The sequence below is a fragment of the Vipera berus genome, assembly GCF_964194415.1.
Source record: "Vipera berus genome assembly, chromosome: Z".
NCBI classification, from domain to species: Eukaryota; Metazoa; Chordata; class Lepidosauria; order Squamata; family Viperidae; genus Vipera; species Vipera berus.
In genome coordinates this window covers 121,748,209-121,995,573 of record NC_138205.1, presented here as the reverse complement: position 1 = coordinate 121,995,573, position 247,365 = coordinate 121,748,209, and the positions used below count along the sequence as shown (strand labels likewise).

The 247,365-nt window shown below is 40.0% G+C and overlaps 2 protein-coding genes across 8 annotated transcripts; both read left to right on the top strand.

Moving 5' to 3' along the window:
* The first annotated feature begins 42,649 nt into the window (after positions 1 to 42,649).
* Positions 42,650 to 116,262, top strand: UBE3C (ubiquitin protein ligase E3C). 2 transcript variants are annotated; one of them, XM_081344075.1, is made up of 23 exons: positions 42,650 to 42,973; positions 49,856 to 49,909; positions 51,216 to 51,290; positions 53,094 to 53,237; positions 55,182 to 55,297; positions 55,644 to 55,801; positions 56,326 to 56,479; positions 58,121 to 58,341; positions 58,746 to 58,894; positions 60,924 to 61,111; positions 65,805 to 65,891; positions 67,172 to 67,329; positions 68,698 to 68,885; positions 73,710 to 73,814; positions 73,999 to 74,086; positions 80,295 to 80,392; positions 81,991 to 82,123; positions 87,336 to 87,583; positions 101,706 to 101,918; positions 104,787 to 104,975; positions 105,097 to 105,163; positions 105,652 to 105,782; positions 114,689 to 116,262. In XM_081344075.1, the coding sequence occupies exons 1-23, from the start codon at positions 42,908 to 42,910 to the stop codon at positions 114,857 to 114,859; spliced, it is 3,201 nt and encodes a 1,066-aa protein (XP_081200201.1). In that variant the 5' UTR covers positions 42,650 to 42,907; the 3' UTR covers positions 114,860 to 116,262. The 2 variants fall into 2 exon arrangements, with proteins under 2 accessions (XP_081200201.1, XP_081200200.1); XM_081344074.1 differs by having other exon boundaries at positions 68,653 to 68,885.
* Positions 116,263 to 117,636: 1,374 nt separating this feature from the next.
* DNAJB6 (DnaJ heat shock protein family (Hsp40) member B6) lies at positions 117,637 to 177,817 on the top strand. 6 transcript variants are annotated; one of them, XM_081344069.1, is made up of 10 exons: positions 117,637 to 117,796; positions 124,701 to 124,790; positions 125,686 to 125,795; positions 128,505 to 128,561; positions 129,119 to 129,229; positions 136,844 to 136,975; positions 137,450 to 137,594; positions 138,066 to 138,136; positions 172,306 to 172,500; positions 176,128 to 177,817. In XM_081344069.1, exons 2-10 carry the CDS (start codon positions 124,726 to 124,728, stop codon positions 176,208 to 176,210), a joined length of 969 nt encoding a protein of 322 aa, XP_081200195.1. In that variant the 5' UTR covers positions 117,637 to 117,796; positions 124,701 to 124,725; the 3' UTR covers positions 176,211 to 177,817. The 6 variants fall into 6 exon arrangements, with proteins under 6 accessions (XP_081200195.1, XP_081200198.1, XP_081200199.1 ...); XM_081344070.1 differs by lacking the exon at positions 117,637 to 117,796 and adding an exon at positions 118,132 to 118,351 and having other exon boundaries at positions 137,453 to 137,594; XM_081344068.1 differs by lacking the exon at positions 117,637 to 117,796 and adding an exon at positions 118,132 to 118,351.
* Positions 177,818 to 247,365: the final 69,548 nt, after the last annotated feature.

The following is a 247,365-nucleotide window of genomic DNA, read 5'->3' as shown; positions in this document are numbered from 1 at the left end:
CGTTGTTGATGGTGCTATCTGGAAACAATTCTTTTCCAGTGATTGACATTTGAGGTTCCAAGCAAGGAAGTTCTCTCTGCAATGTCCATACATGGCAGATAGTTGAAAATAATTTGGATTCTTGGGGTTGTATCTTACAGACTGGTCCTTTCATGGGAGAGAAAGTCTTGGTGGCCCTGACAGTTCCTCTTCTGAAGAGGGTCCAGGGCTATCCCAGCATGCTCAAGTGCTTCAATGGCTGGAACATGCCACTGGAGAATTCTGGGAGTTGAAGTCCACACATCTCCAACTGGACAAGGTTGAGGAAAACTGGTCCAGCAAATAGGCCTGGATCATATTTGAATGGGAGACCCCCAGCAAGCTAGGTGATCCCAAAATGTTGGGAAGCTGAGAAAGCTACATGTGGATGTATTCATAAAGTCAACACAGGTCAAGCCTGATTTTATCCTATATTTTAATGCCACATGGAGGAACAGCAATTCCTTTCTGAGTCTCATTGTATTCATCTTTAAACCTCCAGATGGATGGATTGCCAATTGACTGATTCCCAGGAATCCAGTAATTAATTATTACTGTTAGCACAACAGAGTACTGCTTAGGAAAAAAAATGAAATTACTAAGAACCATAGAAAATAGTGGCATGATACATATATATCCTCTTTTTATTGGCTGGAATCATATAATGAGCATGAACAATACTGTAAATGCTTCAATTCACATTGATTCATATTTCAGATCTGAAAACATATATCATAACATTGCCATTAAAATAAACGTAGTATAAATTTAATAAATAACTCAAAATCCAAGGAACCATGTGGGACTGGCCCACTTTGTGACCCAGGGTTAAGAATAACCACCTCAGGGGGTTCGTATGAGCATTCAGTGGAGTCCAGCTCCATCCTATCGAGCCACCAGATGTGAGGAGCAGAGATCAGCTGGGGCACAAGGAGGCAGCAAAGAGCTAAAGCGTCCTCTAGCTTTGCTGCCCTCTAGCTGTCATCTGAGGTTTTGCAGCACAGATATAAGAACCCTAGTGTAAGGAGGGTGAGCAAGAATGTCCTCAGTGGCCCATCGAAGTGGCCAATAGACTAAGAACAGGCAGGGGTGCAAATTTGAGTAGCTGCCCCTGGATGGGAAGCGCGCATTTTCAAATGCAAATCTGCGCCTCTTTCCGCATCAGCCGGTCTTCTTTCAACGGGCGCGGGGAGGGGAGGGCCCTCCAGTGCTCCAGATGTGGTCGATCAACAACTCCCAGAGCTCGGCACGGTCCCTCCGAGGGATGCTGGGAGTCGTAGTACGGCAATCCGCGGAAGGCCTCCCGCTTCGCTTCCCCATTTTTCTGGCAGAGGCGCAGCCATTTTACCCCGGGGCGCCAGGCAAGGGAGCCGCCGGGAGGGTGGCTGAATCGTCGTCGGCAGAGCCGTTTCCGGGGCCGGGATGACAACGGAGGCGTGTGGATCGTTCCAGGCAGGCGAAACAAGGAGGGAGGGCAGTGGGACAGGCAGGCCGGTGGGCAGCTTTACAGAACTGGGTGCTTCGCTTGTTTCTGGAGAAAATAAGTCAGGCGCTGACAGAGCTTGCCCGCTTTTGCGTCTTTCGCCGTTCCCACCACCCGCTAAAGCGGAGTCTTGGCTCCGGTGTTTAGCCGAGAGAGGCCACGCAGTGGGTTGCCTTTACTCGCTGGACTCTCTTGCTCGGTCTCCTCAAAGCTCACTTAGTCCTGTTGCCAACTCCGCGGGGGGTCTTTTCCGCAGCCGGCCCGCTGGGCACCACGGGGCAACTGTCTTCCGCTCGCCTCTCCCGCCTGGAGTTTCTCTTATCCCAACGGCCGGGATCTGCCCAGCGCGTAGTCCGCTGTATGGGTGGGGGCCGTGGGAAGCGGCTTGTTACAACCCCTTTTCCTCCCCGGCTCCGAAGGTTGGAGACGCGGCCGATCGGGAGGTGGGGAGGGGGGGAAAATGTGTTAAATCGAAAACCACAAAACGCGTTGCAGCAGCTCTAATTTTGCTGGCATCGAAAGTTGAAAAGAAAAGAAAAAAGTTCCGTAGAATTTGAGGCTCCTAAACCTTATCGATATTTTAGTTGTCCTTTTTAACAGCACCTTATTTACTCTCTTCGGCCGCTTTTACTAGCGGAATCTCTCCGTGAACGTACTGAGGAAAATCCCTGGGTCCGTTCGGCAGCGTTGCTATTGAAGTCTGGAGCTGTCATCTGTAACCCCTGAATTTTGGATTAAACTATTCCTTCTTGTCCTGGCAACATTTAGTTCTTAATGTTTCGCGAAGTGTTCTTAATCCGTGCCTTCCCTCCACCCAGGAAGGGATGTTAATCCGCATGTTAGATGGGGTGAGTTTTGCTGCTGTTGTTGTTTACCCATAGATACAAATAATACAAATGGAGAAGCGGGGATTCAGCAGGTACCTTATTTTAAACTTTTCGTTGATTCCTCAGGAGACTGAGAGGCGTTCGTTGTTCAGCCTTCCTGCAGCAGCTAAAGAACTTCAGGTAACAAAGTTTATCCTGGAAAAGGCGGAACTGTTGACACTTCTCTTCTCGGGAGACAAATTCTTCTGATTGAGGTTGAACTTCGGGGTGCTTCGCATAGGATAGTTATACAGGAGGATCAGAAATGTGCTTGCTGGTTCAGATGATACCTACATGCATTCCAGGCCAACAAGGTTGATTTTACAGAATTATCTACGAGTTAAGAACCGGGAGTTCAAGTCCCACCTTCGCCATGAAAGCCTGCTAGGTGACTCGGAGCCAGCCATTCTCTCTCAGCCCAACTCACCACCCAGGATTCTTACTGTGGGGAAAATAGGAGGAAGAAGATGTGTTACATTTGTACACAGGATATGTTCGATGCCTTGAATTATTTGTAAAAGCAATAAAGGTGGGATACAAAATAAATAAAACAAAATACCAAACGTGTTATCACATTATGCCTACCTCTGCAAAACGCCCCCCCCCCCCGCGCACAGCAAAACATGCAAATGAATAAGCATGAGATAGTGGAAAACAGGTAATAATTGCAGTTAAAACAGGAGGTCTCCTATGATTCCTTCCTCCATGGTCCTCCCCAATATATTGTGCCGGACTTGCAGTACAATTTCTGGAGGGTGCCAGATCCAGAAAGGTTATTTAAGAGCTTTATTGTTTTAACCTCAGTTGTCAGACTCTAGCCACATACATTCACCATGGCGTATATTCTGAATATCATACATTTATGATTGTCAATATTTGTACGCGTGTCTATGTTGCACTGAAGTCTTGATAGCTGTGGAAATAAGATGCGCTCTATAACAGGGGCATGACAAGTACGAATATAGATAGATAGATAGATAGATAGATAGATAGATAGATAGATGAACTTTATTGTCATTTTTTACTCTGGACACATGGCACACATTAAAAAGGAAATTTAGTTGCTTGCTCTCAAAGTGTACACATACATAACACACATTTAAACATACTATATGCAACATATGTATAGGCCTACACCCTTACATATAAGTAACAAATAAATATTAATGGGCTTTCTAGTATTGGACCATTTAATACCATAGAAAAGTACATAGAAAAGATGAGCAATTCACTTTCTCTCTCTTCGTGCTCTCTGTCCATGAGTCACTGTGCGACCGAGCTCCACAGATGGAAGTTACCGTCAGGGTCTTTAGAATCGAGCTGCAAACTTTAAAGACTTCCTGTAGTTTAATTGGGCCGTGGATCGCGTAATGAAGGTTCAATTGCCACCCTCTGCTTGTTATTCCTCACCTTAGCAATAGTCTCCAGTCTCCTTGTAAATTTATCTGCCACTTTAGCTAGCTGAGCAGAGAGATGCCCGTTTTAAACCTCGCGAGCCTTTCGGGAGAGAAAGAGACGAGGCGATTTCTTTAACAAGCTCTCCGTCTGCAACGGGGCGCTCTCAGCCTCCAGACCTCCTCGCGAGGAAACCTACCTAGAGCTACACCGCGCAAAAAGTGGAGGACATTAAACATCAACCGTCTTGCTTTCCAGAGGGAAAATCTCTTTGGCGGCGTTAAATGGAGCCAGTTAACCGCCTCCAATCCCTTCTGGGTCTTTTTCCTTCTCTTATTCTAAAAAAAAATATTCTCCTGGTGACGAGATGGAAGAGAAGAAGACAGGGATTAATTGGTGTCCCTTAGCTAATTCCCAAGAGCGCCGGAAATTAAACGGCCAGATGCCAAGACCGATGGGGGAAGACCGTAGGAGGCCCAGCCCAGAATACAGCGGAGCCCCGGATCGCCTGGAGCGATGCCTGCAACAAGCAGATTCCCCTCTTACAGCGCCCATTATATTTCAGTGTGTGAACTAGATCCCTTCCCCCCCCCCGCTCATCTGGCCGCACTGTGCTCTTTCCTACAACGCCTCCCCACCCAGAGGTTTCTTTGGCGCCCTGGATTCCCTCACGAGCGCTTCAGCAACCGATCCGTCTGGCTTGCTTCAGGATTCTGCAGCTGTGCTTTGTAGTTATGGCAACCACCAGTTGGCGTTCAGGAATATTGCAGGCCCTCAATAAAACATTGTAGATCTTGTGAAGAAAACTAACCACGAAGCAAACGTGGCTTATTCGTGTTGTTTGTTTGCCTGTTATTTAAACACAGTCTCTATAGCTGTTCTCATTTTCTGACCTCCCCCCCACCTTTAATTTCATTAAAACGGGGCATGGATATTTCTATTAAACCTAAAATGAAATATGAAGCCATTTAGACTTCTCCTGCACGAATCATCCAGATTTATGACTTTTATTCATCACATCAAGAGCTGCAGGGGGAAAAAAACTCAGAGTTTTCTTAGCTCAGGAAGGAAATAAAAAAAACCCAGCCCTGGTCATTTCCAGAAAGCTGTTAATTTTTCCGGGGTGGTAATTAGTTTCACAATTAAGTAAAATACAAATCAATTTGACAAATTGGGTTACTTTGGATATTAATTAGCCGGCTTAAATTTATTCATTATGAAAAGGCAATTTAAGAGGACGTTGGTGTTTTCTTTGTTGCAATAAATTAGGCGTAGGACATGGGGCGCTAAATGTAATCATGCAGCCCGAAAGAAAAGTAGGCAGGGGTGGATCTGCGGCTGTCTGTCAACTTCACTTTGCAATTGACAAATAAGGGCGCATCTCTCAGGAGTTCGGGGCGCAGCCGGGGAGAAGTTCCGGGTTTCGTAGTCGGGGAGTGGAGCTTGGGAAAAAGTCCTGAACGCGGGCCTAGAAAGAGATTCCTCTTCTCTGCAGAACAGTGATTGCTGGCTTCAAAAATAAATTCAAGATATAAGCGTGATGACAAAATAGAGGATCTTAAATGACCTCTCCCTGATTTAATACGTACATTAAACTTATCCTCTGCCTGTTAGTTTGTGATCTTTATAAACGTCCCTCTATTACATTTTTAAAAAATGATTCTCTGCTCGTTTGATTGTATTCTTTGGGTTTCTTATTTCCAATTAATTAGTCCTATCTGCGCTGCCATATTTTAAGCATTTACAGGCTTAAAATATATGTGTCAGCACGTGATTTGATTTTCGACACAGCTACCTAAATCGCATCTGAAGAAGTTTTAGAGGCTCGGTTGGAGACATCGAAATATTGGGAAGAGGACACCTCTGTCGCGCAATCGCTTTTTAGCAGAAGAAATGCCAAATAACGAAACGTTTTCAGTGCACCAATTCGCATAAGGAATAAACTGTTCTTCATTCGCTGCCCATCATGTAGAGGAAAGCCAGTATTTGAGTACAGGAGAATTTCTGCTTCACGAACAATGGTTTAAACACAGAATGAAATCTGGACATGCCATTTTAAACACTGACTATCACTGAAAAAGACTCCAAAGGCAAATTTATGGAGGATTTTTATTGGGTTAGCATACACTATAGAACAAACACCTGCTTCTTAGATGTTCAGCAGCATTTCTTTCTCATGTATCAATGAGAAAAAATAAAACTTGTGAAGGCAACTCTTGAAGAATTCCTCCTCTACTCTAAGAGTTGGGTGGTTGCAGGACTCACCGTCAAACTGGCAATAGTGTGTAAGCCATTTGATGTTCACCACATATACGAGTATTGGCTGCAAACCTTTGTGTTTCTGTAAAAGTATTTCAATATCTTTTTTAATATCTACCTATGTGACGTCCTGGTTAAGACTGGAGACCGTCAGGTGAATAATTTATATGCTGCCTGACTGCATCAGCTGTACAAGTGCAGTGAGTGATTTTGGGCCAATTTCTCTAGGGAAAGAGTTGCCTAGCCCTGTCCCTCCCTCCCTCTGATCTCCTCGAGGTAGGGTGTCCTGGAGATATGGTAAAAAATAAATAAGATGTTGATTGTTGATCAACGCTTAATCTGTTATTGTTGCTTTTTAAAGTACATTGTGACACTTCATTGCACCACCATCTTGGCTTTTCGGATATTCCTGCCTAGAGAAAAGGTAAAAATCTAAATCTAAGGAAGAAATATTTATTATTAAAGTAGCAATATTTCCCTTTAAAAAAAAGTGGCTGACAATCGTTATCTTGAAAAGCTGAACCCAGAAGCCAAGAAAATTAGAAATTAGAAAAAAAATAATAGAAAAACTGTTCTTGTCCCTGATTAGAGCATCATGAAATTGAAAGCAGAATTATCTGAAGCTGCTAAAGGATGTGAAGCGTATTTTGACTCTGACCTTGAAGAAAATACTCTCCTGAAAGTGTTCAAGAATGCTTACCTTGCTTGAGTAAAGCCAGCTAGCAGTGAAATTGCTTGCATTACACACACACACACACACACACACACAAACACACACACACACACACACACACACACACACACACACACACACACGATGGCAGTGTGAGTGAAAGAATGAACCCATCAACCTGCCAGTTTTGGGTCAGCCTTTGTTGTGTCATTTTAGTAAAAAAAAGTCATTCCTGATACAAGGAAAAGGGTTAATATTTTTTAAGTCAACATTCTTTGTGTTGTCATTTCCTTTTTTCTCTATTTTGGTGTTTTTCTATTTTTTCCTGTGTGTTTTAAGATCTACCCTTGTTGGTCATCCCTTGGAACAGAAAGAACATCAGAATATTGCAATTGCTCTGTTGGATGAGGCCAAAGGCCCACATAATTTAGTCAGCCATTCAGAGGGATAGAAAATCTGGAAAAGGACGGTATTTAAATGTTGCTGCCTCTGATCAAGAATGAGATAAACAGTGATTCAGACTAATTGCTCTTGGCCACCTGCCATATATTTGTCTTTAAAAAACAATGTAAAAATCCACCACTGAATAAATATTCCACAACTGATAAAGTGCCTTTTTGAACACAGCAAAATCCAGTAAAATTGGAAGACTAGCAAGATAAAAGCAGATTTAAAAGGCACTAACTGTCAAGATAATTTTGTGATTTGGAAATTTGAGACTGGATAAGTATGCCTTTCCAAGACAGTCAGTCATACATGTATTCTAATCTTTAAGATTAGAAAAGTTAGTAAACCATCATTTATCTTATTAAAAGTGGCTGGGAAGGGGATTACAGTTCTCAGTACATTCATGATTTTATAGGTTGCCATGATTTGAGAAGATTTCGAACATTACAGAATCTGATACAACTACACACAGGATTTAATTCACACATAATTTCAATTTGAATAAAATATATTATTATTATTAAATAAATTGTATTATAAATTATAATACAAGTATGAGCCTTGGTAGAGCAGTGGGCTAATGCCTCCTTAAGTAACACCAGCTGCCTGCAATTAGTGCAGGTTCGAGTCCCACCAGGCTCAAGGTTGACTCAGCCTTCCATCCTTCCGAGGTAGGTAAAATGAGGACCCAGATTGTTGGAGGCAATTAAGCTGACTTTGTAATAATGCCGCTTGGGGTGTGTGTGAAAGCCCTAATAAAGCAGGCATATACATAGAATGAAGGCTACTGCTAAGCACATTGGTTTGTGCTTAGATTGTAAGCCGCCCTGAGTCTTCGGAGAAGGGTGGGACATAAATGGGATTAAAATAAAAAAATAAAATAAATAAAAATAAATAAAAAGTATTACATGTATAATTGGAGCTAGTTTAGTTTAGTGGTTAAGGCACCAGGTTAGAAACCAGGAGTCTGTAAGTTTTAGTACTGCCTGAGGCATGGATGAATGAACCTTTATTATCAAAGTGCAACATGTGTACCGTGAGATTGGCTGAGCCTCCCTTCTTGCCCAACTGGGTGACTTTGGGCCAATCACCAGGAGACAGTGACTTCTAGTCCCACCTGAGGCAGATAGTTGACTTTGTTCCAGTCCCTTTCTCAGCCCAACCCATTTCATAGGATGGCGGTTGGGACATAGGAAGAAGAAAGAATATTAGATATGTTCAGTACCTTGAGTTATTTATAAAATAATAAAAGTGGTAAATTAACCAACCAACCAATAACACTAGTAAATGGAACAATTAATTGCTCCTTTACAACCATAATACGAGTTTGGAGTATCTCCAATCTAACATAAGCTTTATTGGATAAGAAATCGGACATATAGGACTGAAGCAGGCTATCTGTATGGTGGCTGATGGAGAGGGGGAAAAATAGACCCAATGGCAGAAGAATCAGGGTAACACTCACATCTGTAATATTATATATATATTTATAGATGGCTGTGTGTGTTTGCTTGTGTGTGTGTGTGTGTGTTGTGTCCATTCATATCCATAATTGTGTATGATACTTAACTATGATGCAATCATATAAAACCTTTATTGGGAAAGATATCTATTGTTCTGTTAAAGGTAGAAGAAATAAAATCAAATTTGACTGGAAATTAAATTTCCACCCATATTTATAGTGTATCTTGACAGCGTTGCCTATATCTCCTGTCAATCCCCAACATGTCTTGCTTGATTTAAAAAGCACTCAGGGTTCCCTGTAGCTTAGATATACATTTTTACAGAGAGGAATGGGCCATGCCATAGCAATTGGTGCTGATCTAGAAACCAGGAGACTGTGAGTTCTAGTCCCAAATTAGGAATGAAAACTGGCTGAGTGACATTCATTACTCAGTCATCATCAGCCAGTCATCAAGAAAATGTGACTTATACTCTCACCTTAGACATGAAACCCGGCTGGGTGATTTTGAATAGATTACCAGGAGATTTTATGTTTTATCCCCACCTTAGGCATGAAAGCCAGCTGGGTGACTTTGGACCAGTAACTCTCAGCCCAAACCACCCACCTCACAAGGTGGTTATTGTAAGGAAAATAGGAGAAGTAAGTAGTATGAGGGATGGTCATTGCCTTGACTTACTCATAAAGTAATAAAGGCAGGATAAAAATTGATTGAATGAATGAATGAATGAATGAATGAATGAATGAATGAATGAATGAATGAATGAATGAGCAAGGCTATGGTTTGAGCAATGACATGATCTTTTCTTGCTTCAGAGGTGACCAAGAACCAAAGAAGAAAAAAATTATTTTTTTAGTTTTGCAGCTTAGATATTAGACTTCTATTGAAGGTTGACACCAAGTAGGTAGAAAACATTTAATAGCTGTAGCATCAGATGACCAGTTAATACCATTACAGCTACCACACAATAAGTCTCAAGATCATAGGATGGGAAGTACATCAATAAACTTTTGAAAATATATGCAGTGAATGTATTACATTATCTTGGTAGTCTTTGGGAAAGATGAAGAATCAACCTTGAGAAGAATCAGTGAGGGTAAGTAAACTTGTCTATAAATCTCCAGTAGTTTAAATATGGAGCTGTTTTCTTGATTAATGTATTTAGCATCAGCTTTTGCATAGATCTTTCCCAAAGGTATCAGGATAATATAACTATGATAAAACAATGAGTTTTATAAGAATAAATCCAGATATGTTTATATAATATCTGAACAAGTATAATAAATCCAGATGTTTATCAAATGGCGTGCCTACAAACACATTATTCAGATGGCATTTTATTAATGGAATGAGAATTACAGCTGCCCTGGTTTGTTTTGTTCATGTGATGAATCCCAAAGAAATGTGGAATATCTGGTTAGGGTTAGTTCTTGATTCCAGTTCTAAATTCTAAGCAGAGATGCTGTTCTGACAATATAGATGGCTGGGATTTCACATTGGTGAAAGGCAATTTTAGAAGGTGCCCACTGCAGAATGAAGTAAAGTTTGTCTGACAAGACAGGTTCTTGACAAATCCACAGTGCTGCTGACTTTTGTTGTGTTGAGTGATGATCAACTTCTTTGTGATTTGCTCTAGAACTTTCCCTAGTAGCGACATTCTCCAGATCCTCTCTTTCTGAATACAGGATAAAATTTGACTTCTTCCAATCATCATGCACATCTCCATTTATATGAATTTTGAAAGATAACAATTAAAGTTGGAACCAGAATATCAGCAAGTTCTCCTAGTACCCAAGATGCAATTCACCTGGATATTTTAGTTAATTCAGAGTAAATGGGACTTCCCTTACCCAGTATGAGAGCTTCTTTTGAGTCTATAGAGAAAGAGGAAAATACATATTTTTCAGAACTTTAAAATTAATAGCAGGTTGCTTGGCCATGCAGGGCAACATTTAGATATACAACAGAATGGCATCCTTGGTAGTCTCCGAGCTTGATTGTTTCTTGAAAATGTTTCCAGGTAACATCATTTGTGCTAGTTGGGTAATGAAATATCTGCAAGAAAACACAACCAAGAGAGCAAGAAAGACTCCCCAGTTCAGCCCTGAGCTACAAATATTGCCTTCTATTGGCACAACAGAGTGGCAGAAGTCACAATCGGGTCTTGGTTCTCCTTGCATATTTGCACAGTTTGCCATGGTGTTCATTCAGAGAAAGCTTCCTGGAAGTGTTATCTCAGCACAAATATCTCGGTCTCCTTTTAAAGAGCCATAACCTGCTAAATTACATCATGTGATTAGCAAAATGAAAGAAAAGGCAATATTGACATTTCTTACATCTGCACTGAGACAATACTAAATATCAAAAGAGATATCAGAAATGCTAATGGAAAAGTAATTGATGTAGCCAGAGCACTTATGGTACAGTCCAGCAGAGGTTGGGAGAAAACTTGTAAGGTAGATAAGATTAAAAGACATTACTACTTCATTAACTCTAACTGTATTTACCCTGCGAAACTAATTCTCCAGAATTCATTTTACATTTCTTCTAGGCAAGTTCCTTCCGTCATTTCTTGTTCTTCAACAGGTAGAAGGTGATTCATGCGTGGGTTAAAACCACAACTTTCAAAGAATGACACTAATTTTTCTTAAGCTGTACAGTATCCTATATTTATTACAAATAAATATAACATTGAAACATGGATTTACAAAGCAGGATGGACAAAAAAGCCACCTTAAGGCATCAGCATTTAAAATTATGGAAAGTTCCTTGAATGTGAATGCATATGGTATTCCACAGCCAGGCTGCAGAGAGGCAGAAGAGGAAAGAAGAAAAAGAAGTGATTATAGCAAAATGCTATTTGCTTTCTGAGAAATCCTTCTTAGTTAATTCATTTAGTATGTATGTATGTATGTATGTATGTATGTATGTATGTATGTATGTATGTATGGGGATGCAGTGGCTCAGTGGGTTAGGATGCTGAGCTTGTCGATCAGAAGGTCGGCAGTTTGGCGGGTCGAATCCCGAATGCCACGTAGCAGAGTGAGCGCCTGTTACTCGTCCCAGCTTCTGCCAACCTAGCAGTTCGAAACCACATAAAAATGCAAGTAGAAAAATAGGGACCACTACGGTGGGAAGGTAACAGCGTTCCGTGCGCCTTTGGCATCTAGTCATGCCGGCCACATGACCACGGAGACATCCTCGGACAAGCGCTGGCTCTTCGGCTTTGAAACGGAGATGAGCACCGGCCCCGAGAGTTGGAAACGACTAGCACGCATGTGCAGGGGAACCTTTACCTTTACCTGTATGTATGTATGTATGTATTTATCTCCTGGCTTTATTAATTTTATAAACAGCTCAAGGGGGTGAGTTGGAATATACCTAATATTCCTTTCTTCTCCTTTTTTCCCCATGCGATGGGTTGGGTTGAGGAAGAATGACTCCCCCCCCCAAAGTCAGACTGCTGCTGCTGGCTACCTTTTAAAATAGTTAATATGAGTTTTCTGCTAAGCGAAAACCAAATAAACTATCTTATGCCTAAGCACAATCAGTTGAGGGAACTTATATCTAAGTAGGCATATATAGGATTACGTCACATAACTGAAACTGGAAATAAATGAGTAATCCTCCTAAAACTGAAGGAGACTTATATTTGAATGTAAAGCCTCTTCTATTCATTTCAATAGTTTTAATCTGGATTTTTGACTGATCCCTGCTTGAAAGATTTTCAGGAAAAAAATTGATCTTTGTACAAATATTAATTTTTAAACCTGGGACCAGGGAAAAATATTTTGTACACACCTTCTTTGATGTCCTTGAATTATTCATCTATTTTGGCCTTATCCAAAAATGCTATTTATTTGTTTTTGTCCTGTCTTTATTATTTAAATTACTTGTGTAACTCAAGGCAGCAAGCACACCTAATACTCCTTCCTTCTCCCATTTTCCCAACAACAACAACAACAACAATGCTGCGAGGTGGGTTGGGCTGACAGTGAGTGACTGGTGCACAGTCACTCAGCTGGCTTTCACACCTAAGGTAGGACTAGAATTCACAGTCTCCTGGTGCTTGACCCAAAGTCACCCAGCCAGCTTTCATGCCTAAGGTAAGAAAATACTTCAAGTTCTAATTATCGTTAAATGATCTGGTGATTTCTAAGAAGTAGCACTGGTGCAAGGATTAACCAACGTTCCCTCCACATTATCTGATTAGCACGTAGGCATCTTTTCTGAACCCTATTCCAGTGGCTGCCATCACACTTTTAAGAAACTAATTGGGAATAGAATGGATCTTAAAGCCATTTGTTTAGCTGAGAGTAGAGAAGGTAATTAATTGGCTGTTCACATCCAATTTTATTGCCTAGTTCAGAGAACTGGTATTCTCAATTAAAAAAAAACCCTGGACTGCCCTCCTTTTTTTGAATTACCTAAACCTTTTAAACCAAATTTGTTTATTCCCAGATGTATCCAAACAATTGTCCTAAATGATGTTAGTCTCAATCCCAGTGCAGCTCCAGACCAATCAGCCTTAAATTGTTGAAGGCAGTCATAGACTTCAAGGGTTCATAAATCAGCCTAATGAATAAAACAGCACATGCAGAAATTCATTACATATCCAATACCCTGGGGTGTGATTTTATTATTTGATGCATGCTTGTTCTGCAAGCAACATATGGAGATGAAATTACAAAAGAGCGACAATTGTCTTCCTGTAAGGAAAAAAAAAGCATTTCCAAAATTAATGAAAGGAGAAAACTCACCTAAATGTTTCATTATGATAAAGTTACCTTAGGCCAGAAGTTCAGTTTGGAGAATTTATAAACGTATCATTGATTCTTGGAAGGATTTCAACATAATTCGCTTGCAGTATAGTAAAGTGAGGTGATATCCATCTTTGGTCCCTGTGGAGCAATAAATATACCAAAAGGCCTATTTAGAATTGCTATTTTGTTTATTGTGCCATTGAAAAAAAACTCTACATAATTTGTACCCAATTTGTATAACTTTTAAACCATAAAGATTATATTACACAGTACATCTTTTAAAGTACTAATAGTAGGGTATGCCTATATAACAAACCCCAGGTGCAGTTCAGTCTTTAAACTCCAATGGAGATACAAGATTAGTAAAATCTACTGATTAATGGTTTGTAGAGGTGGGCAGAAAGGTTCAAGCTCTCTCAATAATTTTGAATACCCTTTTAGGCTAAGTTGACAGTGTAAATATATTACAATAATGGAATCTTCATTTCATGCCCATTTGTAAATGAACAAAGATTTTTCAGTTTATCTAGGTAATTAGCCTTCCCTATTAAACTGCTGTGAAGCCATAATCCTTTTGCACACAAAACTGTGGCAAAGACAACTTTAAAGGCATTTGATTAATACTCCATGTACCCAGCTTTGCAAAGGTAAATGGAGGGAGATCAGGTTGAAAAATAAATATGTAAGATCCAAGCAATTATCACAGTGTTTCTAATCTGGTGTCCTTCTGAAAGGCTGAATTGGAAGCCACCTCATTCCTTCCTCAGATTGGGGATCATAGTATATCTGGGGTGTAGTGGATGACAGTTATGGAAACTGAATTAAATCAACGTATTTTTTTCATTTTTACTAGATTTTTTAACCTGCCTCTGTTACTTTATAAGTAATTCAAGGGGAGAACACACTTTTCCTTCCTTACTTCCCCACAACAACCCTGTGAGGTAGGTGGGCTCATAGAAAAACTAGTCACCCAGATGGCTTCCATGCCTAAGGTAGGACTAGAACTCATTGTCTTCTGGTTTTTAGGCCAACACCTTAAGGCGTGTCAAACTCGCAATGTCACGTGATGTCGCATGACGTATCATGGCTTTTCCGCCATTGCCGGCAATGGGGTGGGCGCGGTTTCCTTGTGAGACGTCCGGCCCACAGGCCGGCACTTTGACACCCCTGCACTAGACCAATCTGGGTCTCTCAAGGTTATATTTTCTGCATAGTAGTACATTCTAAAGCCTTTATTATCATTGCTATTATTTCCTTTTTCATTCTTTCTTCCATCACAAAGTTCAAGACATTGTTGATAGCATTTCAGAACAAAGTCTCATGAGAACTTTGAATGACATACTCAAAGCCTTTCTTTAGCATGGCAGATGTATCATGCCTAGAAACCTCTACTATGGGAAGCACAGCGGTGGACTTTGGATGATTGAACCCGATTGGTCACGTCTCAAGATTTTGCAGACAGAAGTATATCACTTAGGAACCTGGTTTTGAATGATGGGGATTGTTAACACAAGAAATTGGATGGTGGATTCAAAACACTGGAAACCTTTGAATCTATAACTTTGAATTAAGGTCACTGCATTCAGACAATCAGTGAAGATTTTACCCTACACCAGTGTTCCTCAAGCTTGAGAAACTCAGTTCTTCCAGAATTGGAGTTGACTGGCTGGAGATGGCCAGGAAATTCTGGGAATTGAAATCCACACCTTGGATAGCCAACTTTGAGAAACGCTGCTGTACACTGTACAGGTTAGACCATACATGTAATATTGGGTTTTGGTTGGCACAAGGCAATTCTATGAAAAATGATGAAAACATGTTAAGTTTAGTCCAAAAAGAGAAGGTTAACAGGAGAAATAATAGCATTCTTCTACTACTTGAGTGGCTGTCATGGAGACTAAATCCATACTTTCTTCCCTATGATGCCTGAAGGCAAAATGCAGATGCTTTACAAAGATCCAAATTTGAAAAAAGGAGGAATTTCCTGTGCGAACTATTAAGCAGTAGATGAACCTGGATCATGGAACTTCCATCACTGGAGACTTTCAAACAAGATTGGACAGTCCCTTGTCTGGGATTCCTGCCCTAGGTAGAGGGTTGGAATAGAAGACCAGTTAGATCTCTTCCTAATCATCATTCTAAGTTTAATTGAACTATTTTGGTGAGGGTAAAATAATGCAGGGGCAGTAGATGTAAGCAGAAGATGCATTGATGTAATACATTGGCTCCAGAGGCCTTGCATTCCAAAACATCTTTTGATTTAGTTGCATCTAATGTTTTGAGAGACATTCCTTGAGAAACTGGATACGAATATAGATAAGTATGTAGGAAGGACCTTTTCTGACCAATAACTAAGAACGAGAGTGCAGTACCAGGCAAGCACTAATTTCTGTTCTCTCTTCTGTCAAATTGTCAGATTTATAGCAACTATAATTTCAGAAAGCTTTAGGGGAAAAGAGGAAATAAAATGATAAGCTTTTGAAAATATGGTTAATACCATTTCCAGCTGGTACTGGCGTGGAATTTAGAATCACAAAATGGCAGATATTTCCCTCCTTCATTTCAGATAGATGCAGAGGCAGATCCAAGTATTAAATAACTCAAAGACCAGACACTAATTTCTACCTGGTTCTTTCTATAATTTTCCTAGTTCCAACTTCTATTGATTAAAACCAAAACTTCCAGGAAAGCTGATTTCTTTTGTGTTAGGACAGGGCTCTTCAAACTTGGCCCTTTTATGACTTGTGGACTTCAACTCCCAGAATTCCTCAGCCCTGGGAGTTGAAGTCCACAAGTCATAAAAGGGCCAAGTTTGAAGAGCCCTGTGTTAGGATATGGAAACAGCACTATGGACAGCTCCTTCTGGCATTTTTATGCTCAGTATTAAGTTGACCGAGAAGATTACAGCATGAAAAATTTTATTGCCAAAATGACTTGCACCACATAAAATATTTGGGTTCTCAGCCACAGCACAGCATTGTCTGCATATGAAGGTACATGCATGTTCACATGCCCAACCAACATATATACATTAAAACATGCAATATGGCTCCACACTTCATTATATTGAATTTATATCTGTTTCCTTTGGATAGCTAGCTAGACATTTATCCTTACTAGAGCAGGTTTTATAGACTGACTTTATTATGATTAAATACATAACTAAATAGTTGTCTTACTCCTTTCTCAATGCTGAACCAATCACTGGGGATTCCACTTATACTAATGCATGCCTTTTTCCGTCACATACCAGTGCTAATGCATTTAGCAACCAAAATTTTACTCCATATTTACACAAAATATCCAATAATTCATGCCAATTATCTTTAGCATAAATTTTCTCTAAAATCAATAAATGCAGAATCAAGTTTATTTCTGACACTCATATGTTTATCAATGGTTTATTAAAGTGCAAAAATCTGGATTGCTCTACCCTGGCTCAACATATCACACTGCATCTTGGAAATTGTATTGACTGTCACCCTCTTATCCCTTTTCAATCAGAGTTATATCAAATACTCTCCCTGTTGACTTGTACATTCATTCTAACTATCTTTCCCTTTGTATAGGGCAAACTTTATTTTGAGAAACTCCCTTTCATATACCAATCTTATTGGAAGAGCACCAGAATATGCTCAAATTTTCCCAACTGACCCAAAGGAGTTGCTCCTGTATGGAATTTGGGATATCTACAAAGGAGGGATCGAGATGAAGGCTGTAAACACTCAGCTGAAGTGCGAACCTTTTTATATCTGTGTGAACTGTGGGATGCATGATAAGTTTCAAATGCAGGCTTGTGTCCACATTTTTTTACCCCCACGTGGATGCTTTTGTTTAGAAACAAAGAAAGGAAAACAAAAGGGAAGAATTTAAAGGTAGTGGACATGGCTGTGCCAGGTTAGAGTCTTAGATGGAGGACGACATGGTTTGAAAAACATAACTTTGCCAAATGGTATTGCAAAAGTTAAGTGATACTTGATGTTCCAGCAGTAGAATAATGAAGGCAAATCAAATCAGATCATTCTTATATGAAATTTGAAGGTGATAAGCCATTCTTGGTACAAAGTGGTCAGATCATTGAAGGCATTTGACCATAAGCATTTTTTGTGATGAAAGAATTATGAGAACAAAGCAAGCAAGTAAATGAAAAGTAAAAAAATAACCAAAATAATATCATGTTAACCACAAGATGTTATTAATGTAACATTACAATAAAGAAAAGGCTAATATTCATCTTGGTTTTTCTTGTGTGGACTGCCACAAAGGATTGACAACTATCTTGTAAATCTGAAGACATTTCTCCCTTCCTCTTTTTATTCTCTGTAAAATTAAGGGGTCCCTTCTGAAATGCTTCCCACACCCCCACTGCATCTATGGGCTGAGATTCTTTTTACATGAAAGGACAGTTGTCTATGCTCTTCCACCTGTCTCCCAAGGTCATTCCAAAATACCATTACTAAGTAACTGTTCCAAAGAGGAAGATTTGTATTCAACCTATGGAGTTGGTTTCCTCATCTGGTCTACACAATAGGGCTGACAACTCCTTTGACGCTTCTATGTTTAACCAACATGAACTGTTTCTTATGGATCATCTTCCCTAGACAGTAATGCACAAGAATTTGGAATGCTGGAGAAGATTTCTTCTCTGGTACCATCAACAGAGCTTGATACATGGTGTCTCACTGGACATAAAATGTTGAAAATGGAGATAAGAACTGATTTCATACATTGCACTGCATCATGTTTTTAAAACCATAGAATAAACCATAATTGGCAAGCTTCAAACAAAGCTAAACCAAATAATCTCAACAAGCCACATGCCACACAAGCTACAAGTATAAGCATGATGTGTGAATCAGCCTAGTGTCAGTTTAAGCTCACTGTGCTGCCACCAGGTGGCTGTTTTGGAGAAATTACAATGTGGGCAGTCAGACCCTCCTACCCTATGATGCATTTCCTCTTCCCTCCCCTTTTTGGGATGGACTTCCTTCTCCTTTGTCTCTGGAGAGAATCCCATCCTCCATTGTCCAGCTAACATGTGACAACAGCAGATGTGCAGACGCTGGGAATATTACCATTTTCTGACCTTGGGGATACCTTGGAAATATCTTGGAAATGCTGTACAATCGTCATCTTAATGCACCCCACCTGTTGTATTCAACTCTACATGCAATAAAGCTATTTCTATATGATAAAGGGTGTTTCCACGAGTTCAAACTATCTGAAGAGAGCTGTTAATGTTAAGGAAATCTGCTTATCTAGACCACAGAGGTCTTATCAAGAGATTAATTAATGCACAATGGCTTGGATTCAGAATAGTCAGAAAATGAGTTTTAATTCCTTTCTGTCTGCAATTCATATAAGTGTATGCTTTCTACAATCAAGTTTAAAACAGTTAGAAAATGTAATTTGAATTCCTTCTGTCTGCTTCTAAAGTGTGCATGATTCTCTGCGACTAAAGCTCAGTCAAAAAGTGCTTCTATAAACTGCATGCCTTACAGTAAAAAAAGGGAAAATGAGTAATTTGTTGTTCTCCAGCTGATTCTGTAAGAGGCAGAACCGTGTTTCAGGATTAAGCTTCTATGAATCGATGTTTCTTCCTGTTTTCCTGAGGAGACCACCGAAAAGGCTTGTTAAAATCTTACAGCCTACTTTGTCATTGAGTCTCTGGTCAGTGTCTTAAGCAATTTGGATAGACTTTAAAATGCAATGAATCTCTCCTAAGATGTGCCTTGAATGTTTCTAATTGCAAAGGACTGTGTTTGTAAGCTTGAGTTTTGTGAAATCAAATGCAAGATTAGAATTTTCCTGTCTTCTCCAAAAAAATTGCCTCTCACCTAAATTGTCTGAGAAGACCAGAGGTTTACTGTTGAAAAAACAATTTGTTTCAGAGCTGAATCTTTACTCAAAGAGGAGAAAAGTTTTTTAGTTTGCTAACTCTTTGTTCTAAAGGCTGCTGAGAGGTCATAAAAAGGGGCTATTAAACAATTAATTGCCTTGGTAAACAGCTCTTGGTTGCTGCTCAGTCAAAGAGACCCCCACCCTTGGAATCCGGGAGACAAAAGGCCAGCTTGGATTTATGCTAAGGCAGGCAGTGACCCCTAGTGGCCAAACTGAAACACTTAAACTGTCTGCAAATTTGAAACGCATGTGAAAGCTTGTATAGAGAGAAAAACTTTGATTCACACTTATGGCAAGCTATGCAAGCATTTTATATGAATAAGCAAGTGATTTATTGTACTCTAGCTATAAACTAGGAACAAAGAGCAAATTAACCTTCATCAGTGACAGTTTACAGCCTGCGGTTGGTACTCTTAATATGGACAGGAAGTCCCTCGAGAGTTCCAGACCAGCTCACAACTAGTAGTCATAAGAAGGAACAATTTGGCTCACTTTGCGTCCAAATTCAAGCTAAGGACAATAACAGGCTTGCATCCAAACAGCAACCTCTAGTGATCAAAGGGTGAACTTCGTTGAAGTACTCACCTACACAAGCAGCACCCCAGTGGCTGCTCATCAAGTAAAAGGCTTGTCCTCAGGCACATGTAGAATGCCCCCAGTGGTCAAAGGGTGAACTTTCCTGAAGTCCCTAACCATGCAGAAGGTGCCTCTAGTGGCCAACAGGCGAACTTCCCCGAAGTTTCTGACCACACAGAAGGTGCCCCCTGGTGGTCAAAGAGTGAAGTTCACCGAATTTAGTCAAAAATATCTAGGAAGATTTCTGTATCTGTCCTAGCCATGGCAGAGTGTCCCATTGATTCAGAAGAGCTGGTTCAACCAGACTATCCTGATTCAGAAGAGCTGGTTCAAGCAGACAATCCTGATTTGCACCAAGAAGTCGTAAGACCCAAGCATACAATAAAACCAACCCTGAAACTCAGAGAAAATTATGAGGCAACTAAGAATGAACTTCCAATGAATTGTCACAGCTCTGGGACAGGACTGCATACTGCATCTCAGTTCTGTTGTATGACTCTAACGTAGATGATTCCTCAGCAGAACTAACCAAAATTGAGGATCTGAACCAGCAAAGAGATCTCCTAGTGCAAGATGCAAAGAATAAGGCAAAAGTCCGTATTGCAGACCTGCAAGAGACCAGATCTCATAGGTCTACATCAAGTAGACACACAGTACGCTCTGCTAGATCCTCTCGCTCCAGGGCTTCAACGATACATGACAAGCTACTAGAGGCCGGTGCGCTTGCAGAAGAAAAGGACGTGATTGCTTCCTTTGCCAGGAAGGAAGCTGAAATAGAAGCCCAGAGAAAAGTCCGTCAAGTAAAGGAGGAAGCCCGTCAAGCAGAGGAGAAAGCCCGTCAAGCAAAGGAGGAGGCCCAAATGAAAATTCTACAAACAGAAAAAGAGCGAGCAGCTGCCCGGGCAAAGCTGAAGGTCTTTGAACAGGCAGCGAAAGAAAGCACCGATGTAGATTGTTCCATCCCAATAGACATGGAAGATCTGATGGAACGCATCAGTCAATATGTGTTACAGCATAATGTTTGCAACGATGCAGAGCCATCTTCTATACTACCTGCAAACATCACAGAGACCCCAGAACTGCAAAAGCCTGTACTCCTTCAGCACCATACCACAAGTGCATCCTCTGCACTTCCCATTCACCACCCAGAGACCATAGAACTGCAAGGGCCTACACCTTCTCCACGCCTGCCAAGGCCTACACCTCCTCCACGCCTGCCAAGGCCTACACTTTCTCCATGCCTGCCAAGGCCTATACCTTTTCAATGCCCAGAAGCAGGTGCGTCAACACTTCAAACTGCACCACCTCTTGCCAACGACGATGTAACTTACAGCAATGATCAACGATTGAATTGACAACCAGCACAAATTTTAGAGACTACACCACAGCTGAATGCTCGTGCAACATCATTTCATCCTGGTATGCCTCACCCTTATTCACCAGAGAATTTTCCCACCCAAGGGGTCCCACAAGTTCCTTTGGCATCAGGGAGAGAGAGATCAAACCATTCTGACTACTCCAGACATATGACTCGTCGAGAGCTCCTTACCAATAGCCTCTCAAGATTTGACGACACTCCTGAAAACTACAGATCCTGGAAAGCAACCTTCAAAGCTGTTGTTGATGATCTCAACCTTACCGCCAGAGAGGAACTTGATTTACTCGTAAAGTGGCTGGGCCCAGGATCTGTAGATCGTGTTAAAAGACTGAGATCAGTGCATGCTGACTCACCAGACACAGGTCTTGCTGAAGCATGGGCACGGCTTGAACAAGCCTTCGGAAGCCCAGAAACATTAGTGAAAGCTCTATTCAAAAAACTACAAAACTTTCTGAAGTTAGGCGACAACGGCAATCACAAGGTCCAAGAACTAAGTGATCTCCTTAGGGAGATAGAATTGGCAAAAGCAGACCCGCACCTATCTGGTCTAAACTACTTCGACACCGCCCATGGTGTCAATCCAGTGGTGGCAAAACTGCCATACGACTTGCAACAGGAATGGAAACAGCAAGGTGCAGACTACAAAGAATACTACGGTGTTTCTTTCCCTCCATTTTCATATTTCTGCAGGTTCATCAGCCACCAAACCTGGAGAAGAAATGATCCCAGCTTTGACATTGATGAATCCAGTGTGCCTGCTCCATCATCATCATCAAGGTATATTAACACAGCAGCTCAACACAGAGACTCACATGGAGCTGTGTCCACAAGAAAGACGGACATTTCACCTCCTGTACCATCTCCTCCTAAATGGAGTGATTCAGGTGGTGGCATCTCACGTTCTGCACCATTTCCTCCTCAATGGAGTGATTCAGGTGGTGGGAATGATGATCCTAATCGTCAGTGTCCTATTCACAAAAAACCTCACCCTCTCAGGAAATGTCGTCAGCTTAGAGCAATGACTGTAAAAGAGCGGAAAGAGGTCCTCCAAAAACTTGGAATATGCTACAGGTGCTGTGCTTCATATGACCATTGTAAAGCCTTCATCAAGTGCACAGAATGTGGTAGCGACAAACATGATACAGCTATGCATCCTGCTCCACTTCTAGGCAATCCACACCAACCACCTGTATCCAACCCTGCTTCAAATTATGGTGGGGAGCAACACGGCGGGGGGCATCAGAGTCACGCTCCAGTCACAAAGGTCTCATCTTAACTCCTATCTTCAAGTTAGAGACCTTGTTCTATTTAAGGACCAACGACCTCAAGAATCGAAGGGCACCAAAATCTTTCATCAGACCATCGCAGAACTTGTCCTGCTTTTGCCCTTGAAGACTGAACTCGTTGTTCTCCTTGTTGAATCCTGACTTCAAGAAGAAAAGTGCCTTCAACTTGATCCAGACTATTGAGGCCTGAAAAGGCAATTGTTATTATTGCAATATATATGCATGTTCTTTTATATCTTTCAGGTCTTGAACACAACAAGCAAAACCTCAGCCTGAAACGGCAGTTTTTATTATTGCACTATGTATGCATGTTTATTTTAATATCTCAAGTTTTATGTCCTATATGTATGCATGTTATTTCTTATATCTCTCAGGGTCCATGTCTTATATATCTCATGTTGATTTTTATATCTTTCAGGTTTTATGCCTCATATGTATGCATGCTTATTTTATATTTCTCAGGTTTTTATGTTTATCTCAGGTTTATTACTTATATCTCTCAGGTGTTTATGACAACTAGCAAACTACAAATGTGTATTTGCATTTGTATAACTACCGTTATATCATTTTATATGGTGGTATTATGTAATACCAGACGGGGAGTGTGCTGCCACCATGTGGCTGTTTTGAAGAAATTACAATGTGGGCAGTCAGACCCTTCTACCCTATGATGTATTTCCTCTTCCCTCCCCTTTCTGGGATGGACTTCCTTCTCCTTTGTCTCTGGAGAGAATCCCATCCTCCATTGTCCAGCCAACATGTGACAACAGCAGATGTGCAGACGCTGGGAATATTACCATTTTCTGACCTTGGGGACACCTTGGAAATATCTTGGAAATGCTGTACAATCGTCATCTTAATGCACCCCACCTGTTGTATTCGACTCTACATGCAATAAAGGTATTTCTATATGATAAAGGGTGTTTCCACGAGTTCAAACTATCTGAAGAGAGCTGTTAATGTTAAGGAAATCTGCTTATCTAGACCATAGAGGTCTTATCAAGAGATTAATTAATGCACTATGGCTTGGATTCAGAATACTCACAAAGCTTCTTGTGCTTAAATTTGGATTGATGGTCCAACTTCTCCCATGTTTTCTATCTACAAGATTTCAGTGATGGAAAACATTCAACTATGTTGGATCCCTTTTAGATATTCAATGGCTAGGAACAGAGTTGGAAAGTTATATTAAGTCATTATACAGTTTGGCTCAAAAAGCAAGGGTTTTTACACCATGCAATGTATTTCTGCTTCCAAATTTAGCATGGCATCTGAGAAATGATCCCTGGTTATTAATTCTAGGCTGAGTAAACAATTATTCACATCTGTGTCATTCTGAAGACTGGCATCTAAGTATGCAAGTTTGTCAAGGTGACACAAAGAATTTAATTTCTCAGGTTTTTAATAGTGCCAGGACTCAGAACATCTTTTGATCCAAGAAAGCCAATGTTTAAAATTCTTCAGATGAATAGCTTCATTATTTAACTGACAAAGCAGGGACCATTAAGACAGTCATTCTAACAAACAATAAAAAAGGCACTGTCTTTTGGCTCCTCTTCTACATCTCCCAAATTGCACAAATACAATCCACTCTCTGTCAAAAATTATTGCTATCAATCAATTATGGGCCGCAGTAAAAGAGAAAAAAACATTTTGTAATAATGTTAAAGTGTTTTTCAAATGGGACCTACAGCAATCATTTCAATTGTATGCCAATGCTTCCTAAGATAGGAAGATCCACACTGAAAATTTGTTCTGGATTTTCAACACCATAAGTCAACATTGGCATAGTTCCTGTTAAGATTTCCCCAATCTTAGCAGGATTGGTACTATTTATTAGTGGATAAGAGACCATTAGGAGATCCCAAGGCAGTTGTCTCATCTGGAAAACATCCAAAAGTAAAGGAAAACTGCTTCCATTATAACTGTCAAGAAAAGTACACAGATGTGTTGATGTAATCTCCTGGCATTGAGTTGGAATCATAGGATCATTATCAAGTAGTTGAAGGGCATCAGATTTGTGTTTCTGTTCCATCTGAAAGTTCCACATAACTATAATCCCTTGGATTCTCCAAGAAACTTGATTTCTTACATGCATAGCCTCATCTTTCATGCAGAAATTTCATGCAAGGAAATATACATGATCTCCCCTCATAACAACCACACAAGGAAGATTATTCTAAGGAAGAATACTTGCTTAAAGTCACTGACAATATTCACATGTGACAAATCCTTTAAACAGTGGTTTAGTAGTCAGAAGACCTTGTTCACATGCAACAACTAAAATGTGCTTTATGCATTACACTAACATGTGAATTGCTTACTTACCATTTTTGAATAAACTGTAACTGGCTAGGCTCATAAACCACACTGAAACAGAGATTATGACTTACAAACAGTGGCTAAATGTATACAAGATGTTGAACCACAAATTAGCAAGCCACACTGTGGTTTAATATATTGTGCGAACCCACAATAAAAAAATGCAAGAGGGCCTGGGAGTCACACCTAATACTAATCCATAGTATACAGTAGTTCATTTGGGTGTGGCTATTCTGGGTACACACAACACAAAATGAAATGATTCTTATTGGCTTAATGCCAGGGACGTCTCTTTATTGTGGTTTGTGAGCCATGGCTGATGGCTTACAGCAGAGGCCCCCAACCCCCAGGCTGCAGCCCACTATTAGGCTCTGGCCTGTTGGCAACCAGGCCATAAAAGCGATGGGCCAGTCTATGCACATAGCTCAACTCACGAGAAAGGCAGGCCAGCACGCACATGCATGAATGTGAAGCTCAAGTTGAGGTGCATGCGCCTCTGTGCTGGCCCAGTTCCCTTATTCCCTCTGCAGCCGGGCTGCCAAGCTGCAAAGGTTGAGAATCTCTGGCTTAGAGTCCATGCAAACCCAGCCAATAAATTGAGAAAAACATGAACCCGATAATCTCTCCCAATTATATTTTAAATAGGTGTGAAAATATGGCCTTCTGTGTTATTTGAAGATGTGATTTGAAGATCCTGTTACTCAGGGGCATCACAGGGATGTACAAAAAATATCAAGATGATACCCTGTCCCATTTTTATCGGCACAGGGCTGGATTTTGATCATGCAGTCACGGCTACCATGTTGATTATGTTGATCTCTCCTCTCTGACTGTCCTTGATACTAATCTTCAGCAGGGACACGCTTAAAATTAATGATTGTTAAAATGTGAACTGTATTGTTACTTGTATAACTACATTTGGAATTCTGGCCAACATACATGCCCAGGGAGTAAACAAATCATACTTAACAGGGCATATGAAGCATTCAGATACCAACATGAACCCAACCTATGTATGAAACTGTTATGCATGAAGGATCAGAGTCACACGTAAGTTCCTCTTCAGAAGATTTAATAATAATAATAATAATAATAATAATAATAATAATAATAATAATAATAATAATAATAATAATAATAATAATAATAATAAAGTTGGAAGGGACCTTGGAGGTCATCTAGTCCAACCCCCTGCTCAGGCAGGAAACCTTATACCATTTCAGGCAAATGGCTGTCCAGTCTCTTCTTAAAAACCTCCAGTGTTGGAGCATTCACCACCTCTGGAGGCAGGTTGTTCCACTGGTTAATTGTTCTAACTGTCAGGAAGTTTCTCCTTAGTTCTAGGTTGCTTCTCTCCTTGACTAGTTTCCATCCGTTGCTTCTTGTCCTGCCTTCGGGCGCTTTGGAGAATAGCTTGACTCCCTCTTCTTTGTGGTAGCCCCTGAGATATTGGAACCCTGCTATCATGTCACCCCTCACCCTTCTCTTCATTAAACTACACATACCCAATTCCAGCAACCGTTCCTTATATGTTTTAGCCTCCAGACCTCTAATCATCTTTGTTGCTCTTCTCTGTACCCTTTCTAGAGTCTCAACATCTTTTTTACATCTATTGCTATTTACATCTATTTACATTTATTGCTCAAGCCTATATACAATAAACTGGTCAATTACCGTACAACAGTGAATTGGCACCAGATAAAGGCCAATGGAATTCTAGAAGAGTTGGACTTAGATCATTAGTGGGAATGTAAGTATTCTAGGCTGATGACTTCTTTAACCTCCATCCCCAAACTCTGCCTGCTCTTCTACAGAAACATATAAATGTATTTAGTCACAGCACCGTGCCTGTTTCAAGTTCAGTTCTAAAATCATCCCGTTGTTTCCGTGGATTTCTCAAATGATCTCTGCTGCTGTGTGGCTCTACACCATGGTGGGGAGAAGTAGCTTAAAAACCTTAACATTAAATTATTGCTTCCTGACACTTAGAACAAATAATCAGAGGAGCGACTAGCCTCCAGAAGTTGTGGGTGCTGCAACACTAGAGGTTTTTAAGAAAAGATCGGACAGTCATTGTTCTGAAATGGTATAGGGTTAGGGTTCTCCAAGGTCCCTTCCAACTCTGTTATTCTGTTAAATTATATTCTAAGACAAAGCAGTTGTGGATCATTGTAATTTCTCAAACCTTTGGGATGTCTTCATTATATTCATGATCAAATGCAAGGTTACATTAATTATAGAGAAATTTGAGGCACACCATTTTCAGGGTTAATGTCATATAGTCGTAATTACCCTCTGAATATAGTTATATCTTCTCTACTATTAAGATATTTTTCCCCCTCTGCTGACCTAGAGAATATAGGAAACTGTGTAACTTTTTAGCCAGCCATGTTATTAGTATTTGGCATGGAAATCCATTATATAAATTTATTGATGTGAAAGTGGAATCCACCATATAAATGTGTAAAGGGCACTTGTTACCCAGGATATGTTTTGTACATTAAGCTTGTAGTTAATGAGTTTCAACAATCCTATATATTATCTTTTGGGAGGATGCCCAAAAGCTATTTCCTCTCAGAACAGTTTAAAATTAAGAAGCAATTCTCACTTTAAAAAATTATGTTTAAAATTAATGAGCCATTCCTCCAACCTTCCTATGCCTGATTTCTTTGGAATCCTTTTGTGATTTCTAGGGATGGGCAGATCAATGGAATCTTTCCTGGCTCAAGAAACTTAAGAATGAGAATGACATTGTTAGAGTTGTACCCACAAAACACACTAACCCAGTTTTTCTCAACACTGTCAGTTTGCGTGGACTTCAATTCCCAGAATTCCTCAGTCAATCTTGCAGGGTGGGGAATTCTGGGAGATGAAGTCCACACATCTTCAAGTTGCCAAGGTTGAGAAATACTGCCCTAATCTGTGCTTGGCTTTCTTTGTACAGTATACTGAAATCATTAGCTAGCTATGCTGATGACATTCACATAATATAACAAAACATATATATTGGCCAATTACATTTTGACCCAACATATGGTAAGATTCACAGACCAGAATTCCTGGAAGTTGGAGTCATAAAACATCTGGAAGACACAAGGCCAAGAAAGGCTCCACAGATGTTCTTCAGTGCCAGGAATTAGAAGAACTGCAGTAGAAGAAAGTAGAATTGGCCTCACAAAATGGGAATGCAATAATGCATGTGTTATGGAGAACAAGAAGTTACACAGCTAGTCCACTCATTTAGTGACCATTCAAAGTTACAATGGCAATGAACAAAGTGACATATGACTGTTTTTCACATTTATGACGGTTGTAGTATTCCCATATCATGTGATCAACAAGCATGTACTGTCCCAGGGTCATGTGATCACCATTTGTAACCTTCCCAACCAGCTTCAGACAAGCAAGTTAATGGGAGAAGGCAGATTTGCTTAACAACTACATGATTTATTTAACAACTGCAGTGATTCACTTAATAACTGTGGCAAAAAGGCAAAATGGGGCAAAACTCACTTAACAACTGCCTTACTTAGGAACCGAAATTTTGGGCTCAGTTGTGGTCATAAGTCGAGGACTACCTGTATACATTTAGGTGTTTTATTTAAGACACTAGTTCAGAATTCTGCCTTCCTCGGCATGTAATTTTGAGTAGCTGGGCATGCAAATTTGAGAATGCGCTTTCCCAGCTTAATAACACATTGGCTGCATTTGCATTCATCCTAATATGCTCAGAGGCACTGAGTTCTAAGAAAGAAGTAGCGTTTGCTGAGATTTGGGAACTGCAGGGCCATCTATCTGGACTGCAGCAGGTTGGAGAAGGTTGTTCTATACCAGGGGTCGGCAACCTAAAAAAGGAAAAGAGCCACTGGGAACCGGTTCCATCACAAATTAAAAAAAGTGGGAGCCGCGTGCGTGTGTCCATGCATGCGCATGCGCAAAAAGGTTTTTTGCGCATGCGCGGACGCACGCGGCTGCCATTTTTAAAAAAATGAGATGGAACCGGTTCCCGGTTGCCCGACGGCGACGGCCCGTCTGCAAAGCTGCCGCTTTCGGCAGCTTTGCAGACGGGCCGCGGCAGCCTCCTCAAAGAGCGGCGCCCCTGCCCATTCCGGGAGGTGCGTGCGTACCTCCGCGCGAACGGGCAGCGGTGCCGCTCTTTGAGGAAGCTGCCACGGCCCGTCTGCGAAGCTGCCGCTTTCGGCAGCTTGGCAGACGGGCCGTGGCAGCTTCCTCAAAGAGCGGTGCCCCTGCCCATTCCGAGAGGTGCGCGCGCACCTCTCCGAACGACCGGAGTTGCGCGCGCACCTCCCCAAACCTTTGGGGAGGTGCGCGCGTACCTCCGTGCGAAGGGGCAGCGGCGCCGCTCTTTGAGGAAGCTGCCACGGCCCGTCTGCGAAGCTGCCGCTTTCGGCAGCTTGGCAGACGGGCCGTGGCAGCTTCCTCAAAGGTTTGGGGAGGTGCGCGCGCACCTCTCCAAAGGTTTGGGGAGGTGCGCGCGCACCTCCGCCCATTCGGGGAGGTGCGCGCGCACCTCTCCAAACGGGCGGTGCCACTCTCCATTTGGAGAGGTGCGCGCGCACCACTGCCCGTTGGAAGAGGTGCGCGCGCACCGGGCGGCTGGGAGCCGCAAGAGACGGCTCAAAGAGCCGCATGCGGCTCCGGAGCCGCAGGTTGCCGACCTGTGTTCTATACCAATGAAAGTGGCAAGGGCAGATTAAGCAATGAGCTACACAGCTGTGACAGTTGTCAGCTGTAGAATGGAGAAGGTCCCTGAGCAATTAAAGGAAAGCAAGGCCATTTGGGTTCCTGAGAAGCCTTCAAAGGAAACAGGACTTTTGCCATTTGATTTCCCCTGAAGCAGTACTAGCTTAATAAAGTGGGAAAGCAGACATCGTGGCATTAGGCACATGATTAATCTGGAGCATTATTCTAATTACCTTAATTAATATATTTACAGCAGGTCTTTAAGATTACAACTTTACAGAGCTTTGGGGGCCTTTAAACTGTTGAGCAATTTCCTATAAAGCTAAGGCAGGTTTTCAGCATCTCTTTTATAGGACAAAATCACCAGGTCAGTTTGTCCACTCATCTCTAGAGAATTTCATTTAAAATTAAGCTTAGATGTCTTCAGTGCTTAGGCTCATAAGTAAATAAGCATTACATTTCTGAATTCACTTTATAAATTGGTATGGTGATCTTATACAGAGGTAAAGGAGCCTTGGTGGAGCAGTGGGCTAATGCCTCCTTAAGTAACACCAGCTGCCTGCAATTAGTGCAGGTTCGCATCCCACCAGGCTCAAGGTTGACTCAGCCTTCCATCCTTCCGAGGTAGGTAAAATGAGGACCCAGATTGTTGGGGGCAATAAGCTGACTTTGTAATAATGCCGCTTGGGGGGGGGGCAAAAGCCCTAATAAGCAGGCATATACATAGAATGAAGGCTATTGCTAAGCACATTGCTTTGTGCTTAATTGGAAGCCGCCCTGAGTCTTCGGAGAAGGGCGGGATATAAATGGGATTAAAATAAAATAAATAAAATAAAATAAAGATATCTCCTTGTAAATTAATGCAACCTTTAAAAGGAAACATCAATACAGCACAAATGACATTTGTATGTGTGTGTGTGTGTGTGTGTGTATGTACACAAACATACACATACTGCATTCTGGAGCATGCAGTAGACTTACTCTTATTTCTTACAGTAAAGCTACTCTGCTGATTGCTGCTTTTTTAAAAAATGCACTAAGCTAGAAAGATGAGTTTAAAATACAGGCTGTCCTTAACTTACAACCATTCATTTAACGGCCACATGAATATACAACAGCACTGAAAACCAATCCTCACATGTACAGTCATTGCAGCATCCTCATGATCATGTGATCAAAACTGAGATGGTTGGCAACTGCCAAAAACTGTATTTACAATGCTTGCACCCTCCCGGGGTCATGTGATCACCATTTGCAACCTTCCCAGCTAGTATATGAAAGGCAAAATCAGTGGGGAAGCTGGATTCATTTATCAACCACTTGGTTCACTTAACAACTGCAGAGATTCACTTAACAACCATGGCAAAAAAATTGCCTGGGATGTATTTAAAAATTTCCTTGCTTAGCAGCAGAAATTCTGGCTCCTGCTAGCTTCATCGAGACACAAAAGGTAAAAAGTTACATAGTCTAGCTTAATATTATTATTTCTATTACATTTTAGGAGCATGTACTCTGGGCACTCCAATTAATGCTCTTTTAGAATTGTCAAAACTTAAGTGGGTATTGAGGTCACCATTTCAGTTGTGATTTCTTAAACAACCAAACTGGAAATTGCTGTGTTGAAACAGACAAAATGCCACTAAATGCTAAAGCCTGGTGCTAATAATACTCATTATTTTTTAATCCGCTAGGCACGGAGGTAAGGTTGACCAATGTTGTTGTTGTGTTAGCTGCGAAGTTGTGTCCGACCCATCGCAACCCCATGGACAACGTTCCTCCAGGCCTTCCTGTCCTCTACCATCTTCTGGAGTCCATCTAAGCTCACGTCTACTGCTTCAGTGACTCCATCCAGCCACCTCATTCTCTCGTCCCCTTCTTCTCTTGCCCTCAATCTTTCCCAGCATTAGGCTCTTCTCCAGTGAGTCCTTCCTTCTCATTAGGTGGCCAAAGTATTTGAGTTTCAACTTCAGGATCTGGCCTTCTAAAAAGCAGTCAGGGTTGATCATTAATTTGTTTAATAAAACAACTTCAGCACCTGTTGTTGGGGCATAGCCTTTGACTACTGTGATATTGAATGGTTTGCCTTGGATTTGAACTGAGATCATTCTGTCATTTTGAGGATTGTATCCCAGTATTGCTTTTCCTACTCTTTTATTGACTATGAAGGCTACTCCATTTGTTCTGAGGGATTCTTGCCCGCAGTAGTATACCGATGGTCATCTGAATTAAATTCATCCATTTTAGTTCGTTGATTCCTAAGATGTCGATGTTCAGTCTTGTCATCTCGTTTGACCACGTCTAGCATGCCTTGATTCATTCATTCATTTTTTCTTGCCACAGTTGCTAAGTGAAATCACGGCAGTTGTTAAATTGGTAACATGATTGTTAAGCAAATCTGGTTTCCCCATTAACTTTGCTTCTCAGAAGGCCGCAAAAGGTGATCACATGACCCCAGGACACTGCAACCATCATAAATATGAGCCAGTTGCCAAGTGTCCAGATTTTGATCATGTGACCAGGGGATGCTGCAAGGGTCATAAGTGTGAAAAATGGTCACACTTTTTTCATTGCTGTTGTAACTTTGAATGGCTACTAAATGAACTGTAGTAAGTCGAGGACTACCTGTAAACTCATGTGGCTGGTTTTTAATACAGCATTCAAGTATAAACATTGCCTAATCAAACACATTAGCTAGAATACTTGGCTACAATAAAGGATAAACATCTTTGATTGAGAACACTGTCCAAATTAATGGTCACTGACTTCAAAAGGCAGGTGTAACGAGCCTTCCCCCATTTAGATGTGTGTCATTCACAGTGTGCACATTTAAAAATGGGTAGAGCTTCAATGCTCAGTCATACCCACCATTTTTAAATTAATCATTGCTTCTGTTCAGGTACTAAATATTATTTATTTTTATTTATTTTTTTTATTATATTTATATACCGCCCTTTCCCAAAGGACTCAGGGCGGTTTACAGGGTGATTAAAACAAAAAATACAAAAGTTAAAAACAATTTAAAAAATTATATCCATCCCTGAGCAAATAAAACCCCAGTTAAAATTAAAATTAAAATTCTCAGCCTGGGCCAGAGAGCTCGAAGAGCCAGGTCTTCAGGTCCCGGTGGAATGAACGGAGGTCGGGGGCAGTCCTGAGCTCCATGGGTAGCTGGTTCCAGAGGGCAGGCGCACCCACTGAGAAGGCCCTATCCCTGGGTGTTGTCCGCCGGCAATCTCTTACCGGTGGTACCCTGAGAAGACCCTCCCTGTGGGAGCGCACTGGACGAAGGGAGCTTGATGCCGGCAGCAGGTGTTCCCTCAGATATCCCGGACCCAATCCATTTAGGGCTTTATAGGTCATCACCAGCACCTTGAATCTCACCCGGAGGGCAACCAGGAGCCAATGCAGCTTGCGGAGCAGAGGTGTTACATGGGAGTATTGGGAAACCCCCATCACAACTCGCGCGGCCGCATTCTGCACCAGCTGAAGCCTCCGAGTGGTCCTGAAGGGCAGCCTCATGTAGACAGCGTTGCAGTAGTCTAAACGGGAGGTCACGAGCGCGTGAGTGACTGTGCGTAGGGCATCTCGGTCCAGATAGGGTCGCAACTGGCGCACCAGGTGAACCTGGGCAAAAGCCCCCCTGGTCACGGCTCCTATATGGTCTTCAAAATTGAGTCGTGAATCCAGGAGGACACCCAAGTTGCGAGCCCTATCAATGGGGGGTAACACCTCACCCCCCATTGTTAGAGGTGGAATAGTCTGGTTAGCCCGATATGCCGATATGCACAGCCACTCAGTCTTGGCGGGATTGAGACGAAGCCTGTTTCTCCTCATCCAGGCAATGGGACATCACGGCGAGGGCATCGCTGGGTTGGTTCGGGGTGGAAAGAAAAAGTTGGGTATCATCAGCGTACTGATGATATCCCACCCTGAAACCACGAATGATCTCACCCAGCGGCTTCATATAGATGTTGAACAGGAGGGGCGAGAGAACCGACCCCTGAGGAACTACACAAACGAGAGGCCTCGGGGCGGACCTCTGCCCTCCCGTCAACACCGACTGCGAACGGCCCAGGAGATAGGAGAACCACTGTAAAACGGTGCCTCCCACTCCCAACCCCCTGAGACGCCGCAGTAGGATACCATGGTCGATGGTATCAAAAGCCCCTGAGAGATCTAATAGGACCAGGACAGAGGAACAACCCCTGTCCCAAGCCCGCCAGAGATCATTCACCAGCGCAACCAATGCCGTCTCCGTGCTGTATCCGGGCCTGAAACCCGATTGGTATGGGTCCAGATAATCAGTTTCCTCCAGGAACAGAGGAAGCTGATGCGCCACCACACTCTCAACAACCTTCGCCAAAAATGAAGGTTGGAGACTGGACGATAGTTATTTAAAACAGCTGGGTCCAGGACAGGCTTTTTGAGGAGGGGTCTCACCACCGCCTCCTTCAAGGCGGCAGGAAAGACACCCTCCTTCAAAGAAGCAGTTATTACTGCCTGGAACCAGCCTCGTGTCTCCTCCTGGGCCGTATAAACCAGCCAGGAGGGGCACGGATCCAACAAACAGGTGGTGGTGCTCAGCCTCCCCATGATCCTGTCCACATCATCAGGGGAAACAGGATCGAACTCAGTCCAGATAACATGCTCAAGACCGTCCGATTCCTCCATGTCAGACTCTGCCCAGTCAGAGTCCAGACCGGCCCGGATCTGAGCGATTTTGTCCGCCAGATGATGACTAAACTCCTCGGCTCGTCCCTGTAAGGGATCCTCCCTCACCTCCTGGTTAAGGAGGGAGCGAGTTACCCTAAACAGGGCGGCCGGGCGATTATCTGCGGACGCGATGAGGGCAGCGAAGTAATTAGACTTCGCCGTCCTCATCGCCGCAAGATAAGACCTTATAAAGGTTCTTAACTGCAATTGGTCAGATTCGGATCGGCTGGACCTCCAACCGCTCTGTAGACCCCGTCTCCAACGCTTCATCTCCTGGAGTTCCACAGAGAACCATGGAGCCCAACGGGATCTGTGCCGGGTCAGAGGTCACAAGGGTACAACACAGTCAAGTGCCCCGGCGGCCGCCCTTTCCCAGGCATCCACCAAGGCATTGACTGGGCTGTGGGTGAGGGCGATGGGTATAGACCCAAGCGCCATCTGGAACCGTTCAGGGTCCATTAGGCGCCTGGGGCGGAACCACCTGGTCGGTTCCGCAGCCCAGCGGTGGGGGGTGGCATAACGGAAGACCAGCCGCAGGAGATAGTGATCTGACCATGACAGGGGAACAATGGTTGGTGAACCCCCTCCCAGATCATCCAACCACTGTCCAGACAGGAACACCAGGTCGAGAGTGTGACCCCCCACATGAGTCGGGCCCTGAATCACTTGGATCAGGCCCATGGCCGTCATGGAAGCCATGAACTCCCGAGCTATATCAACATCCTTTTCAAATATCCATGCAAGATCACGTGAAGTGTTAGTACTACTTTACAATGCCTTGATAAGGCCACACTTGGAATACTGCATTCAGTTTTGGTCACCACGATGTAAAAAAGATGTTGAGACTCTAGAAACACTACAGAGAAGAGCAACAAAGATGATTAGGGGACTGGAGGCTAAAATATATAAGGATTGGTTGCTGGAATTGGGTATGTCTAGTTTAATGAAGAGAAGGACTAGGGGTGACATGATAGCAGTGTTCCAATATCTCAGGGGCTGCCACAAAGAAGAGGGAGTCAAGCTATTCTCCAAAGAGCCCGAAGGCAGGACAAGAAGCAACAGATGGAAACTAATCAAGGAGAAAAGCAACCTAGAACTTATGAGAAACTTCCTGAGTTAGAACAATTAACCAGTGGAACAACCTGCCTCCAGAAGCGGTGAATGTTCCAACACTGGAAGTTTTTAAGAAGAGACTGGACAGCCATTTGTCTGAAATGGTATAGGGTTTCCTGCCTGAGCAGGGGGTTGGACTAGATGACCTCCAAGGTCCCTTCCAACTATTGTTGTTGTTGTTGTTTTTATTATTATTATACAAAATGAGCTATACAATGGTTGCAGTAGTGACAAACTTGTTTTATTCAGAAATGCCTCATTCTATTGTTGGATGGATACATTTTGGTGTGATAGCTACCTTCATCTCCACTGGAAGCTGGTGTATAGATTGAAGATTTTTTAAATTTGGAGCTTCCATCCTGCACTTCATTTTTTCAAGTTTTGCAACCTGATGTAGTCTGTGATAAATTCTTTGTGACAGATTTGGCTTAGGGAGTCCTTTTAAATGGATAACAATGTCAAAGAAGGATTTAATACTATTAGTGATATGGATGTATTTGATATTCAGCAAAAATAAAGATTAACATCCAAAGTTCTTGGATAAACATATTTTCTCACCATACGTGTGGTATATGTCTCTCTGTGTATTCACTTACAACAACTCTTATTTTTTCATACTTAAAAGAAAAAAAGGTAGATTATTAAATGAAATGATAAAAATATTTATCCTGGTGAAAATTTATTAAATAATTTAAATATAAGGCTAGGATTAGAAGAGGAAGAACATTTAAAGTTGCTTTTACATATATCTTTCATTTAATTTATTTAAAATATTTGCATGGTCTTCTATCTTAAAACCAAATCTGGGTGGTTCACAAAATTACTAATGATTCCATGCATAATTTTTTTTAAAAAGAGAACTAGATAAACTAGATAAACTAGAGAACTAGATAAATAGATAAACATTGTACAAATGAAATAATGATAGTTTTAACTATCACAATAAATTATCAGACAAAGGTTATGACTTTAATAATAAGATCTACTCATTCTAAGTATTCTACTTTTAATTTAAGTGGGCTTTTAGGTGCAGATGTTTTCGTAGGAAGTATTTTTTTGTGGGAAATTAATTCATGATTCTTTATTTCTGCTGCCTCTGTTAATTAAAGTTCGTGATGGCTGGGGAATTCTGGGAGTTGAAATCTCTTAATGTTGCCAAAGTTGAGAAATACAACCTTAACCTATGAGGCCTTGCAGATGCCCTAATATGGCAAGTTCTAACAGAGAATAAAGGTATGTAATAACTGAATGGAACACACCTGCAAACGGATATAGATGGAACTCCTTTGAGCAGGAACTGTTTATGCCTGTAGAAACATGCATATCTCAGTTAATGAATGATGGTCATCCCAAACTATTGAAGAAGGCTTAGTTTGTGGAGACCTTCATATATGAAACATTCCAAATTTCAAGACCCCCCCCCGCCTTTAGACTGTGAGGCCCTAAACTATAGATTGCTTTGGTTATGATTAAATATGGCTCCAGGGCGTCTGCATAAAAATGGTTAGGCTTTGATTGTATGGTTGTGACTTCGGTCTTTTTTGCTTCTCTCTTCTTGAAGACACACACCTGTTTGGCTTTACCCCCAACCCTGCTACAAAGTTTGAAAATAAATCAACAAGGAAGAATTCATGAACATAGCTATAATAAAACAAGTTATAGTTAGCACTAAAGGAATAAGTAGCTCATAAAATCTGTTTATCTAAATGGGTCAATTCACATACATTTCAGTTTTATCTAAAAGTCCAAGCTAAGATGTAAAGGTTAAATGAAACAAAGGAGAAACGATACAAAATGCCAGTTTTTGCTGATTTGTAAACATTTCGGGTTTTTTGAGTGAGCATGGTAAATGAGCCTAAAGAACCCATTAATTAAATTCAATTAATTACCATTAATGGCAATCAATCATCTAAACCCCATTTGTGGAAACCACAGCATTGCATTCCTGTTTGACCCAATTATCGGTATTAATTTATCTGATGAACCAATACTGCCCCAAATAACTACAACTTTGGAGATCGCTGTTCTGAATGCACTTAATCATGTCCATGACATTCAGCTAAAAGGCTGATGGGAATTATTAATGAAAGGACAGAATTAAGTTTGCAACCTTCAAAGCACAAAACTACAGATCTCCCCAAATTTTAACTTCCAAGATATAGGCTGAATTTGCTTCACATGCTCCTATTCTCACTTCGGTTTTAAAAATACCACACAGAATAGGAAAACAGATGATCAGGACAATATGTTAATAGAGTCCACTAATGTTGTCATTTGAACGAGATACAGATAGTCTTTAACTCATGACTGTACAGGTAGCTCCTCAACCACAATGGATCTTGACCATTATGGTTAGAAGTGGTAGCAACTAATGAGACTTGCTTAACAACCCCCACCCCCTGCTCTCTGATTGCCACTATAGGTAATCGTCAACTTACAACAATTCATTTATTGACTGTTCAAAGTTACAAGGGTATAGAAAAAAATGACTTATGATCATTATGACCTAATCCTACCTGTATTAAGTTGATAAACAAGCATGGGATAACCGATGCATGGGGGAGGCCCACCACCCAGCTGGATCAATAAAGAAAGCAGACAGGTAGCAAAATGTTTGCAAAGCCAGAATCAGCCCACAGGGAGTGAGCGCCTAGTTACAGTAGTGGCCAAAATTATGGAAACCTTTTGGGAAAAGTGTATTTTTAAGGTTTGGTGGCTAATAACACCACTTTCTTTTTGGAGTAGTACCATAAAATTATGTATCAGTGGAAAGATAATTTAATCAAGAATGTAATGCAACAAAGTATGTTCGATTGTCTGTATTGTATTCTATGAACAAGGTATAGCCAAATAACCAGAAAAAGGAAGCACAACTTGCTTAGGTTGATATCAGGTAGCTTTCCTTCATCTGATTGTAGCCAATAAGCATGAGTGTTTAGAGAGCCAATCAGGGGTCATCTTGTTTTGGCAATGAGCCAATCAGATCACAGTAGGATTCAGTCATTGATGTCATGTATTGAAGCTGAGAGGAGGACATTTGTCAGTGTGTTTGTTATGTGATCGCTATCAAGTTGGTTGGGTTTTTCCCCCCTTTCATTTAGTGAGCTTGCAAAATGTAATAAAATTAAAGTAATGGTGCGAAGAGTTGACTGGTTGCCCAGAAAGCGATGTAAAGTAATATTATTAAGTAAACAAGGCTACAGTTATAAAGAAATTAGAAGAAAAACTGGTGGAAACTTAACCAAAGGTGGCATTTCTATTGTACACTTTTCCCAAAAGGTTTCCACAATTTTGGCCACTACTGTAGATTGGGGCCTACTGTAGTGCTGGATTCCAATGCCAGAGAGACTTGCAAACAAATCTCTGGGCTTGGCCAATAAGGCCCCATCTGTGGGCCGGGCCTTTGATCAAGCTGGCCTTCGGGAGACTGCAAACCTTTCCTGAATCTTGCTATGCTTTAGGGAAGCCACCTGCCTGCCTGCAAAGAAAGGCAGTAGCTTCATCACAAGCTCCCCTTAACCTTTCTTTGCTTAATCCACCTCACTCCCTGAGAAAGCCACATTTCTTCAATAAAGAAAACAAGTGGTGGTGGTGTGTGTGTGTGTGTGTGTGTGTGTGTGGAACAGACCTATTAATTTCTCTCTCACCCCCTCCCCCCATTAGGTGCTGAAATTCTCTGCCTCTGCCTTCCACTCTGTATCCCTTTTACCCACCTCACTTGCTAAATTTACTGCAATTCAACAGAAGTTGAATTTCTGCTGCTTGTCTGCCTTTAGAGGAGTCCCAGTTGGGTTCAAAAGGGAGTCATACAAGCAGCAAAGAAACTTCCAAAATCTTCTGCAGTGGCTATTTGCTCCCTGTGTTGTGATCTAGCTGATTTTTCTTTTAAGCTGAACTTTTTCTTCAGCTCCTTAATGCAAACAAGCTGCAGAAAGCTTTCCTCCCCTCCTTTCCTCTTGGCAGTCACTCATCAGGGTAAATAACTTCAGATTTTGTCACCTTCTTTCGAGGCATCCAGTAAATTGAGCAAATTGGATGGTTAAAAGAGGTTGAGGCTGAAGGACAGCGAGTTCAGTTGTGTCTTGAAGACTGCCTATAACTAACCTGGAATTATGGTTGTAAGAGGCAAGTCCGAGCCTGATTTTGCAAGTTTTGCAATGGTTGTTAAGCAAATGCTGCAGTCATTAAACAAACTCTGTAGTCAGTAAGCAAATATACCATTTGTCAGATGAATCCATTATACTCAATAGATATTTTTTTCTGGAAACCAAAAGTAAACAAAGAACACAAAAAATGGAGACCACACGACTATAAAAAAAGGTAAAGGTAAAGGTTCCCCCGCACATGCGTGCTAGTCGTTTCCGACTCTAGGGGCAGGTGCTCATCTCCGTTTCAAAGCCGAAGAGCCAGCGCTTGTCCGAGGACGTCTCCGTGGTCATGTGGCCGGCATGACTAGACGCCAAAGGCGCACGGAACGCTGTTACCTTCCCACCGTAGTGGTCCCTATTTTTCTACTTGCATTTTTATGTGCTTTCGAACTGCTAGGTTGGCAGAAGCTGGGACGAGTAACAGGCGATCACTCTGTTACGCAGCACTCGGGATTCGACCTGCCAAACTGCCGACCTTCTGATCGACAAGCTCAGCGTCCTAACCCACTGAGCCACCGCGTCCCTTCCACACGACTATAAGATGCTGCAAATAGCTGTAAATACAAGCTGGTTGCCATGTTCCCAAAATGTGATCATGTGACTGAAGGAGGGGTGTGGCTGTCAGAACTCTGAACTACCTGGGATGGTCCATTCTAAGTTTGATTGGCTGCTAAGCAACCAATTGTTAGATTACCTCTTATCTTTTCCAAAAATCATTGATCCAAACTTAGAGGTGTTCTTATTCTATATTTGGCTTCTTTATCATTTAATCCTGCCCACACCATTAAATTTTGGTTTAGTGTTAATGAAGTATTATGCTAAGCTCAGAGCCTCATTCATCACTTGATCTCATAAAAATTTGTCAGATGAATTGATAGGGTTATAAAAGGATCTGCTCAGGCTATATTTTTTGCAATCTTCCTTTAAAAACATATATGATAACAATGGAAAAAATGATTAAACCTATAGCTAACAGAATCCAATTCTCTTTGCAGTTTAAATTATGACTGACCTGATATATATACAACTTAGTACTGTGTTTTACTTGATTTCAATTCTGCATGCTTTGGCAACATGGACATGTTTACTGTTATCAGTCCAGGTCAGTTCACTGCAGGATGAAGAGCTCTTTATTACAAACTGACATACAACCATTTGTTTAGCAACCACTCAGTTACAATGACACTGAAAAAAGTGACTTATTATGGGGGTCCTTGCACTAATGATCATCAGAGAATTCTCATGATCATATGATCAAAATTTGGTCCTTGGCAAATTTTATTTATGTATTTTTGCTAGCTGTGGTGTCCCCAGTCATGTGATCATGACTGGGGAACTTCCCAGATGGCTTCTGGGAAAGTAAATGGGTACAGCTGGATTCACTTAACTATGGCAAAAAAGTCATAAAATTGTATGCAGTTCATTATGATGAATAATTAAATGCACAGTGCTTCGTCTGTAGAAGAGAAGATGGAAGACAGAGCTGAGAGCAGGTATCTCAAATAGAAGATGGAGGGAAATTCTCAGTCATCTGGGGGTGGGATTAGGGCAGGACCAAAAATAATAGTTTAAAACTAGAGAAGGAAATTCAGGTTAGATATTGGGAAGAATTTCCTGGCTTAAGAGCTGTCAGCCAATGGAGCTTTTCCCCTTCTTTGGAGGCCTCCAGACAAGAGCAATAATCTGTCTGAAAATCTTACCATATCTTGCACTCAAAGGGAAATTGGGCCACCTGGAGATCTCGCCTCACTGTTTTTTATGAAGTTGCTTAGCTATTGGAGACTGACCAAGTCAGCTGCTAGATGCTGATATTTGCAGAGATGCTAAAGAATAATCCACATTTTATAGATGGAATACAGTAGATAAATTTAATTATGCTGTTTCTTCTAAATTTAAAGCATCAAATGTGATCAAAGTATATTTTCAGTTTAACCCCCTCCCCTCCAAAACTTTGCAACTTCATGCTTTGTCCTCCAGATGTACAGTTTCAACCCAATTCTACCACATTATAGTAACCTGAAGAGACCTATGTTGAATTAAACTTAGAGGCAGAACAGACTCACCTAGATTAAACTACACCTAGAATACTGGAACCAATTCTGGTCTCCACACTATAAAAAGATTTGAGACTCTAGAAAAAGTGCAGAGAAGAGCAATAAGGATGACTAGGGACTGTATGCTAAAACATGAAGAACGGTTACAGGAACTGGGCATGGCTAGTCTAGTGAAGAGAAGGACCAGGGGAGACATGACAGCAGTCTTCCAATATTTGAGGAGGGGGTCAACCTATTTTCCAAAGCACCTGAAGGCCAGACAAGGAATAACAGATGGAAACTGATCAAGGAGAGATTCAATCTGGAAATAAGGAGAAATTTCCAGACAGTGAGAACAATCAACCAGTGGAACAGCTTGCCTTCAGAGGTTGTTGGTGCTTCATCACTGGAGGCTTTCAAGAAGAGAATGGACTTATATCTGTCGGAAATGGTATAGGGACTACTGCTTGGGCAGGGGTTGGGCTAGATGACCTACAAGGTCCCTTCCAACTATTCTATTCTATTCTATTCTATTCTATTCTATTCTATTCTATTCTATTCTATTCTATTCATATAAGGCACATTATGTACAACGCGCGCGCGCACACAACTCCAACCCGTGATGCTTTTAATCAAAGCCGAAGGCGAGCAAATTTAAGAACTGCTTTTGTTTAGAAAGCCCCGATCTCACCACAATTTCGGAGCAGGTGGCTTTGTGGGAGGAGGATGCGTGATTGTTGCCAGAAAGCAGCGAAACAAAATCAAATTCCCCTTTAAGATGCCCCTCTAGTTTTTTTTCTTTTAAGCCGCGCCATGAGGTCTAGAGCCTTGAGCGGCCCGTTCGCATTTGCCAAACATCCCAGCTCGCGAAAGGGCGGGGCCCACGAGAAGATTCTGTCTCAGGCCCGCCTTCCAAGCCCGCCTCCCCGTCGCTCTTCCTCCGGTCCGACAGGCGGAGCGAGCGGCGGCCCTTCCTTAAATTGGGGGGTGAGGGGGGGGGACACAAAAACACAATCACACACACACACACACACACAAAAACCCACACGCGCGCGCGCAGATCAGGTGGGCGCGCGCCCTGGTAACTGCAGTCGGCGGCCATCTTCTTTGGAGAGCCGGTGCTTTGCTCCCGCGGCGATCGCCCTGCCAGCCTTCCCGTGCCGGACCGCTGCGGCCGGAAGGGAGCCGGAAGGGGCGCGAAGGGGAGGGCGCTTCGGGCTTGAGAGGGCGGGGTGGTGGACCGGGCGAGGCTGGGTGACGGTGGGATTTCCCGCGAGGTCAGGTCCTCTCCTCGGCTATTCTTCGCCCCGCCGGCTGAGGAGGCCGGGCCGAGCTCCGGATGGGCGGCTAAGCGGCCGAGGGCACCATGTTCAGCTTCGAAGGGGATTTCAAGACCAGGCCCAAGGTCTCTCTCGGCGGAGCCAGCAAGAAGGTAGGCCTCGCAAGGCCGGCGTGACTCAGCCTTCTCGGCAGGGGAGGCTTCGCGGAGCCCCAGCGCTGCGCTTCGCCTCTCTCCGGAGCTGATTTCCTCCTGGCGGAGAGGCCCCCCGAGCAGCCTCTGGCTTGGGGAAGGAAGCGCCCAGCTGAACCGGGACAGGCTTGGCGGTGGGGGTCGTCTCTCCAAGCTGCCGGGCCCGGTGCTGCCATCTCCCCTTCCTGAGTGGCTGCACCGGTGGGAAACGGGCCCCGTGATATTTGCAGTTAGAAAAGGGCCCTTAAACTGGATGGGCTTAAAACTTGAGATGGCCTGGCCACGATTCCAGGAGATGGGAGTATTGGAGATGTTTTGGATTTGGGGAGATGGAGACAAGACAGCGGGATCCCGGTTTAGCCAAACCTGCTGATGGGAAAGCGGTGGGGAAGAGTCTTTAGTTCGTTTCCCACCTTGGTGACTTTTTAAGATGCCTGGACTTCAACTCCCCAAATTCCCCAGTCATAAGTATGCTGGCTGGGGAATTCTGGGAGTTGAAGTGTAGACATCTCTAAGTTGCTGAAGTTGAAAAGCACTGCTTGTTGGGCAAGAGGAGGATGTTGAAATTCTGAATGCTAAATATGTTTCAGAAAAAGTCTGACAAAGGCAGATGAGGGAGATATTTATTCCTCAGTTTTGGTAAGCTTTCTCTGTCTTTTCTGGTCATTCTTATTACTACAGAGGAGGCCTATTAAGAGTACCAAGATTGCCTGTTATCTGCATTAGATGTGTGTGTCTTTAAATACTGTGGATCAGCTTTGACACAGTTTCAAATCTAGCTAATATTTTGAAGTTACCTAGGCCTCATGATACAAACATTTCTCAGTTTTCCAGTCCATGTGGAGAATATTACTGACCTCGTATGATCGTTATCTATAGGAAAGAACATAGCTTCTCTAAACAATACAAATTCAATGGTTCTATATTGGTTTATGTAAACTGTCACATATGCCATATGTCCCCATCATCACCTAAAACTGACACTGAATAGTCTGCTTTAATGTGTTATGTACAATATGTATACAAATTAAATATATAATGAAACGGGTAAATATTACCTTCTGTGTAGCTTTGTGTAATCACACTTTCATGAACCAAATGCCCATTAGAAATACATTATGTGGTAATTCCTCTAAATTATGGATCATCATTTACTACTGACCTCCAATACTGAAAAACCTTTTATCCTCATCAAATTGGACACACTATACTACATTGTTCTGTGGAATGAAAAATAAATATGTAAAAAAATGACATCTGCTTTTATTCATATTTGATGGCTTTATGTGTTTGGCATCAAATTCTAAAAGATAATGCTGGTTTTTCAAAAAAAACGTGCTCAGGCATAATTAGCATACAAAAATGTATACATGAGTCAGTCCAAATAGAAATTGCTGAAACTTTGGTTCTAGTCAGCAAAGGAGTAAGATAGTATTGTATTTTATTCTCTTGTTTATTTACCCAAAATACTGAATATCTATTGAGGAATGTTGCATTAGAAGAAGATGAGGGTGGTTTTAAAAATTGAAGGAAGAAAATCAGTAACTTGCACTATACCAACAACTTTTCTGAAAGCTGAAAATGCAAATGATTTGCAGGTTCTAATAATTAAAGAGCACAGTGAAAAAATGTAACTAACGTTAAACATAAAGAAGCCCAAACCCAAACAAACTGAAGTATTTATGTAAATAAACCAGAAAGGATTTTTAAAAATGTTCCTTTTGGATTCTCACAGTAACACTCTGGATTAATGCTTCTGTGACAAAAAGAGAATTGAATCTAGTTTTTCCTGATTTTGGTTGGCAGTTGAATGTACAGTTGCTTTTGCCATTGATATGTACAGGTAGTCCTGGACTTATGACCACAATTGAGCCAAAATTTTCTGTTGCTAAGCAAGACATTTGTCAAATGAATTTCGCCCCATTTTACGACCTTTCTTGCCACAGATGTTAAGTCAGGGGTGTCAAACTCAACTTCATTGAGGGGCGCATCAGCATTGTGGTTGCCCTTGGGGCGGGGGGTGGTGCGGCTAGCTAGGGGGTGTGCGACCTACTGGGTGGGTGTGGCTGGAGTGGGTGTGACGAGTGGGTGTGACCTACTCGGTGGGCGTGGCCAGCTCTACATCATTCTTGTCAAGGGTGCCTATGGGGGCTTGGGCAGGAGTGGGGCAGATCTGAGGGTCTCTGGCAGAAAGGGGTGGGACTGGGGCAAGTGCCAAGGCATGGTCCACTGGAGGAGCCTCACTGTTCCTCTCAGGCCATGCGTGTGTGTGTAGGGTGCTGGATGGTGCCACAGGCTGCCCGGAGGCCTGGGCAGCAGAGGTCAAACACCCAGCCTGGCCCTCAAGCACCCGCAGCACTAAGCCCAGCCCCACTTCCCCAAGGGGGCACCCAGCTGCCCTTACCTCCTCCTCAAGACTGTTGCTGCTGTGCTTGCTCTCCTTAGCCAGGTTGCTCATCATAGGTGTGAGGGCAAAGTCAGAGGAAGGCCCACTCCCTCTCCATGGGAGGAGACCCGGCTTTGTATCCAAAGCTTCCTTAGCAATAGGATAGGAAATCCCCAGGATAGGCCAGGAGGAGGGGGCAAGGGGATGGTGAAAGGGCAGCAGGGCAGGACTAAGGCAGGACTTCATTCAGATCCTTCCTTCCTTCCTTCCTTCCTTCCTTCCTTCCTTCCTTCCTTCCTTCCTTCCTTCCTTCCTTCCTTCCTTCCTTCCTTCCTTCCTTCCTTCCTTCCTCAGAGTGGTGGGAAAATATTTGAGATGAGGGAGGGAGAAAAACAGGCAAGAAACACAGCTGGGGAGTGTCACCCTTTGTGAGGAATGAAGAAATTGCCGGGAAGTGGCCAACACATGGCCCACGTCTTCACATATCTGGCTTGGTGGGCTTTGGGGGAAGGGACGCCATGAGCAGTGTGAGAGTCGAAGTTACCTGCGCAATGCCGCCCAGCCCCCAGCCTGCCCAGTTTCAGCAGGTAGTGAGGTGCTTTCCTCCCAGAGCCAAGAGGCTGAGCCAGGCAATGCAAACCCGAAAAAGCATGCCGCCACCCAACCCCCAGCCTATCCAGTTTCTGCAGGCAGTGGGGCGCTCTCCTCACAGCACCGAGAGGCTGAGCTGGGTGGTGTGAATCCGAAGAGAAGTGTGACGGTACACAGCCCCCAGCCTATCCGGTTTCGGCAGGCAGTGGTGTGCTCTCCTCACAGCACCGAGAGGCTGAGCCGGGCAGTGTGAATCTGAAAAGAAGCGCACTGCTGCCCAGCCCCTAGCCTGCCCGGTTTCGGCAAGCAGCGGGGCGCTCTCCTCACAGTGCCGAGAGGCTGAGCTGGGCAGTGCTAAGCTTGCCAGCTTTGCACCTTGTTGTCTGCTGAAACTGGGAAGACTGAGGGCTAGGCAGCATTGCACTTCTCATCAGATTCGTGCTACCCGGCTCAGCTCTTGGTGCTGTGAGGAGAGTGCCCCACCAGGCAGTCTGGGGGTTGGGTGGCATCGCACTTCTTTTTAGATTCACGCCGCCTGGCTCAGCCTCGGCGCTGTGAGGTGAGCGCCTCACTGCCTGCCGAAACCTTTCCCCTGGAGCCCATCAAGCTGGATATATGAAATAGGCAAGGGCCATGTGCTGGGCACTTCCAGGCAACGGTGCATTTCTTCATTCCTCACAAAGGGTGACACCTCCCCAGTGCGCGCCCAGGGGGTGGGCCCAACGCAGCAGGGGCTGGTCCCTTGCTGTTTCCAGACGGCCTTGCGGAGCTAAGACTGAATGCATTTCATCATATGGCCACCAAAATATTGTACATTGGCTCTCGGCTGGCCTGGGCTGGGGCCAAGGCAGCGCGGGCTGTTCCCTCACTGTTTCCAGGGTGGCTTCGTGGGCCACATGAAACCCACTTTGCATCCGGGCCTTGTGTTTGACATGTCTGTGTTAAGTGAATCATTGAGGTTAAGTTAGTCCTATCAAAATTTTATTTATCAGAATATAAATTACGAAGGAAAATAAAAAAACTAATGGGAACTAGGGGAAAAAGAGAAAAAAAAGGCAGAAGAGAGACTCAGACGTTGATGCCTGAAGTTGTTGAGTTAGTAACCAGGTTGTGAAGTGAATCTGGCTTCCCCCACTGACTTTGCTTGTCAGAAAGTTGCAAAAGGTGAGCACATGACCCTGAGATACTGCAACTGTCATAAATAGGCCAAACGTTTGAATTTTGATCACCTGACCATGGGAATGCCACAATAGTAGTGTGAAAAAATGGTCATGAGTCACTTTTTTCAATACTTGCAACATTCACTAAATGAACTGTTGTAAATTAAGGACTACCTGTATTTCAGTTTGCTTGAAAATAATGAAATGACCATAACCATTGAAGGACAGGAAACAAGCTAACATTGATACTGCTCTTGCTAAAACATGTCATCATAATGATGTTTTGGTGTGACTGAGATCAATATCAAGATGTGTGGAGTGATGATAATGTAATATAATGTGACACAGAAGGTCCTTTTTAAGAGAAAACTATTTCAGTTATTCAGTTGGTCGTGGCTATATTCCCGTGCTATATTAAGAGTATAGATGTGCCATTCTTCCTAGAACTTAATACTTGCTGTTAGTGGCTGTTATGGCTTCCTGAAGTATCCAAATGTAAAACAGCTTCCATAAAAATTTCAGTTTCACCACATTCTCAGGGGTTTATCAGTTTGTGGTTAATATCAAAAGTGCATAGGCATGGTTACTTGGAAGACGTCTAAACAAATTCTACTGAGCAACTATCCCTTGTAGATAAAGTACTGCTTCTACTGAGTGTTATCGGTAGTGATGTGATTATGTTATCAAATACTAAAACACAATAGAATAGAGCTGGAAGGGACCTTGGAGGTCTTCTAGTCCAGCCCCCTGCTCAAGCAGGAGAACCTATACCATTTCAGACAAGTGGCTGTTTAGCCTCTTTAAAAATCTCCATGATTTCTGAAGGCAAGCTTTTTCACTGCTTAATTGTCCTCACTGTTAGGAAGTTTCTCCTTAATTTCAGATTGCTTCTCTCTTTGGTCAGTTTCCAACCCTTGTTTCTTGTCTTGCCCTCTGATGCTTTGGAGAATAGTGTAACACCCTCCTGTTAGTGGCAGCCCCTCAAATAACTGGAATACTGCTATCATGTCTTCCCTGTTTCTTCTTTTCTTTAGACTAGTCAAACCCAAGTCCTGCAGCTGTTCTTCATATGTTTTAGTCTCCAGGCCTTTGATCATCTTAGTTGTGCTTCTATGAAAGTTTTCCAACATCTTTTTTTGTAGTAGGGTGACCAAAATTGGTTGCAGTATTCCAGGTGTGGTTTTATTAAGGTTTTATAAAGTGGTAGTAATCCTTCACGTGATCTTGATTCTATGCCTCTGTTTATACAACCCAGGATTGAATTAGCTTTTTTGGCTGCTGCTGCACTGCTGGCACATGGTTAAGTGATTGTCCACTAAGTCTAGGACTCCAAGATCCCTGTTGCTGCTTTTGAGCTTGGTCTCGCTTAATCTGTATTTAAACCTTTGATTTTTTCCTGCCTAAATGTAAAACTTTGCTTGTCTCTACATTAAAACTCATTTTGTTGGATAGGGCCCATTGTTCAAGTTTGTCAAGATCTTTTTGGATCCTGAGCTTGTCTTCTGGGGTGTTGGCTATTCCTGCCAGTTTGGTGTCATCTGCAAATTTGATGAGTTCCCCTTCTATTCCCTCATCTAAGTCATTGATGAAGATATTGAAGAGTACTGGGCCTAAGACGGAGCCTTGTGGTACCCCAGTGCTTACTTTTCTCCATGTGGATGTAGTGCCATTGAGGACTACTTGCTATGTATGGCTTGTCAACCAGCTACAGATCCATCTGATGGTGTTGTCTGTCCCATCTTTTTCTAGCTTACTAAGCAGCAGGTTGTTGTCAAATGCCTTACTGAAGTCTAAGTATACCATGTCCACCTTTACTAATTTAGTTACTTTATTGAAGAATGAAATAAGATTGGTTTGGCATGATCTGCTGTTGACAAACCCATACTGGTTATAACTTTGTTTGCTTCTAGTTGTTCGGAGATCTTTTTTTGATGATCTTTTCCAAGATCTTCCTAGGTATTGATGTTAGACTGATTGGTCTGTAATTTCCTGGGTCTGTTTTTTTCCCTTTCTTGAAGATGGGAACCACATCAGCCCTTTTCCAATCCTCAGGTACTTTCCTGGTGCTCCAGGATTTTTGAAAGATAATGGTGCAATGATTCTGAGATAATATCTGTCAGCTCCTTCAGAACTTTATTGAAGAGGACTTGGGGAAGCTAGTTCTCTCTACCAGGAGAGCAAGCATTTCTATTTTCAGAAGATGCATTCTAAAATTAATGAAGTAGATTGTGGTCCCCAAATTATCGGGCGACAGCCTGTTTGAAACTGGGCAGTGGGCAACGAGAAGGGCAAGCACGTGCGAAGCTCCACTCATGCGAGCAGAGGGCACTTGCATTCACGTGTGAAACTCCACTTGGGCGAGTTGAGGGTGTGCGTGCCCACCGCTCACACAAATGGACCTATGCGTGTCTGGGTGCCACTTGCACACCTCCACCAGGCTGAATCGCCAAACTGGAAAGGTTGTGAACCACTGCAATAGATGGTTAATATAGTTGCAAAAGATGTGATGTAAACTGCAGTATAGTCTCACTCAGCTGAAATTATTGGTATAATTTCTTCAGCAAAGACTAATGATTGTAATCCTTTCTGTGGGTTGGGAAAAGATACATATACATAATCGGATGTATAACTAGTATAAAGATGTTTATATAAAAATTCAGTATATTTCTTCAGATAAAATTTTTACATCATGTCTGTTCTTTTCAGGAAGAAAAGGCATCTCTTTTGCATCGTACACAGGAGGAGAGACGAAAACGAGAGGTATGATGTAAATAAAGCATATAAAAAGGAGCTGGTAGATGAAAATGCATGTTGCTAGATAAAAATTAAAGAGATATACCTTGTTAAAATTATGCTAACATTAGAAAGTCATTTTAATTGTTTTATAGGTTTAGGAGTGTAAACCGCCCAGACTCACTTCGTTGAATTGGGCAGCAGTAGAAATAGTATGAATGAATAAATGGTGCAAAGTTTATAAAGTAGAAAGAAATGTCAGTCTATTGAGAACAGATATGAACACAAATGGAACATAGTAATATTGCAGTATTGACCACAAACATGAAATATTGTGTACAGCTAGTCCTCGACTTACAACCATTCATTTAGTGACTGTTTGAAGTTACAACAGCACTGAAAAAAAGTGACTTATGACCATTTTTCACACTTATGACGATTGCAGGATCCCCATAGGGAAATTGGCAACTGGCATGTATTTATGACAATTGCACTGTCCTGAATCATGTGATCACCATTTGTAAACTTCCTTACAACAAGCATTTTATTATGAAAACAAGATTCGCTTAATGATCACATGATTTATTTAACAACTGCAGTGATTCGCTTAACAATTGGGACAAGGAAGGTCGTAAAATTGGGCAAAATTAACTGCTTTGCTTAGCAACAGAAATTTTGGGGGTCAATTTTGGTCATAAGTTGAGGACTACTTGTATTAGGGTCCTATAATTTCTAGTTTCTTGAATTAATAAACCTATGTATACACAGCACAACATTAAAAATAGTGTGGTTGACTATGCAACATTCAACTCATTTATTTAATATTCTGCCTTAACTAGTTTTATGAAAACTCAAGTTGGTGAACATAACTAATACTTCTTCCTCCTAATTTCCTCACAACCGCAACCCTATGAGGTGGGTTCACTCTGAGAGAGAAGGACTGGCCCAAAGTCACCCAGCCAGCTTTCTTGGCTAAGGTGGAAGTATAAGGTATAAGTATAAGTCTCCCAGTTTCTAGCCTGGTTGATTAGTTAAGAACTGTCAGTCTCAGAGGCAGGTGATATCAGAGTAAACATCTGAAAATGTATCTTGCTCTTTTATTGGAAGAGGGTAATTTCTTTGTGAACCAATTTGACAAGCAGTATAAAAAAACATTGTGAATCAATGTTTCTAGGTATCTGGTATCTAAAAGTGAGAGACTCCTCTTTATACTCAGAAAATTAACTAGAGACGTTGGGAGTGTGCGTTCATATAGTGAGCACTCAGTTGTTGCCATTTTGAATTTTGAATTACAATGCATCATATTTTATTGACTTTTGACTTATCCCCTTAGGAAGAAAGGAGAAGACTGAAAAATGCAATAATTATCCAGTCCTTTGTTCGGGGATACAGGGACAGAAAACACCAAGTAGGCTTTTTTTCATGATTAATTTTTTGAGTATTTTTGATATTGTACAGCAGATTATATTATAATAAATTATATTAAAATGAAATTAATAGTTTTCACACTCGTTATTCTATCATTCTACCTGTTAATACTGATCTTTTGTCCAGATCATGAAGTCAGTCTTTATGCAGTTCAGAATTAAATTACACTCAATTTATATTTATATTTATATTACTCTTTGGTGTTTTTCAGCCATGAGGGTTCTATATAGGATATAAAATCTAGACTTATGCATTATATATATTGCAGTTAAGTTTTAGAAACACTTGTAGATGATTTATTGGTGTACAAAAACATTTCTGTTGTGAATGAAGGCAAATATGCGTGTCTCAGAATAATGTTGCAATCTGGGTCGGTCAATGGGACCAGAGGTTTAGTCTTCCGAGCTTTTGGACTCATGTTGGGGCATGTCAGACTCATGCTCTACCCAAATGGGTACCAAGTTCTTTGTAGAGCATGAATCTGACATGCTCCAACAAGATGTTTTACCAGAACCTCTCTCTACCACGTTCTGGAATCAGAATGTATCTACTCGAATGGTAGACAGTCTGGTAGAGGGAAGTTCCCTAAGGATAGTTCCAGTACAGGTCCAAAAGCTCAGAAGACTAAACCTCTGGTCCTAGGGACCAATGCAGATTGGATCCTGCAACATTTCTGTTGTGTTTTGGTTTGCAGTGATGGTCATATACAAATATTGTCTAGAAGTAAAACAGAGTTGGAAGGGACCTTGGAGGTCTTCTAATCCAAGCCCCGATCAAGCAGGAGGCCCTACCTAATTTCAGACAAATGGTTGTCTTTTTAAAAGCCTCCAGTGATAGAGCACCCACAACCTCTGAAGGCAAGCCATTCCACTGTTACGAAATTTCTCCTTGCTTCTCTTCTTGGTTAGTTTCCAACCATTGCTTCTTGTCTTGCCTTCTGGTGCTTTGGAAAATAAGTTGACCCTCCTCTTCGTTGTGGAAGCCCACAAATTTTGGAACACTGCTATCGTGTCACCTCTAGTCCTTTTCTCTAGACTAGACATACCCAATTCCTGCAACCATTCTTCATGGTTTAGTCTCTAGCCCCCTAATCATCTTTGTTACTGTTCTCTGCACTCTTTCTGGAGTCTCGACATCTTTTTTATATTGTAGTGACCAAAGCTGTATGCAGTATTCCAAGTATGGCTTTACCCAGGCGTTATAAAGTGGTCTTGATTCAGCCTAGGATTGCATTGGCTTTTTTGGCAGCTGCAGCACACTGCTGGCTCATATTTAAGTCTACTAGGACTCCGAGATCCCTATAATTCTTTACTGTATTGATTTAAGTTATGTAGGAAGAACGTTTTGTTGTTAATCTCAGTAAAATAAAGCAAGTACCTGTCTCAATAGTTTTCCACACATTGATTTTATTATTAGTTCTTTTTGACATAAAATGAGCTCTAATTGTCTTCTTTAATCCATAGGCAGCTTTTATGCTTGCGTGTGGGATTTGGATGAATTGTGTCCATTCTAGAATTGATTAAATGACAGTAGTACTATGCAGTTATTGTAGATTATTTATGTCTGATGCTGTTATCCAAATATTCCCAAAAAATTTTTATGCATAGCATTGTAGCCAAAGGTATGAAAAATAAATAATATGAACGATGACATTCTTATATTCATAAGAATTTTAATAATTTGTAAATGAAGTTTGCAGATACAAATTACATGTTGAAATTGCATGTTAATTAATGCCTGGCACTAGATTTCATTAGTTTTACTTTTATTTTTCAATTTTAAGTATGCTACTCAGAGGAGTGAATTTGATCGCTGTGCTAATTTAGCACAATCTGGAGGAAGTTGCTCTGCCACTGGAGTAAACCTGACTCTCTTAGTTCGCCAGCTTCTGTTTTTCTATAGATATAATGAAGATTCCAAACGTTTGGTAAGTATTGATATTTCATTTTGTTTTCAGCTTTTGGGTAGTAATTTTATTTGTAATTATTTTAGGTGTCAATAATACATAAATAATTTCTTGTCTGTTTGACCCAGAAAGGAGCTAGACTTTGGGAGGGCAATTTTTCTGTTGCTAAGATCCTGGCATAATGATTGGAGAAATGGGAAGGGGCTGCAGAGCGTGGACAGTGAGAGCGTGGCAGGCTACGCCTCACTATTGGCAGAGCTGGTATTTTTTTTAAAATTCTATTTTTTTTAATCTTGGCTTAGGGACATAATCCTGTTTTGGAGCTTATTTTGTGTGCTCTTGATTTTGTGCAATTAAAGTCAGAAAACTCTGGAGCTCAAATCTAGACTTGCACAAGTTCTTTTCATTTTTGTGCAAGGAAGCTTTTCCTCATCCCCACAACTGTTCTTTCGTATCATGATACTCTTAAAATACTGACGATGACTGATTCCTAAATGAAATGGATTTTCTATCCAATTATTTAGACATAGGTTTGGTTTTGGCCTGTTAGATATTCCTTGATAGGAGAAAGACAGGGGGCACAACCTTTTCGTTTTCCTGGATTTCTCAGTAACCTGAGGTACCGTTGGCTTTGATATTCTTCTGGAGTGATTGCCCCAGATATCTATGGATTTTTTTAAAAAAAAATCGTTCTGGATGGCTATCTCCAGAAGGTGGTACTTGAAGGTTTATGCTGACCGATGATGTTTACGCTGTTGAGTTTCCCAAGATTCCTTTGTACTTCCTGTGTCAGTGATGGTGAACATTTTGGGCCTGATTTCTCAAAAAATTCAAAAAATGCCTAACTTGACTCGGTTGGCATGACACACGCTGCCCCCTCCCTCCCATGACAAAAGAGGACTCTCTGGACCTCCTCCCTGGAAATCACACAAAAAGGGCCTGCTCTCGTGGGGTCTCTGGAGCCTCAGAAAATAGCATGAGAATGCTCACACCATTTTCAGATGCCTCTGAAGCTGCGCAAAACCTCCATACAAGCACGCTCAGAGAGCACAAAGGACCCCTCATTTCAACCCTGAGCTACAAATATTCTCTTTTCTTTGGAACCTCCACACAGTTAGTCCTTGACTAACAACCATTCATTTAGTGACAATTTGAAATTACAGTGCGCTTAAAAAGTGATTTGTAACTGTTTTTCACACTTAATGACCATTGTTGCATTCCTGTGGTTGTGTGATCATATGTAGACTTTTGCAACTGGCATGTATTTACGACTTGGGCAGTACCGGGGTCATGCAACCTTCTGATGAGCAAAGTGAATTGGGAAACAAGATTTATTTAACAACTATGTAACTGACTTAACTGCAGTGATTCACTTAAAAAACATGGAAAGAAAGGTCGTAAAATGGGGCATAACTCACTTAACAATTATCTTGCTTAGCAACAGAAATTTTGGATTCAATTGTGTTCATAAATTGAGGATAACTTGTGCAATAGCAAAGGATTTTGGAATTTCAGAATTGCCTAAAGTTCCCCCTACTGCTAATAAAGCCTCTGTCATTATACAGTTTTTCATTATTATTTCTATTACATACAAAAAAAACCCTTGTTTTACTACCTTTGTTATGACTGAGTTGAAGTAGCTTAGAACTTAAGTCAATCAGGAAGCACTCCCTTTTTTCCCTATACTGTCCATGTTTTTTATATATAATTTTGTTAATTGCAATTCTAATTTTATGATTCTGTTAAAGTGCATGTTGGGTAATTTTACATCTTTCTTTGTATTTCTAACATACTGAAATTTAGAGTAAGAATAAAAGATTTCAAGCATATTGTGATAAAATTTGGTCCTTGTTAGTTTGCTTTTCTTTTGCATGATGCAAAAATAGCATTATTGTAAGGTATTAAAAAAGCAGTGTTTTGTATTTTAGATCATTTTCCTACTTTGTGGATTTTTTTTCTTTTCAGATATGGATATGCCAAAATTTGATTAAACAAAATTCTCAATTTGTAAAGCAGCTTGATGGTCCTGACAGACTTACATGCTTATACCAGATAAAAAGGTTGTTGGGCCTCTGTTGCAGGTAAATGGATATACAAACTAATGAAAATAGCTTGCTATAAATCAATATATGTTCTATAAATTTGGTTTTTAATATTATACATGTGGCTAATTTGAAATATCATAGGTATATTGTGGGGTTGTGTTTTGGGATTCCCTATTTTTCAGATCATTTATAGTACTAATTCATTATTAGCATGAATGAAATTCTTAAAATTCATTGCTGTCCAGCTGTGCTCTAGTAATTAGTTTTCATTGATTTCAAGTTGACTTCAGAAATGAGGTATGAAAAAGCATTTTACCAGTGTATTAAGAATTACTACAAGGGAAACAGTGTTACAATTTGTAAAATAGCTTTTCTGTTACAGATTGCTACAAAACTGCAATGATGACAGTCTGAATGTTGCACTTCCTATGAGGATGCTTGAAGTATTTTCATCCAAGAATACCTATTTGCCTGTTTTACAAGATGCTAACAATGTTGCATCAATAATGGAACAAATCTTGCACTACCTGATTCAAAATGGTAAGTATGATAATTAGCTTTTAGATCTATATTGAATGTTGAACTACGTATGCACTGGAGGTACCTTTGTAACAATTGCGATTAGTATATAATGAATCCCATTCTGCTGCATTTTCATGCACCATTTTTAAATTAAATACTGCATGTTTTAGTAATCATCGTATAATGAAATCTGAACTTTCTGGTGTTTTATAACTAGTTTTCATTTTTTAAAATTCTTAGATTTAAAAAATAATTAAATTTAAATTTTCACTATGACTAGTGCTACATTCTTAATCATACTCTATGTTTAATGAGTATGGCTTGTCGAATAAACAGGCTTTTAACTGGGCTATTATTATTTTGCTCTGATCTTGAACCATGAGGCCTACCATATTACTTGCTTTACTGTGCTTACTGCAATAGTAATGCTGCAAATATCGCAGTTATCCCATTGAAATGTATTGAATAGCTTGTCATTACTTTACAATAAATCGGCAGAAATGTTTTGATACTGCCTTTATTAAGTTGTCCTTTTCTTTTAGGATACTACAGATCTCTTTATCTCCTAATAAATAACAAGCTTCCATCAAGTATTGAGTATTCTGATGTCTCTCGGGTTCCTATTGCAAAAATATTTTTAGAGAATGTTCTGAAGCCATTGCACTTTAATTATAGTTCCTGTCCTGAAGTTGCTAGGTGAGGATTTTATGTTATGGGAGCAAATGGTTAACTCAAAAATATTAAACTAGTTTAATATTTCTGCATATTGTCATAATACAAAGAAAAGCAATGATACTTCAATGGAGCAAATATAGGAAGCCTTGTGGAATAACTAGTTCAGAATTTTTGAATAATATTTTGATTTTATTGCTTGTGTGTGCGCTCATAAAAGCAGATGCTCAGAATAGTTTTGAGGCATAACATAGCATGTAGGATGAATTAAAAAAAATGTCCAATGTTAATGGTAAAATACAAATTGAGAACTGTAACTTGATTATATTGCAAATAACCAGAAATGTTGCTAAATTTTCTTTAGTAGCAATTGTTGTAAAGAGGATATGTATCTAGTGCTGGAATGAATAACTTGGGACTTATGTTGTACTTTATTAAGTATTCTTAAATCTTCTATTGATTTTATCTTGCATTTGTTAATATTCCTTTATCTTATTTTTGTTTTCTAATGGTTGTGGCCCATAGATAGACTTAAAGCTGCCAGAGTAGTTGAGAGCCAGGCAGAATGCAAGTTTAATTAAATTATTTTTAGTAGTATTCCTTTGTTCTTGTTTTTATTTTGTACTAATTATGGTCTTTTGACCATTAATATAGTTAGTCCTCAGTTTACAACCACAATTGAGCACAAAAGTTCTGTTGCTAAGTGAGACGTTTAAGTAAGTTTTGTCTCATTTTACAACCTTGCCACATTTGTTAAGTGAATCACTGCAGTTGTTAAGTTAATAACATGGGTGTTAAGTGAATCGGGCTTCCCCATTAATTTTGCTTGTCACAGAAGGTTGCAAAAGGGGATCACATGACCCCAGGACACTGCAATTATCATGAATAGGAGTCAGTCTCCAAGCATCTGAACTTTGATCCCATGAACATGGGAATGCTGTAATGGTTGTAAGTGTAAAAAACGGGCATGTCACTTTTTTCAGTGCCATTGTAACTTTGAATGGGCAGTAAGTGAACGGTTGTAAGTCAAGGATTAATTGAATAAAATTGATCATAAAGCCTGTTGACTTTTCATAAATTATTAGAGAACGGGCCTTGTGACTAGGACTGGGGCTCTGTTTGTGTTCAGGGCCCTGTTTCTTGGTTATATTTGTGATTATGGTCTATGATTTAATCTCATCTGCTATGGTATTTTCATTTTTCTTGTTTTTATTTAGAAAGTAGTTTTAAAATACTTTAGAAAATATTACTTCACAGAAATAGTAGTGAAGCTGGAAACCAACTTCCAATAGAGGTGGTAGTCGGTCATCAGTAACTGAATTTAAACATGTTTGGAATAAACATGTTCAGCATCTAACAAAAATTAAAAAAATAAAATAAAAATAAATTCAAAATAATAAATAAATTAAAAAGACAACAAAACAGGCTCAAAGGGTAGACTCTCAGGGCCACCAAGTCTTTTTCTGCCATTAGTTTACTATGTTTCTAACTTATTTTTAATTTTGTTTGCCACCAAGAGTCACTTGTTGAGATGGGTTGGCCACACAAATTGATTGATTGAATGAATAGTTTAAAGCTGCCGAGAGGTATTGAGTTCTGGGCAGCTTTGCAAGCTTAATTAATTAATATTATTGCTACATGCATTATTTTCTTTCTCTATTGCAGGCAACAGGTATTTGCTGCTTTTACAGAAGAATTCCTGGCAGCGCCTTTTACAGACCAGATATTCCACTTCATCATTCCAGCACTTGTGGATGGAGAAACCTGTTTTCCCTACGAACTCTTTCTGAATGCACTATTATTCACAGAAAGTGGTCATTTGAGGGAAAGCGAGAGAGCTCCTTGGCTTTTCTACTTTGTTCTAATAGCTGGTGAAACTTACTTAGGTATGCGAAACAGTCTTAACTAAGTGTAATTGGTGATATACACTATAACAGGGCTTCCCAATTTTTGGCCACTTTAAGACATCTAGACTTCAACTCCCAAACTTCCCCGTTCATCCATGAGTTCTGAGAGTTGAAATCCACACATCTTAAAAGTTGCCAAGGTTGGCAAACCTGCTCTATAACGTGTAGTCATTCAAAATGGCACTTTGCTTACCACCCTGCGGTTCTTTTCTTACAAGCCACAAAGCCACTGCAGCTGCTAGAAGACATGAGTTCCCTGGGTTTATCTTGCAGTGCTCTGACCACGTATATGCTGAGATGACTGGAATATGCTTATTTTTAAGTGATTTTTGTTCAGTATTTGTGTATTCTACATAACGGGCTTAATTTGTTTTCCTTCACAGGTTCTCTTTCAGAAGAAGGGTTGCTTGTATATTTGCGGGTGCTCCAGTCGTTTCTTTCTCAGTTACCTGTCTCAATGTCAGGTACAGATTGTCAGGACTCAGCAAGTGATTCTGAAGATGAAGAAATTAGTAAAATGTCATCCATGCCTGTAAGCTTCTTATTTCCTGTTTTAGATAATATAAAAATCTGTGTGGGCCTGCTTCTTCCTAAAGCAATGCACAGAAGAGGTTAGAAATAAAAGAATGATAAAAGATGATTGTGTCAGGATAGGTTCCCCAGAAATACTTTGTTAAATCATTCTGTCGGTGTAAAAATTCATGATATCAATCAGAGGCATTCTTTAGAAGAATATTGCCCAATATTTGCTTAAATGCTAAAATAGTAACTACAAGTGTAGACATAGGTGCACGCTGGTTTCATGCTCGAGAGAGATTCCCACAGCAAATCTTAGTATAAAGACAGGAATGTTCTGTATGAATTAAGGAGGTTTAGGGCCTTAACTTTAAAGGCCCTTTAAAGTTACTGGTCTTTACTTTCAATTAGTCCCAGGTGCAGTCTCTGCACTACCTTCAGAAGTATCCCTTCATGTGATACTGTGCAGTGGCCTGGGAAGTAAATAGGACATAAATAAAATTGGTTACATAAAATTGCTTCAGCAGCTGCCTCTGGTGGGAAAAAATGGTAATGGCAGTCACAGTTATTCAGGCATATTTGCAGATGAGTAAAGTGCACATACTTCTTGTTAATTCTTAAAACAATGCCTAATGCACATAGCAGTTCTCATGGATTTCTTGGAAAAGATGGCTGCATCATGTGCATGTAATTAAATATGTAAGGATCTTTTGGTCAGTTTTTCAGAAAGGAGATTTAGAGGCGGAACAGTAAAAATAACAAGTTAATATAAATATGAAAAAGGAAGCTAAAATAATCACTTTTCAGTACACAATCACTTCTGATAGATGTCCTTGAAAGTTGCATCTTAAATATTTTTGTAGAGCCAGTCTAAAAATTATCTGCGGGGAGCACATCCAAACAAGTTTAAAGTCTATGAAGGTTTTAGAAAGGATTCGGTGTGGGGGAGAAAAGTCTTGAAAGGATTTGACTGTACTTTTTTTTTAAGTTTGGAGTTGAAGTGAGCATGCTGTTCTCTCAACATCCTACCAAAACAGTGGAACATGATAGCTAAGAAATATTTGTCAGTGGAAGGATGGCTTCTTTAATAATAGTCACACACCTGCTATTTTAGGTCAAAAGAGACCATATTCTTTCTCGCAGAGGAACTTAGTACTTCAGTTTCAATTCTTCAAGCATTTCCTGGATACTTTTATTAAAGTGATTGTGGAATAATCCATAAGGGCACTACTTAAGCTTGATCAAACATCCTTGTTATAAACTTGAGGGGTTTCTTTTCTTCCTTTCTTTCAAAATATATCAATTATAGTACCTTATTTTATATATACTTTGGTTCTGCTGGCAATTGGGACAGTTTATAAGTTTCCCTATATTCACTGGGGGGAAAAAAAGAAAAAGTGTAACTGTATATTTGTGTTGGTACACATTATTCATTTCCAGATATTGCAAAATGCTGACAATAGGTTATACATAACTGGACATGTTGGTTCCATTCAACATTGCAGAAGTGACATAATATTTTCTGGCTTATTGTGAAAAAGAATGGTATTTTAATAGGAGCACTGAATTTAGCAGTTGTTTAATAAAGTCCGCCTGTAGGTTGGGAATAAAATTGTCACTTTTACTTTGTATGGATTTAGAAATTCCATTCTTACTTGCTGATTTCAAATAGTGAAGAAACATTAATGTTAACATTTTCTTTAACATATTGTTCAAATCTGAGAACTACTAACTGATGTGCTTTTCCATATATTATTTACTGGAAGTAATATATAATGAGCTGTAGTGGCGTTATGCTTCGAATGCAGTCCTGCATGCTTTCTCATTGCCAAATGTTTGATTCTGACTGGCTCAAGTTTGACTCAGCCTTCCATCCTTCTGAGGTCGATAAAATGAGGACCCAAATTTTTGGGGCAATATGCTAACATTTGAAAACTGCTCAGAGAGTGCGGTAAAGTACTATGGAGCAGTATATAAGCAGTATATAAGTGCTACTGCTAGTTAGACCAATTAAAATATAATCATCCCCTTTTTTAATTTTACAGGGTGATGGAAGAATATCAGTCCAATATATAACTGAAGAGTGTCTTTCAAAGCTGGACACAAAGCAGCAGACAAATACCTTACTAAATATGGTTTGGAGAGATTCGGCTAGTGAAGAAGTCTTCACTCTGATGGCTTCTATTTGCCATACGTTGATGGTGCAGCATCGAATGATGGTGCCAAAAGTCAGGCAAGTGTAAAAAAATACGTGAGTTCACGTACCTAATTAGACTCAGGATGATTTTGATACATTCCTATGTGTGTCTGTAATAATAGTTCTTAATTAATCTGTTTTATGATAAGTTGTTAATCAGGTGCATTGATTCACAATGTAGAAAGTATAGACCTCTGAAATACTGTAGATGACAAAAATGCCACTAGTTTATCTTCAGTAATAGTTATATTTTAAACCTCTTTATGGTTCCAAAACATGAACGGTGGTGAATGTAAAATTAATTCATTCAATAATACAGCATTATTATTTATTTCTTTATCAAATGTATACAGTTGCCCTTCTCTCCAAAGGCAGTTCTGGGAGAGAAGTAAATAAAAGTCAATATAACAGATAAAAATCTAAAAAAAGACAAATAAATAACACTCCTATCCCTTTCCTTACCATCACCTTTTTGGGTTGTGGTCATAATAAAGTTGCTTGATTATATGCATGATATAAATAATGCCTTGTAGTTTTGGAATTCAGTGAAGCACAGTGAATTCAAATTGCTTTGTAAACAGTAGTGTGGAAAACAAATTGATACTCTCTGTTTAACTCACTTCTGTTTATAGCTCTTGAAGGAAGTAAGATGTCATTGAACCTGTGGTAATCTGTTTAGGGTAATTAGGTCTTTGTCAACTAATTGCAATAAAGCAGGATGTGAGATCCGGAGTTCATAGCAGAAGCTGAATGAGTATCCCGGCCTTTATTGCAGTTAGTCTATTGCTTCAAGTAGTAATTATGGAATTTAAATGCATCATTGCATTGACCTGAAGTTTATTGATGAATTGTGTAAGAAAGTTGATGAGATGTCTATGGCCTTAATTGCACAACCGCAACCTGTCTTTCAAGGAGCTTTGTTTAAAATCCTGCTGCTCTTTGCATAAATATCTTTGGTTGATGTTGCCATGTTTTAAAATGGTTAATTTGAATGTGTAGCTATATCTAAGTTGCCTGTAATACAGGCCTTGTAAACTGATAATGGCAAGAATTCTGGCAGTTGCAAGTTTGCATGTGGTCCTGGATATGTGCTGACATGGTTTTCTATTGAATAAATAAAAATATCTCATCCACAGTTGTTTTACTCCCCACTGCCTTTCATCTTTTGGTAAACCTAAAATAAGATGTTGTTGCATCAGTCTATCTGCTTGTTGCTGTTAAGCCAGAATTTCAGGAATGCACGTGTATAGTCTTGTGCAAAGCAAAGTAGTGGCTTTGTTACACCTTGGTCTCTCAGTCTTTTCATGAGTAGATAGATAATGTATTGATTGATTAGTTTCAAAAATACATTAAAAATGCAGGATATAAGTTCGGCATAAAATAAATAAAAGGAAAATACAGTAATATAATACATATGTGGTAAATACAAACAATCATTCAGGAAAATACATTGCCTTTACAAGATACCCCTATACATTCAGTATAACAGATTCTTATATCAACTGCCTTAACTTGGCAATTCTGCTCACAGTTTGTAGATTAGAACCCAGGAGGAAATAGGACAAACTGCGATTCAGATCACAGTGGGTTGTTCTTTCAGGTAGTAATGTTAACTATCTAAGCCTAAGAAGGGCTTAACCCTAACAAGAGAGTTTGTGTGATGCTGCTTTTCAAGTATCCCCTTGCAACACCTCCTTGAAGCTCTTGATTTGATTACTACTTGGCACTTTAGCCTCCTGCAGTGAGTGGCAATCCATTTCAAGTTTACATTCAAGACTGCCCTGTGGCTAACTGCAACTTCTCATTCATTGAAAGTGTGCGTTAACTGTGGGTTAATGTTGAGATTTACACCTTGATTATTGTGCAACTTCTGAATAATTTCATTTTATTTACTGATTCAGTGGCAATACCTTGCTATTCTTCAATTCTTATTGAATGGTAGATAATTTTGGCATTGTAGGTGCAGTATAAAGAAACACAATCTATTTCCATGTGTTTGGTGACTTTTAAGGTATTTCTGGGTAGCAGTTGTATTTCACGTAAAACTTTTCACCTCGACAATCACATTTAAAAATGTATCATGAAGTAACTCTTGACATTTAAAAAAATAATAAGAGAAATATTAAAAATAATTAGAGTGCAAGCAAACAAGCAATGTTCATTTAAAATTATATACTGAAGGGTTTCACTAGCTTATTTAATCTTATGTAATTACAGTCACATCTGTTCCCTTCTACCTGTGACTTTTTGTAGTTTAAAGGAAGTGTCAAAATATTCTGTCCTCTTGTAGTGACCTCTGTCCAGCTCTACGAACTGTCTTTGTATTGTATTCTCTTCATTAACTTAAATGGTCTCAGTGGGAAACCAGACCCAATTTATAGCCTAAATTGAAAATCTTGCCTTTAAGTAATTAACTTACAGCAATTCCTTGACTAAATAAAGCTTAATGGGTCATTTAATCTCTCCCATTCTACCAGCAAGAATTTGACACTTTAAAAAAAGAAAGAAAACCTATAGCAATTTGGCAAAACATACATAAATCATTTATCTATCTATCTATCTATCTATCTATCTATCTATCTATCTATCTATCTATCTATCTATCTATCTATCTATCTATCTATCGTGCCTAATTAGCCAATCTGTAGGATTTTCATAAAATGCTTACTTCATATAAAGAAGCAGTGTTATTCGATTTTTAAAATGAAAATATATATAATAAACCCATGAAATGTCCTTTGGTTGCCAGAGTAAATCAACCTGTTGTGTATGTATTTTCTCTCCACTTAATCCATGTAAGATATTTGTGATTGTGAATAGTATTTATATTAGATTATTGAAGTTACAAAATATTTGATTAATTGTCAATAATGAAAAATTATAAAATATAGATAATACTAAATACATTTTAGTATTATACCCTTTTGTAAGTTTAATTACAAAAATGAAATTATGCTGTGTGTTTTATCAATAATTGGAAATTCCAAAAGAAAAGTATTGGAACCAAAAGTACCAAGCAAGTATATAAATAGAAAATTCTTAATTATAAATACATAGTCATGGAAAAATTGAATCTTAAACATTGTAAAAATGTTCTCAGAGGATCAGGGTAATATGTGTTCAACTAGAAAGAGGTTTACATAAGCAATGAATGCTAAGAATTTTGGAAGGAAAATTGGGCATATACAGTTTTAGAAGTAGATAATTAGAAAATTCAGTATCATCTGGCTATGCTTCATAACTTTTCAAGGTGAAAAGCAAGAATTATTATTTTGAAAGCAGTAAATTTTTAAAATTTCTTTTACTGTCAATGGATGTAATATTTATTGCACCTAGACCACACACTGACTATCAATTAGCTGCCTGGTGCAATTTACGCTGGATTTGACCTATAAAGCTCTTTATGGCTTAGCATCTGGCTGTATTCAGGTCTGCTTGCTCCAAATAGAATTGGCCTGACCCTTTAGTAGGAACTAGGGAGAATGAGGGACACGGTGGCTCAGTGGGTTAGGACACTGAGCTTGTTGATCAGAGGGTCGGCAGTTTGGCAGGTCGAATCCCGAGTGCCGCGTAACAGAGTGAGCGCCTGATACTCGTCCCAGCTTCTGCCAACCTAGCAGTTCGAAAGCACGTAAAAATGCAAGTAGAAAAATAGGGACCACTACGGTGGGAAGGTAACAGCGTTCCGTGCGCCTTTGGCGTCTAGTCATGCCGGCCACATGACCACGGAGACGTCCTCGGACAAGCGCTGGCTCTTCGGCTTTGAAACAGAGATGAGCACCGGCCCCTAGAGTCGGAAACGACTAGCACGCATGTGCGGGGGAACCTTTACCTTACCTTAGGGAGAATCTGCTCCTCTTTGGGGAAGTAAATTGCTGAGGCCAGGAGACATTGCTTCTCAATGCAAGTGCTGTTCTCTTCCAGTAGTCTTCATGTGGAGATCAGGCTGCCCACCTCCCAGATTGTGACCAGGTTGGGCTACCTCTGCTTTTATTCTTGAGGTTTTTTTTAATCTTTATTTTATTAATATTTGTTTTCATGCCTGTCGTGAATATTTTAAATTGCATTTCTTTATATCATATTAACTACCAAGAGCCTTTTTAATTGAGGGAAAGTACAAAAATGGATGGAGATAAGGGTATAAAGGTAATTTTACAGCAAGGAAATTCAAAATAATAATAAATGTAATGTTAAATACACATTCATATACTTCAGAAAAAGTTTGTGACTTTTCTGACATTTATGGTCTCAGTTAATTTCTTCCATAAGGATATTTTGAAATTTCAAATAACTGTAATAGGACTAAATGTATGATACTTATAGTGACATGCCATTATAAGCCTGATTATAAACAGAAGATACATTTACAATTAAACATAAAAATATTTTTTTCTATATTAATTTGGTCCAACTTTTGGCTTTATTATTTTATACCATCTTAAAATAACTTTACAGTTAATATACCTATATAAAATTGAATTGATTCTGATGATTTGTGAAATATGAAAGGGCACAGTTTATTGTAGTTATCTCTGTTTTTATTATGATGAATGTACACTGCTTTTCCTTTAGTAGAAAAGACTTTCTGTATTGATATGAGAAACTAGTGGGAGAACCCTGGAATATGAATTAATATTAATGTCTAAGAGTGGTAACTTTGGGTAAATTTTGAAAGAAAAGTTTAACAAAGATATTTGGTAAAATTTATACTTTCTCTCTTTCCTTCTAGACTTTTGTACAGTTTAGCTTTTAATGCCAGGTTTTTGAGGCATCTTTGGTGTTTAATCTCAGAAATGAAAACACGAATGATTACTGGGTATGTAGTTACTTTATAAATATAAAAAATATTCAAATAGAGTAGCATGTATTGTATTGACCAAACAGTTCCAAAATTACTTCACACTGAAAGGCTAAATTACTGATAATGTTTTTATTAAAATTGAATATTTCAAATAAAAAAAAACATTAGAAAAGTGCAAGAGATTTGAACTTTCAGGATTACTTACACAAACTTAAGATACGTTCCTTTTTGTTATTCCCTTTCACCTTTCCCCTTTTATTTTAGTTTGTATTTTAATGTTCAACTTTATCTTATTAAAAAAGATAAGAACATTTCCTTCTATGCATGTGAAAAAAAAGAGAAAATGGCTCTTCTATTTTATATATACCATTTGAATATGGTGTCAGTTTTTGGGGGGCAGGAGCTCTTTTATTTTATCCTTATTGTTGAGATGTTGAGAGCCTTGGTGGAGCAGTGGGCTAATGCCTCCTTAAGTAACACCAGCTGCCTGCAATTAGTGCAGGTTCGCGTCCCACCAGGCTCAAGGTTGACTCAGCCTTCCATCCTTCCACGGTAGGTAAAATGAGGACCCAGATTGTTGGGGTCAATAAGCTGACTTTGTAATAATGCCGCTGGGGGGGGGGCAAAAACCCTAATAAGCAGGCATATACATAGAATGAAGGCTACTGCTAAGCTTGTAAGCCGCCCTGAGTCTTCGGAGAAGGGCGGGATATAAATGGAATTAAAATAAATAAAATAAAATATTATTGGCCTGCATTTCAAAATCTTCTTCAGCAGTGTCACCGACTTTCCACAGAGGGTTGTGAAAGCTCACCTATAGTGGCTTCTTGTGAGCACTCAGTTTTCCTTGAAGATGAAACGAGTGCGCATGCTGGATTCATAGTTTGATTTTGTGTGGTGTTGTATCCTCTAAATAACATTTTTGTGTTCATCTGGTAACTGAGGGCAGGGGTTAAATAATAAACTCTTAGATTTCCTCTTGTTTTCCCAGTTATGCTTCCAGGTAGTAACTGTCTAAAGAAAATACTATATTAATAGGTTTGTACAATGTTAATAGTTATTTCTTAAGAATTTATTTTCAGTATTTCATTAGGTGTAAATGTTACATATTTTCGTACAGCCTTGAAACAGACGGCCTTGAAACACTCTGAAAATATCATGTGGCTTCTAAAAGAGGATATTTCAGGAAAAAATCAAAAATGGGATGTTAGAAATAATTTCTAATTTTTTCTTTTCCCACCCAAGCCATAGGTTTAAGTGGATAATAGGGTTATAATTTTTGTTTTTTTGTTAAGGTCTATGGTGCCGCTCCTTCAAGTAATTTCACGTGGTTCCCCAATGTCGTTAGAAGATTCTAGTCGGATCATTCCTCTCTTCTACCTTTTTAGCTCCTTATTTAGTCACTCACTTATTTCTATCCATGATAATGAATTCTTTGGTGACCCTATAGAAGGTAAGGGCATCGTCTTCTGTAGATTTTCTCTTGGAACTCATAATTATATCATTATAAACATATTCATATTAGATGTGCTTCCTCTGAAAACATAAAAATGTTTTAAAAGAAATTTTTGAATATACACTTTTAGTTAATATTTTATTGTTTCCTTATAAGCATTGCTTTGTTCTCTTTGTATTTTAATTTTGTAATCTGAAAATGGACACAGATTATAATGTAAACTACAAGATTTGAAAAGATCCTCAAAACAGATGAGCCATTAAAGATAGTCCTCAGGTTACAATGGCAATTGGAACTGGAATGTCTTTGGTTAAGTTCAAGTCACAACATCACCACATTGCTTATGCTGGCAATTCCCAAAGCTTTGGTTGCCGTCATTAAGAGAGGACCATGCAAGTTTTTAAGTGAGGATTTCACATGATCGCAATGTTTGGCTATTGCTGGCTTCCCCGTTGAATCTGGGGAACATTGCAAATTGCACTCAGTGTGAACACAGCTCACTGCAACATCATAATTGTGAGCTGGGCACTGAGCACCTGAATTGTGATCATGTGACCATGGGGACAGTGCAACTGCTGGAACTCTTAAGCAATGGTTATAACCTGAAGAGTACCTCGGATTAAGCAAATTAGAAAATTCTGCTGCTGTCTTTCTTTTGGTGTCTCCAGGCAGGCAGAAAATAAAGGAAGAGTTATGAATCTTCCATATTTTGCAAATAGGCTTGTTATATAGATCTGGTTTAACTATATTATGAGATGCAGTTAAGTTGCTGCTGAAATATCTCTGTTAATAAGACAATGTTTATTACATTACACTGGAGTGAAGAATAGACATAGATTTCATTATTTCTACAGTATAGGGGCAAGCAAATATCTTCTAGATATTTGGACTCCAACTTTAATCCAACCCAAGTAGGATGGTTGATAGCAAGGCATCATGAGAATTCAAAACATCGTGCAATTCAAAACTTGAGAAAGAATCTTTGCCTATAGATACCTATGTATTTGATTTATGGGAACGTAGTTAATTCTTCACTGTAATGTATAGATCCCATGTCTGAACAAACACATTATTGTAAATTCAAATTATTTTCTCTTTTATTTAGAACATTAGCTTGGTCACAGTGCTAAACCATAAAATGGTTGGCTTGTTTTTCGATGATTGTGATGAATAAATTCACACAATGCAAACCAGACCACCGTGGATTGATCAGCAAGCTATACTTCTAAAAAATCCTGTTAAAGTATTATCTTGAGAATCCAAAGAGAACAAGACTAAATTCTTCAGTATGTCCTTAAGCATGTTTTCTCTTTTCTTTAGTTGTAGGTCAAAGACAATCATCAATGATGCCTTTTACGTTAGAAGAACTGGTCACATTATCACGCTGTCTTCGCGATGCTTGTTTAGGAATTATTAAATTGGCATATCCAGAAACTAAGCCAGAGGTTCGTGAAGAATATATTGCAGCGTTTAGAAGTATTGGAGTCACTACAAATACAGAAATGCAACAATGCATCCAAACAGAACAGAAGCGATGGATTCAGCTCTTTAAGGTATACAAATGGTGATTCATAGAGAAAGAATCAGAATAACTTCCTTTTTTTATTCATATGGAGATACGGGTGATAGCAAATCTAGAGTGGGGAAACATTTAAAGTTTTATACAATGTCTTCAACTCTGATTCTGTCATAATTTTCTTCAACTTAATGCTTCCTGCTGTGTTTTCCTGAAAATCAGACCAAGTCTTATATTTTTTTGGCCTCCAAAAGAGGCATTAGTGCTTATTTTCGGGGAAACATGTGCAAGCTGAGATGTTTGGGTGAAGTGGGCAGGCGGAGGCAGAAGCACGAGGGGAGGCAGACGATCCCATTTGTCTCTCAGCTTGCTCCCAGCTGCACAGTGTGTTGGGACTGTCGGCCGCCCCCCTCTGCCTGCCCCTTCAGTGGCTGTGTGGGCAGAGCCGTGAAGGAGGCCAGGAGGCCAAAACCGCCAGCTCAGGGATGCAGAGCTGCTGGCCTCTAGAGCTGCTGCCATTGAAACGGCAAACGGGGGCAGGAAGCGCAAGGCAGTGCCGGACTGAAGCGGCAGATGGAGGAGGAGGTGGCTGCCAGTGGGCAGGTGATCTGTGGGTGGGGCAAGGGCAGCAGAGACCGAAGAAATGACACAGATGATGCAGCAGTTTTCCACCTCTGCCTTTCCTCAGGCGGCCTATTCCACCACCACCACCCCTTTAATTTTAGCATTCAGGGGAGCACATGCCTTTATGTGTCCTTAAGTTGCTCTTCAGGCTCTATCCTAACCCCCCAGAGACCTGCGTTTGTCTGATGTAAAAAATTTGGTCAGGCCTCCCAGCAAAAACTGCCCTCCCTCTCCCCGTTCTCTATTCTCTCCCGTGGGAGCAACGGCGGCGGCTGGAGCAGTTAAACCAGGACTGGTGGAGGGAGGCAGCAGGGAAGGCTTGCACTGCCCCATCACGGCACAAGCCATGGGAGAGTTGGTGGTGGAGGAGGAGGCGGCAGCGGCTGCTGCTGGGCAGGTGATCTGTGGGGTGAAGCAGGGGCGGCCAAAACCGAAGAAAGCCCCTCCAGCAGCATACGTGGCTATTGTGCAGCAGTGGCACAGCTTTTTGCTGTCACTCTTCCCTGGCTCCAAAATGGAAGTGGACTGGGCAAGATGACTGAGTGTGTCCCGCCCATCCTCCGTAGTATGGGAATCTGGCTCGGGAGGGGAGTGAAAGGGAAGAGGTGGGTGGGTGGGCATCCGGGTCATTGAATAAGCGGGGTGAGATCATGGAGCGGGAAGTAGCCAGGTTGCGGGGCCCTGAGATAAGTAGGTACCAGGCAGTGGGGCAGCTTCACCCAACCCCCCACCTGCCTTGCCTCAACTCGGTGCCACTACCACGTGGCCCCCTGCAGCAAGCAACCAGATAATGGGATGGAGTGGGTGGGGTCTTAACTAGGGTGGAGTGGGTGGGGTCTTAACTTATTTTTGGGATAGGGCTTATTTTTGGGGAAACACGGTACGTGCCTTCAGCTCTCAAAATTCTCAGCAGGCTTGCTGGCTGGGAAATTGGGTATTGAAAGAGATTATGGTAAAAATACATCTATTTTTTTTCCAAGAGTAGATTTCTTAAGGTTTCATGTCAAAAGAGAATTAATATAAAAATAAATATTACTTTAAGCTCTGATTTAGCAGCTGATATTTGATATGTATTCAATATGTTCTTGCAGATTTTGGTCTTTCCAGAATATATTTCAATGCATTTATTATCACATGTTTATACATAAGGAATATTTAGATCTGAATATACTTTTCTCAAGATAAAACCTCAGAGATGGATAGCTTACCAAAATAAATTACCACAGACCCTTTATTTAAGGGGAAATGTACATGTGCTCAGGATGGCTTCAGGTGAGGTTACACTAGTGATCCTTCATCCAAGCTGGCTAATACTTAATGAGCATTTTCTCACAGCATATTTCAGATCTTTGGATAATTCATTGAGATCCTTTGGGAGCTCTTACATACCCTATTTAATGTACTAGTCATTTGATCTGGAATGTCAAGTAAGCCGTTTGAGCGTTTTTGAACTTCTAAAATTGAGGAAGCCAATAGGCAGAATTAACAAGCTAAGCTGCATATTAGAAGATTACTTGTATTTTTCCCATATGGAGAAGACCATGGGGAAGGAATGGATAAACCAGTAAGGGAGGAGGAATGGCAATTCAATCCTGAGAACGCGTGAGAAAGAACCTGAAAATTACCCCAGCTTGATTCTATTTGGTATAAATTGGGGAAGAGAGAAATTCTGATAGGCTTTTGGTTCTGTAATCATCGCCTATAGTAATAAAGTAGGATTCCTGGAATCTCTATGGCAGACATGTCAAACGTGCGACGTCACGTGACATCGCGCAACGTATCGGAGCTGCTTCTCCGTTGCCAGCAATGGGGTGGGCACGGTTTTGGGATGACATGTCCAGCCCGCGGGCTGGCAGTTTGACACCCTTGCTCTATGGTGTCTGTTTCCTGACTGCTAGTTTGAACAGCTGGTATGACCATTTTCTTGGAATAGCTGGTATTACCATTATTCATGGCAGCTAAGATAGTTCAAGAGTATTTTTGAATTAAACTTTTCTGTAATAATCATCAGATGTTTATGTAGTTTAATTTTTTCCAACCTCCCAATGGTATACATGAAAGGCAATAGGGCAGGAATTCAGGATATAAACTGTTTCATAAAAAAGTGCTTGACTTGCCATGAAATGTCTGCAGCAAACACTCACAGTCAGCTAAAATTACTCATTAAAGGAGTGGAAGCAGAAGAAATGCATTTTCCAAATTAAATGCTAGATTTACAGTCCGTTTAATACCAGCGACCTCTTGCACACTAATGTTCAGTTCGAGTCATCAGCTGTCCCTTTAGGTCTTTTATCACTGTTTTTGTCAAGCTATCTATTTAATTGAAAGAAGTTAATTGAATGAAAATGATCAACTAAGCTTGTATTAATATTGCTAATGGAACTTTCTTCTTGGCTATGTTTGGAGAAAAATGTCAAGCTAGACTTTAGGAAAGACCCATTAATGCTTGCACTTAACCTGATGGGCTAATTAAGGAATGCTTATTCATTCTACAAGTCTACAATAGCCTCTATCCCACCCATTTTGTCCGATTTTTACAAGACATTTCACTTATCAGCAATGAACATTATGGACATTAGTAGCAATGAGAGTAGCTGATAATGTTTTGATTGTGTTGAATATTGTACAAAAGCAGGGCAAGATACTATGGAGAAGTAATAAAAGATTGCAATTTTAATTACGTATCCATTTGTTATTTAGTAAAGTTTACAATCTGTGAATATGGACCCAGTATGCTTACATATTACAGAAATGTGAAGTGCTCTGGTGTTATGCCAATTTTTCCCAAGCTGATGTCCTCCAAAGATACTGGCCCATGATGGCTTGGAATTTTGGGAACTTAAATCCCAAATTCCTGCTCTAAACACAGTGCTGTGTGGTTGCATCCAGCAAGCTTACAATGTTGAAATCTGCAAGATGAGCTATATTTTACTTAGAATATTACCAGTAAGTATAATTGGTCAAATCTGGAAAAAAAATCCATGTGTGGAATGATGAAGGGTACACAGGAAAAAAGCAAGTTGTAGAGTTAGCAAATATAAAACAAAAATTGACAAGTGTGTCTGTGTGTAGTTCTTTGTATGCATTTTTATAAAAAAAATGAACTCTGCAAGGTTTGTCCCAAAAGACATTCTTTAATAGCATGAATAATTTCTGTAGTATCTGTATATAGAAGAATAGATACAAATGAAACATATAAACTTTAATGCTTGTATTGTGACAAAACAAATGTTCATCTTTCAATAATATTCATGTGACTCTCAACAAAAACAAGCATCTTTGAGAAGGTCAGAGATATCCTGTCTGGGTAAGTAGACAAAAAAGGAATGTATATTGGTTATATAACGGCCAGGGAGTCCTTTCACAATGATCTATTTTTTCCTGTTCAAAATGTGTGTAGAAACTTAGTTATCACAAAAAAAGTGAAAGACACTCTCAATCTTAAACTACTTTTCAGTTCTTCTTAAAATTAATTATCTTCAAATGCTTAAAGCTTCATACCGATATAATTATTTTATGGGATTAGTGCAGTCAAAATGTTAATTAATGTTTATTGAAGTTTATGAAAGGTTAGATATTTATGGATTTTTTTTTACTTACTGAGGTGCAGAGGAAGCCACGTTAAAGCTTGTGGAAAGGAAGCATATAAAATTACCAATTTTTAACAATATTTGCAGTTAAAAGCCATCACCAAAATCAATTATTCTTAAATCCATTCATCTTAATAGATAATCTTAATACAGTGTTATATTTTAATAATGGATTGATTATTTTAAGTTTCTATTTAATTTTTGTTCAGTTATTTTTAAAAACATAATATTGAAAACGTGAGGAAGAGGCCTTCATCCTGAAGTGGATAGACTGGCTAAAATGAGGGTGATGAATTATTAACTCTGCCAATACTTACTTTAATTATTTAAAACAGTTGATATTTTTTTCCACAAAATTTGTCCAGTGTCTGGGCTAGTTAAGGGAGATATTTGATTTTGACCTAAAGGCTACGAAAATGCAGAGGAGGATTTATTGTCTGTGTTCTAGAATCAGCCACGATGGCTAGGGATCTGGGTGTTGAAATCCAAGAGATTCGATTGTTAAGTCTCTCTCACATACACATAACCTAATATGTATGTACTAGATATAAACATACTGATACGAATACTAATTCTGTTTATAATTGATTCTTGTTTTCTGTCTTGCTACATAAAAATACTTCATAATGGCTGTTTTAATCATCTAGGTAATCACTAATTTGGTGAAAATGCTGAAATCTAGAGATACAAGAAGGAATTTTTGCCCACCAGATCACTGGCTGTCATTACAAGAAAACATTAGAGCAGATAAGGTAATATAGAGGTTACTTTTCATTTAAAAAAACTGAGTAGAGCTTTTTTCATATTAAATTTATATATTTAAGCTGTTTTTACATCTAAATCTAGGAACTTCTTAAAAATCAATGTGCATACTAATAATTTACTTTTAAGGTTTCAGCCCAAGACATTTAATCATGATATTTAATGTACTGCTAGGTTACACAACTTTATGTGCCATCAGCCAGACATGTATGGAGAGTGAGGAGAATGGGAAGGATAGGACCCTTGCAGTCAACTTTGGATGGTAAGAAATGATTTGTTGTTAAAACTAACCTGTCCGGGAGACAGCTGTTCTCAATATCAGATTTGATTGCACATTGCCTACATTTCTATTTTTTATTTAAATAATGGTATCTCTCTGCAAAAGAGACCAACCTTTCTCTAAAAATGACCCATGAAGGAACTTAGAATGAAAAAGGATGCAGTTACAATGATTATGTTAAAACAGGTGTGAAACTGCTTTTGATTTGTTTTAATTCCACAACTCCTCATGAGTTAAACACAATTAGTGTGAAAGAGTCACTGACTTGCACATGACCATGTTACTTATGTATTCTCATTTACTTAAATGGCAAGCTCTTTTGTTCTAAATGCCTTATGTATTGATGACTCAATCCCATATTTCTCTTCAAATAAATAACTGTTGATGGGGCAGTCTGGATAAAATTGACTAATTGGCTAGAATAATTGAACTGCTGAAGTTAGATAGTGGCTTACCTTTGCTGTACATGCAGTTTCTCTTTTCAAAATGCTTTTAACCCTTAGCATAATCAATTACCTATCTTGACTAATTGAAAATGTTTGCTGAAAATTTATAAAATGCTTGGAAAGTTGAAGTACCAAAAATTGCTATTTACTGAAGTTATCACTCTTGTAAGGTTAATTTTACAGTGAAGATGTTCTTCTACATTGATCTAATTAAATTAACTTGAAGGTTAGAAGTAGCATTTCTTATGTCAGATTGTTTCTGGAAAAAACCCCCCCGGCTATTTGGCAATGTTCTCCTGAAATTTGATTCGAAGAACTTGATAGGTTAAAAATTGTATCTTATTGTAGTATCAAATAATACACAGCTCTTTCAAGAGTATTTATAATTCTCCCACGTAGTCCTTGAAAGTCTTTTTTGAGAGGTAACATAGTATTTCAAAATCATTCTTCTTGGCAATAGAATACAGCCAAACTAGTGTCTTGGACTTTAAAAGAGCTAATTTCAATGAACTTAGAGAGACCATGGGAAGAATTCCATGGATGAGAATCCTAAAGGGGAAAACAACTCAAGAAGCTTGGGAAATTTTGAAAAGTGAGATAATAAAGGCCCAGTCTAGCACAATACCAACAAAGAAGAAAAATAACAGCTTTCAAAGGAAACCAGCATGGCTGCATAAAGAACTCTGATAAACTGAAAGACAACTTTCTCTCCCAAAAAGTAAAGAAGAGAACTAGGGGATTAGCCATATTGGATTTAATTCTCACTAACAGAGATGAAATGATAGAAGGTGTCGAAGCCACAGGAACCTTGGGGGGAAGTGATCATGCAATATTGGAATTCAACATTCTGGAGGCACAAGCAATAGAACACAGCCAAACTAGTGTCTTGGACTTTAAAAGAGCTAATTTCAATGAACTTAGAGAGACCATGGGAAGAATTCCATGGATGAGAATCCTAAAGGGGAAAACAACTCAAGAAGCTTGGGAAATTTTGAAAAGTGAGATAATAAAGGCCCAGTCTAGCACAATACCAACAAAGAAGAAAAATAACAGCTTTCAAAGGAAACCAGCATGGCTGCATAAAGAACTCTGATAAACTGAAAGACAACTTTCTCTCCCAAAAAGTAAAGAAGAGAACTAGGGGATTAGCCATATTGGATTTAATTCTCACTAACAGAGATGAAATGATAGAAGGTGTCGAAGCCACAGGAACCTTGGGGGGAAGTGATCATGCAATATTGGAATTCAACATTCTGGAGGCACAAGCAATAGAACATAGCCAAACTAGAGTCTTGGACTTTAAAAGAGCTAATTTCAATACACTTAGAGAGGGCTTGGGAAAGATTCCATGAATGAGAATCCTCAAGGGAAAAACAACTCAAGAAGCTTGGGAAATTTTGAAAAGTGAGATAATAAAAGCCCAGTCTAGCACAATACCAACAGAGGGAAAATAACAGCTCTCAAAAGAAACCAGCGTGACTGCATAAAGAACTCTCTGACAAATTGAAAGATAAAAAGGACAAGTACAGAAAGTGGAAAGAGGGGCACAAAACTAAGTCAGAATATCAGCAAATAGGCCGAGCCTGCAAAGATGAAGCGAGGAAAGCTAAGGCACAAAATAAACTAAGGCTTGTGACCAAAATCAACAATAACAAAAAAAGCTTCTTTCAACATGTAAAAAAACAAGAAAACAATTAAGGAAATGATTGGTCCATTAGTGGGGGAAAGTGGCAAGAAGGTGACAAGCAACAGGGAGAAAGCAGAACTATTTAACTCGTTTTTTGCATCTGTCTTTACACAAAGGGAAAAAACAGTCCAACCTACCAAAACCAGTGCCATAAAAAACAGAATAGAAACGCAAGTTGATAGGCAAAAAAATGGTAAGTGAGCACCTGTCCAGCCTAGACGAGTTCAAATCACCAGGCCCAGATGGATTACACCCCAAGGTTCTCAAGGAACTGGCAGACGTGATCTCAGAACCACTGAACTATATTTTTCAAAGATTCCGGAGCACTGGGGAACTACCAGAGGACTGGAAGAGAGCTGATGTAGTTCCCATCTTCAAAAAAGGCAAACTACAGACCTATCAGCCTGACCTCAATACCTGGGAAGATTCTGGAAAAGATAATCAAACAACAAATCAGCGAACACCTTTTTGCGAACAAAGTTATCACTAAAAGCCAATATGGGTTTGTCAAAAACAGATCGTGCCAGACAAACCTTATTGCATTCTTTGACCAAGTGACAATACTAGTGGACCAGAGGAATGGTGTAGATTTAATTTACTTGGATTTCAGTAAGGCATTTGATAAAGTAGATCACAACCTACTACTTGATAAGATAGAAAAATGTGGGTTAGATAGCATCACCACCAGATGGATTCGTAGCTGGCTGACAGGCCGTACTCAACGTGTGGTCCTCAATGGAACTGCATCTACATGGAAGGAAGTGTGTAGTGGGGTGCCCCAGGGCTCTGTTCTGGGCCGAGTGCTCTTCAACATCTTCATCAATGATTTGGATGAGGGGATAGATGGGGAACTCATCAAATTTGCAGACGACACCAAGCTGGCAGGAATAGCCAATACTCCAGAAGATAGGCTTAAGATACAGGAGGATCTGGACAGATTCGAACACTGGGCACTATCTAACAAAATGAAATTCAATTGTGAAAAAAGTAAGGTTCTGCATTTAGGCAGGAAAAATCAAATGCACAGGTATAGTATAGGTGGTACCTTGCTCGATAGTAGTAACTGAGAGGGATCTCGGAGTCCTAGTGGACAATCACTTAAATATGAGCCAGCAGTGTGCTGCAGCTGCCAAAAAAGCCAACACAGTGCTAGGCTGCATTAACAGAGGAATAGAATCAAGATCACGTGAAGTACTAATACCACTTTACAATGCCTTGGTAAGGCCACACCTGGAATATTGCATCCAGTTTTGGTCACCACGAGGTAAAAAAGATGTCGAGACTCTAGAAAGAGTACAGAGAAGAGCAACAAAGATGATTGGGGGACTGGAGGCTAAAACATATAGGGAACGGTTGCTGGAATTGTGTATATGCAGTTTAATGAAGAGAAGGGTGAGGGGTGACATGATAGCAGTGTTCCAATATCTCAGGGGCTGCCACAAAGAAGAGGGAGTCAAGCTATTCTCCAAAGCACCTGAAAGCAGGACAAGAAGCAATGGATGGAAACTAGTCGAGGAGAGAAGCAACCTAGAACTAAGGAGAAACTTCCTGACACTTAGAACAACTAACCAGTGGAACAACCTGCCTCCAGAAGTGGTGAATGCTCCAACACTGGAGGTTTTTAAGAAGAGACTGGACAGCCATTTGTCTGAAATGGTATAGGGTTTCCTGCCTTAGCAGGGGGTTGGACTAGATGACCTCCAAGTTCCCTTCCAACTTCTTTTTCTTCTTCTTCTTCTTCTTCTTCTTCTTCTTCTTCTTCTTCTTCTTCTTCTTCTTCTTCTTCTTCTTCTTCTTCTTCTTCTTCTTCTTCTTCTTCTTCTTCTTCTTCTTCTTCTTCTTCTTCTGCTTCTGCTTCTTCTTCTTCTGCTTCTGCTTCTTCTGCTTCTTCTGCTTCTTCTGCTTCTTCTTCTTCTTTATTATTATTGTCTTGAGAAATTTCATTTCAGCTATACTCACATATGCTTTTGTTGCTAAGTTTTCCTTCACTTTCCTTCCGCAGTTTCCTTTATTTTATATCACCCCCACTGTCTCCAAACTTTGGGAGCAACGTACTGGATATATAAGTATTCCTTGACTTACAACCATTTGTTTAGTGACTGTTCGAAGTTACAATGATGCTGAAAAAAGTGACGTATGACTAGTCGTTGCAGCATCCCCACCGTCACATGATCAAAATGCAGGCTTTTTGGTAACCAGCACATATTCACAACAATCCTGGCATCCCATGGTCATGTGATCTCCTTTTCCAACCTTCCCAGCCAGCTTCTGACAAGCAAAGTCAATAGAGAAAGCTGGATTCACTTTATTACTACATGATTCCTTTAACAACTGCAGTGATTTGCTTAACTATGGCAAAGGAGGTTGTAAAATTGGGTGTCACTCACTGAACAACTACCTACCTTGCTTAGCAGTGAAAATTCTGGTTCTACTTGTGGTTGTAAAATGACCTGTAATAGGAAAGATACAACAGGAAGAGAAGGTTACCTTCCTTGTTGCAGCAATTGCTCTTTGGAAGAGTATCCTCAGAGACACTAATGGCTTCTCCTCAGAATGCTCTGAGAACGGCTGTTGGCCCTTTGGGGTAACCTAGATCAGGAAACAAATACACAAGAAATATCAGAATACTACTTTATTTATAAAGACTATGCTAATAGAATCTTGGAAGCTCAATCAAATTCCCCCATTCCTCTCTTAAACCAAAGAGAGTCAAAGTGAGGCAGTTTATAGCCTCTTCCTCATGCTTTCTTGCTTTCCAAAGTTGAGCTCCTATTTACTAGTGGTCATTGCATATTTTACCCAAGGTCATGTTTCTGTTCAACATTTTCTATTGTGTGGTTTCCTTCTGAACACATATGATCTCTGATTCTATTTTATACTTTTCTGTTTTAAATTGCTAAGCACATTGATTTGTGCTTTAGATTGTAAGCCGCCCTGAGTCTTCGGAGAAGGGCGGGATATAAATGGGATTTTTTTAAAAAAATGCTCTCAGCTGCCCAGAACTGTATGACTTTGGGCAGCCTCTAAATTGTATAAATCCATAAATAACAGTAAAATAAATTAGAAAAGCTAGATTTATCTGTATAAGCTAAAACTCTCCAAATAGACTTCTGAAACCTGGTTGGCATATATATTTAGTTAATAAATAAAAAGTGATACTTGGTTCTCTTGTTGAACAAAGCAGCTTTCAAGTTTTTCTCCAATTTTATTTAAACTGTGTAAAGAATTCTAATATTTAGGCTACACTAGTGCCGCGTAACAGAGTGAGCGCCTGTTACTCGTCCCAGCTTCTGCCAACCTAGCAGTTCGAAAGCACATAAAAATGCAAGTAGAAAAATAGGGACCACTACGGTGGGAAGGTAACAGCGTTCCGTGCGCCTTTGGTGTCTAATCATGCCAGCCACATGACCACGGAGACGTCCTCGGACAAGTGCTGGCTCCTCGGCTTTGAAACGGAGATGAGCACCGGCCCCTAGAGTTGGAAACGCCTAGCATGCATGTGCAGGGGAACCGTTACCTTTGTATGGCTTTAATGGGATCTGTACAGGTAATCCTAGACTTATGACCACAATTAATTCTAAAATTTCTCTTGCTGTTGCTAAGCAAGACAGTTAAGTCCATTTTAGGACTTTTCTTTCATAATTGTTAAGTGAATCACTCAATTGTTAAGTTAGGAACATGGTTGTTAAGTGGATCTGGCTTTCCCATTGACTTTGCTTGTCAGAAAGTGTTCACATGACCCTAGGATACTGCAATTGTCATAAATATGAACCAGTTGCCAAGTATTCAAATTTGGATCATGTGACATCATGGGAGTGCTGCAATATTTGCAAAAATGGTCATAAATCACTTTTTTCAGTGCTGTTGTAACTTTGACCAATCACTAAACAAATGGTTGTAAGTTGAGGACTAACCTGTAATTCAGACTATATGGAGAACTCCAGGTTGCCCATTCCTGCTGTACGTAATAGGGTCCTCACCAGTTGAGGAAGAACGAAAAAAAGCATATTGTACTACACAATAAAGCTAAATTCTGATCTCTTTGTTTATTTAAAAGTGGGATTGGATCCAGCACCTCTTTCTGTGTCGGAGGAGCGACAGCTTGCAATATTGACAGAGCTGCCTTTTGTGGTTCCTTTTGAAGAAAGAGTAAAGGTACTTTATTTTTTTAAATCTTGTAATTTTTAACAAAGTTTTAAACATTGTTGAAAGTATATTCTTGACAAAGGAGTACATAACATTTTGGAATGGAAATGTTTCTTGCTAGTTTGAATTTGAAATGGTCTTATTTCTGTTCTGGTGCTGCCATTCTGAAATTACTGGCTGAACTTTAAGTTATTTGTATGTAGTCAGGTCAGTCCATTTCAAATTCAGAGCAATTGTTTCAAATTTTAAATATTTCAAATTTTTGCTCACCTCTTAAGTCCTGAGCTATGTGCGCCGTGAAAGAATGAATACATATGTCTCTTGCCCATAAGAGATCAATTGCAGAACTTTTAGTGAGGTCTGAATTTTGCAAGTTCGGCATCTCAGTTCCATGGTTGGAGGAGATTAGAATGTTTTTGTATCTATTGAAACCAGCATAAATTGGTTTAATATAATTTTTGTACTTAAAGTGACTGTGATATTGAAAAGTACAAAAATTACATTTGTGTTAGAAGCTTAGTTTTCTATTCAGTTACGAAGGTAGCCTTTAGATCAAGAAAGATTGCACATCACGACAGAAACTTGGTTGTATTGTCAGTTCTTGGTCAGATTTAAAAAACACATGTTTTGAGCTACAGTTCTTGCATCGAATTGCAGGTGGAATTGTTTTTTTTTTCATTTCTCTGTTGTGATGTGTAATCTATCTTGATATAAAAGCTACCTTTGTGACTGGATAGAGAATTAAGGTTCTAACATAAATATACATTGCACCCATTCATATGTTGTCTTGCATGTAATTGAGCTGAAACCATAAAAGCCATTTGCCATTCATTAGCATGGCAGGAACTGTTTGTAGAAAGTGGTGGCTGCAATATTTTCAGTGGTGGCAGATAAAAATAGTCTTAGCAAATGGGAAAGTGATAAAAACCAGCCAGTAGAAGAAAGTAGGGAATCTTGGCCAACCACAGCCATGAAATGGATTTGTTGAGTTTCATCTACAAATCTTCTGAATTAGTTACCTTTTGTTGGGCTTCTAAAATAGTTTGTATTGATATTTTTTTATCCATGCTATACCGATAAATTGTTTAAAATTTTGTAGTTTAGATTTTTGAAGACATAAGTGATTATCACACAAACCAGGTCTTCCTCATCATTTTCATTTAAGAATTAACAGCATAAACAACTTGTGTTAATTAGCTTTCAGCTAATTAGCAAACTGAATTCCAAGAATTGTGCTGCTGTCAACATGTATTTATACTATAAGGGAAATGGAAAATAGTTTCATGAGAGATATAAATCACTGTTACTGAAAAGGACATTGATAAATGTAAGGAAAATCTGTTGCTTAGTTCATGTGGAAGTATTATTAGTGGCAAGAGTCTTGTAACTTTAAGCTTCTGTTCATGTGCTAGGTAAGCTTCTTAGTGCAAGTTGTTCTATATGAAGGCATGTAAAATACTAGTGGTAGTTTTTTTTTAAAAAATCTTACCATCACAAATTTCCAAAATCTTACCACTATATAATGAAATTGAAATGCTACTGAATTATTTTGTACTGAAAATCCATACTTAAGTGTAATTACTTTCCCTTTCATGACTCCATACAAGATCTTTCAAAGACTGATCTATGCAGACAAGCAGGAAGTACAAGGAGAAGGTCCATTTCTGGATGGAATTAATGTTACCATCAGAAGAAATTATATTTATGAAGATGCATACGACAAACTTTCTCCTGAAAATGGTACAGTATTTATAAATTGATCAAATGATTTATCTTGGGAACTATAAAAAATTAATTGGGCATAGAAATCTTACACTTAGATCATGGGATATTAGACAGAAGATTAATTCATTTATTGTAAAATGCTGTACAATTTTAAATATGCCGTGCGTTTGAGATTTTTTTTTAAAAAATCATAGTTTACAATGATGGAACTATTTTGTAGCAGCATTTTAACATTTTTCTTTTAGATTTATTTATTTATTTATTTTTGGGACTTATATGCCGCCCTATCTCCCGAAGGACTCAGGGCGGCTAACAACAATAAAATACAATAATACAAAAGTTAAAAAGAAATTAAATTAATAGCCCCAGTAGAATAAATTAAAATTAAAATTAAGTTAAAAATTAAAAACATAATTAAAATCCCTGTCAGTCCAGGTCAGCCTGATGGAAAAGGAGTATTTTGAGGCCGCGGCGAAAGGACTGGAGATCCAGGGCCATCCGAAGCTCAAGGGGGAGTTGGTTCCTTAGGGCTGGCGCTCCCACAGAGAAGGCCCTCCCCCTGGGGGTCGCCAGCCGACATTGTCTAGCCGACGGCACCCTGAGGAGGCCCTCTCTGTGTGAGCGCACTGGGCGATGGGAAGTCGTTCCCGGCAGCAGATGGTCCTGCAAGTATCCCGGGCCTAAGCCATGTAGGGCTTTAAAGGTAAGTACCAGCACCTTAAATCTCACCCGGAGGACAACCGGTAACCAATGCAGCTCACGCAGGAGGGGTGTAATATGGGAGTATCGGGATGCTCCCATCACTACCCGCGCGGCCGCATTCTGCACCAGTTGAAGCCTCCGGGTGGTCTCCAAGGGCAGCCCCATGTAGAGAGCATTGCAGTAATCTATACGGGAGGTAACGAGTGCGTGAGTGACTGTGCGTAGGGCATCTCGGTCCAGATAGGTGCGGAACTGGCGCACCAGGCGAACCTGGGCAAATGCCCCCCTAGCCACGACTCCAATATGATCTTCAAAACTGAGTCGTGAATCCAGGAGGACACCTAAATTGCGTGCCCTATCAACGGGAGGTAACATCTCTCCTCCCATAACCAAAGATGGAACCTCTTGGACTAAACGAGATGCTGGTACGTAAAGCCACTCAGTCTTGGCCGGGTTGAGCCAGAGCCTGTTCTTCCCCATCCAAATCTGTGCTGCTTCCAGGCAACGGGACATCACATCGAGGGCATCACTGGGTTGGTTCAGGGTGGAGATGAAAAGCTGGGTATCATCAGCGTATTGATGATACCTCACCCCGAAACCACGGATGATCTCACCCAGCGGCTTCATATAGATGTTGAACAGGAGGGGCGAGAGTACCGACCCCTGAGGCACCCCAAAACTAAGGGGCCTAGGGGCTGACCTCTGCCCCCCTGCCAACACCATCTGCGAATGGCCCGAGAGGTAGGAGGAGAACCACCGTAAAACAGTGCCTCCCACTCCCAACCCCTCAAGACGTCGCAGCAAGATACCATGGTCGATGCTATCAAAAGCCGCTGAGAGATCTAATAGGACCAGGACAGAGGAATAACCCCTATCTCGGGCCCGCCAGAGATCATCCACCAGCGCGACCAATGCTGTCTCCGTGCTGTACCCGGGCCTGAAACCCGATTGGTACGGATCCAGATACTCAGTTTCATCCAGGACCAAAGGGAGCTGCCGTGCCACCATGCTCTCAACAACCTTCGCAAGAAAGCGAAGGTTGGAGACAGGACTAATGTTATTTAAAATAGCTGGATCCAAGGCAGGTTTCTTGAGGAGGGGCCTTACCACCGCCTCTTTCAAGGCGGCAGGGAAGCACCCCTCACTCAAGGAATCATTAATAACTGCATTATTAGATTATTAAAAAGCATGTTGTGTATTAATCTTTTTGGAGTTTATTATATATGAACGGACAGAATATTTATTTATTAGAATTATTACATCCCACCTTTTCAAAGAGGAGAGCAAGGTGAAATGCATAATGTTCCAGCCTCATATTTTCCATGCAGCAACAGCCCTGTCACATGGGTTGGTCAAAGTAAGCATGATGATGAACCTGAAATAATCTAGGTGTTTCCACAGGGTTGGACTAGAATTTCCCACAGTTAGGAATTTCCTGAGTCCCAGAGCTTTACTGCTATACCTCACTGGCTTTTTACTTTTCATTAATCAGATAGATTCCACTGTCTGCCTTATATGATGCCATTTATCATTTTTTCCAAATAAAGTAATTAGAAAATTTGTGAAAACTGTAGAAGTCAGTTATGAAATTAAAAGCGTGTTTGAAACTGGGATGCATTAAAATACAGACTGATTTATATCTGTGTAAGAAAAAAATGACATGATTTATCTGTTCCTATGAGTAAAAGAGCAAATTTATACTAAACATTTTGGGCTACTCTTAAGATACAATTAGAAATTATTTCTTGCCAAGGTCAGAGCTTATATTTTTGGTAGCCAACTTTTAAAGAAGATAGCATTTATTAAGAGGAAATTGTTGCATGAATGTTACAATAATTTCAACAGTTGAACTGTTTTCTTTAGAACTTTAGAATACATTATTTGTAATGGAATGTGAAAATGGCCTTGGAAGATTTGGTGGGGGTAAGGAAGAAATGCTCACGATTTGTGAGAAACAGCAGAAAAAAGGAAGTTAGAAATTATCTGCTGTAATTTATCAGGCAATATAAAGAAAGGACCGGAAATTTGTACTTTAAAACTTTCAAGATTGATGTAATTTCTTCTTCCTCCAGCTTCTAAGGTCATTCTCTTATTCCGTTACAATATTGCATATACTGTGGGTGTAAATTCTCAACTAATGTGAATAGGGGACCAGAATCTCCTGGAAGTATTTCTGATATTTAACAGATTAGATTTTGGAACAACTTACTAATGAACAAATGAATTATTCTGATATATTGGGGGGGGGGAATCGAGATTAGAATATTGGCTTATTTTTCAAGGGGAACCGGAAATAACTCTGTAGCAAAATGTGTGTTATTTTTCTTTATCAAGACATTTGAATAGATAAAAGCTTGCACACATGTTTTGAAAGATCACAGGGCAGTTATCTTACAAAAATATGCGAATGCTCGAACAGAAATGGCTGAAATTGTTGGCACCCCAGAAATTTTTCCAGAAAATCAAGTATTTCTCACAGAAAAGTATTGCAGGAACACATGTTTTGCTATACACAGGTTTATTCCCTTTGTGTGTATTGGAACACAACAAAAAAGGGAGGAAAAAAGCAAATTGGACATAATGTCAAACAAAACTCCAAAAATGGGCTGGACAAAATTATTGGCACCCTTAACTTAATATTTGGTTGCACACCCTTTGGAAAAAATAACTGAAATCAGTCGCTTCCTATAACCATCAATAAGCTTCTTACACCTCTCACCCGGAATTTTGGACCACTCTTCCTTTGCAAACTGCTCCAGGTCTCTCTTATTGGAAGGGCGCCTTTTCCCAACAGCAATTTTAAGATCTCTCCACAGGTGTTCAATGGGATTCAGATCTGGACTCATTGCTGGCCACTTCAGAACTCTCCAGCGCTTTCTTGCCATCCATTTCTGGGTGCTTTTTGACGTATGTTTGGGGTCATTATCCTGCTGGAAGACCCAAGATCTCGGACGCAAACCCAGCTTTCTGACACTGGGCTCTACAGTGTGACCCAAAATCCTTTGGTAATCCTCAGATTTCATGATGCCTTGCACACATTCAAGGCACCCAGTGCCAGAGGCAGCAAAACAACCCCAAAACATCATTGAACCTCCACCATATTTCACTGTAGGTACTGTGTTCTTTTCTTTGTAGGCCTCATTTCGTTTTCGGTAAACAGTAGAATGATGTGCTTTACCAAAAAGCTCTATCTTGGTCTCATCTGTCCACAAGACGTTTTCCCAGAAGGATTTTGGCTTACTCAAGTACATTTTGGCAAACTCTAATCTTGCTTTTTTATGTCTCTGTGTCAGCAGTGGGGTCCTCCTGGGTCTCTTGCCATAGCGTTTCATTTCATTTAAATGTCGACGGATAGTTTGTGCTGACACTGATGCTCCCTGAGCCTGCAGTACAGCTTGCATTCCTTTAGAACTTGTTTGGGGCTGCTTATCCACCATCCGGACTATCCTGCATTGCAACTTTTCATCAATTTTTCTCTTCTGTCCACGACCAGGGAGATTCACTATAGTGCCATGGGTTGCAAACTTCTTGACAATGTTGTGCACTGTGGACAAAGGCAAATCTAGATCTCTGGAGATGGACTTGTAACCTTGAGATTGTTGTCCACAATTTTCGTTCTCAAAATCCTCAGACAGTTCTCTTCTCTTTCTGTTGTCCATGCTTCGTGTGGCACACACAGACACACAATGCAAAGACTAAGTGAACTTCTCTCCTTTTTATCTGCTTTCAGGTGTGATTTTTATATTGCCCACACCTTTTACTTGCCCCAGGTGGGTTTCAAGGAGCATCACATGCTTGAAACAATCTTATTTATCTACAATTTTGAAAGGGTGCCAATAATTTTGTCCAGCCCATTTTTGGAGTTTTGTTTGACATTATGTCCAATTTGCTTTTTTTCCTCCCTTTTTTTGTTGTGTTCCAATACACACAAGGGGAATAAACCTGTGTATAGCAAAACGTGTTCCTGCAATACTTTTCTGTGAGAAATACTTGATTTTCTGGAAAAATTTCTGGGGTGCCAACAATTTCGGCCATGACTATCAGCATAGAAGGAGGATACATTTAAGTCAAGACCTCTTTGAATAGCCCTTGAATAATAGCTGCTTTGTCAATCTTCTTTGATGTAGCCTCTGCACGTAAATTCTTAGTGTAAAGCATAGACAGAAACCAGATATTTAGGCTAAAGCTTTCATTAGTCCCAGTGAACTGAGGAATGGTTAGGATTCTTGAAACGTTAACCAATAGATTTGGAGGGCCACTGTGAGCTCCAGAAAAATCTACACTATATGGTTTCAAATACATATTTCAGGAATGAATTTAATTTTTCTAGGTTGTATATTTTGATTTCAGCTAGGAACGAGTGGGATGGAATGGTAGCAATATGCAGTTTTCTGCATTGCTGAGACCAAATGGTGTTGGTAGGATTAGATAAATTTAAATACTATTTAATGCTGTTTCCACAATCAGCTTTTTGTGGATTTGGATGTGTTTAGTATATTCTATAGTCTTTGTTTTATTTCTCCAGAACCTGATTTGAAAAAGCGGATTCGTGTTCATTTACTCAATGCCCATGGTCTAGATGAAGCTGGTATCGATGGGGGTGGAATATTCCGAGAATTTTTGAACGAACTACTTAAATCAGGATTTAACCCTAACCAGGGTTTTTTTAAGACCACTAATGAAGGACTGCTTTATCCAAATCCTGCTGCACAAATGCTGGTTGGAGGTTCTTATGCACGGCACTATTACTTTCTTGGGCGGATGCTTGGAAAGGTAAATAAATGCATGAATATATAAATTACTTGAATTCCCCAAAACACACACAGGGGTTAGGTCAAGATTTAGTAGAATAATCTGAGTGACACAAGAAGGTTTGTATATATTTCTACTTTTGTTTCAAAATATATACATAGATTTTTATATTTATCTGCTGTGCTTTACCTCTCTGACAGTTATTACCTCTGAAATGGATTCATAATATTTTGCAGCAAGCAGAAGGGAAATGCAAAAGAAACAGGAATCAGTTTTTAAAGGACTGAGTTACATGCTAGCATTTATATCCGTTGGCCTGACTTTTCTCGGGTAATTATAATAGCACTTGGAATGCTGTGTTACTATCCAAGAAACAAATAGATAAAAAAGTCATAGACTCTGTGAAAAGTGTTAAAATGGGAAAGGTACAGGTACAGGCATAACTGGAGAAATATTAAAATATGGGTATAGTTTGTAGATGGAGTAACTGTACAACTTGTTTAGCATGTTCAGAGTCTGTATCTGTGTCTAATAATTTTGTTAGTAGTTAAAGCATCAGAGTAGAAACCAAGAGACCTTGAGAAATCCTCCCTCCTTAGCCACAAAGCCCAGCTGGGAGGCCTTGGGACGGTCTTACTCTCATTATCTCAAGATTCTATTTATTTTTATATTTCTATTCCTGTTGTATTTACAGCAAAATGGTGCATATCATACATCCACACAAGAATATGAAAGATGACAATAAGCAATACAGGAAACACCACCTGTGAATCAGAAAAAGAAATAACCGCAATACAGATTAGCAATAAAGTGTATTTTTTTTTACCCTTTTTAATGATAAGCAAGACAAAAATATACAGTTACAAAAATCTATACCTTTATCAGTAAAATTTTGATTTGAAAGTACCTGTTTTACAGTTGTGGTTACTCTATTCATCTATTAAATTTGTTAACCTCCAAATGAGCAGTGTACACTTTAAGATACTGTAGACCTTGCAGGAGAGAAGCCATATTGGTCGGTGGTGGCAAAATATCAGAAGGTATTTTGTAGCATGCTTATTCCAATTAATGTGTTCTAGTTGTTTTTATCTTGTCTATTTTGGGCTTACATTTGTTTGAATCATGTAAGTGTGCGATGGGCCTCTATATAAATCAAACAAAAATAACCCATCATGTTTGTTACATTGGTGTCACTTACGCACCATTCAGGTGCACATTCGCACATTTCTATAAGTGATCGGGAAAGGTGAAAAATAGGGGGGGGCATACTTCCATACTCTGTAAATACATTTATGCAGAATCAAGGACATTTGCCTAGATGTTATCTTTTTAAACAGAAAACTTTTGTCTGATTGAGATAAACTGAATCACACACTAAACCTTGACATGAAAAGAACTTCTGGTCGCTCAGAAGGTAGAAAAGTTTTGCAGTGTGTACTCTGTGCTTATGAGGGGATAGAATGATGGTGTTATCTAATAATTAGCTATATCCAAGTGCAGAAACATCTATTAAGTGGCATTCAGCAAGAAGATAAGGCACGTTCTTATTGTTCAATCCACACCTTATTTTTCAGTCCCTGTCCAAATTGTGACTTTAGTTGAATAATTATTCATCCATTTATGAAAATGCTTCCATTGCATCCATTTGCAAACTATTTCTAAGGTGATCCAGTATGTTATTAAAAGTCCTTGTGTGAATGTGGCCCATGTTATAAAAGAAGTGTTAGATTCAAGCAGTTTCTCACTCATAAGCCAAAAGAACTGTGTTTATGTTACAGCACTATGAAAGTGGAATATATTAAAATTGAATAATTTACGTATATTTTATGTTTAGATAATCTAAGGGCAATTATCAAGTATGTTTTAAGCAATCGTGTTATGTTAATAAAATTAGGTTCCCATTTTAATCCAGGGTCAAGTTTGGCATGCTATTCTTATATTTTGATCTCGTTTAGTCTTGACTTTGCATACAGGTCGTCCCCGACTGAAAACAGTTCATTAATAACCTTCAAAGGTACAACAGTACTGAAAAAAAGTGACTTATGACCGTTTTTCACATTTATGACTGTTGCAGCATGTCCATGGTCATGTGATCAAAATTTAGATGGTTGGAACTGGCATGTACTAATGACGGTTGCAGTGTCCTGAGGTCATGTGATCACTTTTTGTGACCTCACAAGCAAAGTCAGTGGGAAGCCAGATTCAATTAACAACTGTGTTGCTAACTTAATAGCTGCAGTGATTCACTTCACAACAGTAGCAAAAAGTGTTGTAAAATGGAGGAAAACGTACTTAACAACTGTTTTGCTTAGCAACAGTAATTTTGGGTTCAGTTGTGGTCATAAGTTGAGGACTACTTCTACTATGTATATCTTTTATTTTGCCATTTTTTTTGTAAAACCATTAGAACTCCTACAGCTTTTAAGAACTTCCTAATAGGCAAAAACAGACTTCTTACTCTAATACTAATATTTCATAATGGAAATAAAACATGATGATTTTTTAATATAACTCAAATAAGAGGCGTCATTTAGATAAACCCAATGGGCAATAGAAATGTTAATATATTTTCAGCAAGTAAACCTTCTGAGCTTGGTCTTTCAGTTGTAAAAGCTGTGCTAACTTTTTCTCATCTAAATTACCTATCAAAGACACCTTTTTAAAGTTCAAAACTCCTCATGTTAAAAATCTAAAAAATGTAACTATCTTGTTTCACTTATTTACTAGAAATGCCTGTTTTAATTACACAAAGCACTCTTTGTGTAATACTCATAAATCACTCCTGATTTACAAAACTGGCTAATATTCAGAAAGGTGAAAACTCAGTAATATGCAACACATTTTAATTAACTCTAATAGAAATTTATTTATTTTTAAATTCAACTAATACTTTCCTTGATGGTAGATTCTTTCATATAACCAATTATCTTTTCATTACAAATGACTAAACTTACTATCAGCATTTGTAAGTATGTGTCCAGCATTAAAACACTGCTAAAAGTGTGGTATTTTAACACTAAATCTTTGAGAGTGAAAAGATTCTATTGATTGATTGTGATATTTATTGGGTCATAATGTATTTAAATTTTCTTTAATGCATATGTTAGCGATTGTTTACTGTGATAAAGTGCAGAAAGGTCTCTGTGAGCAATTCTGCATGGAAAGAATTACCTCATGTCAATGGTCACTTCTCAATTAAAAGTTCCATTAGCAGATGATTCCAGCTTCTGGTTTGTGTACTGATTGCATTTTATAGCTCCTAAATCAGGCTGCCTAGACAGGGAATAAATAAACAGTTAAAGTATGTGGTAATGGCATCCTGATCTTTTTTCTTTTTTTCTTTTTTCTTTGGAAACACCTAGGTCCATTTAAGCCAATTAAGTTCAGAATATTTACTGAAATAAAAAATTGTAGCATTTGAACTCTTACTGAAAATGAGTACTTTGCTAATTTGAGGATATTGATCCAGCTTGATACCTGTCTTCCCTGTTTAGATTAATGGTACTAACCTTCGCACAGCTTTAAAAAATATTTGTTTCACAGAGGTATATATTTATTCTGGTAATTTCCTTTCAAGAACTTCTCTAATTCTGCATGAGTAAGAATTCTTCTGCAGAGATTAATTCTAGAATTCTACTGCTGTATCACTATATAGTTATGGTCAATACAACTGACAGTACTGTTCTCAGCTACTATAACACAGGTGTCCCAAGTTCTAAAATAACATCTGTGGGTATTTGCACCTTCTAGATGTACATCTGAGAGGAAGATGAATTGCGGGGTTTGATGTTAGTCTTCTCCAACCTGGTCCCTTCCAGATTAATAAATAATAATAATAATAATAATAATAATAATAATAATAATAATAATAATAATAATAATAATAATAATAATAATAATAATAATAATAATAATAATTAGAAGAAGAAGTAGTAGTAGTTGGAAGGGACCTTAGAGGTCATTTAGTCCAACCCCCTGCTCAGGCAGGAAACCTTATACCATTTCAGGCAAATGGCTGTCCAGTCTCTTCTTAAAAACCTCCAGTGTTGGAGCATTCACCACCTCTGGAGGCAGGTTGTTCCACGGGTTAATTGTTCTAAATGTCAGGAAGTTTCTCCTTAGTGCTAGGTTGCTTCTCTCCTTGACTAGTTTCCATCCGTTGCTTCTTGTCCTGCTTTCAGGTGCTTTGGAGAATAGCTTGACTCCCTCTTCTTTGTGGCAGCCCCTTAGATATTGGAACACTGCTATCATGTCACCCCTCATTCTTCTCTTCGTTAAACTACACATACCCAATTCCAGCAACCGTTCCCTATATGTTTTAGCCTCCAGCCCCCTAATCATCTTTGTTGCTCTTCTCTGTACCCTTTCTAGAGTCTCGACATCTTTTTTACATCGTGGTGACCAAAACTGGATGCAGTATTCCAGGTGTGGCCTTACCAAAGCATTGTAAAGTGGTATTAGTACTTCACTTGATCTTGATTCTATCCCTCTGTTAATGCAGCCTAGCACTGTGTTGGCTTTTTTGGCAGCTGCAGCACACTGCTGGCTCATATTGAAGTGATTGTCCACTAGGACTCCGAGGTCCCTCTCACAGTTACTACTATCGAGCAAGGTACCACCTGTACTATATCTGTGCATTTGATTTTTCCTGCCTAAATGCAGAACCTTACTTTTTTCACAATTGAATTTCATTTTGTTAGATAGTGCCCAGTGTTTGAGTCTGTCCAGATCCTCCTGTATCTTAAGCCTATCTTCTGGAGTATTGGCTATTCCTGCCAGCTTGGTGTCGTCTGCAAATTTGATGAGTTCCCCATCTATCCCCTCATCCAAATCGTTGATGAAGATGTTGAAGAGCACTCGGCCCAGAACAGAGCCCTGGGGCACCCCATTACACACTTCCTTCCATGTAGATGCAGTTCCATTGAGGACCACACGCTGAGTACGGCCTGTCAGCCAGCTACGAATCCATCTGGTGGTGATGCTATCTAACCCACATTTTTCTATCTCATCAAGTAGTAGGTTGTCATCTACTTTATCAAATGCCTTATGAAGTCCAAGTAAATTAAATCTACGCCATTCCTCTGGTCCACTAGTATTGTCACTTGGTCAAAGAATGCAATAAGGTTTATCTGGCACGATCTGTTTTTGACAAACCCATGTTGACTTTTAGTGATGACTTTGTTTGCATCAAGGTGTTCGCTGATTTGTTGTTTGATTATCTTTTCCAGAATCTTCCCAGGTATTGAGGTCAGGCTGATAGGTCTGTAGTTTCCAGGATCTATTTTTTTCCCTTTTTTGTAGATGGGAACTACATCAGCTCTCTTCCAGTCCTCTGGTAGTTCCCCAGTGCTCCAGGATCTATGAAAAATATACCTGTAGTTCAGTGGTTCTGAGATCACGTCTGCCAGTTCCTTGAGAACTTTGGGATGTAATCCATCTGGTCCTGGTGATTTGAACTCATCTAGGCTGGACAGGTGTTCACTTACCATTTTTTTGCCTATCTTAACTTGCATTTCTATTCTGTTTTTTATGGCCCTGGTTTTGGTAGGTTGGACTGTTTTTCCCCTTTGTGTAAAGACAGATGCAAAAAACGAGTTAAATAGTTCTGCTTTCTCCCTATTGCTTGTCACCTCCTTGCCACTTTCCGCCACTAATGGACCAATCATTTCCTTAACTTTTTTCTTGTTTTTTATATGTTGAAAGAAGCGTTTTTTGTTATTTTTGACTTTGGTCCCAAGCCTTAGTTCATTTTGAGCCTTAGCTTTCCTCACTTCATCTTTGCAGGCACGGGCTATTTGCTGATATTCTGCCTTAGTTATGTGCCCCTCTTTCCAATTCTTATACTTGTCCTTTTTATCTTTCAATTTATCAGAGAGTTCTTTATGCAGCCACGCTGGTTTCTTTTGAGAGCTATTATTTTTCTTCTTTGTTGGTATTTTACTAGACTGGGCCTTTATTATCTCACGTTTCAAAATTTCCCAAGCTTCTTGAGTTGTTTTCCCCTTTAGGATTCTCATCCATGGAATTCTTCCCAAGGTCTCTCTAAGTTTATTGAAATTAGCTCTTTTAAAGTCCAAGACTCTAGTTTGGCTGTGTTCTATTGCTTGTGCCTCCAGAATGTTGAATTCCAATATTGCATGATCACTTCCCCCCAAGGTTCCTGTGGCTTTGACACCTTCTATCATTTCTTCTCTGTTTGTGAGAATTAAATCCAATATGGCTAATCCCCTAGTTCCCTTCTCCACTTTTTGGGAGAGAAAGTTGTCTGCTAGGTTTGACAGGAATCTGTTTGATCTTCCACTTGGTGCTGAGTTTGTCTCCCAGTTGATATCAGGGTAATTAAAGTCCCCCATTACTATTGTGATGTGCTTCTTACATACCTTAGTTAGCTGACTAGCAAAATGTTCATCTATTTCCTCTGCTTGGTTGGGCGGCCTATAGTATACACCTATGGCAATGTCATTTCCCCCCCCCCTTTTATATTGACCCAAATGCATTCAGGTTTACAGTTTTCGTCATTGTTGTGCTCTATTTCTGTAGAGATAAAGTTATTTCTTATATATAGAGCAACTCCACCTCCTCTTTTGTTTAGTCTCTTTTAAATAGTTTAAATCCCTCTAGCTGTGTGTTCCATTGGTAGGTTTCGTCCCACCATGTTTCCGTAATGGCAACAATGTATGTATTGGACAAGGACTCTCATTATTCCTTGCTCAGCTGCAGACAACAAATTGAGCAAATAGAGATGGCACAGCAGCTAATATAGATAGTCCTCAATTTAGGACTAGTCAATGACCATTCAGAATGATAACAAACCTCCTTATAACAAACATATGACCTACTTTCGGAGTTGTGATGGACACACACATAGAAGGAAGAATGGATTCAACTAATGATCATGGAGTTGACTTAACAAGCATCATAAAAGTGGTCACAACCTGAATCTAGTCACATGCCTCAACTTGCAGCTGAAATTCCAATCTCAATTCTGGTCATAAATCAAGGATTAACTGTAGTTGAGGTTTGTTTTGATTGTTATGGAACCATTTTACCATTAGTGTTGAATATTTTTCAGTGTAATGGAAGCAAACTTGGTGAAAAGAGAGCAGGGGCTCAAAGCAATCAGTTACAGGTAATCCTTGCCTTACAACAATTTGTAAGTAAAATTGCATTAAAAAATGATGACTTTTTCACACTGATGACCATTGCAGCAACCCCATGGTCATGTGATCAAAATCCAGATGCTTAGCAAATGACTCACATTTATGATGGTTGCAGTGATGCAGGGCCATGTGATCACCTTTTACAACCTTCTGACAAAGTCAGTGGGGAAGCCGGTTTCACTTAACCACCTTGTTGCTAATTTAATAAATACAGTGATTCACTTAACAACTGTGGCAAGAAAGATCATAAACTGGAGCAAAAATCAATTCACTGTCTTGCTTAGTAATAGAAACGTTGGGCTTAATTGTCATAAGTTGAGGACTATCTAATGTTGCTAATAATACAGGTAGCTCTTGATTTATGGCCACAATTGAGCCTAATATTTCCATTATAAGCAAGTTAGTTGTTAAATAAGTTACATTTCATTTTACAATCGTTTTGCCACAGTTGTTAAGTGAATCACGTGATTGTTAAGCAAATCTGGCTTCCCTCATTGACTGCTTATTAAAAGCTGGCTGGTGATCATGTGGCCTCAGGACAGTGAAACCATCATAAACACATGTCAGTTTTCAAGTGTCTGAATCTTGATCACGTCACCGTGGGCCTGCTTGAATGGTCATAAGTGTGAGAACCAACCATAAGTTGCTTTTTCCTATGACATTGTGACTTTGAATGGTCACTAAATGAATGGCTGTAAAACAAGGACTACCATATACAGGTAGTCTTTGACTTACAACCATAATTCAGCCCAAAATTTATGTTGCTAAGTGAAAAATGTGTTTTCCCCATTTTATGACCTTTCTTGCCATAGTTGTTAAGTGAATCCCTGCAGTTAAGTTAGTAACATAGTTGTTAAGTGAATCTGACTTCTCCATTGACTTTGCTTGTCAGAAGGTCGCAAAATCTGATCACATGACCTCAGGACACTGCAAATGTCATAAATATCAACCAGTTAAGCACCCAAATTTAAATCATGTGACCACAGGGATGCTGCAACCATCATAAGTGTGAAAAATGGTCATAATTTACTTTTTTCAGTGCCATTATAATTTCTAATGGTCACTAAACTGTTCTCAGTTGAGGACTACCTGTATTTATCATAATGGAAATATCAGGTTATTCTTATTTTTTGTTTACATGTTGAGTAATTTTTGTTTTACGTAAGGCAACAAATGCATTTTCTCTTTTTGCTAGAGTGTGGTATATCAGAGCAAGTTGGGTTTGGGTGTTGTTATTTCTTAAATAGATGGTTTTGTTATTTTGAAAATGGTAAAGATTAAAGTGAACCTGGTGTGAGCAAAGCTTACATTCTAACTTTTTGTGCCTCGTCTTTTGGGAATATGAGTAGTTTGCTGTGAAATGTGTGTGTACTTTACTATTTGTTATCCAGTAAAAATATTTTTAAAAACAGAATAAGGAAACTCAGTTTTCTTAATCTGAATTTTATGTAGGAGAACTCTACTTTTGCTATAATTAGAAAGCTTTTCTTGGCATATCTGGCACAGCTACACTTTGTTGTCTTGCAGTTGAAGAGATTCTAACTTTGTAGATAATTTTGCTTGCTCTGCTATGACCTTAGTATTCTTTTTATATTCTTTTTTGTTCTGGTTATATCAAAAAGTGTCTTCGGCATTCTCTTACGATAGCATTCATTTTTATACTTTCAGCTTGCCTAGTATGTAGGAATTAGGGAGCTTTGATCTGTTTTATATAAGATTTAGCTTTCAAAATAAAAAAGATTGATTCACAATCAACTCCTTAAGGTTGTAGAATTGGTCTCCCCTCTCCTTCACCTCCTTCCAGCAATGCTCTCTCAGTCACTAAAAATGATGGATCAAGAGGAAGTACAGGTAGTGCTCCACTTACAACATTTCATTTAGTGACCATTGAAAGTTACAATGGCACTGGAAAAAGTGACTTATGAACTTTTTTTTTTGCAATTATGACCTTTGCAGCATCCCTTTGATCATGTGATCAAAATTCAGATGCTTGACCACTGGTTCATATTTACAACTGTTGCAGTATTCTGGGGTCATGTGATCTCCTTTTGTGACATTCTACAAGCAAAATCAATGGGGAAGCCAAATTCACTTTACAACCTGATTGATAACTTATGAACTATAGTTACTCACTTAATAATCAAGGCAAGAAAGGTCATTAAATGAGGCAAAAGTCACTTAATAAAAATTTGGAGCTCAATTGCTGTCATAAGTCGAGGACTCTTCTGTATTTGAAGACTGATTGCAGTGAAAATGGTTGGTAGTTGTCTAGTGCAAAGATAAGTCTTCTTTTCCTTGCAGTGAGCCCTACCCATCCCAAATACCTTGATTGAATTGTGTGGGTGCATTTTAAGCCCTACATGGCTTGGGTCCGGGATATCTGAGGGAACACCTGCTGCCGGCATCAAGCTCCCTTCGTCCGGTGCGCTCCCACAGGGAGGGTCTTCTCAGGGTGCCACCGGTAAGAGATTGCCGGCGGACGACACCCAGGGGTAGGGCCTTCTCAGTGGGTGCGCCTGCCCTTTGGAACCAGCTGCCAGTGGAGCTGAGGACTGCCCCCAACCTCCGTTCATTCCGACGGGACCTGAAGACCTGGCTCTTCGAGCTCTCTGGCCCAGGCTGAGAATTCTAATTTTAGTTATTTTAATTTTAATTTTAACTGGGGTTTTACTTATGCAGGGACGAATATAATTTTTTTAAATTTGTTTTTAACTTTTGTATTTTGTTTTTAATCACCCTTTAAACAGCCCTGAGTCCTTCGGGAAAGGGCGGTATATAAATGTAATAAAATAAATAAATAAATAAAATAAAAATCCCAAATAGAATCTATACAGACTAGTAATGATACCCACCAATTATAGTTTTATCACCGTTATAAGGCAGATGATCACATGACTGAACTTATTTTAAACCTTTTTTTTTCCCCAAAGGTCACTAAGTGACCATTGTCTTTGTTTAAGTAAGTGCCATGGCCACTAAATGAACGCTGTGGTTGTTAAGCAAGCCCATCATTTGCTATGTTCAATTTTTGCTGCAACTGGAAATAAATGTTAGTTTTTTGCAAAAATGTCATAAATTGCTGTCGCACAACTGCTGGATGCTGCAAATGGCCTTAAATGCAAGCTGGTTGCCGAACACTTAAAGTGGGGTCATGTGACCGTGCTGGTAGAGGCAGCCATGGGAACTTCTGAACTGAGTTGGAAGGACCTTTTGGGGGCATTCGTAACTTTAGTAACTCCTCATTCAGCTGCAGATTATATAGATCATTTCTAAATAAAGAAATGGTGACTCATATCTTTAAATTTCCTGTGACTCTCCTGAATTATGCTGTATGGATCCACTATGGATCTATGTGCAAGCAATCCTTGGCTGTTTTAGAAGCACTGAGAGGTGGAATAATTATGTACGTTCCTATCTCTGCATTCTGGAGCTAATGCTGAAAACAAACTCTGCCCCTTGGGCAGGCAGAAGTTCATTTAATGTAAAGTTTCTTTTCAAGTATGTTTTAATTAGAAAAGGGGATGTTTTCAAAGCGTGACTGATTTGGCCAACAAAACTCCAGAAAAGGGGGCATTTGTGCTGTGTGTGCGCAACCCTAACCTCCCCATCAGAAAAGTACAGAGCTCACTTAACAAAGAACGATTGTACATTTGAGAGGTGCATGTTGCAAAACTTAGCTCTTACACTAATTGGAATATTAACTATCCATCTTACGGTGTATTTTTAATGTTCTTGCTTTTTTAAATATACTGGTGGAATCTGGCTATGGAAATCAGTATTTAATTAAATGATAGTCCAGTTTCCACAATCCAGGTGGCCTAAAAATGCTTTATATGGTTTTTAGATTAAGTTATAAATGTTTGCTATGGAGTTACCTGAAGATTGATGGAGATGCATTTGAAAAGCATTATTTTTTTATTGATTCTTAATGTAGTAAATTACTAAAGTTATTTGGCAGCAAACAGAAATGGCCTGTGATGTTGTTCACATTTATTCTCCTGATAGTACCACAATTTGCATTAATTGCATTGCTAGTGCACTCACTTATATTAAAAAGCTTCTAGTATAATTAATCCTTTTTATTTCAAATCATTTTGGCACAATTTCCAGCAATAAACACTCATAAAAGGTAGACACTTGAGAAATAACAAGCAGGTTGCTTCAATATACCTATTGCTATTTTCTCTTGACATGAAGTTATTGATAGGCTTCTAGGAGCCAGTATTGCATATAGGCTAAGAATTAAGACTCATATGAAAAATGGTAAGTGGATTATTTTGCATAAAAAATAGACAGTTCTTGAATCTGTGTAATTAACCTGTGTTTAAAAAATACCTTGATTTATGCCTACATTTGTATTTCAGTTGCATACATTTTGGAAATTTAATTTACAATCCATTTAGCTGATGTGATCATAGTATTTAGAACCATCATTTATTAGGGCTAGTATATTAAATGCTTTAAAGCTACTTTTCCCAACTTGATTCTCTCAAGAGGAATTATAATTGCAACTCCCAGAAATTTTTAGAACACCTGGAGGGCATCCAATTGGGGAATGCTACTTTAAAGACTTCATTTTGAGATATACCCAGGCACAAAAAGGAATTGTACCAAGGTCTCTCTCTCTCTCTCTCTCTCTCTCTCTCTCTCTCTCTCTCTCTCTCTCTCTCTCTGTCTCTGTCTGTCTGTCTCTCTCTCTCTCTCTCTCTCTCTCTGTGTGTGTGTCTCTTTCTCTCTCTCTCTCTCTCTCTCTCTCTCTCTCACTCTCTCTCTCTCTCTCACTCTCTCTCTCTCTCTCTGTGTGTGTGTGTGTATATACGTATACATATACATATACATATACATATACATACACACACACACACACACACACACACACACACACACACATCTTTATTTCCTGCTTCGGCCTAACAAGGCCATCGACAGGCAGTAGTCACAACAGTGACAGCTCATATTTGTAAATTTTAGATTGCTAACAAAGAATTAAAGGGAGACTGATATGCATTTCAAATGAAAATTAAAGGGAGACTGATATGCATTTCAAATGACTGATGAAAACAAATAAGTTTGAAATGCATATCAGTCTCCCTTTAATTCTTTGTTAGCAGTCTAAAATTTACACACACACACACACACACACACACACACACACACACACACACACACACACACACACACATATATATATATATATATATATATATATATATATATATATATATATATATATATATATATATATATATATATATATATATATATATATATATATATATATATATATATATATATATATATATATATATATATATATATATATATATATATATATATATATATATATGTTTTCTGAGGTTTTCGCGGGTGTTTGTATGTGGATCTTTGGTCATTCGGGTTTTTCCCCGCGTAGAGTTGAAGGTGTAGGAGCAACGTTTCGACGGAATCCCATCCGTCATCCTCAGGCTGGTGGCTTCAGCTTCCTTCTTCTGGGCCACTACCACATGCTTCTCCCAGAAGAAGGAAGCTGAAGCCACCAGCCTGAGGATGATGGATGGGATTCCGTCGAAACGTTGCTCCTACACCTTCAACTCTACGCGGGAAAAAACCCGAATGACCAAAGATCCACATATATATATATATATACACACATACACACAGAGAGAGAGAGAGAGAGAGAGAGATTTTTTCTTTTACTGATTTAAAACTCAGAACAATGACTACAAATTTAAATTCAGCTACACAGATGAAGGTTTCATTTGTCATGATTTTATTAAAAATCCTGTAGTTGCATTAGTGGAATATCTCCTTAGTTTTTCTCTTATTGTTTGCACTTTCCAGGTGATGGTAGATCTAAACTTCCTCACTGCAGCTAGGTATCAAAATATATTTGATATGACATCAGTAGATGCTCTTTGCTTTTATTACATGTTTATAATAAAAGTTTAGCTTCTTCTTGACCTTTGTTGCCCAAATTTTGAAGAGTGGGATTGGAAATAATAGGAGATAGCTTTTCAGTTCCAATATATGCCTGTAATACAGAGAATTAAAAGCAAAGCCACAGTGTCATCTTAGAAAATGGCTAAAAGTTTTCCCAAAAAATCTATTTTGAAGCCATAAATAAATAAAATAAAATTTCTTGTGTGAAGTGTGTACTATGTGATATATAAGAAAAAACTGTTTTGAGTTGACTTGAACACACACACACACACACACACACACACACACACACACACACACACACTGATGCCATACTTAAATCAGATTCAATTATTAAGAACATTGTAAATACAATTATAGGAATTATGATACATATTATAGAAATTTTTATAGATGGAGATAGGATTGAATACAGTATCTAAACTGAAAAAATGAAGCCTAAAAGGGAAAAAATGTATGATATAGTTGTAATCAGGTGGATTTTTTCAAGACTAAACTTCTCTTTTGCTTCTTTCTATGAGTCCCCGGAGCTGAATACACTTATGAATAACAAGAATGGATTTGCAGTTTTTCATAATTTACATAATGCAAAATTCAACCCCCTTTCACGTACGATTGCTGCATATAAAATAGGACTAAGTGAATATACATTTTTTTGTAATAGTGGCGAATACCAATAGCTTGTGTGTAGCAGGAGAGTGGAAGTTTGTTCTCCATATGCCCGGAGAACGAACCTCCACCCTCATACACACATTTTTTTACTGTAAATAGTTAAGACTTGAACATAAAAATATAATTTTAGAATTATATTTTTTCTGCTACATGTCCTTAATTTTCTTGCACAACGCTATCGTCGATCATATCGTGTGTATATGCTTCATTGTGATGATCGTTGACTAAGGATTACTGAATATTGTATGTACATTTGGGCCATGAGCTTTTTTTCCAGCAGGCCCAGGAAATGAAATCATGCGTTTCCTTCTTCTGCTGCTGGATGAATGTCAGATGAGTGATTTTCAATCTTCTTTATACTTTTTTAAAAGGCTTTATATGAAAATATGCTGGTTGAGCTTCCTTTTGCCAGTTTTTTCCTCTCCAAGTTGCTGGGGACAAGTGCTGAGGTTGACATTCATCATTTGGCATCTCTGGATCCTGAAATGTACAAAAACCTCCTTTTTCTTAAGAGCTATGAAGGCGATGTGGAAGAACTTGGGCTGAACTTTACCGTGGTAAACAATGATTTGGGAGAGGCACAGGTAAGATATTTTCTCTTGTCTATTACAGCCAGTTAACTATTAATTTCCCAGCACTGTTTGCATTCAGATGCCATGGTGATAAAGCACTGACAGAATAATCGCTGTTTGTGCCATTTGGAATCAAAGCATTCAATGTCTTACTGTTTTGGTACTATTTGATACTTTTTTTTTTTTGCTAAAGTGTCAAAGACAGACAATTTACGTGATTGCGCTTTTATTTCAAATTTGAATGTTCTATTCTATAATGCAGTTAGAGAGAAAGAGAGAGAGAGCTAAGCTAGCTAGCTTGTGGTTAAAAACTTTCAGTTGAAATTTGGACTTGTTCTTCTTTATAGGCGGTCTCTCCATTAATTCATAATGATTTTTCTGTGCTGATACAGAAGGTTGCATTAAATGACTGTTAATTATTCGTTAGCATATTCTTCCAATTGATTAATGTATTCTAACACAGTAGGATGATAATCCCAATAAATACATACTCCTATCAGTGTTGCTGCCATATGCTTCACAGACTTCCACACAATTGTGGGAATCCTGAGGGTGGGTGAGTGGGATATATCACCTCATCTGTCCACGCCATGGTGTGAAGCAGTACGCACTCAACTGTGGCTTTACACCAAGGGAGATATTGAAGTCTACAGCAGCAGATACACCCTCATTTGTACCTTGACTGCTCTTTAGAAGGCCAGATCCTGAAGCTGCCACCTAATGAGAAGGAAGGACTCACTGGAGAAGAGCCTAATGCTGGGAAAGGTTGAGGGCAATAGAAGAAGGGGACGACAGAGAATGAGGTGGCTGGATGGAGTCACTGAAGCAGTAGGCGTGAGCTTAAATGGACTCCAGAAGATGGTAGAGGACAGGAAGGCCTGGAGGAATGTTGTCCATGGGGTTGGACACGACTTCGCAACTAACAACAAAAATCAGTGTGTATGGTGAGGAGAGGTTAGGGATACTCATTCACAATGAGTCTCCAAGGTGAAGTTGCTGCTTGAAGTAGTCTCAACTTTCCTTCTTCCATGGTGGCACAGGAAATATGTCCCTTCTCTAGAACAGCTAGTTCCGGATTGAGTGTCAGATGGAAGAAGTGCCAGAATCCTCCACTGTGCTGAAAGGTTGGCCATCTGGAGCTATTATCAGCTATAGCGTGCATCCTGTGCTTTGAGGGGCACCCCTGTGCAGCCAGCTTCCTTTGCTTAAGAACTTACTGCTACTTGACAATTCACCCAGGACTTCTGGAAGTGGAAGGGCACCTGGATGATAACTAGGTAGCTGCTTAAGGGCCCAGACTGCCTGGATTCCCTTCTCCAATGGCTACAGATGTAAATTTGAAGTGCTCCACGGTTGCAATGTGCCTGTTTTGGGTACTACTACCACCCTGAGTCCTGAACCTTGCAACAGAGGGATTGGCTGTATAAAGCACTGGCACCACTACTGTCTGTACTTCCTCAGCCTTCAGCCCTTCGCGGACCTCACCCCACCTTACCCTCACGACTAAAATCAGCCTCCAGCCCTTCCTTCTTTTGACCAGGAAACCTGGTACCAGTTTGCCTCTGATCAGCCCCTTTCTTTGGTGGTAGCTTGTTCAGCAGGAGGGAGGGAATGGTGGGGGAAGAGAAAAAAAACCTTAAAGACAATGGGGAAAGGCTGCATTTAATGTACCTGTATCTAACAATGCTTTCAGCTAGAGTATGCAGAAGCCAGTGAGAAAAAATTGGTTTCCTGAAATAAGCAGATTGGGGGGAAGGGTTTATTTCTTTGGAGCTGTAGCAAGGGAGGGGGGGACGGAAGGGGCGAAGGAATCCCTGATGCTCTGTTCAACTGTAACGATCACAAACCTTGCTACACTGACTCAAACGTGGTCATTGTGCCAAGCAGAGGAAGGCTGCCAGGCATTTACTACTAGTTACCACTGTTCCAGCGGAAGCACTGCTTTGCCTTGAATCCAGTGGTCTCTTCACTTTGCCCCTTACCCATATCACACTCCCCCCCCCCACGCTATATGGACGATTGAATACTAAAATAATAGCCAGTATTCAATCGTAGCAGCTAATCCTGGACTTTCAAAACATTTCAACTTGAACACTTTTTCAGTCCTGATTTGAACTCTCAAAGCATACACATTTTGGCTTGTTTACAATCCACCCAAAATAACTGTTAAGTGCAAAAAACTATTTTGTACATTCTTAGAGAGTTCCTTTTAAATCAAGGTGCATTCCAATATTTATTTGCTAAACTTCAAAAAATTGCAGGAGTTTCAGTCAAAATCCTGAATTCCATTCCTAGCAAACTTCGGTGTCTCCCCCCCCCCCCCAAATAATATAAAGCTGAAATGAGGGATTGGCTGGGGCATTGAAGTATTTTTTTTTAGGGAATGTGTGTTTTCCATCTTTTATCCAGAGATATTTTCAGAGGTTGACATCAACAAAAGTTTGTTGAATCAAACTTCTTCGGAATCCCTGTTGTTCCATTCTGCCATCTAGTGGCAAATGCCGTGACCAACGGGCCATATTCCTTTCTTCTTAGCCAAAATGTCCCCTTCCAGGCATAGACTCATTGATAGTATTGATAGTGCCATATAAAAATAATGTATTCATAATTATTGAAGATTGGTGTGTGAGTTGCTGCATCAGCACAACGTCATGGAAGGTGATTGGGGCTAGGGCAAGGATAGGCAACCTTGGCTCTTTTATGACTCGTGGACTTCAACTCCCAGAATTCCTGTGCCAGCCATGCTGGCTCAGGGATTCTGGGAGTTGAAGTCCACGAGTCACAAAAGAGCCAAGGTTGCCTACCCCTGGGCTAGGGGAAAAATAATTTGTCTAGAGGGAATGGGGTTGATTTGATACAAGATGTTTGTGTTTTTTATAGGTGGTTGAATTGAAGCTTGGAGGAAAGGATATTCCTGTCACTAGTGCAAACCGAATCGCCTACATCCATCTTGTGGCAGACTACAGGTTAAATAAACAAATCAGACAGCATTGCCTGGCATTCAGACAAGGTCTTGCCAATGTTGTTAATCTTGAGTGGCTCAGAATGTTCGATCAACAAGAAATACAGGTATAATTGCCCAGCCAAATGGAGGAAATGATGCATTCAGCAACTTTAAAGAAAATTAAGGATAATGTTTTGCCTAGATGTATTAACCACATATATGCTGCTTTTTCTCCAACCCTTCCAGGTTTTGATTTCTGGAGCCCAGGTTCCAATTAGTCTAGAGGATCTTAAAACTTTCACAAACTATTCAGGCAAGTACATGGTAAATAAAGGTGGTGTTGAAGGACAAAAATAAAGAATCTAAGCCAGGGAGGTTGAATATGATTAATTCTCTTTGATGTCAAGAGAAGAATAAATTATATGGTTATACTCTTTATGCATGCCCACACATGCACTCGTTTGGTGGATGAATAATCAAAGAGCAGAAGTAGCAAAAATATATTAACATAATGTGCAGTAATACACAAAAAGGAATGAGTAGTTCTACAAATTAGCAACATGTTTCCCTTAGTTTTAAGATATTGTTATCCCTTAATTAGTATGTGAAAGAAATGATTATATGATCTTTTAACTATTTTTATGCCTCCTATTAGTAAAGCTTACAAAATCTTACTGTTTATTAGTCTATCCTTCCATCCATTGTTTTTCAGATCCAGCCATAGCCTCAAAAATAATTGTTTTCTAATCATGTAGATAACTCTGTTTTAATGCAGTTTTATTTTCTTTTTTAAAATGGTAGGAGGTTATTCTGCAGATCATCCAGTAATCAAAATATTTTGGACAGTAGTTGAAAGTTTCACTGATGATGAAAAACGTAAATTACTCAAGTTTGTGACAAGCTGCTCACGACCTCCTCTCTTGGGTTTTAAGGTACCTGCCTTCATAATTTTGTCTTCTAGCTAATTTGTTACAGCCATAATAATTAATAAATTAATTAATTAAACATCTGCTTAGTTAAAAACCAAAGCGACATTAAAGTAATGGAGATGCAGACACGTAAATTATAAAAATTTAGATCATTCCTAAATAAAAATTAAGATTTTTTTGTCTATTCTAGGACAATATTTTCAATATTTTTAAAAGAACCTATTGCAATCAATGTGGTGGTACTGTAGTTCTAAATATTTAGTCTTAGAAGTATATCTCATAGGATTCAGTTTGGCTTTTTCTCAGTTAAAAATGTATAGAATTGCAGCGTGAGTGTTTTTTGGGGAAAAGAAAAATTTGATCAGTATTTGGAGAGATCAAATTAAAAAATTGCACAAGTGAAGTTAAAAAAGTGAAATCAAAGGAAGTGTTAAATAAGTTCCAAGCCTTATTGTTGGATGCTACTTGACCGAATAGTCCATTTCATCTCAATTATTTCACATGATAAATTAGCGCAATCGCTTTCCAAAGAAACAAGTGGGGCTTTCAGCTATTATCATTTGACTAGTTATGCATCCTGATCATGATGTTGGTCCTTTCTTAAAATGAATGTGGATGTTTGGATGAGATTCTATAATGCGGAAAATCATGGAACCGTCCATGCTTCCTTCACTGCATGGACTTAATACAGGTAGCTATTGCTTCACACACAGTATTGCTCACAACACCCCAAAAATGAAGATGTGTTCGCCTTCCATATAGGAGGAATAAGAAATCTGCAACTCAAGTCATCTCTTGAGAATGCAGTTGCCGAAAAATAAAAACTGTGATATGGTGCCATTTTGTTCCTGATTCCTTCCTGCCTTACAAACGTTATATGGAACCTATCTCTAAATTTCTACTTTGAGATCTCCCTATAGAACGTGGTATATAATATACTGGACTTATACATGTTATATATTCGATATTCCCCATTTACAGTTCTAAGCTGATGAAACCCAGAATCCATTATCCAGAGCCGGGTGCAAAAGTATTATTCAAGAGAGGAAGAATATATTATTTTGAATAAGAGTACCTGTGAACAGGGTTGGTTTTGTTATCAGAGTTGAGCTTACAAATAGTAGCATGAAAATCTACAAGCACAATTGAGTCCATAATTTCCATAGCTAAGCAAGGAACTTGTTAAGTGAGTTTTATCCCATTTTACAACCTTGCTGCAATTGTTAAATGAATTACTGCAGTTGTTAGTGACATAGTGAATCTGGCTTCCCCATTGACTTTGCTCATCAGAAAGGTTGTGGAAAGTGATCAGATGGGACACTGCAACCATCATAAATACATGCCAGTTGCCAAGTGCCTGAATTTTGATCACATGACTATGGCATGCCAGTCTTGTAAGTGTGAAAAACTGCCATAGGTCACTTTTTTCAGTGCTATTATAACTGAATGGTTATTAACAAATGGTTGTAAGTCAAGGACTATCTGTAGGCCTCCTTTAATAATGACAATTGTGAATGGGAATTCAATCATTAAACAAAGTAGTTGCTACAGTGAGAGGAAAAATTACTTGATCCCCTGCTGATTTTGTACGTTTGCCCACTGACAAGGAAATGATCAGTCTATGATTTTAATGATAGGTTTATTTTATCAGTGAGAGAATAACAAAAAATTTCAGAAAAATGCATTTCAAAAAAGTTATAAATTGATTTGCATTGTAATAAGTGAAATAAGTATTTGACCCCTTCACAAAACATGCCTTAGTACTTGGTGGCAAAACCCTTATTGGCAATCACAGAGGTCAAACGTTTCTTGTAGTTGGCCACCAGGTTTGCACACATCTCAGGAGGGATTCTGTCCCACTTCTCTTTGCAGATCCTCTCCAAGTCATTAAGGCTTCGAGGCTGACGTTTGGCAGCTTGAACCTTCAGCTCCCTCCACAGATTTTCTATGGGATTAAGGTCGGGAGACTGGCTAGGCCACTCCAGGACCTTAATGTGCTTCCTCTTAAGCAAATCAATTTATAACTTTTTTTGAAATGAGTTTTTCTGGGGTTTTTTGTTGTTACTCTCTCACTGTTAAAATAAAGCTACCATTAAAATTACAGACTGATCATTTCTTTGTCAGTGGGCAAGTGTACAGAATCAGCAGGGGATCAAGTAATTTTCCCCCTCATTGTAAGTGAAACTGTGGTTGCACTTAACAATCTGACTTCAGCTTTCCTTTGCTTTCCAAACCTGCACAAGGTCTACGATTGGTTGTAAAGTTACTTTTCATCAGTATTGTAACTGCAAATTGCTGCTAAATGGGGACTACTGTATGCTTGTTTTCTCTCTAGTCTTTGTCTCATTTAAATGGCTTAAATTTGTTCTCAATGTTAAGTGAGTGTGAACTGGAAAATGCTGATCTCCATTTTCTCTTGGAATTGGAATCTTGATTTACTTTCTGCCCATACCCACTTACTAAAATTGACTATATTTGGGACCAGGCTTTCTGTTGCTAAGCAAGGCAGTTAAGTGAGTTATGCCTATTTTTTTTTTGGCCATAGTTGATAAGCGAATGACTGCAGTTGTTAAGTGAACCAAGGGGTAATTAGGCAAATCTGACTATGCTTGTCAAATTGGCTGGGAAGTTTGTAAGTGGCAGTCACATAACCCCTGGACCCTGTGACCATTGTAAATACATGTCAGTTGCCAAGCACCCAAATTGTGATCGTTGTGATGGTTGCAAGAGTGAGGACTGGTTATAAATCACTTTTTTCAGCACCATTGTAACTTTGTTCCAGAACTTGAAACAGTTGCCACAAAATGGTTGCAAACCACATCCTTTATACTCAAAAGTTTATTGTAAAATACATATGATTTTTGCATTGGAAAACAGTGCAGAAAAAAAAACGTTTATCAAAGAATGGGCGAAGATTCCCAGTCATTCCTTCTGATGCTTGCTCGTCAACCAAAGAGGCTGTTTATCTGCTGTAGAATACCAAAAGCTGCTATTACTTTACCTACCAAAGTGAGGAAGACATATTCTTACCCTGTCGCGCCATTGTGGCCTCGGACCTTTAAAAAGAGTAGCATAATTAGTGTTTATAATAAATGCCCTTGCAGTATTTTGAAGATGAAGAGTACCATGTTCTGTAAGTAGATGTAATTAGTATTTGCCATGAAGTAAATGCATTCGATTAACCAAAAACATACTATTGAGGGCAACATTAGAGCAACATGCCAACAAAATTAATTGTGTATAGCTGTATTAAAATGGAAGCTATTTCAATTTTACTGTTAAGGGTGTAATTTGGAATTGTCTGGACTGAAATCTTACCCAGGCTCTCTATTATGGAACTTTCACCTTTTGCTAAAGTTAGTCCAGACTCATTTAGAAGAAAGTAGTGTGTCTTGCAGTCCTTTATTTATAAATAGCCCAGTCATGACTTTCACTATTAAAAAAACAAAGCCAAGTCTTCACTCTCAACTGCTTGAACTCGCACCAACGTATGCTAAAGCTAATTAAAGTTTAATAAGTTTAACAAATGAAATGGTTACAGACAAAAAGAAATCATTAAAGTGCAGTTGGAAACTGTTAAGTTCCAATCAGGGCACACAATAAATTGGTGCTGCTGCTTCTTCTTCTTCTCTGCTCTTGCAGATTCCCGTTGCAGAGTATTTAATTATATGATAGATGGTGCCCTTGGCTTGGCATTTCAACAGAGAACTTCATTTTAAACATTTTTTTAAAGCTTATAGTAAGAAAATTCAATTAGTGCTCTGAGAGGAACGCTAAAAACACAGCATTTTAGCTATGACATACATTTTAAGGCCTCCATTTAAACAATAACTTAAAATCTCATTATCCTCTTGACTCAGGGTGCTAGGGTGTTTTTTTTTCCAGTTTCTAAAACCAGATTATCTGTTTTAACTGACCAAAGCACATGATGAAATTAATACTCCCTCACTAAGGAAAATGGAACTTTGATCATAACACCTAGGGAAATAATTTTCACAGAATAGGAAACTTTATTTAAACACTTAGAATAAATACAGAGTGAAAGACAGATTCCCTATTTATATGTTGCATGTTTCCTTTTAAAATTATTTTTTTTTCAGAGTTGGAATACAATTTTTTTCATGTTTTAAATCGATTTTTCTCAGGACAAGAATATAATTTTTCCTATTGTAAGTAAAATAAGTATGTATAAGATAAAAGGTAAAGGTTCCCCCGCACATGCGTGCTAGTCGTTTCCGACTCTAGGGGCCAGTGCTCATCTCCGTTTCAAAGCCGAAGAGCCAGCGCTTGTCCAAGGACGTCTCCATGGTCATGTGGCCGGCATGACTAGATGCCAAAGGCAGACGGAACACTGTTACCTTCCCACCGTAGTAGTCCCTATTTTTCTACTTGCATTTTTATGTGCTTTCGAACTGCTAGGTTGGCAGAAGCTGGGACAAGTAACAGGCGCTCACTCTGTCACGCGGCACTCGGGATTCGACCTGCCAAACTGCCGACCCTCTGATCGACAAGCTCAGCGTCCCAACCCACTGAGCCACTGTGTCCCTACAAAGGAATAATTGGAAAAGAAATCTTCGACCAACATAAGTCTCAAAACTAATGACGCATGTGATGTTGTGCAAGGTTCTGGATACTAAATAAAAATGAGGTTTTGTGTAAATTGAAAACCATAAAGATTACTGTTTCCTAAAGCAGAGGTCCCCAGACTTTTGGGCACTAGGGACCGGTTCCGCGGAGAAAGGTTTTTCCACGGACCAGACAGTGTGTGGTTTTGTGTGCATCCCACGGATGGGACTTTGTTTGTGCAGCCCGGTTGTTGGCATGCTGCAGCCCAGTACCAGTCCAGAGACCGGAGGTTGGGGACCCTGTCCTAAAGGATGAGCTTGAATTTAAAATGCTTTCTTCTTGAGAACAACAGAAATCTAAATCTTGTGTAATTCTCAGGTTCTCCATTTTGCCCCTCTTTCATAATCCAAAATGAAAAGGCCATATCAATAAAAACTGAACTAGCAAACGCTTATTAAAATAACTACGTATAAACAAAAGGTACCTCAATGGTGAAATTAATGGATCTTCCATTGTTTCTTTGATACAGGTAGTCCTCGACTTACAACCATTTGTTAGTGATTGTTCGGAGTTATAAGAGTTATAAAAGTTACTTGTGACTATTTTTCACGGCAACTGGCAGGTATTGATAACGCTTGCAAGTGTCCCAAGGGGTCCTGTGATCACCTTTTGGGACTGTGTGACAAGCAAAGTCGATGGGGAAGCCAGATTCACTTAACAACCGTTTTACTAAATTTAACAACTGCTGTGATTCACTTAATAACTGTCACAAGGATGTTTGTAAAATGGGACAAAACTCACTTAGCCGTCTTGCTCAGCAATGGGAAATGTTGGGTTCAGTTGCGTTTGAGGTCTACCTGCACACGGAGACGGTACAAGTGCTCATTTCATCCCCTTGTTCCAGCAGGAAAAACAGCAAAGGGAAGGAGGGGAATGAGAAGGAAGAGCACAAGTGGGATTGTAAGAGAACCAGGGCAGCACATTTCATGGGAATGAGATAAGGGAAAGAGATGACTGGCGGGGAAAGGAAGAGAACTGAGAATCCACTTGGATATTGCAGAGAGGTTTATGTTTAGCAAGCATTGTAAGCAGTCTTTAAGCCCAGGACTGTCTTTAGTTTTTTAATGATGAGAATGTCCTTGGATCTCAAAGGGCCTATTATTTTTTTGTAGGAAACAAAATCCCCGTTGGCTACAGCTCAGTACTTAGTGTGAAAATTTATTTATTTATTCGGTTTATATACCGCCCTGTTCCCAAAGGACTCAGGGCGGTTTACAAGGCAAAATTTAAAAACAATCCAATATAAAATTAAAATAAAATTAAATTAAGTCTAGCCGCAAAAATTAAAATCACAATTTAAAAACATTAAGCCCCTCAGTCCAGACGAGATAGCTCAAAGAGCCAGGTTTTTAGGTCCCGGCGAAATGAATGAAGGTCGGGGGCAGTCTGGAGTTCCGTTGGCAGTTGATTCCATAGGGCAGGCGCGCCCACAGAGAACGCCCTCCCCCTGGGGATCGCCCGTCGGCAATCCTTGACCGGCGGTACCCTGAGGAGGCCCTCCCTGTGGGAGCGCACAGGACGAAGGGAAATTGATGCTGGCAGCAGGTGCTCCCTTAGGTAATCCGGGCCCATGCCATTTAGGGCTTTATAGGTCATCACCAGCACCTTGATTCTCACCCGGAGGGCAACCGGAAGCCAATGCAGCTCGCGGAGAAGAGGTGTTACATGGGAGTATCGGGAGACTCCCATCACAACTCGTGCGGCTGCATTCTGCACCAGCTGAAGCCTCCGAGTGGTCCTCAGGGGCAGCCCCATGTAGAGAGCATTGCAGTAGTCTAGCCGGGAGGTCACGAGCGCATGGGTGACTGTGCATTGCCCAAAGGGAGAAAGATATCTAAGGGTGGGGGAAGCACGTTGGCTACAGCTCAGTACTTAGTGTGAGAAGGCATTGCCCAACGGGAGAAAGATATCTAAGGGTGGGGGAAGCATCCTCCAGAGTGGGAGCTGGGAGGGGCAGCAGCTGGCACTGTGGAGAAGCTGTGCTTGTATATTTTGTGCTAAAAGGCACAAAATTTGTTCCCAAAGTTTTCAGCATAGCTACTGGCTTCAGAGTGAGCATTCCCAGTTCCTTGATACTTCTAGAACTAGCTTCTTACGTTCCCATAAGTGTCTTCAGGTCAGCCTCTCCAGGTCAGCCGCTTCCACGTGTAGATTAATAACTGTAGAGGCCGAGGGAATAGCCTTGAAGGACTGTGGTCAGATAAGAGGAGCTTCGCACCACCTCTAAGTCACATGTTCACCATTACAGCCAGTTAGTATATATTGTCCTGTTTAAAATTGTAAACACAAGTCAGCATGTGGGTTTTTTCCCACTTAGTGACCACTTCATTTAGTAACTCTGTCATCAGTCCCAATTGCAGTTGCTGAACAAGGACTTCCTGTACCTAGGCTTAACAATCCCTAGGCACTTCAATCCCTAGGTTTGTACGTGGCGCACAATTGTACATGGTGCACAATCACATGTATAGTGTGAATGGATTTAACATCCAGTCTCTCCTGCAGTCAAACTCAATACAACACCCTTTCATTTTCTATCCGAGCCAGCCTTCACATTTTCTCATTTCATCCCAAAAGCCCTGCAGAAGAAGCATAACTTAGCTGGATTCCATTCTTATCCACAAGTTTATTCTTTTCAAAAAAGGAGGGCACAGCTGAGAAGGTTAGCTTACAGCAGACATGTCAAACACAAGGCCCGGGGGCCGGATCCGGCCCGCAAAGTGGTTTCATGTTGTCTGCAAAGCCATCCTGGAAACAGTGAGGGAACGGCCCCCACTGCCTTGGCCCTGGCCCAGAGACACTCCTTCTGCCAGAGACCCTCAGATCTGTCCCACTCCTGCCCAGGCCCCCATAGGCACCCTTGATGCGAACCATGTAGAGCTGGCCACGCCCACCCAGTAGGCCATACGCACTCTAGCCACGCCCACCCAGTAGGCCACGCCCACCATGGCCATACCCACCCGGCCCCCTGAGGGCAACTGCAAGGCTGATGCGGCCCTCAGTGAAATTGAGTTTGACACCCCTGGCTTACAGGCCCCTTTCCATTCGATCTCTTGGGAAGAGATTTCGTTGTATACCTTCTTTGCTCAATCATTACAGATGGGTGAAGCAGTTAGTCTCAGGTGTATCTTGCCCAAAAGGCATACACAGCTTTGTAGGAAATAGCATCTTCATTGCACTGGAAACCAGCTGCTAGCTACTACAGCTCCTGGAATGAGGTACCGTGCTATATCAGAGTAGATCTGTTACTCTGCAGGTGATCAAGAGCTTTCACAGCCTTTGTGTCCTGGAGGTTAATGAGGCACCTAATGGAAGTGCCAGTTAAATCGGAGAGACCCGATCATGATAAGGCATTGAGTAAATTTTCCCCTCTATCCGATCATGTCTCTCTGCAGCGGAGTAAAAACAGATCCTAGATATGGGTTCTTAATTAGACTGAATCTGTGATGGAAAAAAGCTCATGATTGTCATAAATGCACTGAAATCTCCAACCCCCAGGGAAGAAGATAGGCTAGAAATCTCCTAGTAGTAAAAGCCTGGGGGAGTCAATTTATCAACCTGACGATAAGATCCAGTAGCTCTAAATTCCCTCTCAAGACCACTTTCAGAAATCAGACCTCCTCGCTGATCCCTGCTAGCAAGCTACAAAGTTTCTTGGAAATTTTTTTGGCACCCCCTATTCCCCTGCCTTGCAGTCAAGATCGATGCAGCATCTGTAATGTTGGGCACATCTTGGAAATGTGTGTCTAGGGATGATTTGTGTGCAGACATAAAATTCTTGTTTGTGCCCTTGATAAAGTTATTTTGAGAAATAGTTGATGCATGTATACTGAGTGATGAGAGAAGCTTTCTCTTAATTTTACATAAACTGTTCTCTGTACTGTCAAAGCCTGTTTGTATTGTTGTGCTGGCATTTGTAGTATATAGTCCCCTGTGTTCTTCAAATTGTTGGATGTTAGCTGGAATGCAAACAGACAATATTTTCTGTTTCTTTCTTTGAAAATTTTTGTATTGCATGTTAGTGAGTTATCCTTCCACTTCATTGTTGAGTAACTGCTTGATAGAATAAAATAAACCCTTTTTTATCATGTCCCATTTCCCCAACTTTTCATTATTAAAGATTAGCTGGCTCTCCAGAGTGAAGATGACATCTTTTGACAATTACTGCTCCTAGCTTCAGATGCTTCTTTAGAGTAACGAGTACAATAACACACGGAGATGGCACCGAAAGTCGTTTTTAAAAATTATTCTCATTGTTTTTTCCTTATCTTTTCCCCTGGACACAGGAATTGTACCCTGCTTTTTGCATTCACAACGGGGGCTCTGATTTGGAGCGACTGCCCACCGCCAGTACCTGTATGAATTTGCTGAAGCTGCCAGAATTCTGCGATGAACACCTTATGCGGAACAAACTGCTTTATGCGATTGAATGTGCTGCTGGATTTGAGCTGAGTTGAACTGAACTGATCAAATGCTTTGCAGAGGAAGTAATCAGTGCCTATTCCTTAAGCCACACACACTCACACTCACACTCACACACACCTAGCAGATTAAGAGAGGTCCATGTAAATTTTTGCAACTCATTTTCCCGTTGAATTACCCTCAAGTAGGTTTCCGTTTTAATGTGAGGCATTAACTGGCTATCATTTTTTGGGAGTTTAAACCCCACTGAGATTTTCTGGATTGGATTCAAAAGGAGCAGTTGCTAAACTTTCCAAGAGAGAGAGAGAGAGAGAGAGAGAGAGAGAGAGAGCACCTTTGGGACGACATCTTCGAGAAAATAACCAAAGATGAAGGCTTTGTGCTGTTTGAACACAAATAATTCCATTGAGTGGCAATAAAGCGTCCTGCAGAGTAGTCGATGGGGAAAAAGGAACAGGTTGATGTTCCTGGAGGGAAGAGAATCGTTTGAAAACCTGCAACTCAAGTAACCCCACCTCCTTTGAAGAGGCAGAAATTGTTTACCATTTTTTTGCAATTTATTTGCAACTGAAAAAATTATTTTCATTTTATTAGGTGACACGCGAGACATTGAGAAATTTATTTTGGCCTTTAGAAAAAAATATTTATCTACCTGACTAGGCATGCCTGTTCTTCAGTCATTCCCTTACCCAGTGTCATAATCAGCTGTACACTGTTCCAAATAATGTAATTGTTTTTTTTCTGATCTGTTCCATTGTTTCTCCGTGCTTGTAGCTTAAAAAAATTCGTATTACTTTAACATATACAATAAGTAAAATGGTTATGACAGTAGAAAAGGAATTTGTGTAACAACTATTAAAATAAATTTGTATAAAAGAATCAGGCTTCCTTCTTTGCAGCTGAAAGCTTTCAGGTGTTTGCATTTTCTCTTTCATTAACTCTACCTGGAATGCAATTGGTGAAAAATGTTTTATTTGCTCTATCAACGGGACAGAGAAAGAAGGGGGTGGGGCTACTTGATTGCATTTGATTGCCAAGAGAAATACGTAAGGTAAAAAGAAATAGTTCAGAATTGATAATCACACATAATCAACCTTTGTCATGTGCAATTTAGTTTTTTTTTTAAAGCATTAACTGGCAAAATCAAGTTATGTCCTTTTGAGGCAATGAAAGAGACTTCTAAACTGTTGAGCTGGGGGAAACCCTCAGCTCATGGTCTCCAAACTTAAAAGCAATTTTACTGCTGAAGAAGTTCCTAACTTTATTAATCAGCAGTAAACAGCAATATATTTTAAATGTGCAGAAGGGATCTGAATGGTTTGAAGATGTTTGCTAGTATTAGTATAAAAATGTATAATTTCATGACTTGGATACAAAATGAAGTGTTAAAAATGCTATTTGTAGTTTCCTTGTACAGAAATAAAACAATTTTCTTTTTTGTTTTGCTCCAAGCTGCTTCATTTATGTTAACTGTAACAATTCTATTTTGTTCACAGTTGTCTTTGTTCATTTAAATACATAAACTATATGTTTCAGATAACCCTTTCCTAAAATACCTTGCAATATCTTGATGAGAAAACTCTGAATATTTTTAAAGTATTATTTTATAATCCACAGCATTAAATATTTCAAAGCTTTTTTTCAGAACTGTGTTTTTCTGTTGGCTTAAAACTCCTCTTAACTGAAAATATAAATTAAACTTTTATATTGTGCAGTGCAATATATTAGTATAGAAATTCAATTGAATTAGAAGCAGAGGGTGAAATTAAGTTGGGAGGGCAGAAAACAGTGAGTTACATTGGTTGTATCAATATCGCTTTTTTGTACTTGCACTACTACAGAACGTTTTTTTTTTTGAAAATTAATTAGCAGTCTGCTATTTCCAGAAAAAACAAAACATTTTTAGAAATATTATTTGGGGCTTGTTTAGCTGAAGACAGTCAAGTTTCAGTTTATTGGGTCTCAGTGCAGCTGACTTCACTTAGAATGTAATCAACATGTTTGTAATGCTGCAATTACACAAATGACACAACCTGAGCCAAATTATGTAATTTGCATTCTTTGTGTATTGATTTATTTCAGTGACTTTTGTCATTTGTCCAAGTTACTAAAGATTAAACAGTTCTCTCTCTCTCTCTCTCTCTCTCTCTCTCTCTATATATATATATATATATATATATATATATATACACAAATGCACACACACACATACTGCTCAAAAAAATAAAGGGAACAGAAGATAAGACATCCCACTATTAAATACAGTACATTGTGTTGTTTAAGTGTTCCCTTTATTTTTTTGAGCTCTGTGTGTGTGTGTGTGTGTGTGTGTGTGTGTGTGTGTGTGTGTGTGTGTGTGTACTTGGGATGCCTCTGCTGCTGCTTAAACCAATCAATCATCCACCTTAGACCCTACGAAGGAAACAATGGCAAACCATTACGTTTTTCGTAAAAAGCTGCAGGGATTAGTCCAGGCAGTCGCCGTGAGTCAACCCTGCCTGAAAGGAACAGAAAATTAAAAAAAAAATGATTTTAAAAAATATATTTTCTCCCATTCTCCTGGGCTTGTCCCTTCCACATTGCGAGAGATGCTAATTTCGCGGCAGCCACTAGGGGACAACCGTAGCACGAACTTCCCAAGAGCAGGCTGGGGGGGGGCGGGTAAACATTCGGACGACTTATTCCAGAACCTTCCGGAACTTTTGAGGCCGTGACGAAATTACTCGGCGGGTGCCTCCCTCCCTTTCCCGGAAGCGGGTTACATAGAGATGCGTAGCGCAGAGTGACTCGCCCCCATGACTTCAGGGGAATTTCCTGAGCCGAAGCCACTCTTGCTTTCCCCTCCCTCTTTCTTTGTTGCCGTTTTCCCCAGCCATCCCGAGGAGGAAGCGAGAGCCGCTCTTCCTAAGCCGGGGAGAAATCCCAGATTTGCTCACAGCTGGGACCGAGGAACAAGTTCCGGCTCAAGAGCGGTGGGCGTCTTTCTAATTCAGCCCCTCCTTTCGGTGGCGGGTGGAATCCTAGGGGTAGAGCGAGGCAGCAGCCCTCCTCGTTCCTGATAGGCCTAAGCCGAGATAGGACGAGGAGGAAGGTTCAAGCATGGCCTCCCCCGTTATCCGCATCTCCCCGGCCCGGTCTTCTCAGTTGACCTCGCAGCTTAGCCGCGGCTCGAGATTCACAAGGGCGCGTCAGGCGGGAATAAATGCTTCGGGCCCTCTCTTTTCGGGACTTTCCCCGGAAAGGGGTGGGAACACTTGTCCCGGAAGTCCGCAGCTATATATACCCCTCTTCAGATTTTTTCCCCCCCTCCTCGCTCTATAAACGCTGGGCGATAAAAGACGGGGGTTCTTCCGCTGCCTACGCGTGACGCACTTCCTATTCACGGCCTTGCCAGAAGCTGTGGACGTGCTGCTGTTGCTTCTGCTGCTGCTGCTTCCAAAGCGGGAAGGCTAGCGAGCTCCGAGAGGAGGAGACGAGAGCGGAGGGCGGCTGTCGCTGCTCGCGAAGGGGGAACCAGGAGCGAGCGGGTGAGCGCGGAGGCGGGAAAAGCAGTTACGGATCACCAACAATTTAGCGCGCGGGGGGGGAGGGGCGGGGAGGAACACCACCGCCAGTGGAAAATTTGGGGTCTCTCAGCATCGGGTTTTGCGTTCCCCTCCCCACCCCGCCCTTTTTCCTTTGGCTCGTGCTCTCTCCTGATTGGCCAAAGCGCGCCCCGCGCCGGGGAAAAGAGGGGAGTGGTCGCCTGCAAACACAGGGTGGGTAGATTAATGACGTCCCACCCAGTTCCCTGCTTGCCTTCGGTAAGGAAACTCGGAGGCGGCCGGCCCTTGCCTTCTTCGTCTTGGATGCTGCCGGGTCCTTTTTCTCGCCGATATCTCTCCCCTTCTCCGCGGCGTTCGTTACCTTTTTGCCTCAGGGGCTAAGTGGGCAAAAAACAGGGGCACCACAGAAGCACAAAAGGGGCCTGCCAGCAGGTTGGGGGGTGTGGGGTCCGCCAAGGGCAGAGTTTTATAACCATGGCACCTTTAAGGTGGGTGGGCTTCGACTCGAGAATTCTCCAGGCCAACATGTGGTGGGAAATTCTGGGATTAAAGTTCGCCCATCTTAAAGATGCCAAGGTTGAAAAACACTGACTTGGAAGATTAGGATGGATTGGCAAAGGATGGGCATGAAGAATAATTAAAATGCCAGTATAACAACCTATGGTGAATTAATTAGAAATATATAATTTATTTAACAACCAGTTACTAATAAATGGTGGAGCATTTGCTGGCTGGAAAATGCTAGGAGTTGAAGTCCACACGTCTTAAAAGATGCATAGGTTGGAAAATATTGCTCTAGTCTAGAGCTTCAGAAATCATCCTTTATAAATGTGTTATTAAGGGAACTAGGGTGCTGCAACCAAAAAGGTCTGTTTCAAGGGAAAAGATGTTGAGGCAGGTAAAATAATACATACCTTAGTATTCCTGCTTGGAGTAAGAGATATTTTTTATTTCAACTGCGTTGTTAGTGGAAAGTTTATAGTGGCTCAATTTATTTGTATGCCACAGGCTGCTGATCTGAATAGCACAATAAGGATTCAGTGCTGTCTCAACAAGATAATGTGATGCTGTGTGGAATTTATTGCTGATAGCAGTGTTTCTGTTTTGTGCATTGCCCAATGAAGTGGGGGAAGGGCACTTTCTATCTTTTTTATTCTAGCCAGAGTTAGTTTTTGTTCTTCACTGTAAAAATTTCTATTGTTATAAGAAGGCTTACAGTCAGAAACACTTTGTCTCTTATGAATTGAACCATTATAATAGCATAAAAAGCAGTAAATGGTTTTAGCTGAAATGAGAATTAATTTTGCCTCAGATTTCTTATACATCATGCACATAATTATTAAAAGTAACATTATTTGTCTTTTAAAATTTCAGTGATAGAAATTGAAAGAATAGCTGGCCATTAAAATTTCCTCGAGGAAGGAAACATTTTGTAGACAAGATTTAAAGAGTTTTAATGCTAGGTGTTTGTTTTATAGGTAATTAACATATTTCACATAACACTGCCATTTTTTTAGTAAATAATTTGGAAGAAAAAAAAAATTCAGATAGTCCTTGACGTACAGCCACAATTAAGCCAAACATTTCTGTTGCTAAGTGAAACATTTGTTAAGTAGATTTTGCCCCATTTTACTACTTTACTTGCAACAGTTGTTAAATGAATCAATGCAGTTGTTAAATTAGTAACATGGTTGTTAAATGAATCTGCCTTCCCCATTGACTTTGCTTTGTCAGATTGTTGCAGAAGAGGATCATGTGACCCCAGGACATTGTAAGCATATACATATATATGAGTTAGTTTCCAAATGTCTTAATTTTGATCATATGATGGGGATGCTGCAATGATCGTAAGTGAAAAATGATTGTCACTTTTTTAGTACCATTGTAACTTTGGTCACTAAATGAACTGTTGTAAGTCAAGGACTACTTGTATAAGTACTTAAAAGAGTCTTCCTGTGTATTAAAAAAACACATCCATCACTATTCAGTCTAATAATTCTTGACAGTAATTGTTCTAAATAATACTTTGTTTAGTACCTACATAAAGTTGCTGAATGATGTCATTTGTCCACATGGAATGAAATATGCTGATGATATTCAGCATATTTGTCTAACTTTGCCTTGGGCTACTCAGATAATCCCATCAAGTTCTTCTCTGTGTCTGGATATGCTGTAAGGGCCTGCATAGAGAAAAATGTGCTTCAACTCAGCCCTAGTGAGTCCAGGTAGCTGTGGGGATTTTTAGCTCTCCTGTACCTGGAATTAGAGATTTTTCACCTTTGCTTTTGGAGAGGTTTGCAGTCCCCCACTCAGAACCAGTGCACACTTTATGGAGCCTCCTGGGTTCCCAGTTCCAGCTCAAGGAGTAAAAGACATTTGTGGTCAGGCAGGCCTTTGCACAACTCTGTCTTGTGCTCTAATTGTGCTTGTTCCTGGTGATGTTAATCACCTCTCATTTTGGATAGTGCTTTATATAGGTTGCTATTGAAGACTGAAAGCCACATTGGTTGAGGGGTGTTCTTTGAAGCTTTTTCTCTTTGCAGTTGTTACTAATATCTTCATGGTTTACAAACTTTGTGCATTCATCGTGATTGATATCTCATAGTGAAGGTATTCATGGTAGAAAAAGTTAGTATGAAATTCTAGATTTTGAAGTTTCTTTCTGCTAACTAAAGAAGTTTTGGTCAATCAAAATCTTTTTATTTAAGAAGATATAATTACCTTTTATAGTAGGGATATATATCTTCTCCCATGCTGTTCTGGAAAAAAAAAATCTCTTGCAGATTGAATTTCCAAAAGGGTACGGAAGGCACAACCAATACAATACTCTTTTCTCAATCTTAGATGTAATATTAGAAAATGTGTTAGCAGCTCCTAATTCTGAATTATTTTAAAATTATATGGAATAATTAGTAAACTAGTATTCCATGGAAAATAGAACTGGCAGAAGCAATAGAATTTGCAAAACTAGATATTTGTATAATTATTAATCTATGCTCTGAAGCAACCTTATATTCATATCTCCTTTGCTTTTGGTCATGTAACTTCTGAAACAGTGAATCATGTCTGATTTTGATGAAATAGAAGTAAATAACAATTTGTGCAACAGTCATTCATTTGCATTGCTGTGTTGCTTCTTCCCCTACAGCTGCTACTATTTTTTTTAGTACATCATGCTTCCAGATGTCCATATATATTTTGTGTAGAATACTGTCCTCTAGCCATTCTTTACCATCATTTTGCTTTTTAATTCCTTCTATTTCCTGGCTCCCCTCTTTTATTTGCCAAATAGATAGATAAGATAGATAACCTTTATTGTCATTTTTTTACTGTGGGCACAATGGCATACATTAAAAATGAAATTTAGTTGCTTGCTCTCAAAGTTCTTTATATTTTTTAGCCTTGAATTTTCCTTTCTGACAATAGAACACACACACACACCCCTCTTATTTCTGTTGCTATCAGTTATACTGATCAGATTTGGACCATCTGGAGGCCACCACGTTGCCAACTTCTGATATAATACTAGGGACTTACTTAATACAGTGTTTTAATTAGCAATGGCTCCTAATATGTAATCATTATTGAAAGATGTTTGTGAACAGCTGATTTCAATGAAACTAGATTGCCTATCTAGTTTCATTGAAATCAGCTGTTCAGATCTTTCAAAAGATGGTGTTGTAATTAGAAAAACTTATTTATGCTGTCTTTAGCATAGTTTCCAAGTAATATCAGAAGAATGTTTATGCATTGAGCCTTTCCAAGATAAATACTATTCAAGCACATCACTATTTACAAGGGTTATTTAAATGGTACAATGCATTGCTTGATATAAGGTGTCATCTAATTAACCTTGGCTGACCTCAAAAGGTTTAGCTGGGTTGGACCTGCTATTTGTTAGTGATTTATACGGATTTATTTATCAGTTATCTATTCCAATATTAATACTTGCTTGAAGCAATAATCATACAAGTCTGCAAGCTAGATTTAGGTATTGGGGAAAAATGCTGGAAGCTTAAAATTAATTTCATATTGCTGTCAAGAGAACTACATGCCACGTTCCTAATCTAATCAAATGTTAAGTTTGACTTGGATACCTGTATTTTTATATAAAAAGGTAAAGGTTCCCCCGCACATGTGTGCTAGTCATTTCCGACTCTAGGGGCCGGTGCTCATCTCCGTTTCAAAGCTGAAGAGCCAGCGCTTGTATGAGGACGTCTCTGTGGTCATGTGGCCGGCATGACTAGACGCCAAAGGCGCATGGAACGCTGTTACCTTCCCACCGTAGTGGTCCCTATTTTTCTACTTGCATTTTTACGTGCTTTCGAACTGCTAGGTTGGCAGAAGCTGGGACGAATAACAGGCACTCACTCTGTTACGCGGCACTTGGGATTCGACCCGCCAAACTGCCGACCTTCTGATTGACAAGCTCAGCATCCTAACCCACTGAGCCACCGCATCCCTGTATTTTTATATAGTTACTAGTTATTTGATAAGTAATTAGATTTTGAATGGATGCATTTGGATAAATCACAACATCATTTCCTGTAGTATGCTTTTTGTTTTTTATGAACCAATCTTACATTTCTTTTCTGAGTAAAAGAAGGGATTTGAGTATCTTTTCTTACATTTATGGGAGCTTGTAGCATAGCCTGTTGGCCACATTCCTGCTGTTTTCCTACCCTAATTTTTATGCAAATGAAATAAGTTTTTACCTTCTGCACTTGCTGGAAGACATGAGGGAAGGTGTTCTCTGACAGCAAAGTAACATCAGGAATTCTCCAGCTGATCTTTCCCTCATAAAAGCATTGCATAAACAGGGGATGACACTGCCCCTCCCCGAATAATTAGGGGTATTACAGGATTGTCCACACATTTTAAGTGTTTGGTGGCCTTTCTGCATAACCCAAACCCAGTTCCAAATTAGCCACATCACTTGGAAATGATGTGATTATAAGCTTTTAGAATGTCTCATAGCACTAGAAAGGAGGCAGAGGCAAGCCATTTCTGAAAAACCTGCACAGAAAACTGCAGGGATTAATCCATTCAGTCACCACGAAATGGGGAATTCCCCCTCCCTCACAAAAGGAGTGGTTGCTTTCAGGCCGTGCATATTCAGTGTGCAACCTTTCAGGATGTGTTTGATGGTGCTTTCCCCAGAATTATTTTTGTTTAAGCCAGTTTGTTGTTTTTTTACTCCCCATCTCTTTTCTTTCTCTACTGCAGTGGTTAGTTGGCAACAATAATACATTCTTCCTTTGCTCTCAGGCTTTCTAGTGAAAATAGAGAATGTGGGAATATTCCTGAGATAGGTATGTAGAGCCACAGGAGTACGAGAACCCATAGAATCTCCTTCTAACTTTCCATATTCAAACTGCTTCTGCAAATAGATTTTTAAATCCTGATGCCTACACATAATATTCTCCTGTACCTCCTGAGCAATAAAACTCAATTCTAATCCAACAGCAAAGTTTCTCCAACATAGTTTGTTTTAAGAATAGTTGTTTTAAGCTGTTTGATGGAATTTTAAAATTCTATTCTTTTAAATTTTGTCTTCATTATATGTAACTTTTATGTCAGTATTGCTGCATACCACCGTCCTCTCTTTCACTCCATAGTTTTCATTAGTTTAAGCATTTATGGTATTCTTAATTTGTTAAGGTGCCATAATATTTTAATATCAAATAATTTCCCACAAGAACTAGATAAAAACTGACTTAAAAGGACAATACATTTAATTCTTTGCTGTTTTATTACTTATTAATTTATTAAATTTTTATCCTGCTTTTATTACTTTATAAGTAACTCAAGTCAATGAACATACCTAATAATCCTTATTACTATTTTCCCCACAACAACCTTGATATAAAAATCTTTGTTGGAATAAAAAATATTTCAGATGTTTTGCAAAATGGTTTGTTTGGTTTAGCCTACCCAATTTTTTTGGCAGAAGTTAAGACTAGGACACTATCTTACCTGATTAAAAACTTGATTAAAAACAGTTTTGTTATTCAAAAATATGCTGATTATTTTGTCATCTAGACCAGGAGTTCCCAACACCCGGGAACCGACCCACCAGCGACTGGTCTGCGCATGCGAGCGAAGCCCTGTCTATGCATGCACATGCTCCAGGCAGTGCAGGAAACCATGCCCCCCCCCCAAAAAAAAAAACTGTGGAAGAACCACCCTCCATAGAAACCAGTCCAAGGCTCTTTTCCTACAATGATTTTTTTTTTGGCAGTGATTTAACAATCCATATTTTCATAGTGTGCATCATACCTTTTAAGAGAAATATGTGTTTTTATATTGAAATGAAGTCTTGATTTTACAGGATTCTTATCTGACCACAATAAAACATGGTGGATTATTATGAAGTCCTAGGAGTGCATAAGCATGCCTCACAGGAAGACATCAAAAAAGCGTAAGTACCGATTTTTAAAGCTATGGCAGGTTATATTATATTCCTTGCGTTAGCCATTTTTTGAGGGAGGCTTTCAGCCACATAAAATGGGGTGTCTATAAACAGTCTTCCCATGCTTCCTTTACTAACGCTTGGGGTGCTTATTTATATGTTTACCTAGAATTAAATCTTATAGTTGAAATTATGCTTGGTCACTCAGCCAGATATTTATTAACTGCAAAAGACTGTTTGAAGCAGAAGCTTTTTAAAACATACAAATGAATGTGGCTACAGAAAAAAATGATATGTCAGGAACTTACAGTAGGAATAAACATCGATCTTACAAAAATTACTCCCTAGAATTGGGACAAGTTTATTGATTAGTTGGCTGTGACTTCTAAATTAAGAAATTGATGGGTAATACTAATTTCCTAATCCTATGATTCAGTTGTAGATTGATAAAATAGGATAAATAGTTAATAGTACAATTCTTATAGTATGGCACTATCTAGAACTGCAGAGTATGGATGAGATTTTAATTAAACAACTTAATAATTAAGGTTTTGTACTTTTTCACATATTCTGTTTATGGGATTTAGAACCCTTGTGAACTTCCTCTACTGTCTTTGTCCCCTGTTTCCTTCTATTGTGCAGTGCAGCTCATCCAGATGTTTTATTCTTCTTAGAATAGTTCTTGCAAAATGCCACAATGGGTCAAGATAAATCTCTCAAGCTTGAGCAATCCATTAGGAGCAAATTATTATATTTATCATGCATTAGGAAATTAACATTGGCAATTAGTATCTCTTATCAGTTTAAAATGTTAAAAATTCTTAGTTCATCAGGCTAGCTTATGCTTTTGTTATTTTTTATGCAGTGTTGTTTTTGAACAAAGTATTTTTGGTTTTGATTTCAGATACCGTAAACTAGCATTAAAATGGCATCCTGACAAAAATCCAGATAATAAAGAGGAAGCTGAGAGACAATTCAAGCAAGTTGCTGAAGCTTATGAAGTGCTGTCAGATAGTAAGTAATAATATGAAAGACTTCCACATCCTTGTGGCAGTTAGAACATGCCTAAAACTATTTAATACATATTTAGTCTCAGAATGTCAAAGAAATTCTGTAACACTGGACTGGGTAGAAATGTTCTCCTCCTCTGGACTTTCCTTGAGAAAACAGATGTGCTGCACTGGATAATTGTACGCAGCAGCTGTGCAGAAGGAAGGGAAGGAGGTTGCTGGTAAAATGGAGAGCAGGTGGAGTATTTAAGGGAAAGATAATTTATATCATTTCAGTAATCGGTTTCAGTTTGTATTTAAATACAAGTAGTTCTCGACTTATAACAGTTCATTTAGTAACCATTCAAAGTTACAGTGGCACCGAAAAATGTGACTTATGACCATTTTTTCACAGTTACAATCTTTGCAGCATCCCCATGATCATATAATCAGAATTCCAATGCTTGGCAATCGGTTCATATTTATGACTTGCTGTCTCCCAAGGTCATGTGATCCCCTTTTGTGACATTCTGACAAGCAATGGGGGAAGCCAGATTCACTTAACAACTGGGTTGCTAACTTATCAATTGCTGTGATTCACTTAACTATGGCGAATAAAATGGGGCAGACATTTTGAGCTCAATTGTGGTTGTAAGTTGAGAACTACCTGCAGTGTAAATTATATAAATTAGGCCAAGAGGACAGCTCGATCTAATTATACTCTCCCTTCCCACCAATATGTCACTTGAGATTTTTGGCAAATGTTTTGTTCTTTGTCATATGTTAGGGCAGCGATTCCCAAACTTTTCTATGCCCCGCATCCCTAGAATGCTTCTGATATATTCTCGCACCCCTTAAAAAAGTTTGAAAGAAAGGCAACAATTTATGCATATACACTGTAATTTTGAAGCTTCTAAACTCAAGTTTTTGCACCCCCTGGAATATCGTTTTGCACCCCCAGGGGGTGTGAGCACCCCCTGTTGGGAACCCTGGGGCTACGGTTTCCCAAAGTATAATCTCCTTTGGTGTGAGGTGCAGACAGAGCAAGAGAAGGTGTGAAGAACCTTTTAGTTGTACCTTGTTGCAATAAATCTATGTTTCCCGAAGTTTCATTGTATCCTTTTCATATCATTTTGATGTTTGGATTTTTAGGGGAGAGGTATAAACTAAGATTGCAGGTAGTCCTTGATTAATGATGGTAACTGGGACTAGAATTTCTATCGCTAAGCAACATAGTTGTACAATGTGACTTTATGTGACTATGCCACTTCCATATGGAAGTTCTGGCAGTCCCAAACAAATCACTGCAGGTTGTTAAGCGAGCACCTGATATGACCATGACTTCTGACTTCCTGCAGTCTTTTCCATTGACTTTGCTTGTGGGAAAATGATAGGAAAGATTGCAAATGGTGAGCATGGGACTGCAGGATGTTGTGTCAGATAGAATGTCAAGGTCTGGTCATAAATGCCATATTGTTCCGTTGTAAGTTCGAACGATGCACTAAAAAATAGAATAATAGAACAGAATAATATCTTTATTGTCACTCTGAATATACACTAATTGGCATTCCGTAAAATGAGATTTTGTTGCATACAGCTCTGAAAGGGTCACCACCTCCAATGTACACTACATAAATATGACAAAAATAAGCGAATAAATGCAAAATTATGCATATGCCCGCATATGTTGTATGACACCGAGGAACAACAGTCTAGTTCGAGTTATGTATACATGTGCATAGCAAGGAAAATGAATCTTGCGAGTTTACCAGACGGATGACATAAGGAACAAAGCCATAAAGTGCGTGTGTGGGGTCTCTAACAATACTTTGAGCTCTAAGCACACAGCGCTTATAAGCAGCATCCTGAATATCAGGGAGCGAGCTTCTTATGATCTCTGTGTGGACTTTCTATCTGAGGCACTGCTGCCACCAAACCAGACAGTGATGCAGTTTGTTGAAATGCTCTCAATTGTGCCTCTGTAAAAAGTGGCCAGGACATAAGGAGAAAGATGTGCTCTCTTCATCCGATGCAGGAAATGCAGATGCTGGTTTGCACACTTCACTAAGGATGAGGTGTGGAGAGACCAATTCAGATGGTTAGTTATCTGCACCCCCCCAGATACTTAATACTGTTGACCACCTCTACAGCTGCATTCTTGATAGTGAGTGGAGTATCACTATGCCGGCTCTTTCTAAAATTCTAAAAAGGGGTAAAGACAAGAGATTTAGAAACTTCTGTCATATTGTTAATCTATAGGTCCTGAAGAAATGGTAGTGTGTGGTTGTGAGATTTAGGAAACCCTCCCTCAGCCTGCCATACATTTTGCTAACTTTTGACTGAATTTAAGAAGAAATAGTATTTTGGTGCATAACCAAGGATCAAATTATTTATTCAGAAAAAGATATCAGTTTTGTTAGATATTTCATCCTACTTAAGAATTACATCTTGATGTCATTATGAAGGAAATTCTAATACGTTCCCTAATAGCTTTTTCATAATTTTCAGACTTATGGCAAATACCAGAAACTGATTTTAAAAAAGTATTCAAAGAAGAGACTGCCTTGTCTTCTCTTTTTCCGTTGTATCCTCAACCTGGTCTTTTAAAAGTCAGGGAAGGTTGCAGAATAGGATTGCTATGCTTGGAGGTGTTTAGAGGGGAATCCATAGAACAGAGCAAACATGAGATCATCAAAATAGTTTATGTTGGATTTATACTTCCTCTTCTTTGCAGCTAAAAAGCGGGATATCTATGATAAGTATGGAAAAGAAGGGTTAAATCCAGGTGGAGGTACGTAAGGATTTAATTCTGCTGCTCCTATTTTTTTTAATGTAAATGTGAAACCACTTATAGCTTTGATAATTAGAAAGGATAAAATACAGAAAGAGTGAGAGGATTAAATAACTAAGATAATTGCAATAAAGAAAATTGGAACCTGCTTCTTTATATCTTTTCTTCCTTTTCTCTTTTTTCTTTTATCACTTTTTAAATTTTGTATTGTTTTTAATGTGTAAAAATTCTTCAATAAAATTAATTTTAAATAGTAAATGTTTGTGGAACAGACAGTCTATCAATGGATTTTAATAGATGTGTGTACTGATTTGCATAGGGCAAATCTACTCCAACTATGGCTACATCTAATTAAAATCCTTACATCCTATCTCTAATCTGGGAAGGGTTTTGAGAAAGAAAAATAAGAAATCACATGCTATGCTGCGTTTGATAAAATGACAAAAATTCAAGAAATAAAATTATTAACATTTGTTATTAAAATGGTGCTCTTACTAAATTATATAAGGAATGTTTTAATATTCTGGAAAATGGAATATTGAATACTTTTTTTATAGGTGGAAGTCATTTTGACAGTCCATTTGAATATGGTTTTACATTCCGGAATCCTGAGGATGTCTTCAGGGAGTTCTTTGGTGGAAGAGATCCATTTTCTTTTGATTTCTTTGGTGAGTACTTTTAAACTAAATCTGAGTGTGTCAAATATTGAAATTTTCACATTTTTCTATCTTATCAAGTAGATCACAACCTACTACTTGATAAGATAGAAAAATGTGGGTTAGACAGCGTCACCACCAGATGGATTCGTAGCTGGCTGTCCAGCCGTACTCAGCGTGTGGTCCTCAATGGAACCGCATCTACATGGAGAGAAGTGTGTAGTGGGGTGCCCCAGGGCTCTTTTCTGGGCCCAGTGCTTTTCAACATCTTCATCAACGATTTGGACGAGGGGATAGATGGGGAACTCATCAAATTTGCAGACGACACCAAGCTGGCAGGGATAGCCAAAACTCCAGAAGACAGGCTTAAGATACAGGAGGATATGGACAGACTTAAACACTGGGTGCTATCTAACAAAATGAAATTCAATGGTGAAAAAAGTAAGGTTTTACATTTAGGCAGGAAAAACCAAATGTACAGGTATAGTATAGGTGGTACCTTGCTCAATAGTAGTAACTGTGAGAGGGATCTCAGTGTCCTAGTGGACAATCACTTAAATATGAGCTAGCAGTGTGCTGCAGCTGCCAAAAAAGCCAACACAGTGCTAGTCTGCATTAACAGAGGGATAGAATCAAGATCACGTGAAGTGTTAATACCACTTTACAATGCCTTGGTAAGGCCACATTTGGAATACTGCATCCAGTTTCAGTCACCACGATGTAAAAAAGATGTTGAGACTCCAGAAAGAGTACAGAGAAGAGCAACAAAGATGATTAGGGGACTGGAGGCTAAAACATATAAGGAACAGTTGCTGGAATTGGGTATGTCTAGTTTAATGAAGAGAAGGGCGAGGGGTGACATGATAGCAGTGTTCCAATATCTCAGGGGCTGCCACAAAGAGGGAGTCAAGCTATTCTCCAAAGTGCCCAAAGGCAGGACAAGAAGCAACGGATGGAAACTAGTCAAGGAGAGAAGCAACCTAGAACTAAGGAGAAACTTCCTGACAGTTAGAACAATTAACTAGTGGAACAACCTGTCTCCAGAAGTGGTGAATGCTCCAACACTGGAAGTTTTTAAGAAGAGACTGGGCAGCCATTTGTTCAAAATGGTATAGGGCAGACATGTCAAACACAAGGCCCAGGGGCCGGATCCGGCCCGTGAAGTGGTTTCATGCGGCCCGCGAAGCCATCCTGGAAACAGTGAGGGAACGGCCCCCACTGCCTTGGCCCTGGCCCAGAGACCCTCCTCCTGCCAGAGACCCTCAAATCTGTCCCACTCCTGCCCAGGCCCCCATAGGCACCCTTGATGTGAACGATGTAGAGCTGGCCACGCCCACCCAGTAGGCCAAACACACTCTAGCCACGCCCACCCAGTAGGCCACGCCCACCCTGGTCATACTCACCCGGCCCCCTGAGGGCAACCGCAATGCTGATGCGGCCCTCAATGAAATTGAGTTTGACACCTCTGGTATAGGGTTTCCTGCCTGAGCAGGGGGTTGAACTAGATGACCTCCAAGGTTCCTTCCAAATTTATTATTATTATTATTGTTGTTGTTATATTATAAAACATATTCATAAAACATGAAACTCAGTCCACTGAACACTCAAATTGACTGGCACCAGTGGTTGACACGGGATGATGATGATGAAGAAGATGATGATTATATGGTTTTGCTAGGTAGACTTTGGGAAAAGATAATGCTTAAATGAAGTAGAAAATGTTATTTTCAGAAAATTTAAGTGGAGTCTTCTGTTTTGGGGTTGGTATATAAAAATCTTGTTTGCTGTGATAGATTGGATAATATACTAAAGAGTGCAATTGCAGATTTTTTTTCTGATCCTTTTTCAATTGTAGATATGATCAATTGAATTATTTCAGTGTTACCTAGTCAGGATAGTGTTGTGTAGCTTGACTTTTGTCCTTCAAGGCAGAAAATGCTTACTTATATAAGAGAATTTCTATTTTAATGTCTGGAGTTGGCCCTGAGAACTTTGGGCTAAAGGTACCCTATAGCTACCTCTCATTTTCATCTAATAATTGCAGAGAGGCTGTAGAACTTAAAAAGTTTAGTAACTGTTTTGGAGTGGGCAAGGATATAGAAGTTAAAATTAAAGGGATTAAGTTCTGTGGATAGAGGTCATGGGTAGATTTGTCTGAGTTCTTTAAAGCATTCATTCTCTATGAAGTCTCTGTCTCTGTGATTTTGAAATAGCTGTGAAGACTAACTGAAATTTCATTTGGCTTTGATAGGAATGCCTTTTATTACCTAAGGCTGCAAGTCTTAGATTGCAGTGAAAAGAGACAATAACGCTAGGCTGAATTTGAAGAAAATTCAAAAATTTCTGATAATATAAAAAAGGTAAAGGTTCCCCCGCACATCCGTGCTAGTCGTTTCCGACTCTAGGGGCCGGTGCTCATCTCCGTTTCAAAGCCGAAGAGCCAGCGCTTGTCCGAGGACATCTCCGTGGTCATGTGGCCGGCATGACTAGACGCCAAAGGCGCACGGAACGCTGTTACCTTCCCACCGTAGTGGTCCCTATTTCTCTACTCGCATTTTTTACGTGCTTTCGAACTGCTAGGTTGGCAGAAGCTGGGATGAGTAACAGGCGCTCACTCTGCTACGCGGCATAAAATATAGCAAATATATAGTTGTTTCAATGGCCAGATATTCAAGGAAAATAGGAGGAGGAAAGAGTATTGGGTATGTTTACTGCCTTAGGTTATTTATAAAAATGATAAAAGTGGAATATAAATCAATAAGTGAATATAATTGAAAAAATAGTAGTTCTTATATAAAATGTTTCGGTTGCTGGATTTTTTTCGGTGTCCAAATGAAGCTGTAACTTTGGGGCTTAAAAATCTATTTTCATTCCAGGTAACTTGAATAATTTGCCTCATCTTAAGGATCCTGTAGTCCTTCAGATGTGGCTCAACCAGCATTGTTTAGTGCCCATAACTTATGGTTTGACCTCTTCAAAAATTTATTTAAATGTATTTTTATGAAATATATAAGAAGTAATAATTTTATCTGGTTAAAATTAATCATTCTTAAAGCCCTACCTATGGGGAACCCTGATGGCTGAAGCTTTTAAGTTGAACAAGATTGTGCGCCTCTGTTAATTTTAGTTACATCTTTTGATCTTGGCTGAAACATACTGCTTGAATTTTTGCTCTATTTTGGGATTGTTTGGGGAAAGGTGATTTCTCCCCCCCCCTTAAATCCTAAATATAATAAACATTAAGTTCTTTTTCTTCTTTCCAATGGCATGGATCCATTTTTGGAGAAATTGCTCCCCCAGAATTCATTTCCTGTGTACAGGAGGAATAAACATGGAAATGAATATGTTTAAAGAATAGTTGTAACTTAATTGGTAACTATGAATAATAAAATTGTCTATTTATCCCATTTATTCAATAGTTGATATCCTGGTATTAAAATGAGTTTCGAAGGTATCCAAAAAGCCAAGGGTATTTTTGGTGATAAATCTGAATTTAATAAGATAAACTAGTATTACATTTTAACTATAGAAAAGAACTCTTAAACAGTGATGTGTGGGGGTGCTCATATCTTCAGAGAGTAGACAGAAATGTTTAACTGACATTATTCTTTCTTAAAGAACAAGCGTTGAGCTTGGTCTTCCATTGAAACAGAACTTTTATTCACATGAATCTGAAAGTATTATCCTGCTAACCTTCTCAGAGTAATATATTTAGATTCTTGGGAGGTAAGTTTTTAAGAATGTACTTGGGGACTTGCATTACTTGGTGGCAAATGTCTTTTATGTAATTACTGAAATACGATTGGTACTTTTCTTAGACACCTGCTCATTGCTTATCAGTTGGCTGCCAGAGGATTCTAGTAATGAAGGATCAGAAGAAAGGTCTATAGAGGAGCTATTGGAAGAGTATAGCTATGACTCGATAGGAGAAATGGCAGAGGAGCTGGAGGAAGAGCTATGTGAAGAGTATGGTGAAGATTCTCTTGAGGCATTTGAAGAATTTGAAGGATCTTTTGAGCTAGTGGAGGAAGAGGACTTTTCTGAAGGAGCAGACGAGTCCTTAGAGGAGGAGGAAGAAGAAGTGAGCTTAGGGTCAGAAGATTGGATAGAAGAGCCTAGCAGTGTAACTGTGCAGGAGCTGGAAGAAGAAATAAGTGTAGGATCAGAGTTGGAATTTTACTAAATAAAAGCCTTTATATTAATAAATTCTATTTTAAGCTATCTGAAATGTCTCTTCACTTCACTGAAGGATACTTACTTGGTATATAAAAAAGTCAAAACAATTGTGTTAACTAGAGCTACAATTTAAATGCAGTTTTAACATTGTCACAAACTTTTAGTAGCTTTGAAAGCTTTTAGAGTCACTTTGATGAATTCTAATTAGCAGAACCCAAAAGTGTGTTTTATGATCGTGGTACTGTAACTAGTCATTTTAAAACGAGAGAAAAAAAGTATACAAACTTGAAGCTCAACTACACGTGTTTTTCTAAGCCTTTTCAAAGAAAAAAGAACACCCCGAATATTAAAATAGCTGCCTTGTGTAGATGTACCAGAAACCTATTGATTCATTCCCCCCCCCCCGAGAACTCCTGTAATTACTTGTTCAGAAAAGTTAACAGAATAAATCTATTAATGATAAAAAAGCTTTATTGTTACAAGCAGTCAGAAAATATAATTTTAACCCTTACCAAGCTTGGATGTTAACAAGAAATAGTTCTTGAAACATGCTGGAGATACAGATTAGTCTTCCCTTAATTGGGATTCTTGGGATGAGTCTCATATTTATCCTATTCTTTTGCTAACAGATACCAAACTATTACTCTTTTTCTTTGTAAATAAACAAAAGAATAAAAGTTCTTTAATTCTCCAAAGAGCATAATTGGCTCTTTAACATGTTCATATATAATATTTTCATAATATTGAAATACAAAATGAAACTATAAAATAAAGATGCTGGCTGCTATAAATTAAGTCATTGACTGAGATGGATGGCCATAGAAATTGAACAAAAATAAATGATTCTTTTTATTAGCATTCTGAAATAATTGAATTCTATTCAGTGTAAACGTTTTTATATATTAAAGGTCAGCAAAGATTCACATGGCACTTTACAAGCATCTTCATGTCTGAATATAGTTGAGTGAAACTAATGGGTGCAGCTGGAGACTTAAAGTGCTGATGGAAAAAAATTAAAACGTATAACTGAAAAAATGACTTCATTTCGGTTTGATTACTGAAGATTTTGAAACAAAATTTTCTTAATAAATGTAGATAACAGTTACTTTGCTATATATACAGTTTTAAGTCAACATAGTTTATTAAGGGATTTCATTATAGAAAAACTGGACAGCGTAACTTGAGTTTCTGGATTATTAGATACAAAATACAAATGAAATTAATTGCATACAACTAAATGTGATTCTATAATTGAAGAATTATTTAAACTCCTGATTTTCCCTAGGAATATTTTAGATACTCTGAAGTCATATTCATAGTAAAAACAAAACCTGAATTGAAAAAATAAACATCAGGTAACTTGGGAAAAAATGGCTATTTATAGATCCATAATAGTGAGCAGTAATATAATATAGTTCATGGTACACAAGTGACCTTCATACTTTGCTCATGAGTCAATGTAATAAATTAGGCAGCTACACCAGTGGCTTTTACCTGATAATGTACTGAACTTTAATATATGAAGACGCTTGTTACAGGAATGGTATTTTATTTAAAAGATTCTTAAGCTATTGGTGGTGTTGGAAATATACTAAAATAGTGCTAGTCATTAAAGAAAACCAGGTCTTCTACTTGCAGTTATAGTTTAAGGTATTAATGTAAACTGATTCTTGTATCTTTTATGGTTGAAGACATCCCTTTAATTTTTCAGTGAAGCTGTTGGTCCTTGGGAAGTGTAGCAGAATGTTATCTTAAGAAACATTGTATGTGCAAATATGAAAGCGAAACAAATACATACTGTTTTCCTTTATGTAAAAGGCGAGTTTCATGAAAATGAAAATTAGTTGGATATAATGGTTGGGATGACTGACCTGAAGTCAAGAGATCCACTTGAAAGTATTTCTTGAGTTAAAAGGGCTGGAGGTTGAAGTCTTTCATAAAAAAAAGTCTAAATACAAATCCATGTACTTTGGTTTGAAGCATTAAATATTAAAACTTTAGCTGCCAGGGTAGGTATATCTAGAAGCTGATGCTTTATTTTGTCCTTTTAGATGTCCATTTCAGTGTTTGTCCATTTGAGCGTTTATGTAGCTATAATATAATTTAAGTAAAAAAAACCATTGTAAATAGTTCTAATCTTTATATACATACTGTTTTTATGTGTTTTTGCAGTGTTTTAAGCAAGAAAAACGAGCAACTTACCTGTGGAATTCTTACCCTTAATTGGATCCACCAATTGCAATAACTATTTTCCCTGTTGTTTGTTTTTAAATTACATAATCCATCTAGGGACCATTCAAGAACCAAATTTTAAACATGTATTTAACGTCTTGAAGTCATTCTGAATATTTGATGAGATACACTTTAAAACAGTTTTAAAGACAATTATAATACCCATAAATATATTTCAGATGGTCTCTTCAGATAGATTCTAAAAATATAATAATAAACAGCTAAATCTTAAGCTTGAACTCTAGTTTTAGAGTTTCAACTTGGTCCTATAAAATAGCAGAAGAATGTCTTGCTGTTCCTGTTCCCCTCTCTTTTTTCAAAAATTCATGTGTTTTACAAAGAAGCTGTTTGGCAATATGGAAGCTTGGAAGTTCTAGTGTTACCTGAAACCTTTGATCTAGGTTATGTTGAACAAATTATTTTCAAAGTTTTTCAAATAAACTCATGTATCTATTTATCTCTACCTAGATAGTGGCATTTTGGGTTCTGTGGACGTCTTAGACTATATACATTGATATATTAATTATAAAGTTCTGCGACACAGTCGTTCTTCAATTAAATATTGAAGACTGCATTGTTTAACGTCTTATTGTGATAATGTTTTGCATATATTTATACAGTTTTAAAGTATCTGGATCAAACATACGTCATAAGGTGACAAAATGGTAATGATTTTAAGACTAATGAAGATGAAATATTTGGATTAATAACTTACACTTTGCTGTCAGGTAATGTTAAATTTCTAAAGAGAAATAAGTAATTCTTACAAGGTTTTTTTATTTCATTTACTGATTTTTATATTTTTGTGCAGGTTTCTTAATATTTATCTGGTTAAAACCTCGTTAATCAGAACTGATTTAGATTCTTCATTACTGCAGCTTTTGTTCAGGTTCCCAAGTTCCTAAATCTACAAAAGAACGTAGTTGAAATGGGCAGTGAAACACAAATGTCTTCTTACTTTTCCACAGATTGCTGTTTTCTTTCATTGGAAAAATTACTAAATTAGAAAATTATGAGTTAGACTTTTATGTACATGAATATAATGTAGCATTAAAATCTTTATGTGACAATTATGCTCCTTTATCAAAGATTGAAATAGATTATGTTGGAGATATATATTAATATTTAAATGTCCATTCTTAAATTTTTTAAAACCATTTTGTTTAATTATTACAGAAATTCACTGGTTAATTTGAAACTTTTTAATTTTATTTGCAGAAGATCCTTTTGAGGATTTTTTTGGTAATAGAAGAGGGTCACGTGGAAACAGAAGCAGAGGCGGTGGTTCATTTTTCTCTGCCTTCAGTGGATTTCCTGCCTTTGGGGGCGGTTTTTCTTCCTTTGATACAGGTAGGATGAATTTAATTACAATGTAGACATTTAAATGTGGACAATTCTCAAAGGTTTATACCCTGCAAACCTGCAAAATGTGATTCTGCTTTGGACACCATTTATGCAAGCTAGAATTATAGGAAAAGAGAGCAGGAATTGCTTAGATGGATCCCATGATTTGAGTTTTTCATATTTATTTCAAGGTCGAAGAGCCTTTGGTGCTCAAAAATATTATTGATTTACACCATTTGGCAGCTCTTGTCAAGCACAGGAATCGGCAATATTTGAGTTTCCATATGTTTCCATACGTTTCTAGCCCTTCAAAGATGTAAAACAGTATTTGGTATTTTGAATGTGTTCAGAATATGTAGTATTATTAATATTTCTCAATGTTGGTGAACAAATATGGTCTTAAATAAAACAATCTGTCCATTGATCTAAAAGCAGATGTATGCTTTGGCCAAATACATTTTGTCACTTTTTCTTTCTTAGCAGGTTTCACTTCATTTGGTTCTCTTGGCCATGGAGGCCTTACTTCATTCTCCTCCACATCATTTGGTGGTAGTGGAATGGGTAATTTCAAATCTGTATCGACTTCAACTAAAATAGTTAACGGCAGAAAAATCACTACAAAGAGGTACAGTGACTTAGATTTAAATTTAAATTTGTTAACGAGTTGTTAATACCATTTCTTTCCACTGAAAACAAAACTAGAATATAGCAACTGTTTATTTCAGTGAGGTTTGACTCATTGTTCTTATGTTGTTGTGCTTGATTTTTTTTATCCTGGGGATAAGTCTAAATTAAATTGGCATCCCTATGGTTGAAGTGCCTAAGATACGCATCATAAAGGAAAAGTATATAGTGTGTCTGATCCAACTCAAAACCATAGTTTAAAAAGGTAGCTCAGCTAAAGAATCTTGCAAGGGTTTTGGCAAATGGAGAATTAATTGTTTCAAACATGTGGGTAAAATGAAGTTTTCCAATGTAGTGTGCTGCTATAAGGTAGCATCTTATAGTAAATCACTATGGGCAAGATCTCTAGGTTATATTTTTACTGTTTAAAAAAACCAACACCCATGCTCTTCCGTGGATTTCTGTCCTGCAGAATTGTTGAGAATGGACAAGAGAGAGTAGAAGTTGAAGAAGACGGCCTGTTAAAGTCTTTAACAATAAATGGTAAGGAGCAGCTGCTACCCTTGGATAACAAGTAATTCATCGCACGCATTTAACAGAAATTTTAAGTTATAACGAGCATCCTTTGCGGATTAACAGGAAAATTTTTTGAAGATTTCAGACGAACTCTTTCATTATACTATACGTAAAGTATTTAAAAATGGCTCATCGGAGCTCGTGTGTCAGACTTTTTGCGTTTAATTCCTGGGACCACATGAATAGGACCATTTTTTGTCCTTAAAAATTGTTGTAAATTTCTGTACGCACTTTGCTTTATATTAAACATGATTCTAGGTAAACATTTACCCTACTTTATTGTTAGGGACAAATTGTACGCTAATATTAGCATGAATCTTGCTTTTTGCCATTTTTTGTTCTTAGGTGTTGACCTGTGAGCCAATTAATACTTTACTGTGAAGTTAACATTTCTGAGGCAAACTTAATTTCAAGCATTTAGCATTTAGTAGTGAATAATGTTAACATGTTACTGATGGTGCATTTCTGGTTTAAACAAATTAAGGATGTTTTTTTTAGTTTTTGCATGATTGCTGGCAATTTAGTTCATATTGACAAAAATGTGTAATGTTTAAGCCTAAGCTAATAAATTTAAACTATTGAGCTTAGGTATTTTGTCATTTTTGCTACAAAGTTAATGAATAAATGCTGATGTTTGTGGTGCTTCTTTCTTGGGTAATACTTGTAGCTTTTATGTGTGCCTATGTAACTTGATGGATACTAATTATATTTTGCTTTCAGCTCTTCCTGTGAGCTTTTCCTTTGCACACATTTTTTATATAAAACTTGGATTCTGCTTAATATCAGACACAATATTCTGAACTAACACAAATATAACTTCTTTAAATAGGGTAAACTTTTAACATGACAATTGTAAAATTAATTTTTAAGACCAATAGAGGTCTTAAATACAGTTTCATTACAGGTAGTTCTTAACTTACAACCATTCATTCAGCAGCTGTTTCGGTGGCTCTGGAAAAGACAGTCCTTGCACTTTGGGCTGTCACTGCCTCCCTGTGGTCCTGCGATCAAAATTTGGGCTCTTGGCAACCAGCCTGTATTTATGATAGTTGCACGTCCTTGGGTTATATGACTGCCATTTGCAATCTTCCCAGCCAGCTTCTGACTAGCAAAGTCAATGGAGAAAGGTAGATTCACTTAACAACCATGTGATTCACTTAACAATTGCAGTGATTTGCTTAACAACCATGGGAAAAGGTTATAAAATTAGGCATGATTCACTGCCTTGGTTAGCAATGGAAATTCTGCTCCCAGTTGTGGTTGTAAATCGAAGACTACCTGTGCTGTATATAATAAATACAGTTTTAACCCAGAGGTCTTAAAAACAATTTTTAATAGTGCAATTGGAAAAAAACACATTAGTTTGCTTTTCATTTGATCTAAAGCAGTGGGTGACAGCAAAAGGAATTGTTTTTTTCCTAAATTATATTTTGGTAAGTCAGCTAGGCAATTTTATGGGGCTGCTCTGATTTTGAGATAACAGTATTGCCCTTTGGATTATTGCTTGCCCTTTCCTAAGGAGAGAGTGACATTCTTTAAGGAAATGGGCTTCCCTTTAAGAAATAAAGTGTTCATTTACAAAATGTGGAGCCATAATGAACTTTCAGTAGCAAAATAACCATAGATAAAAATAATAAATACTAACGTGGAAACATATTGCCTATCTCAAATTTATTTCTCTTTGAAGTAAGTGAGCTACAGATTTCAGATTAAGTTCTAAGCTATTCATTGGTTGTTATTGAATGTTTGCTAGAATTACTGAGATTTCAGTAGAAGTTTCAGATAACTTCAGAAATCAGCTTTAACAAGTTGTAAATATCTCTGCACTTAAAACATGTATATATGCCACATACATGTTCCAAGATTATGCTCACTCTATCAGTTTCTAATGTCTGGCAAAAATTGCGTTTATGAAGCATTGTGCTTTCAGAGGGCTATCTGAAGGCCCATTAAAGCCCAAATGTACATTTGTCAGTGGGAGAAAATATATTAAAATTATTGGAAGTTAAATTCTTTGAAAGAGATTTCCTATAATAGAATTTATCTTGACTGGTAAGTTGGAAGAAACAAATCAGAATAAAAGAGCACACCAAGACATTTTTCTGTTTAATGTCTTAATTAAGTCTATGAAAATTGCTGAAGGACATCATGAATGAGACATTTTTGTTGAAAATGTTCATGTTTCTTAACATTCACACAGAACAGCTTTTAAATTCTGCCACTAGGCAAAACTTACTAGGAATCAGAAGAGTAACTTATCAGCTTTCATACTACTTCATCCCAGCATAGTATACTGCACAATATATTCCCAGCAGCACATAGTAAGTTTAATTTGGGCATTTTTGCTTGACTGGTGAAGTTAATCCAAGGCTCTGTGTATACTGCAGTTCAAATGTCAGAACTGTATATCAGAAAGTGCCAAATTATGCATCCTTCTCTCCTAATACAGTTTGACATCTTTGTTAATGCAAAGTTCTCCTTCCATATCATTTGAAATGTCACTTATCAGATATGGATTATTTGCAAAGCATTCAGCTCCAGCCTTTAAATGAAAGCACAGCCTTAAGGGGAGTTTTGACAAAATATCTAATCAAATACTGTCCTTAACAAACATAGCCTATATGTGATGTTACTTTTCAATAACAGATATTGTCAGAATGCTGAGTCCTTTGCCAGTTAATTCCTGCATTTGCACTGCATGATCATAGCATTTACAAAGCCCTGGCCTCCTGCTTGCCTGGCTTGCTTGTCTGTCTTGTTTCAAATATACTGCATACAGATAGTCCTCACATAGCGACTATAATTGGAACTGGCAACTGTTGCTAAGTGTTGTGGTTGCTAAGCAGAAATTCATGTGATCGTGAAAGGCTAACTTCCACTTTTGTTAAGTGAATCACACTGGTCATTACGTAAAACATCATGTGACTGTAACTTATGACTTTGCCTTCTCTATTAACTGCTTGTTGCAAACCAGTTGCAAAGCACACAAAGGACGATCATGTGATTGCAGGATGCTGCAATGGTTGTAAATGCATACTGGTTGCAAAGCATCTGGTGATCGTGTGAAACTGAATGGTTGTAACAGGAATGGTCACAAAGCTATTTTTACACTAGTAACTGAACAGTTGCTAAATGAGGTAGTTGGTAAGTGAGGACTATATTTGTATCTAATCACTTGGATCTTGAATCTAATTCTTAGTTACTAATCTTTCTGACAGTGCAAGCAAATCATATTTCATGTTTCTTTGTACAGTACATTAAATTTATCTGGCTAAGTATTTTTTTTTAATCCCATTTATATCCCGCCCTTCTCTGAAGACTCAGGGCGGCTTACAATCTAAGAAGCACAAATCAATGTGCTTAGCAATTCTAAGAATATGCTCTTAGAATGAGTGAAAGTCACACAAAGAGTGAGGACATAGGATCTTTAGTTTTAAAGACATGCCTCTTTGGTTCATTTCTTTGCAATTCTCCTATTCTGATGAATCTGTTGCTGCAACCACATGGTGAAATATACCGTGTTTTGCCGAAAGTAAGACGTACTCTGAAAATAAGCCCCAGCTTGATTTTTGGGGCTGGGCCTAATATAAGCCCTACCCCAAAAATAAGCCCTAGTTTTGGGGTGAGGTGCACACACCTAAAAGTCAAGCAAGGGAGCGGGTGTGGAGTTGCTCCATGTTCCCTGCAACCACTTGACTCACAGCCAGGCCTCTCCTCACTGGACCACTTCCTCTGCGGTGTCTTCTGCAGCCAGGCCTGCATTTCTCAGTCACAGGCCTTCCCGGAAGACCTGTCTGGCTGAGAGCCGAGTTATGGATTCAGTCCATAGCTCGGTATTCGACTGCAGTGGCCTTCCAGAAAGGCCTGACTGCAAAATGCAGGCCAGAATGCAGCTGCAGAACGAAGCTGCTCCTTCGGCTGCAGAAGAAGGGGACCTGCTGGGTGGGGCTGTCGGTGCCGGAGCTGAGTAAGACATCCCCCCCAAAATAAGACCGGGTGCCCCTCTTGGATGCAAAAAAGCCAAACAAAAGCTGGTCTTATTTTCAGGGAAACATGGTAGTTCCCCAGTGGCTATTTATAAGCAAAATAGATTCTGCCCCTGAAAAAGAATAGTGGGTGGTATTATCCACTTCAGCTTCAGCTGGTGAAGGGAGTATAGATAGAGCGGTTTGCCTTTGATAGATTTTGATCTGATTTGTGTGGTAGAAGGAAGCTGTGTGCATGAATAATAGTGTGCATGATCTGAAGAGAATGCCTGTTATAGAGACCCAATTACATCAACCAATTGTCTTTGAAGGCAGGAATACTGTCCCTTACAGGCATAAAAATTTGCTGCAGCTGTCCTAGTTATTTTTTTCGTCTGTATGTCCTCCCTTCTGTTCATGTTTCTTTTCTTTAGTTTTATCTAATTTTCAATACAGAAAACCCTTAGTTGATTTCCTGAGTGAAGCAAAATGCACTGCCTACCAAGCCTAATAAAGAGGAAGTTGATGGTCTTTGCTTCTCTGTGATCTTGGTTGTTTCCTTGCAGATGTTTCCTTACCTTACTAGGTAACATCATCTGTGCTAGAAGGAAATGGAATTTGGTCTCTAGAGGAAGTGGATTCTGTTGTGGAGAGGAAGTGATAAAGGGAAAACTTGTTTCTTCCAACCTTTTCTTAACTATAGCTTCCGGCCAAATGGGTGGGAAAACACTACACAATTCCTTCTTTCTGAAGTTTACCTGCTTAATGTAAGGAACACTTCACTTTAATTTCCATTGCAATACTTTCTGCTTTTCCTCCCCCCCTCCCCCGCCCAGTAACATAATTATTGTATCAATTTGTGTAGTAAAAAGTCAGTGTTAGTGAGCAATCTTTCATATTGTGTGGATTTTTTAATCTGAATTTTATCCTGCCTATATTGCTTTATAAGTAACTCAAACCAGTGAACATACAGTCCATCCTTCTATTTTCCCACAATAACAATTCTCACAAAGTGGGTCAGGCTGAGAGAGTGACTGGCCCAGAAGTTATCCAGCTGGCTTTCATGCCTAAAGTGGGACTTAGTTGCATCTAATTCTATTTAAATACCCGAGACAAATCACTTATTTGTTTTACTAATTTCAACTGAACTTCTGCCCATTTAACTTGAACGGACTGTATCCAGTCTGGTGTTTACCACTGAATTTCAAAACACAGTGTTTTGGCATGATTTATTTTGCCTTCAAACTTAGGTAAATTTTAAAGTATTTTATGGACAGCTATTATTGTGATTGAAAGGGTAAACCTGAAAAGCTGCTACAATCTGATTTTTAATTTTTTTTACTCTGCTTTGAAATAGAGCTTGCTACATTCAGTTCTGATTTTCGGTTCTGCTATTCCATTGTCTACATTGTGAACAAAGTACAGTTTTTAACTTAAGTGCATTGCATTAAATGGTCTTCTATCCAGTTGCTAGATTGAATGCTTTCGTTGTAACTTGGGACTGATTTCCGAGAAGGTATTGCTAAATGTTTTTTTGTAAAGGAAAGGTGTTTCTGCCAGTTGTGTAAGAGAAAAAAAATTCATTTTTGAGGATTGTTACATTCACATTTGGGCCTTTTCTGTTCTGCCTGCCTAGCTGTAGTTGATTTGTAATTGACAGTCGTGTATCAGTATATGTTCAGTTACTGTGCTGTTTGGAGTATTAATGTTGGCTGACTTATTTGCAAGGTTGTGTCCTCAAACTTTTTAAAGATACTTAGCTTTTGTTTCTTTGTGTAAAACTATTTTACTGATTTTAAAACATCTCACCGATTAATATGAGTTTAATAAAATGTACCAGGTTATATAAGGTTGTGATGATAAAAGACCTTTGATTTAATATTTTATTGCAGTTATCCCCAAGCAGGGTAGCACTCTATGAAATATTAATTTAACTTTTAATTGGGAATACTTTGGACTACTAGACCTCAGCTCCAAAAATCTGACCAATTGCTAGATAGAAGCAAAGAAACACTGTGTAGAAATACTGTGCTATCGTCTACTTACCTGGATTTTGCAGCTCAAGTCTGATAGCTCTAGAGGTGTTGAACTACTATCTTAAATAAGTAGAAATTCTTATTAGAATCTCTTCTGGCTCCTTTGTTTGCATATCTCCTTTTTTTCCACTTTTGCTTGTAATCTGAAACTATCATGACAGTAGGATACTGAATATTTATTTATTTGGTTGATAGAAATAGCCATTTATGTCTCTCTGAACTGACCACAAAATAATAAACCAACATAAAAGCCCCTGGTACCCAGGGATAAACCACAACCCTGGTAACTGAGAAAAGCACATCTATAGCAGCAGAATTCATCTACCATCTGACCCAAATACTGAGAAACTGCTAGGTATTCAGTACCTTCCGAAAGGCTAACTTGGATTAAGATCACTTACTTACTTTCTATAGCTACAATTTCAGACAAGTGATTAAAAATTACAGTATTACACAAAAGTAAATATAGTAGCCAAAAATTATTATCAACATAGTTATCAATATAGCCAGGAAACAGGGCTGTTGACATACTTGGGATTCCATGCCACAGTACATAGGTCTTAAAGGTCTTAAAGTGAGGTCAGTGGAGTTGGGGTTATCCTAATCTCAGAAGAGAGACTGTTCAAGAGGGCAGAGGCTACAGCAAAGAAGGCACATCTCTTAGTCTCCACCAGCTGACATTCCTTGGCTGAGAGACCCATAACATGCCCAACATGCTGGACTGAATTGGTTCGATAGAAACAACTGGGAGAAGATGGTCACTCAGGTAACTTCATCCCAAGTCATGAAGGTCTTTAAAGGTGACAACCAACACTTTGAATTGCACCTCAAAACATATTGGCAATCAATACAGCTCGCAGAGTGGTATTGCATGTGTTGAATGTCTGACACTATTACCTGTGCAGCCATATTTTGCATCACTCGAAGCTTCTAAATGCTTTGCAAGGGCAGCCCCCTGTAGACTGTGTTGCAGTAATCCAAGTGAGATGTCATAAGGCATGAGAAAGGGTGAGCAAAGCCTCCTGGTCCAGGATTGGGAATAACTAGTGCCTAACCTTACGATGTGCAAAGGCCCTCCTAACTATGGCTGCCACCTATTCTTCTAGCAGGAGCTGTGAGCACACTGGGTCTATCTGGAGCAGTGCTACCCCATCCAGGAGAAGAGGTAGAAGAACTTTGTCGCTGGAAGGCCCAAATACCCAAAGCCATCAGCTTTGTTTGAGTTTAGTCAAAGTGCATTGCCCCTCATCCAGGCCCTTGCTGCCTCCAGGCATTGGAAAAAGACATCCACAACATTGCTCAGATGGCCTGGGATGGAAATATAAAGCTAGATATCAGTAACATATTAATGATACCTCAGCTCAAATTGTCAGATCAACCAGTGGCTTCATGTTGATGTTAAATAGGAAAGGAGAGGGAATTTGAGCTCTGGAACACCCCAGAAAATAGGGGCTACAGGTTGGGTCTCTTCCCACTATCAGTACCAACTGAAACCAACCACTGAGGAAGAAGGAGAATCAGTGCAATATATTGCTGCCCACCCCCAGCTCCTGTCCAGAAGAATACCGTGATGGGTGGCATTGCTGTAGAGTCAGTCTCAGTCCCATAACCTGGCCTAATTTTGACTGAAAGGGGCCAGATAATCTCTTACATTCTTAAGTCTACATCACAAGACTTGATTATTTTGTTTTCATATTATACTCAAGTGTTTTTTTGCAATTTCCAAGAGAATTCTACTACATGGAATGTAGAATTGCTCTCTGAAGGAAACTAGCACATTCTCATTTCTGGTTCTTTGTTCCTTGGATCCTAGCCATTGCTTTCTGGATGCATTCTTTTTAAGCATAAAAGGTTATTTTAATTATTCTGAAATTTAGCATATCTAGCCTCTAGGAAAAAATACATGTTTAATGTGATGGGAAAATAATGAATATTTCGTAAAGGTTGATCAAGATAAATAATTTCATTCTTTTATTTATTAACAAAATACCAGGCTTTGTACTAACCATTTTGGAATTATCGGTGATTTTGAATACTCGACTGGGAATAATTTTTTAATCTTCATCAGCAAAGACACTGCTTTAATCAAGTGTGTATAATTTTATTTTACAATACTACTTCATTGTATTAGCTCCAGTTTCTCTTGTTACATTTGAGTTTACTGAGCAGTAGTATTAACGTTCACTGACAAGGCAAGACTGAAAAGTTGCTTTTGTTGACCTAAAAATGGGATTTGAATTACGGTAATCCTTTAGGCTGCCATAAAAAATTGGGAGTCAAATTGCTGGGCAGCCTATTATTGTGTTTCATAAGAACTGACTGGAATTACTTGACACACTTCTCAGCATGGCTTATCTATATAGGTCAATTTCAAATCCTTCTCATTTGTTTCCTCACATAATTCTTTTGGTTACTGTGGATTAGCAAGAAAATATATTCGTCTGGTTTCTTCACTTGTTCTTATTTAGAAAAAATTCTGACATGCTTGTAGTCATTTCGCACTTCATAAACATTTGTGGTATTTTTCTTCCTCTGTTGACTAGTGACATTATTTAATGGCTTTATGTTAGATTTCAAAATCTCCTAACGTAAGTAAGAGTGGGATTTAGGTAAGATGAAATAGCCATAAAAATCAGCTCAAATTCAAATTTATCTGAATTTGGACTGCAATTAGAGAATAATGAACGTAACATAAAAATGCATAGAATCATAAAATGGAAGGGTTGCAACATACCTTCTAGTTCAACACCCTGGCCAGTATGCCTTAAATATGCTTAGGTTAAGTAAACAGTGCTTTTAAATTGTTAGGATATAAAAAGCATATATCCATATGAACTTCTCAACTATGACCAATGCAGAATCCACCATTACAACAACATGTCAGGTGAAGAAAAAACAAACAAACCACATTTCCAATCTCCATTGGCTATGAACAGGTCTGCATAGACCTCCTTCTCTTTCATGTGCTAATGGATGTGAATATGGTGACATGTTCCTGAGAATATTTTGTTTCATAAGACTGCTAATTTAGTGCACAGAAAATGCATTTATCAGCTAAGTGTAGAGCAATGACAGTAAGTAGAAATTTGTATCAACTGATCTTTGATTTGACGCTCCTAACTTTGAATTCCATCCAGTCTTTGGCAGAGATCCTCAAACAACAACAACAAACAACAACAAAGAAACAAAACAACAACAACAACCAAGGAAACTACTGTTAGTTTCATATGGATATGCTTTTTATAAGGCACAATTTAAAAGTATTGTTTATTTGGCATAAGTATTGGAGAGCCTGGTAATATAATGCCTTTTTTTTCATTTAAGACATACTGCTCTTAAGAACTGTAACTATTTTACTTGGTACTTAAAAGGGAAATCAGCGTATTTTCTTCTGAGCTGTCCATGGAACGTTTACTTAAAATTGGAGCCATGGTAATTTTTCTTCCATAAATCATTGTAGTTGGATACACAAATAATTGCCTTCCCAAGTAACATACTTTCCCGTTGTGGGATTTCTCAGATAGAGTGATAGATTAAATTTCTGACATGTGTATTTAAACTTAAGTAGTATAATACTGTATCTAGGCTTGGATAGAGATCAAAGTTGATTGTGGGTGTGTTGGTAAAAATTCCATAAATTATTGCGGTCTCACACATCAAGTTTAGGCCTGTTGATGGCAGTCAGCAAAAACTGGAGTTTGAAATAATACTATGGTATGTTTAGAATAGTGGGTGACATTGATCATCAGATGCTAAATAGACCCCACAACTAACCATAGTCCAATCCGGAGCATACCTTGGGGAAAGATACTTTTCTTTCCCTTTCTTTGATGTAGAATAAGAAACGTATACTGCCCTGAGAAAGAAGTGGGTAAATATTGGCAATATGGATGGCACAGTCTACTAAGTATAAAATTGAAAATGGTTGTCAGATAGAACTTTCTGTTAGCAATGCTGTTTATGCCTTGTTTCTTGTTTTGTCTTTTGGGGAAAAAAGGTTTTTTTAAATACCTTAGGCTTTGCCTAGCATATGATAGACTTAGGGTAGTCCAGATAAAATTCTACAAACAACAGACAGATCACTTTATTTCTGTTTGAGATGAAAGATTCTGTAGATACAGAAGTAATATCATGAGGAATGGACTTTGTATTTTCATGTTTCTGGAACAAGTAAATGTTTTCAAAAGGATTCATTATATTTGATCGGGTGAATAGTTTTTGGTTGTTCTTATGTTTTGTATTCCAAAAGAACTATCCTACTTCATTCCTTCTAATTTTAGCCCCAAATCTGTGCAACAGACCTCTGTTTAATATGACTACAGTTAAATTGGGACTATACCAAATCAAAAATTGTTTGTGTCCAACTCTTTTAATTACAGTGATAGTCTTTTGGTAATATGGTATGAAACATACATGCTACTTAGGTATCACCGATTCAGGATATTGATCAGGTTTATCAGAAAATTGTAGTAAGGTTGCTCCAAAGTATTTTAGTCTGCATTTCAGCTATTGAATTTGAGAATGGGAAAAAACCTCCAGTGTTTTTGCTGCTTGGAGAAAAGCTAGATAAACCAGTCCTTGTTATGTTCAGCTGTATTTAGCCACATCTCTATATACATTATAATTGCATTGATTTTGTATGCTACTTTCCTTCATCTGCATACATTATGTACATTATTTATAGACATTATGTACCTTTCTGCTATATAATGCATTTTCCACGACCTAGGTCTAAGATTTCCTGACAGGGAGAGACTGCTTTGAACCCAGCCGACCAGAAGCAACTCTTTTGAGATAAAAGGAGAAAGGTTTTAAATGGAATACAAGCCCTCTTTTTATGGAATTGACCAAGGACTGAAGATAGTGGAAGAGGTTAACTCACCCCTTCAGATTGCTTTGTCACTGAAACAAGGTGTTTAAGGAATCCTATGCAGTTCTGGAGCACAATGTTTGTTGGGAAACAGCCAGCTAGGCTGGTAGGAGGGATTAAATGAGAGCTTTCAGCCATTTGCCTGAAATGGTATAAGGTTTCCTGCCTGAGCAGGGGGTTGGACTAGATGACCTCCAAGGTCCCTTCCAACTTTATTATTATTATTGTTGTTGTTGTTGTTGTTATTATTATTATTATTATTATTATTATTATTATTATTATTATTATTATTATTAAGGTAAAGGTAAAGGTTCCCCCGCACGTGCGTGCTAGTCGTTTCCGACTCTAGGGGCCGGTGCTCATCTCCGTTTCAAAGCCGAAGAGCCAGCGCTTGTCCGAGGACGTCTCCGTGGTCATGTGGCTGGCATGACTAGACGCCAAAGGCGCACGGAACGCTGTTACCTTCCCACTGTAGTGGTCCCTATTTTTCTACTTGCATTTTTACGTGCTTTCGAACTGCTAGGTTGGCAGAAGCTGGGACGAGTAACAGGCGCTCACTCTGCTACGCGGCACTCGGGATTCGACCCGCCAAACTGCCGACCTTCTGATCGACAAGCTCAGCGTCCTAACCCACTGAGCCACCGCGTTATTATTATTATTATCTTAGCTTGGAGACCTTACGTAGCTGCAAACAGCCTCCCTCAAGATCTGTTCATTTTCGGGAAGACAAGAAGGCTGTGGAGATTCTTATAACATAAATGATAAACAGTAAAGTTATTCATTTGTAGCTCTGGTTGCTTGCATCTGACATTAGTCTTGTTTAAAAGTATTCAGGTCTTGATGACTATTTGGGGCATATGTGTCATCTACCGCTAATTTTATCTTTTTCACTTATAATGACTCTCTTACTCTTCCTGAAAAAGTATAGCTAGATTTACAATAAATGGATGGTCTCAAGTAGGACAGAATAGTAGGTTTTTCTGGACTTTCTAGATAAGCTTAATAGACTAGTCTTGCAAGTTGCACAAGTTATGAAGAAATGAGTTTGGCATTAACTGTTTTTTTCTGATCCTGCAGAATGTTTCAAGGGTACGAGAGAGATATTGAGGACAGATGGCGCAAGCTGAGGCTTGATTGCTTATCAGCTGGTAGCTGAGTTCAGTAAAAATAAGGATTTTCAGACGATATGACATCTGTAGTCTGTACAGTGTCTGCCAGATCAAGGGAGAGTTCTGTGTTCACTGGAGAGATAATTTGTTTTTCTCAAATTATGAAAGCTCCCTGAAGAATATCACTTCTTCCAGAGGAAGCAAAATTACTAAGCTGTGCAAAACCTCTCGCCTTCTGTGGTTTGGGAAGGTGTGAGAAGCATCAGGTTGTTGGTTGTGCAGGGTGCTTCCTACTAATACTTTATATGAATACTTTATAAGTATTCTTTTAAAGGTTTGGAGCAGTAATTAGGAATATAAAAGCAATTCAGCTAATCAGGATGGTTGAAAATAATTGAGATAAAAAGCATTTCAAAGTAACCTTGAAAACTGATGACTAAATAATTATGGCTTAAAAATTAAAATACTGGCTTTATTTTTTCCTGTGATAAAAAGCCAAGGGCTTACATAGTCTGCATCTTGTCCTACTTGTTTGTTCCTATAGAGCAGGGGTAGATTTCAATTCCCAGGATTGCTGAGCCACAAGTAATAAAAGAGCCATGGTTCCCCACCCTTGCTATAGACCAGACATGTCGAATGTATTGGGACGGTTTTGCCATTGCCGGCAATGGGGTGGGTGTGGCTTCTGCATCACGCGTCCAGCCCGCGGGCTGGCAGTTTGACACCCCTGCCATAGAGCATGGCAGGAGCCAGTTTGATGTAGTACATCAAACTGGGAGACCATTAGTTCTAGTCCCACAAAGGGACCAGCCAGCTGGAAAACCTTGGGCCAATCTCTCTGTCTCAGCTGTAGGAAAAAAGCAATGGCAACCACATTTGAAAAACTTTGCCAAGAAAACTGCAGGGACTTGTTCAGATAGTCTCTGGGGATTAGCCACAATTGAGTAAAAGAGGGGGAAAAAATAGGGTATGGCAAATTTAGCCAGTTCTTTTATATACTGCTAAATGTATGACAGGTTAAATATATGAATCATCTTACAGTGAAGGTCGGTTAATTGATATAGAATCCCGAGAATCACTGTAGCAAATACCAAATGCTAAACTATTCAAAAACATATTTCAGCTTGTTAAAATTGTTCTTTACCCAAATTATCCTATAAAAGCATATAGAGAGATGAAAAATGACATTTGTCTTGGTTGCTGTGTTGCACAGACTCCAACCTTGCAATTAAAGTTAGGAAAAAAGGAGTCACATTTGAAGCTATACCAGATAGGAAATTCTAGTTCACCCATCGTAAAGTTGCTAAAGGTGAGAAACCTCGATCTATAAGAATGTTTTCAAACTCAGCTTTAAAATTGGGGGGGGGGTTGTTCCTGGCATTTAGCATTCTTCAGTGTGTTTGTATTCTCTCAACACACAAACAGATGTTGTTGCAGTCTTCCCCTTCTCCTTTCTAAACTTGAAGCTGAAAAAGAGCAGTCAGAGTCATGCCCAGAATTCTGCCAATAATGTTTGGTTTTCTCTGCCAAAACCAGTGTAATGAGAGGTATTTTGTCTCATCCTGAAAAATGTTCTTCACTGTAGGAATTTGTTTACTGTGACCATGCTTTTGTGTTTCATGTCTTAAAATTTCCTCCCTCTTATATCTGTATTTTCCAGAATATGAAACTGCATTTTGTGGGTTTTAAGTTTGTACTTCTGTAATCTAAGTAACTTTGTATTTTGCATGTTGCCTACTAAGCAGCTCTTTATGGATATTCCAGATTAAAGTAACATTCACCTTTAAGCATCAGAACTGGTTTATCTGCTAGAAGATGCTAACTTATTTACAGTACCTGAAAGCATAGATATGACTCAGTGCAAAGTGAGGACATTAATGTTGGTGATCTTCCCACATTTCAAAATGTTTTCTCCGGTTGATCATTTATTAGTTTGTGTTATCCCACTAATGCATAGTTCTGTAGTCCTGACATTATGAAAATAGTAAGTAATAGAAGTAATCTTATGACTTTGCAACTTCAGATACTTGAAGAAATGAAGTTTATTCGGCTCTTTCCAATATTACTTTGCACAAAAGCATCTCTCTGCATTTTGATAATATCAGAGAAGGAAGGAAGGGAGGAAGACTTGTTCCAGTTTTCAAGAGGAATTAAAATAATGGAAATCAAATTGATCATAGTACAGAATTATCCCATAGTCATACCATGGGTGTTCTGACATACAGACATTTTGATTTGCCTCGATGTACTGATGTACACACACACACTTTTCCCACTTGAGATAATAAAGTTCAGAAAAGAAATAAGAAATAGAAAACAAAATCAATTAAAGGAATGAGATCAGGTATGTTTCTATTCTTCCTTTCTTAACACACGGAGCCACAGATAGCCATCATAGCATTGGTCACTTGAGGCTCTCATATAATGTTTTTAGTGAGAGAAAAAGTGTAGACTTAATACATTTTATTATTTCTTTGAAGAAAGATGCCTTCAAACAATGAAGATCCAATGGATCGATACCTTTTAACTCTTGCTTATTCTGATGAAAAGCAGGATTATCAAAGTCTCTTACACACAGGCCTCTTTTTGAGATCCAATTTAGCGTGTTGATTTTAACTTATTAAGCCTTACAAAACTTGGCTTGACTTCATGTCGTGCATCAGTTAACGCCCTTTCCTGGAAAGGGGGGGCGCTCTGCTTTGTCACTAATACCTTGGTCGCCGCCTCTTCATAGAGTGTTGCAGTGCAATCTGCAATCCTTGAAAAGTATCTGGAAGCTTCAGCTGCTACAAAATTTGTCTGTGTGAGCAATCGGGTGCCGAAAGAATGGTGTATGTTACACCTTTGCTGTGCAAGCTGCGTTGGTTTGCTTTATTATTATTATTATTAATTTTATTTGTATACCGCCCTTCTCCTGAAGGACTCAGGGCGGTGAACAGGGCAATACATATTAAAAAGCAAGATACAAAAATTAAAAACGATTAAACAAATGCCCATGAAGTTAAGTTAAGTTAAAACACATTAAAAATAGATTAAAACAGATTAATAAAAACCCAACCCCATCCCATCAGGCCAGGCCAGCTTGTTCGAAAAGGTAGGTTTTGAGATCGCGCCAGAAGGAGCGGAGGTCAGGCGCCATCCGGAGCTCCACCGGAAGATGGTTCCATAAATCCGGCGCGCCCACAGAGAATGCCCTCCCCCTGGAGGCCACCAGTCGACATTCTTTGACCGGTGGCACCCTGAGGAGGCCCTCTCTGTGGTAGCGTATTGGGCGGAGGGAAGTTGACGCCGGCCGCAGGTGCTCCCCAAGGTATTCCGGACCCATGCCATGTAGGGCTTTGTAGGTCATTACCAACACCTTGAATCTCACCCGGAAGACAACTGGAAGCCAATGCAGCTCGCGGAGCAGAGGTGTAACATGGGAGTGTCGGGAAACTCCCAACACAACTCTCGCGGCTGCATTCTGTACCAGCTGGAGCCTCCGAGTGGTCTTCAAGGGTAGCCCCATGTAGAGAGCGTTGCAGTAGTCCAGACGAGGGCATGAGTGACCGTACGTAAGGCATCCCGGTCTAGATAGGGCCGCAACTGGCGCACCAGGTGAACCTGGGCGAAGGCCCCCCTAGTCACGGCTATTATATGGTCTTCTAGAGAAAGCTGTGAATCTAGGAGGACTCCCAAGTTGCGAGCCCTATCTACGGGGGGTAATAACTCACCCCCCATAGAGAGAGATGGGATATCCTGAATATCCCGAGATGCCGGTACGCACAGCCACTCGGTCTTGTCAGGGTTGAGTCGAAGCCTGTTCCTCCCCATCCAGACCCGAACCGCCTCTAGGCAGCGGGACATCACGTCGAGGGCATCACTGGGGTGGTTTGGGGTCAAAATGAAAAGCTGGGTATCAGCATACTGATGATACCCAACTCCAAAACCACGAATGATCTCACCCAGCGGTTTCATGTAGATGTTGAACAGGAGAGGCGAGAGGACCGACCCCTGAGGGACTCCACAAGCGAGAGGCCTCGAGGTTGACCTCTGCCCCCCTGCCAACACCGACTGCGAGCGTCCCAGGAGATAGGAGGAGAACCACCGAAGAACTGTGCCTCCCACTCCCAATCCCCTGAGACGCCGCAGCAGGATACCATGGTCGATGGTATCGAAAGCCGCTGAGAGGTCTAATAGGACTAGGACAGAGGAATATCCCCTGTCCCGAGCCCTCCAGAGATCATTCACCAGAGGGACCAATGCCGTCTCCGTGCTGTACCCGGGCCTCAAGCCCGATTGGTACGGGTCTAGATAATCCGCTTCATCCAGAACCAGAGGGAGCTGATGCGCCACCACACTCTCAACAACCTTCGCAAGAAAGCGAAGGTTGGAGACCGGACGAAAGTTATTTAACACAGCTGGGTCCAAGGCAGGCTTCTTGAGGAGAGGTCTCACCACCGCCTCCTTCAGGGCGGCGGGGAAACTACCCTCACTCAAAGAGGCAGATATAACCGCCTGGAACCAGCCTCGTGTCCCCTCCTGGGCTGCATAAACCAGCCAGGAAGGGCACGGGTCCAATAAACATGTGGTGGAGCTCAGCCTCCCCATAATCCTGTCCACTTCCTCCGGAGTTACAGGATCGAACTCCTCCCAGATCACATTGACAAGATCACCCGTGTCCTGATCGTCTGACTCTGCCCAGTCGGAGTCCAAATCGATCCGAATCCGAGCGATTTTATCCAACAGATGTTGACTAAACTCCTTGGCACGCCCCTGCAAGGGTTCCTCACTCACCTCCTGATTGAGGAGGGAGCGGGTCACCCTAAACAGGGCGGCCGGGCGATTATCTGCGGACGCGATAAGGGTAGCGAAGTAATTAGACCTCGCCACCCTTATCGCTGCGAGATAAGACCTAATATGGGTTCTTAGTCGCAATTGGTCGGATTCAGAATAGGGTTCAAAATAGGGTTCAATTCAAGAGGTTGGTTGTGACTTTTAAAGCCCTATTGGCATGGGGTCAGGTTATCGACAGAGCTGTCTGAACCCCATCTCAATTCTTACTGCAGGGCCCAGGAAGAGAGACTTCTCTGCTGTTGTCCCACTGGTGTTGTCCCCCCCCTTCCCCCAGGTGAGCCAGGCCCCCACTCTCCTGGCCTTCTGGAAAGGCCTTGCTTGGCACTCGAGTACATAGCTATTAATAAACAAACAAACAAACAAATACCTTGAGTACCTGATACGGCCTTAGCTCTCCATTTTAAAATCTGTTTTATTTTTATTTTTTATTGAGTTGTAATATTCAAAACATCTGAAAGCAACGTGCATCAAAGTCTGTGCAATAAAACATGCAATTGCAGTACATGGTTTGTTATTTAACCCTTTAGTGTATTTTTAACGATATAAAAGAATAAAAAACCCTATAGAAATAAGAAACAGACATTTTGAATACTTTTGATAAAGCAGATTAACCGGTTGGAGGTGGAGAAAGAAAAAAAACAGCTTTTATGTGCAATATTCACATCAGGAAAATCTGGATGAAGAGCAGATGCCTACAACTTATAATTAGTGTGCATTTCAATAAACATGAATGCTTGTCCAGATAGTCCTTGACTTACGACCCATTGCTTAGTGATTGATTGAAGTTACGACCAATGCAAAAAAGGACTTACAACTCAGATTCAAAGTTCTGATGGCAAGTGCCCTCTCCCCTCCCCCCCTGCAGTTATGTGACCTAACACTTCAAACACTCAGCAACACAGTCACATTTATGGCTGCTTGCAGCATCCCATAGCCATGATACTATGCTTTATGATGGTTTTGCTGAAAACTGGCACTTCCAATTTTCAACCAAACTGCACCCATAGCTAACCGCTGCTTTACATAGCGATTGGCATTTGCTTAATGACTGCATGAAAGATTGTAAAACAGAGTTGTGTCAAACTCAATTTCATTGAGGGCTGCATCAGCATTGCGTTTGCCCTCAGGGGACCGGGTGGGCGTGGCCAGCTCTACATCGTTGGCATCAAGGGTGCCTATGGGGGCCTGGGCAGGGGTGGGGCAGATCTGAGGGTCTCTGGCAGAAGGAGGGTCTCTGGGCCAGGGCCAAGGCAGTGGGGGCCGTTCCCTCACTGTTTCCAGGGTGGCTTCGCGGGCCGCATGAAATCACTTCGCGGGCCGGATCTGGCCCCCGGGCCTTGTTTTTGACATGTCTGATCTAAATGGTCTGTTTTACTACTGTTATGACCATTATGGACAGGCTTCATTGTGATCCTATGTCAAAGACTACCTATACTGAGTTTCTTATTCTAGAAATAAACATCAATTAGCATTGTTTTCACTATAATACTTTTCATGTCATACACCTGAGAATAATAAAACTTTAAAAGAAACTTAAATGGGAAGGGGTATTATGAATCACTTCCATAAAAATTATAGAAACAACATAAAGATGAAACTGCAACAGTCCAACAGCCATTCTCTCTTTTTAATAAATAAATCTAAGATCATTGGCACTTGGGATTGGGGGTGATTCCTAAGCCCCAGATAGCTCCTGGGATCCCATTTCTGGCTTCCCAAGCACTTGCAAATGATTGACTGAAATTTGATGTGTGATCTTTGACTTCAAGATGCAAAGATAGGGCAGAAACAGGGGTGCCAGGTTTTCTGTTCCTACTCTTCATAACTCTGGAAGCCTGAATAATTATTTTGAAATGGGCTGAATTCATTTGATCCCACCCTTTAGTGACAACCTTTCTGCAACTCACAGAGCCTTGGTGGAGCAGTGGGCTCATGCCTCCTTAAATAACACCAGCTGCCTGCAATTAGTGCAGGTTCGAGTCCCACCAGGCTCAAGGTTGACTCAGCCTTCCATCCTTCCGAGGTAAATAAAATGAGGACCCAGATTGTTGGGGGCAATAAGCTGACTTTGTAATAATGCCGCTTGGGGTGTGTGTGAAAGCCCTAATAAGCAGGCATATACATAGAATGAAGGCTACTGCTAAGCTTGTAAGCCGCCCTGAGTCTTCGGAGAAGGGCGGGATATAAATGGAAATAAAATTAAAAATTAAATTAAATTAAAGTTTTGAGCGTCATAAGCTGTAATATGTTGCCACTAAAGAATGTCTGTATACGTTGCCGTTAAAGAGTGCTTTGTCACCCATCTACCTAATTCCAGAAGGTAAGAACATACATAGGATTTATGGTGAAGATCTTTCAAGATCTAAAAATGACCCTCCGTGATGTCTCATACTTTCTTAAGGAAAGAACAAGTCCAGTAGCTCATAGTTATTCTCCATGCAATGCTATTCCCCATTTCCATTGTCAAGAGCAACTCCAATAAGACTGCAACCATCACCATCACCAGTAAAATGGCAAAAACAGAACCAAAAAAAAAAACACCCAACCAAAAACCTGACTTGGAAATAAAACTGTTTTTATTTAATACATTTATTTAATGACTTTATTTTTGACTTAACTAGATCTTTGTATTAAAATAAGCTTCTGCTTTGCAGTCCTTGGCATAATGAACTAATCTTAGTAAAGCACTCTTGACCTTTTAAATCGAGACTCCCGGTGCATGGTTTCTACTTATGATTCACAATATGTCATATTGATTAATATTAAATAAAATTTAAAAATAAGTGCCTTTGGAAGCCAGGAAGTGTCATAATTATCACATAATTATACATAAGATTGGGGGACATCTTAGATAGAAGGCCATCTTCTGGGGAATAGTCATGACCTGCACAATAGGGGTGGGCACCTCAAAGCTCTAGGTAAGTTAGGTTAGGTTTCTACATAATTCCTATTGGGCCAGTATCATGAAAGAGCAGCTGAGAAGATAGGTGCTGATGGAAGGAATCAAGTTCCTAAAACACAGTTCCAGCAATTTTCTGAAGCAGTCTACTTTCCTCCAATCTTCTATTTTATCCTGCTGTTTAAACAACTGGAAATCTGCTACCAGCTGTATTTTTTTAAGCTTTTTGAGTATCAAATCCTGAAGTATATAGCATAACATAGCCCCTAAAACACATTTTTCTGAGAGCGAGTTCTAACTGGAAATAGATTTTAGTATTCCTCACAAACAAGTATGTTGGGCATTTTCCAACAGGTGTTCACTATGGGAATCCCGGAATATAGGTTAGGGCAATATGGGTAAAATAGGTGCAATCAAATCTGAGTTGATCTTAGTCACAATACTGTGCTATTATCATTTTAGAGATGGTTATTGAATGTGACAGTGGTGACACTGACCATCCTAAGTGCAAGGGCTAGTTGTAAGTCACTTTTTTTTCAGCACTGTTGTAACTTCGAATGATCATTAAATGAGTTGTCATAAGTTGAGGACTACCTGTAGTCTAGATGAACTGATGTTAGGCTAATTTTTCATTTCTTTGACTGTATCTATCAGGTTAGTCCTAAGTATAGCCCTGTCTTGGTATGGAGGGATCTATCCCGACTTAATGAAAATTGATGGAAATAAGCCTGTTATCTTTTTGGTGGAAGGAATCTTCGGGGCTGAGTGTTGTGTATGTTGTGTATGTATGTTGTGTTTCTGCAGCATGTGCATGACAGTGGGAGATAAGGAATGATTGTTCTGTTCCTCAGGACTGCACATTTTTAGCATTCAAGTAGAGGAACAGTCTTTTTAATGGATGAGAATCCATCTGATCATATATCTGTCCTCTCCTTACCAGAGACTGTCATTGTCCACTAGATCATTCAGCCCTTTTATGGATATGCCCACTTTGGTGTTATGCAGTCGACATAATGTAGGAATTAATATTCTTGTGGTAATGCAAGGATTTACTGATTGCGTCCTGTCTAGCTACAAAGTAGGACAGAGGCCTGAAAATGCATTAATCTTTTAGAATTACAAGCACTGTTTATGCTTTGTTTTGTTTGTGTTGGTACAATCATTTTACCATGTGACAAGGACTGAGCATGCTGAAATGAAACTTCTTCTGTCAGTAGAGACCTTTCAGACACTGTGTAGCTTGCTAAAGTCCTTTCATTAGTTCAGCAGTGCTTTTGTTTGGCAAACTATTAAGCATTCTTCAACTGTTAAGCATTAGCTTGGTTTCAAAATAGTTTGTCTGAGGTTTAGGCTTGCCAGATCAAATCTTCCAAAAATAGGAGTGCTGCAACAGGCTGTCAAAAGGTTTTTGCTTCATGGAGCTAAGATACCAAATGCTGTTTACTACAGATTAACTCTGATTCTCTAATCATGAAGCCTCCTTGTCTTGTAAGTTTATGGATTCCTCCTCCATCATCAAATCATTCATTTATTTTTGGCAGGACTGTTTTAGGTCCATATTTGCTAAGAGGGGAGGAAGAGTGGGAATTGTCCAAAATATCTTCTTAATATTGCACACAGTTGTAAGAATACTATGAGCTGGTTTGAAAATGAAAGAAAGAAGAAAACAGTTATCGAAACTTCCTAAGCCTCATGAGAATTGAGGCTTGGCACAGAAATCATAATGCTGTTTCAACTCATTTACTTTATTCAGCCTGTATGTTATAACTGCAGCTCATAGCCTCTTCTCTATAGCTCTTGGATAAATGTGATATACTCATATTTCAGCATAATCTACTAAGGCAATGTTTATCAACCTCAGCAATTCTACAACCTATTGATTTCAGCTCCCAGAATTCCCCAGCTAACATGCTGTTAAAACCTACACATTTTAAAATTGCCGAGGTTGACAGATCCCATATCAGAGTCTTTGGCCCAGTTCACACATCATGCTACACTTTGGCATACTTACTCATGGTTTGTTGAATAAATGGGGTTATTAAACATTATCTTGCAAATCTAAGCCAAAAATCATTGTTAGAAGCTACAAGGGATGGCTTCATTCATTCCATTAAGCCAAAACTAAACAAACTCATTACAACTTAATATTATGTATATGAAGAATGGTGCCTACAAAAGGGAGAGGGGGGAAAATGGACAGTGAAGTGGCTTTTTTCCCAGGAAGGAAGGAACACACTCAAAGGGAGCAGATCAGACAATAGCTGAATAGGAGACAGGAAGAAAGTTAAAATAGGCACTCGCTACAATCTCCCAGGGTATATCTGTTGTGGCAAGGTAAAGCTTAATTTTGCGAGATTCTGTATTGGATGTAAGCATCTAAAGAACTAATGTTTGTGGTTCTATGACGTTCTTGGGCTGGACCTGACAATGTGTAATCTTATCCATTATAAATTAAAGGAAAATGAATCAATCCCTTAAATCAGACATGTCAAACACAAGGCCCGGGGGCCAGATCCGGCCTGCGAAGTGGTTTCATGCGGCCCACAAAGCCATCCTGGAAACTGAGGGAACGGCCCCCACTGACTTGGCCCTGGCCCAGAGACCCTCCTTCTGCCAGAGACCCTCAGATCTGTCCCACGCCCACCCAGTAGGCCATACGCGCACTAGCCACGCCCACCTAGCAGGCCACGCCCACCCAGGCCACACCCACCTGCCCCCCTGAGGGCAACCGCAATGCTGATGCGGCTCTCAATGAAATTGAGTTTGACACCCCTGCCTTAAATGAAGGGCTGGGGTAAAGTATAAAATTTAAGAAAAAGTAGATAATTAAAACAGCACTGTAAACTGCTTTGATATTTTTCATCCCATCATATCTTAGTTTCTGATGGAATTTAACAGAGATTTAACAAGATCCAGAGTAGATAATGCTAGGGGCAGTGAATGAAGTAATAATTCTATAATGGTTCAAAACGTATGGGAAAACATTGATGTACATATATTCTTTGGTTGTGTGTATATAGAAAAATTGCATAGTAGCTTGTGTATGATTTCTCGAAAGGAAAACATAACAAAATGTTATTCACCTCACTCCAAGGTCCATAATTTTCTGCTGATGTTTACATTAGGTAATCTTCCTCAAACAGGAAATATAGTAGCCTGTCTGAACTAGTACCTTATGCTGACCAAAATAATAATGAAATCTGTGACAAAAGCCCTACTCATTATATTCTGAGCTGTTAATGACTTAAAGGAACCCAGAATAACAAAGAGCATCCTTATAGACAGAAATATAAAATCTGTGACTGTCCTATTTTTTTCCTTTTTCCTTCTTCAAACTCTCATGCAAGGCCATGCCTTTACAGGTGTCTTGAATAAAGTCTCTCTTTGTTTTGTTGAACCTTAGCTTTAAATATGTCCCCTGTGATACCCAGAATCCTTGAATGAAAAAGAAGTGTTTTGGGTTCTACTGGATTGATCTTGGATGGGAACTGCAGTGCTGTCATTTATAGAGATGCATGAAACATTACAAAAACTGGGAGAGATCAGGGTGCAATGCCAATTGAACTCCAATAAATAAAGGAGTAAATAATCTAATCAGGATACATTCCAAAATTTTACTACACTAGTATACTTGTGGGATGAGGATATCTTGAATCACATTTGTCCCACTCACAGAGATAATGGAGTTTATTTTTTCCATTATTTTTTTAATCTTTGGTCCCATAAAAGATTCCCCACTCCTGATATAGGGAAAGAAATTTTCCCTTTCAAGGTCCAGGGAAGAAATATTTAACAATAACTAAACCAGAACAACAATAAGAAAGGTTATAACTAATCCTAGGATTGATTAGTTGTTTTTAAAGAAAGAATAGCTATCCAAAATGGGAATCCACCTAAATCTGTACCAAAATCATTTCTTTATATTTTATAACGTAGTAGTGAATAGGCTGCACAGATTTTCCAAGGGATAAATTCCAGTATTTAGGATTATTTTAACAAATGACCACTGCCTTTTAAAAAGCAATTAAACGACTGTAAACCTCCTAGCTTTTCAAACATTCCGTAGATGTTTCTTGGATGGCTTCACTCTTTCTACATTTTAGTCAGGAATTTTTTGTCCTTGTGTGCAGTTCTTCTTCTATTATATCTATAAGAGCAAATTCTTTAAAAAGTAAGTCACAGAATATAATAAAACAGTAGTGCTTTTTAAAAAGCAAATGATTTTTTTGAAATGTTGCTTCATTAGTAATTTCAGATATGTTTAGTGGGTTTTCTTTGTATTTCAGACACAGATTGTATCTGAGAGGGAGGACTTAATGTTCTGAAGACCTTGTAAAAGAATGTAGTTGACATTCCTATAAATTCTAAGGGAACCATGTGTTGGAAAACACCAAGGAAAGTGGTGGTTACAGCAGAAAGGAGGAGGCAGCTGACAATCTTTAGAAGGTGGTCTTGCCAAATATAGCTACAACCAGGGCTTTTTTTTCCTCATAGAACGCTCAGAACGGAGTTCCGGCACCTTTTTTGGATGGAATCTTGTAGGGTAGGCAAGGCGGGTTGTATGACATGTGTGAGTTCCGGCACCTTTTTCTTTTACAAAAAAAGCACTGGCTACAACTGATACCAAGAACCCTGAATCTTTTCTATCTCCTTCTAACTGACTTGCCCAAAACAAAGGCGTACTACTATGATTTAATTGGTGGTTGCATTTTTCACTCCGCTTTCTCAAATGAACATTGTCTCCGAAGCCAAGCTAGATGACAGCATCTAGAGTACACCAGAAAAAAAAGCCCAACGCTGTTGATTACAGCAGGAAGGCTAGAACACATCCTACTTTCCGATCTGTACTGTTGCTTAGAGCAAGATTTAAGTTATTGGACTTCATGGGGAAATGTGGGCACTTCTGTCTGTCACTTGCCATATCATGAGAGGACTTTCATATGCATTAACCCAACCCTTGAAAATATTGCTCATGCATTGTTCATCTGTCAGTTATGTGCCCCCTTTAGGCTTAGCCTTAGACACTTACAATTTCTGTTGGAAAGAACAGCCCAAAGGGAACCGAATTACAGATTATCGTATTTCCTACTGGTCCCTAGTATAATGTACATATTGTAAGCAGACTGCTAAGTTTATAATTCAAGCAGTGGCCCTATGAACCTGATACATTGAACAAATTGGGGTACCCTGTAAGGGAGATTGATTTATCTCTCTTTCTACTGATATTTTATTGCTTTATTTCCTCCTATCTATCTTATTCTGAAATTGTATTAGGTACTGTATTTTATTTTACTGATAAGGTCTCAAAACCAATAAATAAACTACTACTATGTCTTCTACTACTACTACTACTATTACTATACTGTTGTCAAGAACACAAAGTGGATATTTCCATGTGTTGGACTTGTTTTTTTTTTTAAAAAAAAATCTCACCTTTTTATATTTGCCCAAACATCCCATATTAGAAGGACATCTTTCCCTCAGATTTAAAATCCAAAAGAAATGAGGAGAGGAAACATTGCTTTTTTCAAAGGCCAGAATGATAGTAAAATGTACACTGTGCGTTGCCTGAACTCACTTCTGTTACTGTTCAGGAGATGGATGGGGCCTGTTCTAGTGTTTTTATTTTCCCTCCTATTTGATGTAAGTAGGAAGGGAATAAAACACAAATCTCTGCTTGACATTGAAAGAATAAACTCAGCATACTTCCATTCTATACACTCTCACTCCTGCACAGTCCTCTAGGTGTGTGGTGCCTATACTACATATAGTATAGTGATTTCTGCCAGAATAGTGAAGTTCGATTGCATGTTGTAAAAAAGAATGGGAAGGCCAAAGAAAGTCTCAAATAGTTGTTATTCAATGTTCCAAAATGAATCTTGATTTTTAAAATCAGATTCTTTTTCTAAACTTGAACTATGGAAACCTTTAAAAACATCTTCACTGTTAAAACGTTCAGTATATTCCTCAACAAACCTTTTGTTAGGCATCATCCATTAGTTTCTGTTCAATAATCTAAGGTTTGCTCTTTACCGTAATTTTGGTTGTGAATGGAGCTTGAAGATCCAGCTGTCATGAGTTATCTTTGACTGTAGTCTGACCACAACAGTGCATAATTATCACATAGTTTCTCCTGTGTACTTAGAATAATAATGAGATTTTTTTCATATATCGGAGATATTTTCCTTGGCTGTTTTAGAGCTAGCTATATATGTCTTAGAAGTACAGGTATTCCTTGACTTACAGTCGATTGCTTAGCAACCATTCAAAGTTCAGGCAGACCTACCTGGGAGAAGTACTTATGACCTGGATTTGAAGTTCCAACTGTTCCCCCCCCCTTTGTGATCACATGACTGAACTGTAGGGGCTTGCCAATATGGCTTTATTTGTAGTATCCCAAACTCATGTGACCATGGTTTACAATAGTTTTGCCAAAAACTGACACTTCCCAGTTGGTTTTCTTAGTAACTGCAGTATTTGTTTCACAAAAAATGTTGTTAAATTTAATGGGTAGGCTCCATTATAGTCATGTCAAGAATTACCTGTAGTGAGTATTGAGCTTTTCCTTGTACAATGTTTGGGACAAAACCTTATACTTATTTCCACTCAGAGATAATATTTTCTCCTCTTCTCTAAAAATCATTCTTGTTGATCCATTCATTGGAACCAGTTTATCACACCTATTACCTTTCATTGTGCTTGTCTGTTTTGGATACAGCCTTGCAATATTGTTAATTTGGCAAGTAATATTAATCTCAGTTTGTGATTTCATGTACTGAGTTTGAAGCACCAGTATTAGGCCTACTCTGACTGATACATAGTTTTCTGTATTGGAGATTGTTTGATATCTCCATCTAGTTGCTCTAGTGAGAGCAGAATGTGGGGGAGGGAAGCATGCTACAGATAAAATAAAAAGAACACATGATTTATAAATTGTAAGCTTGGGAGCTTGACAGAGGGGTAACTGAGAATGGTCATGAAAAAATATATTGTTGGACTAGAGAAAATACATTGTTTTCATGTATACAATATACAATGATAAATAAAATTCAGCTAAAGGTGGGATTATTTTTTCTCAGAAGTCTATAAAACTTGCAATCAGTAATGGAAAGTATATTTTAAAGTTATTACATCGATAGCCCCTTAAAGCAGAGGTCCCCAACCCCCCCGGTCCGTGAACTGGTACTGGGCCACAGCATGCCAGCAACCAGTCTGCAGAAACAAGCAAAGCCCCGTCCGTGGGATGCAGGCAGCACACAAAACCACACACTCTCCAGTCTGTGGAAAAACCTTTCTCCATGGAACTGATCCCTGGTGCCCAAAAGGCTGGGGACCTCTGGTTTAAAGAATAATGAAGCTAGTGCCACATAAACTTTTGTGGATCATAGTCTACTTCAACCAAAGTTTAAGCAATATTAAATATTACTAATTTTTAAGATACTCTGGGACTCTTCATTGTTGCACTATAAAACATTAAGACGGTGACACCTTTAGTAGTCTTTTCAGTGAAGAGTGGCAGCAGGACTATTAAATATGAGGCTTGGTAAATATATATAATTTTGTGGCTTATATAACGGAATCTTCTTGTACCCCTTTTAAATAACTATTAAAAGTAATAGTTGCTTGTATTAGAAACGACATATGAGGTGTTCCTGAAACTTAAAAAATAAAGTGTTCTCTTTTTTCATTTGCTTGCAAATGAATGAATTTGAATGCTTATCAAAATAAAATAACTCACCCCTTCATTCCACTTCCGATATGATTAATGTGGTTCAGCTCAGACCAGGGTGTGAAACAGGAAGTTGCCACACACAGGGAAAACATCCATCATGCCTTGTCCTAAGATGATTCCTTTGCTGTTTCACTCCAGAAATTACAAGCTCAGTCTTACTTTTTAATTCCATTTATATCCCGCCCTTCTCCGAAGACTCAGGGCTGCTTACAAGCTTAGCAGTAGCCTTCATTCTATGTATATGCCTGCTTATTAGGGCTTTCACACACACCCCAAGCGGCATTATTACAAAGTCAGCTTATTGCCCCCATCCTAAGTCTGCAATGTTCTATGGGAATCTTGAAATTTATGTAGTATTAAAAATTCATAGTTTTTGTAAAGGTAAAGATAAAGGTTCCCCCGCACATGCGTGCTAGTCGTTTCCGACTCTAGGGGGCAGTGCTCATCTCTGTTTCAAAGCCAAAGAGCCAGCGTTTGACCGAGAACGTCTCCGTGGTCATGTGGCTGGCATGACTAGACGCCAAAGGCACACAGAACGCTGTTACCTTCCCACCGTAGTGGTCCCTATTTTTCTACTTGCATTTTTACATGCTTTCGAACTGCTAGGTTGGCAGAAGCTGGGACGAGTAACAGGCGCTCACTCTGTTACGCGGCACTCGGGATTCGACCCGCCAAACTGCCGACCTGATCGACAAGCTCAGCGTCCTAACCCACTGAGCGTCCCTATAGTTTTTGTACTATCACACTATATAGGTTGCTGCTTCTCAGGGTGGATGTAGCTAGTGAATCTATGCTGAAGAATCGTTTATGCCTTCCAAAAGCATTCCATAAGGTGTATATTGGCAGTTGGATATCTTCTCTTTCAACTACCTGATGGTGTAAATGACATGCAAGTAAGGGTGTCTACAGAAACCTATACTGTGGGGTCCATGGTTCTCTCTGAAATTGGTTGTTTTCTTGCAGTTGTTTCATTACCAAGCTAGGTAACATCATCAGTGCTAGAAGAGAGTGGGGGTTGCACTCTGTTTAAATAGCCACTAGTGTAAACCTCAGTCCCTTCTAATACTGATAATGTCACCTAGTTTGGTAATGAAACGTCTGCAAGAAAACAGCCAAGCTCAGAGAGCACCAAGGATCATTTGATTCAGTACAGCTACATATATTCTCTTCTATCAGAAATAAATGCTTTCTCCTGTCTAAGCTTGCTAAATTCTAGGCTAGATGCTGCAAGGTGCAGAGTGCTTTATTTTCATATTCTCCCATGGTTTTGGTTACCGAGAGCACACTAAAATGTGAAGAACATGAAAAGGCAAATGACCCTATCCTACCAAAAACTTACAGCAGTGTATGTGTACTAATTTTTATTAAGCTCTTTTAAGTCAGTCATGGCACACAGCCTGCTTAGTATGAAAGCGCGGAAGAGGTCTGCCCGAGATAAATCCTGCCAATTAAGCTTAGTAAATTCCTGGCAAGTTATACACAGTACTGAACAAACTGTTAAGCTGTCTAGAGTTGCCTCTGGAGAGATGGATGGCATACAAGTGTAAAAAATAAATAAATAGCATGGGCACTTTCCTAAAATGCAAAAAAGGCCTATGTTCATTGTTATTGTCTAATACAGGAGTCTTGTCTCCAATAGTTCTTGGACACTTTTGGCTAACTCAGAAGTAGACAGGATAGCTCTATCCATTTACAACAGATTTGGTGCTTTCCAAGAAGACACAGCTTTGAGATCTGTTTGCTAGGAATTTTTCGAGTTTATACATGAAAGGCATTGCTGGGAAATAGAATCTTTCCATCCAAATATAGTAATTCCATTTAGTTGTCATTGCTAATATCCAATCCTTTTTCCTTAAATCCTTTTGTAATGGCACTTGACCAGGATATTACTGCAACACATAGAAAGCTAATGGTAAAAGTCACATTGAGGACTTTAGCTGCCCATCTAAAGTTGTGTATTGATTTTTTTTAGGATTGTGCAGTGTAGATCTGATATCAACAGAATTTTGCTTCTGAAGTAAAATTGCCAGCAATTGAACTTGGCATCTTCAGTCAAAGGATTATCTTATCAACACATATTTTTTTTCAGAAAACACTAAAAATATATTCCTCTAAATATTGATAGATGATTTCTTTGTTGGTCTTTTTTTCATTGTGCAATGTTGCCATCCAGTGGCTAGAAAGCATGCTTCGTTCTGTATCTCAGCTCAGAACACCAATTAATACAATAAGGAATATTATGTAGCCATTTGGATTAAAAACAAAAGCATTATTAGCTGTTAATAGAATAGGTAGCTAATATTGAAATATGAAAAGTTGCCTCTTTGCAATTGAGTTATTTCATGAAAATAAAAATGTAAATGTGGGGCTTTTATTATGCTAATAGCAAATTCGGGTTATTACCTACTACCATCATATATTGTAAGTACCTGTGTAGTCCTAAACCTTAGATTTTTTTCAGACAGTGCAGGCACTATAGAAAATGAGTGATTACCCTGTGTTGAGTGTAGTTCATTGTTTGTTGCTTTTGGAGGAGGTTGAAGATACATGGATCACAGTGACCTCACCTGTGATCTTCACTCTGGTGTTTCCAGGAAGAAAACATGATTCATGACTAGCCATTTGTCAAAGGTGTCACAAAATTAGAGCAGAAGGTTGAGTATGTAAAGATGTAGTTTCAAAGCATATTTATGGATTCCTTGATGCTTCTTGAGTTAATGTTATCTTCTGGACTGATTTGGTTTAGAAATTCCATTCTCAATAAGCTCATAGCCAAGAGGATTTTCCACCACTGAAGAAATAACATGGAAACAATGATATCACCCAATTATTTAGAAACAATCTTGAGGTCTGTCATTACCATCAGTTTGTTAAAAATTGTGTTTTTAAGTCATTCTAGAATTGAGGTAGACAATAAGAACTTGATGAAAGGGACAGCTAGTTTTAATGTTAATATTTTCTGATGCCTTGAGTTCTAGCAGTTAAGATTTTTTTAATTGGGGTAAAAGGAATAAAGCCATGCTATTCTGTATTTTAATTTCAGGGTGCTGTGAAATAAACCCACGATTCTGAATTTTTTTTCCATTATTAACAGAATAACAGAATTGGAAGGGACCTCGGTGGTCTGCTAGTCCAACCCCCTTCTCAAGCAGGAAACTGTGTTCCATTTTAGATAAATGTTTATCTTCTTAAAAACTTAAAAACCTGTTGAAGCACCCACAACTTCTAAAGGCGAGCTTCTGCAAGAAGGCATGTGTAAGATACACGCCTGATATATTAGCATGCTTTAACATGCAAAGAATATTGCTAATAATTACTAACATTTTAAAATAATCCATATTCAATATTAATAAAACAGGTTTTATAAATTGCAAGTCCTGGACATTTTATTGGCCAGATCGTGGTGGCAAAATTATTGAAGCAGAGTCGTTTTTTTCACTTGAGATTTTTAAATAAGATTTTGAAATCTTCATTAAATTTCAGAAACAAATAGTAAAATACACAAAGCATAAAGAAAAAAGAGGAGATGAATAACAGTTAAGTTAAAAAGTTATAAAAACATTGATTTAGTTAACTTAGAAAAATAGTGTGGTTAGGATAACAGCTCATCCTAGAGATAGATCTGCTGTTCCCCATGTAAAGTTCATAACCTTTGATTTGTCCTTTCTGCTAAATGAGATATGTCCTTCCTCTCTGTAGGAACACTAAAAAGTTAGTCAGTTTCCAGGAAGTAAGAGATTGTAAATGAAACATTAATTTCTGCCATCTCTTCCTACAAAATCTAAAAGGAAGAATCTCACAGATCTTCCAAGGCAGAGGGTCACCACCCACTTTTTTTTAAAAAAAGTGCTCCCTGACTGGCAGAGGAGGAAGTAAGAAGGTAAAGGTAAAGGTTCCCCCGCACATGTGTGTTAGTCGTTTCCGACTCTAGGGACCGGTGCTCATCTCCATTTCAAAGCCGAAGAGCCAGCGCTTGTCCAAGGACGTCTCCGTGGTCATGTGGCCAGCATGACTAGATGCCAAAGGCACGGAACGCTGTTACCTTCCCACCGTAGTGGTCCCTATTTTTCTACTTGCATTTTTACGTGCTTTCGAACTGCTAGGTTGGCAGAAGGTGGGACGAGTAACAGGCGCTCACTCTGTTACGCGGCACTTGGGGTTCGACCCACCAAACTGCTGACCTTCTGATCGACAAGCTCAGCGTCCTAACCCACTGAGCCACTGCGTCCCAGAGGAGGAAGTAGTCATCCTTAAAAATCCATTCAAGGAAAGTGTGGTATATACCAGAACAGGGTCTCCAAGCTTGGCAACTTTTAAAACTTGTGGACTGCAACTCCTAGAATTCCCTGGCCACCCCTGCTGGCTGAGGAACTCCGGGAGCTGAAGTCTACAAGTCTTAAAGTTGCCAAGCTTGGAGGCCCCTGTTATAAAATATTGTTCTGTTCATGAACTTGTAGACTTTGCCATTATACTTGTTTCCATTTCATTGAATTAGAACTGAGAGAAAATGGCCTGGGGGGAAATGTGTGGCTTTTGGGATCAGAATTAAATGAATCAGAATTCAGACTAACATGTCATTTTTTTTTATTTGGGTTTCATTCGAGCTAAGCAACTGACATCTCTGCATGTCTCTTCATTGTCAATGTTAGGGTCCAAAAGCATTAGTTGGTCAAGCAAAAGGTCTTGAACACTTGTTTTTATTTTAAAATAGTTTTTATTTCTGAACACTATACAGTATCCACTTCTCCTTGCTGTGCTTCCTAGTTATTAACTCCTGCCTCCTCACCATCCCAGGCAACTGATTCATGATCCAGCAAAGAAAACACGTAATTTGGCACCACCTGGGATGACACCATGTTTAATGAGTATTATTAGGTGTGGTTAAGAACATGACCTCAACCGTGTGTTCCAGGTCTAACAACTCTTTTATTTCTAAAATATTTTTAGTGGTAAAATACTCTTTTTTTATACCAGTTGATTTATTCTATTTAATTTAGAGCTTAATTCAAAGAATGATACATTCATAAATCTTAGTCCTTTGGAGGATATGGTCTTTTCTTTGATTTTGGCATCACTCAAATTCTTCTAACAGTAGTTTCCACATGAAGACCAAGAGAATATAGGATAACAGCTTTCGAGTATCAGGAAGATTGCTGCAGTGAAGAGGGCAGGATCAGATCTAGTGGGCTAACCCTACAAGGATGTAGGGTCATACTAGATGTCCAAAGGAACTTCCAAATTGTACAAGTGGTCAGCTGGTGAATCAGGCTGGCATAAGAAGTGGTGGGTTGTACTTTGCTAGAGATCTTCAAACAGGAGCTGTCATCTATCAATGATACAATGATCCTGAGGGAGTTTGACTAGATGATTGCTGAAGTCACTCAACTCAGTGACTTTATAACATTTCTTCTTAGCTATTGCAAGTATTCATATTTGTTTGGATTTTTTTTCTTTTCTTTGTAATAGTTTGCCTACAAAGAGTCTTTCCTAGTTGGTTACCAATCTAGACAAAGTCAATATATATACATTATCTAAAATTCTGACTCATTTTCTAACACCCCTTCTGACTTATTACGATAACAGGGTACCTAGAATTGGATTCGGGAACTTATGCATTTCTCAGGATAGTATCAGTTTTTTTTAAAAACGGGTCCAATTGCTTCACAAGAAATGTAACCTAGATTATAAGATGAAAGCAGGTTAGAGATGTATAGGTGGGAAGTCTGATACAGCAGCTGCAATTCTTGTCTTTTATGAAATCTTGTCTCATAAAATGACGGAATCATAAGGATATTTTGGTTCTTTCCACCAATCGTATCTATTTGCATCAGTTTTTTAAAAAAAATCTTTTTCTTTTGTTGTACAGTTGGCTCTTCGTCATTAGTAAGGTCTCTGACCATCTTTTCTTTTAAAAAATCATCTTTTTTTAAAGAAAAAGATACCATTGTTCAACTCTTACTAGTATTTCAGAATACTGGATGCACATCTGAACTACGTGTAGTTCACAACTTGTAGATTTTCAGATGATTTTTTTCATTTGGGTTTTATAATTCCACTTGGATGCTGTTTTCAGGCAGTGGCAGCCTGTAGCAAGCACCTTCTGTGACTGTATTATATCTTTTCATCAGTCTGCCCACATTCTTGAAGGTACTGAGTATGTAGATGAATCGTGATGATTCCATTTGATTCATCACGATTATTGGATGCTCGTAGGAAGCTTCATCAGGAGTCAAACTGCAGTGTTTTTTTTTAATTTCCCTCTCTTTATTTCCTGCCCATTGTTCCAAATACACTGGTGTAGTTTCCAGTCACAGTGAGTGGGTAGTATCTTAACACGGAGAAATACTGCTTGGTTTCACATGAAGAAACTGAAGCACAAAAAACTTAAGTGGTTTGCTCCTTTCAACTCTCAACCCAACTCTAGGCTTGGGTTACAGACTTGGGTGCAGAAATGGCCAAAAGTCAGATGACATCAATGATGATCAAGATGATGGTTCGATAAAGTCTTGCTTATATGCAATGCATTTCAAACTTTGGGGTACCTCTTAGATGGTCTTTTGACCAGACCCTACAAACGCCCTGCTTATCTAAGCTTCTTTGCTTTGCTTTTATTTTCTATGACACTTGAAGCCCACCTGTTGGCCAGCATCTTCCTGTCTTGAATGGTTTTGCTTTCTTCCCTTCTTCAGGTGTCCCTGATGAAGAAGTTTTTGCAGCAGAATGCACCCTGAGAGGACAAAATGCCTTACCTTTCCAGCCAGCTAATGTCCGTTCTCCAAAGTCCCTGAAGCCCACCACTTACCCCAAGCATGTCTTTCACTGTAATAGTGATGAGGATGACGACTTGGTGATGACCAACTGGGAGAATCCCTTTTATTCATCAGGTGTGCACAAAACAGGGCATGAGGAGCTGGTAAATAAACGGGAACTGGTGGGAAAACCAGGGAAAAAAGATTCGAGAAGTAGAGAGGAACTGAAAAAGAAGAACCGAAGGAAATCATGGGGCTGCACCCTGGTTTAGAGCTAGCATGTCACGTGCATTCTTTCATCCTCTGCCTTTAGAGAGGCCTCAACGTATTTTGAGTCCCATCTGTCCCCAGCAAATTGTGAAAAATACCCATGTAAAATCCAGCCACTATGCCCATAGCTATGAGGAGCTTGTTGCTAAGCTGCATCTTGTTGCCTGTTAGTTGGCATTTTTGTCCACTGTCCTTGCTTCAGATTCAGGCTTGTCAATTACTGGATAATCTGAGTTTTGGAGCATGGGATCATCTTTTCTACCATTACTTTTTAATGCTCACATCCAGTCAGAACTTTCCAAGGAAGGCTCACGTGCGTCTTTATATTTTCTTTTGAAAACTTACAACTCGGCTGAAGAGTTGAGATGCAGAGCAGCCTGCTCATATTTTGTTCATTTCAGCCACTGCAAGATCTAAAATATTTAATTTGCAGATTAATGCTACAAGACTCACATTTTCTTTGGCATCCAGGATTAACAAGAGCTTTAACATGAGTAATCTGTTGTTTATACCCTATTTGCTTTACTGGCTGCCATCATAGGAGAGGAACGTACATTAAATTGCTGTTTTACAAATGTGCTAAAATGAGAAATTGTAGCACTGTATACGTGTCTACACAATTGTTCAGTTTCCTTTGCTTTACATCTCAGAATTCCTGTTAGGAAATGGTTGGGTTTCCCCCCCCCCCCCCCAAGAAAGCTCTCCCAATTTGCTACGCAGGGCATCCATTGTCCCTTCCAAGCCTTATGGAAATTGGAACAAAATTCATCTATAGATAAAGAAGACTACAGATAGTCTGTGTCTAGTGGATTCCTTGTTTAGTGACCATATACAGCAATGATGGTGAAGGAAAAGGAACTGTAAAACTAATCCTTGCACTTACAACCTGTGAGATTTGTAAAGCGAAGGAAAGTTGAAGCAAGATCATGAGCATAGTCATGGTTTCACTTAGCGTCCAGTTTGCTTAATGACAAATGACCAGTTCTGTTTGGGGATGCCGATATGACTCTATAAGAATGATCTTGAACTCTCAGTGTCCCTTTCAGGCTTTGCAATTCATGGAGAGCTGAGGTTTTTTTTTTGTTTTTTTTTTTAAAAAGGAGTTTCAAATTGTGTTCATTTAAGAATTCAGAAACAACTGCAAGGATTGCTAGTGCCTTACTGCATACTCATAACATCTGCTCTCCTATGATTTCAGTCATGTCTCACTGAATTGCATCTATTGCTTCTGTAATGGTGAAGATTTTTTTACAGGCTCAGCTTTCTTCCTCTCTCATCTGAGCTTAGGACCAGCAAAGATGGACTTGTTGCAACTTTAGGACATTTTTGTTTGTTTGTTTATTAAAGAATTCCTGCACCCTTCTTACCTTTCTCCCTGCTGGCCTTCATGGCCACTCCTTGCCACAATGGGGTATTGCACACGTTGAGAATGCTCAGTTGACAGAAACAGTGTGTTCTTTTCATAACCCAAAAGATGATGCCTTCTATAATTATTAATTGGAAAGAAAGGATGCCTACCTCTGCCCCCAGATAACAGCTGATGCAGCAACCAACATCTCATCGCCTCTGTCAGCAGCTTGACAGCTTTTGGCGACTTTAAATAATTACTATCAGATCTCTGCAGAATCCCCCACAACCTACTATTCATTATTTTAAAATGCTAAACATACCACAACGCAATAGATAAGTGTTCTTTCAGCAATGGACAAGCAACGCGAGAGGGGTTTGTGAAAGTGACAATTCTTGTTGTGACTGTTAAAAAATATTTAACTCAGCCTGGTAGCACAGGTGGAAAGGTGATGGCATGTTTATTTTCAGACACAAAAGAGAGAAAGAACTAGTAATTAAGGCTTTAAAATCCTCACATTTGATCAGGACATTCATTCAGCAGGTAAGCAATCATGATTTCAACAGCATGCACTTCAGAAACGAGCTCCAGTTGAATCCATTGCCAGGATTGGGAGCAATTAAAGGAAATGAATTTGCTGATCAGTTTTCCCCAGAATCAGTTATTGGAAGGTGGTGTAACATATTTATTAGTTGAACATCTGGGTCTTGTCATCAGAACGTGACTAATTCATTATCCAGCTAAAGCCACCCTTGAGTATTGATTGTCAGGAATTGCTGTTATCTTTAGGGAGCTGCTGCTAGTTGGAAGAAGCAGTACAAGCAGTCCTGACTAATAACCATCTGTTTAATGATTCAAGGTTATGACAGCACTGAAAAAAGTGACTTTTGACCTGTCCTCAAAGTTATGACTGTTGTACCATTAGCATAGTGATTGTTATTTAGGCACTTAGCAATCGCTCACGTTTACAACAGTTAGCAACAAGATGGGCCAAAAATCTGGGAAAACTGCCTGTTAGATTCTCCTTTGATAACTATCCAGCTGTCAATTGTTAGCCCCAGTTTCAGAAGTGAAACTATTTTTGCTACTGACTCTTGCTTAAAAGCAAGTGAGAAATAACTTACAATAGAAATAGAAACTCAAGCATCAAAAGAAGTGTTGTGGGGCAGCTTGTAAGTACAAATTGAAATATTTTGTTACAGAGCAGTCTTTCTTTACTTGTCTTAAAACATTTCTTTTTCTTTGGGCTAAAGGAAGATTATAAATCATCATTTTCAAAATGATGATGACAATGATGGAGAAGAAAGAAGTCCATTTGTTTTTCTGTAGGGTGTCTTCTCCAAAATGAAGCTTCCTTTGCTTGCCTTTAATTTGCCTATACTAACTAGTGAATGTCCTGTAGCTTAGCTGAACCATACTTTTTCAGAAAGTTCTTGAGATGCAACTACTTAAAATGATGAATGTCTCTTGGTATATAGCAAGCACTAGTTGATGCAATGGGCTGAATTATGTCAGGAGGGTGAAGTTTTAAGAGAATTTTCCCAGCCTCCTGGGCACAAATTCTGCTTTTCTCCAACGGTATCATCCTTCTCCTCCATGGTTATGGAGAGCAATGCATGGGAAAAAGCCAGCTGTGCTTCATCTGCATCTCCTGTTTGCCCAGAAAAGGACAAGAATGTCAAAACAAGAAGTTTTCACTCCTGTCCTTTCCTTTTCAATGGCTCACATTCTTCTGGATGTATTGAAAATGGTACCTAGTTCATACTGCTCCAATTCTTTGGCAGAGATTTAGAGTAGGCTGTTCAATTCATTTTCCATGAAAAGGTCCATGACTAAAGCTCAGGCTATGATTCATACCATAGAATAGAAGCCTTAGAAAATGGCTTCTTTAAAAAGTTGAAGAGATTTCTGTGCTAGATATGCTTGTAGTGAAGCCGGAGCTTCTAATGGTATTTGAAGGCCCTACGGCAAGGATGTGCCTTATTGAGTAGAAGGCAACACTGTTGATGCCATAACATTGAAGTTGCCTAGGAAATTTGCTTATACCTCTTTTCAGAAGATCTGGCTCAAATTTTGAGGGAACAATCTTTACATTGGGGTAGTTCTGCTATATGAACAATGTTTTACAAGCCATGTCTCCTCAGGACACAAAGAAGTCAGCAAGCGGAAGAAGCAGAAGCTGAGGGAGGAACAGAAGAAGAAGAAATCGGCCAAGGCACCATATTAAAATGGATTCTGATGTCCCCAGACGCTATTCTTTTGTTGTTATACCATTTGATCACACCCAGGTTCTTGGTGCATATATTTCTTACATCTATTCTCACTTAGCAATGAGATAACAGTTAAAATACACTAAAGTTGCACTATTATGCTTGAGCACCACATACTTGTTGAAGTTGCGATATAAGATTCCCCAGTTTAGAAAATCCATCCCAGTTAGAGTAAACCAGTGTTAATAGTCAGGATGTCAGATACCATAAAATACAGCAGATTTTGATTAAAATTGTTGAAGACATAGTAATACAATAGGGCCCTCTTCCTGTCCTGGGTTAAGCATGTTTATTCAAAGATTGGTAAGGTGTAAGCAATATTGTTGTTTTTTTAAAAGTAGCCATCATGAATATTTTTTAATTTCTAAAATAATTCCAATAGAACTTGAACATATTTAAATTTGCGACCAATGAGAATGGGGTTAAATTATGCATTTACCTGGATCATACAGCTGAGAAATTTTTAAGGATCAGGGTTTTTATTTTACACTTACTTACCACCACCACCACCACCCCAGCAAAAAGTGGTTGACTTTCCATTTTGACCTGTGGTATTATTTATGTATGTTGCATTACAAAGAGCATCCTGTAATGATTGAACAATATAGATTCACAATGGACTGTTTTGGGAACTAAATCCTTGTGAGCATGTTAGGATCCCAACATTTCTAGCAGGACAAATTATAGTTGACCTTGGAAACAGTACATGACTGTCATTGACTGGAAATAAGCAGTCATTGCAAATTGTGCCTAGCTGTGTGTGGTATAAATTAAGAATTATAGTTACATCTAGGCCAGGGCTAGGCAACCTTGGCTCTTTTATGACTCATGGACTTCAACTCCCAGAATTCCTCAGCCAGCATGCTGAGCCAGCATGAGTTGTAAAAGGCCCAAGGTTGCCTAACCCTGATCTAGGCAGTCAAAATTCATCTTCCTTCAGCACGTGGTACTATATGGCCAAATTGATCTACAATATCATTCATATACTAAATGTTTCCATATATAGCTAATTAGCTTGCATCGAGTGGGTGGGGCATGCACATACATAATTGGAAATTTAAGGATATAAATGTAGCAAGATTACATAATCCCCATCTGTATACATGTATAATTTGCATGGTCCATGGCTTCTTTTTAACCTCATAACAAAATACTAAGCCAAAATTTCCTTCCAGGCATGGTTACTGTAAGCTGCCTTCCTGCTATTTAATCTACAAATTAAAATAGTTGAATGTTTTGGTCTCCTTGTTTATTTCCCCTTCACCAATACATTGTGTTGTCTATTCTCTCTTATTGAAACCCACATTTTCTAGAAAATTTTTTAATTACACCAAAATATTGTAACTTAGGTCAGGAAGAGGTGATGTAAGTGGAGTTACAGTACTTGTTTAGATTAAATTGTAATGCTTCTATTAGGAAAATGTAATCTTATGCAATTCATTAGGATATATTTAAAAGGAACATGTCTGGATTCAAGATGGAGAACCATTTTTTTGTTATGGAAATACCACTGAATTGTTGTGCTGTGTGATTAATATTTAAAAAAATAAAGTAAGTTCCCTTATTACTTAGCTCTTATTTTTTTTTAATTTGGAAAAAAAATTGGAAGCAGAGAATAACCTCATTGGGACATAAAAATCAAATGGAAGATAATATATCTCAATTGATAAACACAGTGATGAATTTCTTTTGGTTTATATTGAAAAATATGAGGGCAATTCGGAAATAAGCCTCCATTTGGTTATCAGTGACAGACACTCACAGATACAGAACTTTTATTATACATATTAGAAAACTACAATGTTGCATTACTTTTGACATAATTGCCATTCAAACTGAGGCACTTGTCATAATTTCTTACAAGATTTGAAATTCCTTGGTAATAGCTGCTCATTGCCAAATCTGGGCTATGGTGGGGTGATCAAAAACATCCCAACAAAACTGCTTCAAAGGTTCTTGGGTACGTCTAGTGATGTGCGGGTGAGCATTATCGTGAACCAACACCACACCGGAGGTCAGCAGGCCCTGACACTTGTTATGGATGGGGCTTGTCTGAGCTTTTGTAACGTTTCACAGTAGACTTCTGAATGTTAAACCAAGCTCCATGAACTTCACTAGCAGTGCTCCTTTGGCATCTTCACATTTGGCAGGATTTTCTATGGCATCACTTCCAGTGTGGTGTTGGTTATAATACTCGCCTGCACACTGCTAGATGCACCCAAGAACTTTTAAAGCTGATCCCATTGGGATATTTTTGATCACCCCGCCCCGCATAGCCCAGATTTGGCGCCAAGTGACTACTAAGGAATTTCAAACCTTGTAAGACGTTATGACAGGTGCCTCAATTATGTCGAAAAGTAATGTAGTTTTCTAATGTGTACTGTATAATAAAAGTTCTGTATCTGCGAGTGTCTGTCACTGATAACCAAAAGGTTTATTTCCAAATTGCCCTTGTGTTAATTGGGATTTTTACTGAGAAGATAAGAAATCATGAAAATGGTGTGGGTCTAAAGATAAGTAGCTAACTTGGCCTTTTATTTAACTGAAGATTTCTAATATTAGACTTCCAGATAATTGTTTCAGTTTTAGAGCAGAAAATCTTACAACATTTCAAAAAGAATTTTAATATATTTATTTAACGTTATTATTTTTAAAGCTGAGGGGTCAAGATAGTAGCTGTGGCCATACCATCATTCTCCCTTTTTACATAATATACCTAGCAAAGAGCATGTGTTGATGGCATGGTCACAATTGCCACTACATTGGAATCCCCACCATCAATGGATGCTGCTGATCCTAAAATTTCTCACCAAATCAAAACTAGGAAGGAAAAGTGAAGGAGGAAAAAAAAGCAAATAGCCATCAATCTTCTAACCACAAAGGGTGCAGTTCAGAAGCCTACCAATAATCACAGTCACAACTCTGGGCAGCGCTCACCGGTTTAGGAGTTGCAAAGCATGGGCTAAGGATTGTGTAGCCGTGTTTTAATGATTCAGTCTTAATTGACTGAGTTCCATAACAGACTAAACTAAAACCAGATCATGATTTGGTTCAGTCTGGGATCAATCCTGATCATTTGTCTTTTACCATGTCTGTGAAACTTCTTTCTCCTCCAATATAGCATTCAGGAGCTTAATGTTTGACTTGATATTTGATTTGATGGTTGGATCAGGTCTAGATAGGAATAATTGTGGCCAAAGATGTTGTACGGGTAATCCTTGACTTACAATTGTTCGCTTAGTGATCATTCAAAATTATGATGGATCCAAAATAGGAGACTTATGACCTGGATCCAGAGTTCTAATAGCTTTCCCACCTCCACCTCCACCCCATGTCACACATAAACAGACTTCAGGTGCTTGGCCACACAATTGCATTTACAGATTTTTGCTGAAAACTGGCACTTCCAGTTTTTGACAAAACTATGCCATGGCGAAAAATGGATTTGCTTAATAACTACCATATTTGCTTTATGACCTTCGCAAGAAAGATTGTAAATGATTTTAAATGACCATTACAATTCGCAATCATGAAGGGCAGGTGCCATTACAGTCATAACAATAACTAGAAGGCAATCTATAGCGAAATCCAGGCTGAGTGGGATTTGGGGAGGGCAACAAACAGTCTTTCTGATTGACATCAACTGGAAAACAGTTCAGTCAATTTATCCGGACTATCTGAAGATAAAAACAAACATCCCGCTTAATATATTAAACACCAGCTTGGACAAGATCATCTAGCATTATAAACACAAACCATTCTATAGAACAATATATCAACAGGCAAATGAGCAAATTGCCTAATATATGACTAGAATTATATACATTGCAATCAGGATTGGGCTGATAAAGAAGACAATGCCAAAGCAATAATTGACAAACTGAAATGGTTGGGTCTTACATCACACCATCGCAATAGTTGGGTTAATGCAACATGTAAGCACAGCTAAAGGAGAGGAGGGGAAGGAAAGGGGCAACCTTCTCCCAAAATTTGCTATTGGACATTTTACATTGCTGCTATTATAACCACTGAAGGAGAGTAGGAGAGAAGGGATCATCTGAAGCCCGGTGGTTTTAAGAAATGGCAGAGATAGAATCAGCTTTCTTATTTTGTTAGTTTCAAGTTGACCAACACCATAGACAATCTCTTCCACGATTTCATCTCTGTTCAAATCTTTACTTATTTTTAGACTACTGACTTCCTCTGAGCTGAAAAACTACTTAGATACTACTGGGAATGCTAGAGTTACAGGCTAGACCAGGAAGTCAAAACACATCAAAGAAAAAAGCAACCCATTTCTGTAGAATCTGTTGTCAAGGAAACTGCATGGACCTGTTCATGAAGCCACCAAAGACTGAGCTTACTCTCTTTAATCTTCAACTTACTGCACTCAAGAGTCTTTGCATGCAACTCAGAGATTTGCCTTTTAGCGTGTCACAATTAATGAAGACTGGAATAGAGAACATTAATTCCCCTGGGCTGCTAAAAGTCTAGAGAGTCATATGTTTCCTATGATAATTTCCTATTAATAAAAAAGAAGCTCTTGTTTGGTTTTAAATGATTAACAATATCAATGGTACTGTAAGTACTGACCAACAGGTATTTCTTGTTATTACCCACTTCTGTTGTGCAATATAGCACAAAACTTCAAGGAAATGCCTAAGAATGCCTAACTAAGAATATAGTACTTGGACCTCTCCCTTTATCACAGGCCTGAACACATACCTTCACATACATGTTTGATAAATGCTAGAAACTTCACCCCTTTTGTTTCTCTTGAGCCAAAAACTACTCACAAGAAATTGCTTTGAGTCTCTATCTCCTGAAAGTGTATGACACAATTACTTCAATGCCTACTTCTATCCTTGTGCCATTATGAAGCTTCCCTTGCAGCTTGGAGAGGATGGAGTAAGGGTTATTTCCAATGGACTAAATCATTAGAAACATTATAGAAGGCAGATGACTTTTCTGGAGAGAGGGGAATTGGAGAAAAACCATTTCAGATTAGATAGTTTGGAACAGGAAATTCCACTAGGATTAAACTGATGCTCTCCAACTTTAGTAAAATTATCCCTGTTCCTGGCCGAAGGTGGCTGTTAGCTTATGCCAGGGGTAGGCAACATGGGCTCTTTTATGACTCGTGGACTTCAACTCCCAGAATTCCTGAGCCGGCCATGCTGGCTCAGGAATTCTGGGAGTTGAAGTCCACAAAGTCATAAAAGAGCCAAGGTTGCCTATCCCTGACTTATGTCTTAGTTTATGCCCTTTAATCTGTCCAGCTCAATATCAGTTTCCTGATTCATGCTGATGGGTGTAACCATTCATTCACTGCTACTTAACTCTGAAAATCTTCTGAAGATCAGCCAAATTAATAATAATATAATAATAAAAAGTTGGAAGGGACCTTGGAGGTCATCTAGTCCAATCCCCTGCTCAGGCAGGAAACCCTATACCATTTCAGACAAATGGCTGTCCAGTCTTTTCTTAAAAACTTCCAGTGTTGGAGCATTCACACTTCTGGAGGCAGGTTGTTCCACTGGTTAATTGTTCTAACTGTCAGGAAGTTTCTCCTTAGTTCTAGGTTGCTTCTCTCCTTGATTAGTTTCCATCCATTGCTTCTTGTCCTCCCTTCAGGCACTTTGGAGAATAGTTTGACTCCCTCTTCTTTGTGGCAGTCCCTGAAATATTGGAACACTGATATCATGTCACCCCTAGTCCTTCTCTTCATTAAACTACACATACCCAATTCCAGCAACCGTTCCTTATATGTTTTAGCCCCCAATCCCCTAATCATCTTTGTTGCTCTTCTCTTTACTCTTTCTAGAGTCTCAACATCTTTTTTACATTGTGGTGACCAAAACTGGATGCAGTATTCCAAGTGTGGCCTTATCAAGGCATTGTAAAGTGGTATTAATACTTCACATGATCTTGATTCTGTCTGTTAACGCAGCCTAGCACTGTGTTGGCTTTTTTGGCAGCTGCAGCACACTGCCGGCTCATATTGAAGTGATTGTCCACTAGGACTCCGAGATCCCTCTCACAGTTTTTACTGTTGAGCAAGGTACCAAGTAGTAGGTTGTGATCTACTTTATCAAGTGCCTTGTTGTTGTTGTTAGCTGCGAAGTCATGTCCGACCCATCGCAACCCTATGGACAACATTCCTCCAGGCCTTCCTGTCCTCTACCATCTTCTGGAGTCCATTTAAGCTCACGCCTACTGCTTCAGTGACTCCATCCAGCCACCTCATTCTCTGTCGTCCCCTTCTTCTATTGCCCTCGATCTTTCCCAGCATTAGGCTCTTCTCCAGTGAGTCCTTCCTTCTCATTAGGTGGCCAAAGTATTTGAGTTTTAGCTTCAGGATCTGGCCTTCTAAAGAGCAGTCAGGATTGATCTCCTCTAGGACTGACCGGTTTGATCGCCTTGCAGTCCAAGGGACTCGCAGGAGTCTTCTCCAGCACCATAGTTCAAAGGCCTCAATTCTTTGGCGCTCAGCCTTTCTTATGGTCCAACTTTCACTGCCATACATTGCAACTGGGAAGACCATAGCCTTGACTATACGCACTTTTGTTGACAGGGTGATGTCTCTGCTTTTTAGTGTGCTGTCTAGATTTGCCATGGCTTTCCTCCCCAGGAGCAAGCGTCTTTTAATTTCTTGGCTACAGTCCCCATCTGCAGTGATCTTGGAGCCCAGGAAAATAAAATCTGTCACTACCTCCATTTCTTCCCCATCTATTTGCCAGGAATTGAGAGGGCCAGATGCCATGATCTTGGTTTTCTTAATGTTAAGTTTCAACCCAAGTTTTGCACTCTCCTTCTTCACCCGCAACAAGAGGCTCTTTAGTTCTTCTTCACTTTCTGCCATTAGAGTGGTATCATCTGCGTATCTTAGGTTGTTGATATTTCTTCCGGCAATCTTAATTCCAACTTTTGATTCATCTAGCCCTGCCTTTCTCATGATGTGCTCTGCATATAAGTTAAATAGGCAGGGCGACAGTATACAGCCTTGCCGGACTCCTTTCCCAATTTTGAACCAATCAGTGGTTCCATGTCCAGTTCTCACTGTTGCTTCTTGACCCGCATATAGGTTTCTCAAGAGACAAATAAGATGGTCTGGTACTCCCATCTCTTTAAGAACTTGCCACAGTTTGTTATGATCCACACAATCAAAGGCTTTAGCATAGTCAATGAAGCAGAAGTAGATGTTTTTCTGGAACTCCCTAGCTTTCTCCATGATCCAGCGTATGTTGGCAATTTGATCTCTAGTTCCTCTGCCTCTTCGAAATCCTGCCTGTACTTCTGGTAGTTCTCGATCCACATACTGCTGAAGCTTGTAGGATTTTAAGCATGACTTTACTAGCATGAGAAATGAGTGCAATGGTGCGATAGTTTGAACATTCTTTGGCACTGCCTTTCTTTGGAATTGGAATGTAAACTGATCTTTTCCAATCCTGTGGCCACTGTTGAGTTTTCCAAATTTGCTGGCAAATTGAGTGTAGCACTTTTACTGCACTGTCTTTTAAGATTTTGAATAGCTCAGCTGGAATACTGTCACCTCCACTAGCTTTGTTGTTGCTCAGCTTTTCTAAGGCCCACTTCACTTCACATTCTAGGATGTCTGGCTCGAGGTCAGTGACCACCTCATTGTGATTATCAGGGACGTTAAGCTCATTCTTGTATAGTTCTTCTGTGTAATTTTGCCACCTCTTCTTAATCTCTTCTGCCTCTGTTAGGTCCCTGCCATTTTGGTCCTTTATCATGCCCATTTTTGCATTAACCGTTCCCTTCATCTGTCCAATTTTCTTGAAAAGATCTCTGGTCCTCCTATTGTTTTCTTCTATTTCTTTGCACTGTTCATTTAAGAAGGCATTCTTATCTCTTCTAGCTATTCTCTGGAATTCTGCATTCAATTGGGCATATCTATGTTTGTCTCCCTTGCCTTTCACTTCCCTCCTTTCCTTAGCTATTTGCAAAGCTTCCTCAGACAGCCATTTTGCTTTCTTGCATTTCTTTTTCTTTGGGATGGTTTTGGTTGCTACCTGTTGTACAATGTCGCGAACCTCTGTCCATAGTTCTTCAGGCACTCTGTCTATCAGATCTAATTCCTTAAATCTATTTGTCACCTCTACTGTATATTCAACAGGGATATGATTTAATTCATACCTGAGTGGCCTAGTGCTTTTCCCTACTTTCTTCAGTTTAAGCTTAAACTTTGCAAGGAGAAGCTCATGGTCTGAGCCACAGTCAGCTCCAGGTCTTGTTTTTACTGACTGTATAGAGCTTCTCCATCTTTGGCTGCAGAGCATATAGTCAATCTACATGGTTTGCCTGGCTCTGGGAGCCTGGACTCACCGAGGGCTCCGAGGACTCCGAGGACTCTCTGAGGACTTTCTGAGGACTGTCAGCTGAGCCCGGAGGAGTCTGGAGGAGCCCGGAGGAGTTTCGGGAGTTTCTGGACGGCTTGGTGGACGTGGAGGAGCTGAACAGAGCCCCGTGTTGTATGGCGCCGATCAGCTGTTTATCGGTGCCGCAGGGACCCGGCAAACTCCGATGGAGGCTGTTGGAGGCGGAGGAGCTGGGTGGAGCCCCGATGGAGACTGCGGAGGCTGCTGAGGCGCCTGGAAAGACCTTGATTTTTTGCTGAAGCTCCGCTCAGCGTGGCTCCGACCGGCTGACCGTTTGTGTAACGGAGGTCCCGAGACCCCTTCTACGGAGCCTGGTGGTGTTCCTGAGATCTGTGACGCCCGGATTAATTGTTTACAGCTCGGTGATGCTCCGGAACGCCTTCCTGCTGCTTGGGGAGCCGCGTGTTGCTGGAATGACTATGAATCGCGGCTTGGAGCGGCGGGGGCGTGAAAATGCTGGAGTGGTGGAGACGTTGTTTAGCTGGTTTCCGAGATGGCTGACAGTGAAGGGAGTGGGCCTCTCTGATATGGTGACCTGGCCTGGTGGTGGAACGCGGACGCTGTTGCCTCGGACATTTGTGAGGCAAAATTTAATCTCTGCGCCGCCAGAAAATCATTGGACCATGTTGTGGTTTCCCTTCTTGACTGACTATCATCCAGTCTTTTTTGGCAACATGGAAGTGACTTATGTAACCAGAATCTCTCCTACCATTTTGTGACCATGCCGGCTTATTAATCTTGATGTATTTCATAGATTCTTTGCTCTAACTCCCTCCCCTTCTCCCCCCTCCCCTATAATAGAAGGCCCGGGTTGTAACCACTGTGGGAGAGTGGTTAAGTTTTTTACATCTGCTGCCTCCCAGAGGTGAGAGCTCTGGGGGGTATTGCTCCCCCGGTTTGTATGTACCAGGTTGCCCCCCGGCTTTGACCGCCGTGAGAGGGCGGGACTCGATCTGTCCCGGGATTTCCCAGCTCTAGTGGCAGTGGAGCTGGGCTGGCTCTCTGGTCATTTGCCTTCGATTTATTTATTTTGAGATCCTCCCATGTTGATCTGGTCTGCCTTGCTGTTTTTTGTCGGACTTGTTAAGATCATGCGTCTGACTTATTCGAGCATGACCTTATACGCTCTCAGGGGGGCCCCCCATCCTGGGAGCGACCCGCCTTACTTTTTATACCTCCTCTTGATGAAGGGCCCGAGTGTTGGGACCCTGAGAGATGGCTGGGTAGGGGCCTCCGATATAAGCCAAATAGGAGGCCCCTGGTTAGTTTTTTGGTTAAATTTTTTAGGAGGTTAGGGAGGGGGGTGGGAACTTCTTTTGGTTGTTCGGATATGGGGGGCAGTCCAGCAACCACTGTTCAGGCCAGGGCCGGGATTGATCGCGGAGGGGAGGAGCGGGGGTCGGTCGCCCCCGGGGCTCCAGGGCAAGTCGTGGGAATGCCTATTCCCACGACGTTAGGGAATGGCAGCAGGTGCAGGAACAGAGGGCCGTATCGACCTCAGGGAAGGCCTCTCCGCTACTTGCAAGCGGTGAGGCGTTCCGACCCTCTTGTTCTACCCCGAGGTCCCGGGAGTGAGGATGTGCAGCCTCCTGAGCTCCGGCTGGTGTATCTGAATGCCAGGTCTGTCGTTAATAAAGCTCCTCTCGTCCGTGACTTGGTCGAGGGTGAGCAGGCGGACCTGGCTTGCATCACGGAGACTTGGTTGGGCCCAGAGGGCGGTATTCCTCTGGCTGATCTCTGCCCACCAGGTTTCCGGGTGCTACACCGGCCTCGGGCTCAGGGTAGGGGTGGGGGAGTGGCTGTTGTTATGAGGGAGACCTTAGCTCCGCGGGAGGCCACCGTTCCGCAGATAGTCGGGTGTGAGTCTCTCTTCTTGAGATGCGGCCCTGGTGCGCAGTTGGGCTTGCTGCTGGTGTACCTTTCGCCTAGTCACGCAGCAGCAGCCCTGCCTGAGCTTCTCGATGTCCTCTCTGGGTTGGTGGTTGAGTTCCCGAAACTTATAGTTTTGGGGGACTTCAATCTACCATTTCTGGGAGGATCATCTGAGTTGGCTCGGGAGTTCATGGCTTCCATGACGGCCATGGACCTGACGCAAGTAATTTCAGGACCGACTCATGAGGGAGGCCACACCCTTGACCTAGTTTTCTTATCTGGTCGGTGGTTAGATGATCTTGGTGGGGGCTCCCCAATTATTATGCCCCGGTCATGGACCGATCATCATCTCCTGCGGCTGGTCTTCCGCTTTGCTACCCCCCGCCGTGGGTGTGTGGAACCAGTTAGATGGTACCGCCCCAGACGCTTAATGGATCCCGAGAGATTCCAGGCAGCGCTGGGGTCCCCACCTGCCTCCCCCACTCACAGCTCGGCAGATGCCTTAGTGGAAGCCTGGGAAAGGGCAGCCACTGAGGCTCTTGACCGAGTTGTACCCTTGCGGCCCCTGACCCGATGCAGATCCCGTCGAGCTCCATGGTTCTCCGCAGAGCTCCGGGAGATGAAGCGCCGGAGACGGGGCCTAGAGAGCGGTTGGAGGTCCAGCCGATCCGAATCCGACCGATTGCGACTAAGAACCCATATTAGGTCTTATCTTGCTGCGATAAGGGTGGCGAGGTCCAATCACTTCGCTACCCTTATCGCGTCCGCAGATAATCGCCCGGCCACTCTGTTTAGGGTGACTTGCTCCCTCCTTAATCAGGAGGTGAGGGAGGAACCCTTGCAGGGTCGTGCCGAGGAGTTTAACAATTATCTGTCGGACAAAATCACTCGGATTCGGACCGGTCTGGACTCCGACTGGGCAGAGTCTGGCGATCAGGACGCGGGTGGTCTTGTCGATATCACTTGGGAGGAGTTTGATTCTGTGACTCCGGAGGAAGTGGACAGGATTATGGGGAGACTGAGCTCCACCACATGTTTATTGGACCCGTGCCCTTCCTGGCTGGTTTATGCAGCCCGGGAGAGGACACGCAGCTGGTTCCAGGCGGTTATATCAGCTTCTTTGAGTGAGGGTAACTTCCCTGCCGTCTTGAAAGAGGCGGTGGTGAGGCCCCTCCTCAAGAAGCCTGCCTTGGACCCAGCTGTATTGAACAACTTTCGTCCGGTCTCCAACCTTCGCTTTCTTGCGAAGGTTGTTGAGAGTGTGGTGGCGCATCAGCTCCCTTTGGTCCTGGATGAAGCGGATTATCTAGACCCGTACCAATCGGGTTTCAGGCCCGGGCACAGCACGGAGACGGCATTGGTCGCGCTGGTGAATGATCTCTGGAGGGCTCGGGACAGGGGTCATTCCTCTGTTCTAGTCCTATTAGACCTCTCAGCGGCTTTCGATACCATCGACCATGGTATCCTGCTGCGGCGTCTCAGGGGATTGGGAGTGGGAGGCACGGTTTTACAGTGGTTCTCCTCCTATCTCCAGGGACGCTCGCAGTCGGTGTTGACAGGAGGGCAGAGGTCGACCGCGAGGTCTCTCGTTTGTGGAGTTCCTCAGGGGTCGGTCCTCTCGTCTCTCCTGTTCAACATCTATATGAAACCGCTGGGTGAGATCATTCGTGGCTTTCGAGTTGGGTATCATCAGTACGCTGATGATACCCAGCTTTTTCTTTCTACCCCAAACCACCCCAGTGATGCCCTCAACGTGATGTCCCGTTGCCTGGAGGCGGTTCGGGTCTGGATGGGGAGGAACAGACTTCAACTCAACCCCGACAAGACCGAGTGGCTTTGCATACCTTCATCTCGGGTCTATTCGGATATTCCATCTCTTTTTATGGGGGGTGAATTATTACCCCCCGTAGATAGGGCTCGCAACTTGGGAGTCCTCCTAGATTCGCGGCTTACCTTGGAAGATCACATGGTGGCCGTGACTAGGGGGGCTTTCGCCCAGGTTCACCTGGTGCGCCAGTTGCGGCCCTATCTAAGCCGGGATGATTTATGCACGGTCACTCACGCGCTCGTGACCTCTCGTCTAGACTACTGCAACGCTCTCTACATGGGGCTTCCCTTGAGGACCACCCGGAGGCTCCAACTGGTACAGAATGCAGCCGCGAGAGTTGTGTTGGGAGTCTCCCGATACTCCCACGTGACACCTCTGCTCCGTGAGCTGCATTGGTTGCCAGTTGTCTTCCGGGTGAGATTCAAGGTGCTAGTAATGGTGTTCAAAGCCCTCCATGGCATGGGGCCGGAGTACCTCGGGGAACATCTGCTGCCGGCATCAAGCTCCCTGCGCCCTGTGCGTTCCCACAGAGAGGGCCTCCTCAGGGTGCCACCGGTCAGAGAATGCCGTCTGGTGGCCCCCAGGGGGAGATCCTTCTCTGTGGGCGCCCCGGAGCTATGGAACCAGTTACCGGTTGAGCTCCGGACGGCGCCCGATCTGCGCTCCTTTCTCCGCGATCTGAAAACATACTTGTTCGAGCAAGCCGGCCTGGCCTGAGGGGGGATTGGTGGGGTTTTTTATCATTTTTATTGGGGTTTTTACTATGTATCAATTGTATTTTAATCGGGCATGCATTTAATTATCTTTTAATTTTTGTAAATTTCTGTGTTTTATTCTTGCCCTGTACACCGCCCTGAGTCCTTCGGGAGAAGGGCGGTATAGAAATGATAATAAATTAAATTAAATTAAATCTGATTTCTGTGTTGACCGTCTGGTGATGTCCATGTGTAGAGCCGTCTCTTGGGTTGTTGGAAAAGAGTGTTTGCTATGACCATCGTATTCTCTTGACAAAATTCTATCAGCCTGTGCCCTGCTTCATTTTGTACTCCAAGGCCAAACTTGCCTGTTATTCCAGTTATCTTTTGGCTTCGTACTTTAGCATTCCAATCCCCCATGATGATAAGGACATCATTTTTTGGTGTTAGTTCTATAAGGTGCTGTAGGGCTTCATAGAACCGGTCAATTTCATCCTCTTCAGCACTGGTGGTTGGGGCATAGACTTGGACTACTGTGATATTGAATGGTTTGCCTTGGATTCGAACTGAGATCATTCTGTCATTTTGAGGATTGTATCCCAGTATTGCCTTTCCTACTCTTTTATTGACTATGAATGCTACTCCATTTCTTCTGAGGGATTCTTGCCCGCAGTAGTATACCTGATGGTCATCTGAATTAAATTCACCCATTCCTGTCCATTTTAGTTCGCTGATACCTAAGATGTCGATGTTCAGTCTTGTCATCTCTTGTTTGACCACGTCCAGCTTTCCTTGATTCATGGATCTTACATTCCAGGTTCCTATGGAGAAAAAATCTTTACAGCATCGGACTTTCCTTTCACCACCAGACACATCCACAGCTGAGCGTCCTTTCGGCTTTGGCCCAGTCGCTTCATTCTTTCTGGCGCTACTAGTACTAGCCCTCTGCTCTTCCCCAGTAGCATATTGGACGCCTTCCGACCTGAGGGGCTCATCTTCCAGCGTCATATCGTTTTGCCTTTTGGTACTGTCCATAGGGTTTTCATGGCAAAGATACTGGAGTGGGTTGCCATTTCCTTCTCCAGTGGATCACGTTTTGTCAGAACTCTCGGCTATGACCTGTCCATCTTGGGTGGCCCTGCACGGCATAGCTCATAGCTTCATTGAATTACGCAAGCCCCTTCGCCACGACAAGGCAGTAATCCATGAAGGGGATCAAATGCCTTACTGAAGTCCAAGTAAATTATATCCACAGCATTCCTCTGGTCCACTAATTTTGTCACTTGGTTAAAGAATGCAGTAAGATTTGTCTGGCATGATCTGTTTTTGACAAACCCATGTTGACTTTTAGTGATTACTTTGTTTGCATCAAGGTGTTCGCTGATTCGTTGTTTGATTATCTTTTCCAGAATCTTCCCAGGTATTGAGGTCAGGCTGATAGGTCTGTAGTTTCCTGGATCTATTTTTCCCCCCATTTTTGAAGATGGGAACTACATCAGCTCTTTTCCAGTCCTCTGGTAGTTCCCCAGTGCTTCAGGATCTTTGAAAAATATAGTTCAGTGGTTCTGAGATCACATCTGCCAGTTCCTTGAGAACCTTGGGGTGTAATCCATCTGGTCCTGGTGATTTGAACTCATCTAGGCTGGACAGGTGCCCACATACCACTTTCTTGCCTATCTTAATTTGTGTTTCTATTCTTTTTTATGGCACTATTTTTGATAGGTTGGACTGTTTTTTCCCTTTGTGTAAAGACGGATGCAAAAAATGAGTTAAATAGTTCTGGTTTCTCCCTGTTGCTTGTCACCTTCTTGCCACTTTCCCCCACTAATGGACCAATCATTTCCTTAACTTTTTCTTGGTTTTTACATGTCGAATGAAGCTTTTTTTGTTACTTTTGACTTTGGACGCAAGCCTTAGTTCATTTTGAGCCGTAGCTTTCCTCACTTCATCTTTGCAGGCACAGGCTATTTGCTGATATTCTGCCTTAGTTATGTGCCCCTCTTTCCACTTTTTATACTTGTCCTTTTTATCTTTCAATTTATCAGAGAGTTCTTTATGCAGCCATGCTGGTTTCTTTTGAGAGTTGTTATTTTTCTTCTTTGTTGGTATTGTGTTAGACTGGGCTTTTATTATCTCACTTTTCAAAATTTCCCAAGCTTCTTGAGTTGTTTTCTTCTTTAGGATTCTTATCCATGGAATCCTTCCCAAGCTCTAAGTTTATTGAAATTAGCTCTTTTAAAGTCCAAGACTCTAGTTTGACTGTGTTCTATTGATTGTGTTTCCAGAATGTTGAATTCCAATATTGCATGATCACTTCCCCCCAAGGTTCCTGTGGCTTCAACACCTTCTATCATTTCATCTCATTGAGGATTAGATCCAATATGGCTAGTTCCCTTTTCTACTTTTTGGGAGAGTTCTCTGCTAGGTTTGTCAGGAATCTGTTTGATCTTCCACTTGGTGCAGAGTTTGTCTCCCAGCTGATGTCAGGGTAATTTAAGTCCCCCATTACTATTGTGATGTGCTTCCTATATACCTTAGTTAGCTAACTAGCAAAAAGTTTTATGTATTTCCTCTGTTTGGTTGGGCGGCCATAGTATACACCTATGGCAATGTCATCCCCCCCCCTTTTATATTGATCGAAATGCATTCAAGACACTTTTCATCATTGTTGTGCTCTATTTCTGTAGAGATGTAGTTATTTCTTATATAGAGAGTAACTCCACCTCCTCTTTTGTTTGGTCTGCTTCTTTTAAATGATTTGAATCCCTCTATCTGTGTGTTCTATTTGTGGGTGGCAACAATATCATATCTGCCCTCATTTACCTGAATTTCTAGTTCACCCTGCTTACTGTTCATACTCTGTGCATTGGTGTATAGACATTTGAATCCTTTATGACTGACCCTGTGTTTACTTTCTACATAAACTGTGTGCCTGAGTTCCCCAATTTTCTTACCACCTGTTTGGTTAGTGCACTTTGTGTGGCACTCGCTATTAAAAGCTAGATTTTCCTTGACAGCAAGGTTGATATTCTTTGTGCAGGTTAATCTAAAGAGCTCCAGAAGTGCGCTGGATGAGCCAGCCATTCTGAAGTCTTTCTCTTTCCTATCACACAATAAAACCTACCCTGGACTTTTAAGAAAATTTTGGAATGATATATATTAAATGCTGCATAATAAGGGAGGCTCCAGCCCATATCTCATGAGACAGAATAATGGCAATTGCGGAAGATGGAAATTATTTTATTTATTTATTTTTTATTTATTTTAATTCCATTTATATCCCGCCCTTCTCCGAAGACTCAGGGCGGCTTACAAGCTTAGCAGTAGCCTTCATTCTAGGTATATGCCTGCTTATTAGGGCTTTCACACACACCCCCAAGTGGCATTATTACAAAGTCATCTTAATTGCCCCCAACAATCTGGGTCCTCATTTTACCTACCTCGGAAGGATGGAAGGCTTAGTCAACCTTGAGCCTGGTGGGACTCGAACCTGCACTAATTGCAGGCAGCTGGTGTTACTTAAGGAGGCATTCGCCCACTGCTCCACCAAGGCAGACATATCAGTCTGATGGACATCTAGTTCTGATTGATCTTCAGCTCTTCAGCACCATGCAGCCCCTTCCCCCAAAAGGGGGGGGCTTTTTCAGAAACCTGATATTAATTGCTGTTAAGTATCTCAGAATGGGAGGAAATTATTGACCAAACTGATTTCTAAATGATACAGCATCTAAGGGGTCCTTGTTGCTTTCTGAGCTTGGTTGTTTTCTTATAGACATTTCATTATCCAACTAGGTTACATCTTCAGTGCTGGTGACAAAGACCTTCACGTCAACCCTACAAATATTCTCCTTTATTGACAGAGCATCTAGTAATCCTTGTATAAACTATGCTTAGAGGCCAGCCCAACTGCCTTGAAGAGGTAAAACTCCTTTCTCCCCCAAAAAGTACAAAAGAGAAAGCAAGAAACATATTGCTAAGAATTACTTATATATAAACTCCATGTGTGAAAGCAGAAGGATTTTACTGGATTTTTCTCCTGCTGTGGCTTTAATCTTTTTTCTAATAATAAACACTGGAGATATGTGTTTTTCTTTTATTGTTAGGATCAAGAACGGATCGCAGTGCAAAATGCTGCTTGAGAGTTTGAGTAATTATACTGCCATTTTTCAGCAACTCTGGTCAAAGATAGTTCTAAGGCTCGGTCCTTTGCCAGTTTTCTGGCTTAAAGTGCAAATTCCTGCCTTAAAAGACTATAGTATCTCAAGACTTAAAATGGTCACCTAACATCAAAAACATCGTCAAAAAAGCACAACAAAGAATGTTCTTCCTGCGCCAACTTAGAAAGCTCAGACTGGCCAAGGAGCTGCTGATTCAGTTCTACAGAGGAATTATTGTGATTTGCAGACTTCAATGAGTAGTTGGACCTGCAGAAAAAAACAATTTCTACCAGCCTGCCTTTTACTGAGGACCTGTACACTGCACGAGTCAAAAAGAAGGCTGTGAAAATATCTACAGACCCGCCACATCCTGGACATAAATTGTTTATAGTGACACTGGTCACTATAGCAATGATATCAGTAATACTTTCTCTCCCCATTCTTTCCCATTCCCCCAGTTTTGATAAATAGTGGGAGGTGAGCCTTTAAGGTTAGGGTGGGGAAGGATATCCTAACTCAATGCTTCTCAACCTTGACAGTTTTCAAAATTATTGGATGTCAACTTTTAGAATTCCCCAGCCAGCCTTGCTGGGAGTTGAAGTTCATCCATCTTAAAAGCTGCTCGGGCTGTGAAACATTGTCCTAAATCCAGTCCTGTAAAATGGCCTGTGTTTTTTGGCAGTGGGGAATGGATTTATTTATTTATTTTTCCATTGCTCCTCTCCCCCTGTCCATTAAGTGGCATGAAAAACGTATTTTGAAGTACAAACGAGTTTATTTTCCATCTCAAATTAGTATTCTTTCTAAGGGTGCCTGGTCCCCCTTGAAGAGATGCAATGTGCAAATCATTGGAATACATACTGTATCTCACATTCCATGATTTCAGTCCTTAAAAAAGTATAGTGTGTCTAGGAAGTGGGATCTCCTTGTCATTTCTCACATGTTATTTCCTGGCGAGAACCTGTGCAGGACAGAATGGATCAGAAAGGTTTCAAAGATAATTTTACATTTTCCCAAAATAAATGGGCAATAGCCAGTTTTTTAGCTATATGAATTTCTTCTTCTTCTTCTTCTTCTTCTTCTTCTTCTTCTTCTTCTTCTTCTTCTTCTTCTTCTTCTTCTTCTTCTTCTTCTTCTTCTTCTTCTTCTTCTTCTTCTTCTTCTTCTTCTTCTTCTTCTTCTTCTTCTTCTCCTCCTCCTCCTCCTCCTCCTCCTCCTCCTCCTCCTCCTCCTCCTTCTTCTTCCCCTCCCCTTCCTCTTTCTCCTCCTCCCCCTCCCCTTTCCTCTCCCACTCTCTTCCTCTCTCCCCCTCCCTCCCTCCCCCTTCTTCTTTCCTTCCCCTTCCCCTTTCCACTTCAGCACAGGGTCCACCTTCATACTTTTATTGGACCAACCATTTCTGGTTGCAACAGAAATTAATCCACCGCTTGTGACCCCCGCCTGACATTGTGGGCTGAGAGAGAGAGAGTGAATGGCTCAAAGTCACTCAACAGGCTTTCATGCCTAAGGCATTAACGTCTCCTGGCTTCTAGCCCAGACCACTAGATCAAACTGGCTCTTAACCAAATTCCAGCCACTGTATTGGGAAAATCTGCATCATTATCACTGAATGATTTCTTGTGTAAATGAGCCCCCGTGTGGTGAACACACCCAACCCAGATGGGCAGTGTGCAGGGATCTGGGATGAGGAAGGCTCAGTTGAACAAGGGATCAGATTCCACCTTCTTTCAACTTCTAATTTTGTCAATATTCTGGTTGTGAAAACAGTTAAATTTAAAGCACTTTGCAACTATTTTGCATCCCTTTCCCCCCCCCCCCAGACTTTACATTTGTAAAATCGACGCAGGGGTAGGCAACCTTGGTTCAGGAATTCTGGGAGTTGAAGTCCACAAGTCATAAAAGAGCCAAGGTTGCCTACCCCTGGTAGAGTGTTGGTAAATAGTGCAAGTTTCACCACCCACAAGAAAGCCAGAGATACCTTCCCAAAACAGTACTCATATTCCAATAAATTCAAATCCAATTGTCAGCATGAACTTTTCAAAATAATTTCAATATAAACTACAATATTCTATTAAAATGTCAGTCTAGAGACCAAAACATCAACATCCTACATATGAAAAGCTAACATACTTGTCAGTTTAGTTTGTTGTGCAAATATCACTAGTCAATTTAAAATGTTATTCATAATGATTCTAGTAGCTTCTTCCTATATTTGCAGAATCTTGCAACAAACTTTATTGTAATAAAGTTGTAATAAAACTACTCCTTTTATTATTTTTAATTGGTATGCCAATCTTCCAGACAGTTTCCCCCATATGCTTGCAACACTCCACATCTAGATATATACCAGATTTTTTGCTGGGATAGGAAGAGGAAGAAACAGAGTAAGAGTGCGTATTAAGGTGCACAAATATTTTAAAAAGGTAGAAAAACTGTAGTGCCAGTCTAGCCACAAGAGTTAGCTTTGACAGCACTTCTGCTCGTGGTTTGAAGAAATGTCTGCATATCTAAACTTACTTCATAGTTTGGACCAGACAGATTCTGTTTTTAGCAGATGCCTCCTAACTTGGGTCTGCACTTCTTAAAACAAGTTATATTTTTTCTGCAGCTGCTTTTCAGCATAATACCGCATAAAGTTGGGTTTGGTTTCAATGTGACATGTTCCAAAGCCCCTTAACCTCTTGGAATACAATGCCTGGCCCTGTGATTTACTACTTCCTGAATCCTGGTCAACAGATTTGAAATACTGGTGACCGGCAAGTGAAGTGGAAAGGGCAAACATCTTCCAATCCAGTTGTATACGTTTTTCAGTTCCATCCAATTGACCACTGGGCAGCTAAGAACTTTGGACTAGAGGAACTCAGGGATCATCTTAAATTCTTATTTAGAAGGCTGAACTTCTCTGAACCCCAGAAGCATTCTTCTGTTTACTTCCTCATTGAGCTGTCCAGAGAATGCTGACCACTGATAACTGTTCAATCCTTGTAGGAATCAGCTGACTATATATCAAAAGCCATTGCTCCAGGCAAATGCTTCAGATTCTTCTTAAAGCAATGGACTTATTTTTATAGAAAGGAATCATTTTGTTCAAATGGACTTCATTTTGTTGTAACATAAAAGGGTTCTTTAATTAATCCACACTATTTTTAACTGACATGTATTTTAAAATATTTTCAATAATAATAATATTTATAACATTAGATACACAAACATTATAATTATATATAATTGAGAAAAAATAAGGAATACCATTTGCTACCAGCAAGAACTGGTGGGACCATAAAATAGAGAAAGTAAATGACAATGAAGAATCTAAGTTGCTCTGGGATGTTAGAATTCAAACAGACATCTGCCACATAACACTCCAGACTTATTAATCAATTGATAAGAAAATTTTTAAAAAGTCTGCATAGTGGATGTGGCAGTGCCTGGCGACAGGAGAATAGATGAGAAAAAACTGGAAAAGATAACAAAATACAAATAGAAATAGAATGACTATAGCAAAAGAAAGCAAAGGTAGCACCAATAGTAATAGGTGCCTTGGGCTTAATCCCAAACAATTGGAGTACCACTTGAACACCATTGGTATTGACAAAATCACCATCAGTCAATTGCAAAAGGCAGCTTTACTATACTTGGAACAGCTTACATCCAACAACAATACTTTTAGTACCACGAACGATTATCATCTGTTTATCCCGGATCCTTGGAAAACACTCAGTAGGTGAACAGTAATGCCAGATCCAACCTAATTATCTAGCTGACTGTGAGATGAATCATTATATAATATTATAACATTAGTTTTTTATAAATAAAATCTTTTAACTCAAGTTATCTGGTAACCAATTCATTGATGAATTATTCAGCTATAATCTCTATGTTTAATCTCAACTCATTCTATTCATACTTTGATCAAGACTTATAATACTCCTAGTATCAGTTCTGAACCTTCAACTATTAATCTTACTTTTCCTATTTTCAAATTTAATTTTAAGATTAAACATTCTACTCTCAAAGTCACAAAATCAGACCTTTTATTAAACTGAGTCTATTTCTCACTTATCACAGCTCCTTGTGCAACACAATACCCTTAGCTCAATCAGATGCCATACTCAGAGCTATGTTGCAAGGTGTTTAATATTAATACAGTCATAAGCTGCTCACTTCAAACCAGTGTAAACCAGTTCAGTGAAGCACAATTAACAGGAACACAAAACTTTATTTTCTTGGCTATAATACAACTTAAAATCTAGCAGAAACATTGCGTTACAAGATTCAGAGCCAGTGGTAATATTGAATCATACACAATGTGCTTGGCGAACACATACCTAGAGCATGCATATAAACCCAACCTATTATTTGCAGCAAAAGGAAGGCATAGTATTCCCTAGATAAATTTGCTATGATGACTAAATTGTTTTTCTAGCTGAGATGTGACAAGAATACAGCATCACAAATGCACAGACCATCACAAGGCCATCTGTTAGGAGACCATAGCTGAGTTAAGAAAAACATATGTAGCAGGATGTAATTTTTACCAAAAAGCTGGGGGGGGGGAAACCCTCAGCAAAAAGTGCTGGATTGTTTCAGATTAGTCGATAGCCACAAACTGAGTATTCAATTTCAAGGAAGCTTAAAAAATTACTTACAAAAACTGCCTAGAGATTCCACTTTGATTGCCTGTGGGACTATGCTGAAGGTGCCGTGACTAAAGATGAAGGAGGCACATAAACAGGGTAGGCAATATCCAGCAACCATCTATAGAAAATCCCTTTAGGAGAGGTAAAATGAAGGAATTAAGTTGTTAAAGAAACAAAGAAAAATGTTACCTGAATCAGACAAAACAAGTTGGAACTGAACACATGGAAAACCCTTCCCTAAATCTCATCACTGCTGCTTTATATGACCAGAAGGGAAGATTAGGACTAACTCTTTCAAAAGAACATTGTCAAATGCATTATTTCTATATTGTCAAGATCAACAAAAAGACAATTTGCAGGAACTGTTTTAAAATTGCAGCTGTCCTCATCCACAAGAACTTCCAGAAGCAGAATCAAATGATGTAAGTCAACCAACATATAAGGTAGAGTCAATAGCACCAGAGGTTGAACCTTCTAACCATCATTGGACTCTTATTTCTCCTCTTCAGTGCCTGAATTTGTGATTTCTTTTTTTAAAAGGTTTTATTTTGGTTTCCAGGAGAATTTCATTGCAGAGATCTTTCAAGGTTGGAGTTAAGACATCTTGCAACGCAGTGTAAAATTGTGCAGGTAGTCCGTCTGGCCCCAGAGTCTTATTTTTTTTGGCCTTTTTATAGCTTCTGTAATCTCCATCATTGATATTGGTTCATTTAATATATTGTGAATACTCTAGGGGACTTTTGGTAGGTTTGCTTTTTTTAAGTACTGCTGTATTTCTTCCTTAGAGACTTCCTTTGTCTTGTAAAGTGTCTCATAATATTCTTTAACAATTTTTTTCATTGCATCATTTTGAAACTGTATTTCTCCTTTTGTATCTTGTAGTTTCTTTATCATTTTCTTTTCTTTTTCTTTTTTCAGTCTATATGCTAATCATCTTCCCAGTTTATTAGCATTTTCAAAGAAGTTCTGTTTGGCCTGTTTAATCTGTTGAGCCATTGATTCCATCTCAGCTAGGTTTAGTTTATGCTTTATTATTTCCATTTGTTTCTTGAGTGTTACTTTATCTGGATCTATTTGTAGATCTGATTCTAGGTTTCTAAGTTCCTCCCTCAAAGTTAATTGTAGTTTTTTTCTTTTCTTTATTCTTCTTAGCAATATAAGTTATAGCCAGGCCTCTAAAGTATGCTTTAGCAGTGTTCCAAACATTTTGGAGTGATGTTTCTTCCTTCTTGTTTATTTTGAAGAAAAATTCCATTTCCTTTGACACAGTGAGACCTCAGCCAGATCCTGGCAGCAGACAAGTCTAGAGGATCAACACAAGTTGAGTGACCTCCTCAGCTCTATTCCTTCTACAAAGAAGAAGAATGAGTGAATTCAGCAGCAAGCTGGAGGTTTAAAAATAGAACTGTATTTGCTAATTAAACATTTAAACAATTAAACAAATGGCTTGGGTCCGGAATATCTGAGGGAACACCTGCTGCCGGCATCAAGCTCCCTTCGTCCTGTGCCCTCCCACAGGGAGGGTCTTCTCAGGGTACCACCGGTAAAAGATTGCCGGTGGACAATACCCAGGGGGAGGGCCTTCTCTGTGGGTGCGCCGACCCTTTGGAATCAGTTGCCTGTAGAGCTTAGGACTGCCCCTGACCTTCGTTCATTCCGCCAGGACATGAAGATCTGGCTCTTTGAGCTCTCTGGCCTGGTCTGAGAATATTAATTGGGATTTTAACTGTATTTTAACTGGGGTTTTATTGCAAGGTGTATATAATCTTTTTAATTGATTTTAAGTTTTGTATTTGTTGTATTGTTTTTTAAAAAAAACTTGTGAACCGCCCTGAGTCCTATGGCAGAAGGGTGGTATATAAATTGAATTAATAATAATAATAATAATAATAATAATAATAATAATAATAATAATAATAATAATAATAATAATAATAATAATAATAATTTAAGGATTGTGTCAATCAAATGCTTTTACAAAACATAATATTGCAGGGCTCAGGTTAGCTTTTTCTTCATTGTTGTCATTTCAGAATGTTGGCACAACATACCTTCCCCCTCCCCACCTTCTTCTGTAAGAGAAAAAGCTGCTTCTTGGCCACATTAAAGGAACGGTGTTCACTCAGACTTGTCTGTACAGGCAGTAAATAAAACAAACTGGAATGAGAGAAGAAATTGCTGGTTTTTCTTTTTTTGAGCTCAGATCCAAATGTCCGAGGCCATATGCTACCTCTGTCCACTATCCACAGGCCTCTAAAGTTTGCAATTCTCTTTAAAAGGCTGGCCAAGTTTGCCAAATGCCAAGGGATTAAAATTGGCACAAGAACCTGGGCTCCATCTGAAAGTACAGATGAAGGGCTGGGCAAAGTTTGTCAGAAAAGTTTCTCCATCACAGCTGTTGTTGGCTAATAGTATAATGCTGCAAGGTATTCCACCCCTTCCTCTCCAAAAAAAGAAAAAAATCCTTGAGATTTTTATCCATAGATTAGAATGGACTAAGCTGTTTCATCGACATCTGCTGTTTGGGGAAGAGGGCTCTTAGTTTTGCATGGGTTTTGGAGTAGCTGTGAATGTTAGGTGGTAGTGGGGAAGAAGCATATGATGAAGAAGGAGGCAGGAGAGGAGACCCAAGCTTCTTCTTCGCTCTTTTGGTTCCAACATTGTCTCCAGAGGATCAGGTTACATCTTCTTATGGGAGATGGTTGACTGGGAACACTGGTTAGCGATGAGAGCTTTCTTCTTGCTTCAGAATACAGAATAACAAATTGGAAGTCTTCTAAACCAACCCCCTGCTCAAACAAGAGACCCTATACTATTCCGGACAAATGCTGGCCAATCTCTTCTTTAAAACCTCCAATGATGGAGCAGCTACAACTTGTGGAGGCAAGCTGTTCCATTTATTAATTGTTCTCATGGACAGGGAATTTCTCCTTAATTTTAGGTTGGATCTCTCTTTGAATAATGTCCATCCATTACTTCTTGTCCTCTTGTCCTCGGGTGGTGAAGTGTTCTCCACCTGCTTGGACAGAAAACTAAAGGAGCTGGTCTACCTGTTGGCACTTCTCCTTTCCCTGTTCCTAGCATTGGTGGAGCAGTGGGCTAATGCCTCCTTAAGTAACACCAGCTGCCTGCAATTAGTGCAGGTTCGCATCCCACCAGGCTCAAGGTTGACTCAGCCTTCCATCCTTCCGAGGTAGGTAAAATGAGGACCCAGATTGTTGGGGGCAATTAAGCTGACTTTGTAATAATGCCGCTTGGGGTGTGTGTGAAAGCCCTAATAAGCAGGCATATACATAGAATGAAGGCTACTGCTAAGCTTGTAAGCCACCCTGAGTCTTCGGAGAAGGGCGGGATATAAATGGAATTAAAATAAAATAAATAAAAAAATAATGATATGTGGGGATAATTTCTGGAGATGGGGCAAGAAGATGCTGCTTAGGAAACAGTCAGAGAAGAGAGAACATAAGCCACAATTAGTTGGAGCAAAAGACTCAGGAGGGACTATCCCTAAGTATCAAGCTATAAGGCAATGGTGGGAGATTTGTACTTTTAGACTTGCAAGATTCTGTCAGTTTAGCTTTATAACAAAGCAGAACTAGATTATCTGGATGTGTTTCCTGTCTGGTCTCCTTGGTAAGGTTGACATCAGTACAGTCCTCTTATCTCCCCCAGGCTTGTGGTGACAGAGCCAAACAGATTTGTTACACTATGAAGCTGTTTTAGATGGAGTCAAAGTGAAAAGGAAACACTGCTTTAATACCAGAATCTACATAGGTTGAGTCCAAGATAGATTGGATTTCTGGTGACTGCCTGGACTAACCCCTTCAGTTTTCTTGGCTAAGTTTTCCAGAAGTGATTTATCATTGCTTCCTTCCTAGGGCTGAGAGAAAGTGACTGGTCAAAGGTTATCCAGCAGTCTTTCTGCCTAAGGGAAGACTAGAACTCAGGATCTCCCAGTTTCTAGTCCAGTGCTTTAATCACTACACCTAGCTGGCTCTAAATACCACTACAGCTGTCAGCACAAAGAATCAGGATTGTTCGTGAAGTTGCAGCATAGACAATATATTGAAGCCTATACAATTATCTAGGATCTAGCCAATTATCGGTCAGTACTAAATTGGCACTAGATAAGGATCAATGAAATTCAAGAAGGTCTGGACTTGGATCTCCTGGGGCAACATAAGGACTCTAAACTGATGCCGTGTTTAACTCCACCCCCAGCCCTGCCGGCTCTTTTTCTATAATAGCTATGAACAACAAAGCTCTCTCATCATTGATTCTCCAAGGCCCAGAAAGTCAAGATGGTGGCTGCAACTGTGTGTTCAAAGTAGTGCCTTTGGGACACATATTTTAAAAGTGCAGAGCTTTTATCCCCCAGCTGCAGCCACATTTTAACTATTTAGACCAGGGGTAGGCAACCTTGGCTCTTTTATGACTCATGGACTTCAACTCCCAGAATTCCTATGCTGGCTCAGGAATTCTGGGAGTTGAAGTCCATGAGTCATAAAAGAGCCAAGGTTGCCTACCCCTGGCCTAGGGCTAGGCCGCTTTATGACTTGTGGACTTCAACTCCCAGAATTCCTCAGCCAGCCACACTGAGGGGAAAGAGAGAGGTTTCCAAGCATGGCTCAGCTTGGAGTTGAAGTCCACGAGTCATAAAAGAGCCAAGGTTGCCTACCCCTGATTTACACCATGCCCTGCTCATACCCTTCCTCTTGTGCTGATAGGCATGAAGTAAAGGCAGATTCATGAGACACAGCAGAAAAAATGGGATTGTCAAGCTTTTTTTGTGTAATCATTAGATGCAACTCAGAAAAGGGCCCAAACATTTAGTTTAGACATCCCTTTCTCTCTTCCCTATCTCATGTCTTCCTTTCTTCCTATTAGTCTTTCTGTACAGATAATCCTTGACTTACAACTGGTTGATGTCCCAGATTCAAAGTTCCAATGGTTATCCATCCCCAAGGTAACTTGATTACATTTTGGGCCCTCAGCAACTGGCCTGCATTTAGAGCCATTTGCAGCATCCTGTGGTCACATGACCATGATTTATGATTTTTTTTTTGCCAGAAGCTGTCATTTACTTCTGGTTTACAGCAAAAAAACATCCATTGTAGACAATAGATTCAATTAATGACCATGGCTTTTTGCTTTATGATTGTGGCATTTGCTTAATGACCACCCTAAAGAGAAATAAAATCGGGCGTGGTCATGTGATGACATACTTAATGACTGGCAGGACTTACAGCCATAATTCCAGGCTTAATTATGGTCATAAATCAGACTACTTATAGTTTTTCTCCTCCTCCTCTCTTTTCTTTCAACACCTCTACATACCTCTTTTGCTACTCCATTAGTAATTGTTGTAGAGGAATACATCACTTACAGTTTTAAGTTGAAGAATAAACCATCTGAGTAAGACAAAAACAAACAAACCAGCATTTGGGATCAGAGCCTACCAGTGTGTTCCAAATAGTCCCTTCTTCAGAGCTGAAGCATCGTGCAGTAAAGCCATCGTTGAGACATGGTAGAAAAAAATTGGGCCAAAATTGCACTCTCTCCTGACTTGTTAGAATAACCTTCAATAGCTCTATAAGCTTACAAATCAGAAGAAAGGTGAATATCAAAACCCACAAAATTATCAGACCTTTTATGTTTGAAATCTTTAATTAAGGTCACACAATTATTTAACCATGGCCTTTAAAATGAAACCCCTCTACAATCAGAATTAAGCAGAGTGATTAAAATGCCATTTCTCTGCTGCACTAATGGTCTAGTCCTCTTTTATTTGATTAGTATTTCAAACTGCATCCTTCTAGTTGTAAAGATACAAGTGATGGGACTCCAAAATTCACATTTAGTTCCTGGATAAATTGCTCCCATTAGAAACAGGTGCACAGCACAGGAATGATGGATTTTACTCTCATAAAAATCTTCAGTATAAACTGCCCATCCCTCTTAACTTTACCTAGAAATGAAGAAGGCTAAACATTTTTCTGCTTGAGTTGCAGCAGATATTATACTGGACTTTTAAGGACAACATTCAGACCTTGGTCCACAGTCACATGCCAGTTCATTGCCTTTTAAATTGGTCTTGGCAGGAATCCACCCGTTGATCTTACTTTTAGGCAGAAAGATGGAGAACAAAGTGAAGACTAGATCAATGTGAAAGGTAATCTACCTCACATCCTCAAAGTTCTGAGGGTTGAATGAAAAATAATAAATACATAAATTAAATGAATAAAAATAAGCCTTGCATGGCTTGGGAGCAGATTATTTGAAGGATATTCCTTTCCTAGTAACATCCACCTGATCCAACAGAGTGAGGAGGTAGGGAATCCATGGTCTCCTCTCCTAAGGAAATCCATCTAGCTAGCAGGACTAAAAAAAGCCACCTTCTCCGTGTGGTTCCCTCCCTTGGAACATCATCCTTGCAGAAATAAGGTTAACCAACACCTTGACACTCTTTCAAAAAGCTCCAAAGATACAGTTTGCTAGTGGGCCTGGGCATCATAAGGTGATATGGAGCCCCTTTAAATACAGAGAGTGATTTACAACCATAACTTACAAAGTTACAATGGATCCCCCAAAAGCTACTTACAACCCAATTTCCAAGTTATAAAATCAGTCATCTTATTGCATTTTGTGTGCTTGGCAATAAGCTGCTTACCCCAAAGTCACATGGCTGTGATTTTCGATGCTTTTGGCTGGTTTTCACCATTTACAGGTTGTCCTTGACTTATGATCACAGTTATGCCCAAAATTATGTTGCTATGTGAGACAATTGTTAAGTACATTTTGCCCCATTTGACAATATTTCTTCCCAAAATTGTTAAGTGAATCATTGCAGCTGTTAATTTAGTAACACGGTTGTTAAGTATATCTGGCTCCTCCATTGACTTTGTTTGTCAGAAGGTTGCAAAAGGTGATCACGTGACCCTGGGACACTGCAACCGTCATAAATATGAGTCAGTTGCCAGGAACCTGAATTTTGATCACGTGACCATACGCTGCAGTGGGCGTAAGTGTGAAAAAAGGTCCCTTTTTTCAATGTCATTGTAACTTCGAACAGTCACTAAACGAATGTTTGTAAGTAGGTGACCATCTGTATTTCTATTTTCAAGCAAAAATGCCTGTTGGGCATAATGGATTTGCTTAATGTTCATTGTATTCACTTAATGACCACAATGTTTACTTAGCTAATGCAGCAGTCACTAACAAAAATGCCAAAAATATTGGATTGACTTACTGCTGTAATTCCAGGGTCAATTATGGTAATAAATGGCTGAGGACTTGTAGGAATGTGTGAAAGAAATGTGGAAATAATCTTTGGATTTTGTTCTTCTTTAACTTGTTTTTACTTCTCTAACAATGGTCAAGCTTCTTAAACCTACCACAAAAGTATTATTAGTGGGAATATATCCCAACCTTCCTAGAAAATAGGATTATTTAATATCCCTAATTATAGTCTATAAGTAGTATTATAATAGCATTAGGAAAACTTAGTAGTATGAATATTTTGGAATACTGGAAATATGGGTGTAGAAGGAAGCTTTAGATTCACATATCACATTAGGCCAGTATTTGTTTTAATCACAGTCTATTGATTAAATGGCAGAAGTATGGATTCATACAGACATAAAACCTAGTTTACTAAATGTACTTGTTCAGTTTAATTCTGGAACTGTTCATTTAAAATAATTAGATCTGTGGTGGTGCATATTAAAACAGGGGGGCTATTGCAGCATATGAAAGGAGTCCTAGCCTTACAACCATTTGTTTAGTGAGTGTCCGAAGTTACTGTGCCACTGAAAAAAGTGACTTATGAGCCTTGCGGCATTCCCCAGTTACGTGATCATAATTCAGGCACTTGGCAATTGGCATGTATTTCACAACAATTTTAAGACCCTGGTTCATCTGATCTCCATTTGCGATCTTCCCAGCTGTCCTCTGATAAGCAAAGTCTGTGGAAAAAGTTGTATTCACTCAATGTATATTTTATTCACTTAATTTATTTAATTACGGTGGCAAAAAATGCTGCAAAATCAGGCATGTTTCTATTGCTTAGTAATGGAAATTCTGGTCCAGTTGTGGACATAAGTCAAGGACTACCTGTATTTTAATCAGGTGACAAAAATGCACAGCAAACACAAATTCCTCAAATCCACAGAACCTTAAGCTAAGTTTAAATAAGTTGAAAGGAGCTTTCATTTCAATAAGGCTAAGTTTAATTATAATAATTGTACAAAGAGTTGCCCAGGATTCAGACTGAGCAGAGATTTGTCATGCAGTCCTAAATGTTTACTCAAAAGTAGACCCCCATTGAATTAAGTGAGATTTATTAGTAAAAAATGAGTTTTAGGATTTTACTTTTTGGCCACAAGTTATATTAGCTGGCCTGGTAGGAAATGCCACTAGAACTCCCGTCCTGTTTATTTCCAGCCCCTTATCAATTATACATAAACATTAATTAGTTCATATTGTGCCTAATGTTGCACTTGTAAAATTAAAATTGGAGACTAATCAAGCCAGTTGTCCTTAATTGTAGGGGGAAATTAAATCCTTTGTTAAGGAACATTAAACCACTCAACTATTTTAGGAAATTCCCATTGTTTCCTTGATACTTTCATCATCATCATCATCATCATCATCATCATCATCATCATCATCATCATCATCAGTTGGAAGGGACCTTGGAGGTCATCTGGTCCAATTCCCTGCTCAGGCAGGAAACCCTATACCATTTCATAAAAATGGTTGTCCAGTCTCTTCTTAAAAACTTCCAGTGTTGGAGCGTTCACAGCTTCTGGAGGCAGGTTGTTCCACTGGTTAATTGTTCTAACTGTCAGGAAGTTTCTCCTTGGTTCTAGGTTGCTTCTCTCCTTGACTAGTTTCCATCCGTTGTTTCTTGTCCTGCTTGTTCTTTGGAGAATAGCTTGACTCCCTCTTCTTTGTGGCAGCCCCTGAGATATTGGAACACTGCTATCATGTCACCCCTCACCCTTCTCTTCGTTAAACTACACATACCCAATTCCAGCAACCGTTCCTTATAGGTTTTAGCCTCCAGTCCCCCAATCATCTTTGTTGCTCTTCTCTGTACTCTTTCTAGAGTCTCAACATCTTTTTTATATCGTGGTGACCAAAACTGGATGCAGTATTCCAGGTGTGGCCTTACCAAGACATTGTAAAGTGGTATTAACACTTCACGTGATCTTGATTCTATCCCTCTGTTAATGCAGCCTAGCACTGTGTTGGCTTTTTTGGCAGCTGCAGCACACTGCTGGCTCATATTGAAGTGATTGTCCACTAGGACTCCGAGATCCCTCTCACAGTTACTACTATTGAGCAAGGTACCACCTATACTATACCTGTGCATTTGATTTTTCCTGCCTAAGTGTAGAACCGTACTTTTTTCACCACTGAATTTCATTTTGTTAGATAGCGCCCAGTGTTTGAGTCTGTTTGGATCCTCCGGTATCTTAAGCCTATCTTCTGGAGTATTGGCTATTCCTGCCAGCTTGGTGTCGTCTGCAAATTTGAAGAGTAATAAATTCTTCTGACCTGTTCTAATGTAGCCGAAATCTAATTCTTAAAGTATTGGAGCCGATGGCTATCCAGATCCTTGCAATCTGGATCTGTAGCCCTAGAATATGTACATGTGAATGGTCCAGGATCCTTGCTCAGGTACTTGGTCATCAACAGGCCATCAATGGCCATTAAAGATCCTTGTGTATCTGGCCTAAGAGTGCTTTTAATACTGGTAGTCCCCAACTTCCAACCATTTGCAAAAATGACTTATGACCAGTTCTTGCACTGTCACATGATCAAAATTTGTTCACTTGGCAATAACATGTATTTACAACAGTTGCAGTGTACTGGGATCATGTGATTACATTTTACGGCTTGTACCACCAGCTTCCAACAGCCAAAGTCAATGAGGAAAGCTGGATTTGCTTAACAACCATGTGGTTCACTTAACAACTCCAGAGATGTGCTTAATAACCATGGAAAAAAGTCATAAAATTGAGTGCAACACACTTAGCAACTGTCCAGCTTAGAATAGAAAATCTCATCCCAGTTGTGTTTGTAAGTTGAGAACTATTTGTAGTCTTGCTCCCTCCCTCCCTTAGCACTTCAGTGAGTATTTAGCTGGTTTAAGAATGGTACTTTTTGTTCCTACATTACTGTAAGACATCTCCCCTCAACCTGGGACTGGATTGGATTGCCTAGGCCAGATTGGTAGTGATCATTCAGGACGTCTTAAGAATACCCTAGAACAGAAAAAAATCTTCAGTTTGCCCGAGAACAGTGTTTCTCAATCTTAACCATTTCAAGATGTATGGATTTTAGGTCCCAGTATTCTTTCTTGAAGTGAGTTCAACCAATGTGGATTTTTGTTTGTTTGTAAGAGAATTCTGGGAGTAGAAGTTCACCCATCTTAAAATAGTAAAGGTTGAGAAATCCTGTCCTAGAATGATAGGTCTCTGACCTGGCAATATCTCCAGATCTACCTCAAAGCATTTGAATGGAATAGAGCTGGAAGGGACCTTGGAGGTCTTCTAGTCCAGCCCCCTGCTCAAGCAGGAGAACCTATACCATCTCAGACAACTGACTGTCTAGCTTCTTCTTAAAAATCTCCAGTGATGGAATGCCCACTATGTCTGGAGGCAAGCTGTTCCATATGCTTGTATGCTTCCATCACTGACTGCAAGGGAAAGCCTGCAGTATAGACATCTGACTAGAATCCACTACCCTAAAATCAGTTTTGCAGAGCTATGGAATTACACCCAAAGCATCTTAGAAGTTCTTCACCAGTGCTCCAAGAGTATTTTTGGCTACTGAGAGCAAGAAGTGGGAGATTTCTCCACCTCTTGCCTGCCACCTGATGGTCACCTACAGAGAAGACCATCTGTAGAGAAGTTTTGGTAACCCTGATACTAGACTTTGGTTTGGTTCTGTGAGCTATAAACCATCCAGTGGTCACCTAGTCTTCTGCACTGAAGCGTTGGTAGCCCTGATCCTACATACAGCCAGTGGTGGGATTCAAATATGTGAACAACTGGTTCTCTGTGTGGATGCCACTTCCGGAAGTCCATTCTGGGCCTGGGCCACAAAAAATGAGCTACCAGTTCTGCTGAAGTGGTGCAAATCGGCTGAATCCCACCACTGCATACAGGCTTGGTTCTATGAGCTATAAGCAGATAAACCTTGGTTGTGATACTTTTGTTATAAACGTATTTGAACACTTCTCCTCATAGAAACAAATTATTTATTTATTTATTTATTTAGTTATATTTATATACCGCCCTATTCCCTGAGGACTCAGGGCGGTTTACAGGGAATTAAAAATCCAAAATACAAAAATTAAGAACCAAATTAAAAAATATTAAATTGACCCTGTAGTCAATTAAAAAGAACCCTAAATTAAAATTTCTCCTCAGTCTGGGCCCGAGAGCTCGAAGAGCCAGGTCTTCAGGCCCCGGCGGAATGATCGGAGGTCGGGAGCAGTCCTCAGCTCCACCGGCAGCTGGTTCCAGAGGGCAGGCGCCCCCACTGAGAAGGCCCTATCCCTGGGTGTCACCCGCCGGCAATCTCTTACCGGCGGGACCCTGAGCAGACCCTCCCTGTGGGAGCGCACTGGGCGAAGGGCGTTTGATGACGGCAGCAGGTGTTCCCTCAAATACCCCGGACCCAGGCCATGTAGGGCTTTATAGGTGATAACCAGCACCTTGAATTTCACCCGGAGGGCAACCGGAAGCCAATGCAGCTCGCGGAGTAGAGGTGTTACATGGGAGTATCGGGAGACCCCCATTACAACTCGCGCGGCCGCATTCTGCACCAGTTGAAGCCTCCGAGTGGTCTTCAAGGGCAGCCCCATGTAGAGAGCGTTACAGTAGTCCAAACGGGAGGTCACAAGCGCATGAGTAACTGTGCGTAGGGCGTCTCGGTCCAGATAGGGACGCAACTGGCACACCAGGCGAACCTGTGCAAAAGCCCCCCTGGTCACGGCTCCTATGTGATCTTCAAAATTGAGCCGTGAGTCCAGGAGGACGCCCAAGTTGCGAGCCCTATCAACGGGGGGTAACACCTCACCCCCCATCGTTAGAGGTGGAATAACTTGGTTAACCCGAGATGCCGATATGCACAGCCACTCAGTCTTGGCGGGATTGAGACGAAGCCTGTTTCTCCCCATCCAGACCTGAACCGCCTCCAGGCACCGGGACATCACAGAGAGGGCATCGCTGGGTTGGTTCGGGGTGGAAAGAAAAAGTTGGGTATCATCAGCGTACTGGTGATACCCCACCCCGAAGCCACGAATGATCTCGCCCAGCGGCTTCATATAGATGTTGAACAGGAGAGGCGAGAGAACCGACCCCTGAGGGACTCCACAAATGAGAGGCCTCGGGGCGGATCTCTGCCCTCCCGTCAACACCGACTGCGAGCGGCCCTGGAGGTAGGAGGAGAACCACCGTAAAACGGTGCCTCCCACTCCCAACCCCCTGAGACGCCGCAGCAGGATACCATGGTCGATGGTATCGAAAGCCGCTGAGAGATCTAATAGGACCAGGACAGAGGAGCAACCCCTGTCCCTTGCCCTCCAGAGATCATTCACCAGCGCGACCAATGCCGTCTCCGTGCTGTGTCCGGGCCTGAAACCCGATTGGTACGGGTCCAGATAATCAGTTTCCTCCAGGAACAGAGGGAGCTGATGCCCCACCACACTCTCAACAACCTTCGCCAGAAAGCGAAGGTTGGAGACTGGACGGTAGTTGTCTAAAGCAGCCGGGTCCAAAGCAGGCTTCTTGAGAAGGGGTCTCACCACTGCCTCCTTCAAGGCGGCAGGGAAGACACCCTCCTTCAGAGAAGCAGTTATTACTGCATGGAACCAGCCTCGTGTTCCCTCCCGAGCCGCATAAGCTAGCCAGGAGGGGCACGGATCCAACAAACAGGTGGTGGTGCTCAGTCTCCCCATGATCCTGTCCACATCATCAGGGGAAACAGGGTCGAACTCAGTCCAGATAACGTGCTCAAGACCGCCTGATTCCTCCACATCAGACTCTGCCCAGTCAGAGTCCAGGCCGGTCCGGATCCGAGCGATTTTGTCCGCCAGATGATGACTAAACTCCTCGGCTCGTCCCTGCAAGGGATCCTCTCTCACCTCCTGGTTAAGGAGGAAGCGAGTCACCCTAAACAGGGCGGCCGGGCGATTATCTGCGGACGCGATAAGGGCGGCAAAGTAGTTAGACTTCGCCGTCCTTATCGCCGCAAGATAAGACCTTATAAAGGTTCTTAACTGCAATCGGTCGGATTCGGATCGGCTGGATCTCCAACCACTCTCTAGACCTCGTCTCCGACGCTTCATCTCCCGGAGCTCCACAGAGAACCATGGGGCCCAACGGGATCTGCGCCGGGTCAGAGGTCGCATGGGTACAACGCCGTCAAGTGCCCTGGTGGCAGCCGTTTCCCAGGCCTCCACCAGAGCATCGACTGGGCTGTGGGTAAGGGTGATAGGTATAGGCCCAAGCGCCCTCTGGAATCGATCCGGGTCCATTAGGCGCCTGGGGCGGAACCACCTGGTCGGTTCCGCCGCCCAGCGGCGGGGGGTGGCATGACGGAAAACCAGCCTCAGGAGGTGGTGATCTGACCATGACAGAGGGGTGATGGACGGGGAGCCCCCTCCCAGATCATCCAACCACTGTCCAGACAGGAATACCAGGTCGAGAGTATGATCCCCCACATGAGTCGGGCCCTCAATAACCTGGGTCAGGCCCATGGCTGTCATGGAAGCCATGAACTCCCGAGCTAACTCCGACGACCCTCCCAGTGACGGCAGGTTGAAGTCACCCAGGACTATAAGCCTGGGGAACTCCACCGCCAACCCTGAGAGGGTGTCGAGCAGCTCAGGCAGGGCTGTTGCCAAACAGCTGGGCGCCAGGTATGTAAGCAACAAACCCAACTGAACCCGAGAACCACATCTCAAGAGGAGGGATTCGCTCCCGGCCATCTGGACAATGGTGGCCTCCCGGGGACACAAAGTCTCCCGAATAACCACTGCCACCCCACCACCCCTGCCCTGAGCCCGTGGCTGGTGCAGCACCCGGAAACCTGGCGGGCATAACTCGGTGAGAGGCACCCCTCCCTCCGAACCCAACCAAGTTTCCGTGATGCACGCTAGATCCGCACCTTCCTCCTCGATCAGATCATGGATGAGGGGAGCTTTGTTAACTACGGATCTAGCGTTAAAATAGACCAACCTGAGCTCAGGGGCCTGATCACCCTCATCCCCGGGTAAGAGGGTGCTAACCGGAGGGTCGGAGCGCGCCACCGCTCGGAGATAGCGGGGGCGCGATCCCAGGTGTTGATATGGCCCTCCGCGCAAACACCTGCTGCCATTCCCTATCGCCGTGGGGATTTGAAGCCCCACCCCCACATTCCCAGAACCAGCAGCCATATTTTGGCTATTTTCCAGTTCCTTCTTCTATCTCAACCAAGTATGTGGAATATTTGCATGAAGGATTCAGGACTGTGCTAGCTTTCCCATATGAAACCAACCATGAGACAAAACTATAAACCTGAATTTGTCAGGTTAGCAGCAATTCCTATCATTTTTTATGAAAAATGCCACCCCTTTTTTCTCTGATGTAGTCCTCCACGAACAAAGCTGCCTTCCCATTCATTGGCTACATCAGTGTGGTTTTCTTGACAACAATAGAAAAACAGTTCTTCCTGAATATTTTTTCAGCTTTTCTACCTAGCACAGGGGTAGGCAACCTTGGCTCTTTTATGACTCGTGGACTTCAACTCCCAGAATTCCTGAGCCAGCCAAGCTGAGGGAAAAGGGAGAGGTTTCCATGCTGAGCTGTGCTGGCTCAGGAATTCTGGGAGTTGAAGTCCACGAGTCATAAAAGAGCCAAGGTTGCCTACCCCTGACCTAGCATATGACTCAGGGATTTCTTGAGGGGCTCCCCTCCAAGTATTAACCAGATGTGACCCAGCTTAATTTTTTCAAACATAGTCAAGGTCACTTAGAAATCAGAAACCTTAGAGAAGCAACAATGAATTATTTTATGCTGCCATTTCTGCAGAGGCCATTAGAGGGACATGTTGACTAAAGAAAAGAGGAGATTGGGAAAATAATTTATCTGGTATAGAATGTAAGACAGAGAAAAAGGTCAGAGAATAAAAGATGCTAGAATAGCTGCAGATTTATTTAATAAAAATCCATACCTTTATCTTACAGTATTTACAGGACCTCATTCCTATATTCTCCCAGTCTCCTAAATCCCTGGATTTTCTTGCAGAATCCATTTGTGTATTAGCCACACCTGACCCTGTTTAGATTTTCCCAGCTCAGGCAGCATTACCTAAGTGCTGACAGCAGTAGTTTTTCTTTTTTTAAAACCATAATAAATATTATTAATTTGACATTAATATTGCTACTTGCTCTGCGGTCTTGGAATTAGCTACTGATCTATGTAAGTAAAATGTACAGTGGTGATAGAGTAGCAACTTTTCTTGCCTTTAAAGTTTCTCTAGATCCAGGTTTATTAGTGGAGGAGTTGATTGTGATTATTGGTTGCAATATGGCTTCTTATGGTGTCCTAAGCTACAGTTCCAATTGTCTAGAATAGCCTATGTCACTTTGGTCTTGACCAGAAACTAAGAGATTGTGAGTTCTAGTGCTGCCTTAGGCGTGAAAGCTAGTTGGAGGACTTTGGGCTAGTCACTCTCATCCCAACTCATTTTATTGGGTTGTTGTTATAGGAGGAGGAAGAAGTATTAGGTATATTTGCCACTTTGCGTTACTTATAACCATGTTAAAGATGGGATGAAAATATATAAAAATATGAATGATTAGATTCTTGACCTGTTGGCAGATGGTTAGAAATCTATGGTAGGCTTCCATCCCATCTCCCAACTTCCTTAGCAGCCAATTTGTGTATTGACACAGATCTATGGACTCTTTTAAGAAATGTTGTAAATGAATTTACATATATGTTGGATTCCATCAAACCCATTATTCAAATTCATCCAGTGCACAGAATATTCAAAAATGGATAGATAGATGTATTCCCCTTGCAGAGAAAATATTTTCTGAAACATGTTCTTTCATATCATATCTTTCATCGGGTTTTTTTTAAAATTCCTGGGTGGGCAGGAAATCAGTTGTCATTCAAGAAATGTATAATTTAATTTAATTTTAGAGTAAATAAAAGCACGCACACTTCTGAACCAAGAGCTTAGGTGAAATAGAGAGGTTCCCAGCTGTATCTTAGCTGAAACTACAGCTTGGTAGTTGTGTATTTTTGTATTCAAACTAGTTCATTATTGGGGTGAAGCTAGTAATCTTGTCATAAATCTGAATTTCTTCCAGGTATGTATCTCATCTTTCTTCCTCTGCATCAGTAAAAAAGACCAAATTCAAACCATGCCTAAGGTAAATTCTTTTTTGCACACCTTGAATATATTCCCCCAATCTTTATAATCAATCTTATAGGGCAAAATGCAAAATTTTCTTTGCATTGAAGAAACAACATTTAATAACCTGAGAGCTTTGCTGGGTAGAGTGTGATAGCCAATCAAATGGGCAGGAAACCTACTGATATATACACCAGACTAATAAATTCTGCTTTTGTCCCAGATACAGGCTGTTGACAGCTACTGAAAACAGCTCTAAGGCTTTCCCAAATTTTTGAAGCAGTGATAAAACTTTCACAGTCATAAATGCAATTTCAAGCTTACCTTGATTTGCTGAAATCTACCTATCAATCTGGTTCACATTGCCAAAATGTACTTTGTTGGATCATGGTTTGCTGAGTCAGTCATGGTTGTGCTCCATATAACACGAAGCCATAAATTATAATTTTTAAAGAACCACAATGATTAGTTTTACACAGCCAACCATTTCCCTTGGATACAGACATACATACAAAAGGTGGGACTTCAATTGCAGTGTTACACCTATTTTCCCCCTGATTTTTCTTCTCTTCACAAAGAATAGCAAAAATATTTCTGACTGCTTAAAATATTCCCTAAGAATGTGTAAGGCTGCTTATCTTTCTGCAGGAGAAAAGGTGAATCTACTACTTGAAAAAAACCCTATAATAATTCTATTTTTATTTAAAACATTTACATAGCTGTCGGTCTTATACAAATGTTGGGTGGCTCCCTATCAAAAATTAAAATAACTAATAATAAAAGAACATATAAAGCATAGCAAAGGTGCTCCCTGCTATTTTTGTAATTGTCCCTTTTGACTTTATTTTAATCTGTTTTTTTGCTCATTTTTATATCATTTTACTGTTTTATCTATAAACTGCCCAGAGGCATACAGGTAGTCCTCGATTTACGACCACAGCTGAGCCAAAATTTCTGTTGCTAAAGTGAAAAGTTTGTTAAGCAAGTTTTGTCCCATTTTGCGACCTTTCTTGCCATCTTTTTTAAGTGAATCAATGCAGTTGTTAAGTTAGTAACATGGTTGTTAGTGAATCTGGCTTCCCCATTGACTTTGCTTGCATTATCAGTGCACATGTGCAGTGCTGCAAAAGCCAATATCTGTCCCTTCTGCATGTAGTGTGACTGATTGTAATTCACTTTTTCAGTGCCATTGTAAAACCAAATGAATGTTTGTAAATCGAGGACTATCTGTAACTACAACTATTTTGCTTCCCTTTCCCCCCCACTTTCTTTCCTTTCTCCTTCCATTGATCAATGACATTTATCTTTCGGTGCACGATCAAAACATGCTCATCAGCTAGAAAGAAATGTTAGCTATGATTATTTCTTCAGTATTTCCTTTCTGACTCTATAAATTGGCAGCAGTTGATCTTTTTGGATGATAAAGCAAGGGGCTGCTCAGATTTCAGAGGAAGAAATATGCTCTTCCATGATTTTGGTACATGAGACACACATGATTTTGATGCATGAATCACATCAGGGCTGCTATTTCATTTAAAGGGCAATCTTTTTTAAAGCAAAATTTTGTATACCAACATACACTGATCCAAGAGCACTGAACTTGTTCAGGAAGTGGAAATAAGAAGAAAGGATCTTTTGAGCTCCATTTTCATTTTAGGACTACAGCAGACATGTCAAACACAAGGCCCGGGGGCCAGATCCGGCCCGCGAAGTGGTTTCATGCGGCCCGCGAAACCATCCTGGAAACAGTGAGGGAACGGCCCCCACTGCCTTGGCCCTGGCCCAGAGACCCTCCTTCTGCCAGAGACCCTCAGATCTGTCCCACTCCTGCCCAGGCCCCCATAGGCACCCTTGATGCGAACGATGTAGAGCTGGCTACACCCACCCAGTAGGCCATACACACTTTAGCCACGCCCACCCAGTAGGCCATGCCCACCCATGCCACACCCACCCGGCCCCCTGAGGGCAACCGCAATGCTGATGTGGCCCTCAATGAAATTGAGTTTGACACCCCTGGACTACAGGTTACAAATGGGCATTGGTTATATCTGAAGGGGATATTGGTCCTTCTCTTCTGCTTCCCTCTCTCTTCCCACACAATTTTTTGAACTAGTGCATTCCAAACATTGAGGTTAGTTTATCATGTCTGCCCCATGGAAATAAGAAAAACTAATCTGGACCACTAATTTGGCAGGTCACTCTACTACAAGAGATTCAACAACAACAACAAAATCTTCCTTGAAATGAGGCAATGCTTGTGTATAGGCTCGTTTCCCCTGTCAATGGGAGAAATGTCATATACGGATTTCTATTTTCTCTCTCGTTTATCAATGTCAACTTGACAGCAAGCTGTCCTGATTTGTATGTCATTTATCAGTGTTAACAACAGTAACAATGCAATCTCTCTTTAAAACCTGTTATGTCACACAAGTTCCTACCCTTGACTAGTTGTAGCTGCCCCTCTCATGACTCTAATATCCCCTTTTATGGCTCTCCCTTTCAGTTTGGCTAGCTGCTCAGTAACTGGTTAAAATGCCTATCAGGGTTCTCAGAAATTGATTTTTAGAAAAAAGAAACTGTATGAATGTAATAATACTCTTTCCCTCCTTCTTCCAAAAGAGATTAAAAAAGAAGGGAAAAAAAACTTACTTCAAAACACTGGTCTTAAGGCAGATAATATCGTAATTAACTGCACTGTAAAACAAGTTTGTGCTATATAAAATGTGGAAGCATGGAACAATCATTCCTTAAATATTATCTTATCCAGTCAATTTTTCATAGAAGAACATAAAAACAGATTTAGGTGGAGGAGATTGGGGTGTTGGTAGAATGGGGTTGAAAAAGTCAAGATGGTGGCTGTGGGGTCCACTTCTTCTTTATTTATGCCGAATAATTCTTTATTCTGAGTTATGATCTTAGTTGAACCTCCACAGTAAATGTATGATTCTCTGTTTCATTTATTTGCATACAGATATTGCTCAATTTGCAATCATAATGTGATGGTTGTAAAGCTGGTCACCTCATGGCTGACCATTTTTGCTGTGGCTGTTGAGTAAGTACAAATGTTGGGCAAAAATGTTGTAAATTGAAGTCATGTGACCATGGCATGCTGCAAACAGCTGTAAATGTAGGCTGGTAGCTGAATGTCCAAAATGCAATCACATAGCAAAGGAGTGGGGTGTGGGCTGTCATCAGAACTTTGGAACTGGATTGTAAGTTCCCTTTTCAGCTCTGTTGCAAATCAAGGACTACCAGTTCAATGCTATGGTGCAGAAAAATGAATATTTAGAATTATTTCTGCAAGCCAGCAACTTTGCTTCAAAGTTTACATTTTTTTAATTTACTATTTGGCAAGAAATAAAGTAACTGCTTTTCACTTCCTTGCGCTCTGTCAGACAAGCAAGCAAAAGCTCAAAAGATGCATTTTAAATTGAGTTAAACTCAATTTCTGAGTGACATCTGCCTTTTATTGCCAACAAGACAGAAAAGATTCACCACTGAGTTTTTCTTGGGTTTTGTTTTAAACCTCCATTTCTAGATTACAGGCCTTGTGAGGAACCAAAATAGATTGCATAATAGCCCCAAATAAATAAATCACATGTTTGTGCTTCTTAATGCAAGTAGCCCTCAACTTACAACCACAACTGAGCCCAAATTTTCCATTGCTAAGCGAGACAAGTGAGTTTTGTCCCGTTGTACAACCTTTCTTGCCACAATGGTTACAACAACTGAATCACTGGAGCTGTTAAGTTAGTAAGATGGTTGTTTAGTGAGTTTGGCTTCCCCATTGACTTTGGTTGTCAGAAGGCCACAAAAGGTGATCACTTGGCCCCGGGACTCTGCAACTGTCATAAATATAAGTCAGTTGCTAATCATCCAAATTTTGATCCTGTGATTATGGGGTTCCTGTAACAATCTTAAATGTGAAAAATGCTCATAAACCACTTTTTTCAGTGTTGTTGTAACTTTGAATGCACACTAAATGAATGGTTGTAAGCCGAGGACTACCTGTACAACATTATGTATTGTTTTTTTATCACTGTTGCACTGTGTGTGCAATAACTGACTGGAAACATTTCAAGCCTTTGAAGCAGACAATTCTGGAAGCATATTGAGGCATATCCCTCAGTTCTTTGCTCCAAGTCCTAAGCATCACACAGCTGACTGGAAAAATTAAAACATTCATGGAATTTGTGTAATCAAAACTGACTCTCAGCCCCACTAAGCAGACTAGATAAGAAAATCAACACAGGGAGGCTAAAGCAACTTTTATTGAGAGTGGTTATAAGAATTATAGAATCTTTCAGGCCTCCTTACACTTCAGTGAATTAGGGAGTTATCTGTCTGGGTCTCTTCTGAATGTTATCTGGACAATCTGTACAATGCTTGAAAATGTTTTATTCCTTATTGCTTTGGCAATGGAGTGTACATATCTCTGTGGAGTCCTGGGTGTTCTCTAAGTTTCTTATTTTCTTGCAGATGTTTCATTACCTAATTAGGTGACATCATCAGTATGAGAAGGGGTTGCTCTTTTTTTTAATATACCAGTGGCTTGCCCTGTCAATAATGGTGACAGTGTTGGTTTCTTCTTGCTAATTCCTTGATTAGACTGTAGTTCACTGTTAGCCTATTTGTCTGAATTGATATTCTTTGATTGGGGTATTGTTTACTGCTTCATTGTTGGTCTATTATTAATTTTGGTGTTAATCTCTGCTTACCAGGGTATGGATTACTGATTGGGAGGTGTTTTGGTATTTTGTTTCCTTTTTGGCTTTTAACTGTCTCTTTTGAATGGACTGTAGTTGTTTATCTGTATGTACCTGTTGATGGCTCATTTGTCTGAGTCAAGGCTTCCAGGAATTCTCTAGTGTTTTGGATGTTGTCCAGATCTCTGTCAAGGTCATTGTCCTTACTTTCTACACCAGGGGTGTCAAACTGCCAGCCCGCGGGCTGGATGCGTCATCTGGGAGCCGCGCCCATCCCATTGCCAGCAATGGCAAAACCATCCTGATACATTGCATGACGTCACGTGACATCGCAAGTTTGACATATCTGTTCTACACTATGTTGCCATTAAAGATGTCCTTGGTCTAGTTCCGTTTAGGCGTCATGGGATAACAGGCGCAGGAAGACGCGGCTTTATCTTCCACATTCGATTTTACCCTGCTGGGGACCCTAAAAAGGGTCAAAAGTCACCCTGGAGAGGCAGCAAAGAAAGAGGGGAACCTCGTAAATTTGGAGGGGTGGTGGCCCTCCTACTGGATTTGAGGATGCCCTCCAAACTGGCGGGGGAAAGACTGGCTACATTCATGTGGCCAGTCAGAAGCTGCTGATAACCGAAGATAAGCACTAACTAGCAAATTTTGAGCAACATGGATGGAATTGGGTGAGACTTTATCCTCTTTTTATGACCTTTATACTACTCTCCTGGAAAAAAGAATGTCCAAAGCAAAGAAACTTCCCAGATGAGAGAGGGAAGGGAAAATTTTGCCCTGGTCCCTCAAGAAAAGAAAAGTGGTAAATTAGTTGTTTTGGGGGAAAATAGAGAAAACTACAACATCAATTTAGAATTAATACAGATATATAGCTTTGAAATTTGGGGACTAAAAGTACCTTTGAGACCTTTTTTTAGAAAAGATATTTGAAAGTCTGTAAAATGGGCTTGGATTTGGAAAGCTGGAAGATGGTGTCAACAACATCTAGTGGTAAATCATAGCACTACAATTTATTATGCTTAAAGGAAACTTGGCTTGAAGCCTGGACTTAGATAAGACTCTTTGTTGTTCCTGGAAACTTTCACTTTTGCAGACTACAGCTAGGAAAAGGGGGAAAAAAACTCTTGGGCTTGTGTTGGGGACCCTATTGGTCTATAAAGACTACATACAAAAATAAAATGGGTGTTTCATACTTAGCCACAAATGGTAAAAAACCATCTTTGATATGTGTCTTCGAAGCCCCCAGCTTGATATACCAACAAGAAAATGTTAATGAATCTCAGAAAGAAATTCTTTTTATGTTGAAATCAATCCAAGAGGCAATTGTTTTATTTCATGATGAGACTAAAATAACAAAATGAGATAAAAGAACAATTTTATAATCTAAACTTACAAATCCAGATAATGATTACAAAGAAGGAACTAGTAACCCAGAAAACAGAAGGAAAATTAGAAGAAATGGATCCAAAGATGGAGGACCTAAAGGAAGGAATTAACAGACAGATACAGACAAATGAAAAATTAGAAGATGCAGTGATAATACTGGAAATGGAAAAGATATCTTACTTGATAAGATCTCAGAACACATAACACACAAAACTGAAGGAGAAGGATGGAGATTGTTTAATGAATATAAATGGGCTGAGCGTTCTTCCAAAAATATTTCAGTCAAATTCTCTTCCTCATTCCAAACAATATATAGAAAAACAGAGGAAGAATTACTTGATGATTCAAATGCACTGACTTGGAAAGTTACTTTGCAAAGGAAGAAAGCTAGAGTAAGACTGAAGAAAATAGAGGTTTTGATTTATTAGATGTGGTATTATACTATTAAACAGATATTTGAATATGATTAAGAAAATAAATAACTGTTAGAAATAAAAGTATTATTATAATTAGAAGGATAGGATTTGTAACTAGAAAATTATACTTTGTTATGAGATGGAAAATATGAAAATTCTAAAAGGGTTTGAATAAGGGAAGCTTTTGGTTACCCAAATATAATTTATTATGAGAAAATTATAAGTGATAGAAATATTTTGAACATTGATGGGAAATTAAAATTTAAAAAAGCGGGAAAAACAGGATATTGATTGATTTTAAGTGCAATTGGATTTTAAGTGCAAATGCAATTAAGATATATTCTGGCTAGAAAAGATACTATAAACTGACACTATCAATATTATGTATAACACCAGAAAAATGTGATGAAGGTGTCTATATTTAATGTATATGTATTAACAGTAACAAGAATTGTATTTGCCAGTGTGGAAAAATGCATACCACCAGAAGAAGAGAGGATCAAGGAAGCACTGGATGGTGTAGTATTGGAACTAGACTGAGAAAATTAATATGTACCACTGAATTACCAATAGACCCAGACAACACATTGTTCATTAAGTACTCATGACTGTAAAATTAGAAAATTAATAAAATATTTATTTAAAAAGTTGTCCTTGCTCTAGGCTTACTTAAAATCACCTGTATTGTTTCTATGTTATTTTGTAGCCTTATCAACCATAGAGTACTAATATCCAACACTTGAATTATGAGGGCAATTTGGAAATAAACCTCCATTTGGTTATCAATGATAGACACTCGCAGATACAGAACTTTTATTATACACATTAGAAAACTGCAACATTACATTACTTTTCGACATAAAGTTTGAAATTCCTTAGTAGCAGTCGCTCGGTGCCAAATCAGGGCTATCTTTCTTTATCTTTATCTTTATTATATTTATATACCACCCTTCTCCCGAGGGACTCAGGGCGGTGAACAGGGCACATAAAAATACAGAATACAAAAATTAAAAAAGAATTAAATAAGAGCCCGAGCTAAAAACAGTAGAATAATAAAAATCCCCAATAAAAACCCCAGCACATCCCCCATCAGGCCAGGCCGGCTTGCTCAAATAGGTAGGTCTTCAGGCCGCGTCGGAAGGGGCGAAGGTCAGGTGCCATCTGGAGTTCAACCAGCAGCTGATTCCATAAAGCCGGGGCGCTATGGGGTGTGTGTGATCAAAAAGATCCCAATGGAACTACATCAAAAGTTCTTGGGTGTGCCTAGAGATGTCTGGGCAAGCATTATCATGAACCAACACCACACCGGAAGTCAGCAGGCCCCAACGCTTGTTAGGGATGGCTCGTCTGAGTTTTCGTAATGTTTTACAGTAGACTATTGAATTGATGGTTGAACCACGCTCCATGAATTTCACTGGCAGTGCTCCTTTGGCATCTTCACATTTGGCAGTATTTTCTATGGCACCACTTCCAATGTGGTGTTGGTTATAATGCTGGGATGTTTTTGATCAACCCTCCCATAGCCCAAATTTGGTGCTGAGCGACTACTACTAAGGAATTTCAAACCTTATAAGACATTATAAGTGCCTTGATTTGAATGATGATTATGTCAAAAAGTAATGTAATGTTGTAGTTTTCTAATGTGTATAATAAAAGTTCTGTATTTGTGAGTGTCTGTCATTGATAACCAAACAGAGGTTTATTTCTGAATTGCCCTCGTTTTTTTGAACAATCTTCTCCATATGATCAGTCTAGCTTTGTAATTTTTTTTCGTAAGTAAAATTATTACTAAAAATATTTTGGGACTGTACTATTGGTACTATTTTGCTTTCTTTTGCCACAATTGTTTTCTAATACTTCTATTTGCAGGTCTTTTATTTTGTGAGTTTTCCCCAATTCTTTCTCTTCTCTTCTGCTGTCTCCAGGTACTGTCATGTCCACTATTCAGAGCTTTCTGTATTTCTTATTGACAATTGTGAAGTCTGGAGTGTTATGTGATAGGTGCTTGTCTGTTTGAATGCTAGAGTTCCAGAGTACTTTAGCTTCTTCAGTGTCTATTTTAAGGTCCCACCAGTTCTTGCTGTCAAGAAAATGGTCCTCCTCCTCCTCCTCCTCCTCTCTTGTTCCCTTTAGCCTTTTCAGATCAGAAAGTTTGAGCAGCCAAGAAGGTTGCAGAAAGATGAATAAACTACCACCTTCCCACTATCAAATAATTTTCTTTTTGTAAAAAAATATATTTTATTAATTTTTTACATTAACAATCTTTAGTGCTTCATGAACAGTGTGTTGTCTGAGTTCATATATTTAAAACAATCAATGATAATTTATTCAATTAATATGTTGGTTAATAATACATTTATAATGACTTAAGATGACTTTTATAACTAAAATGGAATCACAAGCTATTAGAAAACATGCTATATGTTGATGTTATTATTATATGCATAAATACTAAAAAAAATATATTCAACTTGATATATACTGAACAACAACAACTTTATTGATTAGCCCTTGGGCCATATCAAAGTACAAAGTTCCAGCAACAAACCGTCCCCAAAACTTGATAAAAGCAATCCAAAATGGAATTTGATAAAATACAATTTAAAATGGAATTAAAATACAATTTAAGTTGAAATAGTAGTAATAAAATACAAATATATACTGAAAATGTTAAGAATTATATTTGTTTAATGTAGACAAAAGGAGAATATTACTGGAGGAAGAGAGGATCAAGAAATATATTATCGACCACTATCAAATAAATTTCAAAGACTGAGAATGAAGGGGACTGGAAAAAAACATTCAGTTGGAGTTGAGATTTGGTCCCAGTTGCTGAGCGAAAGTCAAAGACATGGAACACAAAGTTTCTGGTTTAGGAAAATGTATTTAATTTGATATTTTTGCATTTCCAGAGTTAGCTCAGAGCAACTAACCCATTAAAGGGAGACAGAAATGTAGCATTAAATCATCCCCATTCTTCCTAAAAACTTCCTCTTGTGTCACAGCTGTGAGTGGGCACTAGAAGTATCACAATTTGGAGTGGGCAAGCAGCTTTAATTAAATATTATCACACCAGGGTGCTAGATTTTGTTATTCATGCAGCTTAATATAATGCATTTCCATTTTGCCTGTAAAATAATAAGGTGCACACAAAAATAGAGGAAGAGAACATTGAAGATTATGAACCAAGCCAATTAAAACCAAAGTGAGAAAATTCCAACATTTGAAAAACTAGCAAGTACTTGTAAGCTTTCAAATGCACTATCTGCTCTGGCTAATTATGCCTGATCATGATTCCTTAATAGGATAGGGAAATACACTGTGAATCTAGGGCACCTTAAGCACCATTATATGTGTTGCAATATCAATGTCCTGTTACTTTTGGATTTTGTTTGCAGATCAGAGGCTGGAAGAAAACAAGAAGAATGAACTTTCACCAAGAAACTTGTTTTATCTTTTTGAAGATGATCAGGAACATGCTTTTTAAAATCCTGGTAATGATTTTGATTATGAAATATATTTTTATTTATTTATTATTTATTATTATGACTTATATACCTCCCTATTCCCGTAAGACTCAGGGCGGTTTACAGGGCAATTAAAATCATACCATACAAGAGTTAAATTTTTTTTTAAAACAATTAATTAAATTTAAAGCCCGAGTTTAAAAAATTAAAACATTAAAACCCCTCAGTCTAGGCCCGACACCTCAAAGAGCCAAGTTTTCAGGTCCCGGCGGAATGAGCAGAGGTCGGAGGCAGTCCTAAGTTCCATCGGAAGTTGGTTCCAAAGGGCAGGCGCACCCACAGAGAAGGCCCTCTCTCTGGGAGTCACCCGCCAGCAATCCTTCACCGGCGGTACCCTAAGAAGGCCCTCCCTGTGGGAGCGCACAGGACGATGGGAAGTGGATGCTGGCAGCAGATGCTCCCTCAGATAATCTGGACCCAAGCCATTTAGGGCTTTATACGTCATTACCAGCACCTTGAATCTCACTCGTAGGGCAACAGGAAGCCAATGCAGCTCGTGGAGAAGAGGTGTTACACGGGAGTATCGGGAAACTCCCATCACAACTTGCGCGGCTGTATTCTGCACCAGTTGAAGCCTCCGAGTGGTCCTTAAGGGCAGCCCCATGTAGAGAGCATTGCAGTAGTCTAGCCGGGAGGTCACGAGCGCATGGGTGACTGTGCGTAGGGGATCTCGGTCCAGATAGGGCCGCAACTGGCGCACCAGGCGAACCTGGGCAAAGGCCCCCGTGGTCACGGCTCCTATATGATCTTCAAAGCTGAGCTGTGAATCCAGGAGGATGCCCAAGTTGCGAGCCCTATCAACGGGGGGTAACACCTCACCCCCCATCATTAATGATGGAACAAATTGGTTAACCCGAGATGCCGGTATGCACAGCCACTCAGTCTTGGCAGGGTTTTGAGGCAGGAGAGGAGAGGGAAATTGTAATGGATTAGCAAATGGAAATGGTGTGTGTCCTACTTTGTGAATGGCATAACATGTGCTACTTCCTTGCACTGAGTTAGTACTGGGATAGGATCTTGGCACTCATGACCCTTTTCTAGTTTTCCTTTATGTTTGTTGTCTAATGTGCATTTGTGGCACTCAGGTCAGCACAGTAGTTTATCCACCAAACATTTTGCTTTTCAAATATATTTGCCTATCAAAAGGATGGCTTTCACTGATAGAATCCTAGCAGCATCTTTGAAGTCAATTATCAGTGATGTATGAAGTATTTTTCAATTACTATATGAGACATAATACATCCAAGGGATGACTCTAATCTCTCTGTTGCCAGAAATCCACTTTGAATTGACTTGACTAAATATGAATTGACCAGGAATGATAGTTTGCTTTGTAAATGGCTTATACCAAAAATGCACAAATAGTGGGCCTTACTGCATTATTCTCTGCTTTTATGGTCTGTTAAGTAAATATTATCTTTCTCATGCATTTATTGTACAAGGACCCAGATTGTTGGGGGCAATAAGCTGACTTTGTAATAATGCCGCTTGGGATGTGTGTGAAAGCCCTAATAAGCAGGCATATACATAGAATGAAGGCTACTGCTAAGCTGGTAAGCCGCCCTGAGTCTTCGGAGAAGGGCGGGATATAAATGGAATTAAAATAAATAAATAAATAAATAAAAAATAAAATATGATATAGTCTTCTCTAATAAGCCATATGGTCTTTTGGATAATTAAAATGTGTCTCTGGAAATTGGAAGGTGATGCTACCCCAATGCCAATTTGATCTCCAAACATTAATGGGCTGAAGGAAACTCTAGCTTTGGCATTAAAGTACCACAAAATCTTAACCAGCATTGCTTCGTATTTACACATCCCTAAAACGTATGTATTTATCATGTAGTAAATGTAATTAAAAGGGACGCGGTGGCTCAGTGGGTTAGGACGCTGAGCTTGTCAATCTGAAGGTCGGCAGTTTGGTGGGTCAAATCCCAAGTGCCGCGTAACAGAGTAAGCGCCTGTTACTTGTCCCAGCTTCTGCCAACCTAGCAGTTCGAAAGCACGTAAAAATGCACGTAGAAAAATAGGGACCACTACGGTGGGAAGGTAACAGCATTCTGTGCGCCTTTGGCGTCTAGTCATGCTGGCCACATGACCATGGAGACGTCCTCGGACAAGCGCTGGCTCTTCGGCTTTGAAATGGAGATGAGCACTGGCCCCTAGAGTCGGAAACGACTAGCACGCACGTGCGGGGGAACCTTTACCTTTTAAATGTAATTAAATGACTGGAAAGATAGCTTGATTTCATTTACTAGTTTAATCTCAGAGGCTGTAAAATGATTAAACTAGGAAACACAATGTGCTGCTTATGATTGTGATTTCTGGCTGTTGCTGGCTTCTAGGATCAAAATGTTGCATCCGGTTAAATTCCACAACCCCAGTGGATCAAATACATGAATTATTGGATATAACTTATCCCATAAACGTGCCTTAGGTCATACCAGACTGTCCACCTAGCATGAAGTGTCTTTTGTAATGAATGACTTCCCAAGAAGTGAGCACAGAAAGATCTTTTCTATCATTATTACATAATTATTATTTTTTTTAAAAAAAAAATCTGATTCTACAACATACTATGGACTTTTTGTATCCAAACATATTTCCAACTGCTAGGTTATTATTCCTGGTCTGATTAGCCATTTTTCCTTCTCCCTGTTTTGCTTATGCAGAGCATGGTATTGGAATACTACATATGACACCCAAGGCACGTTATAGACACCAGAGCAATGCTGTCTTTTTTCAGACACATGAGTAGATTCTCTCTAGCTGCTCTTAATGTAATTTCTGCAGCTGTAAGAACTTTCAGCTTATAGAATCATAGAACTTGAAGGGAGCTTGGAGGTCTACTAGTACAGGCTGGATTCCTTATACTATCCTTGCCAAATGGTTGCTCAATCTTTTCTTAAAAACCTCTTGTGATGGAACATCGACAACTCCAGGTGGCAAGCTGTTCCATTGGTTAATCATTCTCGCTGTCATGAATTTCCTCCTCATTTCCAGGTTGCATCTTCTTCTGATGAGCTTCCATCCATTGCTTCTTGTCCTGCCCTCGGGTACTTTAGAGAATAAAATACTTGAGGGCAGGTACTGTCCCGGTGGCAGCCATTCAAATATTGGAAGACTGCAACCATGTCTTCAATAAGCCTGGTCTTACTTAGGCATACCTAGGCATACTTTTGTTAGGCACACCTTTAACTGTTCATTGTGCAATTAAGTCTCCAAACCCTGTAACAACTTGGTTGCTCTTTGCACTCTTTCTAGGGCTTCAACATCTTTTTTTTTGTATTGTGGTGAACGGGATGGCATATTCCAAGTATGGCCTCACTAGTGCAATACAGGGCAGCACTGTCATTTCCGCTTTCTTGATATTATCCCTCTGTTGATGCAGCAAGAAGGAATGATATGCCCCACAAAGAAGGAAAGCTGAGAGTGACCTGTTGTAAACATTACACTGGGTTGCCTAACTTCATGTAGAAAATTAAATGGCTGCCGGTTGCCCTCTGGGTGAGATTCAAGGTGCTGGTAATGACCTACAAAGCCCTACATGGCATGGGTCCGGATTACCTACGGCAGCACCTGCGGCCAGCGTCAACTTCCCTCCGTCCAGTGCGCTCCCACAGAGAGGGCCTCCTCAGGGTGCCTCCAATCAGAGAATGTTGACTGGTGGCCCCCAGGGGGAGGGCCTTCTCTGTGGGCGCGCCAGACTTGTGGAACTGCTTGCTGGTTGAGCTCCGGATGGGCCCCGACCTTCGCTCCTTCCGGCGAGATCTAAAAACCTATTTATTTGAGCAAGCCGGCCTGGTCTGATGGGTTTGGGGGTGGGTTTTAATATGGTTTTAACTATTTTATATATTAGGCATAATTATTTAATTGTTTTTAACTTTTGTATTTTGTATTTTAATATTTATTGCCCTGTACACCGCCCTAAGTCCTTCGGGAGAAGGGCGGTATAAAAATTTAATTAAATAAATAAATAAAATAAAATAAATTAACGTTGTACATATGATCGTTTGAATCTCAGCAATGTTGCGTACCATATTATTATGGTATATATTTTGGTATGGAAAAACATAAGCTTGTATATTTAGACTGAGTCTCTTTTAGTGCGAAGTTGGGTTTTATTTTAAATGGCAGAAAAGGAAACACTTACCTTCAGAGTGTAAGGCATTGTACAGTTTTTCAGATTGAAAAAAGAGGCAAAGAATCTTTTCTAATTAGTGCCGCCAGTCCTTGTATATTGCACAGAATCTGCCCACAAAGAGTAAATGGTCTACTTACTTTCTTCAAGTGGAGAAGGGGGAAACAAGATCTATTGATGAAGAAAATCTTAATTGCCTTCCGGTAGACCTCATCAGAAATCTTGTTGTAATTTATAATTTCTATGCTTCAAATAAAACACTCAAGAATATATTAAGCCTCTTCTTATTTAGATGGTTTCTACATGTCCAAGCGGTTCTTGTTATCTTGAGGGTTTCAATTAGGCAACAGGCTATTTAATTGGCAGAAAGTCCTTAAAATCTCCCTTTCTGCATCTTAAATGGAATAGGAGAAGCTCTAACAATGCTGCAATCTGTGGATGTGTCACAAGAGGTCCCCTTGGTCAAATGGGAGGGCATTTTATACCCCTCATACAGACATGCGCGTGTGCGCGCGCGCGCGCACACACACACACACACATACACGCTAATGCAGCTGGGAACTCATAGGCAAGAATTTCTTTTTCCAAGATCACATAAATACTTCTTCATGAATGATCAAAAGATTTTTTTTATGTACTGATCTATGATTATGTGCCTGCCAAATTTTGGATAAGAGTGGATTTTGATTTTGATTCCTTAATACAATATGCTATCCAGAGAATTTCAGTTACTGGGTAATTCTCTTTCTGTCTCAACTGTACTCTTCACAAGGGCATGAGGTCACACAGAGGGTGCAACTGCCTCTTTGCCAAGGCTAGAGTGACTACTTGAAGGGAGGTCCCCATGTTTGTGAGGGCATGTACGGCTATAAATACCGTAACATGTTTTCTAGGACCAAAGCAAAGATCTGTTCAGATTCAGACAAAGACACCCGGATGGCCAGGGTCAAAACTAGAAACAGGCGCATCAGCTTTCATGCTTTAGACTGCTTCGCACTTTCTAACATGCTTTGCAATAGCACCCTGTGGTTGAACCAGTCCCTGAAAGAGTTGTTATTGTTGTTAGTTGCGAAGTCGTGTCCGACCCATCGCGACCCTATGGACAATGTTCCTCCAGGCTTTCCTGTCCTCTACCATCTTCTGGAGTCCATTTAAGCTCACGCCTACTGCTTCAGTGACTCCATCCAGCCACCTCATTCTCTGTCGTCCCCTTCTTCTCTTGCCCTCAACCTTTCCCAGCATTAGACTCTTCTCCAGTGAGTCCTTCCTTCTCATTAGGTGGCCAAAGTATTTGAGTTTTAGCTTCAGGATCTGGCCTTCTAAAGAGCAGTCAGGGTTGATCTCCTCTAGGACTGACCGGTTTGATTGCCTTGCAGTCCAAGGAACTCGCAGGAGTCTTCTCCAGCACCATAGTTCAAAGGCTTCAATTCTTTGGCGCTCAGCCTTTCTTATGGTCCAGCTTTCACTGCCATACATTGCAACTGGGAAGACCATAGCCTGGTCTTCCCCTGAAAGAGAGGGGGTCCTAATTTAGGATGGTGGTTAAAAGCCATTCCAGCTTAGAGTCCTTTTGGGGGAAGGCACACCATCTAGTGAGATACTTGTAAACTGGTGATCAAAGAAAAAGAACCTCTTTGACCCATTATTGGAGCTGTTCTGGCCGCTAGTGCCTGGCAATCCATTTCAAATGCTCACGAGGGAGTTCTGATTGAATGTTAAGGGGGGAAAATCCACCCTTGTAACAATACAAGGAATTCTATAGTGGAACCAATGATCCAGGGAAGCCACTGGTCCTTCATAGGATGGCAGAAACTAGAGGGACTTTTATTTTTTTCTAAGAAAAGGATAAATTCTAAAAAATATAACAATGGGCCATTTGGAAAGTTTCTGTCAGATCTGCCCTTGCAAGCTATAAATATGTTACAGGCATGGTTCCTTCTAGGCCCCAGTAATGTAACATCTCCTTCACCTTGAAATTTAGGACTGTGGATGGCAGATTCTGATACTAAATGCTCTCTTTCTCTCCCCCCCCCGCTTTATTCCCCTCTATATCACTGTCCATCTCTCTATCTTTATCTCTTATCTAACATTATAGAAGTATTCCTAAGATTTCCAGGAGATAAATCAGTTTTGATAATCATTTTGAAATCTTGCACTGATCATAAATTGGAAAATGTGTAAAATTGGAAAATATGTAAAGAAGACATGGAACTGGGAACGATGGCCAGAGAATTCTAATCACAGGGCTATAGTTAAGCCCTACGCCATGTGAGAATGGAGAACAAAGCTGATTTGAAGTTGTCCTTTCCGGCAATTTCAGTGACATGTTCTCCCATTTCTTCACATGGGCTGGAGAAAGGTAGAATAACTTAGTCAATATTGTTAATTCAGTGGCCACGTTGGTCACCCTTTATCCATGGCTAAAATCTGATTAGCTAGCACTCTAAATCATAGAGAAATACATTAAGACAGCCTAGCCCTTCTTCAAGTTGGTGCCCCCAAGTAGGCCTTGACAGCTGAAAACTAGGGGAAATGGAATCAGTCCCACTTGGGAAACAGCCAGTGAGGAAGGCTGCCCAGATTTATAAGACCTCCATAATAACAAGGCATATCTGGCTTTGCTAGATACACTTACTGTTCTTCTTTGTCTGTCCCTGCAATATTGATAGTGCTCAGCTGGGCCATTCCTTTCAGTATTTCTTTTCTCTTCTTTGGTTTCAAAGATGTCTTTGTGTATGGCTAAATTAATCTCTATGACATACATCGCTGAGATGTAAACATGGTCCTACTTTGATTCCCCATGAAAATAGAACTCATACTGTTTCAGAAAAGAACATGCAAGTTTGCAGGAAATTGTGAAAATCAAAACCCTAATTATAAGTCCAGATGGGAAAGAGAAAATTAAAATAAAGAGGGACAATAGAGGAGGAAAAAGGACAAATGTCTTTCTTTGACTATCCTATGCAACTAATAGACATTTCTGAATAGAATCTAATCATTTTGTTGTTGTTGTTTGAGATTTGTGGGGATGTCTGCATTTCTAGCCCTAGAAAATAGGGTTATATATTCCAAAGTGGGTAGGTGATCACCATCTGTGTGATCTGCAGTTACGGAACACATGAATTAAAGATGAGCACAATTCCAACTTACTGTCATAAGAAGATGCCCTACAGCTCAGGTTAGGCAAAAAGGATGACCTCAATTCCAATTTTCACTTTAGTTGGTTTAAGAAAGGATGTAATAGAAAAGAGTTAGAAATATACAGAGATGCAATTTAAAATAGAAAGAAAGCACCAATTGTATTAAAACACATTCAATGTAGCTATCTAAATGTATCGGGGAACTTAGTTTGAAAGATAATTTCAGTGGCTCCTGAACACTCCGTACAAAGACCAAGCAGTTCGCCCTACAGAGGCAGGGGACAAGAGCTTCCAATGGAAGGAGAAGTCTTCCCAGGAAATCCCACAACAGCCCATTTAGCATGATAAAGGTAGAGGACAATCATCCAGGGAGGAGATGCAGAGAACGTCTATGGAGACTCTCACTCCTTCAGGTCTGGTTGTCCCAAAGGTTCTTTTTCCTAAAGGGCAACTGGACTTTGTTTTTCCTTGAAGATGTTTCACTTCTCATCCAAGAAGCTTCTTTAGTTTAGAAGAAGCTTCTTGGATGAGAAGCAAAACTTCTATTTTCCCCACAACAACAACCCTGGGAGGTAGGCTGGGCTGAGAGACAGTGACTGGCCCAAAAGTCACCCAGATGACTTTCATGTCTAAGGCAGAACTAGAACTCATAGACTCCCACTTTCTAGCTTGTGCATTAACCACTAGATCAAACTGGCTTCCTCCTCCACCTTTCAATTTTTGGTCGGACATTACATTCATATAAGAAAGATATAAACATGTAAGAAGGTATAAAAGTCTAAAGGTTCTTGACAATTGTAAGCTATGGTTGGCTACAATGAAGATATTGTTAAGCTGCTGGAAGGAAAAATATAATTTTTATTCTGTCCTTTAGTGGTCATTTGGAGTTTTGTTATCCAAATATGAGAGTTCAGTATTAATGTACTGATATTTTTCTTTCTATGCTAATAGATTAATGTAATTACAAACATTTTATAGACCAATTCTTCCTAAACTGTTTGTTTTTCTAATCTTTTTATGCAAAATGAATCATCTCCCTAAAAGTCAAATTTCCCTTGCAAATTCAGACACTATAGATAAAATGATTAGGTGGCTTAATCGTTCTTAATAATTTGCTATGTGCATATGAACTAGATATTTTTTTCTATGTATTTTAGGGTGATAAACCTACCAGAGAAACTGATTTAGTGTAGTGTAGGCAAGGTGGGTTGTATGACATGTGTGAGTTCCGGCACCTTTTTCTTTTACAAAAAAAGCACTGGCTAAACTCATTACAAACACCAAGCAAAGCTTCAAAGCAATGCAACCAATTTCGAACCATCAGTCCAATAGATTATATTTTTTAAAGTAATACATATAGTAATAAGAATATCCTGGAGTTGTGTTCAGTTCCTACTGATAACATGGAAACATCTATTTAATTTTCTTAGCAACAGGAAGAAACTTTTTTGTCAGTGTTTTTTTTCTTGATTTTTTTTTTTTACTAATTTCCAGGTCCAGCCTGCAGCCCAGGAAATCTCTAATAGATTCTCATCCAAATACTAACCAGGTCTTATGCTGCTTGACTTCTAAAACCAGGCAGATCAAATCATTATTGCATGATAAATTACCTGAGGCATCCCAAACCATGGCTAAGCAATCAGAACCCCATCATAAATTATATCACTAGACTAGGGGGTGCAAGCCAAGCTCAGGAGCTTTGCTTCTGAGTTTAAACACAGGTGAAAACACCCTTTGTTAACATTATCTTTGTATCTACAAGTAAAGAGCATGTGTCATATTTCCAGGAGAAATTTGAAATAGTCTTCCCTAATTTTTTGTAAAAACTTAACAATTCAATTCTTTCATATTCCACACCTACTAAATGATAATGAAAGCTAAAATCCAATGACATGGGGAAGGCAACATATTACTTCTTCCTTCTTCAATGTTAGTCACTGAATGTAGTTATAGACAGGCAAGCATTTAATTCTTGTCTCTTGACAAGATCTGGAGCAATATTTTGATATATATATATATATATATATATATATATATATATATATATATATATATATATATATATATATATATATATATATATATATATATATATATATATATATATATATATATATATATATATATATATATATATATATATATATATATATATATATATATATATATAAAAACTATTTTTAGTTTTTAATTTTTTTTAATCCCATTCAAAAATATTTAGCTATATTGTCAGTTAATTTCTGGAGGCCCTTTGGGAGATAAAGAAGGACACACAGATGGAAATTGGAAGCTTTAATTTACAGACTTGATGATAATTTTCCATCACATAATCCAGGGTTCTCCTCTAGAGTTGATGCTACATTTAGCCAACATGTCTGCAGAAAATGAGGTCTCATTAAAGCAAAACTACCCTACTTAATTTTGAGCTGTTTCTTTAAGCAAAACTACGCTGTCTGGTGTTTAGAAGGCTTGATTGCATCTCTTCAGAGGGGGCACAGTTGGTTCTGAACTAGATTCTCTTCCTTCCTTCTTTCTTTTTCCTGATTTGCAGGTTAAGGGGCCCAACACATTTTTGTTTGAAATGGGTTTACTTGTTTTTCAGTAATAGAGGGTGTTTTGTTTTTTTCTCTCTTTCTTTTAAGGACTGAAGGTAAACATGCCGTCTTCTCCTTTTGGTTGAAAAATAGCTTGGATTTCTACAGATCGCATCCTCCGCCGTTCTTGGGGATTCATTTCCCCTCTCACCGCTTTGAAACCCCTGTGGTTAGAGAGATTGGAGGAAGAGAGCTTCGTCCCGACCTCTTCCGTACTCCTGTTGAGTTAAAGGTCAGGGGTTATTTTCTCAAACTCCCTATGGAGAGCAAAGGAAAGGTCATTCTCTTGAAGGACTCCAATCTGGAGAAGGAGGAGGAGGGGGAGGGGGAGGAGGAAGAGGGTGAAGATGGTAATAGGGATGGTGCAAATGCTTGCATGTGTTTGTGTTCCTTATATCATTGCAAAAAGGGAATGAAAACTATAGGCGAGAAATGCATTTGAATCATACTGCAGCCATTGTGTTTCCCAGCATGAAGAGGGACAAAAATATGGACAAGGAGAGCATTTACCAGGCCAAGAAGAAATATCCTTGTCTTACCCTTCTGCATGTAAGCAAAGCTTCAATCTCATAGTTATGGGCACCATCTTGACTTTTTTGACACTCCCAACTCTCCCTTCTCCCTGACACTTCAAGTGTTGTTCTGATCCCAAAATTGCAGAACGTCCTCAAGTTATGATGGCATTGAAAACACCGACTTATAACCACTGCAGCCTCCCTCCAGTTACATAATCATGACACGAGGAGTTTTGTAGCATTTTAAGGCACACAAGGTTGATACCTATATTCAAAATCAGAGCATACTGATCTCTTAGGACACTGGGTGGAGGTTTCAAAGGAGCCATTTTGGACAAAACCAGATCTTTTTAACAACGCAATTCTGAGTGAGAAATTACTCAACTCACATACACTGAAAGCTTTCAGGTCGTCTCAGAAGGTCTCAGCAAACACAGGGTGTTTTTAATACATTTTAATGCATTGTTCTTCAATAAAATACTTTTGGTCTGATGGTGTTACTGATGATGTTCGATAGCTGGGTAATGAAATGTCTATCAGCAAACAACCAGGACTCCACACTTCTAATTGTCACGTTAACTGCAACCACATAACCCACCTATTATCCTTCTCTTTCCCACTGTATCTTTCCCTCTTCACCTCAGCTCCATTTAAAACCTAGTCTAGTCTCAAAAATGCATGTCTATTCATACAGTGGGTCACTCAAAAAATGATGCAAAAAGATTCCTCCATTGTTTTTTTAGATCAAGAGTTCTCTACTCTCCTGCATACTTCTCTTCAGATGGTCCTTGCTTAGTCCATGGTTTTGAGGTTTGTTTGGTGTTTTTTTTTGACATTTATTTTTGGGGAGGAAAAAAGAACCTCCAGCCACGCCAGCAGAAATTGTCTTTGTGCTCCTGTTCTTTTTCTGCTGTGCGGATGAATCGACTTTGAACTGACGCTTCATCTCCCACAAGGAACTGCGAAGCATCAAAAGGTTTCCTCTCCCAGTCACCCCTCTGGGCACTCTTGGGGGGGATGGGGGGGGGGAACGGGCACACACATTTTTCTTTTCGCCATTTTATATAAAGGGAACAACAGAAGGGAGGAAGATGTGTTTTGCTGGGTTCCTTTTCATTTCTCCAAAGGGGAGGGAACTGTAGGCCAATCATTATTGCCCTGATTGTATTCCTCACTGAAAGAGCTGGTGAGGGGTTACTTTCTCTGATTCTGTCCTATCAAAAGGGAAAAGGTGATGGTGGTGGGAGTTCTGCAAATGCCTTGGCTGCTGTGGAGTCTTTTCATTCTTCCAGATTGCTCTGTGTCCTTTTTCTTTTCTCCTGCCTCCTTCCGTAGGCATAAGGGAAGAGCTTTTCCTTTTCCTTTCCTTTCCTTTCCTTTCCTTTCCTTTCCTTTCCTTTCCTTTCCTTTCCTTTCCTTTCCTTTCCTTTCCTTTCCTTTCCTTTCCTTTCCTTTCCTTTCCTTTCCTTTCCTTTCCTTTCCTTTCCTTCCCTTCCCTTCCCCTCCCCTCCCCTCCCCTCCCTCCCTCCCTCTTTCTTTCTTTCTTTCTTTCTTTCTTTCTTTCTTTCTTTCTTTCTTTCTTTCTTTCTTTCTTTCTTTCTTTCTTTCTTTCTTTTCTGGAGGTGGAGAGAGAACCAATCACAGGGCATCAATTCCCTGTTTTTTTAAAGGGTGATAGTAGGGAGGACACTGTAATGAAAATGCCAGGGCTTTGTTCCTTTATTTATTTATATTTATTTTATTTTATTTCCATTTATATCCCGCCCTTCTCCGAAGACTCAGGTGTGGACTGGTGAGAGGTTCCAGTGCTACAGGTATTAAAGTCGGGGGGGGGGTGTTTAGAAATAATCACGTATGTGACCTAACCATTGGAAATCGTGGTTCTAATGGCATCAAGCCCATTTTCTTTTGCCCTTCAAAAATAAAGCTTGAGTAGTTGGGCAGTTGTCTTATGTGGCTATTTATAAAATGCAGATTAGCTAGACAGAGCAACGTAGGAGGCAACTGCAAAAAAGTCAAGATGGGGACTACGACCATGTAATTGAAGCTGCCCTTTTTATGTGGGTCTGGTTTTTGACCCCCTCCCCCCTCGTGGAGACACCTTTAAAAGCCCTATGATAAAATAAAGCAAAAAGTCCCATAAATATTCTTTAAAATGTTTGTCTAGTCTCAACTTCATGCTATGAAATTAATAAATAGATCAGGACAGATCTGGATCATATCTCCATTGGTCATGTCCTGAGTCCTTTGGACTCTGCTTTTGTTCCTAGGCTCATCTAGAGCATCATGCTCAGGCTGAGAGTGAGAATACCAAGCAATGCCTTTGGAAGTTAACACACACAATAAGGGTGATGGGAGTTTTTTTCCCCATCCATCAACAACCAATTCAAGCTTCTTGGACTCTCAAATAAATTGTGGCAATTTTGGGTTGACTGTCATCTGGTCCCCAGAAATGTATATTCTGTATATGTGGAGATTACAAGGCCTATAATGCTTAGCTGGCAGGCTGGAATTCAGTGCCAATATATTTCAAGGACACTCAATTGACGGAAAGCCAAAGGAGACAGCAGTAGAAAGATACACAGAGATTTTTGTAGCAAAGACGCTTCCTGCTGTTGCAAGCTGGTAGAACTCAAAAATATTGGTTATTAGGGGAAGGTGATACATATCATCAGCACAATTCTGGTAAAAAATCAGGCCTACCAATAGAAGAGAATATTTGGACCTCAGGGTTGAATTGTGAGATTCTTGGTGCTCTTTGACTTTGGTTGTTTTCTTGCAGATGTTTTGCTACCCAACTAGGTAACATCTTCAGCGCTAGAAGAAAATGGGGTTTGCCCTTCTGGCACTGATGAAGTTATCTAGTTGGGTAATGAAATGTCTGCAAGAAAACAATCAAGCTCAAAAAGCTCCAAGCATCTCGCAAATTGGGATTGGTTTAGCCAATAAATTGGTTTGGCCAATAGCATTTAATCTGCATTCTGGGTTCATTTCTCTAGTAACCAACACAGTATTATAATATTTTAAAATTTAATATTTTAAATCTGAAAAGAGCAAAATATTGTCTATTTGCTGATCAGAAATGAATATGGTTATGTAAAAGATTTTGAAGAGTGCTAATGGAATTACATAAAATGTCTAATTAAATTATGAAGAAAATAATACAAAAATAAAATGGAGCAATAAAGCAAAAACTACAGCTCTAAAATATTAAATTCTTTAGGCTATCACTACATTACAAAAACTACTTGAAAAGATGTGAAAGAAAATATACTCAATTATAAAACAGAGTAGTATAAAATTAAGAGAAGCATTACCTGTTTATGATATGCATTAATTAGCAAACATGTTAACATGCTGTTTCTTTAAACTCAAGATTATAGAAAGTGTTTGGGACAGAATTTAAAAGAAAGATCCAGGACATATGTAAAAAAGGGTGAGCTTTGATCATGCAAGACAGCATCATCTAGTTATTGAGTTACAACCACAATTGTGATCAGAGCGTCTATTGTTAAGTGTGGCATTTGTTAAGTGTATGGTACCCAATTTTACACTCTTTTTTGGCATGATTGTTAAATGAATCACAATGATCGTTAAGGGAATCATATGGCCGTTAAGCAAATCCAATTTCTTCCATTGAATTTGCTTGTTGAAAGCCAGCTGGAAAGGTCACAAATAATGATTGTGTGATCCAGGGATGCTGCAATAATTGTAAATACATGCTGATATCTGAATTTTGATTGTTTGATTGCTGGGATATTGCAACGGTTGTAAGAGCAAGGACCAGTCATAAGGCACTTTTTTCAGTCATAAAGCACTTTTTGAATTGTCACTAAATGAATGGTCTTAAGTTGGGGGTTCCTGTATAGAGTAGGTTGATCTTATCATAGTAAATCAACAACATTTATAACAAGTTCAGCTCTACTGTAAGGCAAGCAGGAATGTCTGTTGGTTTGGTTTGTGGCTTTTATTGGAGGACTGAATTCTGCGTTATTGCAGCCTCTTCTTTATCCTCCAAACACGGAGGGAAATTTTGGGCAGAGTTGGGTACAAGAGGCTGCCCATTGGAGGGGCCTGGTTTATCAGCTGCACAGTAATAAGATCCCTTTGTTCATCACTTGTGCCAGGATAGGCAGAAAACTATTCTTTTTCTCACCCTTTGGCACTTTGTATATGTTAGACCAGCTCTGATTAAAAGCCTAAGCTCTTGGGCTGTATTCTGATTAAATCCTTTTAGGGTTGTTGACAAAGTGGTTGAAATTTGATTATTATTGCTAACAACTTGGAAGAAGTTTTCTGTAAAAGAGAGAATGCAGATTTAAGGAGGACTGCTAGGTGATGACAATGACAAGGAATTGTTTAGTGCAGCATGGCTGGCTGGGGAATTCTGGGAACTGAAATCCACAGATCTTAAAGTTGCTAAGATAGAGAAGCACGCTTTGGTGGCATGTATAGGTAGGGATGCTGACCAGGGATGGCTGTATATACAGTGCAACTGATCTACAGGACCCTAGGTATAATAGACATAGATTTTTAATGAGCTTCTGTAATGTTATTATCAAGGCCCATCCTGAAGGCTCTTGATACCTTTCAGTTATTTGGGACAAATCCTATCAATTCCAGCCAGTATAATAATTGATGGGGACTGTATCTAAAATTTTTGGAGTGTAATAAGCAAGCTACATTGAGCTGTGACTTGAACAGTTAAATTTGAACCCCTTTCCCTTGCTAATCCTTATATATCTTTGGATGAAATCTATTGTGGATTTTGTCTCTCACTGATCAAGCACACTTCTACCACCACCGTTTCAGTGGAAAGCCTCCCCCAAAGTCATTTTATAATGGTGAATTTTTTTTAAAAAAAATCTTCTTCTAGAAAACTTTTGAGCAGCCTACAAGGATAAGAAATTCATTAAGTTTAAGCCAGGCGATTCTGCTAGCTCATTAGAGAGCCCAGAAGCTGTCAAAGTTAAGGACAGAGATATGGGGCCACTTTAACCATCTGATGAGGCAATTTCTTATTTTAAACTGTACATACCAAAGGGTTCATTAGATTAGCTTAATGAACAGTCATGGGCCTGACGTATAAAATTCCCCATTTCATTAGTGTCTAATTGCATCCAAAACATGCAATTTCCAAATGCAGATACTCTAATAGGAAAATAAAATGTAAATGTTGCTTATGGAGAGTAATTAGGCTTCCAGAGTCATGCTCCTAATTTTGCTTTTATAACCAGGTGGTGCAAATGTTTTCATCTGGATGACAGTTGAAACCAGGGAGGACCCTAAACACACAGATACTCTCATCTCCCAACTCCTAATAAATATTTCTATTTGGACCTGGATGATTATATCTGGACACCACTGACTATCTTGTGATGTGGCAAAGCACTTGGTAGTTTCTTTTCATCTGTGGCATCTAAAAAGTCCCTGCTTGAAAAAGCACATATTTTATAAAATATGTACGAGAAAATTGAAAAGAGAATCCATTCATTCTTTGATGGTTTTATGGCTCTGATCAATTTATGCATCATCTGGAAAGTTCAGAATAGACCAGACAGACCTAAAATATATTTCAAAGCACCCTCAGCCAAATTTTCAATTTCTGTTTTTTTCCAGAGAGAAATGTGGATGCTGGAGTGGATTTAGAGAAGATTTTTAGACTGTGACCCAAATCATTCACTAAGATAACCTTTAGTATCTTTCTTGAAGTGATAACGTTCAGGTAAAGATGAATGATTGCATTTCATTTCCTCCAATATATGTGATAAAAGATAAAGCTGTACAGAAAGATTTACAAATTCTTTTCCCCCTTACAGCATACCATCATACATAGCAAGATTTTTGAATCATATCCGGGAACCAGTAGTCCCCAAGCCGCAAGAGAAAGCCGGGCCGGCCGACATTTGACAGCTGACAGCTGTCAAATGGCCGCCCGAAGCAACGGCGCACGCGCACCGCCCAGCCGGCCGCCATTCCCGTTGACAGCTGTCAAAAGGGCTGCCGGGGGCCAACGCGCACGCGCCAGATTTGACAGTTCTCGGAACTGTCAAATCCAGGAGTCTTCAACCCGGTCCTCCAAGCTGAGCTAAGCGCTCAGCTGAAGGGAATTCCCTGACAGCCGCAGAGCTGTCAGAATACTGATAGTGGATTGGCTGCTTCCCGAACGGCGGGGAAATTACCGCTACCTGATTGGCTACACTGTTTGACAGTTCCCTATATAAGCCCGGATTGTTTTGACAGTCAGCTGCCGGGAGCTGAAGCAAATAAACGTGTTAACCTTGCCTATGGTCTCTCGCCTGTCTTTGTAAAGACAATTCACCTGGCGACGAGGATGGGATTCCGGTACCCCAGAGCTGCCTGCTGAGTTAGCCTCAGCGAAGGAGTTCCGATCCCTCTCGCTGAAAGTCACTGCTGAAGCCACAACGAGGGTAAAGGAACCCTTCGGCAGTTTGAACAGCACCGTGGATCCCGACCATGGCAAATTTAGGCCACGTCAGAGAATTCGACGTCCGCCATCCCGAGGGATGGGAATCGCACTGGGGGCAAGTTGAAGGCTACCTCGTCGTTAACAAGATAACGGAAGATCGCCACAAGGCTGCCGCCCTCCTGTGCCTCAGCGGGCCTGCCGTCTATGACATCGCTGTAGGGCTCTGCAGCCCAGACCCCATCGCGACCGTCCCTTACGCCGTACTAACCGACCGCCTCAGCAAGCATTTTATGCCCCGGCGGTCCGAGCTGTACTGGCGCCTCCATTTCGCCCGCCGCCGACAGCAACCGGGCGAAACGACCACAGCCTTCATCGCGGGGGTACGTCACGCTGCCCGCAGGTGCCAATTTCCCGACCTGGAAGACCGAATCAGAGATCAGGTCATCGTCGGTCTTTCCAACGAGCGGCTCCAGCGGAAATTGGTAGCCCGACCCACGTTAGACCTCGCCCAACTCACATTAGAGATCATGGCATACGAGGATAGCCACCGTGAAGGCTCCCCGACGTTCAGAAACAGCCCGGCCGGGTCAGTCCACTACGCTGGGGAACCAGACGACGAACAGCCCGAATCCTTCACCGGCGTCGACGACATCATGTCCCGATTCAGCAAAATGGGCACCGACCCCGGGAAGAACCGCAGACCATTCAGACAAGCCACCCTCGGGCCAAGACCCACCTCCGCAGGCCAAAAACCTAAGTGTGCCAGCTGCGGCGGGGCGCACGCCAGATCCACATGTCGTTTCAGAAATGCCAGGTGTCACGGATGCGGGAAGACCGGGCACATTCGCTCCGCGTGTCGCAGCTCGAACCGGGAAACCCTCCACGAGCTTGAGGAGATTCCGGCAGGTAGGACCAGGGTTCCCTTTTTTGCCAGGGAAAATCCCCAGCCCTCAGTATTGTCAATACGGGCCCAACAAAAAATTTCGCCCATCCACCATTTACAGCCCAAAATTAAGATCTGGGTCAAAATTCAAGGAGTGCCCTGCGAAATGGAGGTTGACTCCGGCTCCTCTGTTTCAATAATGTCCTGGGACACTCTCAAAAAGATTGGGTTTAAAATCAGACGCCGTATCTCCCTGCAGCCCTCCAAAATACTCCTCGCAGACTTCCAAGGGGCCGCAATCCACTTAAAGGGACAGGCACAAGTAAGGGTAGAATACAAAAAATTCCAGGGGCAATTAACAATCCAAATCACTGAGGCTCCCAGGACCACCCTCATCGGGTTAGACTGGTTCGAGGCTCTAGGCATCCACCTAGAGGGCACCAACCGCATTCAATCCCGAACATTAGAGCAGGTCTGCCAGGCGTTCGCGGACGTTTTCGACGGAACGCTTGGCAAATATACAGGTTCCCCCATAGACCTCAAATTAAAACCGGAGGTAGGACCCATCCGCATCAAGGCAAGAAGGGTCCCCTTTGCGTTAAAACAAAAAATTGAAGCAGAATTAGACCGCCTAGTCAGCCTAGGAGTCCTAGAACCAACAGACGGTGGAACCTGGGAAACCCCCATAGTGACACCAGTTAAACCAAACGGTGACGTGAGAATATGCGCGGACTATAAAGCAACAGTCAACCGCGCGTTAAATCCCCACGCATACCCAGTGCCTGCTGTCAGGGACGTGCTGTCAGAAATAGGGTCCGGCTCAATATTCGCCAAACTCGACCTAGCGCATGCCTTTCTTCAGCTACCGGTCACCCGGGAAACAGCCGAAGCACAAACCATCGTCACTCACCGTGGCGCTTTCAAAGTAAACCGCCTCCAATTCGGCATCTCTGTAGCCCCTGGCATTTTCCAGGAGGTGATGGAAAAAACCTTAAAAGGAATCCCAGGTGTCTGCCCCTATTTCGATGACATACTCATCGCTGGGGAATCAGAAAACAACTTAGCAGACAGACTACAGGAAGTTCTATTAAGATTTAGAAAAGCAGGGCTCAAACTAAAACGTGAAAAATGTTCTATAGGCGTCCCGTCAGCAGATTTCTTAGGCTACAAGATCGACTCGCAGGGAATTCATCCCACAAACGCAAAAATCCTTGCTATCAAGGCCGCCCCTACCCCAAAAAATAAAAACGAGCTCCAAGCCTTCCTTGGACTTTTAAATTTTTATCACGCCTTCCTACCAGGGAAGGCAACTATCGCAGAACCCCTCCACAGACTGCTCGATAAAGGGGCAGCCTGGCAATGGACTACAGTCCACGAAAACAGTTTCAGGTCACTTAAACAAATGCTTTCCAGCAACGCAACTATTTCCCACTACCAGGAGGACAAACCCTTATGCATAGCCTGCGATGCATCCCCATATGGGATTGGAGCAGTTTTAAGCCATTTAGACAACGATGGCAACCAGTCCCCGGTGGCATATTACTCCAGAACTCTTTCCAAAACGGAAAGAAACTATGCCCAAATAGATAAAGAGGCCCTGGCAATTGTAGCGGGAATTAAAAAATTTCATGATTACCTTTATGGTCGCCCTTTCGTGATCTACACTGATCACAAACCATTGTTAGGACTTTTCACTTGGGACCGTCAGACCCCCCAAATCTTATCTCCCAGGATGTTGCGCTGGACAACATTCCTCACAGCATACTCCTACCAACTAATATATAAGCCAGGACATCAAATGTGTCACGCTGACGGCCTCAGCAGATTACCCCTACCCCACACAGAGCCTGACCCAGCCCCAGCAGGCAACATCTTAGCTATTCAAGAGCTCCCAGAATGCCCACTGACAGCAAAAGATATTGCCACTGCAACTTCGTCAGACAAAACACTTAGCAGCGTACTAGCATGGGTACATACAGGCTGGCAAACCTCTTGCCCAGGCACAGAGTTTCAGCCATATTTCTCCAGGCGAAATGAACTGACATCACACTTAGGATGTTTACTCTGGGGGTGCAGGGTAATCGTGCCCACCAAACATAGGCCAAAAGTACTGGACACCTTACATGAGGGCCACCCTGGCATCGTAAAGACAAAATCTTTGGCACGCAGCTACGTCTGGTGGCCAGGAATAGACCAAGACATAGAAAAATACATTGCTGGCTGCTACCTATGCCAAGAATCCCGCCCACTTCAACCCAGAGCCCCAATTCATAAATGGGAACTCACAAAAAACCCCTGGTCCCGCATCCATATTGATTATGCCGGGCCCTTCCAAGGACAGGTCTTCCTCATAGTTGTAGATAGTTATTCTAAATGGCTGGAGGTTCTCCCGGTTCACAGTACAACGTCTGCCGCAACCATTCAAGCCCTCAGGGGACTCTTCGCAACACACGGTCTCCCCGACGTCATCATTTCAGACAATGGCCCTCAATTTACTTCTCATGACTTTCAGATCTTCACGAGGAGAAATTGTATTAGGCATTCAACATCGGCTCCCTTCCACCCGTCGTCCAACGGCCTTGCAGAGGTTATGGTGAGGACCACCAAAGACGCCCTCAAAAGAATCATCTCAGGAAACTGGCACCGACGCTTGTCACAATTTCTCTTAGCCCACCATTCTACTCCCTGCACAACCACCGGCAAAAGCCCGGCCGAACTTCGATGGGGCCGCCGCCTGGTGACACGACTCGACAGACTCCACCCCGACAGACTAGCAGCCGAAATGACACCAAGCTCCCAGCCAAAAACATTCTCCAAAGGACAAAACGTTTGGTCCCGAGATTATGGGGGAAGGGATAAGTGGGTTCAGGGGGTTATCATGGACCAAACTGGACCATTATCTTACACAGTGGACACTGGAACAGGACTCATACATCGTAGACACACGGATCAGCTCCGTCCCAGGTCACTGCCCAACCCCTCCCCGCAACCAACTCTGGATGAGCCTTCGACAGCCGACTTCCCCGGTCCCGATGAATTCCTCCCCCAGGACCCACAACCATCTACAGAGCCCCACCAAGAAACAACCCCGCCAGCCACGCAATCCGAAAGGAGCACCCCCTGTCCCCGACGGTCCGGCCGAGCCAGGAAACCCCCCGCATACCTCACGGACTTCGAGTGGAAGGGAAACCCACCATCTGTTAAAGAACCTGTTAACCATACTGTTTTAAAATGTTCAAATGTTGTTATACATAACATACCTGTTCTGGGGGGGGGGAAAGGGGGTGAATCATATCCGGGAACCAGTAGTCCCCAAGCCGCAAGAGAAAGCCGGGCCGGCCGACATTTGACAGCTGACAGCTGTCAAATGGCCGCCCGAAGCAACGGCGCACGCGCACCGCCCAGCCGGCCGCCATTCCCGTTGACAGCTGTCAAAAGGGCTGCCGGGGGCCAACGCGCACGCGCCAGATTTGACAGTTCTCGGAACTGTCAAATCCAGGAGTCTTCAACCCGGTCCTCCAAGCTGAGCTAAGCGCTCAGCTGAAGGGAATTCCCTGACAGCCGCAGAGCTGTCAGAATACTGATAGTGGATTGGCTGCTTCCCGAACGGCGGGGAAATTACCGCTACCTGATTGGCTACACTGTTTGACAGTTCCCTATATAAGCCCGGATTGTTTTGACAGTCAGCTGCCGGGAGCTGAAGCAAATAAACGTGTTAACCTTGCCTATGGTCTCTCGCCTGTCTTTGTAAAGACAATTCAATTTTCTTCATCTCCATATACAGGTATGAAAACAGCCCCTGGAGTATTATTTCTTAGAGAAGATAAACTTTCAGAAATATGTAGGAAAAAATCTTTAAAAAGAATCAAAGTGAATTTTGCCAATAATAATATTGCATGACCACAGTAGAACATTTTAATCTTTCTGAAGAAAGACATAAGAGTACGGATGAAAAGATCTTTTGAGTTTCTTACAACTGGCTATATTTCATAAAAGAGTATTTAGCAAGTTTCAGGAAGGGTTTTCCCTCTCTCTTTATCTTTCCGATTGATTTTATAGTTGCCCTGTTATTAAAATTACTGTTTCCACATACTCTTTTACATTTTTGTTCCTTTATTCTCAACAATGTCATTTCAGGACAAATGCTGTGTCACGTGATGTTCAGTATGACATTAGCATCCCAAGGAGAATGCTACTAAAATTATAATTACTAAAACAACATAGATTAAAAGGATGAAAGTGACATGTATTTCAAAAGTACATCTCTTATTTGTAAAGGATTGGGTTTTGCTTAGCAGGAACATGATTATTGTAGCATTTTTGAGCTCCTCAACAATCTAAGGATGTATTTACAATTAAAATGTCAAGTAATATAGTTTTATATTCTGATTCTCAAAAGAAAAAAAATTGTTTTCTGGGTAAGTATCACATTATTGTTTTCCAAGAGTATTCAACCACACTCATGAAACAGATTAAATAAAATGAAAGCTCAACTCACTTTAAATCTAATATTGTGTGTGCGTGTTAAAAAAAAACACACGCCAGTCCCTATTGTGCACCCAAAGCACTCCCTCCTTTTGACATGGGTTGCAACGTGCATGAAATGTTGGGGCTTCATTTCACAGCCATAAACACCATCGGAAGTTTTTTATGTCCTTCCTGACACGCTACATATAACATAGTCTGCACAATAATCTTCTGAGTATTTGCAATAACACTATTTCGACTGTCTTTAAACCTCCCATAAATTAACTCAGAAGGAAAACAGCCGGCTATCTCCATTGATATTCCTAGATGCAAGCAAGGGGAATCTATGAATGGTGCTAACAAATTCAGATACATGAAATATTTGCATGATTATTTTTGTTACATCTCCTTTAAATAATTCCAGGTATGTGCCAGGTATTCACGTCTCTTCCCAGCCATATTAGTAAAAGTTTCCTCTATCATATTAGTTAAAAAGTAGGCCTGCAGCTGAATTACCAACATGATGGCTGACAACATTCCAAGCTGATTTTCAGATTGGCCTGATTGGCTGTGTGGCTTCAGAAAGCTTGATAACAATTGGTTCTTCTCACACGTTGCTAGGACTCTCTTGTTGCTAGGATCTGCGTTCTCTCTGAAACCTGCAGAAAACACGTAATGAATTATGGATGGTTGATTTTGTCAGAGAGAAGTGAAATGTAATGCAGATGAGCTTCAAAGAACCCCATTTTTCCTGAACTCTTGAAAAAAAAACAACCCACCAGAGTTTTAAATTGGGCATTTGCTAGTGCCCAGACAGGAAAGTAAGTCTTGAATACTGACCTTAATTCTTACTCAAAATGAAGGCCAAATCTGTTATGTATTCAA

Bases quoted from the DNA above. Each gene is read 5' to 3' on its own strand.
- UBE3C (XM_081344074.1), top strand. From the start codon at position 42,908: ATGTTCAGCTTCGAAGGGGATTTCAAGACCAGGCCCAAGGTCTCTCTC. The intron at 74,087-80,294 runs GTAAGAAATGAT...TTTATTTAAAAG, and splicing joins CTTGCAGTCAACTTTGGATG to TGGGATTGGATCCAGCACCT. The intron at 80,393-81,990 runs GTACTTTATTTT...ACTCCATACAAG, and splicing joins CTTTTGAAGAAAGAGTAAAG to ATCTTTCAAAGACTGATCTA.
- DNAJB6 (XM_081344069.1), top strand. From the start codon at position 124,726: ATGGTGGATTATTATGAAGTCCTAGGAGTGCATAAGCATGCCTCACAG. The intron at 128,562-129,118 runs GTACGTAAGGAT...CTTTTTTTATAG, and splicing joins AGGGTTAAATCCAGGTGGAG to GTGGAAGTCATTTTGACAGT. The intron at 129,230-136,843 runs GTGAGTACTTTT...TTTTATTTGCAG, and splicing joins ATTTTCTTTTGATTTCTTTG to AAGATCCTTTTGAGGATTTT.